At 48.5% G+C, this 202120-nt stretch overlaps 1 protein-coding gene and 1 pseudogene across 1 annotated transcript; one reads left to right on the top strand and one right to left on the bottom strand.

Moving 5' to 3' along the window:
- Positions 1-12797: 12797 nt before the first annotated feature.
- On the top strand, positions 12798-162387 carry CORO2B (coronin 2B). The gene is made up of 12 exons (XM_069595488.1): positions 12798-13492; positions 91996-92196; positions 135657-135773; positions 147221-147370; positions 148086-148250; positions 150165-150281; positions 150404-150508; positions 151049-151145; positions 154952-155064; positions 155417-155507; positions 155711-155850; positions 160419-162387. The coding sequence occupies exons 1-12, from the start codon at positions 13478-13480 to the stop codon at positions 160548-160550; spliced, it is 1443 nt and encodes a 480-aa protein (XP_069451589.1). The 5' UTR covers positions 12798-13477; the 3' UTR covers positions 160551-162387.
- A 25667-nt stretch (positions 162388-188054) lies between these two features.
- LOC138444076 (large ribosomal subunit protein uL16-like) lies at positions 188055-188665 on the bottom strand (annotated as a pseudogene).
- Between the last annotated feature and the right edge of the window lie 13455 nt (positions 188666-202120).

Raw genomic sequence — 202120 nt, forward strand, 5'->3', positions numbered from 1 at the left:
CACTTGCCACTTCCTCTCTGAGGTTGTCATGGGGATGGGAGTGAAAAAGAACAAGCCTTACTGTTTGTAAACCATTACTTGGTCTGTGACAAAGGATATTGGGCCCTCAAAGTCAGAACGACAGACTTGAACTCCCACTGCAGAGTTCTGCCACAACTGGGATGTAAACACATAAGGGAGCCAATCCCTTATGTCAACAAACCAACTTGCCGTCTGCAAACTGTTTCCACTGGCATTAGCTTCTTTATCCCAGCCTGTGACCTGGGTGGTTTTGCCCCACTTTTAAAAATAGATTTTTATTTTTTAGAGCAGTTTTAGGTCCAGAGCAAAATTGAGCAGAATTTACAGAGATTTCCCATATGCTCCTTGCCCCCACACAGACCCAGCCTCCCCGACTATCAACATTCCCCACCAGAGGGCACATCTGTTACAATCCATGAGCCTACCTGGATGATTCCTCATCACCAGAAGTCCAGACTTCACAGTTCACTGTTGGTGTTCTATGTTAGGAACTTCAACAAATGTATAATGACATATATCTAACATTACAGTATCATACAGAATATTTCCAACTGCCTTAAAAATCCTCTGTGCTCCTTCCATTCATTCCTCTCTGCCCTTAACTCCTGATAACTGCTGATCTTTTTACTGTTTCCATCAGTTCAGTTCAGTTCAGGTGCTCAGTCATATCCAACTGTCTCCATAGTTGTGCCTTTTCCAGAATGTCACATAGTTGGAATCATACAGTATGTTATTATCATGGCTTCTTTTACTTTGTAACACGCATCTAAATTTCCTCCATGTCTTTTCATGACTTGATAGCTAATTTCCTTAGTGTTGAATAATATTTCATTGTCTGGAGGTACCACAGTTTATTTATCCATTACCTGCTAAAGCATATCTTAGTTGCTTCCAAGTTTGGGCAATTATGAATACAGTTGTCTACTACCATAGACATCCAGTGTAGGTTTTCATGTGGATGTACATTGAATTCTTTGGGCAACTCCAAAGAGTGTAATTGTTGGTTTGTAGGGCGAGGGTAGGTTTAGTTTGGCAAGAAACTACCAAACTGTCTTCCAGAGTGGCTTACCATTCTGCATTCCCACCAGCAATGAATGAGAGTTCCTGTTGCTCTAGACAGTCACTGGCATTTGGTATTGTCAGTATTTTGGAGTTTCATTTCAGTTCAGTTCAGTTCGGTCACCCAGTTGTGTCCAACTCTTTGCAACCCCATGAATCACAGCACGCCAGGCCTCCCTGTTCATCACCATCTCCCGGAGTTCACTCAGACTCATGTCCATCGAGTCTGTGATGCCATCCAGCCATCTCATCCTTGGTCGTCCCCTTCTCCTTCTGCCCCCAATCTCTTCCAGCATCAGAGTCTTTTCCAATGAGTCAACTCTTCACATGAGGTGGCCAAAGTACTGGAGTTTCAGCTTTAGCATCATTCCTTCCAAAGAAATCCCAGGGTTGATCTCCTTCAGAATGGACTGGTTGGATCTCCTTGCAGTCCAAGGGACTCTCAAGAGTCTTCTCCAACACCACAGTTCAAAAGCATCAATTCTTCAGGGCTCAGCCTTCTTCACAGTCCAACTCTCACATCCATACATGACCACAGGAAAAACCATAACCTTGACTAGACAGACCTTAGTCAGCAAAGTAATGTCTCTGCTTTTGAATATACTATCTAGGTTGGTCATAACTTTTCTTCCAAGGAGTAAGCGTCTTTTAATTTCATGGCTGCAGTCACCATCTGCAGTGATTTTGGAGCCCCAAAAAATAAAGTCTGACACTGTTTCCACTGTTTCCCCATCTATTTCCCATGAATTGATGGGACCAGATGCCATGATCTTCATTTTCTGAATATTGAGCTTTAAGCCAACTTTTTCACTCTCCTCTTTCACTTTCATCAAGAGGCTTTTTGGCTCCTCTTCACTTTCTGCCATAAAGTGGCATTTGGTATTGTCAGTATTTTGGAGTTTAGTCCCCATTTTGCAAATAGGAGACTAAGGTGCGTAGAGGTCTAAGGCTTTGCTGAGGCAATGACAGATTGCCTCCTGCTTCACTGCCTTCCTACAACATAACTCTCACAGTGTGCAATCTGATATGTGTGCTTTGGCTAAGGAGTCATTTTCCAGTGGGATCTGTACTTTCCCCAGCAGGTTTGCAGAAAGGTCTCCCCTGTAGGGAGAAGCTACTCTTGTAGTCACCTGGGCAAGCAGTTTGGCAGAGGTAACAAATCTGCAGGGTCAGTTGTTTCTCTTAACCTCTGTGCTGGCTGGGTGGTGTAGACTTGGAAACAAATCTGAATCTTAGCTCTATCACTCATGAGCTATGTGAATGCATGTAAGTCATTTAGCCTCACCCCTTAGTTTCTCCCTGCAGTCTTGATTCCAGCTTGTGATTCATCCAGCTGCAAAATTAAAAGATACTTGTTCCTTGAAAGAAAAGCTATGACAAACCTAAACAGTGTGTTAAAAAACAGAGACATACTTGGCCAACAACGTTCCATCTACTCAGAGCTATGGGTTTTCCAGTAGCCACATATGGATGTGAGAGTTGGACCATAAAGAAGGTTGAGTGTCAAGGAACTGATGCTTTCAAACTGTGGTGCTGGAGAAGACTCTTGGAGAGTCCCTTGGATTGCAAGGAGATCAAACCAGTCAATCTTAAAGGAAATCAACCCTGTATAATCAGGACTGATGCTGGAGCTGAAGCTCCAATACTTTGGCCTAATGTGAAGAGCCCACTCATTGGAAAAGACTCTGATGCTGGGAAAGATTGAGGGCAGGAGGAGAAGGTGACAACAGAGGATGAGATGGTTGGATGGCATCACTGACTCAATTGGTATGAGTTTGAACAAACTCCAGGAGACAGTGAAGGACAGGTAAGCCTGATGTGCTGCCTTTCATGAGGTCACAAAGAGCTGGACGTGACTTAGCAATGAATCAAAAACAACCGAAGTTTCTCCACCTGAAAAACAGGTGCAGCTTCATGGGGTTGTTGGGAGGATCAAAGTGCCTGGATGCAGTACAACAATTATCTAGAACTTAGGTCACTTATTCTCATAAGAGATGATGGTCTGTAGTTTCCTTTTCTCGTGATCTCTTTGTCTGGGACTTAGTATCAGGGTAACTCTGGCCTCGTAGAATGTCTTAGGGGCTACTGTAGGTCTTGATCATGACCTTGTACAACCTCGGGGGAACTTCTGGGTGGTGATTCATAAGCTGGTGTCCTCACTTAGAGGCAAGACCAGGGGATAAAATGTTAGGAATTAGCAAAGTGCCCACAAAACGGGCTGGTCAGAGGGCCCGGGGAACCACAAGTAAGACAGCAGGTGAGCTTTCAAACTCTCCTGTTGTTCTCCCCTGAGGTTCAGTGAAGTACTGACAGCTTCACCTGTCGATCTTTGCTGAAGAGAATGCAAGTACCTGAACCAGTTTGGGGCTGACAGTGCCACCCAAACAAGGTGCCTGGGAGCCTGGACTGGCTCCTGCCTGGGGACCCCATCTCTCTCCTTCAAGTACTCTCTGACCTTTCCCCCAGGCATGGAGTTGGCACGATATCCACCCACCAGGAGCTTCAGGACTCACACACACCGGGGAGAGGTCCTAGGGCCCTTGAGGCCAAACTCCAGGTCTAAGAGGGTGATCTAGTGAGCAGGTTGTTCCCATAGCCTGGCTGGTGCCATATTGCTTTTGCAGGATTGAGATCCTGAGAGACTGGGCCACTGGAATTGGGCTGACACACTGACTCTGAGTGATCCTCATATCAGACTTAGGACAAGTTCAGGCTTCTGGACTACCATCAGTCCACTGCTGACCCTTGGGTTTGAGCCCCATGTGTGGGTCTGTGCAGTGATTCTTGCCCATCATGGTGCCACCTCCAACCTACAGCGCCAGGAGTGGCCGGAGTGGTAGCAAACATCTTTACCCTGGTGCCAACTTCCAGGAGCACCCAGGGCACCCCCCTCCACCCCACTGCAGCCTGTTATGGCCTTCGTCATTTACACTTGAACATTGTGAATGGTCAGTTTATGATCAGAAAACAAATGGCCCTTCTCATTCTCCTGCACACTGGGTAGGACTTGCATTTATGGTCATCATCAATAAAGCAGACCCTTTGAGACAGTCGTTAGAAGCCAGAGTTCATGGCAACACAGTGGGTGACGCAGTGTCAGGAGTAAGTCAGCAGCCAGCAGTAGGCGTAGCAGGAAACTGCAGAGACAAGAAGATTCCATGGTTTCGACACAATCAGGTTCCTGTAAGCCATGGTGTTGTCAACAACAGCAGCATTCTCACTTTTTTTCATGATGGAAGAAAGGAAATTATCCAGGAACATCCTATTTGGTGATAAAGACCATGAAGAGATGGTTCCTGGACCCGAGCAGGAAAAGATGGTTCTTGGACTGTATGAAGACTCTTCATGTGCACTGATTGGACAATCCGCAAAATATGTTAAGACCTTTTCTCTGCTCGTTCGTTGATAAGTCACAATACCTCATAAGGGTCAAGAATTTCGTATTGCATTTAAAAATCAAGTTGTTGATCTAGACAAGGGTGCTAAAGAGAAAAACTGCAGGCCCCAGATGGTGTCATTTTGTGCTAAAGCCCATGATACCAACCCTAGATTTAGTCTCTAACAGAATTGCAGCTTCAACCTTCACTAGAAATGTAATCATAATCAACCAGTCTGGAATTTTATGGTTACCACCAATGAGGTAATCTGTCACGGAGGTCCTTTCCATGCCCCAGAGGAAAAGAAGGCAAGCTGCAAGGTAAAAGCCCTTGTCAGTCCCTTCTCCACCAAAAGAAGACATCCAGACCTAAAAATAATCCTCTCTTTTCTTATATGAATAACTCTTTCGCCTCACCTGTCTTTCTATAAAAACCTTTCATTTTGTCCAACCCCTCAGAGCTCCCTTCCATCTGAAGGATGGGATGCTACTCAGCCGATAAATTGCCTAATAAAGCCAATTAGATCCTCAAGTTCACTCAGTTGAATTTTGTTTTTTAACAAAGGTCCCCCACACACACAAATTTGCTGGAGGCCCTGCACATGCTAAGAGTAGATGTGACTAAGAGAGATAAACCCTCTTCTTGCAAACTGAAGTTCTGATCACCTTGGAGTAGCCAGAGAAGACCCTGGAGGCCGTCTGGTCCAAAGCCTGCTCTTTACGAAGGGTGCAGGACTTGAGACGCAGCACTGGCGAATGCCTCAGGGTGTTCAACATGGACAAGCTGCTAAGTGCTGGAAGCATAGTGGAGGGAGAGAATAGAACATCCCTGTGGCTTCCTGCTGAGCACTGAAGTGTAGCCAGATCTGGCCATCCTGGAGAAGAATCGAAGACAGCGATCCTAGGGGCAGGCACAGGGGGGCAGGGATGAGCGAGACCTGGGGGTCCTGCCAGGGGCTAGTCTGGCTGTGGGGCTTCTGGGGAGGGGCTGCTGGGCTGTAACCGGATCTTCAAGACCTTGCTCCCAAGCTCTGAGGTCCCGTTCTCGTTCTCCAAACTGAGGAGCATGTCTCCCATGAGCTTGTCAGGACTCTCGCCATCTCCACTCCTGGGCCTATCTTCAGGTTTAGCCCCAGACAGGCAAGCAGGGCTTCACTAGGACAGTACATGCAGCCAAGAAGTTTGCACAGGATTTCAAGCCAAAGCAGGAAACGTCAAAGCTACAATTCCTTGCTGGACCTGCTTTAGGCACCTTCGGTCACCCTTCTGCTCCCTGCCAGACTTGTAATCTTGTCCTTAGAGGAAAGAGTTTGAAAGCCACTGACTGGTTAAGATATTAAATCCCTTGTTCAAATATAACTATGTTACCTGGGACATAGAATTTCTCTGACAGGGTGTTCACCATACTTTATGATGAAAATCAATGATTCTTCATATCCCCTGGAGGGCTTATTTCAACAGCCTGCTGGGCCCTGAATTGGTAAACTTGGTATAGGGCCCACAGATGTGCATTTATAACAAGCCCCCATGTGAAGCTGATGCTGGTTTGGGACGCACACTTTGAGAACCATTGCAGCGCGTGTTATTTCAAAGTTTAGATCCAAAAAGCTCTAAAGGCTAGAAATCTCGTTTCTAGGGCCCGAGCGGCTCTGTATAAGGGACTGCTTTCACCTTCTGTTGGTGGTAGTGGCATAGCAGGTTTTTTCCTCTTTTCTTTTTTTTTCCCCCAAAGATTTTTCTTGTGAAATAAATGTTTGTCAATGGACAGTTCTTAAGTAGATGGGATTTTATAATCCCATTACAAAAATTAGTGAAACAAAGTCAATTGCTTGACTTGGAGATGGGGGCTCTGGTAAGACTTGGCTGGTGGCAGAGGATGAGGTAAGGTTAGATAGCATCAGCAACTCAATGGTTATAAATTTGAACAAGCTCTGGGAGATAGTGGAGGACTGGGAAGCCAGGTGTGCTGCAGTCCATGGGTTGCAAAGGGTCATTCACAACATAGCAACTGGAGAAGGGAAAGGCTACCCACTCCAGCATGCTGGCCTGGAGAATTCCATGGACTGTACAGTCCATGGGATTGCAAAGAGTCGGGCATGACTGAGTAACTTTCACTTCACTTCACTTATCAACTGAAAAACAACAATAAGAACTCAGACTCCCGACTCCCTTCCCGATACTCTGTGTGTGTGCTCAGTCATGTCTATGAGATGCTGTGACAGATGCTCAGGGTTGTGGAAAGTGCAGCAAAGATTCGGTCTTGCCTGGGCCTTGAGCCCGCTCTGCTACATGTTAGCTGTGGGCCTAGGCTAGCCACGTCATCTCTCCCAGCCTCAATTTCCTTTCCTGATAAATGGGGAAGATAATAGTTGTTTGGTCCAACACATACATGTACTATATTTATATTAGTATTAATAGTTCTTGGCACATAGTAAGTATTGTATCAATGAACAGAATGATGATGTTAATGATGGTGATGATGCTAATTACTAGCAAGATGTTCCTCCCTATAATGCGTGTTGTTGTTCAGTCACTCAGTCATGTCTGACTCTTTGTGACCCTGTGGACTGCAGCATGTTAGGCTTCCCTGTCCTTCACCATCTTCCAGAATTTGCTCAAACTCATGCCCATGGAGTCGGTGGTACCATCCAACCATCTCACCCTCTTCTCACATTAAACATTAATTACAAATTTAAAAAAAATAGTTGTTTAGTCCACTCTGACTTGAGAATCATGAGGACTGAAAGGCTGAGTGATGGAGATACAGCTGATTTCTTACAGTCGTCACAGGACTTACGGAGTGGATACACTGCACCAAGTGCTTTCTCTCATTTACACTGCATAACAGTTCTGTGAGGCCACTGTTATTATTACCTTCATGATGAAGAAAAGAAGACAGGGTACCAGGAGATCAAACAGCTGTCCCGATGACACAGTGTAGGGGAGGGGGAGCTGGGGTTTGAAGCTGTATATTACAGCTGCAGAGCCGGCACTTAACCACTGCACTATGTGAGAATGGACTGTATTTCTGGAGCACACCTGTCCCTGGGATGCACGTGTCGAATCTGCTGGGAAGCCCTACCAGGGTGAGCCATCCGCCCTTTCTGCAGCCATCATGGCCCCAGGAAGAGATGGGAGGGCAGAGCTCTTGGGGAAGGCTGACTCAGCCTAGTTCCAAGGCTCCTCCCTCCATCATCTGTTTCCATACCCCACCCACCCGAGTGCAGTAAACAGAAAAAGCCATCCACTCCCACACGCATGGGTAGAAGCTCCCAGAGAGGCTCGAGGACGAAGAACCTGCTGCCCAGGTGGAGGTGTCCGCAGGGAAGGATGCAGCCCTCAGAGGGCCCAGACGTGCCTGCCTCCAGGTAGCTCACCAGTTATCACCCCTCAGATACAGGTGCGAGACGACACCCCGGGAGCAGCCCAGCCATTCACACGCCAGAGTCAGCGTGTGGATGTTGTTCAGAGGCCACGGAAAAAGGGGGTGAAGGACGAAGAAACAGAGCGAGAGGACAGAGCAGACACAGCCACAGGGACGGCGGGAGGGAAACACAGGGATGAGAAGGGCTGCAGACAAGGACACACGGGTGTGGCCAGAGCACAGAGCTGGCGGAGAGCCGGGAGGAAGAGAAGGAGCATGGCGGCAAGGGGAGGTGGGGCGGGGGGAGCCCCGCGCGCAGACGTGAAGAGCCACGGCGGTGCTGCCCGCAGGGCAGCAGGCAGAGCAGGACTTGGATGCAGTGAGGTAGGAGGAGGACACACACGGGGCATGGAAAAGTGGACGCACCAGTGGAGACAGGCAGTGGGGGAGAGAGGATGGGCAGACAATGAAAAAGAAAGGGGGGAATGAGGGGCCGAAAGAATTAAATGCAGGGAAGGGTATTGAACAAGGCACTGGCTGTGTGCTGGAATTACCAAGAGCTGTTAAACACACAAACAGGAAATAATGAAACAATGAAGACGTGCAGGAAAGAAGGAGGCTCAGAGGGTTATGGAAAGTAGCACAGAGACTGGGCACCCAACCCATCCCCGTCAGAGGCCAGGAAGGCTTCCTAGAAGAGGTAACATCTGAAGAAAGAATGAAGAAGAGTCTGGTAGTTGCTCAGGGGGAGGGAAAGATAAGAGTGTGATGAGACAGACAACATGCAGAGGCAGAGGTTGGGACAGGTCTTGGAGGACCCTGTTTGGACCTCATGCCGAAGGCAGCTGGGAACCCTGGTGGGTTTCAAGGAGACGGGTGTGTCAGTGTGTGTGCGCGCGCATTTGACCAGGGATGCCTGAGCTGCTGGGAGGAGAGTGGAGTGATCAGCACAAGGCAGGAGGCAGGAGAGGAAGGGAAGGAACTGAGCGACAGTGTGAGCTGCAGGGCTTGATGACTAGTCCCCGAGGGCAGGTGGTGTGTGGGCGTGTGTCCTGGCATGAACGAGGCAGCCAGGGAGGACTGGAAGAACTCCTCCCTCCTATAGGGCTTCACAGCTTTGATGATCTCCCTCCTCTTGGCCCCGTGCTACAGTGCAGCCCCCACCCATGGTCTGGGATGTGTGCTCACATCTGCAGGTCTTTCCAGGGAGACTGCAAGCTTCTCGCAGGCAAGGACCAAGCCCTCCTAATTCTGCACAGTGACATCCAACACAGGGTCTGGGGAAAAGCTAGGCAAACAAGAGGCGGATCAGAGCCTGACGTCGAAATGCTGCCCTAAGGCATGCTGGAACTTGAGCCAAGAGGTTATTAAGGCTGAAGCTACAGGTGCCCATGGCAGCCCAATTGAATTGGCAAGCAGTTATCCAGCATCTCCTATGTGTCAACTATGTTTTGTGATTAAGAGAAGAGAGAGACAGAACACATGGTCACAGCCCCATCAAGAGACAGGACAAATATGTTTAATTATGATAGTTATAGTACAGTGTGAATCAGGCAGCTGTGGAGATAGTGTCAGGAGAGCTACATAGAGGTGGTGCCATTTGAGCTGGGATTTGAAAGATGAATAGGAGTTTGGCATGCAGAGAAAGAGGTGTAAGGGTATTCAAGGCTGAGGACAGAGCATGGTTTACAGCATTGGGGCATGAAGGAGTCTAAAGGAGACCAGAGCTTCTACTGCAAATGCTTATTTATTCCACAATTTTTAACATGTCCGCTCAGACTCCCTCTGGTTTCACCTATGGAGAGCTCAGACTTAAACTAATAGCATCCCACCTTGAGTAACAGCTGGGTGGTGGTGGTGGTGTCTTTCTACTTTCTGGCCCAGGGCATTCTCCAAGCTGAAGGAATGCCATAAGAGGCTGCCCTCAGACAGTGGGGAGAAGGAGTCCATGGATGAATGCCCACTGAATGACTCCTGGCAGGCAATCCTGGCCACATCCCAGACGTCTCTGGGGAAGTGGGCCCCTTTGGCCCCAGCAGTGACCCTGAGAACAAACAATATAAAGCCATTTTTTTTTCTTTCTCCAATCTTAATTTTTTTTCTTAGCATATATATTTTATTGAAGTGTAGTTGACTTGCAATCTTTCAGGTGCACAGCAAGGTTATACATATGTAAAAGTGAAAGTCTCTCAGTCGTGTCCGACTCTGTGTGACCCCATGGACTGTACAGTCCATGGAATTCTCCAGGCCAGAATACTGGAGTGGGTAGCCTTTCCCTTCTGTAGGGGATCTTCCCAACCCAGGGATCGAACCCAGGTCTCTGGCATTGCAGGCAGATTCTTTACCAGCTGAGCTATCAGGGAAGTCCATATACATATATATTATTTTTCAGATTATTTTCCATTATACATTATTACAGGATATTGACCACAGTTCCCTGTGCTATAATTAAACCTTTGTTGCTTGTTGCATACCTATTTTTTTTAAATTAGAAATCTAGCATTCTATTTATACTAAGTCAAACAAATAGAATCAAAGGTTATACATTTTTTAGGCAAAAATTTTCTAAAACATATATTATACGTATTTATAGACACATATGCAAAAGCTTTTCTACTATATAAAGCCAATTTTTATGTTGACTTTTCCTTCTTCCCAATCTCACTAATTACCCCCACTCACTCTTCCACTCCTGCTTCCAGGGATCACCTTCCAATTAAACCACCTGCATCCAATTCCTTTTTCAGGCTCTGCTTTGAGGAGAATCGAAACTAAGATGGGCCATGTCGCAGGGGACCAGGAGATGGGAGGTACTGTGATATCGACAGTCAGACCACAGAAAAAGCACACATTTCTGTGTATCTCTTAGGCGCCAAGCCCTTGACTTGCAGGGGGGCCTGCCAAGTTCTTTGAGGGGGCCATTGCTCTTCCAGACCTCTGTTCTGACTGGGGAGAGTGACAGACAGAAGGGGCGAGCCAGCAGCATGTGAGGAATCAGAAACATTTTCCTTCTGCCTTGGGAGCCTGTCACGTGGGTTGTGGGCAGCAGATTGATGCTCCTAATTACATTTGGCTTAGGCTGATATTAAGTATCTGTCTCGTTCCCAGAGCCCACAACGCTGGCGGATGGTGAGGAAGGTGCCAAGAGGCATGCTGGGTAGCTGAGGCTGACAATCTGGGATTTTAAATATCCATGAGAGAGAAACATGGACAAGTCACAGTCATGGGGGGCAGGGTGGCTCCTGTTCTTCAGTTGCCCTTTAATGGTTTCCAAGGGCTATGGGGGCTTCAGAAAGGTTTTGAGGTCCATCTTCCTGTCTTGAGGCTGACCTGCCCAAGACAGCCCAGAAAGGGCGTGCGACCCCTTCTGATGCTGGACAGCTTGCTAAGGGGAAATGCTTTCATGGATCCAATTTAAATTTCTTCTGTTGCAGGTCAAACATTTACTCTGCTTGATTTTGTTCTTGGTGGTATTAAATATTCACTGAGCACCTACTGTGTGCCCAGGGTACACAGTAAGAGAAGGCTTGCCCTGGTTCTCTGAACACTTGGGGGCTCACAGTCTGTATTAGCCAGAAGCTCATGAAAACAAGACCAGACGCTGGGACTCAAATGCAACATGGGCACCCGTGGGGGCTGGAGTTGTCAGGGGTTTGGCAAGGAGATGGGACCGTGAGAGGCAGAGAGAGTCTAGATCAGTGCAGAAGAATGAGGAGGGCATTCTTGGGAGGGGAGTAATGTGGTAAAAGCATGAGGTCCAACGTGGGAACACATTGAGGAAGAGTCTGCACAAATCAGATGCCTGAGGCTTGTGACATCATGTGCTACCCAAGAGACTGAGTCAGGCATTTAAACTTCTCGTGGCTGAAAACAGGACTACTAACTGTCCAGCTCCCTCCCAAGGGTGAAGCTCAAATAAGGCAGCAGGTATGAGTAGCCCTGGAATTCACAGCTCCAAAGCACAATGCTGTGCTCAGTTGAAAATGACTTCTGTTTAAGTGTTGGCTTTGTCACTGTGTGATCTTGGGGAGGTCCCCGCCCCTCTCTGAGACTGTTCACTCATCAGCAAACCGAGAATGGTCATTCCTTACTCATACTATTGCGTTAGGGATCACAGGAGAAAATGTAAATAAAAGTAGCAGGATGATCCACAAAGAGCTCTACAGATGCCGATTATTATTGCTGCTCTAAACTGTGGGCTCGGTGAAGGCAGGCATCCGATCTCCTCTCTGTTCCTCCAGCGCCTTCTACAGAGCAGGTGCGCATTCCTTTGTGGAGAACGTCGTGTATTTGATTGAATTGTATAATCGCCAGGAGCAGAAAACGAACACTTCCGGGCGTAGGGGGAGGTTGTGATGCGTGGCAGATCCGCCCGCCTCCATCTCCGCTAATCCTCCCCTCCTCAGTTTCAGTAGTTTGGGATCTGCCGAAACCGGTTCTGCTCAGGTGATCAGGAGGACTTCTTTCAGAAGACTTGCAGGGACACCTTCAGGTGGTTGTACCTCAAGTCCCTGAAGCAGCTCCAGAGTATGGTGGGAGGGAACCAGGTCAGGATTAGTTCACCGCAGAGGACGCACCTGTGTTCCCCCAGAGCAGCGCTAAGCCCGAGGGTCGTACGGACACACCTGGGGCTAGGCTCGCCTGTCTCTAGAACGCAGCTTTTATAACCCGGGCTTCGGTACAGAGCTCAGAGCTCGCGGCGACGTGGAAAGAGCGGGCTCCCAGAGAAATGCCAGCCCGGCTGCACGCCAGTTGTCTCAGTCACTTCCGACCCTGACCCTCAGTTTCCTCCTCTGTAAAACTGGCTACGAGCCCCCGCTGCGGGAACGAGACTGAAACGGGTGCTGGGGCCGCCTCATCCTGCGCCCCTCGGTGCCGGGGTCTGCGCGAGGCAGGGGTGCAGGCTGAGTCCCGGCGGGCGGCTGCCACGCCCCTCTCAGCCAGCCGCTCGGCCCTCCCCGCCCGCCTGCCGACTCTGCGAACCTCCAGGGGGCGAGCCTGGCGGTCGTTTCGGCCCGCGCGGCGCCTCGGCCATCGAGCGTGTGACTTCGCCAGCGGCCCGGGGCCAACGGGGCACGCAGAGCCCGGGTCGCCGCCCATCCCCCGCCCTAGCTGGCAGGTGCCAGGACCCAGCCTCGCCCGGCCGCCAGGCGGCCGCGGGCCTGAAGGGGTTAAGGCCGCGGGCCTGGGCCCCGGCCCCGGGCTTGGCGAGCCGCTGTGCCCGGCGGCCGCGACCGATCCCGGAGGCGCGGGGCACGGCGGCTGGCGGGCGGGCGTGCGTTTCCTCCTCCTTCCGCCTCCTCCTTTGTAGCGAGTTCCCGGCCCCTCTTCCTCCCCCCGCCCCCCAGCCTGGGCCCTCTCCCTCGCTCCCTTTCTTCCTGCCTCGCCTTCCTGCGGCGAAGGAGGCTCATCTATTATAAATGCACATTCGGGGCTGACATCAGCGACGAGCGGCGGGCGAGCGCTGACGAGCGGTCCCTGCGCGCTGCCCGCCCGGAGCGCGGCCCCCAGGCTCGGCTGAGCCTCCCGCGGGGCGCGGGGAGCGCGCGGAGCCGCTCCGGAACCCCTTCCAGCCGCCGCCCGGAGCCCCCGGGCGGACCCCGGCCGCCGCCCCCGCACGCCGCGCCCGCGGCCCCGCACCGCCCCGGAGTTTCTGCATGACCGTCACAAAGGTAGGCGCCCCTGGCCCGCCGCGCCCGGGACCCGCCGGCGCTGGGAGCCCCCGGCCTGGGCTGCGGAGGGCGCGGGGATGTGGGCGTGGAGGGGGGGCGCTGGGTCGGGAAGGTGTGCCTCTCTCGCTGCCGCAGTCGCTCGAGCCCCTCGGCCCCCAGGACTGCGGAGGGAAGTGGGAGGATATCGCTTTGGCAGTAACTGTCGTTTGGGCAGGATCCCTCTCGCCGGCTCAACTCCAGGACTGCATTTTTAACCCTCGTTTAGGATGCTGCATTTTTAACCCCAGGAGAACAGTGTCGGGGAGCTCAGTGGTGTCCCCCCTCCTCCCCGTTGGAGCGCACCGCGGGGAGTGTCGCTGGCACGGACCGACGCTGGGCAGTGGGTGTGGGAATGGACTTGCCGCCCTGAGGAGGCCCGCAGAGGTGAAAGCCCACCCCACCTGCCGGCCTCTGCTGCCCATCCCAGGAACTCGGGCCTGACTTCAAAAGCAGTCTGTGGGCGCTCCCCAATCCCGGGAGTTGCTACCAGGGATGGGAAAGATTCTGGAGTGGCCAACTTGAAGATGTGGGGAAGAGCTGTGGCGGGGTAAGGAGGGGCGGCGCTCATTCTGGCAGCTCCAGTGTTGGGGGAGAGTTCTTGGACCTCATCTTAGGGGCCCAGGCTTACAGGAGACATTTTGGGAGCTTCCTTGCTGTGGGAAAGAAAGAGTTAAGTGGGAAGCAGACCTGGATAGTGGAAAGTGCCCAGGGTTTAGGAGACCTGCCATTCACTCCCCAGCTCTGTCCAGACCCCCTGGGTGACCTTGGCTGGGCCCTCTGCTTTGACCCTCAGTTTCCTCCTGGAGTGTGAGCATAGGAAAGATAATTTGAACGCTGGGTTTGGTGACCAGCAATTATTAAGAACCAGTAAGATCAAGGGTGTGAACCCACACTTTTCAGAGAGCTCAGTCAGGGTAAGGAGATCACAGCCTGGCCTTGGTGAGCCATGTACCCAAGGCCAGACTCCACCAGCTGCCCACCTGGCTCTCATAATTAGAGAGTTGGAGGTCAAAGTGGGAAGGGCAACTTGTTTGTGGCCAGAGCAGCACACCAGATGGTGGGTCAGCCTGGAAGCAATGGGAGAAGTGGTTCTAGCTCCATCTGATGCCCCCCAAGATCTGCTATAAGACAGCACGTTCAATCAGGGTCTTTGGGCTCAATTCCAGAATTGGAACTTGGAAACATCGTGGGAAGATGAACTTGGGGGCTGAAGGGGTGCCTTAGCTCTGGCTGCGGCTGGCAGGGCTGCTGCGACCCACAGAGGGCAGGATGCTTAGTGTTTTGAAATGATACAAATGCTATTTAGCTGGGAAGGATTACTGTCATTAACAGTGTTATTGTCAAAGAGGTAAGCAGGTTAGAGTAAAAGAGTTATGGATGGGCCTGGATGAGAGATAAAGGATGAGAGATTTGTAATAACAGCCCTGAGATTTGATTCAGTGTCTCCCCTGTACGTGAGCTTAGGCAGCCTTCCCAGGAGACCTGCAAGGAAGGTGTGTTCAGGCCCCCTTTAATGGAGGAAGAAACTGAGGCTCAGAGAGGTAGAGTAACTTGCCTGAGGTCACACAGTGAGTAAGTAGGTGAGCTGGGATTTGCCCTCAGGCCTGTTTCAGTCTCTAGGCTGTGATCTTTCCACTACCCTGCACCTTGGAGACTGGATGATTCCAGTGGTAGAGGGCCACTACTTGGAGACCTGGGCCCTGGGGTGGGGAGTGCGTGAAGAGTACCTGTCTTTTCAACCCATTGGCAGCCCTGGCCTCTTGGTATCCAGTGATTATTCACTAATGTGCCCCCTTCCCCCACCATCCCCCATCAAATCCCTCTGTGTCTTGCTCTTCTAACAAATGTGGCATCGGTTTAAGCTGGCTCAGAGGATTAAATAAAATCCCCACCTTAACCCTATCTACTCTTCCCTTGCCAGCCCTTCATAGACTGCAGGTTTTCCAGTAGGGAGGAGCAAGAGGCCTGCAGGGGAGGGGCCTGGGGGGCAGGTTGAGGGCGGGGCAGGCCTGAAAGCCTGTTGGTAAAGGCTCCTCTCTGAGTTTGAGAAGGAACCAGAGTGTTCTGGGAGTCTGAAGGCCTGGCCTCTAGTCCTAAATAAGTCACTAACAGGCTGTGTGACCTTGGACCAGTCACTTCCATCTCTAGGCCTCTGTTTTCTCATCTGTGAAATGCAGAATTGGTTCCACCTTCTGCGAGGATTTGGGACAACTTCAGCTCTGGCAAGAAGTCAGCTCTGATGGAGACCAGGAAGCTCTTTGTTCTCTGAAGTTGGTCTGGTTACAAGACAGATATGAAGAAGAACCCTAAAGAGAGTCTGGGAAGTGGGATCACACTTACAAGCTGTGGGTGGTAGGCAGGGGAGGGAATGGATTAGAGGGTGAGACCCCAGCTCCTGCTGCCTTTACGCAAAGAATCACCACTTTGGGCAAGCCCAGCTTCTTGGACGCTTGCTTGGAGCTCTTGGGTCAGATCCCTGGAGGGCAGATCCTCAAGGCCAGGGTTTGGTGTGCACTGTAGGAGATGATAGGAAAGCAGAGACAAGGAAGCATGACGGCTTGTTGCCATGTTTTCAGTAGCACTTCCTTGGGGGAGGGCCCTCTGTTTTCCGTTTGCCACCGTCCCTCTGGTACCTACCCCAGTCCCCCTTCTTTGTGGGGCAAAGCAGATGAGGTTGCATATAAAGCCTGAGGGTTTTCTGGAAAGGCTTCTGCTCTAACACACTAGAGACACAGAGCCATGCAGATTTTGGGTTGTGACCGTCTAGCCAGATGACATTTTTTTCCTGAGTATGATGTTTTAAACTATATTTTATGGTGTGTATTTTAGTAAGCTGTCTTAGTTTCTTTATGTACTAACAAGAAAGGAAGAAAAAAGAAGAGAAAGCAGAGGGAAGGACCAGATGCAGTTTCCCCGGCTGCAGATGTCCACAGGAGGTCAAGGCCCCGCCTCCTCCTGGTTGTGGTCCAGTATCCTTCCATAGGCAGGTCAGGGGTGACAGTGAAGGCAGCCCTCCTAGGAACAAGACAGTTTCATTCCAGATGACTTTATTTTTTGAGTCCTTGTGCCTGATTTTTAGCATTTTTCTGTTCCTGTTCCATTTCAGTCATATACCTGACTTAGCATAGAGCAGTCCTTCTCTGCTTCTAAATATCTGTTTCTAGACTGCCTTTGGCTGGAAAAATGGAACAAAATATATTAGAATTGTATGTAGAATTTGGTCAATGGGCTGTAAGAAAAGTCTTTGAGCTCTGTGTTGGCCTCTACAACCTCCTTCTCATTGCTCAGAGGTCCTTTGGAGTGCTTTCCCGGCATTTATCTGTGATGTGACCAGAGTTGGGGCTTCTGGGTAAGGAAGGTGGTGGCTTCTATTGGCTAGGTGGCCTTGTTCCCAGGTGCCTTGTTAAGTTAGGTGCCACTAAGCTTAGTGCTTTCCAAATTCCCTAGGCTGGCTCAGGGAGCCAGTGGCCCAAGGACAAAGTGCCCTGAGTGGCAGGAATGCCTACCGTCCCTCAGAGTGACTTAGGAGAAGGAATGTGGGCAAAGAGAGGACCCTGGATGCTGGTGCTGAGCGGTAGATTCCAAGTCCACGAGCAGGATTGTCAGCTGCACCCTGGCCGCCAGACCTGCAGGTTCGCCTCCCCTCTCCTGTCCCACCCTCACAGAGCTCACTGCGTGGAGCCCCTGGCTTCTGCTGGGAAAGACTGAAGGCCGAAGGAGAAAGGGGTGAAAGAGGATGAGGTGGTTGGATGGCATCACCAACTCAGCAGAAATGAGTGAGCAAACTCCAGGAAATAGTGAAGGACAGGGAAGCCTGGTGCGCTGCAGTCCATGGGAGCGTAAAGAGTCGGAAATGACTTAGCATCTGAACGACACAAACAACATGTCTCTAGGCCCCTGTAGAGAGCCTTATAGGAGAACAGAATATATCATCGCGTTCTCTCCCTTGACAAATGAAGGAACCTAGGCCCACGGAGCAGAACCGTGATTTCCTTAGAGTCACTCAGCAAGTGTGACATTAGAGGGCTGAAACTTGGGTTCTCCTGACTCCTGGTCAGTGCTCTTTCTGCCCAGCTGCCCAGTGAGGGGGACTTCAGGCCACCCTAGTGGGGGTGGGTGTTTTACCCCCACTACATTGCCCCAGCCTGGGCTGCTAGTATCTGGGTTTCCTTCTGCTGGACAGCTTGTCCCTTTTTTGGGTCCAGGTGAATGGAGCCTGGGGTCAGGATGGGGAAGAGGGAATTACAAGCCCTTCTGCTTCAACTCACTGACCCACATCCAGTCCATGTAGGATGCTGGAGCCCCAGTATCCCACTTCCCAGCACCTTTTTCCTATCTGACTCTTACTGCAAGAAGAGATGAGAGAACCTCAGTTAAAAGGCCAAGAGGTACCGGTGTAACTGAAAGTGGGATCTGGCTGCTCACTGCTCAATAGCCATTAAAGAGGCCGGGTTGGTGGAAAGGAAAGTTTGCTTTATTTTGGATGCTGGCAACTGGTGAGGTGGGGGTGGGCAGATAGGGTGAACACCTGTCCAAAGGCCGACTTCCCCCATCCCCAACACCCAGTGGGGTAGAGCTTTTATAGGCCGAAGGAGGGAGCTGCGCATAGAAACAGCACAGTCAGCTCTGATAGTCATCTTGAAATTAGTCATTGGTGGTCTGACCAGCGTCATCTTGATTGTTTTAAGTACAGTTAGTCTTCAGCTCCAGGGTCGGTTTGTTCCTATTTCCTTGAGGCCAGTTTTGGAATTGTGGCAGCTTATGTCCTGGCTGCAGGGTGGTCATCACGTAGTTAACTTCTCCAGCTGGTGGGAGTTTCAGTATCCATAAGACGATTCACAGGCTATGGCTCAGAATATTATCGATAGCTCCTGAGAAGGAACTACAGGTCCTTGGCTATGCTTAATATCGAAGCTATTATTATTTGCTCTCCTTTGGCTGTTTTCCTTTGTTTCTGCATATTCTTACTTCTCTGGTGAGACTTCTTCTTTGAAGTTTTTCCACAGACAAAAGGCAGGCCGAGGACATGAAGGGCAAGGACCATAGGGTCCTGCCCCATTTCACCAGCAGAGACCCAGCTCCCAGACTCTTGGGGTGGGATGGGGGGGGGGTGGGATTCTGCCTTCTGTACACCTCACACGCTCACTATACTGCCTCCTTCCTTGCAATTCTTTTTGCAGATCACTGGCATCCTCATGCAGAAGGAATCTAGGTAACATTTACTCATTTGTCCAGCCCTCTGAGCTCCTGCTGTGGGCCAAGCCCTGTTACGCACTGGGCTCAAGAGAATATATAGCTGCAGCCCCTGCTGTCCAGGGCCTTTGAAGAGATGGGTGTGTAAGGAGGTATCATAGAGACCTGGGTTAGGAGCATCAGGGTCCAGTGGACACAAGCTGGGTCTTGACTGCCCGTCCTTAATGCTTGCTTAGTAAATGCAGGCTCTTCCCTTCCTTGCCGTCTATCCCTCTCTCTCTACAAAAGCTCTGCTGAGTTACTCTCTTCCTGAGTGTGCCCAGAGGCCCTGTTTTCTCATGGCTGAGGGTGTTGCCACCTTGTCACCCATGGCATCACCCAGAGGCCTCAGGGCAGGGTGTGAGGCTCCCCAGGGCCCCCAGAATCACCCTACAGCCTGCCAAGGCTGTGGAGTCAGCACCGACATGGGCTTGGTTGGTTTGCGTGTGTGGACGCTGGCCGGACCAGCGGCCTGGCAGCGTCAGGCCCTGGCAGCCCAGCCATGGAGTGAGTTTTTCCACTTCTCTCCCAGGTTGGCCAGCCTGGAGCAGACATGGCCTCAGCCGCCGCTGGCTCCTGGCACTGGGGCGGCCCAGATTCTGATTTGGATGTGCTGGCCACAGGATTTGTCTGGTGTCCAGGAGATGAGGGAATGTGCAAATTCCCTCTGTGCCCAACCCCCTCTCCTTCCCTCTCCTCCTGCTCAGCTCGTTCAGTTCCCTTCCTTTCCCTGCCCGTGGACCCCACAGGCCCCGGCCTGAGCTGCCTGCAGCCTGGGAAGCTCAGAGCAGCTGGCACGGGGCAGGCCTGGCCAGGGATGGACAGATGCAAATCCGGTGGTTTCCACATGAAAAGACGCTGTTTAGAATGAGCCTCTCCTTTGTGGGCCTGGAGTGTGGGACCAGCTGCGAAGGAGACACAAGTAGGGTGGTGGTGGGGGGGGGGAATGGGGCGGAGCTGTCACCGCTCTTCCTCTCTCCTTCCTCCCTGCCCCCTGCAGAGGCCCCTGGAGGGACTTGGTAATTGGTTTCTGGCTGACACCCTCCTTCCAATTAATTAACACAGTGATGGGAGGTGCCCAGGTTTCCTCAGAGCAGTCCTGTTTGCAGAATACAAGCATGGGTTACTGCTGTGCATTGCTTTGCCCGTCCCATGGTGGGAGGCTTCTCCCTGTTTACAGATGAATAAACAGAGTCTGTGAGAAAAGAGACCACACCCTAAGTCACAGAGCTTATGTGGGTCAGAGCCGGGATGCACACCCGGATCTTCTGACTCTAAGCTAGAACCTGCTCGATCCAATCACATAATGGTCCGTAACATGTGAAGACACAATCACCATCATGACAAGAATAACAGGTATTAAGCAGGCTTTGGGCAGGCATGATTGCAGTTACTCTGTGCACCACGAGATTGAGTCCATTATTGGATGACCCCATTTTTCAGATGAGGAAATTGAGGTTCAATGAGGATAATTGAATTGTTCAAGATTGAAGGTTTAGTGGGTAGGGGAGCAGGGATCTGTACCTGGGCTGCCTCACTCCAGAGCACACATTCCTGTAACTTCCAGGCCTCTCCTACTGGGGCTCCATCATATTCTGCACCTTCTACCCCCAAAGCACAGGGCTCCTGTCTGTGTCTGTGGCCCTGCCATGGAGGTGTGCTTGCCTTGAGGGTGACACTCATGGGTGTGTCATGCTTAAACTTCCCTGTGGCCTTTGCTGGAGCTGGGAACCATGTGTTTGATTGGCGGAAGGCTGCTGGGTAAGAAGGACATCTGGGCATGGTGACTGGCATTGGATAGGGCTGCTTATTGGTAGGGCAGCCAGCCCAGTGGCAAAACAGAGACAGAGCCTTCTCCATTTCTATGAAGCTAGCTTTGCATAGGGAACACAGGTCTGTGATTCAGGCCTGCAGCCCTTACCAGAAGCAGCCTTCTCTTGAGATGGCTTTTGATACCCAGAGAGTGCCTAAGAGTGCCAGCTTTAGAGTCAGACAGATGGCACTGTTTTATTTACTTGCTGTGTGTTCTTGGGCGAGTTGCCTAACCTCTCTGAACATCTGCTTCCCCATCCATTAATTGGGATTGATAATAGTAGTACTTAAAAGGATTATTATAAAGATTAAAAGAGCTGATCTGTGTGAAGCATTTACCACATGCCTGGCAGTTGTTGTCAGCTATTAACGTCAGGCAGACAGAAAATTAAACAAATGCTGACAATGAGTGTCCTGGGGTGTTATGAAATGAGCAGGGAACTCTGGGAATAGTAACAGTGGGCCTGACCTAGTCAGGGGGCTCAGGAGGGGCTGTTAGCTGAATCACGTAGGCTGAGTAGGAGGTAGCAGGTGACATACATGGGGAGTGGAGGAGAGAGAACCAGCAGATGGCTAGAGTCAAAAACAGTTCTTCAGGGTTGCTTCCTGCATGCCAGGCATGGGTGAAGGCTCAGCCCAGCTCATTTAATCATCAGAGAGACTTCATGGTCTAGATCACTGTGATTATTTCTACTTTACAGATGAGGAAACAGACACAGGCTAAATAAGCTGCAAAAGGTCACCCATTGAGGCGGAATAGAGACTCTGGCTTCCTGACCTTGATACTCTTCTTCTTCCTCTCTGCGCCTTGAAGATGCCTTATCCCACTTCTTTTCCTTTCTTTCCACATGCCTTGCAGGGGACCAGGGAGCGAACTTACGCACCCTGCATGGGAAGCACAGAGCCCTAGTCACTGGACTGCTAGGGAAGTCCCTCCCTGGGCAACTTCTTAAACTGACCTGAGGGGTGTGGAAGTGCCACATGCAATTGCCCAGCCCTCTGCTGCCCTCCCAGGGCCTCCCAGGCCCCCTAAGGGAGGGCAGTGCCCCTCCTGGCTAGCAGGCAGCTCTGGGGAGGGGTCATTTATTTTTTTCAAAAGGAAACTTTGCTCTGGCAGAAAAATTTCCACCTTACATTTTTACTGGGCCTGATTATGACCACTTTTGTTCTTTAAATCGTTCTAATTATCTGGGTGTGCATTGGTCTTTAAAGTAAATCCACAGGAACAGAGCCAGAATTTTTAATGTTCAAAGTCTATTGAGTGTTTGCATTTTGGTTTTTGCCCTGCCCGAACTCAGAGAAGGTGACATTCACCATAGGCTTGAACTTGCCCCGAGTGAGACAGATGGTGACAAGGTGGGAGGCTCTGGCTGCCCAGAGGTGGGAATATGGGGAGGCTGCCTCTGGGTGGTGCTCACACTAATCCCTGGGAAGAAGCCCCCATGCTCAGGGTTTAACTCCCAAGCCATCTGAGGTCATTGGTCCAGGCCTCTGCCTCCATGAACTTCACACTTTCTAGGAATATGAGAATGACTCCTAATCTTAATAAATATGAATTTATTATTAGGCTGTTCCTAGCCTTTCACCAGTTGGTAAATCCCCGCTTTCAAGGAATTGACAGTGAAATAAACAACAGAAGTAGCTAACCCTTTTAGGGTGCTTAGTTTATGTCCCAAGCACATAAAAAGTCTTTCATATGTATTTATTCATTTAATCTTCCTGATTATCTCTGAGCTCTGTGCTATCATCATTTCCATTTCTATAGCAGCAGAAACAGGCCCACAGAGGGCAGGGAGGTAATTTACTAGGGTTCCAAAGCTGGAAAGGGTTGAGCCTGCCTCCTAGTCTTCTGTTTTGCCTCTCAATCAGGCTGGAATGACCCCAAAACATGGGGCCAGAGCAGGGGGCCTGAAGGCAGAAGGCCCAGCCCTTGCTCTTGCCTCCTTTCTTGACTGTGTGACCTTGGACCAGTCCCTCAGAATCTCCGAGCCTCTATTTTCTCATCTTTGAAAATGGAATTAGGACTCAACCTTACTAGGATGCTGTAATGTGTAAGTGAAGCTCTCATAGATGTCATGCATAGGGTTGTTTATTGTTGTGTCTGATACGATCTCTCTCCTGTCCCCCGCATTACCAGCATTTCATGGCCTTCAGAGTTTGGCAGTTCCTTCCAATAGATAACCCAATTCTCCCCTGCTGTCCTGGCTTCAGAATTGATTCAAGGACTTCCCTGCTGGTCCAGTGGCTAAGCCTCTGTGCTCCCAGTTCAAGGGGCTTAGGTTCAATTGCTGGTCAGGAAACTAGATCCCATATGCTGCAACCAAAGGTCCCGCATGCCACAATGAAGATCACACATGCCGCAACTAAGACCTAGCTCAGCCAAATAAATATAAATAAATAAATAAATTTCTAAAAGATTTGATTCCTACTCTGCTGGTGTGAAAGAGCCAAGTTTATTTCTTCCAGACAGCCTCTGTTTTCACTTCCATCAGGCTAGTTGGGTACAGATAAAAAGTTGTTTTTCTCTCTTCCTGTTCTGATTTTTTTGGCTGTTTTGATATGCCTGGGACAAATAATCTGGCTGTAAAAATTGGGTGTCCTGCTTTCATTTGAAAAGTAAGCCAAATAAAGCATCCGTACCTTGATCTGTATCATCCTGGCTCCCTGCAGGTCTGAGCTCACTGTGGAAGGCAGGGGAGTATGGGTCCCAGAACACAGTCCTGGCTTGGTCTCTGGGCAGAGAGACCCCATCCCATCCCCAGTGGCACGTGACCTTGACCTTGGCTCTAGGCTCATCCTTATTTCCTTGTGGCTCAGGTTGCTCTTCTGGGTTTAGGGAAAGGAGTATGTTCTAGTAGCATGAAGCATTTATACCAAACAGTTTAAGCACTTTAAGTGTGATTTCAGAACTAACAGCTTTATGATCTGGCAGAGTTTCTAAGACATGGAACAGCTAAAAACAAAAGTGTTGGTGGGTGGGGACAAAAGGATTTAATTCCTGGGTTTTTTTTTCCTTCAACTTAAGGAAGATAATACTGTTGCTGCCTGCCCTGCTGACTTTCAGGTGAAAGATCAGGTTGCAGGAATGCTTGGGGAAATTTGGGATTCTGAGAAATTTGGAATTCTGGGAAAGGGGATTTCTGTATATCTGAAGGACCATCTGATAAGTTTTTATTATCACAAATCTGTCCTCTAAAGCCCAGGGGTCTACCTTCCTGCCTTAGTCATTATTATATCAGAGGACAAACTAATAAAATTATTGTGCATGAGTCTCTTTCAGGACCTGAGTTGTCCTGTTAAACTGGGCTTTCCAGGGTCCACAAGTGCAAGTGTTAGCTGCTCAGTCGTGTCTGACTCTTAGCGACCCCATGAAATGGAGCCTGACAGGTCTGTGCATGGGGTTTCCCAGCCAAGAATACTGGAGCGGGTTGCCGTTTCCTTCTCCAGGGGATCTTCCTGGCCCAGGGATCGAACCCAGGCGTCCTGCATTGCAGGCAGATTCTTTACCTTCTGAGCCTCGAGGGTCTAAACCACGTTCATTTCTCTGTCCCAGGAGCTCCTGTAGCAGCCAGTCTCCACCGCACCAGATGCCAATAAAAGCTTAACATGCTATGTCGTTTGCTGATTGTTTTAGGAAGATGAACCTTGACTCAATTGTGAGCTTGCTGAAATCAGGGATTACACTTGATTCTTTTTAGTACCTTTCACAGTGCTCATCCAAGGGCTATCTATGCACATTAGAAAAGATGTGATATAGACTTTGGGGTACCTGGTGTAAAGGTACAAGATTGGGCAGAATTTGAAACAATCCTAGACAGTTCCCTGGTTATTGCTGCTGGACTAAATCTTTACTCCTATAGATCCACACACTGCTAGAGCTGGAAGGAAATCTAAAGGGATGAAATGGACTCCTCCATTACAGAGGAGAAAATTGAGGCCCCAGAAGGTTTACCCAAAGGGGCAGGCTCAGGTTGGATGAGCTTCAGTACAGTGGGTTTTTCTAGGCTTCAACTAGAAATCAGGCCAAGGACTGATTGAACAGTGGGCATGGGGGAAAATTCCAGAAAGGAGACTTTGCGAACTTAGTCTAGCTGGCAAGGGGCACCTGAATGGAAAAGCTTGGCTTCCCGAGTAACCAACCAGGAGTGGCTGGCCCCAGGGCCGACTCATGGCCGTGGCAGAAGGAGTGACTTCTGAGGCTCTTGCTGCTGGGCTGTGGGGCTGTAATTACCCAGATCTGGTGGCCCATGTGTCCTTTATGCCAGGCCGCCACCTTCGCCTGCACACTCTCCCCCTTGGAAGCCGGCCCTCCTGGCATGCAGGGCTGCAAGCAATCTTTCTCTCCTTTGTTTCTCTGAAACCATTAGAAGGGCCTCTGGGTTGGGAGTCTGGGTTGCTAAGAGCTTTCCTCTGGCCAGACCTTATCACTGGCTTGAGAAGTCTCCAGACAAAGTTTTCCCTGGAACTCTCACTTGGAGGGAGGGAGGGAAGGAGGAAGGGAGAGTGGGTGGAGGGAAGGAGAGTGGGGCTCAGGAGCCACAAACAAAGCCGCCCCTCTGCAGGCCCCAGAGGGCCAGAGTGCTGAGTCTGGCTGAGGGAGCAGCGAGCCCTGTGGGCCTTTGCTGTAGAGAAGCAGCGGGAGGGGCGCTGCTCTGCTGAGCTACCACTCCTGTGGCCAGCGCACATCCGTTCCCTCCCGTTCCTGCCCTTTCCCTCTCCCCCTATCCCCGCCTTACAGGAGGGGAAACTGAGCCTCAGAGAGGGTGGCCCTCGCGCTGGTGCACACAGCAGGGAAGCTGGGATCTGAACCTGGTACGTCTGATTACAGAGCCCCGTGGACACACAGAAACCGAGCACGCTGTATGGTTGCTTTTTAAAGAAGACCCTCCCAATCACCATGCCCAGAAGCCTCTATAGAACTCTGTGCCGCTGGGCCTTTGAGATGTTATTAAAATGGAACTTCCCCTGGGAAGGGTAATGCCTCAGCTTGCTGATAGCAAGACCCTAAGTACTAAGGCTCAGGAGAGGACTTCCCTGGTGGTCCAGTAGTTAAAGGAGTCCGCCTGCCAATGCAGGGGACACGGGTTTGATCCCTGGTCTGGGAAGATTCCTCATGCCATCGGGAAACTAAGTCTGTGTGCCGCCACTACTGAGCCTGTGCTCTAGAGCCCGGGCTCTGCAACAAGAGAAGCCACTGCAATGAGAAGCCCAGGCACCGCAGTGAAGAGTAGCCCCCACTCTCTGCAAAAGAGAAAGCCTGTGTGCAGCAACAAAGACCCAGCATGGCCAGAGGTAAATAAATAAATTTTAGAAAAAGACTCAGGAGTGGTTCCTGAAGGGGGAAGGCAAGGCGGGGGAGAGCCGATTACCATGAACCAGTTTTGCCCAGGGAACAGGAGTGGAGAGGATGACCAACCTTATTCTGTGCACCTCTCCACCCTGGCTTCCCTGCTCCCCTGACCACTGACCACACTCCCCACCCCTCACCGTTAATGCAGGTAAAATGAGGCATTGGATTCATTTAGAAAACATTTGCTGATCACCTGAGTACCAGGGCCAAAGTGCCAGGAACTGAGCACGCAGGAATAAACTCAGGCTGCCCCTCCTCGAGGGAGGTCAGTCTCATGGAGCAGATGGTGGCTCAGAAGGACACATGGCTGCAGAGATAAGGGGAAAGAGGCTGGTGTGGGGGGAGCAGAGATGTGTGCACACACCTCTGAAGCCATGGGGATGGTGCGGGGGTCAAGAAGGTTGCTGGAGGAAGAGGTCTCATCTCAGTCATCAAGGATGAGTTAAGCAGAGGCAGGTGAAAAGGAGAGGAAGGCATCCCAGATGTGGACACAGGCTTGGAGAGAGCTGCGGGTTTGGCTCATTCCAAGAGAGACAAGAGTTGGATGCTGCTTGGTAGGAAAGGGTAGGACGGCGGGTGATGAACAGACTGGGCGGCAGGAGAAGCCAGGGGAGCAGAGCTGCCCAGCCAAGGAAGGTGAGCTTCACCCTGATGGTGCTAGGAGCCCCCAGAGGGTTTTGAGCAGGGGAGTGACATGGTTCAACTTGCACTTCAGAAGGTCCCGCCCAACCCATGTTGTCCCGGAGGCATTTCAGTGATTGGAGATTCACAAAGTTCATGTGTCATGAGGTAGGAGTGAAAGTTACAGGCCCTCAGCCCAGAGTTCCAGCTGGCATCTCCCTGTACCTGGGTGAGTACTACATGTGCCCCTCTCTTTCCCAGGGAGATGCCCCTGGCTGGGACCACTGTAGGTTACTGGCCTTTCCCATCTGCCTAGGGCTGCCAGAGAGGTTGGATCTGAGCTTGAGAAGATGGAGTGAGGGTGGTGGAGCAGAGGGGCCCAAAGCCTCTTTCTAGGAATATGTGCGTTTGGCCTGATGAACAGACCTCTGAAATGCGATTTTGGAGCCCCCTGCTTAATTAAGCCCCAGCTCTGACACTGTATGACCTTGGGTCGATCCCCTCTGGTTGGGACTCAGTTTTCCCAAACTAGCTTAGGGGAGTGTCACCTGGTCCAAGTCCAGGTGCAAGAGTGAGCCTACAGGTGTGCTCATGCGCAGAACTAGGCCCTGTGGCTACTCAGCCTGCCTCCCCCAGCTTTCCCAGACCCTGCAGCCAGAGCCTCCTCCTGAGCTGTGTTCTCCAGCACACACATACATGCACACACACCTCACTCCAGACTGCCAGGGCTTGTGGCAAGTTTATGAAATTCAGAGGTTGAGGACCAGAGTTGGAGTCTCAGCTCTGCCACCAGCTTGCTCTGTGTCTCGGAGCAAGTCCCTCAGCCTATCTGAGCTTTTGTATCTGCCCCCTCCCATTTGGTATAAATATCAGCCCTCTGCACACAATGAAGGGAACTGTATGAGTCAGCCTCTTCCTTGTCTCTTTAATACACCCTCCCCTGTGCTGCTTCTGCCAGATAGCCCTTCTTCTTTTTTTTTTTTTTTTTTTTTTTGGCCACAGTACATTGCATATAGGATTTTAGTTCCCTGACCACGGATTGAACCTGTGCTGCTTGCATTGGAAGCACAGTCTTAACCACTGTACCACCAGGAAAGTCCAAGAGAGTCCTTCTTTGATGAAAATTCTATCTAGTTTTGAGTGCTACGCTGGTTGGGGATGAGGTGTAGAATTAACGGGGATAGGGCACAAGAGAACCTTCTGAAATGGTAGTTAGGTGAATGTGTAAAACATTTTCAAGCTGAACACTTCAGATTTTCGTACTGTAGGCATGTTGGATATATTTAAATATGTGAATGTTAAAATATTAATGCTTGGTTTTATTATATAAAATATTCTATTTATTAATAATAAAACATTAATAGTTAATACATTTACTTTCTAATGGAAAAAAGATCCATTCTCAGCTTTCTGGTTCAAGCTCCATCTCTCTCCATCCATTCATATATTCACTCAGTCTACAAATATTTGCTTGGGCCCCAGGCAGCCCAGGCTTGCAGAGGTGAAGGGCACGCAGATGCACGCACTGTCTTGGGAGCTCGGAGGTGCAGAACCATCAGCGGCTCCTTGTTGTCATTAGCGGCGATTCTCCATGCTGGCTGCAGATCACCTGGGGAGGTTTATATGCTTTTCCTCAGGGTCAGTATCAACAGGTGTGGGACCTGTGCAGTGCCTGATTTAATGTTCTGTTGCTCCTGTTGAAATTCTTTATAATTTTTCATCAAGAGGACCAGATTACATAGTTGGTCCTCCCTACTCCCCTACCCCTAGAACAACAGAATCGGATTCTCTGGGAGTTAGGGTCTGGGCATCAAGATTTCTTCAGAGCTGAGTGTCCTGCTAGAGGAGACCTATCCAGATTCAGCTCTCATCCTCAGACGCCTGGCTGAAACAGAAGCTAGAGCCTGGCTCTATAGACACTTGTAACTGAATTGAAATGATAAGCCCTCACACGTGAGCGTGTCACAGGAGCCGTCCCCGGGGAGGCAGTGTGGGCGGCGAGCCACGACGGAGCTCGGGGGAGCGGCGGGGTCACCGTAGGGCGGGATGATCCAGAAGGGCTTCACGGAGGAGTCGGCAGGGGCACCACCGTGAGAAGGGCGAGAGAAGAGGACGGGAGAGGAGAGAAGGCACAGGCAGCACAGCGGTTAGGCGGTTAGGCGAGGGAAAGACTCGAGGGGGAAAGGAGGAGCCGGGTTAACTGGAGCGCACAGTGAGACTCGGGTCGGGGGGCTGGGGTGGGGCGAGACTGGGAGCACAGGAAATGACGGTCTGAGAAGTCAGAATCCTGTCAGCGATGGGGAGCCGCTGAATGTTCCGGGTCCAAGAATAATGTCCTCCGTGAACATTTGAATCAATAAACAAAAGGACTTTGGGGAAGTCTTAAGGGGAGCCTGGCCTGCTAAGTGGCCGCCGTCTCCAGCTGGACTGTGATTCACCTGCTCCGAGAGGCTCTGCATCCCCATCCCCGTAGGTGGTGCCTGTCTGTGTGGAACCCCATGTCCCCTGTGGTGTGGTCTTGGGCAGCAGTGATTGACGTGTCCCCCAAAACAACAGATTCTGAGCAAAGGAACGGCAAACAGCGAGGGGAGGAATTTCTAGGAATGGCAGACAGTGAGGGGAGGGGCGTTTCTGGTAAAAACTGGGCTCTGCTCTCCAGCTCCCTTCAGGTTCCCTGACCCAGGTGAAGAGCCCCTGTAGGAAGGTGGCTGTCCCCACCATCTTGCCTTTCCCATGGCCTGGAGGACACTGTAATCCCTGGGGATGGTTTGACGGTCCTGCCTGGGATAGAGGAGCCCCCATTTCTGAGTGGCCAGTAGATCAAACACAGATCTGTTTGTTTCTTAAGTCTCCTGAAATATTTATGGAGAAAAATGAGAAAGGGTCTCTGTTTATTTAATGCATCCTCCAGGGAAGAAGTCACAGGGAATAGGCCGCTTCCCGATTCTGAGAACCAGTGAGCAGAGATGGAATTTCTTGGGGTTTGAAGCCAGACTGTGTACTTGCAGAAGAAGGTGGGGTAGGATTTCTGGAGGTGATGAAGCCCTCTCAATCTCCCGCCTCCAGCCCAAGAAAGCCCTTCAGCACTTGCTTTCCTGGTGATTCCAAATAACAGCTGAAATCTCAGCCTAGTTTTTATTCTGGGCTTTGCCTCAACATGCTGTGTGACCTTATGCAAGCTGCTTAACCTCTCTGGGGTTATCAATCCTATTTGGCCCTTGACAGTGTTTGGAGAGTCAGATGAGCTGTGGAGTGGGCTTGCTCTGAAGCAGTGAAGAGGTAGAAAGGGGTGTAGAGAGCATTGTGCTGTGTTAAAGTCCCAGCTATTCAGTGTTCCAGGCCAGAGAGCTGGCCAGGAGCAGGACTGAGGGCCATTGGTGGCCTCAGCTGTGGCCCATGGGGTCAGGCTAGCGGGAGGGCTCTAGGACCCAGGCCCATCCTTTGGCCCCCTCCCCCCTTCCTCCTTCAGCTCAGCCCTGCTGTCCCACATCCCTGAGAATGCTGGCAGGATTTCCTCCCAGGAAAGGGACGGGGGTGTCCGGTTTACATCCCCTGGGAGTTGCAGGCAGCAATTCCCCCTGACAGTGGGACCGGCCTTGTCTTCAGATGTGGAAGTCTGTGGCTCCGTGCCCGAGCCTCGTGGCTGGTCTCAGATTATCTGCTGTCCACACTCAGGGAACCTGGATCCCTGCCCTTAGTTTGGCCCCTGAGGCTGGGCTTCTGTTCTCAGCTCTGGGGCTGGCTTGTTGTTCTGTCTCCCATGGTGGACTTTGTAAAGAGATAGTAGTTAATAACAGTTCTTATCATTAGAACAATCTGAATCTTACTGCAAATGACCATCCACTAAGCACCTGATCATGCCAGGCACTGTGTGGGCTGGGGGTGCACAGAAGGGACCCATCTCCCCAGCCTTTAAGGAAGCTGACTTCTGCCTGGGAGGCAGACACAGACACTGAAGGAGCCCTTGGGGCAGTGCTGAAAGCCACGGAGCCTGGGAGACTGGACAAGGCTTCCGAGGGGAGGTGGTGTTCGAGTCTGACTTTGAAGGTTGAGTAAGATTTGGGAAAGGGTGCAGGAGGGGAGGCGCAGCACGAATACAAACAAGGCACGCTTACTCCTGAGATGTTCGAGAGCTTCCAGGTTGTCCAGGGAGGTTGGAGCATGGAGGGTCAGGAGCTGGGAAGGTGGGGAGGGGAGGCAAAGCTGGAGGCCATGGTGAGTTGTGCATGAGTTGCGCATGGGAAAGAGACGTGATTGAGTCCTTAGATTCCACAACAGTAAACATCCATTAAGCATGTACTGTGCCAGCCACCGTTCTAGATGGTAGGACACATCCACAAAGGTGAACAAAACAGAAAAAAGTCCCTGCCCTCAGGGGACTGGCCCTGGAGGGCGGGGACACAGGACAGAATGCAAATACAGAAATATTAGGGTGTCAGGTGGTAGTCAATGCTATGATGAAAAGTGCAGTGGGGTCAGGGGGCAAGGTGATGGGAGGGACTGCTTTAGACAGAGCAGCTCTGACAAGGGGACATGAGGGCCCAGGGTGGAAGGAGGGGAGGAGGAGCCACGTGGAATCTGGGAAGATCTTTCTGGCTGAGAGAACAGAGAGTTCCTAGGCTCTGAGGGGGCTTCCCTGGTGGCTCAGACGGTAAAGAATCAGCCTGCAATGTGGGAGACCTGGGTTCGATCCTTGGGTTGGGAAGATTCCCTGGAGGAGGGCATGCAACCCGCTCTTGTATTCTTGCCTGGAGAATCCCTGTGGACAGAGGAACCTGGCAGGCTACAGTCCTTGAGGTCTCAAAGAGTTGGACACGACTGAGCAACTAAGCACAGCACAGGCTCTGAGGAGGGGCTGCCCTCCACTCAAGGCATAGCTGTGAGGCTTTTGTCTAGGAAAGTGTGACGGGGGAGGTCAGAAAGGGCGAAGCTGGGCCTGGGCCCCCCCGAGTCCTGCTGCCTCCCTCCTGCTGGCATGGGCTTCCTGCTCACTGTTGCTTGCTGACTGACTAAATGAGAGTGATCACTCAGGGGAGGATGGACAGGACAGGGAAAGGCTGAAGTCTGGGCAATGGTGAGGGTCTGAACCGGGGCCGAGACAGTGGGAACGGGAAGAGGAATCTCCAGGCCTTGGCGGCTGGTTATGAGGAGAGGAAGACAGCCAGGGTGTTCCTGAAGCGCCCCCAGAGAAGTGCTGGTTCACAAGTCCATGGGCATCACCCTGGTGGGCTTCCCACACCCCTCCCCTGGGTCACCTGAGCCAGCTTAGCCTTGATCTGGGGCTTGTGAAGCGAAACCAGAGCTTCCCATTGCTCCTGACCTCTCAAGGGTGCTCTAAATTGGGCCGCATCCTCCTGAGGGGCCGGCAGGACTTGGCGGAAGTCCTCAGGGGACCACCCTCCCCTGCCAGCCCCACCTCCCCTCCAACCTCATTAGTATTTTGAGCAGAAGCGTTTATTTATTTTTTCCTGCGGGGAATTGGTGTCCAGCTCACTTCAAATTGAGTAAAACCAAAGAGTAGTTAAGAGGCCCTGCCTTCCCGGGTCAGGGAGGACTGACTGAGCAAAGTGGTACTGATGCTTTACCGGCTGCTGGGCGCGTCTCTTCTGGGTTGGCCCAGGTCCGAGTGGCAAGGGAGATGCTGTAGGACTGGAGTTCACCAGTAACAGAATATTAAGGAGAGATGTTTGTTTAGTGCCAACCATGATCCAGGGTCTGTGCTGTTTTAGGTGCATATTATATCATCCTTTCAACAGTCTGTGAGGTGCAGGGATGGGGGCAGAGGGGCAGGTGCTACTGTTATGTCCGTTTTGTGGATGAGGATACTGAAGCTCAGAGGGGTTAAGTAATATGCCCAAGATCACACACTTGTAAACTGAGACAGAGCCAAGATTCTGTCCCATCCTTCATGCAGCCCAGAGCCATCCCTCTAACTGCCTGGCTCTGTAGTCCCTCAGAAGCATTGCATTTTACCAATAGCTTCTCCCCGAATTGTTTCCGTCCCATTTAAAGAAAAGGACCAAACAAAAAGCCCTTTCGTTGCTATGGAACACAGAGGCCTCTTCAGAGTCACTGAGGTGACCCAGGACAGAGAGGGGCACGGGCCAACATTCCGTCCCGGCTCTGATGTGGTCCCTGCTCCTCCCCTGGGGGCCCAAGACCCTTGGAGGCCATTGTGATGGTCCAAGCAAGAGGCCTGAGCCGGCCAAGTGGAACAGTGAGGGCTGGAGGGGAGACAGGACTCGAGGTGAGGTTCTGGAGCTTGTTGAGTCCCTGGAGGCTCCTGAGAGGTGGAAGTCAGTGGGGGAGCAGGGGTGCCTGAGAAACCCAGGAGGAGGCCGCTCCGGTCAGCAGTTCTGTGTCCCAGGTCCAGCCCCCCTCAACGAGACCATCTCCCTTGTTCCCCTGTTCCCCAGCCTTGGCTCGGACAGCATTTTCGGATTTAGAAAATCGGATCTCTCAGAGGCTGAAGCTCAGTGCTTTGGGCTCTGTGGGCAGCCCTGGGAGAAGAGGGGTGGCAGCCAGCCGGAATTGGGGAACTGAGCTGGGTTCCTGGCCAGAGATTGGAAGCGGGGTTGGAGGAGAGAGACAGAGAACCAACAGGAAGCTTTGCCATCTCTGCTTCTTTATTATGCAGGGTCAGTGATTTTTGCTAATGGCAACCTCCTGGGAAAAATATTGATCCAAAGGTCGTAATCCAGGAGAGCTGTATTAGAGAAAGCTCCTACTTTCTCAGGAGAGTAGCCTTGCCTTCTAAATAGCCTGAACCTTCAAGAATCTCGGAGAGCTTGGTACCCTATAGAGAAAGTCCCTGGTAAGCATTCCTCCCTGGAGCCTGCCACACCTGGGTTGCCCCTCTCTGCAGCTGTCTTCTCTCCCCAAATCCTTCCTCCCTACTTCTGATCCTACAGCAAACTATAACTCTCCCCTCTCCCTTCCCCTATCTCTGCTGGGCACCAAGGGGCTGGTCTGTGTTTAGAACACTGAGGGGTTTGTGCAGGAGACTTGTCAGAAAAGAGTTTTGATTCTGACCAAAACTTCTGATGGCCTGGAAGGGTGATGCTGCTAGAGGAAAGCTGATAGGGATGAAAGCTGGGCTGCCTCGCTGGGAGCCTGTCCTGGGTTCAGGCCCAAAGAGGGGCTGGGGCTGCCCTGGATTAGGAGAGTGTGGAATGGGGTCCCATCAAGCTGGGTAGCAGTATTCTTTAGCTTCCCCCTGCCCTGACCCTGCCCTTCAGCCATGCTGGTCTGCTAGCTGCCCCAAACTCAACTTGTGCTTTTCTGCTCTGTCTCTACTCAAAAGATCTCTTGATCCCTGCTTTCAAGGCCCAGCCAAAATGTCACCTACTCCAGGAAGCCTTCTCTGATCTCTCCTCAAGGCCCAGCCAAAATGTCACCTACTCCAGGAAGCCTTCTCTGATCTCTCCTTACTCCAGACTCCATTCTTCTCATGTCACTGCTGTGTTGAAATGGTTCTGGCAACACACCCTGTCTCCCCTGCCAGAGGGTAAGCCCTGTGCCCTGAGTGAGGAGTAGCATGTGGTGCCCCAAACCCCATGATGTGTTTCTCGTGCCTGGCCCCGTGTATGTTCCAGTAGAGAATTTTGAATGACGTATCTTATGTTTTGCATGGATATGAGGGTCTCTTCTGTGCGTGCAGCACAGCTACAGCCATGTGAGATGTGTTTGTTGGCAAATTTATCAGAGGATGCAGAATAAAGCCTCCCAAACCTGTCCCCTGAAGGGCTGGGGACAGATATGGAAAGCTTATTTTTCCTTTCTCCCATCCCCCAGTGCTGCTCAGACAGAGGCTGTGCTGTCCTTGAAGGATTCTAAAGGAAGGGAAGTGCTCCCCAGTGCCTCCCAGACCTCCTGCCCAAGAGAGGCAATGGCCTGGTGACCTTGTGACAGGAGTGTGCTCTCCCGGGGCTCTGCTGTCCCCTGGGAGGCTGCCATATGCTTTCCGGACGTCCGGGTCTCATTATGCTCCAACTCAAAAATTCATCTTGTCTAATTGTGCTCGAGGCCTGAGTGAATCCAGGAACTATTAGCCTGGCTCTGTGGGCTGGGGATCACCATGGCAACAGAGGATGCGTCCTAATGAACTGCATCCTTGGAGACCGGCTCAAGGGTCCCCCTCCCTCCTCTCTGTGTGGATTGCTGCTGTCCCTGCTGCTTGGCAGGGGCCCCTCCAGAAAGGACCTGGACTGAGGAGAGGTGATGGAAGCAGCCTCTGCAGGAGCTGCCCAGCCCCCTGTGGTGTGGTCCCTAATTCCTCGCAGTGCTGCAGGGATAAAATATACTCACACATGATCCTCACACCTGGCCAGACTCAATACAGGCCAGGGGTTTCCCTTCCCCCACAAACACCTTTCATCTAAAATATACACACACACACACACACACACACACACAATTCCAGTGGTTTAAGTGCTGTTTGCTTTGCAAATCTTTCTAAAATGTGGAGGTTACACTTCCCCTTGGTGGCCTGACTCAAATGCCACCTCCTCCAGGAGGCCTTCCTGGAATGTCTGCGTCTCTCCCAGCCCTGTTTTGCCACTGTGCTTGGTTTGTGCCTCTGGGATGTTTTTCAGCACAGTCTGCCCAGAAGTGGGCTTAGCCAAGTACATACCCGCTTTGCTTTATGCCAGGTGACAAGCTTCTCTAACACAGTAAGCCCCCACCCACCTGGGAGGAAGGTCAGCTTGAAGGAGAAAGGGGTCTTTGCTAGCAGCCTTTGTCTGCCTTCAATCCCACCCCAGGGCTCAGATCGGGGAGCTTCTCTGTTGATGTGGCTCCCAGGACCTTCAGAGACCCACCTGCCTCTGTAACTGTGGGTAGTGGCCCCAGGCCAGGCACTTTGCCTTCCCCACCTGAGGAGGAAGGAAGGGGATCCCCTAAAACTGGGCCTGTGGGGGAAGGAGTGGGAAAGGAAAGAAGACTTGAGGAAATGAAAAGAGTAACAAGGGTCAGCCCTGGCCCGGCCCTCAGCCCCCAGGCCCCTGGCACTGCCATCTCTGGGCCTGGTCACCCACAGGAAAGTTGTTTTATGTGGGAGGAGGGTTGGGAGGCAGAGATGCAAACCCAGCAATTTCTCCACATCCACCCCACCTCCTTCTCAGCTGTCCTGCTGATTCTCAATCTTCAGAAATGACCTGGAGAGAGAGGAATGGGTAGGGAGGAGGCTGCCGGTCTGACTTTTAATTAAAAGGGACAGGACACCTCCCAGCCAGCCTGTAAGGCAGTGGCGCTCGTGATGTGTGTGGGTCTCCACTGAGGAGACTGGGGTGGTGTGCAGGTATGTGGGTGTGTGGACAGCTGGCTGACAGAAGAGATCTGAGCATCTATCCAGAAGGCTGAGTTTTCTCTTTGCTCCTCCATATCCACTCCCTCTAGTGCAGCAAACATTCTTGAGCATCTGCTGTGTGCCAGTCCCTGTGGCAGGCCCTGGACACGCAGGAATGGACGAGATACAGGCCCTGGCCTCCGTGACTGGGCGGGGAGGGTGGGCACCGAGGGGTTGAGGGGCCTGCCTCTCACTGGACCCTTTCATTCAGCCAGCACCCCTGAGCTCTGCCTGGGTGCTGCCTTTGAGAAGGTCCTGAAGATGAAGTGGTGAGTGTGGTAGAGGCCCAGGTCTGCGTGAAGCTTTAAGCCAAGGGTGATATGGGGGTGGGGCAGCTATTACAGGCTGCAGGTAGCACATGGGTTGGGAGGGTTAGGCACCCCGGGGAGGAGCAACTAATGCAGCCCAGGGACTTCGAGGGCACTGATGCAGAGGCCAGGAGGAGGATTTGGCCAAGCAGACAGTTAGGAAGAATGACCAAAGTTAACAGCGACATGGCCCAGGCAAAGGCCCGGAAGAGAGAGGCAAAGGCTTTGCGGAATAGAAAGAAATTGAGCATGGTGAGGCCTAAGTGTGTCATTGTGGGGCCAAAGCCAAGGAGGCCATCAGCATCCAATTTGCAAGGACCGTGGCCTTGATTTGAGGGCAGGGAGCAAATATGCACTGTGCAAGGGAATGATATCAGGTTTAGATGTTACAAAGGCCACTCTGGCAAGCATTTTTGTGTGTGTGATTAAAAAATTAAAATAGTTTCAGGTTTTTTTTTTTTTTTTTTTCATTTAAGGCCACTTGGTGCTGTGGAAGGGAATAAGGGAAGGGAAGGAAAGTGTTGGAGTAATTGAGGTATTTGGCCCAAATTAGGGTCTGACCCCAGGCACACACATGCGTTGTACTCAGATGGTTTCTCTTTTTAATTGATGTAGTGGTGTATAGTTGATTTACAGTGTTTCCAGTGTTCAGCAGAGTGATTCCATTATACATAAATATCTATTCTTTTTCAGATTCTTTTCCATTACGGTGGTGGTTTAGTTGCTAAGTCCTGTCCGGTTCTTGCAACCCCATGGACTATGACCCTCCAAGCTCCTCTGTCCTTGGGATTTCCCAGGTGAAATACTGGAGTTGACTGCCAATTCCTTCTCCAGGGGATCTTCCTAACCCAGGGATCAAACCCAGATCTCCTGCATTGCAGGCAGTCTCCTGCATAGCAGGCGGACTCTATACTGACTGAGCCACCAAGGAAGCCCATTTTCCATTATAGTAACTACAGATACAGAGTATAGTTCCCTGTGCTCTATACTGCATCTTTGTTCAAAGTTTATCCATTGTACCTAGATGTTTTATTCGCCTTGTTATAGGAATTTCAGGCCACTAAGAAGAAGAAGAGTGAAAAGGGCTCCCACTGCCCTTTGTAATATGTCTTTAATCCCTGCCTATCCCTCTCATGAGGCTTCTCAGGTGGCTCAGTGGTAAAGAATTCACCTTCCAATCCACCTTGCCCACCTATCCCTGGGTCGGCAAGATCCCCTGAAGAAGGAAATGGCAACCCACTCCAGTATTCTTGCCTGGGAAATCCCATGGACAGAGGAGCCTGGTGGGCTACAGTCCATGGGGTCACAAAGAGTTGGACATGACTTAGAGATTTAACAGCAACAACATCCCTCTCATGTACCAAGTTAAATAGGATCCAGCTGTCACCTCCGCGGTTCCCAGGGCTCTGGTAGCCCCAGTTGGTGGGGGTCCCACTGTTGTGTCTGCTGAGGTTTCCCCTCCTTTGCCCCTCCTGGGGGAATGATGGTGGCTGTGAGCTTCATGGTTCTCTGCTTCAGTGAAGGGAGATTTGGTGAGGTAAGCACAGCCCACCTTCTCCCTCTCTGAGAACATCAGGAAGCAGTTCCTTTCTGTTTTCTAATAGAAATGCTTCATGCAAGCAAACCTGTTTTGTGGGCAAAAGGGACTGCTTGTACAAGTCTTATGAGCACACGTTTATTTTCCTTGTTGGGATATGCATAATTTTATTTTCTGGGAGGTAACACACAGCCTTGCGATCCCTTGCCTAGAAACAGCTGGCTGTCCCATTGGATTAACACCATCTGTTTCCTCTGAGCAGGAAGGTGTTAAGGAACCCCGGCCCAGGCTGGGTTTGGGGCAGGAGGTGAGAGCTGTCAGAAGGCCTGGGGTTAGGGAGTACAATGGGAGAGAGAAGTGGGAAGGTCGGCCTTATTAGAACACAGAGTTGTCACTGTATCCTGTCCACCATTGACATCCCAGGGCTAACACAGGGCCTGGCTCCTAGTACGTGATTCCTAAACTAGTTGGTGGACGACAGAGTGAATGCATGAGTTGGATGAATGAATGGGGTGGTGGGCACAGATGAGTAAAGGTTGCCTGCAACCTCCAAATAATCGTAAGCTGGTCAGCAAAAGCTTGCTCATTGACAGTGCTAACATGCAGTGTGACGGCAGCAGAGCCTGCATGGAGGATGAGCTGCGGGGCAGTGCAGGGTCATCTGGAAGATGTCAGGAGTCTGTGTCTCTCAGGACAGTGAGGTATTGTGAACTGATTGTGCTGCTCCCCACAATGCATATGTTAAAGCCATAACCGAATTTGGAGATAGTGCCTTGAAGGAGGTTATTAGGGTTAAACCGGGTAATAAGTCTGGCGTGCTCCAGTTCATAGGGTCGCAAAGAGTCAGACACAACTTAGTGACTGAACAACAACAACAGGTAGTAAGGGTGGGATCCTAATCCTTAGGACTTATAGGAAGTGGAGGAGACACCGAGTGTGTGGCAAGCAGTGGGAAGGCGGCCGTCTGCAAGCCAGGAAGAGAGCTCTTGCCAGAAACCAGCCCCACTGGCACCTTGATCCTGGACTTCCAGCCTGCAGAACTAGGAGGTTGTTGAACCATCCAGTCTTCTCTTGTGGTAGCCTTAGCACACTGTCTGTAAAGGATGATAATAATAGTAGTTACTGTTGGAACTTCCCTAGGGGTTCAGTGGTTAAGACTTTGCCCTGCAATCAGGGGTTCGGGTTTGATCCCTGGTGGAGGAGCTAAGTAAGATCCCACATGCTTTGAGGCCTTAAAAACCAAGACATAAAACAGAAACAATATTGTAACAAATTCAATAAAGACTTTAAAAATGGTCCATACCAAAAAAAAAAAGTCGTTAACCGTTGTAACTCCTTAATGTACAAGTGACGTTGTGAGCATTACATTTATTTCACATGTGTAAAGCGCTTAACCCCAAGCCTGGCGCATAGTAACAAACACGAGCTGTCCCTCTTCCTCTTTGCGGTTTGTCATTGTTGTCACTCTGGGGGCTCCCTGCTCTCAACTCATGTTCCGGGGCTCCAGCCATTGCTCAGAATGTTCTAGGACCTCCTTGAGAGCAACTCTCAGTACCAGCTCTTAAGGTCGGGAAATCAGTTTGACACTTCATAGCCGGCTTCTCCCCCGACCCCAGAGCCATCTTCCCCACCTGGAAAGGACCAAGCTTGTGTTTGAATAACTCTGGCTGTGACTCAGGAGACGGACTCTGTCACTGGAGGGCAAAGACATACCCTCATTGAGGGTATCCCTAGCCTGCCCTAAGCAGGGTTTCACACCGGGAATTTAAAAAAAAACTAATTTTTTTTTTGTTGTTGTTTAAAAAGAGGTGATTAAACTTAACAGTGTGGCAAGAATATGTTAATATCTTTCCCAGCGGACTACTCCAGAAAGGCCAGGGCCCTCTCTTTTTAAAGCCATAATTTAAAACAACCACATCAGACATCCCTGGTGCTTCATTGGTTAAGAATTCACCTGTCAGTGCAGGGGACACGGGTTCAATTCCTGGTCCCGGAAGATCCCACGTGCTGCAGCTTCTGAGCCCTCGTGCCCTAAAACCCGTGCTCTGCAACAAGAGAAGCCACCGCAATGAGATGCCCACACACCACAGCTAGAGAGTAGCCCCCACTCACTGCAACCAGAGAAAACCTGCATAGCAACAAAGACCCAGTGCAGCCAAGTTTATAGATTAACTCATTAATTAAAAAAGAGCAGCCACCTCACTCACGTGGAAATTCAGCCCAAATACAATCCTACAATCAAAAGTCATATCTTCTGAGACCCGTTGGAAAGTGGAATTAGAGGTACTTTTATCTGATTATACATTTCTGTCTTTGCTTTTCTGTACTAGGTATTATGGGCTTCCCAGCTGGGGCTAGTGGTAAAGAACCCGCCGGTTAACGCAGGAGACATAAGAGACATGGGTTCGATCCCTGGGTTGGGAAGATCCTCTGGACGAGGGCATAGCAACCCACTCCAGGATTATTGCCTGGAGAATCCCATGGACAAGGAAGCCTGGTGGGCTACAATCCAAAGAGCTGCAGAGAGTCGAACACAACTGAATTGACTCAGCACCCATGCACTGTGTATTTATTACTTTGATAATTAGGAGAAAATTAAGCAACCTTTTAAGAAGTCTTTGAAGAAAAAGAACTCCAGACTCCCAGCTGCCAGGACTGTCCCGGGTCTTTGGTGGCATATTCCGATCTGTATATGCCATCATCAAAGACGCATAAAAGTACTGTCACCCTTTTGGAGAGCAATTTGGCAATGTGCTTCACAAGCCATAAAAATGTCCATATCCTGTGACCTAGTAATCCCGCTTCTGGGAATCTGTCCAAAGGAAATAATCCAGAGTCGGGGACAGGCTCTGTGCATCAAGATGCTCATCGCAGCATTATTTATAACCAAAATTTGGGAGCAAAGTAAAGGCTTTCCAATATGAGACTGGCTAAGTAAATTAAGCAGCATTTATTTGATGGAGCATTCTGCAGCCATTAAAAACCATAATACCCGATGCTCTGCATGTGGGAAGCTGTTTCTACTAAGTGAAGAGGGCTGGATACAAAGTTTTATGCACTCCAGGGCTATAACTGTGTGAAGGTTCTTTGGAAAATGCAGGCACTCTGAGATTGAAAAGGGAAGAGAGAATTGACAGGACCTCCAGGTGGGCTGAGGGAGAGAGGAGGGATTCACTGATGGCTCTTAGGCTTGTGGAATGAAAGCTCCATTGACTGGGAGTCACTGGTAGCCGAGCAGCCTGGGGTGGGGAGAAATCAGTAGTTGGTTCCCAATGTATTAGGTCGGAGGTGTCTTTGAGACTCTAAAGGGAAGGGTCTGAAGCTTAGGAAAGATGTCAGGTGGAAATTTCAGAGCCGTCAACGTAGATGATATTTATTTATTTTCAGCTGTGTTGGGTCTTTGTTGCTGCACAAGGGCTTTCTCTCGTGGCACTGAGCCTGGGCTATGCTCTCGGGGCGGTGCTCAGGCGTCTCGTGGCAGTGGCCTCGCTTGTTGCGGAGCGCAGGCTCCAGGGCGCCTGGGCTTCAGTAGTTGCAGCCGATGGGCTCAGTAGTTGCGGTGCACAGCCTTAGTTGCCCCATGGCGTGTGGGGTCTTCCTGGACCAGGGATTGAACCCGAGTCCCCTGAATTGGCAAACGAATTCTTAACCACTGGACCACCAGCGAAGTCCTACAGATGGTAATTAAATCCCTGAGTTTGGATGCCCTCAGGCGGGGAAGAGTAGAGGCAGCGGGTCACACCTGTGAGTACCGTTAGAGTCCCTTGCACGTCCCTGCAGGTCAGTGAGTCAGAATCTCTGAGGTGGTGGCCCATCAGCATTTATTCCACGCTCCCTGAGTCATTCCCATGGAGGGTGGGGGCTGGGTAAAAATAAAAGAGCAGTGACAGGTTTGAGCCCCAGGCTCTCCATGGCTGAGACTGAGGAGGGGAAAAGGCTTCAAGTGACTGAGGAGGTGTGGCCAAGGGAGGATCAAGGAGGAGGGAGTGGTCACCTGTCCCAGCTGCCCTCCAGAGAGCAAGAGTGAGGAGGGTTTGGGCTCTGCATTGGGCATTGTGGACAAGGCCCTTCCAGCTCCAGGATTCCTGTATCTAGAGCTGTGTAGACAGGCCCCACGGTGCCCAGCACAGGGCCTTGCAGGCTGTCAGCACGTTCTGTTGAACTGAACAAAGCAGTTGTTGGTCAGTGGCTTTCCTTAAAGTAAATGTTTTCCACACCCCAAATTCTGGCACATGGTCTGCAAGATTTTTGAGCTGCTTCTGAGTGGAAGAGGCCATGTAGAAACTGCAACTTTGGATACAGACACACTGAAACGGTGGAGATCCTTTGATATCTCATGGATATAGTGGGTCAGAGTATTTGAAAGTGAAACAGAGAAGAAAAATCCAGAGCATAACTGAACACAGGGTTCCGTTTTCTCCAGTATGTCTGGTCAGTCTCTGATGGCTCCAGATAGAGAACAGTTTTCTTGAGCATAGTGGGTAGGCATGGAAGATGCTTCCAGGAGCTATGGGCATGAGAAGGATTCTTTATAGGTGCTCAGTACATGCTCCACTCACTGTGGATTGATTCGGAGCTGCGGAAAGGGAGTCCCATGATGGAGGGTGCTACAAAAAGGAGCCTGTTGCAAGCATCCTGGAGCTCCCAAGTTCCTCCCTGGCTCTCCAGGGTAGAGACAGACATTGGGCTTTTAGAGTAGGTGGAGGGTTTAGCAAGGGGGCAGCATGGATTCTGTTGGTCAGCATCCAGACAGGGCACAGAGGGGACAGTGCATCTGTGTTCTACAGTGTCTAGGGTCTCAACTAGGAAACCACAAATGACTCGGGGTGACTTGAACACCTGGGCCTGGGGCTGGAATCATCTGGAGGTTTCTTCATTCTCAGATCTGGTGCCTGGACTGGGGTGACTTAAAGGCTGGGCCCAGCAGGAGCTGTGGATGAAAGCATTTACATAGGACATCTCCAGGTGGCTTGGCCTTCCTCGCATGGCAGCCTGAGTAGCCACATTTCTCCTATGATGACTCAGGACTCCGGGAGCAAGTGTTCCAGCAAGTAAGGCAGAAGGTCATGACCTCTTAGGATCTAGCCTCAGAAGTCATGTAGTGTCGCTTCCATACCAGATTCAAGGGGAGGGGACATGGGACCACCACGAAGTCCTTGTCACAAAACGCTTCTCTGGATTAGTCACTTCCAGCCCCTGTGTAAGGTGGGTGAGACTAGGTCTAGAGGAACAGTTGCCATCCCGTGTCCATGTCCCCATCTTCCCCGAGACCTCAGGGCATGTATCCTATTTTAGTCAAAATCCAACGCTCTCAGACATAGGACCCCAAAAGCCGGGGCTTTGGAAGGAGGACTCTCACGTGCCTGGCTGCCACCCTTCGGCTCAGCTGCAGCTACTGGAGTGCAGCCTCAAGAGAGGGTGTGTAGACTGTGAGCTGCCAGCCTTGGGAGGGGATTTACCATGCTTATCCTGGGGAAGTGTTTCCTTTCCCTTGGACTGGGCCAGCTGAAACTAGACCTGGTGGCCTCACCAGGGCCACAGCAGGCCTAGAGTTAGAAGTCAGAGGCTGAGCGGTGCCCACGGTAAAGTGATCAGTGTTTGGCCTCCGGTGGCTGGCTGCCCACGGCCAGACCAGAGGGCGGTGGTCACAGTGTCCAGGCCTCTGGGAAAAGGGCCAGCGAGGCAGGTGCTCCCTCCCCTCTCCTCAGGTTCCCTGGAAGAATGCGGCCTGCAGGACAACTGCCCTGGTCAAGCTCACCTGCTGACTGGCAGGGGCCCAGCGGTCTCCCCCTTGTGTGTGTGTGTGTGTGTGTGTGTGTGCATTTCTGTTTTTCAAGAATTTGGCTCCCTGTGCACTGCAGGGATTTGTTGCAGGATGATGTGAGAACCATGGGTCAGGGAATGCCCTCGCCTCTTCTTCCCAGCCCCTCCTCTCCAAAGGAGGGACCACCCCCTGGAACCAGGATTCTTGAATCCTGAATGGTTGGAGCCTCAGAGCTTTGTTCCCTGCCCCTCCCCAGCTGGACTCCTAAATGCCCTTTCTCAGGCTTCCCACCAGCAGAGTGATGAAGCTCCATGAGGGGACTTGGAATTCTTTATCACTGTCATCATCTTCATCATCTGCCTCCTGTGGTGACCACTGTTCCAGCTCTCCATCTGTCCATTCAGCAAGTATTCCAACAAGTATCCCCTGAAACCCAACATGTATTTACTAAAACTTCTACTCGATGTCAGACACACAGAGAGAGAGCTCAGACTCAGAGCCTGTGTTCCACGGGCAGCGAGTGGAAGCTGACCTTCGGTGGCAGCCAGTGCATTGGGCAGTCCTTAGGGCCCCCAGGTCACAGCACGGGGGCACCGGGGAAGCAGGGCGGGCTCAAGGAGAAGCACGTGTGGACTGGGCCTTGGGGATGGCTGGGATTTGGCCCAGCAGACAGGACATGGGAACTCATGATAACAAGTGCGACTTGAGTGTGGGGCCTTGTTGGGACCCGGAATGCAGCTGCCCTGCAGGGGCATATTTGCTGTGTCAAAGGAACCTGGTGGTCCAGTGGTTAAGAATCTGCTTTGCATCATCGAGAACTCAAGTTCAGTCCCTGATTGGGAACTAAGACCCCACATGCCATGGGGCAGCTAAGACTGTGCGCTCCCCCACTGCAAGTACTGAACCAAGTGGGCCACAGCTAGAGAGCCTGTGAGCTGCAACAGAAGATCCCTCATGATGCGACAACGATCCGGCATGCCACAGCTAAGGCCTGAGACAGCCAAATGAGTAAATATATATTTAGAGAGAGAGCGCGCCTGCCCTTGTCCTCGGGTGCTCCCTGTCCAGAGCCCTTGGGGCAGAGGAGAGAAAGAGGATCTGGCGGACTGGGTCACACCCAGCCATTAGGAGTGATCTTTCTTCTTTTTCCCAGCAGGGTCCATATTATTTTATTTTTGTTGTTTTTTTTGTTTGTTTGTTTTTCTTTTTGGGGGGGCCATGCCATTCGACTTATGGGATCTTAGTTCTCCAACCAGGGTTTGAACCCATACCCTTGGCAGTGAAAGTATGGAATCTTAACCACTGGACCACCAGGGAATTCCCACCAGGGTCCACATTTAAGAAGAGGTGAGGCTATGTGAGTACCAGTTCAGGGAGTCAGTTTGTTGTCCACACCAAGCATCTAGGCAGGAGGTGATGAGAGGCTGAACCAGAGGAGAGTCCGTGGAGGGGAGAAAGAAGGGGTGGGGGGGAGTCTCTGAGCCCTGGGGCTGGGCCTTGCCTCCCACAGGTGTCTGCTGAGTAGTCTTTGGTGGAAGGTTTCCTGAGTGGAGGAGGTCACTGGGGTCTCCTTTTCTCTTTGCTGCTGGCCTCCCAGCTCCTCCAGTGCCAGGCCTGTTCTCCTGGTCCTTTGCCCCTTTGCTGTGTTTTTCCTCCAGAGCCTCCTTGTGACTTAATCAAAGGCATAAAAGCTACTGATGGCAGATTGCTGTGCTGGCCACCCAGGGTGAGCTGGGGTCAGCCAGCAAGGACATGGGGCCAGAGACCCGATTTCCCCGCACGCCTGTGGATGGGCCTTTGGGGCCTTGTCACTGGCAATGATGGCAGACAGGCTGGAATGGGGCAGGGGAGGGTGAAGAGGTCCCTTTCAGCCTGGAATCCACATGAGTCATCCAGACTGGCCAGCGAGCCCATCCCCGTGGGGCCCTGGAATTGTGTAACCAGCTTCTCCCCTCCACCCTTAGTTTTCTTGTTGGAAACCTGCCCAGAGACTCAGACACGGAGAGAAAAAGGATGTGGTGATAATTACACTTGTTATTCAAAATGAGGTAGGTGAGAATTTATGGAACACCTCTCACAGGGCAGGCATTGAAGACCTGTCAAAAATGGGCCCTGTCCTCAGGGAGTTTGCAGTCTCAAAGCCCTGCGGAGGAGCCTAGGCTCTGCAGGGTGGATGGGGTCTCTGGTGCCTCTAGTGGTTTAAGAAGCAAGCGATGAGCCAGCCACTCCCTGCCCAGAAGTTCTGGGTTTTCCTCCTGACCATAACGGTGGCGTAGGTCCAGGCACACCCCCTCAACTGCCGATCCTTAACTTGACATCCAAAACCCGCTGCCCCCTGGCCCCGCCCATCTTCCCAGGCTAGTCTCCAGGCTCCCTTGTTCCAGCAGCAACAGACTCCTTGCCCTTTCCTGATGGCCCATGAGCTTGTCCCCTGGGTCCCCCTCTTGTGCTGTTTCCTCTCCCCGAAATGCCAATGCCGCTCCCTTCCTCGCCCCTGGTTCCGAGTCAAGCCTCAGGCAGACTCCATGCCAGCTTTTCCTCGACTCCCCTTCATCTCTCCGTTGGGTCAATCAGGCATTGTTCTGTCTCCCACTCAGTATTGTTGTGGTTGCCTAACTCAGACACTCACTGGATTGTGAGTTCTTTGAAGGCAAAAGTGGAGCTCTATTTCTTAGCAGGAAGATGAAGCAGAATGGCTTAACCTGGATTCGGCTCTCAATTTAACTATTTATCATTCTGTGACCTTGGGCAGATGACCTAACAAGTCTAAGGCTCAGTTTTACTGTCTGTAGAATGGGTGCCTGACAAGTATGAAATGTTCCATGAATGTGGCCTCTCATTCTGCTTTGCAGCATCTGTAGTCCTTAGGCTGTGCCTTGCACAGATAATATGTTCAGAAATTTTTGGATGATCAAAATGAGTGACTGGTGCTCAGAAATAAACTTTTGAGCATACACCGTTAACTAATTTTCTACAGAAGTGCCAAGAAAACACACTGGGGAAAGAATTGTCTCTTCAGTAAATGTTGGGAAAACCAGATATCCACATACAAAAGAGTGAAATGAGAACCTTTACAGCATACACAAAAGTCATCTCAAAGTGAAGTAAAGACTTAAATGTAAGACATGAAACGTAAACCTCCTAGAAGAAACCATGGGGGGAAATCTCCTTGACGTTGGCCTTGGCAATGAGTTTTTGGATATGACACCAAAAGCACAGGCACCAGAAACAAAAATAAACAAGTGGGACTATATCAAACTGAAAAGTTCTACACGGCGAAGGAAACTATCAGCAAAAAGAAAAGGCAAGCTGGGGACTGAGCAAACATGTTTTCAAACCATGTATCCAATAAGGAGCTAATATCCAAAGTCTAAAAGGAACTCATACAACTCACTAGCATAAAACAGAAACCAAATGAATAACAACAGGAAACAGTTGTTTTCTGAAACAAAGGGTAAACAAAGAGCAGAAACAGAAAACAAAGGGGAAAGGATCTGACCAGACATTTTTCCAAAGAAGACATACAAATGGCCAACAGGCGTATGAAAAGGTGCTCAATGTCGCTAATCATTGGGGAAATGCAAATCAAAACCACAATGAGATAGCTCCTCAGACCTGTTAGGATGGCTGTTATTTAAAAAAAAGTAACAAAAGGTTGGCGCAGAAGTGGAGAAAAGGAAACCCTGGTACACTGTTGGTGGGAATGTAACTTGGCACAGAAAACAGTTTGGAGGTTCCTCAAATATTTAAAAGTAGAGCTACCATATGATCCAGCTATTCCTCTTCTGGGTATATAGTCGGAATCCTCTTCAGATTCTCGAAGAGCTGTCTGTACCCCTATGTTCACTGAAGCATTATTTACAATAGGAAAGATACAGAAACAGCCTAAGTGTGAGTTTGATCCCTGGTTGGGGAACTAAGATCGTGCATGGCCAAAAAATAAATAAAATTTTTCAATTAAAAAAAATTTTTTTAATTTCTTGCCACTTTTCAACAACGTGGATTAATCTGGAGGATATTATGCTCAGTGAAGTAAGTCAGACACAGAAAGAAAAAAACAAACTATAATCTCACTTATACGTGGAATCTTAAAAATCTAAATAATTACATATAAGCAAAGCTCAAAATGGTGGTTACCAGGGGCAGGAAGGCAGGGAAAATGGAGAGAGGTTTGTCGAAGGATGCAGAGTTCTGGTTAACAGAATGAGTGAGCCTAGAGATCTAATGCACAGCATGGTGACCATAGTTAGTAATAATGCACTGAATACTGGATGTTTGCTACAAGTAAGTAGATGTCACCCTGCTTATTTAACTTATATGCAGAGTACATCATGAGAAACGCTGGACTGGAAGAAACACAAGCTGGAATCAAGATTGCCGGGAGAAATATCAATAACCTCAGATATGCAGATGATACCACCCTTATGGCAGAAAGTGAAGAGGAACTGAAAAGCCTTTTGATGAAAATGAAAGTGGAGAGTGAAAAAGTTGGCTTAAAGCTCAACATTCAGAAAAGGAAGATCATGGCATCTGGTCCCATCAATTCATGGGAAATAGATGGGGAAACAGTGGAAACAGTGTCAGACTTTATTTTTGGGGGGCTCCAAAATCACTGCAGATGGTGACTGCAGCCATGAAATTAAAAGACGCTTACTCCTTGGAAGAAAAGTTATGACCAACCTAGATAGCATATTCAAAAACAGAGACATTACTTTGCCGACTAAGGTCCGTCTAGTCAAGGCTACGGTTTTTCCTGTGGTCATGTATGGATGTGAGAGTTGGACTATGAAGAAGGCTGAGCGCTGAAGAATTGATGCTTTTGAACTGTGGTGTTGGAGAAGACTCTTGAGAGTCCCTTGGACTGCAAGGAGATCCAATCAGTCCATTCTGAAGGAGATCAGCCCTGGGATTTCTTTGGAAGGAATGATGCTGAAGCTGAAGCTCCAATACTTTGGCTACCTCATGCGAAGAGTTGACTCATTGGAAAAGACTCTGATGCTGGGAGGGATTGGGGGCAGGAGGAGAAGGGGATGACAGAGGATGAGATGGCTGGATGGCATCACGGACTCCATGGACATGAGTCTGAGTGAACTCCGGGAGTTGGTGATGGATGGGGAGGCCTGGCGTGCTGCGGTTCATGGGGTCGCACAGAGTCGGACACGACTGGGCGACTGAGCTGAGCAGGTGCTGTCACCGCACACTCACACACAATGATAACCATGTGAGGAGATGACTAAATTAACTTGCTTGAACACAGTGCTCATCTCGCTGTGTATGTGTATACCGAATCATCATGTTAAGTATAGCAAATCATCACACCTTAAGTATGTACTATTATTATTAGATAAAAAAGAAAATAAAAACATTTTTTAATCAATGACTTGCCTGAGTCACATCTATTTTGGAACCTTAAGCTGTCCAAATCAGAAGGGACCTTAAGGATCAGTTGATTCATGCGATCAGTTTTATTTTTCCTAAAATGAGTACTGAAGGGGACATGATGTACTAAGGGTCGCTTGAAAGACTCACAATTCAAACCTTAGTCTCTAGGTCCCAGTTCAACGTTCTGACTGATCCTGACATGTTGGCTGATCCCTTGGGGCTGCTGGTCATGAACACAACCAAGGGACATCCTGATGGGGATGTGGACCCTTTGTGAGAATTCAACATCTTCACACCATTCTGCTCACCTCCATTTCCTCCCTTTTTCCTACAATCAAAATTCCTAGATTTTGATTTCCTACAATCAAACTAGGGAGTTTGGCATGGCATCCAGAGATGGCAGTGAAAGTCGCTCAGTCGTGTCTGACTCTTTGAGGCCCCACGGACTGTAGCCTGCCAGGTTCCTCTGTCCATGGAATTCTCTAGGCGACAGTACTGTGGTTAGCCGTTCTCTTCTCCAAGGGATCTTCCCAACCCAGGGATCGAACCCGGGTATCCCACAATGCAGACAGATTCTTTACCAGCTGAGCCGCCAGGGAAGCCCAAGTATACCTATCCCTTCTTCAGGGGATTTCCCCAACCCAGGAATCGAACAAGGATCACCCTGCATTGCAGGGGGATTCTTTACCAGCTGAGCTACCAGGGAATCGCCCAGAGAAGGCAGAGGTCCAGCATTTTGCCTAGCTCTGCAGGGAGGCAGGCAGAAACTCTTGCTTGCCGTTCTCCTTGGAGAAGATTGTCTGCCAGGCTCCAGGTCTCCTTTTTCGTGCCCTTTCCTTTGGTGTCACGGGGCCTTCTGCGTTTTCCCTCATTCACCTCCTCCTGCTCTTCCATCCCTTCCTCCCATCCCCCCAAGCACCCTGTGCCTTTAAGTTCTGTTTGTAGACACCTGGCCTCAGACTAGATCCTATATCCATCTTCAGTACCTGAGGCTCTGTCTCCCCCAGGCTCCCATCTCTCCAGGAACTGATGTTTTCATTTCAGTTATTGAAATGACTTGCCACCTTGCAGAGTGTGATACTCTGCTCTCCAGGTGAAGAATTTCAGCCTTTGTGAGGTGGGTTTGGGAGGCCAGCAAGGCCTCAGGCCAGTCAAGAATGTTCGCATTAGAGAAATGGGATGAGAGTGAAAATGGACCTCAGACACCAGCCTGTCCCTTGGCTTCAACTCACAGGGCTGCCAAGTAACATGTTCCATGCCACACCCTGCAGGTGGCCAAGGAAATAACCCAAGAGGGAAAATGAAAGAGGCTCTTTAAAGCTTCTGTTAGAAAAAATTGTACTGAGCAACTGCTAAGCTAAGCCAGCTGTGGTTCTTCAGCGAGAGGGACGGTGCCCAGCCCTGAGACTGGCTGTGACGGTGTGCATGCTCACCGTGATATTGCCATTCCAGTGCCAATTCATTCTTATAATTATTTTCTTAAATGATAAAAAAAATCAGACAATAAAGATGATATGTGTTCATCCTGGACCATTCTTTGTATTCTTCTGCTTTCCCTTTCCTTTTTTCCTATGAGTGTATTTAAATATATCCTACCTTTTGACATTTATTATTAGAATATTATATCAAGAGCATTTCCCCATGGGGTTATCTATACTATATTTGATTGATTATAATATTGCACATTTTGTGATCTCTGGGATTGGGATATATTTTCAATAGGTAGCATATCATAGTCTATCACTACGTGTTTTTCCTTCTCAGAAGAACAGAAATTGATGATCAGCCCCACAATCAGTTGAATTAGAGTGACAGAATGTGGTATATGCTTCAAAAACATACTTTTTATGCTTGAAAATGATGCTCTGTCATTTGAACACAGACGTACTCAGTGTCATCAGCCTCTTATTGTTGAATAATTAGGTGGGTGCAACTCTCTGCTTTTCAGAAACTTCCGGATATGTGAAGTGTGTCCACATTGGTTGTTATTTGAGTAGACTCCCAGAAGTAGCTGAAATTAATGAAAGTCTTAGAGGCTCTTGGTGCAATTATGTGTGCATGTTGACAAGGACCAAAAGTGAACATAAAGGGGCTAATCTCTCTCTGAACGGTTGAGAACAGATTTGGAATTACAAGCCAATGAAGCACAATTCCATTGATTTTTGTTTTAATACACAACCAAAAGTTGCTTATGGGCATCTTCCTGTATCAACAAGGATTATTAAGCCATATTTGGTATTTGGAAATCCGAATTAGTACATCTGTAGAGTTTACATTTACAAGGATGGCTGGTGCCGTTGCAGTTTTTAGCAAAGTTCCTACTGTGTGCTAGAAATCCAGAAATTCTCAGTAAGCATACTTTACCCCTGGTGTCATCTTGAGTTGGTGCCACTGTCCAGTTGCTGATGTTTCTACTTTTTAATTGAAAATTGCTGTGAGTTTAACTCTGTCATTATTGATTTAGTTTGTTGAGGGTTGTTTAGTGAACCAGCCCTGGGTAGTACTTATTTGCATATCTGAAACCTATAATTTTTAATTAACCAGTTCATCTTAAAGTGTCATCTGGGACCTCCCTGATGGTGCAGTGGATAAGAATCCACCTGCCAGTGCAAGGGACACAGATTCAATCCCTGGTCTGGGAAGATTCCGCTTGGCTCAGAGCAGCTACGTCCATGTGCCACAACCACTGGGCCCACGCTCTAGAGCCTGTGAGCTGCAACTCCTGAAGCTGGCGTGCCTAGAACCTGTGCTCTGCAACGAGAGAAGCCACTGCAGGGAGAAGCCCGCGCAACACAATGAAGAGTAGCCCCCGCCTGCTTCTACTGGAGAAAGCCCAGGCCCAGTGATGAAGGCCCTACGCAACCAAAAGTAAAACAAATATATTTTTTAAAAAAGCGTCATCTGTGGCCCACCTATGCGGGAGTCTCTTAGGTGCCTATTCAAATGCAAATTCCTGGCCTCTCATCTAGACCTCCTGGATCGCAACTTCTGGAGTGGGCCTTAGAATAAGCATCTCTGTGCTAGTGAGACCCTCTGAACACATCTTTAATGTGTTTGCCTGGTGGTTCAAAAGGGAATCTTCCGGATCTTTATTGCTAAGGCAGATATATGTATAGTTCCCCAGTTCTGCTTACATAGAGCTAACTGCATGTGGATTTATCCTACTTAAATATCCTGCAAGAGGAAGGGTGCTGTTCCATCACATAAAATTGCGCAAGGCCTTTTTTAGGAAGTAGCGGGTGATTCATCATGCCTCCCTCTTATCCTCTCTTATCCCCGGTTGTTTCCCACTGATGCTTGGGCGTGGGTACGTGTGGGGCCTCTGGAGCAGCCAAGATCCAGGAGCCCAAGACCTCAAGGAGCACGCTATACCCTGAGAGTGGCAATGCCTGCTGGAGAAACCCACTTAAAACAGGAACATGGCGACCAAGACAAGGAGGGCTCCTAGACGGCTCTCCACTGGCCACGGGGAGAAACAGCCAAGGCTCAGAGCCAAGGATGCGGCTGCCCTGGAAAGTGGCTGGGAGGATTTCAGGACAGCCACCCCCACCCCCGGGGCCCTCTGAGGGCAGCCTTCTTCTCCATCCCTGCCCTGAGCGCTGGGGGAGGGGCCAGTCCCAGGGCCCCAGTGGGCCTTTATCCGCTGCCCTCAGCTCTGACTGGAGCACATTGTGTCCTGGCTGCGCCCCTCACAACCTCTTAGTGACGGGCCTGTTGTCCAAGATGGGCCCGCGGCTGGTCCAGGCCTGTGCCCATGTATTATGCATCAGCCGCTCAGACAAAGCTTCTGTGTGTGGGAGCTGGGTGGGGTGGGGGCTCGGCCCCCCACAGAGTCCTGTTTACCAGGCACTGGATGGCCGGAGGAGGGGATGGTGGGGGTGCTGGGTGCAGGAGGTGAGCTCTGCAGCGGGGCCTCTGAGAGCAGAGGGGTGAGCGTCGCGGGTGCCAGGCAGGCCTTCCTGACCGAGGTGGGAGGGGAACGATAGCCCACTGCGAGTTCAGCGCAGTCAGGGGAACGGTCCCCCTCCCTCCAGCTCCCAGGGCTCCCAGACCTGTTCAGAACTCACTGGTCATTAATAGAGGCTCTCTGGCTAACCCTGGCTCCAGCCAGCCAGTAATTCCCTGAGGCACCTATGATGTGGCCGGGCACCCAAGGAACAGGACTGACATGGACCTTCCTAACCTGAGTTGACAGAAAATCAGTCATTCCCCCTGGACAGGGAACCTCTTGGGAGTGCAGGGGTGTCTTGCTCTTCTGAAGCCCCTAACTTGAGGACCTGGCAGCCACACAGTAAATGCCTGTGGAAGAGAAAGGGTGTTTTTGAGGCATAATGGGTCCATTCCTGAGTCAGAGGCCATGGTCAGGCTCGGAGCAGCAGCAGAGGGAAGATGCATAGCCTTCCTTCCTAGGTGCTCCTGCCTGACGGAACCTGCCTGATGAAAGACAGGCTTCCCCCAGAGGAGGAGGGTGGGGAAGGCTGCCACTTATAGAGCCCGTCTGCGGACCAGACACGCAGCTGGTTGACACGTGGGCTCACCTCCTCCCTGCACCCAGCAGCCCGGGCAGCAAACCCTTTCCTCCCCTCTGTGCTGAAGAACCCGTCTCTCACTGCCCTGCACCCTGCCTGGAGCGCATCGTGTCCTGCTTCGGACTGGTCAAGCATCGTGCTCTGGTGTAGAACCTACGGGCCAGGGACTGACCCTGGAGCTTGCGCTTTGGTACCAAACAGTATGGTCATGGGCCCCACATGATTGCTGTTGGGGACATGACTAATCAGAATTCTTTCAAAAGAATATTCGTGCCTCTTGTCTACTCCCTGCCCCCCACCCAGTTTCTGATACACATTTTTTAGGGAGAGGAGGGTTTAGAATCTTGGGCAGGATGTATGTAGCCTGAAAAAGCTCTCAGTTGTCCTAGTTCCTTCTCAGACAGGCATTTAGCCTTTTTTCTGTGTTATTTATAGGTCTCAAAATTGTATTGTGAGTCCCACAGAAGAGAAGTCTTTGCTCAAGGTCACCAGCCCCCACCAGGGTCTCTTGCTGCCTGGCCCGCTGACCTTTCTGCCATGCCACACTCCCTTAAAAGCCGGTGGCTGCCCTGGATCTTGGATCAAATGCCTGCTGGAAGCCATGAGCAGTTATGAGAATCTTCCAGGCTGCAGCACGAGTGATTCTGACAGGCCTTGCGTGCAGGCGTTGGCACCTGGATGCTGACACGCACCAGGAGACCCACAGCACCATCGTTCATGAGAGCCCTGGGGCGTCTGGGCCCAGTGGCCCAAGGTCAGGGTCTTCCCTCCTGGTGCTCATGGTCTCAGGGGAAAGACATGCAAGGAGGGACTGCACAGCGTGCTGAAGTGCACTAGGTTCTGGAGCGCAGCTCACACAGGCAGACTAATTCCAATAGCGTGGGTCTGAGAGGGCTTTTGGAATTGGGTGTTTGAAAGGATGGTGTGGAGAAGCCAAGTGTGAGGAACAAATGCTGTGTGTGTGTGTGTGTGCGTGTGTGCACGCTTAGGTGTGTGCATGTATTCATTCCCAGCAAACCCTGAGATCGCAGGTGACGGGCTGGATAAAAATGATGGCTCTGTTGATGGACAAAGAGCTAACAAGGTAAAGAAACAGAATCCAACCCATGAAGGATTTTGAGTGTCTTGCGGGGAGCTTGGACTTTCTTCTCTTAGTGTAGGACACTGAAGGTGTTAGCGCAGAGGGAGATGTGACCAGAGGTGTTTTGCTCTTATTTGGAAGAAATCTCTGAGGATGGAATAACAAGTTCTGAGGAGGAGGGAGGAATGGGAGGAACTCAGGTTTACACTTGCAGGCCCTTAACTTATCTTGTTTCGTTTAATTCTCCCAAAACCGTGAAAGTGGGGCAGTAACTGTGCTTCCCAGATGAGGAGCTACAGCTCTGGGGAGTTAAGAAAATGGCCCAGGAATTGATGGGCCTGAGTTACAGCTTTCCAAAGACATTGGCTCCCCCGGCCCTCCTGAGGGGACAGGCTGTCCTGGCAAGGTGGCCGTAGGGGACTGGCAGCTGGGGTGGGCCGGGACCCAGAGGCAGGGTGGAGGGAGAGGAGCATGTCAGCCCCTGCAGACCATGGGGCTGGGCCTGACACCGCCTCTCAGCCTTGAAAGGGACCTTCTGTGTTTTTCTGAACCACGTTCTATTTAATACATCATCTGTCCTCTCTTCATCCTTGGTCTAGGAACCAAGGGACTTGTCTGATCCCAGCTCTGCCCCTAGTCTGTTGCGTGACCTTGAGCAAGTCGCTTGCCCTCACTGGGCCTCCACGTTCCCACCTGTGAAGTGGAGGGTAGTGTACATGTGTGTCTGTGACTGTGTGTGTGTGCCTGTGAGGGGGTGCATGCGTGCATGAGTAGAGGCACGTGCTTGTGTGTGTTCTTTCTCAGCAGACTCGATGTGAAGAGCAGGAGCAGGTCAAGTCTAGGACTTTCCTCCCTGTGTTCTCTCCCTGTGGGGTGGGCCCTGCTGCCATCGTCACTTGTTGTTACGGAAGAGAGAGTCCTGTGAGCGGGCCCTAGATAAGCATGGACTAAGCCACATTGTCCTTTTCCCAACACCCTCGATTTTATTTCATTTCATTCATTTATTTGCTTGTGTTAGAGCCTAGTTAAAAGCACGTGGGATCTTTCATTGTGGTGTGGAGACTCCAGTTGCGGCTCTTGGGCTCTGCAGTGGCACCGTAGCATGTGGAATCTTAGTTCCTTGACCAGGGTTCGAACCCACATCCCCTGCATTGCAACGTGGCTTCTCAACCCCAGGATCACCAGGAAAGTCCCCCAGCATCCTCATTTTGAATCCCCACTGGGTAACTGGAATCCTGCTGGCTTGACCCCGTGTCTGAATGGGGCTCTCAGAAGTTGTGGCTGAACTTGGGGTTTATGGTTGAAGCTCAGGCACCTGGAATGCCCTAGTGAACCTGTTGTTCTGGATCACTAGATTTTCAGTTCACCTCAGTCAGTGTTTACTGAGTGCCTACTATGTGCCAGGCTCTGTGCAAACTGCTGGTGACCCAGAGGTGCACCTGACTTGGTCCTTGCCCTCCAGGAACCCACAGATAGTGCCGTGGCTTTCAGACGTTTTTTTGGCTGTCACTCCTAGTAAGAAAATCACTTTGTTTTGTGATCAAATGCACACACACACTGGAGAAGGCAGTGGCACCCCACGCTAGTACTCTTGCCTGGAGAATCCCATGGATGGAGGAGCCTGGTAGGCTGCCGTCCATGGGATCGCTAAGAGTTGGACATGATTGAGCGACTTCAATTTCACTTTTCACTCTCATGCACTGGAGAAGGAAATGGCAACCACTCCAGTGTTCTTGCCTGGAGAATCCCAGGGATGGGGGAGCCTGGTGGGCTGCCATCTATGGGGTCGCACAGAGTCGAACACGACTGAGGCGACTTAGCAGCAGCACACACACAACACACACACACACACACATCATATATACAAAATCAAATCCAAAGTCATGCCACACATACTGATATTTTCTAGTTTTTTTTTTCTTTTTTTGCCAGTAGCAACCTACCACTTGGGTTTCATAACCTCCTAGTAGGAGGTGACCCTCCAGGGAGAGAAATGCACGTGGTGCACAGACTGTACTGCCTTTAAACGATGTGCTGTGGGGAGTCAGAACAAGGAATGGGTTCTTCTGATTGCGAGAGTCAGGGGAAGCCCCTGGCTCAAGTGGCACTTGAACTGCATCTGGGTGAAGGATAGGATTTCAGTCAACAGAGAAAGAGGATGGTCATCCAGACTGAAGCCACAGCCCAAGCTGTGGAGATACGAGAGGGCCCCATGGAAGAGCAAAGAAGAGCTAATGGAATGTGAGCAGCGCCTTTCCAGGGTCATCGTGTTCCCTTCTCAGAATGTCCCCATGAGACAGAGCTCTTTATGCCTTCATGGTACAGATGAGGAAATTGAGGTTTTGGGAAGCTATGTATCTTGCCCAGGGTCACATAGCTCCTAGGTGGTAGAGCTAAGATTTGAACTCAGGCAGTTTCACTGAGATCCAAATACGAGACTCCTAGAGATTTGACCCTAAAGATACTTTGGGGCTAGTTCATGGTGATGCATGGATGCAACCCTGAAATTTTCAGCTTTCATTCTGGAGGTAAGATGAAAACATTGCACGTTTTTGAGAAAGAGAAGTGATCTGGTCAAAGCTTTATTTGGGGAGGGGGGCTGTCACCATGGCATCAGCACAGGAGATGGGCTCAAGGAGAGGCAAGGGCACGTGTCAGGAGAAGGGAGCAGCATCTTTCTGCCCCCGTCAGCAGCCTCAGAGACCAGCACATCATATTTATCTCGGGGATGCAGTTGAGGGCGTTGCTCGTATATACCATGCTGGTGAGAATGAGTCGTGTTTCCCTTTTTACTCGGCCGCTAGGAAGCTCAGTGCTCTAATCAGTGGCCTTTTATGTATTCCTTTTGCCTTGCCTTAGTTCTGCTACCCTGACTTTCCTATAATCTGATTTTTGTCACCTGCTTAATTTTTCATCCCACTATAATATACATATTTAGGTATAACGCCTTAGGGTAGGAAACGGCAGTGGAGCAGGAATTGGCAACGACTAACTGACACGACTGAGTGATAACACTTTGATGATAATGCCTTCGAAAGTGCCTGTGTGAGTGCGTGCTCAGTCATGTCCAACTCTTTGCATAGCTCACCAGGCTCCTCTGTCCATGGGATTTTCCAGGCAAGAATACTGGAGTGGGTTGCATTTCCTCCTCCAGACGATCTTCCTGACCCAGACCCAGAGATCAAACCTACATCTCCTGCATTGGCAGTAGATTCTTTACTATTGTGCCCCCTGGTAAGCCCCCATAGTGCCTTAGAGCAGGCTTTAAATAAAATACGAGTAAAACGCACTGAGGCAACTGGAAAACAGTTTTTCACAAACAAGATTGGACTCTCCTAGAAAGTGGGAATTACCACTTCCTATAGCTTCACTTCATGGGCAATAGATGAGGAGACAGTGGAAACGGTGTCAGACTTTATTTTTTGGGGCTCCAAAACACTGCAGATGGTGACTGCAGCCATGAAACTAAAAGACGCTTACCCCTTGGAAGAAAAGTAATGACCAACCTAGACAGCATATTGAAAAGCAGAGACGTTACTTTGCCAACAAAGGTCCGTCTAGTCAAGGCTATGGTTTTTCCAATGGTCATGTATGGATGCGAGAGTTGGACTGTGAAGAAAGCTGAGCGCCGAAGAATAGATGCTTTTGAACTGTGGTGTTGGAGAAGACTCCTGAGAGTCCCTTGGACTGCAACGAGATCCAACCAGTTCATTCTAAAGGAGATCAGCCCTGGGATTTCTTTGGAAGGAATGATGCTAAAGCTGAAACTCCAGTACTCTGGCCACCTCATGCAAAGAGCTGACTCACTGGAAAAGACTTTGATGCTGGGAGGGATTGGGGGCAGACAGGAAGAGGGGACAACAGAGGACGAGATGGCTGGATGGCATCACCGACTAGATGGACGTGAGTTTGAGTGAACTCTGAGAGTTGATGATGGACAGGGAGGCCTGGCGTGCTGCGATTCATGGGGTCGCAAAGAGTCGGACACAACTGAGCGACTGAACTGAACTGAACTGATGGCTTCTGTCCCAGGACTGGGTGCCAGGTAGGTGCGTCACATAGATGTATACCTTGGACAATTGGAGCTGGAAGAAGCCTGAAGGATCCTTTCTTTGTGTTTTTTTTAAATTTTATTTTTGTAGACCATTTAAAAATTCTTATTGAATTTGTTACAATATTGCTTCTGTTTTCCATGTTTTGGTTTTTTTGACCGTAAGGCACGTGAGATCTTAGTTCCCCAACCAGGGATCAGTCCCATACCTCCTGCATTGGAAGGTGAAGTCTTAACCGCTGGACCACCAGGGAAGTCCCTCTGTTTCCTAAAGAATGGAGGTGGACCACCAGTGGTGTACAAGAGGGGGCCTTGTACACCAGGCCACCATTCAGTGGGGCCTGAATGAACATTGTTTGGTTTAATTGTCACGTGTTTATTTCATGTGTATTATAAACAAAGGCAGCTAACAGATCAACTCAGTTTGGTTGTGGATAAAATTGTCTAGGATGCAGCTGAATTAGATATTTAAATTTTAGAAAGTCAGTTTATAAAAAATTTAAAAATAAATATGTTTCAGGTGGCTTGTAGAGATAGTGAAGACATGTTGACAGGGGTACACAAATTATGAAGTTTGGAAAACAGTGATTCATTTGAACCTCGATCTGACAAGTAACGAAGTCGTGGCCCAGAAAGAACCTTGCCTGTGGGTCCTGTGGGATGTATGAAACCACAGGAGTGAAATGAGTCTTCCTCCTCCAACCTCATTTGGCCCTGCCTCTGGCTTTTGAATCATCTCTATATTTCCGAAGTCCCTTCTGTCTTTTACTCACCATCCCCTTTTTTCCTGGCTGTATGAGGCAGACATAGCAGGGGTCATTGTTTCTTCTGCTTTGCGGATGAGCAGACTGAGGCCCAGAACAGGATGGGCCTGACCAGGGTTTGAGCACTACCAGACTGGCCCCTGTGAGTGTCAGGCAGGGTCGGGCAGGGAGCCAGTTTCCGTGATGAAATCCCCCAACAAATGGTAGAAAGTCGGCCGGGTGAAATCAAGGCGGTCTGTGAGCCGGGCTGCACTTGGGAGCAGCGTGAACAGTACGTCTCGATTCTGCACGATCCACTTCCCAGAATCTGTCGCTTTCCAAAGGAGCCCCAGATGTTCTCCTCACCTGCTTGCTAACAGGGCTTGTTACTCGGCTCTGTGTGGATGGATGACATCAGCCATGAGCGTTCTCTACTCTATAATGATTGCCCACCCTGCCCGTGCCCTGTGTGGGGACCTTCCCGGCCGTGAGTAATGAGACTACAGCATTGATCGGGCATCTTTGCCATGCCAGGCCCTGAGCTCACAGAGCGGCTTGCACATTGAACCAGACACTGCCCCCACCCCAAGGGACTCACAGTCTGGCCAGGGAGGCAGACACATAAACCACAAGGCAGAGAACACTGCAGTCAGTGCTGGCATGGAAGACTGGGCCAAGTGTCATAGAGGGAGTGCAGAGGAGGGAGTGACCAGAGAGGCTTAGCCGAGCGGGAGAGTGGGGGTTGCCAGGAGGAGAGGAGAAGGCGTTCCTGATAAGAGGCCAGGCCTGAGCAGAGGCCCAGAGGTGCCGAGGGAGTGTCCGGCTTGGCTGGGTTATATGGTGAGGGAGGCAGGAGTAGAGACGAATTACAGAGGTGGGCTGGAACCATTCACAAGCTGTGTTGCTCGTGCCCCAGCGGGAGTCCACTGCTGACGGGGCTCCACACGTGAGCCTGGAGACCAGCACACACGCGCTTGAGGTGAGACTGTGCCTTTGGCCTCACGATCCGCCTTTCCCAGTGGGCAGGTTGACTCTGCCATCAAGGCTGGGATGTCAGCTGGGCTGGGAGCAGCCTGGTGAGACCCGGTTGAGTTCACTTTAGTTTGGTTGCTGATTTGTGTTAGGAAGGCAGGGTGGCTCAAGAGGACAGGCTTTTGAGCAAGACAGCTCCCACCAACCCATGTGACCTCCAGAATGGGGATACGGAGCCCTTCCTCTTAGGAGTGAGAACTGAATGAGACCACGTCTGAGGAGGACCTAGCCAAAGCCTGGTTTTGAGCGAGCATTCAGTACGTCAGCTGCTGCCGTCATCAGTGGTGATGGTGGCAACTGCTCAGTGAGTGGCTGGGTGTGTAAAGTGGGGTGTGTGTGGACGTGAGCACAGTTTGAAGCCGTCTGTCTGAGTGGAGTCTGTGATGCCAGGGGTGGTTTTACAGTCACTGAAGTGTGAATTGACAAGAGAAGGCAGTTGGTGGCTGGAGGATATGGATGGGATGTGTAAGTGTAAGTTAGAAAGGACTCGTGAGGTGTCACCCACGTGATGTGTGAGTCCTATATCTGACACCTGAGTCAAGTGACCTTCCAGTTTCTTTAATTGCCTCCAGTGATGGGGAACTCAGCACTTCCAAACAGGACCTGTTTTGTCATTGGACATCACTGACTACTCATTAGACATAAAAGCAGCTCACCCATGTAGAGTGCCTTCAGAGTCACAAGAAACATCCCCAGGCTTCACTCACTCATTCATTCATTCATTCATATTTGCTAAGCACCTAAAATTACCAGTGGTTCAGTCACTAAGTTGTATCTGACTCTTGCAAATATTATTAACACCAGGCATTGTTCTAAATCCTAGGGATGCATTGGAGGAGAAAGCAAACTCAGGCTCTGTCTTCATGGAATTTGCCGTTTTACCTTATCTCACAATATCCCTCTGAGGTTGGCAGGGCAGGGATTAGAATTAATCCCGTTTTGCAAACTGGAAAACTGAGGATGGTGGTGGTGGTGACAGCTGAAATTATAGAGGCCTAGAATGTGTGAGGTGCTTTGTATATTTTATTGAATCTAATCTTCACATCAACTCTGTAAGGTAAGCACCATGAATATCATCCCCACTTTACAGATGAGAAAGCTGAGGTTCAGAGAATTGAGGTTGCTTGCTTAGGGTCATACAGCAAGGATATGGCTCCGTCCTTTTCACCTTCACTCTGTGCCTCTGGAAGTGAGGTCCTGAGACTTGCCAGAGTGGCAGCGTTGGGGCAAGAACTGAGCAGCTGGACTGAGACCTTGGGCCCCTAGCAGCACTGTTGGGAGGCCACATGGGAATCCGGGCAGTATCTGCCGTGTACAGGCTGCCAGCAGTAACCTCCAGCCTCTCCTGCGTATAGCCTTGTTTATCCCGCCTCCTCAGTGCCACTCTGTCGCCTCCTACAGCCACAGAAGTGGGTGAGTCCCTCTTGGACAATGTCCAGGAGAGATTGTGGGCATCCTGTTGTGAGAAGCCAAGGGCGGCCCTCAGCTCCCTTTGCTCTGGAGATCCTGATGGCTTCTCCATCCAGGCACCCGGGCACCTAAGGATCCCAGGAGCAGCAGACACAGGCAGGCAACAGTGGGTATGATCACTGCATGCTGGGTCACAACTCCTGGGTAATCCTGGTTTGCACCACTTGCCTGGAATGAGATCGGAGGCTGACACCTTGAGCAGCCCACCCCCTCATTGCCATCGCCATGATCTTAGCTGCTGCTCTGAGCCTGGGCACCGGGAATGCAAACAGGGATATTGACAGCTGGATTGAGAGGAAACCCCTTCTGATTCCTCCCTCTTTGCCCAACCCTTCTGGGTTCATCCTCCATGGGAAGGACAGTTCTGAGCCTTAGGGACAGGATGAAGTGGACTCAAACCGCTAGGGTCACAGGTTCTTCTCCTGCCCAGTCTGGGCAAGCGGCTTAACCTCTCTCTGTTTTCTCCTCCAAAAAATGGGGATAAGTCAAGCGAGCCAGCTGCCCGACTTAGACAAGGTCATCCGTGTCAGGGTGCTCTGTAAGCTGGAAGCACCCTGCTGAGTCTAGCTTTTAGACCCAACAGTGATCACAATTACTAACAAACATATTAATGATGATGCTCAGAGCATCCGTGCCTTTGAAAGACACCATTCACTATTTTCTCCAACCTGGAACTCATATCGGGAACTACTATCTATAGGACCTAAAACCAATATATGATGTATCTCTAATATTATACATTGGACTCACCTGAGGGGCTTTCTAAACATCAGACCAGCAGGTTCCTGGCTCTGACTTCAGGGATTCTAATTCAGTGGCTCTTAGGTGGGGCTGAGAGTCTCTGTTTTTAGCTCCATTGCTAGTGGCTGAAGGTCTCACCCGTCCAGAGCAGGGACGTTACAGGACAAGTAGCAGCATTCCCAGGGACCCTTTCTCCTGGCTACAGTAAGGCTCCTGACAGCGAGTGTACAGAGCACATCACTGCAGAGGCAAAGGGACCCAGGTCTGCTCGGTCCACCAAACAGGGCTTAGGATCTCTCAACTGGAAGCTTTCTTTTATGCAACTTTCTGCATTGAGGCCAGGACAAAAACTTCTTTCAGTAATTTGTTTTTAAGGCCAGGCTTCTAATTCTAAGACCTAGGAATTCTATTTCTAGGTACTGACTCCAAACGTTTGTCCACACAAGGAATGGTTTAGGCACGTTCCCAGCAGCTTTATTTGCAACAGCCTCAAACGGGAAACAACCTACTGTCTGTAGCACCCAGTGGATGGACACTGCCCCCTCACTGGGGCTCTGCCGGGCAGTAGAAAGGAGCAACCTAATCCACTCAGCAACAGAGGTGAATCTCAAAAGAACTTGATGTTGCATGGAAAAAAAGCCAAATATCAAAGTCGATACTCTATTCCATCTATGTGAAATTCTAGAAAAGGCAAAGCTAGTCCATTAGTAGCAAAAGTCAGACCAGTGGTTGCCGTGGGCCAGAACAGCAGGTGGAGCGGGGCCTGACTGCAAAGGTACCTATCAGGGGACTCTTTGGGATGGTGGAATTGTTCAGTTTCTTATTTGTGGGGAGTACTCATCAAACTGTATGCTTAAAATGGATGCATTGTATTGTCTATGCATGATATCAAAATAAAGTTGATTCAAAAGGGAAAAAAAAAGAAAAGGCCAGGCTTGTTGAGGTATAATTTGCATGCAGTAAGAGTCGTCCTGTCTAGTGTACAGTCTGTGTGTTTCCGCAGCTGCGTGCAGCATGTAACCACTGTCATGATCATGAGGCACATTGCTGTCACCACCCCCCAAAGTTCCCTTCTGCCCCTTTGCAGTCAACTTCTCCCAGCACCAGGCCTTGCCACTCATCTGTTTCCTGTCTTTATAACTTTATCTTTTCCAGAATATCATATACCTGCATACCTTGGAGATACTGCTGTTCTGGGCCACTGTAATAAAACAAGTATCACAATCAAGCAAGTCACAAAAATTTGGAGGTGCTTACAAAAATTATGTCTATACTATAATGTAGCCTATATGCACTTAAAACTGTGTAATAGCGATGGCACCCCACTCCAGTACTCTTGCCTGGAAAATCCCATGGATGGAGGAGGCTGGTAGGCTGCAGTCCGTGGGGTTGCTAAGAGTCAGACACGACTGAGCGTCTTCACTTTCACTTTTCACTTTCACACATCGAAGGAAATGGCAACCCACTCCAGTGTTCTTGCATGGAGAATCCCAGGGATGGGGGAGCCTGGTGGGCTGCTGTCTATGGGGCCGCAGAGTCGGACACGACTGAAGTGACTTAGCAGCAGCAGCAGCATTATGTCTAAAAAAAAAAAAATAGGCATGCGTGCTAAGTCACTTTAGTCATGTCCGACTCTGTGTACATACCTTGGTTGAAAAATACAGAGACTTCTCTGATGGTCTAGTGATTAGAATTCACCTGCCATGCAGGGGACACAGGTTCGATCCCTGGTCCGGGAAGATCCCACTTGCCTCAGGGCAACTAAGCCCATGCACCGCAGCTGCTGAGGCCCTCGCTTGCACCTTAGAGCCTGTGCTCCACATCAAGGGAAGCCACCACCAGGAGAAGCCCTCACCCTGAAGTTGGAGAGTAGCCCCTGCTCACTGCAACTAGAGGAAGCCCATGCACAGCAACAAAGACCCAGCACAGCCAAAAATTAAAAATAATGTTTCTAAAAAAGAAATATATAAAACAAAAAATTTGCAATCGTAACATCAGAGATTACTGATCGCAGATCACCAAATATAATATCAATGAAAAATTTGAAAGACTGTGAGAATTACCAAGACAGGACCCAGAAATATGAAGTAAGCAAATGTGGTTGGAAAACTGGTCCCAGTAGACTTACTGGCTGCAGGGTGGCCACAGACCTTCAATCTGCAAAAACGGCAGCATCTGCGAAATGCACTAAAACGAGGTCTGCCTGTAAATGGAGTCACTCAGGAAGCCTGTGTCTGGCTTGTTCCACACCTTCATCCATGGCTTTGGGTGTGTCAGCAGCTTGCTCCTTTTTATTGCTAAGTAGTGGTCCATAGTATGGAGGTGCCACAGTGTATCCTCCTCTTTGTTGTTCAGTCACTAAGCTGTGTCTGACCCTTTGCAGCCCCGTGGACTGCAGCACACTAGGCTTCCCTGTCCTTCACTATCTCCTGGAGTTTGCTCCAACTCATGTCCATCGAGTCGGTGATGCCAGCTAACCATCTCCTCTTCTGTCATCCCCTTCTCCCCCTGCCTTCAGTATTTCCCAGCATCAGGGTCTTTTCCAGTGAGTCAGTTCTTCTCATCAGGTGGCCAAAGTATTGAACTTTAACTTCAGCATCCATCTTTCCAGTGAATATTCAGGGTTGATTTCCTTTAGGATGGACTGTTTTGATCTCCTTGCAGTCCAAGGTCCCAAGGATCCTCCTGGGGTAATTTAATTATCCCCAGCTGTTGTCCAGAAATCCTGTCTAGCAAGAAATGCTGTTTCTTTGATTCACATATACATCTTTCTGAACTGGCTGCTTCAAAAGTCAAAGTAGTTCATTCTTCTGCAATATTTTTGTAATTACCTCCAGCATGCCTCTTCTAGGGCTCAGAGGTCAAGTGTCTACAAGATACAGACAAGAAATATGATTAGGGAGGTGACTTGAGCAGGACAGGGACAACCCACTTACTTCCTGAAGAGGCAGCGATGTAAATATGGGCCTAGAGGGGACACATCTTCTGATTTCTGGTGTTTCAAAAAAATCAAGAAATCTGAATCTTTATGAGAAATATCCTGATTTTTTAAATCTTGGCAACCAATTCAGAACATTTGATTTATGGCATTGGCCCTCGAGCCCCACATCTGCGGGCCAGATTGAGTCTGTGGATCTTGTCTTGTGGCCCGTAGCTAGTGCTGTGCTAAGTACTAGGGATGCGGAGAGGAAGGACTCTTGCCCCGAGGTCCTGTACTAGTGGGAGAAACCAGAGTTGTAGACCCACAAGTGTAGACACTGCACCCTGGGGTAGGGGCTCCTTGAGCCATGTGAAAAGGTGTTTCGAGAAGACAATACTGTACCTAGTCCCTGAGACTAAGTGAAAGGCTCCCCAGATGAGGTGACCTTGGATGACTAAGAGTTTGCCACCAGGAGGGACAGGCCATTGGAAGAATCAGCATGGGTGGGGAGGTGTGGCATGGAAGAGGCTGGACCCTGCAAAGCGTGGCAGGTCAGCGGGTCTGGGCAGGTGCTTTGGGCACAGGGGTTGATTCACAATCCATTCTTTTCATGGACTTGACCCTTAGATGCTATATTTTCAAACCAGGAAGTTGGCACTGCCCCTGGATTGTTTTATTCTTAGAGCACACTCTATCAAAGGCTTCAGTGCCATTGTCCTGGAAGTCTGGCTGCACCCTTTGGAGAACAAGCTGTGGCCTCATTTCAGGCAGCTCAGCCCTTCCCCTGGGAGGTCCAGGGCTCTGGAGCCCTCTGCCCGATATGCTCGGCAGATCAAAGGAACACAAGGGCCCCCACAAGTGATACCATCAAAGCCAGTTCCTAGGAAGGATGAAGACCGAATGGCACAAACATGTAAGTGATGGAAAAATAGCACCAATCCCTAGGGGGTTTGAATTATGTCATTATGCCTTAAGGACAGAGAGAAAGCAAAAAAGCTCTTGAGACTACTCCAGATTCTTTCCATCCCAAAGCCTTCTGTGGCTGCATGCAGGGGAGCCTGGTGCCATGACGAGGTTGAGTTTTGCTCTTTCGCCTCCTCTGCGCCCTCTGGGGAGGAGTGATATGGACAGAAAGAAAACAGCAGCCTGGATGATAACAGATGCAGGACTGCCGGCTTTTGAGTGAGGGGACAAGATAGCAAGATCAAGCCGGGGTCCCCATGGCAATCACCACTATTAGAGCAGCGGCTCTTAGATGTCACTGAGAGGGGCTCTTAAAAATACAGATGCCCAGACCCCCTCATCAACCTTCTGTCTCCTTGGCTGGGATGGCCCAGGCATCAGTACTTATGAAAAGAGACCTTCCCAGGTGAATTTAAGGTGCTGCAAGAGCTGAGAACTACTGCTTCAGAAATAGTGGCCTGGAAGTATGACGAGAGGCTGGGGCCATGGCCCTAGCCCCTCAGCTGCCAGTCTTGCTGGGGAAGTTACAGATCAGCTAAGAGGACCGAATCACTGAGCCCCTTAGCAGTTACTGATGAGAGCCATGAGGGCTCTGAGCATCAGCCCTGGAACCAGACTTCTGGGTTCAACCTCCAGTCCCATCACTGCAGACTGTGGGACCTTCAGTTCAGTTCAGTCGCTCTTTGTGTCCAACTCTTTGAGACCCCATGGACTGCAGCACACCAGGCCTCTCTGTCCATCACCAACTCCCAGAGCTTACTCAAACTCATGTCCATTGAGTCAATGATGTTATCTAACCATCTCTTCCTCTGTCGTCCCCTTCTCCTGCATTCAATCTTTCCCAGCATCAGGGTCTTTTCAAATGAGTCAGTTCTTTACATCAGGTGGCCAAAGTATTGGAGTTTCAGCTTCAGTATCAGTCCTTCCAATGAATATTCAGGACTCATTTCCTTTAGGACCCACTGGTTGGATCTCCTTGCAGGCCAAGGGACTCTCAAGAGTCTTCTCCAACACCACAGTTCAAAGCATCAATTCTTCGGCGCTCAGCTTTCTTTATAGTCCAGCTCTCACATCCATACATGACTACTGGGAAAAACCATAGCTTTGACTAGATGGATCTTTGTTGGAAAAGTAATGTCTCTGCTTTTTAATAAGCTGTTTAGGTTGGTCATAACTTTTCTTCCAAGGGGCAAGCATCTTTTAATTTCATGCCTGCTTAGCAAGCTACTTACCTTCTCTCTGCCTCCATTCCTTCCTCTGCACAATGGGCACAATAATGTCAGCCTAAGAAAGATAATCAGGACTTAGTTAATACACGTAAATTGCTTCTAACAGTGCCTGAATGTTTTTTGTTCCATTACTTATTATTAATTTTTATTTTTGCTTGCTTATCTGTTTTGCGTTTATTTTGTGAATTCATTATTATTTTTGTTCTGTGTGGGTTTCATAAGGGAGTTTTGGAGATGACTAAGGCACTATTCTAATCCTCAGGAAATTTAGAGGCAAGATCTGAACATAGGAAAAGCAATACATCAGGGTGGGGCACCTTACTCTATGTGCCTGGAATCCCTGTGAAGGGACCCAAAGTGTGGAAGGGATCCTAGCAAGGAAGAACATGTTGGTGGGGAGGGCACTGGAGCTGTGTGGCAGAGGTGGGACTGGTGGCACCCCAGCACACAGAGAGAAGAGGACAGGAGTCCCCTTGGGCCATTTCGGGGTTGGGAAGAGAAAGTAACCACGTGCCCGGGACAAGGTGAGTCTGGCTGCAGCACAGTCCCTGGGAGGGGAGACCCAGAGTGATGGTTTGGTGAGAGGGGCTGGTCTGGTCTGGTCTTTGTCTTTGGGTGGGATGGGATGATGTGAGCAGGAAGTGTGCAGGAGGGAGGGGGGCCTGGACAGACCCCCCCAGCCTGAAGGGGTGACTCAGGGGTGACTGGGCACTGGCCAGAGCCAAGGCAGGGAAGGAAGGGTGACCTCGGGGACACTGCCCTCCTCCTGGTGAGGCCCAACCTTTTTTGTTGGTGGAAACCGAGGCCGTCATCACCCACGTCCCCCCACATTCACTGGGCCCTTGTTGCTCACCTCTCAGGCCAACTCAGAGTCTCCCCAGCCACACAGTCGCTCTGCAGTGATGAGCCCACAGAAGAGAGAGGCCCCAAGGGGGCGGAGGTGTGTCTCATTCATTCACCATTCAATTAACAAGCCCTCATTAAACCTCTGCTGTACGAAAGGCCCCGAGGGAGATACGGATATTACAGACCTGGTCCCTGCTCTCCAGAAGCCTCTAGTCAGAGACATTTGGCCTCTTTGTGCTGGGAATCTAAAACAAAGTAGGCATTATATGGGTGGGGTTGGGCTAGAAATATAGAGTATTATAGGAGCAGGGAATTCCCTGGTGGTCCAGTGATTAAAACCACACACTCCCAATGCAGGGGGCATGAATTCACTCCCTGGTCAGGGACCTAAGATCCCAAGTGCCACATGGTACAGTTGAAAAAAGAAAAAAAGGTATTATTGGAGCAGAGGGAAGGAAGACGTTGATTCAACTGGGAGATCTAGAAAGGCTTCCTGGAGGGAGGGGCATTTGCACTGGGCCTCAGAGATGGTCTTAGGTGTCTCAGTTATTATTTGCTGAGTTGGATCTTGCAGGGGCAGCTTGGTCTCCCTCCATCTGCTTCCACATTCTCCCAGACCCCCAGGCTCCCCCTACTTATCCCCACCTCCCAGTGTCCCCGTTGGACCAACTTGATTTGCTGTGTGTCTGAGCTATCACTAGCTCGATGAGGCTCTACGCTGAGGGAGTTTATTCACCCTCTCCTTTGTACCCCAAATCTCTCCCTGCCCCCAAACTGGAAACCCAGCAGGAACCCTCTACAAAGAGTGCCAGGAATCCCACCTACCACCAAAACACAGCAGCCTCAGTGCTGGAGGGAGGGAGAAAGATGAAAAGGCAGCTTGATTTTGGTGGGCACTTTGCATATATTAGTAATAATGATGATGAACATTCAAGAGTAATGCCTCATTAGCATAATGACCATATATTGAGTGGCTTCTCCGTGCCAAGCACTTCGCATGCATTATCTCATTTAGTTCTCACAATAGCCACCAAGGCCCCACAGCTTACTTGTTAAGCACATACCCAGTGGAGCTGGAAGGCCTTGGTTTGAATCCCCGTTCTACCGCTTCCCAAGGTGACTTTGGGCAACTGACTGTGCCTCCGTTTCCTCTCCTGCAAGAAGATATAGCACCTGCCTCATTGGAGTGCTGTGAGATTGACATAAGTCGATATTGTGAAATTATAACTGCAGTACCTAACACACAGTGAATCCTACATATTGTCAAAAACATGAAAACTTGCAACATATCGCTTTACCCATGTCACAGACAAAGAAGTAGGACTCGGAGTCAAAGGATTTTTCAGCCTAGCTGCGTGTATGGAATCGCATAGTATGTGTCAGATAATGTCGTCAGCAAGTTACCTGCATTTTCTCACTTAATCCTCATATCTAACCCATGAGGAAGCACCACTGTTATCTTCACTTGCCCTGCAAACAGAGCCCTGAGAAGTAAAGCAACTGGTCCATGACAGTAGCTGGTTCATGGTAGAGGAAGACTTCTAACCAGGGTGGGATGCTAACACAGGAGGAAGGGACCTCTGTGTCTCCGGGGACAGCTGTGTGATTCTCCTCCAGGTGGGACAGGGAGGAATGAATTGGAACTAGGTGGCAGAGGTGCTTTTACTTCAACTTGTGTTAGCAGAGAGGCGCTCAGGAGGTGAGCCCTCCAGGGAGTGCCGGGTTAGCCTTGGGATTGTGCTGGGGGTACTAGGCAGGTCTTGGTGTTCTGTCAGTGCTCCGTCAAAAGTTCTAGAGTTATCAGTTTCGAGAGTAGTATTTAGGTCAGAAACACAGGAGGGTAATTGGAAAAGCTCCATGCATGGCCACCATGGAGAGTTGTGTGAGCTGTGCCCTGCACAGGGGCACCTGGCGGAGAAGCAGTTGGGGCTGTGATCCAGCCTGAGTTCTACCCATGGAGCAATGGGCTCTGGCCTGGAGCTGCATCTGCCAAGAGGAAGGGGCCCCTTTGTCTGTTCTCATCAAAGCACCGTACAGACTGGGGTGGTCTGACTCCCATAATGGGGTCAATAAAGAGACTGTACCTGCAGAGGTGAGGCTGCAGAGGCCAGATGCTGCCAGTAGGTTGGTACTCAGGGAACCTCAGCTTTGAGTTCCATAGTGACCAGGGAGGCCTGAAGCAAAGAATCCAACCTTGGGCCAGGACTGAGATGCAGTGATGTATGAGAAAACGCTGAGCACCCGGCAACTTCACGGGCTCTGTGTTGTGCTCATGAAGTGGATGGGGGCCCGTAGAATGGTCAGCACCAGCAGCAGCCTCGGTGGGGACCAGATCCAGCGCTTTGGGATGGGGCTGAAGAAAAGGCTAATTGAGAACTCTGACCCTGTGACTGTGACCCCAACTCACTGGGGAGTCAAGGAGCTTGGGTGAGTGTATGTGTGAATACCATGAGAGAAAGGGGAAAGCACTTCAAAAACCAAGAACCCAGACTTCCCTGGTGGCACAGTGGATGGGAATCCCCCTGCCGATGCAGGAAACGTGGGTTCAATCCCTGATCTGGGAAGGTCCCACGTGCCATGGAACTGCTGGGCCCATGAATCACAACTGTTGAGCCTGTGCTTTCGAGCCTGGGAGCTGCAACTTCTGAGCCCCTGTGCCGTATAGATCTGCACAACAAGTGTAACTACCACAACGAGAATCCCACGCACCACAACTAGAGTGCAGCCCCATACTCGCCACAACTAGAGAGAAGCCGGTGCAGCAATGGAGACCCAGCGCAACCAAAAGTAAAATGCATAAGTAAATCAATTCCTTTAAAAAACCAAGGACAGTGGGATGCCCTGCCAGAGGCATCCCCGACGGCCGTGTCTTGTCACCGCGCTGCCGTTCTGTTGAAAGGGAAAGACAGGGTGCTGGCGGTTTTGCTCATTATCCCTCTGGGCACTGTGCCAGATGTTTTACATAGGTAGCCTCATTCTCGTCTCCACCCTCCTTCCTCATGGTTTCTGTAGTAATGACAGCATTCAGTGGAATAAAGAAAATGGGCTGGGGGGGGGGGGCGCGGGATAGTAGAGGAAATTTTCTTGCAAGCTTCAACAGTGTTGCTGGATGGGAAGGCGCTGTGTGGGTGGTTGTGTAGCAACGGGCAGTGTGAGTCTGATGACCACATCTTTCCCCGAGTGGTCGGCATTATCACCCCGAGTTGTGCAACTTTTCCTGCACGTGCACAAGAGGCAGAGGTATCAGCCCACCCCAAGAAACTCCGCTCAGAGAGGAGAGGAAACCTGGAACGGGAGTGGAGGGGCCGTGGTTTCCTTCGCGCTCTGGCAGAGATGGGTCTGCCAGGCATGGATGAGGCTTCTTCTTAATCTCTAGGTTCTTGGTCGTGGGGGCAGAACGTCTGAAACGTGGAGACCTCATGGAGGCAGGTCACAGGTAATGACCATATCCAGAGACATCTGCTACCCGCACCCTTTCTGCTACATCTCTATCAGTTGGGATGCTGTTCACTGTAAGTAACAAAAGCAGCCAATTGAGAATGACTCAAGCCCTAGCCATATTCACAGTTTATTGAACAAGAGGCCTGGAGAGAGGAGGTCTAGGGTTGGTTTTGTGGTTCAGCAGTAGTCATGTATGGATGTGAGAGTTGGACTGTGAAGAAGGCTGAGCGCCGAAGAATTGATGCTTTTGAACTGTGGAGCTGGAGAAGACTCTTGAGAGTCCCTTGGACTGCAAGGAGATCCAACCAGTCCATTCTAAAGGAGATCAGTCCTGGGTGTTCTTTGGAAGGAATGATGCTAAATCTGAAACTCCAGTACTTTGGCCACCTCATGCAAAGAGTTGACTCATTGGAAAAGACTCTGATGCTGGGAGGGATTGGGGGCAGGAGGAGAAGGGGACGACAGAGGATGAGATGGCTGGATGGCATCACTGACTCAATGGACACGAGTCTGAGTAAACTCTGGGAGTTGGTGATGGACAGGGAGGCCTGGCACGCTGCGATTCATGGGGTCGCAAAGAGTCTGACACGACTGAGCAACTGAATTGAACTGAGTGTCATTAAGTGAAGAAGGAAATGGCAACCCACTCCAGTATTCCTGCCTGGAGAATTCCATGGACAAAGGAGCCTGGCAGGCTGTAGTCCCTGGGGTCACAAAGAGTTGGACACAACTGAGCAACTATCACTCACTAACTCAGTGTCATTAAGAACCCAGGTTTTTTCTATCCTTCTTGTCTGCCTCTTTATCATGTTAGCTTTTGATCAGGGGCTCATCACCTCATGGGCCCACGAAGGCTGCCACAGCTCCAGGCATTACATTCCCAAATGCTAACAAAGCATGGAAGCAGTATATCAGCCAGTTTGGTAAGAAAGAGCTTTTATGTCTCTCATTCGATTAATGAGTTAAAAAAAAAACCTTTCCCAAGAGTCCCCCACTGAACTGGGTGATAGGGTATCTCCTAAGTGTGAGGGATGCTGGAACAGTGAGTATCCCTCCTGTAGTGAAGTGGGTGGAAAGGGATGGGGATGGCTGGCATGTACCCAGTCAGGAGCATCTGCCACAACACCCTTTTTCCAGGCACTTGTCCCAGTGCTCTCAGGGAATACCCAGATGGCAGAGTCATGGAACAGTTCTAAAGTTATGCTTGACTCCCTCCCTCCAACCCCGAAAATCCAGTCACTTACCCAACAATTGGCTATTGACCCTATGTGCAGGACACTCTGAGGGAGACCAAGAGGATGGAAGCAGCCCAGAGAAGTAGGCATTGTTTTCCTCCAGTTTTACAGATGAGAATGCAAATTCTGAAAAGCTAAGGAACTTGTCCAAAGTGTGGTACATACCTAGCAAGTGGTGGTGATTGTTGTTAAGTTGTTGAGTCATGTCCAACTCTTTGTAACCACATGGACTGCAGCACACTAGGCTTCTCTGTCCTTCACTGTCTCCCAGGGTTTGCTCAAAAACTCATGTCCAGTGAGTCAGTGATGTTATCTAACCATCTCATCCTCTGCCACCCCTTTCTCCTCTTGCCCTCAATCTTTCCCAGCATCAGAGTCTTTTCCAATAAGTCAGCTCTTTCCATCAGGTAGCCAAAGTTTTGGAGGTTCAGCCTAAGCATCAGTGCTTCCAGTGAATATTCAGGACTGATTTCCTTTAGGATTGACTGATTTGATCTCCTTGCAGTCCAAGGGACTCTCAAGAGTCTTCACCAGCACCACAGTTCTAAAGCATCAATTCTTTGGTACTCACCCTTCTTTATGGTCCAACTCTTACATCCATACATGACTACTGGAAAAACAATAGCTTTGACTATACAGGCCTTTGTTGGCAAAGTGATGTCTCTCCTTTTTTAATACACTGTCTAGGTTTGTCATAGCTTTTCTTCCAAGGATCAAGCATCTCTTGATTCCGTGGCTGCAGTCGCTGTCCATAGTGATTTTGGAGCCCAAGAAAATAAAGTCTGTCACTGTTTCCACTTTTTCCCTGTCTATTTGCCATGAAGTGATGGGACTGGGTGCCGTGATCTTAGCCTTTTGAATGCTGAGTTTTAAACCAGCTTTTTCACTCTCCTTTTTCACCTTCATCTTTAGTTCCTCTTCGCTTTCTGCCATTAGAGTGGCATGACCTGCATATCCGAGATTGCTGATATTTCTCCTGGCAATCTTGATTCCAACTTGTGAGTCATCCAGCCTGGCATTCTGCATGGTGTACTCTGCGTATAAGTTAAATAAGCAGGCTGACAATATACAGCCTTGATGTACTCCTTTCCCAATTTGCGCAAGATGTACAAGCTGGATTTAGAAAAGGCAGAGGAACCAGAGATCAAATTGCCAATAACCATTGGATCATAGAAAAAGCAAGGGAATTAAAAAAATATATATATCCATCTACTTCTGCTTCATTGACTATCTGAAAGCCTTTGACTGTGTGGATCACAGCAAACTGTTGGAAATTCTTAAAAAGGTGGTAATATCAGACCACCTTACCTGTCTCCTGAGAAACCTATATGCAGGACAAGAAGCAACAGTTAGTACCAGGCATGGAACAACCAACTGTTCCAAATTGGGAAAAGAGTATGTCAAGTCTGGGTATTGTCACCCTGCTTATTTAAGTAAGTGGTGGTACTTGGATTTAAACACAGGTCTGTCTGATTTTAGAGGCCTGCTCTTTCTAACCTGCAAAGCTGGCATGTGGGCCCAGCTTACAGCCTTCTTGCATCTTCTTTTTACATATAAAGAGAACAGACCAGACCATGAAGTGTACACTGAGTACCCACTGGGACCTGCAGCCAGGAAATGCTGCAAGTGCGCAGGAAGGGCGAGTTCCCAGGGACAGTGTGGTCAGAGACCCACTGGAGCCAATTCACTGGCCTGTGTGTGTGTGTGTGTGTGTGTGTGTGTGTATGTGTGTGTTATTTTTTAATTTAATTTTATATTTAATTGTAGTATAATTATTTTACAATATTGTAATGGTTTCTGCCATACATCAGCATGAATCAGCCATATCACTAGCCTCTTGACACCAGCAACCACAGCAGAGAAAGTCCTGACATGCCTGTTCAAGGAGAGTCCCTTCTCTTGAGCTGCGAGGGACAAGACACTTCCAGTTGCCAGTGTAGATACTTGTCGGTGTAGACTGGGGGCTAGAGTGGCTGAGGGCAGCTGCCCAAGAAAGGCCAGATGTTGTCCCTCTGCATTGCTTGAGTGGGATCTGTGTTGGTAGAAAGACTCTCTCTGTTGACCGTTACTAATGGAAGACAAGAGAATGACCAGCAGGCTGACTCCCCAGATCCCAGAGCAGCCACAAGACCAGGCATCAGAAGCCTGGGATGACGTTTCAGAGCTACACGTACACGGGATCCCCCTGGTTGTCTTGTCTGCTCAAGCCTGGCCTCTGTGGTGGTGGCGGGATCTCTCTCACTCCACCTCTGCTTCTGCAGCCACTTCTTCATTGTGAAGGGACTCGCAGGCACCCCTGCCCCCGCGTGCATAACTCCAGGGGGCACCATTCATGTGGTGCTCAGAATATATATTCCGTTTCAAATTCGTTTCCATTATATGTTATTACAAGATATTGAATATAGTTTCCTGTGCTGCATAGTCGCTGCTGCTAAGTCGCTTCAGTTGTGTCCGACTCTGTGCGACCCCACAGACAGCAGGCTCCCCCGTCTGTGGGATTCTCCAGGCAAGAATGCTGGAGTGGGTTGCCATTTCCTTCTCCAATGTGTGAAAGTGAAGTCACTCAGTCATGTCCGACTCCTAGCGACCCCATGGATTGCAGCCTACCAGGCTCCTCTGTCCATGGGATTTTCCGAGCAAGAGTACTGGGGTGGGGTGCCATTGCCTTCTCCCCTGTGCTATGCAGTAGGTCCTTGTTTATTTTGTGTATAATAGAGTGTAAGGAGATACAGATTCTTTACTTCTCTAAGGCTGATCTGATCTCATCCAGGAGCCCTGCCTTGAAGGGTCACAGTGATGGAATGCGTGGAGCTCCACGCAATAGAGCCAGTCTGATTTAGTGATTTAGACAGTCTTGTGATGTTAAGACTCGGCCTCTTTGAGCTAATTTGGCTTCTGCTTGAGTGACTCCCAAGGGTCGTTGTTCAGAGCTCCTCCCCTTCTGACTCTTTTGTGGAATGGCACCTGGGGATGTCGACAGCAGGGCTTACCTGACCTGGGGTGTCAGGGGGAGGGAGACCTCTGGCCGGTCCTCAGACATGTCCTGGCTGCTGTCTGCTGAGGTGTGGCTGGTGTCCCCTCGCAGGGCATTCCTTGGGCATCTGCATTGGAGTCTGCAGTGGACAGACTCGTAGTCCATTTTCCCTTGGCCCTGAGGGCAGCATCCATCCCCTGCTGGGCCTTTGGCCCACTGTCTGTCTTCCTCACAGCCTCTGCTTCAGTGAGCTTGCCCCTCGCCATGGCAACCTCCTGCTGGCCTGTGGCTCTTGGATCTTCCATGTCCTCCCTGTGGGGTGTGCAGGGCCAGACTGCTGGCTTCCCTTCACCACCCAAGAGCATATTTAACCACTGTTAACCGAGAATATTAATTTTGTCCCACCCACCCCAACCCCATATGCAGCACGACACAGTAGTGATTTCAAATATCCTTGATTGTGATAACCAACAGAAACATTTCAAAGTCAAGTTTGCAACTAAAAACTAGACCTTGGAAAAATTCTGCACTAGAAGAAACATCACAAGGCTCTCGAGCAGAATTCTTTTCTTTGCCTGAGAATTAATGCAGTATGCCACCCACCTGACATTCTTGCCGGTCTTTTTCTCCTCTATGCATAGAATAACGTCTCATTTATAAGTACCCACTTCAAAAATAAATCGGCATTTTCACCTCATTTAATGTTCCTTTTCAGCTTCACAAAGAAACCAGTAAATAAAACTGTCGAAGACAGTCATGACATAGGCTCACAGCAAGATAAAAAACTTGAAAATATGCAGAGATGCATCGACGCTATTTTACATAAAAAGATGTTTAAAAGTGCAAGGCAAAATCTGCAGGTTTTTTAGGGGAGTTTTTAGGCACATCCATTTCTTAAAGCAAGCTTCAGTATGAATTCCAGTTTTTTTCTTCATGACACTTGTTTTAGTTAGCCTTTCTTTAAAAAAAGAAAAAATGCTGAAAGAGGCTCCAGAGTGCATGCCTGGCCCTCCCTGTCTGACCATTTCCCTTGGCCGTCTTAATTCTGAGAGGTCACCTCTTATTTGGCCCAGGGCCATCCTGAGTAGTGGTCTCTCTCCTTCTAGAATACCAGTCAAGAAGTTGGAGAGAAACACCTCTACCCTCTGCCGTCAGCACCACTCTCAACCTACAAAACACACCCACCTCCTCACTGAGATTCAGGCCCAGCGTGTGGAAGATCAGGGCATGCAGCTGAATCTCCTGTCGTCTCTGTTTCCTTCTCATTCTGTCTTTCCTTCTGCAAGAAGTGGGCTTCCCCTTCTTCCGGTGTCTGACCAGGACCCTCTGCCGTCCAGTCATCCAGGAGACTCTTTTCACTGGCTATCAGGGGGAAATGGGAGTCAAGAACAGCCTTTCAAGTCTGGCTCTTAAGACTGTTGTGTAGCTGCAGATCCTGTAGTGGATGTCAGAAGCTGAGTTGTTCGGATTGCTGTTTGAACAATCCTAATCCTCTCTGGGTGAACGGATGCCCCGAGGAGGAAGAGAGGGCAGGTTGTGGTTAGAAAATACTAAAGAGTAAAGCACAGTGACATATTTAGAAAGAAAAAATGGTGCTCTTCACACTTCTCTCTGTCCTCCTCACCATGCCCTTCTCTCTGTAACCAGCCACTGCCTCATAGAGCTCACATTTAAACCCGCAGCCTGTCACCGCTGAGTGTGGGTCCCTCCTACTGGGCAGAGCTCTAGAGCTGAGCTGGAGGTCCCCTGGGACACGACACGGCCACCTAGAAGGAGGCTGTGTCCCTTGTGAGTTTGGGGAACGAGTGCTGTGCTGGAGGAACTAGCCAAATATCCAGGTGGAGTCTTCCTTCCTCGCCGGGTCCTAAATTAACTCCGAGATTCTTTTCATAAGGTGACAGGTAGAACATCATACCTGGTAAAGAATCCGCCTGCCAATGCAGGAGACATAAGAGACACGGGTTTGATCCCTGGGTCAGGAAGATCCCCTGGAGGAGGAAATGGCAACCCACTCCAGTATTCTTCCCTGGAGAATCCCCATGCACAGAGGAGCCTGGCAGGCTGCAGTTTATAGAGTTGCAGAGTTGGACACGGTTGAAGCAACTTAGCACGCTAGCACAGAACATCATAAGACAGTCGTTGGTCAGGGGTTTTTTTCAAACAAAAGCCATTTTATTTTCTCAGTAATGTTAAATTTGGACTTCCCTGTTGACTCAGCAGTAAAGAATCCACCTGCCAGTGCAGGAGACTTGGGTTCTATCCCTGGGTCAGGAAGATCCTCTGGAGAAGGAAATGGCAACCCACTCCAGTGTCTTTGCCTGAAAAATCCCATAGAGAAAGGAGCTTGTCAGGATATAGTCCATGGGGTCGCAAAGAATGGGACATAACTTAGTGATTAAACAGCAACAACAATGTGAAATTTAATCAAAAAGTTTCTGTTCTTGTCTCTAGACCCTCAGCTGGTGAGTCCCCTTGAATTGTTCCCAGCATCTTAACGGAAATGTTGACTCTTACACACACACACACACACACACACGCACATACACACTCACTCACACACACACATCCCTTGGAGGACAGTGCAGAGTCTTCTCAAGTAAGCTCTGTGCATGTGGCCTGCTGTGTGCTCACTGCCCTCTCTTACGCCCAAGATGACTGAGAGGAATGTAAAAGGTTCGCCCCTTTCCTTTCTCATTTGAGGCACTGAGAGATGGCCCGGCTTCCTCTGTTCACTGACAGAGATCCTGCAGCCCTCCCCTGGATGCAATTTAGATAAATGAGCTCTTGGGAAGGAGAAGGCCCAGGCCACATTACATGTTCCCCCAGGGACTGTTTATCAGCCCATCTTTCTCTGCATTTACAGGCAACAGGAAGCTATGGTCCTTGTCTATGAGGTAGATGGTCTGAGAGCCTCCTGCTTACAGGGACCAAGCAGAAGGGCCCCACTGCAGGGCTCTGGGGAGGCCCATGGGATTCCATCTGTGGACAGCTCCAATTGTTCCTTTCCCAAAGAGCACGCCAACACATCATTTTAGGAGGTTTTGTTGACAGGGAGCAGCATCAGCCCGTGCTGCTGCTGCTGCTAAGTCGCGTCAGTCGTGTCCGACTCTGTGTGACCCCATAGACAGCAGCCCACAAGGCTCTGCCATCCCTGGGATTCCCCAGGCAAGAACACTGGAGTGGGTTGCCATTTCCTTCTCCAATGCATGAAAGTGAAGTTGCTCAGTCGTGTCCGACTCTTAGCGACCCCACGGACTGCAGCCCACCATTCTCCTCTGTCCATGGGATTTTCCAGGCAAGAGTTCTGGAGTGGGGTGCCATTGCCTTCTCCATGCTAGATCTGCCCATAGACGTACAAGCCTTGCAGTTCCCCGGCCTGGAGTTAGCCGGGTGATCAGATCCTGTGGGGGAAGAACCTCTGCCTCGAGGACACACCCACCAGGTGCCAGGGGATGGGCCAGGTGCTCTCAACATGGGATCCCAACTCATCCCAAGAGTCAGACAGGACATTTCATAGGGGAGGAGCCTGAGGGTGGCAACTGGGCCTGGAGTCTCCTAAAAGCTCACCCTTTAGCCCCAACTATCAAATAACCTTAAAAAAAAAAAGTCTCACCTAACAAGGGACCAGAGGGCCTCTAAGGAGAGGATGTGAGAAGTAGAGGTTGGAAAGAGAGTGAATCAGCCGTCTTGGGTTGAATTCCACCAGTCCTTATTGAGCAGCTATCGCCTGCCTAGTCCTGTGCTGGATAATCCCGGGATGCAGAATAAAGCCCTGAAGGAATGCATGGTTCTTTGACTGACTTACTATAAGACAGGGTGATTGTCAAAGCCAGTGAGACCATCTACAACACTTCATGAAGTAAAAACTGATGTAATTTACATAGTCTTTACTATTTAAAAATAATAATTCACAAAACACTTTCACACGTTATTATTTTATTGGTGCCTCACACTGCTTTGGGAAAAAAAAAGGTATGAGTTATGTCCATTTTATAGATGCCCAAAGGGCACGGTGCCCCTTGTACTACAGCTTAGGGACCTAGGAAGCTTCATCATCACCAGGCAACTTGTTAGAAATGCGTATTCCCAGACCCCCAGACTTCCTGAATCAGGTGAGGCCCAGTGATCTGTGCTTTAACAAGCCTGCGGGGGTGATTCTGACGCATGCAGATCCTGCAGGCTCTGCTTCAGTCCTGGGTGGGGCCTGGGATTCTGCATTTCTAACCAGCTCCCACATGATGCCAGCGCTGTTGGCCCACAGACAGTACACTACAAAAACAGGAATCACCTGGAAGCTTCATTCAAACGTAGAGTCCCTGGCCCACTCGCCGAGGGTGTGGTCCTGCAGGCCTGCCGAGGAGCCCAGGAACCTGAATTTCCACAGACACCCCAGGTGATGCCACATTTTGAGAATCTGTGCTCTGGAGTTCAAGCTTGCAGACCTCCACCCCAGCCTCATTTTCAAAGGTTTTCCTCCTCCACTCCCTATCTCCACTGGCCCTGAACCACCCATCTGATCTCTTGCCAAATCATGGGTTAAGGGGTATGAGTGGGAGGCTCTCCCTGAGCCAGCGGGGCCCTCAGTTCCTCAAAATAGGTCAGGAGTCTGGCACAGACCAGGCGCAGTGGCTGCAAATAGAAACCATCTGTTGGGTCTGTGCTTTGAGCTCCACCACCCCCTCCCTTCCTAGGCAGAGGAATATAGAACTCAGAACCCCAGGAGAGGGTGGGTGCTTCCTTGGATGGGGCCTGCCCACCCCAGACACTCCCTTCAGGGCTGCCTGCAGGGGAGAGATGGCAGCGCCATATCCAATCCCCTTAACCACGCCCCCCATATCCGTTTACCCCCCACCTTCCCACAAGGAGGCTTACAGTGTGTAGACTGGTCATCAGGTGACCTTGCTGTGTGACCTTGGACAAGTCCCTTCCTTTTTCTGGGCCTCAGTCTGTGAAATGAGAAGCTAGATTTTAGTGGACCCAAGGGTCCTTTTCTGCACTGGCAGGCTATGGTTCTATGAAAGTTTTTTGTGTCAGGACCACATGTAAGACAAGTTGAGTTCATAGGGAGGCAGATACTTCCTTCTCCTTGCTTTCTCCCCAGGTTGGATCTTGCAAGTTAGAATCAGCCTGCAGATGCCCATAAGGAGATGGTCAAGCTGTCTGATCTGGGGGCTTTTAGAGGCTTTAAGGGGAAGTGACAGGGTCACTCTTCCTTCTTCCTGTCCTCTTGTTCCTGTACTCATTCACACATTTAGTAAACATTCATCAATACTATATTAAGCCTAGAGAAAGGTAAGCCCAGGAAAGAGAACGAAGGGTAAGACATAATTGCTGCTCTCAGTAACATCCAGTGTGGTTGGGGAGCAAACACGTAAAGTAAGAGACCAGTGGCAGATTTTATTTTCTTGGGCTCCAAAATCGCTATGGACAGTGACTGCAGCTGTGAAATTAAAAGATGCTTTCTTCTTGGAAGAAAAGCTATGACAAACCTAGACAATGTATTAAAAAGCAGAGACATCACTTTGCCGAAAAAGACCTATATAGTCAAAGCTATTGTTGTTCCAGTAGTCATGTCACTACTGGGAAGTAGGCAAGAAAGTCACTCAAGAAGGCTGACTACCAAAGAACTGATGCTTTAGAATTGTGGTGCTGGTGAAGACTCTCGAGAGTCCTGTGGACAGCAAGGAGATCAAACCGGTCAATACTAAAGGAAATCAATCCTGAATATTCATTGGGAGGACTGATGCTGAAGCTGAAGCTCCAATACTTTGGCCACCTGATGCGAAGAGCTGACTTATTGGAAAAGACCCTGATGCTGGGAAAGATAGAGAGCAAGAGGAGAAGCGAGTGACAGAGGGTGAGATGATTGGATGGCATCACTGACTCAATGGACATGAGTTTGAGCAAACTCTGGGAAATAGTGAAGGACAGGGAAGCGTGGTGTGCTGTAGTCCATGGGGTTGCAAAGAGTCAGACACGACTTAGAGACTGAACAACGAACTACAAGAGACCCTTGTGTCAGGTCTGAGTTCAGATCTCAGTTCCTCCACTTAAGTGACCTCGGACAAACTTAGTTGCATCTGTAAATAGAGATAATAATTGCATCTATGCTGCTGCTGAGTCGCTTCAGTCGTGCCCGACTCTGTGCGACCCTAGAGATGGCAGCCCACCAGGCTCCCCCATCCCTGGGATTCTCCAGGCAAGAACACTGGAGTGGTTGCCATTTCCTTCTCCAATGCATGAAAGTGAAAAGTGAAAGTGAAGTCGCTCAGTTGTGTCCAACTCTTAGCGACCCCACGGACTGCAGACTACCAGGCTCCTCTGTTCATGGGATTTTCCAGGCAAGAGTACTGGAGTGGGGTGCCATTGCCTTCTCCAATTGCATCTATACCTTGGGGTTATTATAAGGATTACAGGACGTAATGATTGTAAAATATTTGGGTCACAGTCCACCCTTAATAAATGTAAGCTATTGTTATTGGTCTGATGAGCTAGAAAAAGGGGAGCCCAGGACAGAATCTGGGGACTTCAGAATCTGGCAACTGCCCAGCTCAGGAGTCATCTCAGGGGAGATGGGAAGCTCTCCTGAAGAGCGTGGGGCAGAGGAGGTTGGCAGCCTTCTGTTCACGTGTCCACCAGTCCTGCTCAGCTGATCAGGAAAGGCTGCAGGGATTCGGGGCGGAAGCCTGCTCCCGGAATAGACTCCATATTTGGCTGGACTTGTGTTGGGTGATGGGCAGAGTGCAGCATCCGTGGATGTTTGATCTGAATCTTCCATCTGTAGTCTGTGGAGAAGGCGTCATCCCAACCGTATTCATTCCTGCTTGACTTTGATCTGCTCCCTGATGGTGTGAGGCAGGCAGGGTGGAGCATGACAGGGGAGGAAGCCTGTTTTCATGGTTGAGAAGATTGAGGGGTTTGCCCAAGAGGCTCTGAGAGTTGGCCTGGAACCTAAGAATTCCGAATTTGCTGGGAATGGAGAGAAAGTCAGTGCGGTGGCTCTAGATCCTGGCCTTCTGTGGTCGATGTGCACCCCAGCCGGAGCTCCCCGGTGTGGAGGTTCTGTTGGAGTCTCTTCTTCTGGGGTGTGACTTTTGTGAGCTAATTGATATTCTCCTAGCACCATGCAATAGAACAGTTTGCAGTGATGGGAAAGATCTATAATCTGTGCTGTTCAGTATGGCAGTGGGTCAGCCTCCGCTGTCCTGCACCCCGGCTGAGATTGCTTGTGCTGTGGGGTGCAGAGAATCCAGAAGCAGACCCTTGAGGGACTCCTGGATCCCTGGAGGCTCAAACTGAGCAGATTCAGAAAGAGAGCATTTAAGCAAGAACACTTGTGGTCCAGCTTCTTCATGCTAGAAATTCCTTGAGTGGTTTCAAGATCTTTTCAGAAGTCCTGGAAGCCAGTAAGAACCCAGTAAGACTATTAAATGCCAGAGCTGGCAGGGTGGGCCATCTCCTGCAGGGAAAGAAGCAGGGATCTACCAGAGGGTCCCTAGTAGGCTAGTGGCTGAGCCCGCTGGAACGTGGGTTTCTGGCCACTTCCCTCACACCAGAGGTTCTCGGATTGCGTTCCACGGTGCAGTCCCAGGACCATTGCTGGAAGGTGCTCCCAGTTCCCTGCTAGATTTGAATGCAAACAGTTCCAGCTTTGCCCGTTTTATATTTTGGAGTTCTGAGTCATATTTTATTTAGAGAAAGTGTTCTTCTGCTTAAAAAAGATCCTAGCTTTTCATTTCACAGAAGAGAAAACTGAGAGAAGAGTCCGCCAGTAATTCCCACCTGACCTGACAAGCTTCTCAAGGCCCTGGGCTGATCTGCTGCTCCCTCCAGTCTGAGAACCCTGTTCCTCCCATGTGTCCAGTCCTGGGCTCTGGAAAGCAAAGCTGGCTCAGAGATGGAGGAGGACTGGCTGACCAGCGATGGCTTGTGAACCCAGAATGTTGTGGGCGAATTCGGCAGAGATATTGATGATAGTGTCTGTCGTTGATTAGAGTGGCGCACCATCTGCAAAGCCTCTGTCCCTGGCGTCCCCAGGCATCCCATCCTGATAGGGATTTCAAGATGTAGGTGTGGCTGATATCGACATTTCATCGAAACGGACACCGAGCCTGGAGAAGGAAGGTGCCTTACCCTGGGTCACATGGGTGATGACCCAGACAAGACTGAAAATGTCAGCCTTTCTCTGACGGCACAGAGACAGGGAGTGGCCCTCCCACAGGTCCTGAGGGGCTGGCCCATGGGAACAAGTATCCAGTGGCCGCCAGGGCAGGTCCTGAGGCCTCCTGCGCTCCCTGGCTGACAACTCTCCCCGAGGATGTAGCCGTGAGCTCCCCACCCCACCCTAGCTAGAGATGGGAACAAAAACTACCCCATGTATTTTTTTGTGTGTTCCAGTTAAAGGACTGAGTTTTAGCCATCATCATCTAGAAAGTGCTCCAGCTGGCCAAAATGCATCATTTTGGGGATTGGAGGACAGGATACAGTTTGTCTCCATGTGGAGTGTTCATAACAATTATCTCAGAGGAGAAAAAAGCCTGCCTCTATTTCTTAAGAGGCTATAAGAGCCGTTCAGCTGCAAAATGAATACTTCCTCCTTCCGGACCCTCCCCTCTCAGAGGGAGACCAAGATGGCCCTCTGCCCAGGGAGAGGCCACCAGGGGCCAGGCCCGGCAACCATGCACATCTGGAGGCCAGAGCTTTTCCCTCCCTCCTCCTTCTGCTGCCAGAGCCCGGCCTCCCCAAGTGAACACTTAATTGAGGTCAGAGTCTCTCCCTTACAGGAGAAGGGAGAGGGTGGAACTAGCGTGTGATAAGCGTCACCCCACTCCATGCCAGATACCTTGCCAGGCACTTGGCATTTGGTCACGTCATTGTATTCAGCGATTTGGACGACATTATTTGCACTTTGCAGATAAAGAAACTGATGCTCAGAGAGGCTGAGTAACTAGTCTGAAGTCACACAGCTAGCAAATAACAGCCAAGATAGAAACCTGCATTGTATGAAAAATGCAGGGAGGAGTAATTAATAGCTTGGGTGGAGAGGCCAAAAAAGGAGAAGTGGGTGTTATGTCGGAAACAACAGTAAACTGTCAGAAGTTCCTTTTTTCCCTTAAGCACTCTATCCAATTATCTCATTTAATTCTTATTATAACTTACTGGGCAAATAACATAGTTTTTTCTCTCTTATGGCTACAGAAACAGAGATTTAGGTCAGTTTAGAAACTTGACCAGAAGGATTTTGCCATTAAGTGATGGAACCAGGACCTGAGGTCACTCACGTCTTTATAAGAGTCAGAAGTTCTGGACAAAGGGCCCGGATCTGTGGCTTTCACAGCGTATGACTTTGGGACAGCCTCTTAACCTCCCCGAGCCTCAGATTAGTCACATATGTACCAGATATTTTCAGTGGGATTGTAGTACCCGTCCAGCTCTGCCTGCTGGACAGAGGCACCTGGGGCAAACGAGGAGACGTGGAGGTGGTGTCTGGGGAGGGTCATGGAACTGGTCGCCTTGCTGATACTGTGCTGTCCGTGGCAAGGGACTCGTTAAGCCCCATCTTGAGTGCTGTACTGAGTTCAAGAGGCCTTGGCATCCCGGTGACAAGAAGCCCAGAGGAGATGAGGCTGTGTCACCAGAAAGACAAATACTACAAAGAAGGGCTTGGGTCCAGAGCCCTCATGGGCTGAGCATAAGGACCAGGCCCCTCATCCTGTGGCCAGGAGTTGGGGATATGAGCTGAAAATTCAAAATCTCAGTAAACTGAAGTCACAGCCCTGGAGTGAGGTTCATCCCACTGCATCCAAGAACTGGGCAAGTGTGCCTGCACTTGGCCCTTGCCCTCCCGCCGTACCAAGAGATTATTCAACCAGGGTCACCAGAAGACTCCTGCTAAGCAGAAGTCCAGGGCCAGGCCTGGGGTGGAGGGGCTCTGCAGGGCCCAGAAGGAATAGGATGATCACATAACCTACAGTCTAGTACTGGGAGAGAGAAAATATTCATACCTTAAAATAAGTGACTGTGCACTGATCAGCAATGTGAGGAGGCCTAGGGGGAGATGCCAAATGGCACGAGAACCATTGTCATTCTGTGTCACAGCAGCCCAGCTGGGGAGACATTGGAATCCCTGTGTCACGGAGAAGGAAGGTCACTGGCCAGGGTGGCCTCTGACCTGGGACTCTCTGACCCCAGCCCCCTTCTCTCATGCAACACAAGGTCTATTTGAGAGGTGCTGGAAGGCCATCTAGTCCCGTCTCCCTTCCACATTGCCCTTAACCAGAGGTCATCTACCTGAACCTTGAATCCTCCCAGAGATGGGAGGCCCATTACCTGTCATGATACCTTCTTTTTCCATTTCAGGCGCTCTCACCATTAAGAAAATCCTTCCTCTTAGGGAGCTCCAATGTATCTCAGTCTTGTGCTGATTGCTCCTGGGAGATTCAGAGAGAGTGTGTATGCCCTGCCCTCACTGGAACTAGCTTTGGGGAATCCACCAGGATCTGGGCTGAGCTTGAGGGCTAGGGGCAAAGCGCAAAGGGCTAGATTTTCAGGAGCCCTCTTGGCTGCCACGCTGATTTCCCTTTGAGGTCTGGGTGTCTCCTTCAGTGCCAGCCTCAGCATGGCCTCCTCTCTCTGCAGTGGCGGGAGGAGGCTTTGCTGTTGCCTGCCTGCACACCCCTGCATCTGACCTCAGAATGAAGTCAGCGCGGGCGGAGCGGTCAGACCTCTGGGGCCTCCAGATGCTCCGCTTTGGCCCGCAGCGTCTGCCAGTGCCTGAGCCAGCCTCCCAGGTCCTCCAGCTGTCTGTTCCCTACCCTCCAGAACAGCTTGGCACTAGCCAGCCGCCCTCACTGCCACCAGCTCAGCCAGGTGCGTGCCCCCGAGTTCCCTCTGTCCCTTCCTCTATATGCTCACCCTCACCCAAGCCAGAGATTAATAACAGGGGCATCTTTAAAGTGAATTGTATCAAAGCTTTACGTTTGACTCCTCAGCTTTAAAGGGAATCCAAGAATGGCTTTGAAGAGACCACAAAGCAGCAGGAGACAAATCACTAGGACTTTTTCTTCTTCTTCTTCTTCTGTGTTTTAAAGTCTTTACTGAATTTGTTGCAACGTTGCTTCTGATTTATGGTTTGGCGTTTTAGCCCCAAGGCATCTGGGATCTTCTTGCCCAGAGATGAAACCTGCATTCCCTGTGCCAGAAGGTGAAGTCCAAACCACTGGACCACCGGGGAAGTCCCTCACGAGGACTTTTTGTAAGACAACTGACTTGGTGTGTTTAAAAAGTCAGTGTCACTTTAAATTAAAAAAAAAAAAAAGTAATGGGAGTGTTCTAGATTTAAAGGAGGCAAAAGAGAGATCACAACCAAATGAAATACGTGGGAACAACACAGTTCCCAATCCTGGTTCAAAATATGGAATAGCTGTAAAAGGCATTTCTTTGGTTTTTAAGGCCATACAGCATGGCATGTGGGATCTTAGTTCCCTGACCAGGGGTCAAACTCTTGCCTCCTGCAATGTGAGCATGGAGTTTTAACCCCTGGACCACTGGGGAAGTCCCTGTAAAAGGTATTTTGAAGAATTTTGAATATTGGCTGGGTGGTAGATGGTACTGAGGAGCTGTTAATTTTCTTAGATATGGTAATGATGATATGCTTATGCAGGAAACTGTCCTCCTTTGTAGGAAATGCAGGCTGATGTTATAAGGGGACAGGAGTCATGATGCTGACAGCTTCATTTCAACTAATTCCACAAAACGGAAAAAAAAAAAAAAAGAAAGGAAGGAAGACATGCACACACAGAGAAAAAGGACTGTGACAAAATGCTGATGCGTATGAACCTAGGTGGTGGGTGATTATTGTACCATGCTCTCAACTATTTTTGTTTTCTGAAGTTTTTTATGATAGGAAGTTGGAAAAAACATAATCAGGTCTGCAGAGTCAGAGCAGGTCCCAGTGAATTGTGTGCGTCCGACTTGGGCTGGGTCTGTTTCCCACTCCGTACCACAAGGACGTCGTAATTCCCACCTCTCGGGGGACTGTGGACAGTGCCTTGGGCTCTCTCAGTGTCCCATGCTGGCAGATGCCCCCACCTCCATGAAGCCTACCCCAGTGCCCTCTGCTTCCCTGGCCTCTCACTACTTTTCAAGCATTGGTTTCATCTCCTCCAAAGGCTCCTAAGATATTTGAACTCAGGGTCTGTGATGCTTTCCAGACACCTCTCAGTCGACTGGGCCCACAGGAGCAGTGGTGCGATCTTATCTTGGATGGGATCTTGTATCTACATATCTCATTTTGATTCTTAAAGTAACCACAGAAAGTCAGAAACTATGGTTCTTGTTTTAGAACATCTCAAGGAGGCAGATTGTTTTTCCGAGGCTAGTAGGAATCCAGAAATGCAGACTCGCAGTCCAGCACTCTGCCAGGCATGCTTGCTGTGGCTTCATGCCGGGTGAAGGTTCAGGTCCAGTGATAAGGGCCCCCTGGCCTCCTTCCCCTAATCCTTCCAGAGGTCCTGCAGAGACCAATCTACCAACTGATGGGGGAGAAGCAGTGCCAGGCTTGCTGCAAGATGCTCTCTGCTTTTCCCTGGATGCAGGCTGGGGCTGATCCCAACAGAGATTCTCTCTGCTGGACTTTCAGAAGGGTAGTGAGATTCAAGTCAGGCCTTGAAGGTTGGGCAGGGCAGAGAAAAGGGCAAAGGCCTTCCGGACCAGATCTGCACCTATAAGAAACAGGAGATTGGAATGAGCAGGCTTCTTTCTCTTTGGGAGGACTATGGAATCTAGAATGTTCTACCTGAAGGAGACAGAGTGATTGCCAGTACTCAATATCAGACAAAATTTCTGCCAGGACCATGTACCACCCATACTATATTTTTTAAACTGAGTTAATTCATTATTCTCAAACATAGCTTTCTTAGCACTAATATCTATGAAATCGTGGATTTAAGTTACATGTTTTTTCTAATACAAATTAAAATAAACACATGAGGGACTTCCCCGGCAGTCCAGTGGTTAAGCCTTTGCCTTCCAGTGCAGAGGGTATGGGTTCGATCCCTGGTTGGGGAGCTAAGATGCCACCTGCCTAGCAGCCAAAAAAACAAAACATAAAACAAAAGCAATATTATAACAAATTCAATAAAAAAACTTTTTTATTTGAATCAGTTCTAATGAGGTGGATGAAACTGGAGCCGATTATACAGAGTGAAGCAAGCCAGAAAGAAAAACACCAATACAGTATACTAACACATATATATATGGAATTTAGAAAGATGGTAATGATAACCCTGTATGCGAGACAGCAAAAGAGACACAGATGTATAGCATGGACTTTTAGACTCTGAGGGAGAGGGAGAGGGTGGGATGATTTGGGAGAATGGCACTGAAACATGTATACTATCATGTAAGAAATGAATCGCCAGTCTATGTTTGATACAGGATACAGGATGCTTGGGGCTGGTGCACGGGGATGATCCAGAGAGATGATATAGGGTGGGAGGTGGGAGGGGGTTTCAGGATTGGGAACTCATGTACACCCGTGGGGGGTTCATGTCAATGTATGGCAAAACCAATACAGTATTGTAAAGTAAAATAAGGTAAAATAAAAATTAAAAAAAAAATAAATAAATGAAGTGGCCCACATTAAAAACATCTGCAAAAAATAAATAAATAAAAATAAACACCATGCTAGTAAAATTAGAAACTTCATCTCATGTAAAGGAACATGAGTGACCACCTGGGACTGCAATCAGGGCATCACTGATGTAATCCTGGTGAGGATCTGGTCAGAAGGGGCTTGCCTAAGATCACACAGCCAGAAGTGCTCTTGGCTCTCCCGAAGGACTTTGTCATGAACGGTCATGGGCAGAACTTAGCAGAGAGAGGAGAAGGCAGGTGGGAAGGGTACAGTGTAGGCAGAGGCTGGGAAGTGGGGTGGAGTGGAGGGGAGGGCAGTGGCCTGAGGGAGGAGAGGACAGAGAGCTGGCAGGAAGAGGCTTTGCCTGAAGAATCCCTGGGATTCTCCTCACTGGATCTGAACTTCTTCCTTCAATAAAAAGGCCTTTGTGTCTGAGCTCTTGGTTTTATTTAAATCAAATGCAAAGTTCTGTTTTCAGGCAAATTTCCAGGGTTGGTTTCCTGATTCTGTGGCGGTTATTTCCTTTTGCCTTCCATCCCCTTGGGAATTTCATCTGAAGAAATTTCTGTCCTGAGATGGGTTGGGAGACTCGGCATATCGGGAGACGGGACAGAAGAGCAGGGGGTGGATGATGGCAAATAAAGGCAGAGTCGGGTCAGAAGCATGTTCACAATTTTTTTTTTTTTTTACAGTTTTAAACATTTGTTTTTGGCTGTGCTGGGTCTTCGTAGCTGTGCAGGCTTTTCTCTAGCTGCAGCGAGCAGGGCCCCCTCTTCACTGCGGTGCACAGGCTTCTCTTTGCATCGGCTTCTCCTGTTGCTGGGCACGGGCTCTAGAGTGTGCAGACTTCAGGAGCTGTGGCTCCCTGGGCTGGTTGCTCTGCAGCATGTGGGATCTTCCTGGACTAGGGATCGAACCCATGTCTCCTGCATTGGCAGGTGGATTCTTTACCACTCAGCCACCAGAGAAGCCCGCATGTTCACATTTGTAAAACACTTACTGAGCTCCTACTGAATGCCAGACCCCAGCTAGGTGCTTTGAGCTTGGATGCCTGTCTGCCAGGATAGCACCGATTTGGGCTCCACCTGCCATGGCGCCCGTTCGTAGGGTTTCCCATAAGAGGCGCCATCCTACAGCAAAGCTGAACTGCACGGTCGGGCTGCCTGTCCTGTCCTTCACCTGCACGTCCGTCCGTGCACATCTGTGCTCTCTGCAGTGCCTAGCACGGGACATGTATGCAGTAGGGGCCAGCTGGTTGGTCAGTTGGATTCTGTCTTGTGGGTGGTGGGCAGGAGGGGTGAGGAGGGGTGCCATTCCATTCTCTAGAACATTGCGCTTCTGTCTCACTGGGGCAGGAAAGCTGGATTAAAATACCTATGTCTGGTCCCCATTCCCAATATATTGGATTCAGTAAGTCTGGATTGGGACCCAAGAATCAGCATTTCTAACAAATGATATGGGAGGCTTAGAAACCTCCCCCATCCCAGATTTTTAATACAAGTGACCTGTGGGTCACGCATGGAGAAACCTTGCTCCAAAGAGTAATCTGGCATAGCAGAGTCTCAGATTTCCAGTCAGGAGACTTGTGTCCCTGGCCCTACTCATTAGCTGTGTGGCTTTGGACAAGTCACTTAACCTCTCTGGGCCTGATGATGATGTATAGGGCTGAGATTTCTGGGGTGTACTTGTGGGTTAGGAGCCCTAGAGACAATCAGAGGAGGGTCATTTGCCTTGTTGCACATAGAGGGGCCGTCTTCCTCCCCTACCCCTCATCATCAGAAGTGTTCTGTGTCTCTGTGAACACCCAGCCTCCTCTGTCTGCACGTCCCGTACTAAATTAAGCACAGTTTCTGACACGCAAGAGGCAGCCCAGACATGTTTTGGATGGATGGTCGGCTCTATCACATGGCACATGCCTTGGAAGTGAAAGGCTCCTCCATCCTTTCTGAAAGGTGGTGTGGGCGGGTGTACTGAACGAAGAAATGGGTGAGCGCCCTCATGCCAGTCTTTGCTCTTGCGGGAATTTATTCAAAGAGTAAGTCCTCCTGCACAGGGCCAGGCGTCTGATTCTTGGAGGTCCCTTCCCTTCTGCCTCCTGAGGGCAGGCACTGGGCTTTCCTCACCTCCTAAATTCTCGAGAGCCGCTTCCCTCACGCCTGTGCCCAGCTCAGCTCCTCAGGGACAGTCTGGCCTGACCCGTGTCTCTCCCGGCCTCTTACAGATGTCCTGGCGTCCGCAGTACCGCAGCTCCAAGTTCCGGAACGTCTATGGGAAGGTGGCCAACCGGGAGCACTGCTTTGACGGCATCCCCATCACCAAGAATGTGCATGATAACCATTTCTGTGCCGTCAACGCCCGCTTCCTGGCCATCGTCACCGAGAGTGCGGGGGGCGGCTCCTTCCTCGTCATCCCCCTGGAACAGGTAGGCCCCCTACACCTCCTTAGGCCTGGCCGCTGCCCCAGGGCAGAGAGAAACCCCGCTTGGTCATTCTTGGGCCTGCTGCCCTATGTCTCCCTGCCCCCCACCTTTTACTTTTTCATCATGTGTCCAGTGGCTGCACCTTCCCCAAAGTTCTCCCCAAGAATCACCGGAACAGGTGCAGCTGGGGGAACTGAGGAACATCCAGGAGAGGACACGTTTCTCTAGGCGGACTGAGATCTGTTCCCAGAACCCGCAGCCTGGACAAGTCACTTGCTTTGGGGTTCCCGGGCTTCCCACTGACCCTGAGAGATTGGGTCATCTGATCTCCAGGCTAGATCTGGCTCTACGATTGTCTTTCCTGTGTGTCCTTTAGTTCTGGAGCTGGAGACACTAAAGATCCAGCATAGCCACATCGGGCAGGCCTCTGAAAAATGACACACCCATTAAAAACAACATTTCAAGCTCTTCACTGAGGGACTAGGAATAATTTACCTTCTCTCTCATCCCCCACCTCCTCTCTAAAAGCTTCTTCTCTTCTGTGGCTGCCTTCGTGAATCTGGCAAATTCAATCTGCAGAGCCTCAATCATGAAATTCTGAAGCTCTGCCATTCAGACAGAGTCCCCGGAGGCCCGTGGGAGGTCACATGCTTCGGGGAAAGCGCTCGCTGTCAGTCCCGCTTGTTTATGGCTGAGCTCTCCCTCCCCAGCCTGACTCATCTCCTCTCCCATCCTCCGCCAAGCCAGACACTTGGGGAATGGAGGAGGTACGTGCCCAAGAAATCCTTGGGACCAGAAAGCCTCTGTCAGCTGGTGGTGGAGGATGGGTTTTTCCAGTCTCACCTGCCCACAGTGGTGGGGGCTCAGATTTGGGAAAGCCTTAGGCCAGACCCTCCCTTCCACAGAAGAGGGAAGCCAGCGACGGTGACACAGAGCCTGGCGCACGGAGCCGGCTGAGGAGCTGTGTGGGCTTGGGGGCAGGACTTCTAGGTTCTGGCTGGTCTCTGTCACTTACCAGGAGTGTGACCTTGGGTGTGTCACTTAACCTCTCTGTACCTTATTTTCCTGTAGCGGTAAAGGGGACCCCTTAAATCCCCTTCCACTTCCATAGTGATGTTAGCATTGAGAGGGTGATGGGCAGAAAGCTCTTTGAGAACCAAACAGCCTGGTAAAGATGTTCTGGTTCTTTCTTGGAAGTGTTATCGGCTCTCCCTGTTGACTTTGCAGGTGCTCACAGCAGCTCTATCCCATTAGGAAGGATTCTGAAATGTAGCTTGTCTCTGCTCCTGAGCCAGATGGGCTCAGATATGTGTCCCTGCAGGGACCAGCTCACCTCCAGCTGCAGTAGGCAGGCTTGCAGGTCGCTAGAAACACATGGGCTGGTTCTTACAGGGGCTCAAGTCCATTGCTGACACCCTGCCATACTCCACTACATGGTTTGCAAAGGTCAACAGTCAATGCCTCACACCATAACAAAACAAAAATTAATTCCAGGTGGATTGAAAATCTAAACATTAAAAAAAGAAAGTGAAGAGCTGTAAGGGTATTAGAGGGAAATGGAGAGTATTTTTAAAATCATAAAACAGGGAAAGGCTTCCTAAGCTAGTTAAGAAGCCATAAAACCATAAAGGAAATGATTAGTAGATTAGAATACATTTATAACAATATTTTTAAAGGTAATTTTTGTAGTCTAGTGAGACATGTAAGCAAAATTAAAAGGCAGGCAACATAATTGAGTACAATATTTGCTATATATAACAGACAAAAGTTGCACATCCAGGAGATATATATATATATATATATATATATATATATATATATAAAGAATTAAGAAAAATCAATAAGAGGACCCAATAGAAAATGGACAAAGGCTATGAATAAGCAATTTATAGAAGATAGAATATATCTTTTAGCCTACTAAGTAGAAAAAGATTTAAAAGAGTCATAATCTTTGGTGTTGCCAAAGATGTGAGGGCAGGCATTCAAATATGCTCTGAGTATTTGATGGACTAACATGTTACTCTTGGTGAGGTGTAAACAGAGGTAACTTGGCAATATCTAGTAACATTTAAAGATGTGTCCATTGGCCCAGTGATTCCACTTCTAGGAATGTATTCTACAGAAATACTCTCAGGAATATATATATTTTAAAGTTTGTGGCATTTTTGTACTTTTTTTTTTGCAAGTATCATTTTTTTAAATTATTTTCTAGAGAAATGAAATTTCTCTCTCAAATTGCTTACAAGTTTCTAAACTCCTCTCCATTTTTGTAACGGTACCAAAGACTTTCATGTTGTCTGTAACTCTGCCCTAGAATATGGTCCGTTTCTGTAAACACTTCATGGACAGCAAGGGGGAAAAGAGCTCTTTATAGAGAGTAGGTTTCTGTCTTTGGAAACATATGTATCTGTACACATGCATGTATGTTTAGTGTACACATAGCCTTTCAACTTCATCTGTTCATATCCTGTGATACATTTTGCTTAATTTAATAATAGACTAACGGTGATGGCTCAGACTTCCAGCTGGTTTCTCTTGTTTTCTTTCATTTTGGAAGTTTCACTATATAGGTACTCGATCTGCTTTTTGAAGGCGGGTGGTGTTGGGGTTTTTTGTTTGTTTGGTGGTGGTGTTTTTTTGTTTCTTTAGTGGACTGTAGCCCGCCAGGCTACATCTGTCTATGGGAGCAAGAGTACTTGAGTGGGTTGCCATCTGCTTTCTGTTGGTGGTAGTGGGGTTTGGGGCCACACTGCACATGGCATGTAGTATGTGAGATCTTAGTTCTCCCACCAGGAATCGAACCCCTTCTCCCTACTGTAGAAACACAGAGTCTTAACCACTGGACTGCCAGAGAAGTCCCAGGGACCCAAGGATTTCTGTGGTACTTTTATAACAGCGAAAATTGGAAGCAACCTGCAGATCCATCAATAAAGAAATGGGTGAACAAATTCGGGGCCATCCACACAGCGGGGTGCTATACAGTCACCAAAGGTGCTGATGTAGAGTAGTTGTTCTCAAAAGTTTAGCCTCAGAATCACTTTATGCTCTTAAACATTATTGAGGACCCCAAAGAGCTTTTGCTTATATAGCTATGTACCTATTAACATTTAGCATATTCAGGGGACTTCCCTGATGAGAAAAAATCCACCTGCCAATGCAGGAGACTTGGGTTTGATCCCTGGTCCAGGAAGATCCCACATGTCTCAGAGCAATTAAGCCTGTGTGCCACGACTATTGAGCCTGTGCCCTAGAGCCCATCAGCTGCAGCTACTGGACCCATGGCCGCAGCGACGGAAGCCCGAATACCTAGAGCCCGTGCTCCATCACAAGAGAAGCCGCTGCAGTGAGAAGCCTGCAGCCACAGCGAGAGAGTAGCCCCTGCTCACCGTAGCTAGAGGAAGCCTGCAGCAGCGGAGACCCAGTACAGCCAAAATTAAAATTTAAAAAATATACTTAGCATATTCAAAATAAAAATGTAGGAATTTCAAAAATATGCATTTGTTATTTGCCTAATAATAAACCCATTTCACATCCTTACAGAAAACTGTATTTTACGAAAAATTATTAAATTTTTTTAAAAATTGAGAATTACATTGTTCTACATTTTTGCAAATCTCTTTAAATTAATCTGGCTTAATAAAAGATGGCTGAATTTTAATATCTGCTTCTACATTCAGCCTGCTGAGATATCAAACATCATACGACTCTGGAAAACTTCACTGTATACTTAACTGAGAGAACAAGAATGAAAAGGCAAATCATGTCTCCTATTATTATGAAAATAGTTTTAACCTAACAGACTCCCTGAAAAAGTCTTGGGAATCCCCAGGGGTCCCCAGACCACACTTCAAGAAACACCAATGCAGTGGAATATTTAATAAGAAAATTTTATCGCCTACTGTTAGCTGGGAAAAAAAAGGTAAAATCTAATTAATCCCATTAAATGATATCTATGTAGCCATTCACCTTTTTGGAAAAGACTGGGAAAATATATGCACTTCTCAAGAATCCACCTGAAATGCAGAGACCTGGGTTCGCTCTCCAGGTTGGGAAGATCTCCTGGAGAAGAGAATGGCTATCCACTCCAGTATTCTGGGCTGAAGAATTCCGTGGACAGAGGAGCCTGGCGGGCTACAGTCCATGGGGTTGCAAAGAGTTGGACACAACTGAGCTACTTTCATTTTTTTAAACTTCTCTGGTGGCTCAGACGGTAAAGAGCCTGCCTGCAATGCGGGAGATCTGGGTTCAATTCCTGGGTTGGGAAGATCCCAGGCAAGATCTTGCCCATACTCCAGGGAAGAATACTGGAGTAGTATCCCATGGACAGAGAAGCCTGGCAGGCTACAATCCATGAGGTTGCAAAGAGTCAGACACAACTGAGCAACTTCACTTTCTATATACACTTATGGGTTTAAATGTGGTTATTTGTGAATATTGGCATCATGAGTGCTCTTTTCATTTTTTTTCTTTTTCCTTAACTGTATCTACTGAATTTATCTTAGATGAGCACAATGTTTCGTACTTTAGGGGGAAAAAAAGAAATAAAAACAATTGGTTGATGTAAGAGGTTTCAGAAGACCAACAGCCCAGAGTAGGGACTCAGGTCAGCCCTCCCTTTATGTATTTTGTCCAGCGTTTTCCCCCAAAGTAACACGTGCTTCTGAGCTGGCTGTAGTGAATGCTAGCAGGAAGTACCCTGAGTGAGGGTGAGGGGCTGACGGGTGGGGGCAAGGCAGATCCTGGGGCTGAGCAGTTGGTTTAGTCCGAGGCAGGACCCTGATGTCTGAGACTATGGAACAGAGTCCTGAGCCCAGAGAGGAGCCTGCCTTTCCCCAGCTGCCTGGGTCAAAGCTGTCGGTCTCCTGCCCCTGTGGTCAGGGCGGAGCCCACCACTGTGGGCTGGCTGGTCTCAGGGGAGTGGGGAGGACAGGGCTAACAAACAGCAGTAGCAATAATGCCCAGTTCAGAAGCCCCTCCTGATCTGCCAGTAGGAGAGATGAACTGTTCCTCATTGGGCAGTTTTCTAGGAAGAAGATTCTATTATTTTAGCTCCAGGTTTTAATTTTCTTGGTTTAGATAGAAATCTCTCTGAAAACAGTTTCCTGTATTACTCAACAGAAACACAGGCAAGGTTCCGGCCGTTTCTTGGCGAGTTCTGGTGGTTGCTTGGACGTTACTCATGCGCTGTGAACTCACAGCGGCACACTCTTGTCCCTGCCCTGCGTGGCTCCAAACTATTTTCCTGAGCACGCAGAAAGCTGCTGTCTGCTTTTATAGTTCTTTTCTGAGTTTTTGGCCATCTTCTGTCACATGCCCTTCCCATTCCTTTCTTGCTTCTCTGAGAGGTTTGGGGCAGATGAGAATAACAAGATTGGCACCTGCCCTGAGGCCAAGCCTGAGGCCGACTCTTCCAGAAGCTTCTCTTCCTTCCTCAGTTTCCCCCCAAGCCAGCTTGCTGAGACCTCAATATTTGTGATGACAAGCTTTCCCCCAGGGGAGGAAGTATGCCGGCAACAATACCAAACAATGAAGGCTTGCCTTTGTTTAGCACTCCAGTCCAACAAACTCTGTCTTAATCAGCCCTCTTGGGGGTTAGGTGGTAGTTATTGTTCAGTGGCTCAGTCGTGTCCAACTCTTTTCGACCCCATGGACTGCAGCACGCCAGGCTTCCCTATCCTTCACTATCTCCTATTGCTCAAACTCATATCAGTAGAGTCAGTGATGGCTATCTAACCATCTCACCCTCTGTCTCCCCCATCTCCTCCTACCCTCAATCTTTCCCAGCATCAAGGTCTTTTCCAATGAGTCAGCTCTTCACATCAAGTGGTCAAAGTACTGAAGGTTCAACTTCAGCATCAGTGCTTGCAATGAATATTCAGGACTGATTTCCTTTAGGATTGACTGATTTGATCTCCTTGCAGTCCAAGGGGCTCTCAAGAGTCTTCTCCAACACCACAATTCGAAAGCATCGATTCTTCGGCGCTCAGCTTTCTTTATGGTCCAACTCTCACATCCATACATGATTACTGGAAAAACCATAACTTTGACTAGACAGACCTTTGTCGGCAAAGTAATACCTCTGCTTTTTAATACACCATCTAGGTTTGTCATAGCTTTTCTTCCAAGGAGAAAGCATCTTTTAATTTCATGGCTGCAGTCACCATCTGATTTTGGAGCCCCCAAAAATAAAGTCTGTCACTGTTTCCATTTTTTCCCCATCTATTTGCCATGAAGTGATGGGACTAGATGCCCTGATCTTAGTTCTTTGAATGTTGAATTTAGGGGGTTTGGTAGAACCATCCCCATTTTACAGTTGGGGAAACTGAGGCTGCAGAACCAGACCGGAAACCAGCCCACTTATTTCTGAATCTGAAACTCTTTCCACTGCCCATGATGCTGGTGGACGGGTAAGTTCTGGCCGAGCTGGCAGATCTGAAAGGGGTGGATTTGTCTTTCCCAGGCTTGTGTTCAGGCGGCTGTTGTGAAGGCTGGATTTTCCCCTGGTTAACATTCAGCCACCAGCTCTGTCCTCTCTGGAGTGGAATGTTAAGCTGCAGATGGGGGAGCAATCAGCACCCTGATTGCCTGGCACAGCTGGAGGGGCCTTATGAATATTCCAGAGAGCAGGCACGGTGCCCAGAGGCCTGATTAACCGCTTGGGCCTCCCCAGGTACGCCACCCCTGTCCTGCCACACTCCACCAGGGCTGCCCACCTGCCGCCTCCACATCTAGGCTGAAGCTGGAAGCCGGGCCTGGCATGGCTAAGCATTAGCCAGCTACCTGCTACCCATGTGGTACATGGCAGAAAGGAAGGAAACTTGGCCTGGACATCAGGGGTCTGGGTTCCCCTTACAACCACCAGTCCTCGGCTTTGGGGTGCTTTTGGGGGTCTCACATACCAGCTCTTTTCGAATCTCATCTCTAGCCCCATGATGAAAGTACAGTTGTTCATCCCACTTTCCAGATGACGAAACAGAGCCTTGGAGAAGTCAGGAGACTCCTTGGAGACTTGTACAGCACACGAGTGGCCGAATTAAAAACCAGGGCCCCCCTGGCCACATGCCGGCCCACCTCTGTAAGAGGACTCGGAGGACCATGTGTCTAGAGGTGCCTTGTATTATTATCACCATCATTTGAACATCTCCACACCTCCAAGTAGAGTTGGATATTAATTGAACATTATGAATTAATGAATTGTGAGTTAATGAATGAACATTATGAATTAATTCAACATGGAACATTATTTCAGCCAGTACTTTGTGAACTCCTGTGATATTCTGACACCTCATGTGTCCATCTTTTCTGGAAGCCATGAAAACAGGTATTTGCTAGAAGGTAGGGAAGCTTTGTCTCTGAAGGATGGAAGTAACAATCTCGGTCAGCAAGGAGAGGTGGGGGAAGGCATCCTGGAGCAGAGGACCACACAGGAGAGCACCACTCCTTCAGTCACGGGGTGGGCACTGGGCACCCAGCCCAGTGCCTGGCACTGAGACCCAAGTAGCATCAGGCCTTGTCTCTGATATGTCCAAGGGGCATCTCATTGGTGGACCAGTGGGTTGGAGGTCTCTGAGAGAGTCCTCCCCATGTCTTGTTCGAGGAACCAACTCCATGGTTCGGGGAGGGAGCTATTTTTATGTATGTATGTATTTATTTTTGGCTGTGCTGAGTTCTCATGGCTCCGCCCAGGCTTTCTCTAGTTGTGGCAAGTGGGAGCGACTCTAGCTGCAGTGTGCAGACTTCTCATTGCAGTGGCTTCTCTTGTTGTGGAGCATGGGCTCCAGGGCACGTGGCCTTCAGTAGTTGCGGCACATAGGTTCAGTGCTTGCAGCTCATGGGCTCTTGAGCTTGGGCTCAGTAACTGTGGTACACAAGCTTAGTTGCCCCATGGCATGTGGGATCTTGCTTCCCAGACCAATGATCGAACCCGGGTCTCCTGCATTGGCAGGCAGATTCTTAAACACTGGACCAGCAGGGAAGCCCCTGTTGAACAGGTTCATCCTAACTGTTCATCCTGCTGGCAGTTCAAAATGATGGACATTAATTGCATTCTCCAGAAACTGGAATCCCTGGTTCATTTATGTTCAGATTTAGCTGTGTATAATGCACAGAACTGAATTCTGGGGTTGGGATGCATTTGATTTCCAGATAGGGGTCACTCCTATCTCCTGTGTAAGCCTGTGGCCTCCGCTTTCCCTCTTCATGTCTGCTCAGTCTTGGCAATCTGGTGGTGGAACATTTCCCCCTGGATCTTGGGGTGGGGTGCTGCATTGTCCTCCCCCAGCCCAGTCAATGTGGCCTCCTTTTGCTTCTTCTCCTGGCTCTGCTACTCAAGGGTGGAGGTCTAACCAAGGCTGGACAGTTGCTCCGGGTCTCCCCAGTCCTGCAGGGATGGCTGGTGGAGGTGGACTGGGGCAGAAAAAGCCACACAAATCCACAAGGCATCTCAGTGAGAGGAGCAGAGCCCTGGATAAGAGAGCGGCATAGGACAGGGCTAAGAGATCAGACTCTAGAAGCAAACAGACCTCACTTGAGTCTCTGCCAGCCACTTAGTTGCTGAGTGACCTTAGGTGAGTCACTTTACCTTTCTGTGCCCTAGTTTTCCTTCCTGCAGAGTGATGGGGTTGGGCCACATGATCCCTAGAGTTCAATTTAGCTCTCACATTCCGTTCCCCTCTTTTATGCAAATATGTCCTCATTTGTGTGCTGGTAGGCACTGTGCAGAGCATAAGAACTGTTCCTTCTCATCTCTCAAGGACCAGTTCCAATGAGGCCAGCTCCGTGAAGCTTTCCCCCTCCCAGGACCCATCTGAGGCATTTTGTGTCCATTGCTTGGAGTACTGTCTATATGCTTCCTTCTTTTCTACGTGGTTAGTCCGTCCATCTGTCCATCCATGCATCCACTCATCCATCCGTCTAGCCACCTGTCTCTTCACTCATTCACCCATTCACCTATACACTCACCCACCCACCCGCCAACCCGCTTACTCACCCGTCCATCTTATAAATGATTACTGAGCACCTGTTGTTTCGGTCACAGTTCTAGAACTGGGGATGCCACTGTAAATAAGACCAATCTCCACCTGCATGGAGTTTGCAGTCCAGCTCCCCACCTTGATTAGGCTGAGAGCCCCTGAGGCAGGGAGGTGTCTGATGTGTATACAAGGCCTGCACACAGAAGGTGCTCAGCAAGTGGGCATGGGTGTGACCTGCGGCTCGGTCCCAGAAGCACCATGCCACGTCTCCCGGCTGGGGTTTTCTCTTTGCTGGTCTGGGAGCCCCTCACCTCCAAGTGCCAAGGACCATGTGGTGCCCTGTAGGGGCTGCCCTGGCTGAAGAGGGCTGCATCCTCCCCTTCAAGCTCTTAGAGCAGTATTGCCCAACCCAACTGCTCTGGAATCAAACCTGAATGTTGGCAGACAGGTTAGCTCCATGAGTCAAAGTATGTAACATGTGTGATGCCTGATATTAAAAGAAGGAGGGGAAAGTGCCCAGCTCAGTGCTGAGGACTGTAATCAAAGCAGACTTTTTGTGCTCACCCAGAGCCTCGGCTTGCATGATTTCTATAACACTCCCTCCCCATCACTCCCCATTGTCAGCCCTGGGCTTCTCAATCCTTCTCTCTCCCATAAAAAGGTCCCAAATCTTCATTTCCCGCTCCCCTCTGTGGAGAGGTCTCCCCTCTCCTGAGGAATTACGAGAACCTTTTCTGAATCCATTTTTCAGATCTTTCTCCAATTGTTCTTTGTTCTTCTGCTTGGTGCAATTTGCATCTCAAAGCCTGTGACAGCCTGCGCGTACAGTCAGTGACTTGGGGGAAAGGGGAAGAAAGGGAGAGAAGCCTCAACTTCGTTGCATTTGTCTGAGGCCTGAGATTGACAGCCTTGCTTGGTGTTTTTCCCTTTTTTGGAAGAACGACTGCTTATTTTTGAGAAAAGTGAAGGCAGGCTCTTCAGCAGAAGTGGGAATGTCGCTCTCGGATTTTATTTCTCTATAATGGACTGGGTGCTGTCTCTGGAAGGGATATGGACTAGGGATGCAGGGGCTGGTGGGTATCCTGGAGGGGTCAAAGAGTCCATCCCTCTGCTTTGGGGCCAGGGCCTCCGTTTGATTCATTCTTCTCTTTCCTAGCAGAGTCAGTGAAGCTGGAAGTAATAGGACCTGGTCCACTAGGTTCTGTGAACTTGGGCCATGGGCCCTCCCTCTGACCCCAGGCACCACCCTAGATTCCAAACTGTTGCAGGAAGGGGAACCCCTTCCAGGGCCCAAGAGTGGCTCTTGTCTAACACTCAGAAGTGAATTGTCTGAGGAGATTCACGTGCTGACAAGCAAGAGACTTTATCTGGAAGGGGCGTAGGGTAGGGGAACCCAGGAGAGCAAGAGGTTAAGTGAAACCAGGAGGATTCTCTGGCCCATGACTCCGAGTCTGGGGGTTTATGCTGATGGGATTAGTTTCCGGGCTGTCTCTGCCCAATCATTCTGACTCAGGGCTCTTCCTGGTGGCACATGCTTTGCTCAGCCAGGATGGATTCCAGCAAGGAGGACCCTGGGAGGTTGGTAGGACATGTGATATCCCTTTTTGACCCTTCCCGAATTCTTCCAGTTGGTGGTGGCTTGTTAGTTCCATGTTCTTACCAGGACCTCCTGTGGTAAAATAACTCACACAAATGGTTACTGTGGGGCCTGGCCAGGGTGGGTGGTCTCAGTCAGTGTTTCCCCTAGCAAAGCCAGTTTGCCAGTCACCTTGGGCTGCTCCCCGTTTCCCTCTGATGGAGACCCGCATACGTTTAGAAATCCGTCCCTTAGCCAGGAACCCTGGGTATGTAACCTCTTTGTGCCTCACTTTCCCTGTTTGTGAAATAATAATGGTATTTATTTCTCAGGTGCCACCATGACTAAATAAGGTTCTGTATCAGGACTTAGCACATCACCTGGCACGGAGTGTGTGCTCCAGAGCTAAAAGCTGTGGTGACGTTAGGGCTTTGCCCATCTCCTCCCCTTCCTCAGTCCACTCAGGCCCAGAAATAGCCCGTGGGCTTCTGCATCCACAGGCAGCAAGTGGGGAGGCTTGTCTTTGGCCTCCAGACAATCCCCTGAGCATTCCACACACTGCCTACAGGGGAGGCACCCAGAGCCCTCAGAGCGGGGGAGGGGCACACTCATGTACCAGGTGAGTCCCTGGAGGAAGGGCATGAGGGCAGGGGCCTCACCTGCTTTGGGACCCAAGATCCCCTGGAGTAGGACATGGCAACCCACTCCAGTATTCTTGCCTGGAAAACCCCGTGAACAGAGGAGCCTGGCGGGCTGTGGCCCACGGGGTCACAAAGAGTTGGACATGCCTGAGCTACTAGCACGAGCATGTACTTCTTGTACCTTAACTCAGCCTGCCTGAGTGTCTGGGGTCCTCCTCTCCACTGAGTTAAATGAGATGTAAGGCATGCAGAGGTTCACCGTAGCGCCCAGCATACAGCCACTGCTCAGAAAACCTGTGCTGTTCTGCTTCTATTATTGCAGCTACTAGAATAAGCTTCAGGTTGGTGAGGGTGGGCAAGGGCAAGGGAATCTGGGACACAGGCTCTCTAAAATCCAGTTGGCTTGGATTCGAGGCACAGGCCCATTGGGTAGGCATGAGTGTGAGATTCTATGCCCTGAGCCACACAGTCCTCATAGCCCATGCCCACCTCCCCAGGGCCCTGATTCGTCTCCATGGACACTGTACCCAGCACCTCATTCTACCCAGGAGAAATCTTGGCCCCAAGGAGAAGTGTCTTATCCAACTCTGCCCCGCGTGTCTGCTTGCCCTCTGTGCCCTTTCCCAGAAATCCTTGGACTTAGCGGCTCCTGAGTCCAAAGTCACACCTCCTAAGGTGCTGGGGATGATGATGACTTCCTTTACCAGGGAGTGAGTTTCAAGGAGACCAAACACTTGAGACCCAGAGGAGTGTGTTGCTAACCGTGGAATTTCACAGGCAGGGGGATCTGTCCACACAGGGCAGCCTTCCCCATGCCCTACTCTGTCAGGCCTGAGGCTGCACTTTCAGAAGCTCCCTCTTCTTGGGCCCACGGACTCCCACACTAGAGGAGCAAAAGTGGAATGGGGCTCGGAGGAGAATGGGGAGTAGAACTAAGATGGACTGGCTGGGAGCAGAGCATCTCCAGGGGGGCCCTGAGGCCTTGGCCGAGACCCTTCCTAGTCTGCCATCTTTTGGCAACTTCCAGAACCATGAGTGTTCGCCTCAGAAACCCCAGGTCTGCCTTTGTCCTTAGGCATGTTTCTCTTCAGGAAGGCCTTCCTCAAGTCCCTCTCCCACCTCCATCCCCATCCCAAGACTCTTAGAGGGTCAGGTCACGTCGACTGAGGGATAGGATGGGGTGGGATAGGTCATATCACTCAGCCTCTTAAGGCAAGAGACTGCTCTGTGGCACCAACTAGCATCATGCTAGCCTGTCCTCCCCACTCTCCATTCTATTCAGCAAAGACCTTGATTTTTAGTTGCTAAGCAACCTATGCTAGGTTTCCAAGTGGGTCATCCCTCAAGTGATCACAGGAGGGGGAAGGTAGGGGTGACGGTGCTTAGAACTCCGCATTTTATGGATGGATACACTGAGGCCCAGAGAAGTCAATGGACCTGGTCAAGGTTGCACAGCCAGTTAGTGCCCGCTGTGTCAGATGATCAGCTGGGGCAGCAGACCCTCAAGATCCCATTCCCATCACCCCATCCCCACCAAGTAAACACCCAGTTGGCAGCAGCCACACCAAAGGGACTTTTCTTGGAGGCTCACGTCTACCCAGACAGGGATGGCGGATGCCCAGTGATGAAGCACAAAGGCTCTGGCATTGGTTGATCTGGATTCAAGTCCCAGCTCCACCATTTACTAGCCACATGCTTTGGGCAAGTGACCTAACTGTTCTGTGCCTTTGTTTCCTCATCTGCAAAATGGGAGAAATGCTAGTGGCTCAGAGGATATAAAGTGTCTGCCTGCAATGCAGAAGACCCGAGTTCGATCCCTGGGTTGGGAAGATCCCCTGGAGAAGGAAATGGCAACCCACTCCAGTATTCCTGCCTGGAGAATCCCGTGGACAGCGGAGCCTGGCGGGCTACAGTCCACAGGGTCGCAGAGTCGGACAAAACTGAGCGACTTCACACGCACACACCCTAAGGCTATTCTGGGGATTCAGTGATGTGTTACATAAAGACTGGGAGGGTGCTTGGCACTGAGCAAGTCTTTCTCTGTGTGTGGGCTTCCCACATAGGGCACCAGCCAACCATGCCCACACCCCCAGGCATACTCCTTTATCTCAAGGGAATTCAGTCCCAATTTTATCAGTCTTACAAGGTTACAGATCTAGTACAAAAAGTTTCAAACTTTAATTTTCAACCCTGGAATATTTTGTTCAAATAAAACATTCTTAATTTCTGAGGATAGCAGGCCTAGACACTTTTGGCTCTTTGGAAATGCCTATGGACCCCTTCAGGGGCTTAAAGAATCTGCCTGCAATGCAAGAGACTCAGGTTCAATCCCTGGGTCAGGAAGATTCCCTGAAGAAGGGAATGGCTACCCACTCCAGTATTCTTGCCTAGAGAATTTCATGGACAGAGGAGCCTGGCGGGCTACAGCCCATGGGGTTGCAAAGGGTCGGACACGACTGAGCGACTAAGTGCACACACACACACGGACCCCTCCACAGAGCAGAGTTTTTAAGTACATAAAATAAAATATACAAGATTATAAAGAAAGCCAATTAAATTGAAATTTAGTTACCAAAATATATAGCAGAATTGTGATCTAATAGTCCATGTGCTTTTATATTAGTACACTAAATAACATGCTCAAGTGGACAGCCTAATCAGTACTATAGTTTCAGAGCAGTGATGAGCGTAAACAGTATTTGAGATAACTCTAATAGAGTAAGGTGATCTGAAAAGATCTGTGAAGTCTATTGATGAAAAAGTTACAGGTTCAGCTAATGCTTCTGGGTTTATTGCTTCATTTATAAATAAACGACATACTAAATTTCAGTTAGAAGCTAGTGAAAATGTAGACATGATTTTCCTCCTAGCCAAGCTCACTGACTTCCTAAAGGGTCTGTGGACCCAGGAGAAAGGCCCCTGACATAAAATCGCAGGCAGATGATACTTGTATTTAAATTGAGACACGCAGAACTGCTCTGGTGGAAGCTTGGGGGGGGGGGGAAGTAAAGCTGCCCGAGCACCCCTGTGAGGCACCCCCAAATCCTAAGCTTTGCTGGCAGTGGGGAAGCCTGACTTCTCTGCCTGTTCTTTGTGACCTTGGGCAAGTCCCATTGCCTTTCTGGGCCTCAGTTTCCCCATCTATAAAATGAGTTGTCAAACTCATTGTCCTCTGAGGTCTTTCTTGTCTGGCTCTCACACCCCGGGAGTCTGTGTCTCTCCTCCCCTAGAGACAAAGGCCTCAGAAGCCTGGTTCTGCAGGAGCCTTGGACCGGGAAGAGGAACAGCTGGGGCCAGGCTGGCCAGCTCCCAATTGTTCGGGAGAGGAGGAGGAGGAGATGCACAGTGCTCTCCAAAGTGACAGCTGACTGAGCCTGGCTGGGGGCCTCATCCTCGCCTGCCATCTGTGCCTCCTTCCTGCAGTCGGCAGGGGGGTGGGGGGGGGTGGGGGGGTGCAGATGGGGCCCAAGGCCAAACTGCAACCTGGTGAGGGGGAGGGGCTGCCTGAGAAAGAGCCAGGGAAGAGCCCGGTTGCTTCCTCTTGGGTGCTTAACTCTTTCCACCCTCCCTTTCCCTATCTCCTCTTCCACAGGTCTAGAGAAGGGAGGATATATAGGCCAGGGTCCAGTTTGGCTACGTCATGGCTGTGTGACCTTGGACAAGTTACTCAACCTCTCTGAGCTTCACTGTCCTCCTATGTCCAGCAAGAGACATAATTCATAAGACTGCTCATTAGATAGGAACAAGGTTTAGATAACACAGGGTAGATCAAGTACCCCAACACAGTACTGACAGTGGTAGATACTTCCCTATGGGCTCAGTGCTACCAGCCATCCCAGAGGGCTTGTTCCTGGGGGTTTACCCCTGAGACAGTGAAAACTGCTGCTGTTTGGAAGGTAACACTGAGGCCGTGCTGAGGCTGGGCAAAACAGTCTGTGAGTGCTCTCACCTCCCCAGGCGTGGGGGACCTGACTTTCCTCTGCACCTTTGCTCCAGCTCTTTCCCTCTCTGGGCTGCCCCTTCTCACCAATATCCACATATACAAAGCCTTACCTACTGAGACTAACATGTGTCTATAAGTATTTCTTTTCAGATAGGTAAAATCTTCATAAACTTCAGAAGCAAAGGACCTGCAGTGAAAAGTGTGCCTCTCATGCTTATCTCCCAGTTACTCAGTTCTTCTACCAGGAGGCAACCAGTGCTGCTTCTCAAATGTCTTTCCTGAAATGTGTATATATATTTACACACACACTTATCCCTTTTTATACAAATATAGCACAGTACTTACGTTGCTCTCTGTGTATCTTGCTTTTTTTTTCATGTAATTATGTATCTTGGAGATCCTTCCATGTCAAATACAGAAAGTTTCCTCATTTGTGTTCGCAGCTGTACAATATTCCCTTCTTTGGACGTACCACCGTTTGTTGAGCCACATATTTCCCGCTGAGGAGTGTCTAGATTGTTTCCAAACTTCACTTTCACAAACAATGCTGCAGAGAACTATGGGCATGTCTTGTCTCACATATATGTGTAGAATAAATTTCTAGAAGTTGAATTGGTGGTTCAAGAGGTATGTGCTTTCTCCCAGGAAGGACACACACATAAGAATTTCTTCCTGACATGGTAGTAGGCATAGATTATTAAATGGGACACAAAAAAATTACCCCTATAGGGGCTTCCCTGGTGGTCCAGCGGCTAGGACTCTGTACTCTCAATGCAGGGGGCTCCAGGTTTGATCCCTGGTGGGGGAACTAGATCCCACATGCTGAAACTAAAGATCCCAAGTGCTGCCACTGAGACCTGATTAAGCCAAATAAAAAATGGATATTAAAAAAATAATTATAAAACATTTGATAAATTAGACTTTATTAAAATTAAAAACTTTTGCTCATCAAAAGGTACCATGAAGAAAGTAAAAAGGCAAACCACAGGCATGGGGGCAATATTTGTGATGCATGTATCTGAGGAAAGACTGGTACCTCCAATACGTGACTGAATTTAAAAATGGTCAAAAAATGGGATGTGCAAGACTTGAATGGGCATTGCATGAAAGTGGGATGACCAATAAACTTCTAATGACCTAAACCTATGAAAGATGCTACTTTCTCAGAGTAGTTTTAATTAGCATTGTTTATCAAGACTGAGGCCGAAATTCTCTGTTTGTTTAACATTTATTTGCCCTTCATTTTTGTGTAGATTGTTTATCCTCATGATGTGCCCATTGTTATTCAGGAAGATGCAAATGAAAACCATAAGTTATTACTATACACCCACCAGAATGGCCAAAATTTAAAGGACTGACATTGTCAAGTGTTGGTGAGGAGCAACTAGAATTCTCCTACTTTGCTGGTGAGGCTGTAAAATGTTACAGCCACTTTGGAAAACTGTTCTGCCTTGTCTAATAAAGTTAAGCAAATCTCCATGCTATGACTAAGCAATCCCATTCATAGGTTTATACCCTCCCCCCAAAAAAGAATACATGTATCCAAAAAAAGACTTGTAGAAGCATGTCCGTAGCACCTTTATTCATAATAGCCCTAAACTAGAAACAACCCAAATACCCTTCAGCAAGATAAGCAAATCGTGGTCGATTCATAAAATAGAACAGTACACAGCAGTCATGAGGAATGACTCCTGTTACCCACAGCAGCAATGATGGATCTTTAAAATATGCTGAGAAGAAGCCAGACACAAAACTATACACAGTGTGTGACTTCATTTATGCACGGTTCAGAGATAGACAAGACCGGCCTGTGGCGTTGGAAGTCAGAACAGGGGCTGCATTTTGCGTTGGCATGAGGAAACTTTCTGGGTGATAGAAATCTTAATTGCAGAGGTAATTATGTGAGTGTGTACCTGTGTACCAATTTAAGAAGTTATACAGCTGAGATCTCTGTTTTTTATCAGATATAAATATGCCATAGTTAAAATTTTTTAATTAAGGAGAAAAAGGTACGTGCTTTTGAAATTTTGATAGACATTTACAAAATTGTCTTTTACTGAGGTTGTAACAATTTATAGTCTCACCAGCAAAGTATACATGTGTGTATTTTCCTACCCCCCTTGAAAATGGGATGTTACCATACTTTAAAAATTTTTGCCAAGATGGTAAGTGGGAAGCTTTATCAGAGTAACTTCATTTAACATTTGATCAAAAATGAGGTTGAAACATCTTGATATGTTTAAAATCTATTTACATTTCCTCTTTGTGTGAATTGTCTATCCGTATCCTTTACCCTTTTTTTCAATTGTTTCCTTTTTTATTGATTTTAAAAGTTCTTTATGTATTAGGGAAATTAGTCCCTTTTTTAGGATATAAGTTGCAAATATACCTTCCAAGTGGTGCTTTTTGCACTGGGGATTTCCTCTTTTAAATTTCAAGAAGTCCAATTCATCAGTCTTTTGTGTCTTCTGTATCTTGGGCTATGGTTAGAGTCTTTTCCTTCTCTGAGGTTATAAAGTAGTCTTCCTACCAGGCACTCCAATACTTAGACAATTTCATTTTTATATTTAAATTTTTGCTTGATTTAAAATTTATCTTAGTGTAAAGTAGGAAATATAGATCCAGCTGAATTTTTTTCCAGGTGGTTATCTAGTTGTCTTAATACTGCTTAATGAAAAATCCATCTTTCCTCTCCTGATTTGAAATGGAGTTTTTACTCCATTCTACATTTCTGAATATATTGGGGTTTTTCTTATGGGCTGTCCATTCTTTTCTACAGATCTGTCTCTCTGTTCATGTACCAATGTCATAATGCTGTGTTACTAAGGCTTTATAATATGTTTTAATATCAATAAAGCTAGTAATCATTCATCATGGTCTTTTCTCAAATGTTAGCTGACCCTCATTGCTTGTTTATTTTAGTTTTTTTCCCTGCTATGGTATGTAGGGCCCTGTTTCCATCATATCTGCTAACTGGTGATTGAATATTTGAAAGCCACTGGTTTCTCTATGTTAATTTTTTTATCCCCCCATGTTCCTAAATTCACTGTTAACAGTAGTTTTTCAGTGGTTCTCTTGGGTTTTCTGGGAGTACTATCGTGTCATTTGTGAGTAGTGATAATTTTACCTCTTTATAATTTTTATACCTCTAGTATCTTTTTCTTTTCTAATTTCATTGGCTAGTACCTTCAGGAAAGTGTTAAATAATGGCGGTGTCTTATCCTGAGATAATGGTGGTGATACGTCAGATGTTTATCCGGTAAATACTTTGGGTTGGGAAAGATAGCTTTTTTCTGCCAACATTTTATTATGAAACTTTTCAAACATACGTCAGAGTTTAAATAGTTTTGCAGTGAATACCACCTAGATTCTACTATTAACAACTTACTCTGCTTGCCAAAACTAGGTGCCCCAGTTTGAAGCAGAGAAGAGACTTCAGACAGAGAATCCCTTGGTGACATTCTGCGCAGCTGGCACAAGGCCTGGCACAAGGCCTGGCATATGCTAAGCCATCAGATGATCTCAGACATTCTGAGAGTGAAGGAGGGGGAGCTGAGGTTTTAGGACGTGAACTGGGTACGGTGATACTCTTGTGAAAGCAAAAGGTGACAGCCTCCCCCACCGCTAGTGTTCGATCTTCTATAGCACCCAGGGAGAGGCTGGTAGCATTTCTAAGAGACAGTCTCTTTCCTGACAGCTGGTGGGAATTTCCTTTCTTCCTTTCTTTCTCCCTCTCCTGCTCCTGCCCAGCTGAGCCCTCCAGGCTGAGCCCCAGACAAAGAAAGGGAAATGGCCTAAGAAGGTGCTTCCCTTCTCCCTGAATGAGCTCTTCCTGGATAGCTGGAGTGGGCATCAAAGTGAGGCGTGTGGGGCTGGCGGTTGGGGGTAGGGAGTGGGTAAGGAAGGGGCCAAAGGAGCTTGTGTCTCTATCAACTCCATAGTGGGCAGGAGGCTTCTGCATTGTCTTTTTAAATTTATACTATTGGGATCACCTCCTTGAGACATTATATATAAGTAACACACAGCTTTATGGTGAAAGACTTGCGTCCAAATCTTGGTGCCAGAAACTAGCTCTGTGACTTTGGGCAAGTTACGAGTCTCAGCTCCTCCTGGGGTTCACGAGAGGATCCACAGTCACAATGGAAGTGCCCGTCTGCATGACAAACAGGCACTGAGGTCCTTCTCTCCAGCCTCACCCCTTCTGAATCTCCTCTCACTCTCTTGGGGCCCTGAGTTCTCCCAAGGCTTCCCCCTCCCTTTCCGGATTAAGGCCACACCTGCCTGGCTCCACTGAATCTCCCACTCCTCCTCTGAGATTCACCACATCCTCCATCCCAGCCCTGAGCCCTCCTGGCCTTTCCCACCTCCGTGCCCTTCCCTGACTCTTCACATGGCTGATGCCTGCCTGTCCTGCCCACTCAGCTCCAGGGTACCACCTTGGAGAAACCTCCCGGAGCTGTGTGGCTTCTCCCTCTGATCTACCAGCTGGTTATGCTCACACCCATCCCTGCCACTCCCAGGGTGTCCGTCTGTTTCACACCTGTTCCTGCTACTACCTGCTGGGCTCCTTGAGCCTGGGGACAGTTCCCACTCATCCTTCTATTCCCAGCAGCCAGGGTTCCACCAGGATACTAGACTGAGATCTTTTCGGATGAGGAAATCTTTTGAGGCTCAGGGTGGTGCCGTGTCTTGGCCAAAGTTCCAAGCCTGCCTGACTACAGATCTTTGAAATTAAACTTCTGGACCAGAGATGTAATGGGTGAGCCCCCATGGGCAAGGCAAAAGTTTCCAGCAGATCCCAGTCAGGCCCCCCACATGGAGACTCAGCCTGCTTGAGTGTCTGGGAGCAGAATTAGGTGAACCAACTTTGCACCAGGCTTCTCTGCTCACCCACATGCTCCTTCTCAGCCTCAGGTTGCCTCATCTGTGGGATGGGAGAGTGCACTGAAGCCTGGGATAATGTGGCATTGCCTCACACTGCAAAAATGCAGAAAGAGACTGTTCTGTTCTTGTGTGGAGGCAGTCACTGGAAAGGAAAAGAGACTTCAGACCAGTTAGGTCTGTCTCTAAGAATAACATGTGCCCATGAAGTCACAGGCCTTGGGGCTTAGAATCCTGACTGAGCCACTTCCCAGCTGAGCTATAGACCCTAAAACCTTGGTTTTCTTATTTATAAACTGGAACTAACAAATCCTACCTGGTAGGGTTATTATGAGAACAGTAATCACTCACATGCCTATTGAGCACGTGGGGTGGGCCAGGGACTGTTCCTTGTCTTACTGCACGCTCACAGCAACCCTGTGAAACAGGGCCTGCTGCATTTTACAGATGAAGAAACTGAGGCACAAGAGAGTTATGTAACTTATTTAAAGTCCCTCAGCTGGATAATGATAGAACCAGAAGAAAGATGATGATGTAGATCAAGAGGTTAGCAGTACCTGGTACATAGCAAGTCTCAGTTAGCAAGACAGCCTGGGTTGTGTCTGCCTGCCTCCTAAATGCCCAGATTTGGCAATCTGCAGGCATGGCTTGGGATGGGAGGGAGTGCAGCAAGGGAAGCTACAGAAGGTCAGAGAACCGTCTGGATCGTGAATACAATGCAGATAGAGTGTACTGACAGGGTCCCTGTTCTCAGGCGCTATGTGGGCCAGTCACAAACAATATAAGGACACACACTGGGAACAATCCAGTCTTAGGATAGTTTCAGATAGGGCTACGTGCTGTGAAAATAACAACATCATAGCAATGCAATAGAGACTTGGGAGGTATGTATAGGATAAGATGGTCAAGAATGATCTCTTTGAGAACTTGTCTGGGAAGGAGCCAGTCATATAAAGACCACAGCAAAAGGGACTCCCCGTGGTTAAGACTCCACGCTTCCACTTCAGGGGTCATGGGATCCATCCCTGATCGGGGAACTAAGATCCCACGAGCTGCAGAATGCAACCGAAAAGTAAAATTAAATAAATAAATAAATTTTTTAAAGATCACAGGAAAAAGTGTCTCAGCTGAGGGAATAGTACATGCTAAGGCCCAACACAGAAAATAAGGCTGACGCAAGGGGAGCATCGTGGATGAGCAGGAGAGCAGTGGAGAGATAGGCAGGACTAGATTACCTAGAACTCTGGAGACCTCCTGACAGTTAGGATTTTCACCTAAGTGCGATGGGAAGCCACTGGAGGATTTCAAGCTCAAGGTTGCCTCTTACTCAAGCTGGCGAAGAAATTCACATAATAATAGATTCCTTAGGAAGCCTGGAGACAGGACTTGACCTTGAGAAGTGAAGCATCTTGTTTACTCCTGGACAGTAGCTTATTTGCATCTGAGTGTCTGAAATCTATACAGGTGCCTTTGCTAACCTACAGATGGGTGAAATCCATAATGGGAACCATGACGGGGCATCTCTCTGGCAAAGTGGGTATTGGTGTGAGGCCTGTGGTAGATTTTCCCGGCCCAGGGGGTGGAGCATGTACTCTAAAAGCAGTTGCAGTTCTTTGCATAAGCACAGGAGTGGCCCGGGGCCAGGAGAGCTAACAAGAGGAACCCGTTCCCGTGACTGGCCCTGACTTTTTGGTGTATCACTGAGAACAATGAGCAGAACCACCTCTGAGCTAGCTATGAGTCTGTGCCCCTGGGCCAGGAATAAATCTGAACTTACTGGAAAGATCATCTCAAGGCTGGTTCTTTGGGTTCTACAAAGAAATCCTGCTAATAAAAAGATTATTTATGGACCTCCCTGGTGGTGCAGTGGTTGAGAATCCACCTGCCAGTGCGGGGGACGCAGGTTCAGTCCCTGCTCCAGGAAGATTCCTCAGGCCTCGGGACAGCTGGGCCTGTGTGCCGCAACTGCTGGGCCCGCGAGACACAGCGAGAGAAAGCCAGTGCGCAACAGCCAAGGCCAAGCGCAGCCAAGTGAATAAATAATTTAAAACATCATTTATAGATAACCAGCCAGATATGGGACCGCGTAGGGACCAAGAGGCAAAGTAGAGGTATTTAGTACCATGCGTTGTAGCGCATGGATCAAAAGTGAGAAAGGATACTAAATGTGAAGAACTAATACAAAGAGCACTTACTAAGAAAAAGGGAAGCATCCCATGAGAAAAAATTTGTGTACCTCATACAATGAGGTAATTCACAAGGAGAGAAATGCAGATGTCCCATAAGCAAATGGAGACATAATCAATCCTACCAGACATCAAAGACTTGCAAATGAAAACAATGAGATCTCATTTTTTTAATCTAAAAATAAGCAAGTTAAAGATATTACAACATCCTGCGCTATTAGAGATATGAGGAAAACAGTCATCCTCTTGAGTTGCTGATAGGAATATAAATTAGGACAGCTTTTTTGAAGAACATTTAAAAATCCATAACAAAAGCATTTTTTAGTGCAGTCTTGTTAACCCAGCAATTACACGTACTGGAATTTTCCTTCTTAAAAAATATTACAAATGTGTACAAAGATTCTGCTGTGTTGACCATGGCCTTTTTAAAGTGATGGAAATTATAAACCTCTTATGGATCCAAAAGTAGGGGATTGTGTTATATTCTGTGATATAGCCTTACTATGAAATACCATACAGCCATTAAAAATGGTCATGTCAAGGAATATTTAATGGCACAGGGAAACAAAACTCTCCAGCTGGGTATAAAATGAAGCTAATATACACCAGGGTAGAATAGCAGTTATCTCTCCTCTCTCTTTCCCATCTTTCCTTTTTTAAAATTACTGCCTTTTTTTTAAGTGAGGAGGGGGCCTCTGAAATATCAGGGGTTTGGACCTCAAACTGGAGACCCAAGAAAGTTCATGCATCAGATTCACTCCTCCCTGGCAGTGGACAAACATGGAGGTGAAAGTCTCACCTACATGGCTTATTTGTTCTGTGCTTCATTTTCTCATATCAAAGTCTGATGCTAACGCCTATTATGTTTCCCTCACAACAAGTGGAAACTGTCCATATGAGTTTCTACTGCCGCATAACAAAAGACCCACAACCTTAGCTGGGTAGTTCTGGCTCGGGATCTCTCATGAGGTTAAGCAGTTGGCTGGGGCTGCAGTCCTCTGAAGGCTCAGTTGGGGAAACTCATTTCCAAGCTCACTCTCGCATGGCTGTTGGTAGGAGGTCTTCCTTCCTCACCACCTAGGCCTCTCCACAAGCTAAGTGTCCCCACTCATGGCAGCTGGCCTCCTCGGAAGGGTGATCCAAGGGAAGAAGAGAGCCCAAGGCAGAAGCCACAGCTTCTGTAGCCTCCACTGCAGCTTTCAGCATCGCACACTGACCCCAGTACAGTGTGGGAGGGTACAGTGTGTACAGCAGGATGTGGAGATTGCAGGGGGCCACCTGGAGGCTGCCTCCCACCACATCCCAAGATTAAAGTACTTCATAGGAACACAGAGTGTCCCAGGGGGCTGTGGGCGGCTGTGCATCAACTCACAAAGTTCTGATTATGCCTGACTTTTGGGGGAGCCCTGGAGAGCCTGATAGGAGGCCCACAGGGATAGTGAGCAGAAACAAAAGGCCCTTATTTCACTTGCTCATTGAGTGCACATTAGGGAATACTTATACCAAAAATAATAGTGATTATTCCTGAGGATAGTAGAACAACTTGGGAATCTGGAGTTGGGGTGTGTGTGTGTGTGTGTGTGTGTGTACTTCCGGGGTGTTTTCAAGTTGTCTTCTTTGAGTATGGATAACTTTTGAAATTAAAGCAAAAATGTCTAAGGACAGTGAGTTCGTCTGATTCTCAACAAATGGTGCAGTGACTGAGCTTTGGAAATGAGAAAAGGCTCTCTGAGAACCAAGAAGAATCCTCATCCAGGATGAGAGGCCCAAGGGGAGGCAGAAAGGGAAAGAAAACATCGAGGCGCTTCCAGGTTATGAGGTGGGGACCTGCCACCCGTGAGCCTGTCCCTCCCCTCCCCACCAAGTGGCCAGGGGATGCCAGGCAGGATGAGGAGACCCAGGGTATGAGCTCCAGGACTCATGAGCAGCCCCCTGCATGGCAGCTGGGTCAGCTGCCCTTAGTGAAGGTGTCAGGTGTGGCCGGGGCTGAAGAGGGGCTCAGGTGGAAGTGGGTGAGTGTGTAGTGGCCAGGACAACCCAGATCCTGGAAAGGGTCTAAGAACAGGCTGTAGCTTGATGGTGATAACACAGTGCCTGGAAGGCAGCATGAATACCAGAAATTTCCCCCAAGAGTGTGTGCAGAGCATCCCCTCTTCCGTCCTTCAGTGGTCACTGTGAAAGGAGTGTCATTTGAAATGTCAGAGTTGGGAGGAGCCTTAGATTTATCAGGATCCTTCCCTTTGTCTCATAGGTAAGAAATAAACACCCAGAGGAGGAAAGCGTCTTGCTAAAAGTTACACAGCACTGAAGGTGGCCAGCTCCGACTCTCAAGACCTGGCAGATAAAAAAACGGTTGACTTTTTCTGTGTGGCCCAGAAGCATAGCTAAGTGCTCATGGTGAGAGTTTCAAGAAGGCAGATTTTCATCTCAATATAAAGAAGAAGTTTCTAATGAATATAGCACAGTGGTAAGCTAGAGTTGCCTGGAAGCATTTAAGCGAAGGCAAGCGTGTGTCCCAGGAACCAGAGCCTTAGGAAGAGCTGGTGGGATAAATTTCCTCCTGTACCGTTACAACTTTGGATGCAGCTGAGAGCAGCGCAGCCGCCGCCCTCTGCTGGTGGAATGGCGGCAGCACAGCTCTCCCTGCTTGGCCACTATGCTATGCCTCTGGCTCCGGTAGGCTTTGCACATAACAAGCAACCCTTTGGGGTCTAAGGGCTCCCTGATGAGAGGACTTCAGGGAGGCAGTAGGGGGATAGCCCCTGTGCATATGTGCCAGAAAGGCGAGACGGGTCAGCAGAGTGCCCCACCAGTGTCTGATGTAGAGTGAATCCAGTAAACTGCACTCAGGTAACTGATGTGTGCCCTGTGTCTTCTTGGGGTGACCTTACTGCCCCTTTTTGGGAGTGGCGCCTCCAAAACTGGCAGGGCTGGGACTGGAGACTGAGTGTCTGGAAGCCTGGGCGTGGCCCTGGGCATAGCATCATCTACTATTTCCTGCATGGCCTTGAACAAATGCCTCTCCTCTCTGGGTCTATACTGCTGGTAGGTGGAGGGGCAGGGCCCCTGACTGCCAGAGACAGGCTCGTGGATAGGGGCTCCCCTGTAGGACACAGATAGTTCTGAGGTTAAGAGTTCACAGTGACCCTAGTCACCTCATCCTCTTTTTTTCTCCCCCTCTCCAACCTTTCCACCAGTGTCCTCGTGCTCTTTTCCCCTTAGTTCTGCCTGTAGGAAAGTTCCCAGAGCTCATTCAGAATGAGTAGACAATGACCAACAATATCTCCTACCACTCTGCTCTAATCAATAGTGTCTATATGTAAAGAGCTGTGAAGTGTAAGGAATGAATCCCTAATGGTGGAATTTCAGAGCTGAGAGAATCAGAGTTCTTTTTATAAAAAGGTAGCAAAATCCTGTGGTCAAGAAAGAAGGAGGAGGTCTTTCCCCCTCCCTTTGGTACTGGTCAGACCACAGGCTGGAAGTACCGTATTGTTCTCAGCTCCGTGAGCCATACTTTAATTGGGAACTAGAGCAGAAGTTGATCTGAAGAAGGCAGCCAGGATGCTGAGAATACCTCTGATCCAGCATGAACGGGAGTGTTCGTATCCCCCTTCAGTCTGCTCTGGAGTTCCCCTTCCAGGGTCTGCCTTTTGCTTTGCTGTCCGTCCTCGGTGAGGATTTCTCAGTAACTGAAGGGAAACGAGCTTGTGCCAATTCCCCATCCTCGATGAGTTCCCCCTCCCCCTGGGCCTACAGATCTGTCTCTTCCTCTAACTCACCTTCCCAGGGGAAGAAAGCATAAGCTTCTGAGGCTGGAACGGCATCTTCTAGATGCAGGCAGGGTGTCGTGATGTCTGGAAAGACCCAGGGACTTGGGGGGAGGGTGTATAATCCTAGTGGTGGTTTCAGCTCTGGCACTTCTTTGGTGAAAAAAACGTTTCACTTTTTTGAGCAAGTCAGTTAACCTTTCTGAGCCTTTGTTCTCTCATTTCCAAAATTAAGAAAATAATGCCTCCTGCAGGAGAGTGGTGAGATTCAAGTAAGATGTTAATAAACATGTTTGTAAACCGTAAAACCACGGTTATTAATAGTGTAATACACACATACAGATACATAGCACTTGTGAGATAGCTTTCCCTGTGTGACCTTAGGCAAGTCATCTGTAAAATGGAGACTATAGCAAGTTAATACATATTTAAGGTCTTTAGATATGTATTCCCTGGTAGTTCAAAGGTTAAAGCGTCTGCCTGCAATGCGGGAGACCCAGGTTCGATCCCTGGGTTGGGAAGATCCCCTGGAGAAGGAAATGGCACCCCACTCCAGTACTCTTGCCTGGAGAATCCCATGGACGGAGGAGCCTGGTGGGCTACAGTCCACGGGGTCGCAAAGAGTCGGGCACGACTGAGCGACTTCACTTGAAGGTCCTTAGAAAGCACAAATACATAGTAGGTGTTCTATAAATGTAAGCCATTATTATATTTCCTGGGAAGAATTCACTTACTCATCAGTTTTTGCTGAGCCCCTTCTATGTGCCAGGCACTGTTGGAAGCAGTGGGGACCCAGCAGAGAATAAAACAGACAGAATTCTGGCCTTTGTGGAACCTATGTTCTAGTAGGGGAGACAGAGAAGTAAATCGTAGCGTATGTAACTAATGCTAGGAAGAGAAATTAATTAAGGAAGATGACAGAGGTGTGGGAGGAAGGAGGGGATTATAACTTTAAATAGGGTCATCAGGGAATCTGATTGGCTCAACACTTGAATTAGATGTTCATCTTGATCCAATCAGCTGAATGTACATGTGTATTGGGAGGGTGGGGGAGGGGAAGGAGGGGAGGGACAGATCAGAGAATCTGTTTGGCTAAACTTGAAGTATCAATAGATGTTCGTTCTGATCCAGTCAGCTTTGTATGTGTGAGTGTGAGTGTGTGTTAGGAATTAACATAGCTTTGAGCCTCAACATCTGTGGGTAAAAGTCTTGGTAAGGGAATCATTGTGAGCTAGGTAGACACTCCAAGGGAGGACCCTGAATTCAAGTGGCACTGCTTCTCCTCCTCCTGGCCCACCTTGGCCTTTAACTAGCTGCAGGTCATTGTCTTCAGCTTTCAGGACTGCGGGGTCAGAGGGTGACGTTTCCCCTCCCCTGGGCCTGCCTCCTGCCTCCATGGCTGGAGGACAAGGTCTCCTCCAACATCACGTCAAGTACAGACCCCGGTCCTCTGACTCCACTGGCCACAGGGTCTTTGCAGCTAGACCTGAGGCTGGACTGGACCAGGGGCTTCCTTCCCCTCCCAAGCAGAGATCAGGTTCCATGAAAACCCTTGCCTCCCAGGGCCCAGTGAGGACCAAAGGCTTGGCCAGGGAGACTGAGCTCAGCCTTCGGAAACTGACAAGAGCCTCCACTTTGCACTCCGAGTGCCACTATCCCTTCCTGAGGCCGGTCATGCACTTGACACCCCCCAGGAGATGCTCAGCACCCATGCCGCTGCTTGTGGGTTAACCCCTCGCCACCCAGTCTGGGCAGACCGTCAAGCCAGGCATGGCTGAGGGCTCCGCAGTGCAGAGTGTGGGTTCTGAAGGATCAGGAAGCCCAAATTTCTACACTGATGGAAGCCCTCTCTGCCGTCCCCCACACAGAGCCCCCAGAACATGGCCATGGGGCCACTGGACAACCTGAGTGTGCCAGGGATTGGCAGGTGGGGCAGCCAGGGCCAGGCTCAGAGGAGCGGCCCACACCACCTCCCATGCGGAGCCTCCAGACACACAAGTGCCACTCACCTAGCCCCAGGCTTTCATGACTGCATCCCCCAGTGCTCAACCCAGCCCAGGCCTCCCGTCCCATTTATCTTTTGAGAATTAGAGTAGCCCCAAGTCAATGGAAAGATAATGGATCTGGCTAGAAGCCAGATGGCAGGCATAAACAGGGGGTGTGTTCCCCTCCCTGCCCCTCTGACAGCCCAACTCAGCTTGACAAGAGGAGCTGAAGAGCAAAGCCCTGCCCTGGCCCTCCAGGTGGGTGAGAGAGGGTGTGCACCTTCCTGGAAACGTCACCTGCTTCTCCCTGTAGCATTCATTCAATCAATATTTATCAGTAGAATCTACTGTGTGCCTGGCACTGTGCTAGGTGTTGTGGTTACAGCAGTGAGAAAAACACGTTGTCATGGAGCTGACATTCAGAGAAAGGATTCCATCTCTAGGTGGCCAGTGGCAAGCCCAGGGAGGGTCCTTGTCTCTGTCTGATGAGCATATGGGTGGAGGTTCAGCTTGTCACCATAGACAGAGCTGGAAGGACCCTGAGGTTTCAGTTCTGTTCACCAGTCACTTCTGAGCATGCGTGCTGGGTGGGACTGTGCTAGGCCTGGGCTATGAGGATGGGTTAGACACACACCCAGCCCTGGATGGTAGGGGGATGGAGCCATGAGATACAGCACAGGGCAGCGGAGGGAGTGTCCGGGGCGGGGTTGCTGTGCAGAGCACAGGGGTAGAAGGGGAGTGCAGACCCTCATTTTGGAGATGATAATGATAACTGATATCGATTGAGTGCTTACTTAGTGCCAGGCACTGTGCTGCGTGAGCATGCGTTTACTGTCACGAGGAAACTGAAGCCCAGGAGGAAGCAACTTGCTCAGTCACCATCGGTGAGAGCAGAGTCGAAACCGGACCCCAGAGCCTGAGAGCTTAAAGTGCTGCAGTAGGCTCCTTCTCCCACGAGCCCAGCCCCAACCCCTGAGGATCACCAGCCTGCACAGATTCAGCCAGGAGAAGGCTTGGAGAAGGGGAGCATCTAAGGACTGGGCTGCTCACTCACTATTTAAAGGGAGTTTTCCAGGCCACTGAGGTCCCAGGGCTACTGCCTTGGAGGCGGTGTGTTCCTTTCTTGGTCTCTTAGGTGTCCCTGATGGAGCAAGGCTGAGGGGCTGAGCCAGAGGCCCGCTGCTCTGCCCGTGCATTTCACAGCTTCCAGGGGCCAGCGGCAGCCCAGGGCTGAGCCTTGGCGGTGTCTGAGCACGGGAGATGGCAGGCATTGGGCCTCCCTCTGCACAGTCGGCAGGCTCTTGGTGGACGGTGGGTTCACTCAGCGGATAAGGCGGAGGAGTGGTCCAGCCTGGGGGAGGTGGATGCCTCTCCAGCCGCTGACAGAAGCAGCGCCGGTGCAACTGCCAGCATGAGGCTGGGGAGTCACTCCATCTCGAGTACAGACCTGACCTTGTGCTTGTAGCCAGAGGGCATAAGAAGCATGTCTCTCGTGTCTTAGGTTTCACTTTTGTCCCACACTCTGTTGAGAAACCTCCATGATTATCTCATCTAAGATGACGGTACTGATAATCTCCAACAACCATGAAACAGAGCAAACACAAGGCAGTACTAAGTGAAGGGGCAGGGCAGCATCATGGCTAAGCCCAGAGCACCGCAGAAGGCTCTACACCATGTGAATTGGAGTCCCTTGAGTTGTGCAGTGCACAACCCATGCAACTGTACAGGGGACCCGATGAGGCCCAAAGTTTATGGCATCATTAATTCATTCAATGAAAATTTACTGAGAGCCTACCATCAGTCAGGCACAATTCCAGACCCTGGATTTACAGCAGAGAACTAGACCAAGCACTGCCGCTCAGGTAGATTACATTCTAACTCGGAAGTCACACAGACTGAGGCTTGAGTCTTGGCCTTACACTGTGTTAACTAATTTCACTGAGCTTCAGCTTCCTCCTCTGTAAAATGGACACAATGGTATGTACTTTATACAGTTATCTTGGTAAATAATTGAAATAACATTTGGTTTCAGGCCTGACCTGTCGAAGGCCCTCAGTGATCACCAGTATTATCAAAAGTGGTGAGTTATGGGGAGAGCTGTGAAAGCTAAGGGGAAGGATGGCTAAGGCTTGCACAGGTCCAGAGGCCCAGCCTGGGAAGGACATGTGTTATGAGGAAGGTGGGGAGGGGGAGTGAGGCTGTCACGGGCCAGTGAGGAGCACCCTGTTTGGGGACCGTATTTTCCCAACTCAAGGGTTAGGACACATTTGACCTGGCAAAGATGTTCTGTGTTTCTTCTAGATGTGAGAAGCAGTCTGAGAAAAAAAAACATGTGGTCATCAAAATACTGGGATGTAGGAAGATTGCAGTATTTTATAAAGACCTGAGATACAATATTTAAAATTGAGAAGTATGACCCCCAGTAGTGTTGAAGAAACTGGTTGGTAAGTTGGTGGAGGGTGTGGAACAGGGTGTGTGAGTCCCTCAAGGCCCAGGCAGATGAGCTGGATCTAATCAAGGTAGGGACAAGGGCGCTGACTCAGTCTGGATCCCTAGCTGGCCATAAAAGTCACCTTTGATCTTCCTGAGCAAAAGAGGGTTCGGGGCTTTCATAGATCCAAGGGGCTGGGTGCTGGCAAATGGAACTGGAACACAAGTGAGCACCAAGTTAAATCAGAGCTTGGCCACCCTTGGCAGAAGGTCTGATTGGCCAAGCCCAGCTACATGTCCCTGCTTGCCAGCAGGGGACCCCAGGTCGGAGGAGCCCCGTTTCAGCTCTCACAATGGGAGCTGAGGCACCGTGTCTCATCAGTGCAGCCCACAGCAGGAGCGTCCCCCAGATCAGGAGGGAAGCTTGGATGCCAAACTGCCACATTCATACAAATGGTTACAACCATGGAAAGTTCTGGAGGAGCTGCACAGTGCAAATCATTATATTAATAGAATGCCGATGTCACAGTGGGGTTTGGGAAAAGGCTGGCACGAAGGAGAGCAGCTGGGAGAGTATGAGTGCCTGGAGGTGGGAGGCAGGGTGGGCCTGGAGAGGAAGGGGCGGATGTGAAGGTATTTGTGAGGATTAACTTACCCGAGGCCTCTGGGAATCTCCTGTGAATGCGGAGAGGTACCCAGGGGTCTCAGAGGCTTAGCAGACAGCTGTCAGAGCTCTAGGGAGTCACGTGGCCCCAGGCAGACATTCAGACTTCATCTCATCCATGTCCAGCTCAGATCTCCAAGGATGTCAGGACTCAGGAGGGACACAGGAAGCAATTAACAATATCTGCCGGAGCCCTGACTCCAGGCTGCTGCCCCGTCCACTGGAACAGAGCTGTAGCAATGCTCGCCAAACCCCGGGTGGATGGGCCCAAAATAATGGCCCCTGATGAATTTCCTCTCATTCTGCAGGAGAAATAGGTGTGTGGGGAGGTTGCAGGAAGAGCTTCAGGCAGAGGGATCCACCTCTCTGTCCTTTCTCCGTGGGCCAGACGGCAAATGGAAAGAGGGATTTTTGTCCTCTTGGCTCTGTGGCAGGGAGGAAGGACAGGGCTGGTGTGGACAGCCTCGAGATGGTGCAAGCACTCTCCTTTTCTCTTGCTTTTCTGACACCACCAGAGATTTGCTTTTCTGCCCATTGTAAAACTAAGGTTTCCCCCACAATTTGCATAGATGCTGTTTCGTATTTTTTGCCAATTCTTTTACATTTCCAGTAGGCACAGATTTTGGCTCACTCCCCTTCTTCCCCACAGTGGGACACTGGGACAGGAAGGCAGGACTGGGGTGTGAGGGACTCTCCTCTCTGTGGTCCCCAGCCCCATTATACTTACGGCCCACGGGATGAAGCCCACACCCCTTCATGAGGCCAGCGAGTTCCTGAACCGTCTGAACTGGCCCTTCTCTGGTCTTTCTCTCCACTTATCTGGCAGGGACTGGTCCTTCTGTGTCGTAAGCATCCCCCGCGCCGTCCTTGGCTGTGTGCTATCAATCTTTTGGGCCTTCCACACTTCCTCTGGGAAGCCTTTCTAGATTTCAGAGCCTCAACTACTTGCCCCCCTCCTGCACTCCCACAGCCCCGGCATTTCCCCCACCGAAGCACAGCCCACCCTGCACCTTGTCTAGCTCTTTGTCTGTCTCTCCAGGAGACTGTGAACAGCCAGGAGACTGTGAACACCCCCATGACCCCCCTCAAAAACCCCACTCTGTGTAGACTCTTCAGGCACAGTAAGTTTGGAGTTTTCTTATTTGCTTTATGTTTTAGCATGGGGTTTTATCTTAATAAAAAGGGGCAAGTAATCAGGAAACTACAGGGACTAGTGTGAACACTGAGGTCCCAGGCATCCCTCTCCTCAACACACACACACTCACACTCACACTCACTTACACACCCACTGTTACTCAGTTTTTTCCCATTTCAGCCTCAAGGAGTCTCTTATCTCTTCCCCTGGGGTCTGCCGCATGACACAGGCCAGGACCGAAGACAAAGGTGGCCTTATTACCTCTTCCTGCTGGAGCCTGGGAAAACCAGGTTCATCTCCAAGTGCTCAAATACATACCAGGAGAAGGAGAATTCCTTACAGTTCTTCCCCAAACAAACCCTCTACCCACCCTCCCCAGGGAACCCGCTCCCACCATTTTCCCCCAGAACATAAGCACGCATGCACACTAGGGATTTTAACTGGAAAAACCAGCAAACCCTTTCCAGCTTGAGAAACACAAAGATAAAAGACCGAGGGGAAATTTCAAAACAGGAAGTCATGAAGTTGGGAGGCTTCCTGAGGTCTCTCCATGAACTTTTGTCTGACAGGGTGACGGCCTTCAGAGCATCACAGCCTTTGTTACACACTCTGCCCTTTGACTGTGAATCTACCCCGAAGCTCAGCCCCAGACCTAGAATTTCTCAAGGTCAGAACAGCAGGATCCAGTATTATCTCCCAGCGTGGGAAAGGTTGAGAGATACGTCTGCTCCCTGGACGGTGTTTCCTGGGTGCTGAGGATGGGGAAGGGCATCCGGGCTGAGGGAACAGCGTGAGCAAAGACTCAGAGGTGGGACGCGGGCTGATAGTCATTCACCCAGCTCTAGTGCTTGTTATGAGCAGGGCACTAAATGAGGCTCTGAAGGCAGGGGGGCCAAGGTCACCAGCCTCGGGGTTCTCACAGCCGGGAGGCAGGGCTGAGCCAGGAACCAAAGGTTATCGGGTGGCGGGAGCGTTGGAGGTCGGGGGTGTGGAGAGTCACTCGTGTGGCATGAGCAGTAGGGTGGGCGATTGTATCAGGGCAGGGTCAGGCTGGGACCACAGCAGTTCTGATATCTCATAAGGAATTTGGCTTTGAAAGTCAAGATAGTAGGGAGAGTAGGGAGCCATTGAAAATTTCAGAGTGGGAGGCTTACTGCAGCAGAGCTGTACTCTGGAAAAACTAGACAACGGTATGTAAGCTGGATCAGAGAGAACTGCAGAGGGCAGACACTAGAGACAAGGGGCAAGTCGGTGGGCCCACTTCAGAAATCCGAGGACAGTCCTGTGAGCTCTAGCACGAACAAAGCCCTCCACCCAAAATAGAGCTCCCAGAGGACTGCCCAGGGGCCCAGACACCCAGGAGAGACCACCTCTGGGCTAAACGGCCTTCTCTAAAAATTTGCTGTGAACATGCACATCGATGGCCCACAGGGAGAAATGGACTGACCCATTAGCCTCCAGTGTTCTCCTTAGCAGGCTCTTATTTATTATACATATTATTTCAGATTAACGGGCTGAAGAGTGCAGGGCCCTGAAGTGTGGGACATGAGCCCAGGAAGTTCTGATTGGGATGGAGGGAAGGAAGGAGTGCAGTCGGAGGCCTGGGAAGAAGTGGTGTGGAGAGTAGTTTATATGGGGGGAAGGGGCATGTGTAAATGTGTGAGCGTGCGTGCCTGTGTGTGCTCGTGTGCTGGGGACAGCCACTGGCAGATTGAGCACACCTGGGGTGCTGGTACCCACACTTTGGACCAGCAGTCCCCAACATTTTGGGGACCAGGGACCAGTTTCATGAAAGATAATTTTTCCCCAGACCAGGGCAGAGGGGAATGGTTTGGGGGTGGTTCAAGCACATCACATTTATTGTGCACTTAATTTCTATTATTATAACATGAGCCCCACCTCAGATCATCAGGCCTTAGATACTGGACACTGGGGACCCCTCCTTTGGACGAAGGACACACAATGCTTAGGCCCTGCTGAGAAGGCCGTGGTGGTACCCAGAGCTCTGAGGCTGCACAGTCTTGTTCTGGTGTCACCGCCACGTGGAGATGACCAGGAGCAAGTTCCCTTGGGTCACCCCTTCCCTGGGCATTAATAATTAGATAATGCAGGTGCAAGTGCTTTGTGAAGTGTCAAGGCTGAAAGCTGGAGGCCGAGGCCTCCTTCACACCCAGGAGGCTTGGACACAGGGGCCTGACTCCGCCCAGAGCTTTAGAGAGAAGGACTACATTGCCTAGTTTATAATAACTCTCTCACTAATGTCCACGTCCATCCAGAGAAGGGGAGACAGTAGTAGGCAGCCTACTCAGATAGTCTGGGACACCTGGGGCAGCACATGGAGGAGGGAGTGTGATGACAGAGGCAGAAGGGTGGAGAGCCCAAAACATCTCTCATGCAGAAGCTTGGGGTTCCGCTGTGAGCTCACCCATCTCCTGGGTCAGGGTTATCTATTGCTCTGGGGCTTCTTTTAAATCGCACATCACCTGATGTGACCATTTTTCTTCCTATTTGCTTTATCTGGACCTGCACTAAACATGCAATGCTGTTTTTTGACTTCTCACCCCTGGCATCCACATCTAGCAACACCTACAGTCTCTGCTCCTGTGCCAGAAGGAGTGAGCTTTGCAGGTACTTCCCTGAGGGCCCAGCGGGATATGGAGTCTTTAGGGTAGTGGCTCCCACACTTCACTGCTCAAGGGAATCAGTTGGAAATCTTTAAAATACACTGATGCCTGGCTCCCCCTTCCCAGACACTGGGATTAAATTGATACGGGATCCCTACCTGGGCACTGGAATTTTTAAAACTTTCCATGTGATTCTAAAACAAAAGCAAAGTTTAAGAACCACTAGGGTGAGGGAGAGGAAAGAGAGCATTGGGAAAGGGAGGGTCTTCAGGAGCAAGCATGATGGTTTTCACAACTGAGTTGCCAGTCAGTCCCTTCTGATAACCTTATGAGAAATTCTGAAGGCCTACTTCTGATTTATGACTTTCCCCCCTAATTTACGGATGTGAGAGTTGGACCATGAAGAGGACTGAGTGCTAAAGAATTGATGCTTTTGAATTGTGGTCCCGGAGAAGACTCTTGAGCCTCTCTCAGGCCACAAGGATATCAAACCAGTCCATCCTAAAGGAAATCAACCCTGAACATTAATTGGAAAGACTGATACTGAAGCTCCAATACTTTGGTCACCTGATGCAATGAGCTGACTCATTAGAAAAGACCCTGATGCTGGGAAAGATTGAAGGCGAGAGGAGAAGGGGGTGACAGAGGATGAGATGATTGGATGACTGCACCGACTCAGTGCACGTGAGTTTGAGCAAGCTCTGGGAGATGGTGAAGGACAGGGAAGCCTGGTGTGCTACAGTCTATGGGGTCGCAAAGAGTTGGACAGGACTGAGCAACTGAACAACAATCACCACTTATCTATACGCTGTTTTTAAAAATTATTCATTTATCGTTGGCTGTGCTGGGTCTTTGTGGCTGTGTGCCAGCCTTCTCTAGCTGCGGCGAGCAGGAACTGCTCTTCATTGTGGTACATGGGTTTCTCATAGTGGTGGCTTCTCTTGTTGCAGAGCACGGGCTCTAGAGCGCAGCTTGAGAGCATGGGCTCAGTATTTGTGGCACATGGGCGTAGTTGACCCCTGGCATGTGGGATCTTCCTGGACCAGGGATCGAACCCATGTCTCCTGCATTGGCAGGCAGATCCTTAACCCCTGGACCACCAGGGAGGCCCTCACCTGCATTCTGAAATAGGAGGGCAGTGTAGCCGAGGTGCCTCAGAGCCAGACAGCACCCAGTGCAAATTGCAGCTTCTCGTTGCCCAGCTACATCACCGTCTGCAAATCATTCACCAGAGTGTGGTTTTCTCATCCATAAAATGGGTTGTTATAGGGGAGTTGTAGGATTTAATAAATTTTTTTTTTAAAGTTTATATTGGTTAACAATGTTGTGCTAGTTTCAGGGGTACAGCAAAGTGATTCAGTGATACGTATACATGCATCTATTTTTTTTTTCCAATTCTTTTCCCGTTTACGTTATTACAGAATATTGAGCAGAGTCCCCTGTGCTATACAGTAGGTCCTTGCTGGAGTTACTAAAACTTTGTAACAAGACTTACATAAAATAATGTATGCAAATTGCTAAGCACGAGACACTGTAAGCACTTGTCAAACGGTCTTTATCGCCATCCTCGTCTTTTTCATTGTTATCTCCAGTGAATTGATGCTCATCCGCGTCTTCTGTCCTGGTGTGCCAGAAGCTAGGCCCTCTGGTTGCAGGTATGCCTGGCTTCATACAGTAAAATGGGCAGCCAGGAAGAAGCAGAAAGGGATTTGCCCAGGGTCCAGGAATCTGGGAAGCCCGGAGAAGCCAAGGGGCACGTTCAAGGTCATTCGGTTGATGAGGTGGCCTGAGACCAGGTCTAGAAAGCCTGCCTCCTGCTCACTCTTTTCTTTCTGCCTCACTAAGCTGATTCTCCAGGTAAGAAAACATTTTGCTTCTGTGTACAAAATTCAGCTTTGCAACCATGGGAAATTCTAGGAAGCTGAAGCTGCAATGCAGGTTGTTTTGAAAATATCTCAGTCAGTTCACTGGGTTCAAATAAAGCCTGGACTGGGGCCCAGGGTACCCGCCGTTCCCCTGGCAATCTGCTGGGTGAGCCACACCGTCCAGCCTCTCCAAGGGAGAGCCTGGCCTGCCTGCACACATGCACACACACACACACACGCTGAAACATATTTTCAATTAGCTATATAATTTTATTCACTTTCAAGGATCTTATTTTCCCCTAAACTATCTGTGTGGCAACAAGTGAGTAAAGAAACCTGTATGAGCAAACCATATCTATGTTCCACCAAAGCTTCTGAAACATGTAAATCTGGTCAGTATGAGCCTGCATCTTATTTCTTTAAGACTTGCTAAACTGAAGCCAGAGAGGGATAGTTTTCAATCAAATCTATGGTGATCATCTCCCACCTGGGGTACCAGAAACAAAACACTATGGTGAGTGTGTGTGTGTTTTAAATGATATTTATATTTTATTAGAAATTATAAATGTTCATTGCATGAAAGTGAGAAAAACTAACATCCAACTAATGAGAGATTGTCGCTATTAACCTTTTGATGCATTTTCTTACAGACTGTGTTGTTTTTTTAATAGCTAGGGATCACTTTAGGTATAAACTTGATTCTGACTGTTTCACTTACCATTAGCCCTTGAGCAATTCCCATGTCATTAAATATTTTTTGAAAATATGATTTTAAGTGATTTCATAATAGTCCATTATATTGGCATCCTAAAATTCATTTCCGCAATGTACCATTGTTGAGCTTTTATTTTTGTTCCTTCTTACAAATAACCGGGCAGTGAATGTCTTAGTATGCATCCCTGTTCATTTCTCTGGGATGCATTCCCAAAGTGGAGTTATTGATCAAAGGCTAAGAAACTTTTAAAAGTCTCTGAGGGAGTTTCCTGGTGACCTAGTGATTAGGATGCAGTGTTGTCACTGCCACGGCCCAGATTCGATCCCTGGTCTGGAAACTGAGGTCCCACAAGCTGCGTGGCACGGCCAAAATATAAAAAATACACAATACAAATAAAAACGAAAGTCTTTGTCCTGTGCTATGCTTAGTCACTCAGTCGTGCCCGACTCTTTGCGACCCCATGGACTGTAGCTCACCGGGCTCCTCTGTTCACGGGGGTTCTCTAGGCAAGAATACTGGAGTAAGTTTCCATGCCCTCCTCCAGAGGATCTTCCCAAGCCAAGGGTCGAACCCAGGTAGCCTGCATTGCAGGCTGATTATCGTCTGAGCCACCGGGGAAGCCCAAGACCTTGTCAAATAGATCTGTGGGAAATTTGCCCTGCTTGGCACTCCCAGCCCCTCCCAGCTCTGTCTTTTGGCAGCTCAGGAATATTTGAGCTGCAGCCTGATCTCCAGCTGTGGGCTCCTCCTTGAGAAGACTCAGGGTGCACGACCCCTGCCATCTGACATCGAAGGTCTGTCCCGACTGGATTTGTCCTTCAAGGTGGCCAGGACAAGGCCTGCCCTAACAGCCTGAAGATCTCCCCAGTGATTAAAGACATCGTGTAATAGGCACCCCCTCCCCACCCTATGCAGCAAGATTTCTGTCCCAGCTCTGGTGAGGCTCAAGCTCCTTTTGAGGTTCAAATGGCAGGTTAGACCCCAGGACCCTGGGGAACCCTCCTGCTGGAACAATTCTGTGAGCTGACCATCTCAACAGTGATTCTGAAGTTATGAAACAGTGAGAAACTGTGACTTCACTCCTTAGAAGCTGTTTGTGCTGTGCTAAGTCACTTTAGTTGCGTCCCACTCTGTGCAACCCTATGGACTGTAGCCCACCAGGCTCCTCTGCCCGTGGGACATGCAGGCAAGAAGACTGGAGTAGGTTGCCATGTCCTCCTCCAGGGAATCTTCCTGACCCAGGGATCAAACCCCCGTCTCTTACATCTCCTGCGTTGGCAAGCGGGTTCTTTACCACTAGCGCCACCTGGGAGAAGCTCTTTACACAACTATTTTCTCAGATATAAGCTGGGGTTGCTATGAGGATTAAATGTGATGGTGTCTATAAATTAATATGTTTGATTATATTGCTATATTAATAATAGCTATTAGTGTTGCCATGGGCACAAGTATGAGACGGCAGTGTTGGGTTGCCATGAAGAACCAGATCTGCATTTGGTCTCTAGCCACACCTGCATCCAGAAAGTAGAACAGAAAACAGAGGCATTTGAAGGGTCTGGGGAGAGGATTGTTCACATTTATTACAAATTCAGGAAAACAATTTCAGAACAAGCTTCCTTTAGAACACCTGATACATGCATTTTATTTGTTCTTTGTTGGGTCTCTAAGAGTAATAACTGTACAGGGGGTCACGAAGTCTAATAGTACTGAGGCCTATAACACTGCAAGGGCTGTGCTGGGGTGGGCTTACACCAGCTCATGTATAAATTTTTGTTTAATTTTTGCATGTTGTTAAATTTTTAGGAGTTTTCCCTGCCACTTTTTAAGCACGATCATTACAATTTATGCAACTTTCAATTAAATGAATTATGTTAAAAACAGAAGTACTAAATATTAAAAATTTATTTCTTCCTAATTATTTTACTACTGTCTGGTGTGCTGCTGTCTCTTTTTTCCTAATAAATGCATCTTATTTATTTAATTTATTTATTTCCTGGCTGTGCTGGGTCTTTGTTGCTACACACGGATTTTCTCTAGCTGTGGCGAGCGGGGGCTCCTTTCTAGCTGCGGTGCGTGGGCTTCTCACTGCAGCGGCTTCCCTTGTTGCAGAGCACGGGCTCTGGATAGACAGGCTTCAGTAGAGGCAGTACACCAGCCTGGATGGACAGGCTTCAGTAGAGGCAGTACACCAGCTTTGGTAATTGCAGCACACAGGCTCAGTAGCTGTGGCTCCTGGGCTTGGTTGCCCCTTGGCCTCTGGCATCTTCCTGGACCAGGGATCAGACCTGTGTCTTCCTCATTGGCAGGTAGGTTCTTATCCCCTGTCCCCACCAGGGAAGCCTCCCAAGTCTCTTTTTACTCTGCTTCTGGTGATAGCACCGTGGTAGTTTGAAATGATGGGCACTTGCCACTGAAATTGGCAAATGTTCCAAACCAGGGCCTTTCTTTCCTGGAAAATCAGTTGTTAAACGCTTGCTAGCACACCAGGCCCTGTCCCCTCGATCTTTACCCTACTTTGCTACACCCCTCATTTCCTACTCCTTAGCTGCTTCCAATGTTTTGAGCTGTTTCTTTTTGTACTTCTCTTTGTATTTCTTAATGACATGCTTTCTCTTCAATGTCTTGATTTTTTAAAATCTTAGACATTGTCTATTGACTTCCTATTATGGAAGATGAGGATCTGGCTCTCGAGCAGCTCTGTCTCCTGTCTTAACTCTACACACACACATTTTTCCTACCTCTGCCAGCCCAGTATATTATAGCACAACTCATGTTTAAATAAACATTCAGGATTTACATTATTGAAAGTGAAAGTGAAGTCGCTCAGTCCTGTCCAATTCTTTGTGACCCCATGGGCAGTAGCCTGCTCCAGGCTCCTCCGTCCATGGGATTTCCTAGGCAAGAGTACTGGAGTAGGTTGCCATTTCCTTCTCCAGGGAATCTTCCCAACCCAGGGATCGAACTCAGGTCTCCCGCACTGTAGACAGACGCTTTACTATCTGAGCCACCAGGGAAGTCCATGTTTAAATAAACATTCAGGATTTGCATTAGTACCACAACGTAAATATTGTCCATAAGTCATTATCACTATGATTGTATAAGCTTTCTTATGCAGTTCTTCTCCTGGTGTTAATAATTATATTTTAAAATTTGCTTGATTTCTCTATATAACTGTGGTTTTCAAACTTTTCTTCTTAGTAATGAATCTTGTCTTTCAAACAAAATTTAGGGAATTCCCTGGCAGTTCAGTGGTTTAGGATTCAGTGGTTTCACTGCCGTGGGCCAGAGTTTGATCCCTACTATATAAAACAGAAAAATTCAGAGCTGCCAATTTGAAAAGAGGTCCCTCCCATTGAGGATGCTGTGTACAGCTGAGCAGGTTCTGCACTGCAGAACTCTGCGGGTCACCATTTACGAGAACAACAATGTGATTCAGCCATGAAAATCAGTGTTAACCATCCCTTTGGGGAAGGCATCCATTTTGAAAAGGGAAGTCCACCTGGAAGGACTCTGTCAGGATGGTGCATGGCTGCGAGCTCAGTTGTGTCTGACTCTTTGCAACCCCGTGGACCAATAACCCAGCATGCTCCTCTGTCCATGAGATTTCCCAGGCAAGAATACTGGAGTGGATTGCCATTTCCTTCTCCAGGGGCTCTTCCTGACCCAGGGGTCGAACCCGCATCTCCAGCATCTTTTGCATTGGCAGGTGGGTTCTTTACTATTGCACCACCTGGGAAGCCCACCCACCCCCCACCTCCCACCCCCCAGTGTAGAAACTTGACCTCTCCCCATTCTGATACACTCCAGTGATGTGGCTTCACCTGTCCCTCCAGGACATCACCTGCAGGCTGCTGACCAGAAGCTGCTGCTAGCTGCTGGCTACCTATTGACTGATTCAGTGCCCCTGAGATCTGCCTGGGTACCGAAAGCTAAATGCAGACAGCTTTACTCAGGGCAGCCTTCAGGATCAGATGTAAGGAGAGAAGGCTCTGGCAGAGAGCGCGTGAGCCGTGGAAACAGGTGATGCAGGGCCTGTCAGCCCGTGGACATCAGAGCTGGAGGAGGGGAGTTGGCCAGCAATAAGCAGTGGGGTTCAGCTCGGCTTTGAGGGTCACCCCTGTGTGGGAATCCTAGCTTTGCTTTCAGCTGGGTGACCTTGGGCAAGTTGCTTAACGTTTCTGGGCATTCATTTCCTCATGCCTAATTCCCAGGGCTTTGTGAGAGTTAAAGAACCTACTTTGTAACTCTAGTAAATCCTAGGGCCATGTGTGGATCAGTCTCTGCTCAGAGTCTCAATTAAAGAAACATAGTCCAACAGCCTAAAAGTAATTGAAAAAGGTGTTCCAGTTCATATCGTGTCCCTCATAAGATGCAAAAGGGGATCCCATTCTTAACTGAGAGCCATATTCCCCAAGTCCTTTTCCTTAAATCTCTTATTTCCCCCAGGATACAGTGTCAGTGAAGTTCTCCCAAGTACAATCTCCGAGGCCTTTTTCCTCTCTCTCTTTCTCTGCCTCATACCTCACCCTCCATAGCACTGCCATTGCTGTGTTATAAAAAAAATCAGACAACCTGGAGATAGACATTCAGACAAGAAGTGGGTGGGGAAGAGGTTACGGCAGGACACACACTCTAAAATAACTCTTGCCCCATCACACTGGTGAACTATAAGGCACGTGTAGCAGGGGCTTGCCTGAAACTGGTTGATTTCCTGCTTATTCAGTTGAGGAATATAACGAGGGTGAGGTTTGACCTGCCTCAGGTGCCTCTGATCACTGTTAGCTGATGGGCAGTGACTGGGAAAACCCTTCCAGTTTCCTCCACACACCAAAAATCTCATGTTAACCTGGGGATGGAGACACAGCCTCTGTCTCCAATTTCTCCTCTCTTCCACCTTTGCAGCCAGTAGGCATGGAACTGCCCCTCACCCCAGCTCCCCTTGCTCCATCTTTTGTGGACTACATCTCCACTGCAGGATGTCTTTCAAGTCATGTACTGAGCACCTACTGTTTGCCAGACTTGTAAGTTGCTGGAGATTCAGAGACAAGGCGGTCCTCAGTTGCTCATAAACAGACAGAAGCAGACTGCAATTCTTTGTGATGGTGCCTATAATAGAGGGAAGCACAAAATACAGTGAGCTCACCAAGGAGGAGTGCTTAATTCTTTGAAGGAAGACTTCCTGGAGGAGGTGTCATCTAACCTGTATGATAATAACTAGTATCGGGTATGGGGCATTCACTATGATGATAATCTCCACGCTAAGTACTTTGTTAAGCACATTCGCTCATTTAATCTTCGCAGCAATACTAATGAGGAACCTCTCTTATGACAGCTGCACTCTCAAGCTTTCCAGCTGATTTTATATCCACGTGTCTGAAAATAAAGTTGCTGAAGCAGTGAAAAAAAGAAAGAAAGGAAATGAGGAAACCGAGGCCTAGAGAAGTTCGTTGACTTTCCGAAGGCCTCTGAGCTCAAAAGCGGCAGAGCTGTGATTCAGACACAGGCCTGTGTGGTTCCAGAGACGGTGCTTTCAGCCACAGGGCACCGGGCACACACTGAACAAGCATGCGCCGCATCTGGGAACAGCACCGTTCACTTCCCAGGCAGATTAACGTGCGCGTGTGCCCCGAGATTCAGACCTCTCCACCAATTGCCAGAGCGGCAGGAAAGAGCCGCCTCTTGATCCAAACCTGTCCGGGTCAGCTCCCCCTAGAGATGGGGCGGAAGTACAGACATACGGCCCACGAACTGCCAGCGCTGCTGCCCACCAGGCTTTGGTGGTTCAGGTGGATGGGTACATCTTAACTTTAGATGTTTTCACTTGAGGAAGGGACAGCTTTCTCTAAGCTGCACTCAGATGTCGTGTGGACCAGCATGACCCCATCCACCCTGCTCTGGGACCCTCCCACCACCGTTCAGGGTTGGGAGGATGCAGCCGCAGGGCAGTCTGGCCCAGCCGGATGCAGGGATCCAGAAACATTAGTGGACCCTCTAGGACCTTCTGGCTCTTCTTTTGGGTCATCCCAGAGCCATCAAACTAATCCCCTCTCTCTTCTCTTTCCCTCTCTCTCCTTGGCAGACGGGCAGGATCGAACCCAACTATCCCAAGGTCTGCGGCCACCAGGGCAATGTGCTGGACATCAAGTGGAACCCCTTCATCGACAACATCATTGCCTCGTGCTCAGAGGACACGTCGGTGAGCAGGAGGGGTGTTCCCCGGAGAGGGTGGGTGCACGGGGATGCCTCCGTGCTTCCTCCTGGAGGCCTTCCTCCCTAAATTCCCTCCTTCTCCCTTCTTTGCCCCTCTTCTGCCCTCTTGGTCATCCCTTCGGCTAGCCCCGAGACAGGAAGTGAGGAAGAGGACAGGGAGCCAGTCCATGAGCTGTATGGCAGGTCTGCTGCCTTTACCGTGATTTCGTTCAGAGGTGTTGACTTTGTAGGTGAGAACAGAACAAAAAGATTAAATCTGTGCTTTGGCACTCATCTGTGACCACAAAAGGAAAAGGATCAGAAGAGGAATATGGGCAAGGAAGAAGGGGAAAGGGGGAGAAATGGATGCGCCATGAGCAAACGAGACCCTGTTCTTGCAGGCTGGGTAGTTTCGTCCTCTGTGAGCCATGGTTTTAGAGAGGGACACTAGGCTGAGGTTTGTCATGACTTGTCCAAGGACCCACAGGGGTGGCCCAGGATTTGAACACCATGCATCCTACCACTTAATGAGGAGAAAGAAGAAATAGGGGAAGGAAAGTAAGGAGGAGGGAACAGGGAGACAGAGGGAAGGAGAAGAGAGAACAGGTTGGAGGGATGAGATGGAAGACAGGAGGCAGATAATTTGGAAAGGGGAGATAAAGAATCCAGGGAGAGCAACATGTGAAGCTGCTTTCTGGTCGCCCTTTCCCCAGGCCCTGCTGACTCGCACACGTGGAGGCAGAGTCAGGTGTTGGCAGCAGTGTCTGGGTTTCTGGAGAAGGGCCCCAGGCCTTTATTCAATTGCCCTTCAGCAACGTCAACACACCAGCCTGGGAGCAAGACGGGGTTTCAGAGCCTCAGCTGAGCTGGCGAGGAGGGGCTGCTCCAGCCCCTGGTGTTCCCAGATGAGGGAAGATCAGACCACAAGCATCTCTCTAGTCCTCACTGGCATAGTCTGGGGGCAGGTCATAGACTCCCAGGATGTTGGAACTAGAAGGAACTTTGGTGCTCACGTCTCCTATCTTTCCAGACTAGCCTGAGAGCTCATGGCCTTTTGGTTCTGAATCCCAAGCATCCACCACAGAGCCTAGTACCTGGTAGATGCTTAGTAGGTTGGCTGGGATGGTTGGTTGGATGGATGGATGAATGGATGGACAAACAGATGGCTAGCTGAATGGATCTTTGGATGGATGACTACACTGATGCATAGATCTCTGAATGGATGGATAATGGATAGATGGATGGATGGAGGGAAGGAAGGATGACAGGATGAAGGTGAATTGAGTAGAAAGATAAATGAATACATGAGAATGAATATAGTCCATCTCATGAATTATCCAAAGAAAAAGATTCACAGCAAATAGTCCCCATTGGTTAATAAATTAGGGGGTAGGGAGGAGGTCAGCTGGCACAGTGTCTAGTAAAAGGGAGTGCTGCGGAGGGAGCTAATAGAGTAGAATGGGCTTGACCAACTCCTAAAAGTCAAAGCCCTGAGTCAACTCAAGAGGATTCCTGAGAGCAGCAGCATCAGGGGCAGGGCACAGCATAAGAAAGGAGGGCAAGAATTTGTGATGGGCACAGTCCATCAGGTTCGGTTACTTTCTGCAGCAAAATGGAGACGGTGACTGGGCAGGAAGGGAGGCTGTGAACGGAGGTCAGGAGCAGAGAGGGAAGGCTTGGGACGCCAGGGTGAGCAGCTGAACTTTGAAGTGAGACTTGTGCTTCTCAAGCCATCTGAACAGGAGCCCCTGCATCCGTGTGGCGTGGAGACACTGAATGCTCTGGGGTCAGGGAAGGAAGGGCCTGGATGGGTCACAGCGGCTTTGTGGAAGAAGTGGAACTCCAGCCAGCTGGGCTGGTGCTGGAATGTGGCTCAGCAGAGAGAAAGGGAGTGCCCAGGAGCGGGGTATGACTCGTGTACATGTTGAGGGTATAAAGAGAAAGAACATGGGGCTTGGGGCCACAGGGGGAGAGGAGTTGGCCCGGGGCTGCTCACCAGAGAGAAGGGGATTAAGTCTCCAGAACAGAGAGGAACTAAGCTCTCACTCTGGCTGCCAGTCCAGCCAGCTCATGTCTCTGACCCTCCCCAGCCTCAGGGCCAGAGGTCTTGGCATTGGAGTCAATACTCCCCCTGCCCCTGCCATGACTGGAAACAAGCCCCTCCTGGAGAAGGGCACACCAAGGGCCCAGGATCACACAGGGGCTTACGTCCCAGACGGACCTGGAACCCAGGTCTCCTGACTCCCAGCCAGAACCCTGAGCAACTACCCACAGCCCTGGCTTTAGGTGAGGAAACTGAGGCTCAGAGCCTGGAGGGGCTGACAGTTCAGATTCATCTACAGTCTCTCTGACTCAGCGAGCTCCCTATGCCAAGCCCGTGCAGGGCGCTGAGGGCACACAGAGCAGGGCATCCTTGCCCGGGTCCTAGGAGGGGAGCTGGAAAGGCAGAGGACCAGCTGCCCCCAGGGTAGGGTGAAGAGGCTGGTCAACGCTGCCAGCACCGCTCTGACTGACCTTCCCATCTCTGCCATTGCCCCCTCCAGCGTCAGGCACCCTTCAACCCACTCCAGATCACATAACTAGCTTACTGCGCCTCAGACACCACACCCAGAACCAAGGTTAGGAGGTCAGTCAGCATATGCACTGTATACCAGGCACTGTGCCGCGCGCCAGAGCTGGGGAGGGAACCAGCTCCCAAAGGGACCCAGAGAGACCCTGGCAGGCCCTGCGCACCCACTCCCCACCCTCTGCTTGTCTCACAACGTTCAGAGGACACTGAGGGGATCCAGCCAGCCTCAACCCTGCTCCCAGCTCTTTTCCCATATCTCCATCCCTTGAAAAATCTCCAGTGAAGTCCATCCCCCCGGTCTGCCCCCGTCCCCCCACCAGTCTCCTCTCCCTTAGGGCATGAGGAGGTCTTCAAGAGTCGAAGCCCCTCTTTTCAGGGATCCAAGAGCATACCAAGCCCTTTCCCAAGGGGCTCCCGTCCTGAGGGAAGGCTGGGGGCTGTAACTCTCCCTGGCATCTGGCAGAATCCAGTTCTTTCCGCCGCTGGGTGATGTCACCTATTGTTGAAGGGCTGTGCTTTTTATAGCTTCTGCCGCAGCTAGGGAGGGCGGCTGGCAGGCGGCAGGGAAGGGCGCTATGGGTTTCCAAGCCTCATGCTCCCAGCCCTTCTCCAGCAGCCACAGAGAGAGGTTTCTGACATCTCAAGGAGAGGAGAGAGCGATCCCAGGAGAGTGGGAGGAGGGGAAGGGAGACGGGCCCCTCTCATGGGCTCAGCGTCTTTCCTTTCCCTCTGTTCCACTGCTCTTCCATCCAGCAGCTGTCTTCACCCAACACCCCCCCAGGAGAGGTGATGCTCCCCACCCCGCCAGGAGCTGGGGGTGGGCTGGGGCAGGATGTCAGCCCTGCTGGAAGCAGCCGGAAGCCACCCACCCCCCTGCCCTCCTACACACACATATAAACTTGAGAACTGGTACCTCTTGGAGCTGGAAGGGAGCATCGCACTCCTTTTAGAGATGGAAACACATAGCCCCGAGAGGCCTCACCAGTGTGCCTGGCAGCTGCAGAGACTCCACCAGTGTGGAGGGGTGGCTCAATCATTAGGCAGCCAGGCTCCTAGATCAGTGATCTTACCAGCTTCTTTAACCTCTCTGGGCCCTGGTTCCCCTGCTGTAAAATGGTTTATCATGAGAGCAAAATGAATCCAGTGTTTCTTGGCTACTAAGAACTTCATAACCATTAATGTGGGCCAAGGCGTCGAGATATCCTGTCCCAGTGAGGGCAGGCTGGAGGGCTGGGACAGGAAAAGACCCTGACTCTTTTTTTTCCAAAATTATTTCCATTATGTATGTCACTTTGTGCTTCTTGAGGCCCCAGTAGGCCTTTCGTCATTGGTTTCCCAAAAGGACTAAGCTGAATGCTAAGCCTTAAAATCTAGGAAAGAAATCCCCACCAGGCCCCCCTCTTCCAATTCAGGACTAAAGGGGTGTTTTGCCATCTTCCCAGCTCACTACTGGCCAAAGCGAGATCTAGCATGCCTCCCCACGGGTGACTCATTGCTGAAGCTGCTGATGGTCGGAAGGCTTCTGGGCCTCTCAGCTTCTTCTGTTGGTTCATTCATTTAACAAGCGTGTCTTAGGTGTCTATGATGTGCCAGGCACTGTTCCTTGTCCTAGAAGTAGGGCAGTGGATTTAAAGACCCACCCTTGAATGGAGGAGTTGACCATCAGTGAGAGGCCTGGAAGGTTGTCTGTGCCCCAGATGGGGTAATTTTTAGATTCTTGGGGTCATGGAGTAGCACCTCTTTCTTGGAATAGATGAGCAGACGGACGGACCACACCCTCTCTAGCTTGCCAGGTTCCATCCAGGGAAGAAGGAAGGGATGAGCAGGGGTAGGGGTTCAGAGGAGAGAAACAGGGCATTTGGCCTGGTTCCAATCCAGCCTTTGAATCCCAGCTTCTCCCTTCCTAGCTGTGCAACCTCGGCAAGTTCCCTAACCTCTCTGTGGCTCATTTCCTTACCTATGTAAGGAGAGCCATTAATAATAACAATAATAATGATGATAAGTAACACATATCCCTTCCTGCGTCCAGCCTCATGTTTACCATTTCATTTCATCTGCTGGCAGCCCCTTCATAAGATTCTCAACAGTAGACGCTCAGTCATGCTCTCTTCTGGACCCTCGGTTGGCCTTTCTCTCCTCCTTCTCTTTGGAGTGATCTGTTTCCCACATTAGGAACCAGTTACGTGGTCAGAAGATATCAACGTTAAGGCGAACTTGGAGGCTCTACCTCTTGTTCAGGCCAGTAGCGATACACTCCGTTTCTAGCAGCAAACCGAATAGTTGGGAAGAAATAAGGAGGTGGGTGTTCCAAGACCTTCTGGGCAAGACCCTCATGATTTTTTCCTTCTCACTGCAGAAAAGACAAGAGAAGAGTTGCTCTGACTTCAGCTCTAGGCAGTGTACCGGTGGATTTGCTGGATGGAAATCCTGGGCTCGTGGCTATGTAATGTAGTACAGCTTAATTGGATACTATCGGAAGGCAGAAACTATACCTTATACTTGCCCGTTCCTCCCTACGCTATACCAAAAAGAATTGTTTTTTAAGTAAATACTAAGGAGTTGGAATCCATATCTTTTCCTAGCTACTTAGGACCACTATGAACTTCCGCTCCTCTGAGCTCCTATACCACAGACGTAGGCAGTAAGTACTGGTTGCTGTAGCTATGTAACAAGCAGTTCCCCTAACCAGGGCATTCTGTCACTTAGTAACAGTGTTCTCAGAGGGGCTGAGTAGGCCCTGGGCCTGTCACTAGCAGCCACAGTCCTCAGTGTATCAGAAAGCAGAGAGATCCAGCCAGACACCTTCATAATCACATAATAATTTTAAAGAGGAAATGTATTTGCATTGCGTAAAATGGAGACAGACTTCTTACCACATTCATTGACTACTCAGGGGGCCACAAAGCACATATGAAAAATAGAAATCACATCTAAAATGGGACCTTAGTTAATATTAAGCAAGCATTGTTATGGAGAAGGAAATGGCAACCCACTCCAGTATTCTTGTCTGGGAAATCCCATGGACAGAGAGATTGCAGGCTACAGTTCAGGGGGTCGCAAAGAGTTGGACACGACTTAGCCATTAAATAACAAAGCATTGTTAAGTATTACTAATCTGCTTGGCAGGGTATATAGTTTATTTCATCTTCATAACAATGATAACGGTAGGTGTAATTATTCTTACAGTTGAGAAGACTGACATTCAGAGAGGTTGAACATTGGCTGAAGTCTCGCAGCTAAGGTCAGAGCCTGGGTTGGAATGGAGCTTCTGGGCCACAAAGCTCTCGCATTCTCAGCCACATGCTCCCTCCCCTGTGCACCAGGACACTTGGTTTTGCAGCTTTATGAACTGTGCCTTTCACCCACCTTGCCTTAGCCGTGTCTGCCATCGACCCTGCAAGACTGTGAGCTACTGGCTGAGGACTGGCCCCCAGTGTCCAACACGTTGGCTTGATTGTAACTGAGTTTAACTAAACAGGGCTCTGACTCAGGGACTTATGAAAGGGACAGTCCCAGACACAGCTGGCTTAGCTGGAGAAAGCGCTTTTGCCACTTCTCCCCTCCCCTTCCTTCCAGAAATCCAATTTGGCAGACTCTACTGGGTTTCCTGTTGAAGTAACCGCTTCCAGAGCAACCTGTGAGCAGATCTACCTACCGCACCCAACCATTCTTTGTTCCCAGCAAATCCCTTGAATGTTTAGGGATTGGAATTCCTTTCCAGCTACTTGGGCCTTTTGTGAACTCCAGCTCCTCCTCTGAGCTCCCATTGCGTGTGCTGCCAGCTGTTAGCTGTTGTGGTGGATCAAACAGAAGTAGTCTCTTTTCCCCAGTGATAACATTCAGTGGTGTCAAAAGCAGAGAAGTCTGGAAGCTTAACGAATACTGTCTCAATATGCAGCAAGGCTTCCCTTGTGGCTCAGCTGGTAAAGAATCCGCCTGTAATGCCCAGACTGGGAAGATCCCCTGAAGAAGGGAAAGGCTACCCATTCCAGTATTCTGGCCTGGAGAATTCCATGGACTGTGTAGTCCATGGAGTCACAAAGAGTCGGACACGACTGAGCGACTTTCATTTTACTTTATGCAGCAGAAGAAATTGGACCCCAGGAAGCAAAGTGGCCAGAATCAAATGGGGTTTTAAGGCAAGACTCCCCTTTCCTTCCCTGTGGGGCATGTTCCATCTGAGACCCAATTCTAGCAGTTATTGGTGAAAACAATTCTTGGCTTCCCCCACTGCAGCCCTTGTTCCTCTGGACTTGGAGCCAGTCCAGCGGCTGTGCCTGGGCATATACACCACCTGCCCCCCACCCTCCCCTTGGCTTAGCCCCTTCATTACCAGGCAGAGCTGTCACACCAACAAATCAACCTGTGTGGGCAGCTGGAAAGCCTCACAAGGACCCTGAAGTCCAGATTCATTCAACCCTAACCTCTGAAAGGTATGTATCTCTCGATTTATCATCTGGATGAGGAGCCTGAGCCTCAGAGAGGTTAACTGGCTTATCTAAGGTCATCTAGTTGGGCCCTGGATTACAGCCTGAGTGGACCCACTCTTCACAGCTTCCCTGGTGTCTCTACTTTACCCTGCCTGTGATGTGACCCAGTGATGCCTCAGTTAGCTGGATCCTCAAGAATCAGGCTGTTCTGGAAAAAGCGTTTCTTCTGAGACTCAGCCCAAGCAGGGCTGCTCGGGTCCAGCCTCTGGCTTCCTCTATCACCCGCTGGCCTGCTCCACACCAGCCAGGCTGACCCACCCCTAATTTTCCACCGACTATGCCTGCACCCACTCACAGGAGTCGTTTTTCTGTCTCCTTGTCTTTCCCCACATTCCCAACCTGTCTTTTCAAATGCAGGTCAACATCTCTTCTAACCCTGCACCTCATGGATCTTCCCATCACCCTCCAGACTGGATTCAGGCTCCCCCATCCCTGTGCTCCTGTGGGCTGTCTGCCCTGTGACCCCACTGTGTGCCAATCAAGCGCAGGCATGGGATGACCTCAGCATCCATCCCATTGGTACCCAGGGCTTGGCTCATAAGAGGTGTATATGGAATGAGTGAGGCCCAACTTTCTGTTTCAACGATTTTCTTAAAGGCCAGATTTTCTCTCCTGTCTCAGTCAGTGTGTGTGCACTGAATGTCGTGGGTTCCTGTGTGTCTGTGCTTCTCTGCTGTCCTCAAGATACAGTATGAGGTGTCCGTAGACAAGATCTTTTGTCCCCATACACCTCCCCGTTGGCCTATCTTCCTGCCCCTTGAAGTTTCATCCCCTTGACTCTGAAAGCATCTCAAGCTTCCTGTCAAGTGCAAACAAGGGTAGTCTATCAACATGGAAAAAGATGCCCCGTATTGCTAAAAATCAAAGACCTGCAAATCCAACAGCAGGGAGATGGCATTCTTGAAAGTGAAAGTTGCTCAGTCCTGTCCGACTCTTTGTGGGGTCATGGACTATATAGTCCATGGGATTCTCCAGGCAAGAATACTGGAGTGGGTAGCCATTCCCTTTTCCAGGGGATCTTCCCAATCCACGGATTGAACCCAGGTCTCCCACATTGCAGGCAGATTCTTCACCAGCTGAGCTACCAGGAAGCCCTTCTTGATCCAAGGACAAAAACCTGTGGGCTTTTTAATGTCTTTTTTTCTCGATACTGCGTGGGGGTTGCTCTCTAGTTGCCGCGCACCGTGGGCTCCTCGCGGCCGTGGCTTCTCCTGCGGTGCCGCGTGGACTCTAGGGCGCACAGGCTCCATGGTCGTGGTGGGCAGATCTAGTTGCCCTGTGGCATGTGGAATCTTCCCAGACTAGGGATTGAACCCGTATCCCTTCCATTGGCAGGCAGATTCTTTACCACTGGACCACCAGGGAAGTCCCCAAAACCTGGTTTTGAAGGTACAGTTTTAGAGATATAGGTAAAGAAACACAGACTCTGCTGGTGAAACCGGAGACAGCTTTGAAGGACAATTTTACAGGGACTAAAACAGTGAAACACTGCTAGGCATGTGTCTTACAGGAATACTCCTGGCCGTGCCCAAACTTGCATGTCAGGCCTCATCATCACAGGATGAATTGCAACAGTGAGGAAAGTGGGCAGAGCCCAGGTGTGCATTCACAGAAGTTGATTAAATCCATCATGGCATGGCCACAAAGCAGCTGTCCTTCTGGCCACTTAAAAAGCTAAGGCAGGGCCACGTGTAGTGGTGCGGAAAGATGCCCACCAGCTCTTGTTACACGAGAGAAGCAAGTTGCTGAAGTGTATGGATCATAGCATCCCTTTGGATAAAAAAGAAAGAAAGGGGAGGGTATTGAATGTGTGGTGTGTGTGTGTGTGTGTAACACAAGCATTTTTTAGTCTCCACTCTTCAACAGTCACCTTCCCCTGGGACACTGCAGGACAAGAAGAATGTGTGTCTTTTTTTTTTTTTTTTTTGGCTCTGCCAGGCCTTAGTTGCAGCACCCGAACTCCTGGTTGCTGCATGTGGTATCTAGTTCCTTGACCAGGGATTGAACCCTGCATTGGGAGCACAGTCTGAGCCAGTGGACCACCAGGGAAGCCCCAAGAATGCGTGTCTTACTGACGACTACTGAGTCATCTACCTTGGTGCCCACTCCACCCTCTCTGCCACTTCTCTGTGAGACCTCATCTCGTAAGGCCTTTGCAGAGGGCAGTCAGGGAAAGACCAGGGAGCATACTGGGTCCCCTTTCTGTCACCTCCCTCCCCCCAGCTGCCACCAGCATGCTGGGCTGTGTGGAGTGTTGGGCTTTCCTAGAGAGCTGGGACAACCACAGGAGATTATAATGTTGAGGATGGAAAAACATTAAACTGTCCCCTAATTATAAACTTTTCTCAAATATGTTTTTTGAAGCCGAGAATGGTGCTCCCAAGAGTAACCATAAATCCCTGGCTAGACCTGGAGCCTCCCGTGGCCGGTATGCTCAGAGCTGGGTCTTCAGGGGAACACATGTTTGGGAAATACTCATTTCTATACTCTGAGGATAAAGTGCCAAGAAAGGAAACCGCATCAAGGGAATTCCCTTAGGGACACCCGCAGTTGCCAGCCTTGCTCCCCTGTCTTTGGGATTGCCTTTGACTTTCTTTAGTATACTTCCCTTATTTGTTCTGAGCCATCATGATTATCTTTGGCTAATATTTCATATTGCTATGACATATTAAATTATTTCCCTAATAGTGGTCACTTAGAGTGTTTCTGAATTTTCTGCATTGCAGTGAATATCCTCATGCATGGAGATTTTTGCTTATATTGAAATTTAAGAGTGAAATTACTAGGTCGAAGAATATAATCCAAATGTCTTTATAGTTCCTACTAAAGGCAGAACTGGAGAAGGCAATGGCACCCCACTCCAGTACTCCTGCCTGGAAAATCCCATGCGTGGAGGAGCCTGGTAGGCTGCAGTCCCTGGGGTCGCTAAGAGTCAGACATGACTGAAGCGACTTAGCAGCGGCAGCAAAGGGGGAACAATCTGCTAAAGATTGCCAAATTGTTTCCCAAACAGAGTTACTCTGATTTGTAATACTACCATCACCAGTTGAATCCATAAGCTCCAGTATAATCTTGCCAACACTGTTTCTTTCAGTTGGCTGTTTTATTAATAGAAGATTATAAATGGTATCTCAAAGCTGTTTCCCCTGTTCTTCTCCTTTCTAGGAAGTGTGGAGTTCAGATTTTCAAAATATTTGTTATAAAGGTGTCCTAAGCTGTAATCACATGTGCTTTTTCCTCTCCACTCAGTTAGATCATAATAAATAGTATTAATGATTACAATGATAATTATAACAAGAACTATAATCCCATAGGTCTTTAGAGCATTTTATACTTTACAAGTTTTTACAATCAATAGCTTATTTTATTCTGCCAGTAGGCAAGGCAAGGTAAAAACTGAACCCCCACCCCCCCATTTATAGTTGAAACTGTGCAAAGTATGTTTGGCTTGAGAAATAGCCAACATTAACATAATAATCAAGGGGTAATTCAAAGATCGAACTTCCCTGGTAACACAGTGATATAGAATCTACCTGCCAATGCAGGAGGCGCGGGTTCAGTCCCTGGAACAGGAAGATCTCCTGGAGAATGAGATGGTGACCCACTGTAGTATTCTTGCCTGGGAAATCTCATGGACGGAGGAGCCGGGCAGGCTATAGTCCGTGGGGTCCCAAAAGAGTCAGACATGATTTAGCAACTGAGCATGCACGTGTGCAATTCGAAGATGACAGAGAAATTGCTCACTTTCTCTCTCTGGGGTCACATGGTCACTCCTCTCTCTAAATTCCACCTTCCTCTTTCTTCCCACTTGTTTATCAGCATCTGCAAGACTACATCCAGGCTCGACATGCTTTCAGCTCAGCGTCCAGCACCTCACCCTTCTCTGCCCCTTAGTTCATCATCTTCAGGAGAGGCCCTGGGCTTCGCAGCCTCCCAGATGGGTTTCCCTCTGCTCAAGTGTCCATTCTGGGTGGGGAACAGAGTGAAGGACAGGCCATGTGGTACAAACAGAGGCGCTGAGGCTGGAGGCATTCATAGAAGGGCGTGGGAAGGGAAACAGAGATAGGCTTTCAACACAGCACTTGTTAAAAGTTGCTCAATGTGTGGTCCTCTGGGCCTGGCTAGACAGAAACAATAACAAACATGCCAGGGATAGTAGTTGCCAAGGTCTGCAGAGACTTCTTAGAGAAGATCCTCCCAAAGGCACAGAGAAGATGGTCTCTTCTCTCTAACCACCCTTTGCAACCTTCCCTCACGCCCCAGCCTCTGCCAGGCTCTGCTCACTGCCCTGGCCAGGAGGTGTCTTACTAGGCAGATCTGGCATCCAAGGAAGGGGCAGCAAGGGCTTCTCCTGGCCCTGTGCCCACCAGCCTTGGCCCTCCGTCCGCTCTGCAGGTGCGGATCTGGGAGATCCCCGAGGGCGGGCTGAAGCGGAACATGACGGAGGCTCTCCTGGAGCTGCACGGGCACAGCCGGCGTGTGGGACTGGTCGAGTGGCACCCCACCACCAACAACATCCTCTTCAGTGCTGGCTACGACTACAAGGTGGGCAGCCCGTGGGCACAGTGGCCAGAGCCAGCTCAGCAGGGAGGCAGAGGGAGAGAGAAGGGCATCTTTAGGGGGCTGTAGGGAGCACTGTTACTTCCCCAAGCCTGTTGGCCAATGTCTCATTCATTCAGTCACTCATTCATTCGCTCATTTGACATGCACACAGCTGAGCATTTTCTGTGTGCCCGTCATTTCTGCGGTCCATAGAATCTGGAGGCATCTTTACTGCCTTCTCCAGCCCTGATATACCAGAGAAGCATGCCCTCTCCATACCTGAAACTGACACAACACTGGAACTCAACTATTCTCTAATAAAAATTTTAAAAAAGGAAAAAAAAAATACCCACTCTAGGCCCACACTCTCTACCTGACCACCTCTTAACCAAGAAGTAGTCTCTACCCTCCTAGTAGGAAAAAGAAGAACCCAAAGCTGCTGGCGGGGAGAATGGAGCCCCAGACCCTACCCCCAGGTATGCCCTCAAAATAGATATGGAACCCAAAGAGGAACACTCATCCTTCTTGCTAGAAGTAGGAACTGAGCCCCGGCCGGGGCTGGGATCTGCCCAAGGACAGTAGTGGATTTGTGTGACGGGGACACAGCCGCCTTTGATGTAGAGCCCACCGACATGGCCCCCATCCCAGCAACGCGACCCTGCACAGGGCGTCTCTCCCAGCAGGGCTGAGCCTGCCTCCTGCATGTCTGCCCTCCCAGGTCCTCATCTGGAACCTGGACGTGGGTGAGCCGGTGAAGATGATAGACTGCCACTCGGACGTGATCCTCTGCATGTCCTTCAACACTGACGGCAGCCTGCTCACCACCACGTGCAAGGACAAGAAACTGCGCGTGATCGAGCCGCGCTCTGGCCGCGTCCTGCAGGTGAAGCCCCGCACCTTTCTTGAGGGGTAGGCAAGGTATTGGGAGCTGGGGCTCTGCTGTCAGCCAGCCCTGGAAGGAAGGACTGTGATGGTCTTCCATGTACCGCCCTGCACCTCTGGGGACCAGCCCTGCACCTATGGGGACCAGCCCATTTGTTCTGGGCCCTTCTCTGCTCATAGGAGCGCTGCCTTATTCTGGATGCAGAGGGACCTCGGTAGCCTCTCTCACCCCCACAGACTCCACCCCTCTCCCCAGATGGGATTCTTCTGCCTGCTCTGAAGGCCAAAGTGGTGACCCCTTTCCGCACATGAATCCCTGGGTGCTCATCATGGGCACAGGAGGAGGGGACTTTGGACTCACTGCCCAGCCACCTGCATGGGATGAGATGGTAGACGGTGCCAGCCTCAGGGGCAGTTCCAAGTCGAGAGGTGGATGGTGAACTAAGCTCCGGTTTTGGTCCTTGATTCTGGGTCTTGACTCCGAGGAAGGGATTAGGTGCCATTTGGGAGTAAGAAATTTACATTTCTTGAGTACCAACTTCCTGCTAGTAGTGGCACTAGATGGCTTGGAAAATTTGGATGGGATCTGAGGTTTACCTCCTAACACAAGCAAGACTGACGCGTTTATCTTGGAAAAACCCAATACTGCAGGACCAGAAAGTCGTGTACAACAACTGCTGTTTACAGACAATAATCACCATAGTTATTAGTGTCGTCAGTATTCACCCAGAGCTCACTGTGTGGCGTGCACTAACTGTGGGCTCCGCGTCGCCCTCCCCCCACCCCCATTTAATCCTTGTGATGGTCCTCTGTGGTGGCCACTGTTGCTCTTCCTCTCCGTTTCCCTCATGGGAATACTGCTTCTTGGAGAAGGACAGACCTGAATCTCAGAGTTACAGGGGGAGCTAGAATTCAAACCCAGCCAGGTGGACCCCAGAACCCATGCTGAGCAGAAAAGATACAAAACAGCAGAGACCTCCAACCTCCATCCCACACCCAGAGAGGGTGAGGGACTCCTCCATGGTTCCACTTTTTGGCAGAACTTGGAACTAAAATCCAGAGTGAGTGACGCCAGCCCAGCTCTCTGCACAGCCCACCAGCCTCTGGTTCCTACCTGACACTGACTCATCCTGGCAAAGGGCCGCTGTGTGTTAGGAGGAAAAGGAGGTGCCCAGAGGGAGGAGCAGAGGCAGAGGACGGCCCAGTTAGAAGGAGGTCCTGGTGAAGTGAGTCAGCCGGCAGTGACCCAGCGTGAGTCCCGGTCGTCCTGAGCCTCAAGCTCCGCATCCTCAGAGCGCCCTTGCAGTAGGCATTGTGGCGACAGCAGAGAGATGCCTCAGTGAGGGCACTTGGCACCCGGCCCAGCGCCAGCCCTGCCTGGGGCTTGGTCCGTGTCCCCGTCCGCTATGGGGTATGGTCTAGTTTCCTGGTCCCAGGGCTCCATGCTCCACAGCACCTGTATTCATTTCCTGCGGCGGCTATAACAAACTACTGTAAGCGGGGAGCCTTACAACAGAAATCGATCCTCTCGCACAGTTCTGGAGGCCAGACGTCCACGGGAAGGTGTCCCCAGCCTCCGGGGGCCTCCTTGGCTGGTGGCCCCACCAGCCCAGTCTCTGCCTCTGCAGTCACGCCGCCTTCTCCCTTCTGCATCTGTGGAATCTCCCTTCGCCTCTCTCTTCTAAATGAGGACACTAGTGATGGCATTTAGGACCCCTGAGGATGATCCAGGGTGAATCTCCCCATATCGAGGTCTTTCACTTAAAATCACATGTGAAAATCACCCTTTTCCAAACAAGGAAACATCCACAGGTTCAGGGAGTCGGGAAATGGATGTGTGTCTGGGGCCCTCCAGGCAGCCCAGCCCGTACCCTAGTGTCGGGGGCCTGGCTCACCAGCTCTCTGATTCCATCAGGAGGCGAACTGCAAAAACCACAGAGTGAACCGGGTGGTCTTCCTGGGGAACATGAAGCGCCTTCTCACCACGGGGGTCTCCAGGTGGAACACGAGACAGATCGCCCTCTGGGACCAGGTCAGCCGCAGGAGGCGGGGAGGAGGGTGATGTCAAAGGGTCGTAGCCCCGGGGCCTGGCTGGGGTTGGGGAAGGTGAGTTGCCGTCCTGCCTGGATACTGATCCTGGGCCCCTGCCTGCAGGAGGACCTGTCTATGCCCCTGATCGAGGAGGAAATTGATGGGCTCTCTGGCCTTCTGTTCCCCTTCTACGACGCTGACACCCACATGCTCTACCTGGCTGGAAAGGTAGTGGAATGTGGGGGAGGGACGGGGGCAGCCTGTGGGAGACCTCTGCCCCCATTGGGCCCTCAGTCCCTCCCTACCTCCCAAGAAGAGCCTAACCTCTGCCCTTCTCCTGACCCAAAACGGTCCCACCGTCTTCTATCAAAACCCACCCTTGCACTGGATGCTGCTTTTACTCAGGTGTCAGTGACTGAGGATCCCTTGGGGGTGGACTGGAGGCAGAGTTTACAGGGGAATGAGGCTCAGAGCCTGGAGTGCATCATCCCTAATGATGGGATTTGAGGCACCTGCCAGGAGATCTTGTTTGTCGAGAAGACTGTCCATATGCCCACCAGCATACACCCCCCCCCCAACACGCACCACCCACCACCCCCAGCGAGTCCCGCGTGGCATCCCCACTGGGGCCTAGAAGCCAGGCTTCCATGGCCTTTTGAGCATCTTGGGGGCTCATGGAGGCTCTCTTCAGTGGCCTCCTGGACCAGGATCTGCTGAACCCACCCCTGCCCCTCCTTCTTCCTCCCCTCCCTCTCCCCTGGCCCCCAGGGTGATGGGAACATCCGGTACTACGAGATCAGCACGGAGAAACCCTACCTGAGTTACCTCATGGAGTTCCGCTCCCCGGCCCCGCAGAAAGGTCTTGGTAAGGGGGCCCTGGGGCTGCCATGCCTGTGACACTATGAGAGGAGAGACTGGAACTGAGCTCTTGGGTCACCTCTCCCCCACAATGAAAAATCAGCCTCTGAAGCTCAACTCATGGACCAGTCAGAATAGAACCTCCAAGTGCTGCCCTGTGAAGGTCAGCCTACTCGTCTTCAACCAGCCTGTCACTGCCTATTTGACCGGTTCTATCCATCCACGGTGCTTGGCGTCCGCTGCCATCTCTGGCCATCAGCAGCCTGCAGGGTTGTGCTGCTGCAGGGTTGTGCACAGTCCCTGCATTCCTGTCTGCAGATGGGGAGGCTGAAGCCCACTGTGGTTCTGACATGGTGGAAGGAGGTTCAGTAACTACAGCTCAGAACCAGGTCCAAGTGCAGGCCCCTTCCTGAAGCTGCTGGGAAGCCAGGACCCCCCAGGCCCCCGAAGCAGCTCTGTCCCTGCCTGAGAAGACAAGAGGAATTCCAGGGGTCCCCTCCCCACCTCCCCAGGCTCTCCAGGTTCTCAGGCAAATCCCAGAGAGGACTCCAAAACTGACGAATGTAGTGTCTGGTTTTCACGCCCACTCTCTCCCGCCACTAAAGCCTTACTGTGAAGCCTTTGTGCCCAGGGACTCACACTGACAGGGCATCCGACTCAGCAGTCTGCCATGTGGGGTCCAGATCACCCAGTGGAAGAAATCTCTGGAGTGGCTCTATTCCCTTCTCTCCTTAGAGCTTGAGTCTGGCTTCATCCTTCTGAGGATCTGGTGTTATGGACAGGGCCTGAGGGCCAGCTTCAGAGACATCAGGGCTGCAGGGGCCTAGGGGCCACCGCCCCGCCCCAGTGACCAACAGCAAACTGGAAAGCTAGAGATAGGCCTGAGGTCCTGATGCCCATTCCACTGACTTCACCCTTCCCCAGGGCTCTGTCACCCCCACCTTCCTCACGGTCACCCCATCATCAACTGGTATAACAAGCAGCCTGGACTTTGGAGTCCAAACTAGGTTTATACTCTGATTTAGCTGTGTCCTTAAGCCCTCTGAGTCTTAGTTTCCTCATCTGTAAAATGGGATTAAACCTACTTTGAAGGGCTGTTGTAAAGCTTAGAGATCACGTATACAAAACATTTAGCACCTGGCTCCTTCTGCTCCTTCACACAGGCATTCAACAAACGTTTATTGGCTACAACTGTGTGCCCAGACCCTAGCTTAGTCCAGGGGTACAGTAATAAATAAAACAGAACACGGCCTCTCTCACTGCCCACTGAAGGGAAGACAGACAATAAACAAATATATAAGGAAAACATTGTATGGTAGTAAGTTCTAAGAAGAGAATCAAATGGGATCATAGAACAGAGAGTGAGAAGGACTGTTTTAGATGAGGTGACTGGGGGAAACCTCGCTGTGGAAGTGACATTTTAAACTGCGATCTGAAAGGCAGGAAGGGGGAAGAGTAGTGCCAGCAGAAAAAACAGTTAGTGCAAAGGCCCTGAGGCCAGAAAGAGCCTGGCATGTTCTAGGAGCAGAAGGGAGGTCAGTGTGGCTCGGCATAGACTGTGGAACAGGTGGCAGATGGGGAAAGTGTTAGGAGATTAAGCTGGAGAGGTGGGCTGGGGCCAGATCCCATGGGATGCATTAGACAGGGTGTATGAGAGTTCTCCAGAGAAACAACCAAATGTATTTATAAAAGAGGAATTGCAAGGATTTGGCTCATAATTACAGAGGCTGAGAAGTCTCACCATCTACCCTCTCCAAGCTGGAGCCCCAGGAAAGCCAGCGATATAATTCAGTTCAAGTGTGAAGGCCTGAGACCCCGGGGAACCAATAGTACAAAACCCAGTTCAAGGGCAGGAGATGAGATGTCTCAGCTCAAGCAGCGTGGCAGGAAAAAAGGGCAAATTCCTCCTTCCTCTGCCTTTTGCTCCATGCAGGCCCAGAATGGATTGGGAGATGCCCACCACCTACTCTCACTGGGGAGGGTCATCCACTTTACTGAGCCCACTGACATAACGTTAACCATCACACAGGGGGAGGAGTTGGGATTTCATTGGGAACTCTTTGTAGAATTTTATTCTTCTTGGGCTGGTGGGTAGGTAAGAGTGGGACAGTGTGACATGATCTGAAAGGTTAGTTTGAGATTGCTGTGGCTCCTGTAGGAAGAATGGATTTGGGAGGCTGGATCTTGAGAGGGCAGGAGGCAGGCAGAGAGACCAGTTAGGAGGCTGTTGTGGACTTCTAGGCAAAAGAGGATGGTAACTAGGGGGATGGCATGGAGATGAGGATGGATCCGGGGATGTTTAGAAAGTTGGGTCATCAGGACTTGGGGAGAAGGGAAAGAGGGGGTACTGAGGATAACTATTTCTGCTTGTCCTCCTCACCTGAATTCACTGTTGAGCACTGACCACGAGCCAGGCACTTTCTGCAGGCTCTGGGTGGCTACTTAACTCACCCTGGGCGGGTAACATAGCTCTAAGTGGCAGAGCCAGGACTCAAACCCAAGTCTCCTGGCTTCTCACGGTACCACGAAGCCACTTCCCTCCAGGTTCTGGAATTCTCTGTTCTGGTAGAGCATCTTTCCATTCCAGATGAGGAACGGTAGAACCTTCAGTCGTATTCACATCCTGGAGAAAGAAATTCATGTTGTCTGTGCTCATCACTGCTGGGCGGTTAACAAGCATCTTCACACTCAGTCTCATGAGGGGCCACCACTGGACTCCTCTAGGCTACCAGGGAAGCTAAGGCTTAGAGAGGCAGTCATTTGCCCAAGGACTCCCAGCCAGAAAGGGGGGGAGAATCAAGATTCAAACTCAGGATCCTGTCCCACCCCAAAGCTGGTGTGTCTGACCCCACACCGAACTGCTCCCCCAGCAGGTGTTCAGCTGATGCAGCTATTAGGGCTGTTGTGTCTGGTGCCCACACGGACACACATGAACACACGCAGACACGCATGCATGCACATGTGCCTGTCAATCCTAGAAAGCACATGACGAAGCAGCAATCTTGGGCTCCATTTAAACCTCTGAGTGCACAGGAGAGTGTTCTCCTTTCTTTCTTCCTTCCTTTATTTTATTTCTTTATTTTCGGCTGTGCTGAGTCTTCGTTGCTACTGGTGGGCTTTCTCTAGTTGCAGCAAGCCCGGGCTACTCTCTGGTTGTGGTGTGCAGACTTCTCATCACGGCGACTTCTCTTGCTACACAGCACTGGCTCATTAGTTGCAACTCATGGGCTCTAGAGTGCAGGCTTAGTAGTTGGGGCACATGAGCTTAGTTGCCCTGAGACATGTGGGATCTTTCCAGACCAGGGAGGGATCGAGCCCATGTTCCCTGCATTGGTAGGTAGACTTCTAACCACTGGACTACCAGGGAAGTCCTCACCTTCTTTCTTTCTCTATGAAGACTGGGAGCACAGAGGCTTCGGGAAGCCAGTTCATTTCAGCAGGTGATGGGCTCTGGGGTATATAGAGGGACAGCACTGTGTAACTGTGGGCAAAAGCCCCTTTCCCTCTGCCCCTCAAGAGTCTCACCTACAAAGAGACTGGATTAGATTCAAGTAGTTGTGCAGCCCCTTTCAGGTCTCAAAGGCCCCCAGTTCTACAGTACACACCTTGGTGAAACAGGTCTGGCCCATGGGCCTTATTAGACAAAGCCTGACTCGGGAAGCCCCCAGCCCCTTCCTGTCCACTGCGTGGGTCCTTGCCTCCAAACCTAGTGCCTTCCAACTGCACCTTTCCCCTGGCCAAGGTCATCAGGAAGGAGGGTTGCTTGGGGGGATTCCTGGGACCCCATGCAGCCGTGTGTGTGCCTGTCCGCAGGGGTCATGCCCAAGCATGGGCTGGACGTGTCTGCCTGCGAGGTGTTCCGATTCTACAAGCTGGTGACTCTCAAGGGCCTCATAGAGCCCATCTCCATGATCGTGCCCCGGAGGGTGAGTGGGGCCGGGCTGGCTGCAAAGGGCCCCTGGCATTGAAAGCTAACTTCCTCACTACTGGGGCTGTGAGCCTGGAGGAGCTCAGAAGAAGGAGGTGTTTTCCTGTGGATTGGGGTCTTCAGGCCTAATTTGGGGTGCAGAGGGTGAGGGCCACTCCAAGGTGAGGGCAGTCTGGTTTCCTAACAAAGGCAAGGTGGGATTTCCAAGTGGGAGACACTAAATACAAAGACTTGGAGCAGAGAGAGCAGGTATGTGGTTGGAGGTCAGCGAAGGGGAGACTCTGACTGGAGAGAAGGGGCCTTCTCAGCAGTCCCCCACCTGTCCACTCTTCTGCTCCACCCCACTGCAGTCGGATTCCTACCAGGAAGATATTTACCCCATGACGCCGGGCACGGAGCCAGCTCTGACCCCTGATGAGTGGCTGGGAGGCATCAACCGAGGTACCACTGGGGGTGGGCTTCCCAGAAGAGAATGGGAGACTGAAATCTTGGCCTTCAGTCTAGCCCACCCCCTTCCCCTTGCATATCCTCCTCGTTGAACTCGCCCTCACATCAGCCAACTGTCAGGCATGGTGTCCTGAGAGCCACCATCACTGGAGAGTCCACAGGATAGCTGGTGAGAATACATGCCTTGCCTTGCTTAGATCCTGTGTTGATGTCTTTGAAAGAAGGCTATAAGAAGTCCCCAAAAATGGTGTTCAAGGCTCCCATCAAAGAAAAGAAGAGCGTGGTGGTCAACGGAATAGATTTACTAGAAAATGTCCCACCCAGGACAGAGAATGAGGTAAGAAAAATAAGTTATTGCCTCCACACACACTGGCAGAGTGAGACCTTTGCATTTCAATTATGAGCTTCAGGCCCTTAGGCCAGCTCAGTTCTGAGGCATTTTTCTTTCTGTGACAAATACCGTAAGTAGCCTGCTGTGGGCTTCTGTTGCCTCTGACCCCAATAAATAGAGGCTGGGCTATGGTAGGATATTGATGCCCCTCCCCATCCCCACAAATCCCAGAACCTGGAGTTACATGTCCCCTTGTGAATCCATATCAGAATGTCGCTGTCATCTGCAGTTGTAAATTCCTGGCTCACGAGGGAAAGCCAGCCTCATGTGTTACAGCACGGCCTTCCTCCCTGGCATGGCAGCTGCCGCGAGGTCTGATGATTTCCTGTTTTTGTGGAAGAGGCTGAGTGTTTCTGAAAGTACTCTTTGTACCATTTGGAAAGGGAGCAGCTCTCTCAGGGCAACCAGAGCTGGGCCTTGTCCACACCCCCCAGAGGCCTTGCCTTTCACCACACCCTTGGTCCCTGGCACAAATACAGTTCAGCTCAGCCAGGATTCATGGAATGCCCACTGTGTGCCAGGCCCTGGGCTGGATGCAGCTGAAGTGGAGATGCTGCAGGGAGCCACCTGCATCTGGCTCTCTCATTTCCTGGCTGTGCCTGAACATGTTTCCTGACCTTCCTAAGTCCATTTCCTCACAGCAAAATGGGGATATGAAATGCTGTGAGAGTTAAAGAGATCGTCCTTAAGTATCTAGCACTTTTCCTGCTCACATGCAATGCACAGAGAGGCTAACTGCATTAGCTCTCGAGAAGGGGGTGGCAGAGGATGGGATGGTTGGGTGGCATCACCGACTCAATGGACATGAGTTTGAGCAAGCTCTAGGAGATGGTGAAGGACAGGGAAGCCTGGCATGCTGCAGTCCATGGGGTTGCAAAGAGCTGGACATGACTGAGTGACTGAACAATGAGAACCATGTAACAAATTACCCCAAGACTTAGGGACTTAAATCCCACAAATGTTTTATTATCTCACAGTGTCTGTGGGTGCCTGTGACTCAGGGCTCTCATGAAGGTGTGAACTGTCAGCCAGGGCTGCAGTCACATCTGAAGACTCGCCTGTGGAAGGATCTGCTTCTGGCTTTCCTCACTTGGTTGCTAGCAAGACCCATTTCCTCGTAGGTTATTAGACTAAGGGTCTCATTCCCTCAAGAGCTGACAGCGAGAGGCCTCCCTCAGGTCCTTGCCACATGGACCTCAAAACAGGGCAGCTCACAGCATGGCCTTGAGGAAAAGAGGGTGTCAAAGGTGGAAACCACAGTCTTTTTGTAAACTCAGCTTGCAAATGGCATCCCATCACATCTGGCATATTCTATTCATAAGAAGCAAGTTACTGGGTTCAGTCCATCCTTGAAAGGAGGGGGATAACATGGGGGCCATCTTATAATTATCACTGTTGTTCATAAAAGTATGATCATTCCTGACCACCAAGGCTTAGTCTTAAAGGTAAAATTGACAGGTGAATTTTTAATTGCTATAAAATATGTTTATGTGCCATTATAGAGGGATGCTCAGATTTCTAAAGCTGGATGAAACTATGATCAATGGGATTTGCTTCAAAATCATCACCCAGGAGAGTGGTACAGGGGAAGTAGGTGAAAATAAAGATGAAGCAAGAGTAGTTACATGTTATTTGCTGAAGTTGGAAGTTGGGTACCTGGAGGTTCATGGTGCTTTTCTTTCCACTTTTGTATATATTTGGCGTTTTCTTTAAAAGAAATTTTTTATGTACCCTGACAAGGTAGGCATAGTTGAATTGTTGCAAGCCTAGGGCCTCAATAAGAGCCTGAAGTTTGTTCTAGTACTGGGTGTGGAGAGGGCAGGGTTGAATAGCAGTTACAGGGAGTGAACTTGTCTATATGAATCAGAACAGGGGACCTGGAGAAATATTTTAAAGGGTCTCTAAGCAAACAACACAAATGCCACAATCTATACCCTACAGCTTGTGTCCTTTCCTCCCTGGGAGAAAAAAAAATTCGCTCAGAGGCTGGTAACTCTTGTTTTACCTTTTACCTACAATTTTAATACAAAAAACTAGAAACAACGAATGAGAAGTTGGTTCAACAGTGAAGAAACTGGTTCAACATGGGTAGCTTGACACACGGGAGGAGGCATGGTTGTACAGCTCTGTAATTTTACTAAAACTCACTGAATTGACACTTAAAATGAGTGAAATTTATGGCATATGAAGTATACCTCAATAAATATGTTTTTTAAACAAAAGCTGATCCAAAAAAATTATACAAGGAAACTTTGACAACCTGGAAGGCATTGGGTATATGTAGAATTATTTAGTGTGGGGCATACAGCATAATATCTCTCGAAACAGAGGTAACTAGAACTGGTTTGTTGGTTAATATAAATTTTTTCCAAGTCAGTTAAAGGAATGAATCATATAAATGATATATACATTCTTTAAACAATTTATTTTTGTTTAAAATATAAAACATATACATTCATTCCACATGTTTTGATGTAGAATCAAGACCTTCCTTTTCTCTCGGGACATCCTAGTTGGGATCTTCTATGTATCTGTCAAATAAATCGCATTTTAACTCCAATTTCCATTTTCAGTGTTTTTTTAGGTGGAATGAGAACTTAAAATCAATCTGAAAACAAAGCTCTTGTTTTTTCAAAGTTTTCCCCAGTGTTTTTTTTAAAGACAGGTTTATTGAGGTATAATTGACCTGCTGTACAATTCATCCTTTGTAGGGTACAGTTCCATGAGTTTTGACATATGCCTACAGCCGTGTAACCACTACCATACAATCAAGATACAGAATATTCCTCAGTCTTGTGTGTGTATATCATCCGTATCTATCAGTAGCAACTTTTTAGCACCCCCTCATCATCAAGATTCTCAAATGCATTCAACTTAGTTTTTATGGAAAGAGCCACTCTCTTTTTGTATTTCTATTTCATCAGTTCATGTAGTATTTAAATTATGCAATTACAAAGACAGCTGCAACTCACACTGGGCAGTTGGAGGACCAAGGCAACTGTCTGTTGGTAACATTCAACTCAAGTGTGTGGGGTTCTTCAGGAGCCTGCAGAGGCTGTGTTGTGTGGGCCAGTCTGTTTTATGGAAGCAGTGGAGAGGGTGTTTAATCCAGTGAGTCATCTCAGCAAAGGTGTTATCAGATTCCTATGCTTTACTCACGGCCACTCCAGCAATGCCCAGTACAAATTTTGGGGTGCTGTGCTAGTCCCCCATCAGCAGGAAAAATACCATTCTATATCCTGACCTTAAGGAAAAGAGAAGAATAGGGGGAAGCCTATATGAATAGAAAGAGAACTATATGAATCTTAGGAATTAGGTATTCTTAACTTCCTTGGTGGATCAGTGGTAAAGAATCCGCCTGCCATTGCGGGAGACATGGGTTTGATCCCCGGCCCAGGAAGATCCCACATGGCCTCGGAGCAACTAAGCCTGTGCTCCACAACTACTGAGCCAGCACTCTAGAGCCCTGGCGCTGCACCTATTGAACCCACCTGCCACAGCTGCTGAAGCGCAGGAGCCTAGAGCCTGTGCTCCACAACAAGAAGCCTGCGCGCCGCAACTAGGGAGTAGCCCCCGCTCTTCGAAGCTAGGGAAAGAAAGCCCAGGGAGCAACGAAGACCTGGACAAAAATAAACATTTTTTTTTTTAAAAAGAGAAGGATATTATGTATACAATAGATAACTAATTAGAAGATACTGTAAAGCACAAGAAACTCTACTCAGTGCTCTGTGGGGACCTAAATGCAAAGGAGATCCAAAAAAGAGGGGATGTATGTATACATATAGCTGATTCACTGCGGTGTACTGCAGAAAGCGACACAGCAGTGTGAAGTAACTCTGTGCATGTGCGCATACTCCAGCTCTTTGCAACCCTCTGGACTGTAGCCCACCAGGCTCCTCTGTCCATGGGATTCTCCAGGCAAGAACGCTGGAGTGGGCTGCCATGCCCTCCTCCAGGGGATCTTCCTGACCCAGGGATTGAACCAGCACCCCTTACATCTCCTGCATTGGCAAGTGGGTTCTTTACCACTAATGTCGCCTTGGAAACCCCCAAAGCAACTATACTCCAATTTGAAAACAAAAAAAGAGAGAGAGCCGATACAAAACATTTCAGAAAGCTTTCCATTCTGAATGGTAAGTAAATAAATTATTAAGCCCTAAATGGGTAAGCTTAGGATATCTGGCCTTTGTGGACTGGGCCCTTCCTTGGTGATCTTGGATCAGGGTCCTTTCTTTTCTGCCTCACAGGGTGGGGTGGGGTGGGGTGGGGTGGGGTGGCGTTGGGGTGGGCATGAGTAGGAGCGGGAGTGGGCATGAGTGAGCTCAGTCTAGAGATGGGAGAGTGGCCACCTGAGTCACCTCGACCCGGGAGTGGGGAAGGGGTGGGAGGCCTGAGTCAGAGGGACAGAGGCTGCCTGGGGGGAGGGGCGGGGTACGGGTACCTCTCCCCCCGCGAAGGTCACCTTCTCACTTGTTCTCTCCCACCCTTCTGGCCCCTTCTCTCGTCCACACCAGCTCCTTCGAATGTTCTTCCGGCAGCAGGATGAGATTCGGAGATTGAAAGAGGAGCTGGCCCAGAAAGACATCCGCATTCGGCAGCTTCAGCTGGAACTGAAAAACTTGCGCAATAGCCCCAAGAACTGTTAGCTCCTCGGCTGGGCTGCTTTCTAAGCCGATCTCTCCGTTGTTTCTACTCGTCCCTTAACTTCCCCTTCTCCGGTGACCCCAGAGAGAGCTCCAGGACTGGAGCTGGGGGAGAGCCTGAGGACCCCCCGCCTGCCACCTCAAGAACTGGAAGCTGACCTTTGACCTCTCGACCTCATGCTAATAGGAGTCCCCAGCCTCTCCCAGAGTCCAGGCTGGCATCCCTTTCCCTGACACCCCCGGAGCCTCGGCTTCCCCTCGGCTGGGCAAAGGCTGTGAACTCCCCCCGACGAGTGCCCTCTGGGGACCAAGGAGCGCAGAGGGAAGCCAGAACCCCAGTAGTCTTAGAGGTTGAACTTGTCTCCGGCAGAGGGGGCTGCCGGGACATCTCCGCGCTTCCTGCTGGGGCTCACGGTGGCCCTGATGGACGCGCAGTAAGGGCTGGATTGCAGGCATCCGAGGTCTCCCTCACCTCCCCTACCTCCCTCACCCTGGGCAGCCCCTGAAGCCCATTCGCCTGACCAGGGTTGCAAGCAGCCCAGCTCCTTCCTGTCTCTTGCCCCCTCTCTCTTATCTTCAGGGAATTAAGAGGATCCTTCACCAAGGCCATAATGACCCCCTGCCCTCCCTTGATGCTCTTAAAGCTCTGGCAACGCTCTTTTCCTGTTCACTTTGTGAGGCAGTCAGGGTAGGGAATAGTGTCCCCATTTTACAGATGATAGAACTGAGGGTTGCTTTGGGGAAGTGACATCGCTGAGTCACCCAGCAGGTGAACAGTGGACCCAGGACCAGTGGTGTGCAGACCGCAGGCCTGGGCGCTTCCCACTGCATCAAGATGCCAATCCTACAGGGGCATCAGCAGGGCCCAAGTCTCGGGGGAGCAGGAGGACTGCCCGGAGCCTCCCAACAGCAGTAGTGCTGATGGGCCACACCCCTCCCCCACACTCAGTATCCCTCCGACCTCCTGGCCTCCACCCTTCGCTCTCACCCCCCAGGTGACTCACTCCAAGATGAGGCCTTGTCCTCCTGGAGGTTGAGGCCGAGGAGGGTGGAGCTGGCCCTGGGAGGGCCGAGCAGTGGCCTGCTGGCCCCGAGGGCTGCTCTGCGCGCGTGTCCCTCCTCCCTGCTCTCAGCCACGGTCAGCCTTTCGCTTGTAGAAGGACCACAGCCCCTAACATTGGTGTAGCACTTTAAGGTTTACACAGCCCTTCGACATATAGGATCCCCTTTGAGCCGCATCTCAGCTCCCAGAGGCAGGGAGCATTCTCCCCACTTTGCAGATGAAAACACTGAGAAGCAGCTCAAGGCCACAGGACCCTGGGAGATGCCACATTTCACTTGGTCTTCTACCATTTTCTTTTTTTCCTCCTTTTCTCCCTTCATTTCTCATTACTCACAGAGTGTATGAACACTGTTCTCAGAAAAGTCACAGTTTGAGGGGGGAGATCTGGTCTGGGGATTAAGAAATGGGTGTCTACACCTCTCTCTCATTAGCTAGAATCTCTAGACGCATTGTGCTCTGCACCTGCTTGTCCCACAGCCACCCTGCAGAACATCCAACCACAAAGGTGGGGCTCCCTAAGCCCCTCCGAGTGACCTGGGCAGGGAAGGCCCCCCAAACCCTCAGGCTTTTTCTCCAAGAGCCTTCCACGCTCACAGCCAGCTAAAGCAGGGTCTCCTCACCCCCCCAGACCCCGCTGCTAGACTGCGTCAGCTCACATCTCCTCCTCCCCACACTTCTAAAGCTTTTTTTTCTTCCCCACTGACCTTTGTGGTCTTCTGTGATTATTTATGCTGCCTCCCAAGGATAGAATTGAAATAAAATGTTTTCAAGTTGTCAGACCTGGGCGCAGCCGGCTCGTTTCACCTGGGCGGTTCCTCCTCTTGGTCGCCGTGGTATCCTGATGGCCGACTCCCCAGCCGCAGCTCTGTTGCTCCTCTGCAACAACAACCCATGTCTGTGTCTACAGGTGTGACTTCACACCTCAGCACTGCTGACATCTGGGGCCAGATGATTCTTTGCTCTGAAGGCTGTCCTGATCAGCTATTTAGCAGCATCCCTGGCCTCCGCCAGCCAGATGCCACAGCAACCCAAACCCCGTCATGATAAACAAAAATGTCTCCAGATATCACCCAGTGTCCCCCCTGGGATGTCAGAATTGTCCCCAGTTGAGAACCTCTATTCCGCACCCACATCCAGCCCTGTGTTGGGGTCTAGAGGACACCTACATTGTACATTGGAATGCTGCTCCACAGTTTACAAAGAACTATTCCGTGTACTTGACTCCTTTGATCTTCACAGCTGCTCTAAGTGGTGTGTTCTAATTTTTCCCATTTTCAAAAGGAGTAGTCAGGTCCAGAATGTGACACGCTCAATCAAGGTCATTAGCTGGTGTAATGGGGAAGACACACAGGGACATGGACCTCCTAAGCCCAGAGTCAGAGGAGGCACAGGTTCCCAGTCCTCAGCCAGGCTCAGCGCTGGGCACGGTCTCTTCTGGAAGGAGGGCTAGGGCTCAGGGTCATGAGACAAGGGGCTGCCAGGCCGCTGGGCCACCCTCCCTCTCTCACTGAGCCAGGGTGGTCGTGGAGCAGAGCTGTCAGTCTACAAAGTCATGTGACAGTGTGGATACCACAGAAAACTCCAGAGAGAGAAAAGCAGAGAAAAGCAATGAAAATCTCAGAAAAGAGGGCTGGAGAGGAAATGATAAAGGGCAGTGGAAGAGCAAGGGGCATGACCTGGGATAGGTAGGGCGTGGTCCAGGCCCAGCTCCACCTCTGATGGGCTGTGTGACCTGAAGTGACTCACTTCTGTCTGGGCTTCACTTTCTCTATAAAGTGAGGGTGTAGGACAGTTGGAGGGTCCCTTAATGATCTGACGCTTGAGTTTCCACAAGTTTCTCCTAGCAATTAGGAGAATGGAACAAAGCCCCAAGATCACCAATTGTCTAGCACAAGTGATGCGAACAAGAAATAGTTTCCATAAGATGTTATGGAAAAATCCAAACAAACTTTTTGGCTAACCCAATATCATCAAGAGAAGGGAAGTAGTAGGGTGGCTTCCAACAGGGCTTGGGTGCAGAAATATACTCTAAGGAAACATGAATTTGAAAAAGACAGCCATAGAGTTTCTCATGTGGATCAATTCACAGTGCTGGGCTTGAAAGAAATGCTAAGGTCATTGAGAGTTTGGACTCCAAAGCTCCTTCTCCAGGGATGTGGAAGAAGGTGGGTAGAGCTGGGTCTTTCACCAAAGCTTCTCCCAGCCTGGGCAGGTGAACACACACGGTGATCTGTCTCACGTATGCCTCTGTCCCATGGGATCCCCAATTCCCAGTCCAACTAGGAAGCTCTTTAATTATCGCTTCTTATGGAAGGTTGTTCAAGGTCAGAGGTGAATGTGATTTCTCTCCAAGCAGCCCGTTTCCCAGGTGCATTTGTTGATGAACTCCTTGCTTGCTCACTGGCTGTCCACATATGTCCTTTAGTTCTTCACATACTAGAATATGCTCCATGCCTCCTCATTCATTACACTGATCCTGCAGCCAGTTACCGCCTTGCTAATCCTGCGGCCAGTTACAGCCTCACCTACCACATTGCTCTGATTAGTGTAACCATGTAGGAGAACAAGCCCATCTGGCTTTTCATACCTTTTCCCAATGCCATGTTCCTCACCAGGTGCTTGCTCCCTTCTTTGCTCCAGGTGAGAATATCTGAGGCTAAACTTCAGACCCTTTTCTTGTATGGAGAGGTCCCTCTGGGCAGGCCTAGAACTCTGGTCACACATCCCCCACATACCAACACCTACTTGGATTTTAAGCTCAGCCTAACTCACCTTGAGTGGCTGAATCTACTCAGTACTGGGCGCTGGGAACACAGAGATGGAAAAGAACCAGGCTTGCCCTTGAGGGGCTCCAACCAGTGGTCCATCAATAGGCATCATGTCACCCAGCGGGATGTGGAACCCCTGGAGGCTGGGGTGAGTTCCACCCTCTGCCGGGTTCCAGGTGAAATAGGCAGTTGTTTGCAGATTTACTGATTCCTGGATTCCCTTCAGTCAGCCTCCTGAGATCCCAAGATGGGCTTGGGCATTTTTAGACTCTCTCTTGGTGCTGGGCACACATCCCAGACTGCCAGTGGACCGTGCAGAACGTGGCTGCTTCTTTCCTGTGCGAAATGATTTCATATTGCAAACACCTGCACCACAAGGACCCTGCCCCTCAGCTTGGAAGGCTGTGCTGACCGGGCTGCTTAGAGCAGGAGCAGACGCTCACCTCCACCACAGGAAGCCTTACCAGACTCCCCTCCTCTATCCCCACCAACCCAGGTCCGCCAGCCTGAGGAGCAGGGGGATGCAGGCCCTTGGATCAGGGAGAGGAAGAGGGCGATGCTGGCAGGAGCTTCTTGCTCTCTGTGCCTCTGTGTTTCTATTTGGGAGCAACCTGCAGACTATCTTCCCTTAGAATTTTAATTAATTCAGTGACAAACTCAATTGGATCAGCCTTACTTAGAGAAGGTGAGAAGCTACATGGTCGGGTCTGCAGAATTCTATGAAGTTCCTGTCCCAGTCCTCATACCTGGCTGTCCCATTGCCTGGAATCCCCCCATTAGCACAGTCCCTTTGGGCGAAGCTTTGCCCTTGCCAAAGCTCTACCTATAACAGATTTCCTTCGGTGTTCAGCTGCTGTTGTGAAGAGGGTGGACAGATTGAAGGAAGGAAACAAGGGGGCAATGAAAAAGGGGCGGGCTCAAGTGGAAGGAGGGCGATGGGAACACTGAAGACTACGATTTTGGATTTCAAGGTCACAGTGATTAAGGCAAGATTCAAAGACCAGGAAGAGTTTGCTAGGAGCTTGAATCCAGCCAGCAGGTGGCAGATTATGGCCTTCTTATCAAGCCCATTTTTCCTGAGCTGAGTCCCTTCTGCCACCTCCCATCCCACACCAGAATGAATGACCCAGATATAGGCACAAGGGCCTCAGGCAAAGCAGACACACAGAATAGCTAGGATCTGAAACACCCCAAGTACAGAAGAAGGAAGGCTCGGTGGGGGACAGCAGGACCCTCGCTGCCTCAAGTCGCTGTCAACAGACTGCTGGAGGAGTTATCTGGAGATAGCCAGAGGGGGGCGCTCACCTCACCACCCTCTGAGGCTGCCTGTCCCGAGCAGCTGGAAAGAGGCTGAACCGGGGTTGCCTTCCCAGCTGAGCCCCTGACTCTGCGACCTTTAGCAGCTCCCTGCTTCCTGTCCTGCCCAAGGGACAATGGCAGGGAGGGGCCTGGAGAGTACAATTCAAAGAGGCCTGGAGCTGATGAGATGGCAGAAGGAAGAGCCAGGAACATGAAGGGGAGGGAAGAAACGCCAGAGAAGGAGGAGCAGGGGTCCAGGCTAGACCTCTGCAGCCCTGGTCACAGCCCAGCCCGGGCCTGGGGCTCACCAGCTTTAGCCCCACACGGTCTCCAGGAAGTTGCTGATGAGAGAAACCTGAGCTGCATCCCAGGCAAGAGATACAGCCCAGGGGCAGAGAAAGAGGTCAGCCAGACCATGGGAAGCCCTGAATCGGTGCCCTGGAAGGCTGGGCTCCACTCTGTTGAAGCAGGAGTGAACACTTCCCTCTGACTACTGCAAACAGAAAGGATTAGGGGGCGGCTCTGAAGCAGGGAGCCAGGCGAGGGTTGGTAGGCTAGTGGTGGGTAAGGGAGGAGATGGGGAAGGGGTGGGTGGGGCATGGGTTAGGGCAGACTTCAGGATGGTCATCTTAAGTGGGGATATAGGGGGAGGGGAGGAAGGGTGATGCGTGCAGAAACGTCCCAGGAATGGAATCAGCGGTGTGATGAGAAATGAGTCACCCCCTGCCAACAGATGGAGCACTCTACAGAGCTTGGTACCTTGCTTTATACTTCTCTTAAACTTCCAACAGCAGGCAGTGTTGGTTGCACCCAGCTTAGCAATTGTCCTTCAGACTAGTTCACAGACGAATGACTGTTCTTAGAGAGCTCTGTTGGGTTCTTCTTATCACTATAAAAGCTATCTTCCCCTTGGGGCTGCTTGATACTGTCCCGTGAAGTGACAGGGCCCCACGCACCCCAGGGTTTTCCACCCTACCTGTCCCACCTGCCCCTCAGGATGCCTGACATTCACCTATTTGTCCAATGGTGAAGTCATTTGTAACGACAATGAAAATAGCTTTTTTTGCCTCTCTTCACCTACTAGGAAGCAAGTAGAAGCCTACTAGTCTCTCTTCACCTACTAGGAAGCATTTTCATGCAAAAGCTATTTTACAAAATATTTGTTTTATAAAATATTTATCAAGCATCTTTTCTGCATCAAATATTATCCTAGATGTGAGGATGAAATAGATGAACAGGATATAGTTCTTGTTTGCAAAGAGATTCCACTCTAATTTACAGTTAAAATTCACATACAGGGCAGAAAAGAATGCTTGGGAGGACCGAGATGACTAACAGTGATTTTCTCAGGGTGATGAGATAACAGGTTAGCACTCTCCTTTTTGAAGAGCTACATTTTTCTACAATAGACAATTTTTGTCAGTGAGAGAGAAAGGTTATTTTTTTAGTTTGGAAGATATTTTAAATACGTGTAAAAGCGTAGGATTTGCCACTGTTTCCTGTTGAATGAAACCTCGGGCTTATTCTGCTCAGTTCACCAGGTACAGGAACTGGGACCTCTCCTCCCACATCGTCATGGCCCCTCTAGACCAGAGGAGGAGATTGCGCCTGTGGGTGGTTGGATGGCGTAAGCAACACAGATATGGCCAGGTGTCACTTCTCTTGGACTCTTGATGGGAGGAAGGCCTGATAGGAGAATCCCTGCCTCTGAGGTGCACGCTGCTCACGTGGATTCCTGCGTAAAGGTGACAACAGATTCTCCCCAGGCTTTGGCTCAGCCTTCCCTGGATCCTCTTGATGCTGACTTGGCCTTCCCTGATCCCTTTAGGTCTGGTGCCACCCACTGAGCTCCTCCTACCCTACCCCAGGTGTCCCCAGTCCCTAATCTTGCCTCTTCCCAATGCACTGTTTGTGGCATAAACCCTGTGACCTGCTTCTTCTGGCATTGAGCCCTTTCTCCTCTTCAAATCAAAACCCTAGGCTGTCAAAACTATTGTTTCAACCACGAATTTTGGAAATTACATTTGGAAAGTCAAAATCTGATTATTGATTGTTTATTTGTTACACATTCCTGCTCTCAGAATCTTAGTTTTCCCTGAGGCAGTGAATATCTCTGGCTGGGAGGAGATATCTCAGACACAATAAGATCAACAGCTGTTTACAAAACCCATCCTCTCACCCTCCCCCCACCTCACCAACATGCATACGTGCACACACACATACACAACAGGATCATTAAAATGGCCACAGATTAAGATAATATAGAACTGGGGAAATTTAATTAATGACATGGAACTGGAGAACAGTGTTCTTTTTCTTATACAAAGAATTCATTTCTTTCTAATACTGATTTTTATTTATTTGGCTGCTCTGAGTCTTAGTTACAGCATGTGGGATCTAGTTCCCCCACCAGGGATCAAACCCAGGCCCCTGCATTGGGTGCAAGGAAACTTAGCCACTGGACCACCAGGGAAGTCCCTGGAGAACAGTGTTCCTTTGCTAATTTTCAGTTAGCATTTGCTGGATAATGACATTACATTAGGCGCCAGTGATATAAAACCAGTTGAGATACACAAATTCCTGGCCCGCATCTCTCAAGACGCAGACATGTGAATGAGTAATTATAATTCAGTATAATACGTAATAGATCAGAGCACTATATAGGAACAATCAAAACACCAACCTCATGGTGACAGTAATCTGAGTTTTATTTTTTGTTTATTGAGATATAATTGACATATAACATTGTGTAAGTTTAAGGATTTGATGTGTTTGTGTACTGCAGTATGACCACCACCATGGTGTTAGCTTACATCTTTATTAAATCACTGTTCACGTGTGCTTAAATCACTCAGTTGTGTCTGACTCTTGGCAACCCCATTTACTGTAGTCCGTCAGACTAATCTGTCCATGGGATTTTCCAGGAAAGAATAGTAGAGTGGGTTGCCATGCCCTCCTCCAGGGGATCTTCCCAATCCAGAGATCGAACCCATGTCTCCTATGTCTCCTGCACTGCAGGCAGATTCTTTACCCCCTGAACCATTGGGGAAGCCCAATCAAGTCATTACCATTGCTATTCTTTTTTTTTTGCAGCTATGCAGCATGCTTTCATGCATTGGAGAAAGAAATGGCCACTTCAGTGTTCTTGCCTGGAGAATCCCAGGGACGGGGGAGCCTGGTGGGCTGCCATCTACGGGGTTGCACAGAGTCAGACACGACTGAAGTGACTTAGCAGCAGCAACAGCAGCAGGGTCTTAGTTCCTTTGCGTGCTTAGTCACTTCAGTCTTTTCCGACTCTCTGCCACCCTATGGACCATGGCCTGCCAGGCTCCTCTGTCCCTGGGATCCTCCAGGCAAGAATACTGGAGTGGGTTGCCATTTCTTTCTCCATTGGTTCCTTGACCGGGGATCAAACCTGCCATTTCTTTTTTGTAGTGAGCACATTTCCCATCTATTAGCAGGACTTCCCTGGTGGTCCAGTGGCTAAGACTTTGTGCTCCCAATGCAGGGGCCCAAGGTTCAATCCCATCCCACGTGCCACAGCTGAAGATCCTGCATGCTGCAACTAAGACCCAGTGCAGCCAAGTAAATATATTTTTTTAATCTTAAAAAAAATTTGTAGCAATTTTGAAGTACATGATACAGTATTATTAACTATAATCACTAGATGTACATTAGATCCCCATCTTACAAGTTGGTACCCTTTGACCAGCATTCCCAAAACCCCTGCCCCACCCCACCTCCACCCCCCAGCCCCCACATTCTGGTGACCACCATTCTAGTCTCTGTTTCTACAAATTTGGCTTTTTTTGATTCCACAAACAATATTTGTCTTTGTCTGGCTTATCTCACCTAGCATAGTGCGCTCAGGGTCCATTCGTGCTGTCACAGATGACAGGATTTCCTTCTTTCTAGTAATCTGAGTTCTTAAAGTGAAAGTAGTTTTCCACTAGAGAAGAGAGAGAGGGGCCTTCCAGGCAGGGAACAGTGTGTGCAAAGTCACAGAGAAAGGAAACAGTGGACTTGAGGGGGCCTTGAGTTGCTGGAGCTAAGGAAAAGGCTGGCAAGGGGATTGTCTGCAAAGGGCCTTCTCCTTGGGCTATTTATTTGGGAGGCAGTTTTAAGCAATGGAAAGCCTTAGAAGCGTCAGAATGATCAGATGAAATTTACATTTTCGAAAAATCCGTGAGGAGGATGGAAAAGAGAGACACGTTGGGCAAGAGGCTGTGAGGAGCTTCTGAGAGTACTCAGGTGAGCTGATCTGGAGAATCAGATCGAGAGTCAGGAGGTGGAGGGAGGCTGCAGAATATGATAAAATGTCACACTGAATTGCAGAGAGATCAAAGGAATGATTGGGCTTCGCGGGTGGTGTTAGTGGTAAACAACCTGCCTGCCAATGCAGGCAAGGAGGAGATGTGGGTTCAATCCCTGGGTCGGGAAGATCCCTTGGAGAAGGACACGGCAACCCAGTCCAGTATTCTTGCCTGGAGAATCCCATACAGAGGAGCCTGGTGGGCTACAGTCCACAGAGCTGCTCAGAATCAGACACGACTGAAGTGACTTAGCACTCATGCACAAAGGAAGGATTATTCTTAGTGGGTCTTGAAATCAATTTAATGTGTTACAACCAGCATTTTTTTTTTTTTAGTATCATAGAATAAGAAAGCACTAAGTAGAACAGGAAGGAAATACTAGTGTCCACCATATGAAATAAGATGGGCTTCCCTGGCGGCTCAAACAGTAAAGAGTCTGCCTACAACGCGGGAGACCCCGCTTCAATATCTGGAAGGGGAAGATCCCTGGAGAAGGAAATGGCAACCCACTCTAGTATTCTTGCCTGGGAAGCGCTGTGGACAGAGGAGCCTTGCAGGCTACAGTCTGTGGGGTCGCAAAGTAGGGCATGACTTAAGCAACTTAGCACAGCACAGCACATCTGTGCATGAAACTTTGTGCATTGCTAGTGTGTGTATTGCTTTCTGTGTTGGGGGAGGGGGGAGTGTACTGAAATGAAAAAAATATGTGTTTTTCACTGTTGCTGCTGCTGCTACTGCTGCTAAGTCGCTTCAGTCGTGTCCGACTCTGTGCCACCCCATGGACTGCAGCCTACCAGGCTCCTCTGTCCATGGGATTTTCCAGGCAAGAGTACTGGAGTGGGGTGCCATTGCCTTTCACTGTAGGGCGCAATCAACCAAGTTTGGAAGCCACTGATCTAGAACATACTAATTGGTGCAAAGCAGAGAGAGTAGTTGCCAGTGGGATTTCCAGGAAAGAAAGATTCCATCTGTATGAGGCTGTTCAGGATGGCTTCCCAGAGGATCCTGAGGAGTGGAAAGTGGGCTCGAAGAAGGATAAGGTTGGGGTGGGAGAGAAAAGGGCAAGGCACCCAAGGCAGGGAGAAGGAGGCGCATACCTAGCAATCTGGCTGGATTCCTCTGCAGCCTTAGTCTTTCCTAATGGCCTGAAGATGGTTATCTTGAGGAGGCTAACATTTCAGTCTTAGCACAGAAGAGCATCTGCTGACAGCTTATCTTTTCTTCCAGCATTTATGTAAAACCTATCTGTCAAATAACCCATGTCTCTTTTGACCTTCTTCGCAGGGACACCAAGTTCATTCTCAAAACAGCTTACCTGGCTAATAAACCAGGGACATTTTCAATTTTCATGAAAACTCTTAGGGGAAAGACAACTGAATGAGCTGGATCTGGGTTCAAGATTGAGCCTAGAAGCGCATGTATCCAGTCACTTGTCGTTTCTAAACGCTGTTTTTGCCCAACGTAAAATGAGCTACTCAGAGCTACCTACTCTTTCTCCCAAACTTCCGAGCATCAAATCAAATGACATAGCGGGTACAAACCTAAATTACCAGGGACACAGACAGGTTGCTTTCCCCATTTGCCAGAAGGCTCAACTAATGTCAGATCCTCTGAAGAATAAACAAGATCTGGCAACCTTGTCATTCTTGAAGCAGATAAGAGAAGTCATTATTTTATCAGCTGGCACCAGAGTTCCTTTTCAGGAAGGAAATGTCATTGTTTAGGAAAATACCTTGATAGGCCCCTTGGGGATAGACGGTGAGGCCCTAAGGACATGGGTGGGGAGGAAAAAACAAAGATAGCTAAATAGCTCTGCCTAAGAATTGAACAAAAATTCAGGAGGAATTCACTGGCAGACCAGTGGTTAGGATTCCACGCTTCCACTGCAGGGGCTTGGGTTCAATCCCTAGTTGGGGAACTAAGATCCCACATGCTGCATGGTGAGGCAAATAAATAAATAAATGAAGAATTTGGGAATGAGGAAGAACAAAGGAGAGAGGCAAAAGGAAAACCAAGTAATCTGATCAGAGACTAATGCCCTGGTCTGTAAAAAATTGGGGAAGATTTTTAAGAACAAAGAGATCTCTGGACTGCAGCCCTGCAATTCAGTCTTCTCTCCAATGTAATCTATTTCCCAAATCGCCAATAAATGTCTATTACCCAAAGCTGCCTTGTGGGAGCAGGGCCAGTGGGCAGCAGAGTAGGGACTGTGTTCAACTTTGGGGGCAATTCTAGGATAGAGATAAAGGTGTGTCCACAGACAGCAAAGAAAGAAATTTAGAGTCAGGTAACACTGAGAAACATAGGTCCAGGTGAAACTGCAACTCAGATTGGGACTTGAACCCATGGTCTTTTAACTGAGAGCACACCTGGCCTCAGGAATTAATGATGCTCAGGTTCTTGATGTCTCAGAGCAGAAAGAACTCAGTGAGAGACAAAGTGATATGTAAGAAGTGGATTTATTTAGAGAGAAATATAGTCCACAGACAGAGTGTGGGCCATCTGAGAAGGCAAGAGCAGCACCAGGGTATGGGGTTGTCAGTTTTTATCAGTTCAGTCGTTCAGTCGTGTCGGACTCTTTGCGACCCCATGGACTGCAGCACGCCAGGCTTCCCTGTCCATCACCAACTTCCCTGTCCATCACCAACTCTGAGCTTGCTCAGACTCATGTCCATCGAGTTGGTGATGCCATCCAATGATCTCATCCTCTGTTGTCCTCCTTTCCTCCTGCCTTCAATCTTTCCCTGCGTCAGGGTCTTTTCAGTTTTTATAGGGGTGGATAATTTCACAGGCTGATGAATGGGAAGATTATTCCAGCTATTTGGCGGAAAGGGTGGAGATTTCCAGGAATTGGGCCACTGCCCATTTCAAGATCTTTATGGTCAGACTTAGATCTATCTTGGTGCCTGTGGGTGTGTCATTTAACTTGCTGATGTGTTTCAGTGAACACATACTGAGGCTCAAGATCTAGTGGAAATCTACTCGTCTGCCATCTTGGACCTATTTTATTCTAAACAGTTTACGTTGTGTCCTTGGTCTATGCTATTCTTTTAAAGGTTGTGCCCTACCTCCTGTCTGACAGGGAAGTCATAGAAATCTTGAAGAAGACCTAGGTTTTCCCTATCTTGTGAGATCGGGTTCAAGCCAATCACTTGTACAATTGAGATGTTAGGATTGATCTCAGCGAGGCAGCAGTGAAAGGTGGCATGAAGCGAGATCTTAATTCCCTGCCCAGGAATTGATCCTGGGAAAACCAGGAATGAAAACCAGGAATCCTAGCCACAAAACCAGCAAGGGCTAGAGGCTAGAAGGTAATTTTCCCCTGGATCTTTGCACCCAGTGAAAAATGCATTTATCACTGAAGCAGAAACTGTAAATGCGGGTACAAAGTTTATTATTAGAGATATAGCATCAAACAACAAGTGGGAGAGCACATAGAGAAAATTTAGTTGAGACAGAAGAAAGGCAGAGACGCACAATTGGAGAGAAAGGGTGTGGGTGTTCCCTCTCAGGAGGAGGACCGCAGTTAAGAGGCTGTTAAGTCATTTATATAAGGCAGTTCTTCCAGGTCTTGGTCTTCCTTCAGGCCGATCGTCTGTTTTCCTTTTTCACACCTGACCTACCCTGCTAACCCTCCCCTGGGGGACAAAGACGGATCTTGAAGTGAAGGCTTCTGGGTAGAGCAAGACTCATTATGGCCTAACATTATCCCTTGACTTTTGACACAGAAGGAGCCTTTCTGCATGTGTGTAGTGTCTCCTTTGTCCCAAAATAGGGGGAGGGAGATCCCTTAATCCTTTTCAATTCCAATTCAAACAGGTTTTTGTCCCGCTTTGTCTTTGCCATGACTATTACGTTAAAGTGTTTACAAGAGATAAGTGCTGGCTATTTACCCTGTTTTTGTTGTTACTTGATTTTGGAGGGCAAACAGGAGGCTGATTGTAAATGTCTCAATGGAACCCACCTATCACTTGTCTCAGGAAATGGAAACAGGATATATATAAATATATGTATATATATATATAAATGTCTAACCTGAAGTCCCTCTATTTCCTACATCAGGATTACCCCAGTAGACACAAGAAACCATTGACTACCCAACTCAGTTATCACAATAAACATTTTTCCAGGCTTCTCTCTTGCTGAAGTCAATATTATGTGGCTATTATTGATTGAACTTCAGTCATAATTTACGAATCAAACATACAAGAGATAGTAAACCAGCTTTTCTCTTTTCTGACTGTATCCTGACCAATACATGCCGCTGTGGGCAGTGCTAATCTAATACAGATAGGTAACTCCTTTCTGATAATCATCTATTGCAGCTGCATGCTATTTAGAGCATCTTTATCATCATCTCATTGAAGGCTACTGCTGCTGCTGCTACATCGCTTCAGTCATGTCCAACTCTGTGCGACCCCATAGATGGCAGCCCACCAGGCTCCCCCGTCCCTGGGATTCTCCAGGCAAGAACACTGGAGTGGGTTGCCATTTCCTTCTCCAATGCATGAAAGTGAAAAGTGAAAGGGAAGTCGCTCAGCTGTGTCCGACTTTTAGCGACCCCATAGACTGCAGCCCACCAGGCTCCTCCATCCATGGGATTTTCCAGGCAAGAGTACTGGAGTGGGGTGCCACTGCCTTCTCCCATTGAAGGCTAGGTCTTCAAAATAACCTTATGAAGCAGGAAAAGACTGAGTTCTCAACCACATGTTAACAATAAGGAAACTGAGGCCCAAAGAATAAAAAATTACATTTTGATTAGGTATGAGAGATAATCTCAGATCTTAAGGAATGTTGGAATCATAGATATGAATGCATGAAAAGTCAAACAACATTAAAGAAGTAAAAATAAGTGAATAAAAATTAAAATGTAATAGGGACTGATGGTTCATTGGTTAAGACTCCACTGGGCTTCCCTGGTGGCTCAGACAGGAAAGAATCTGCTTGCAATTCTGAGACCAGGATTTAATCCCTGGGTCAGGAAGTTCCCCTGGAGAAGATGAATGGCAATCCACTCCAGTATTCTTGCCTGGAGAATTCCAAGGACAGAGAAGCTTGGCGAGTTACAGTCCATGGAGTCACAAAGAGTCACTCGACTGAGCAGCTAACACTTTCACTTCACTTTCTTCCACTGCAGGGGGCACGGATGCCATCCCTGGTCAGGGAACTAAGATCCCCATCCTGCTCAGCATGGATAATAAATAAATAATTGAAATGTAATAGTGAACATAAATAAATAAAATGTATACATAAAAAAGGGGGAATAAATGTAAAAATAAATGTTGTAAGGGAGAGCACAATTTCTGAAAGAATGATAGAAATCACAGTGCATTCGATGTCAAAGTCAGTCCAGCTCAACCTTCTCATGACCCCACCCACTTCTTTCCATCTTCTCGGCCTCCCCAAACCGTCATTGTCTCCACCAGGATTACCATAATATCTTCCTTACTAGTCTCTCTGACTCCAGCTTTGTCCCTATAATCAGTTCTCCAAATAACATCTTTAGGGAGCCTGGTGGGCTGCCGTCTACGGGGTCGCACAGAGTCGGACACGACTGAAGCAACTTAGCAGCAGCAGCAGCAACATGATAAATCTCAGCTTATCACTCCCCAGCTTCAATCCATAGTGGCACCCCACTGCCCTAAAAGTAGAATTCTTTAACTTCATCAACAAGATCTTTCTTGATCTGGTCCTCTTATCCCTTGGGCCTCAGCTGTTGCCATTTGCTGCCTAGAACTCTGCTTCTTATAGACTGCTATGTTATTAAATAAATATCTGGTCTCTGCTTTCTCCTGGCGCAGTGCTCCTGAAACCCTTGGGATTTCCGGGTTGATAGGAATGTCTTTTGTTATTCATGAGGAATCCCTTTCTATCCTGAGTTTATGCTAAAGAAGTGACTTAGGGCGGGGTGCCTAGAGAGCCTCCAGATGGGGCTGCTTAACAGAAGGACTGAGTGATTAAATGGTGAGAACTGCCCGCTGGGAGCTGGGGAGGAAACGCTGGAGGTTGAGATCTGTAAAAACCCTTGAACAGCAAGATCCCGAGAGCTTCAGAGTTGGTAAGCACATCCACGTGCCAGGAGGGTGGGTGCACCCCAATTTCATGGAGACAGAAGTTCTTCTGCTCAGGAGCCTTCCTTATCTCTCCCTGGGTACTTCTTATCTGGCTGTTGATTTGCATCCTTTATGATCAACTGGTAAGTGTAAGTAAAGTACCTTCTTGAGTTTGGTGAGCTGATCTAGCAAAGTATCAAACCCAAGGAGGGTGTCCTGGGAGCCCCTTATTTATAGCCAGTAGGTCAGAGGTTTGTACAGCTTACAACTTACAGCTGGCATCTGAAATAGAGGTTGTTTTGTGGGACTGAGCATAAGCTATAGGGTGTACATTAACTCTTGTGTAGTTTGTTTCACAATTAAATTGAATTGTTGAACACCCAGCTGGTGTTGCAGAATTCGTTGTTGTCCAAAACATCTCGGATACTCTTTGTTTTGCTTTTGTTACCGATCCCAAGTTCATTTGCCCGATACACACTCATGCCAAACCCACCAAAAAGTTGGAGTTGGGAGCAGAGGCAAATTTATCACAAGGCCAAGGAAAGAGAATGGGTGGCCTCTGCTCAATAACCCCAAACTCCTCAGTGGCTTTTGGGGAGAAGTTTTTGTAGGCAAACTTGGGGTGAGGGCTACAGGGTGTGTGAGTTTCCCCTATTGGCTGGTGATGGGGGAAGAGAGTGGTGTTCTGGGAGTCTTGGGCTCAGCCTGAAGTTACTACCATCCTCCACCTGGGTGGAGGGGTCTTAGTTTCTGTAGAAGAACTCAAAAATATTGTTATGTTATATCCCTGGAGGAACTGGGACCCAGTCCCATCGCTGCACCATTTTTCTTGACTACTTCTCCCTTCTTTCTGTATCCCCTGCCTTCCCTGTGGTGGTTTAGCGCTAAGTCGTGTCCAACTCTTTGTGACCCTATGGACCATAGCCAGGCTTCTCTGTCCATGGGATTTCCCAGGCAGAACACTGAAGTGGGTAGCCTTTCCCTTCTGCAGGGGATCTTCCCGACCCCAGGGATCAAACCCTGATTAATAACTATTTGAATCTGCTCTTTGGAACTGAGGGAAGGTCTAGTAGGATGAATGAAGCCTATTTCCTACAAACAAGAAACAGGAACCATGGAAAGGATATGTGCTTGGAAGGGCCCCCACAGGGCGCTGCTCAATTTCGCTGAGTTTTCCTGACTTCATGAAGTATTTTGCCATGTACTTTGGCCTCCTGGCCTTTGTATGCCATGCCCCTTCCACTTGCATCGCTCCTGCCCAGTTCTCCTGATCTAGCTAATTTCTTCCTATTCTTCAGGTCTTGACTTTGATAATCCCTCCCGGGAGGTTCTTCCTGTCTCTAGAATAGGTTAGAACCTACACCCTGCTACTCTCACAACATCCTTGATTTCCTCACCCTAATGCTCAGCACACTTCACAGCTGTTACTTATATAATTGTCTTCTCCAAAAGTGAAGACAGTTCTGGAAGCTCAATGATGAGTGGACTGAATGATCTGTCTTGCTCACCTTCATTTCCAGCACCCAACATCATGCCTAGTGTGTCGCAGGTACTTAAGTGTGTTGAGTTCAGAATGAATGAATGGATATTGTAGAAACTCAAAGGGGAAAAAAAGGTTGAGGTGGTCAGGAAAAAGGTAGGCTAGGACTAGAATGACAAATGAAGAAGCTTTCATAGTCACCCAATATGTTGCAGGAAGGGGAACCCCCTCCAGGGTACGAGAGTGGGCTCTTGTCTAACACTCAGAAATGAATTGTCCGAGGAGACACACGTGCTGACAAAGCAAGAGGCTTTACTGGGAAGTAAGGCCCAGGAAGGGAGAGAAGGAGGGTAAGGGAACCCAGGAGATCTGCTCTGCCACGTGGCTCGAAGTCTCAGGTTTTAAGGCAATTGGGATTAGCCTCTAGGTTGTCTTTGGCCAATCATTCTGACTCAGGGTCTTTCCTAGTGGTGCACACATTGCTCGGCTAACATGGATGCCAGTGAGAAGGATTCTGGGAGGTGGTAGGACACGTGGCATCTCCTTTTGACCTCTCCTGAGCTCTTCTGGTTGGTGGTGACTTATTACTGCTGTGTTCCTTACTAGGACCTGCCTTTGTAAAATAATTCATGCAAGTGGCTACTGTGGTGCCTGGCCATGGTGGGTAGTTTCAAGCAGTGTGTTTCCCCTAACAAATACACTGGTACTAAACCACGGCTCCTTACCTCCCCAGGGAGCACCTGCAGAATGGAAGACAGAGGCTGAACTATGAGAGAAGAGCAGGCTCTAGTGTTGCCTCTGTGCCCTCACTGCATGACTTTGAGCATGTCACTTAACCTCTCAGAATCTGAGTTTCCTCATTGGTAAAATGGGGCCCCTACAGGCTACTGGTGGGTTTCTGTGAGGCTCAGGGAGGTCCAGAATGTTTAAGTCCCCAGCACAAAGCGTTCTTGACCAAATGCATGTGAATTTGTTTTCACACAGCCTCCCCGTCCAAGATTTCCCAAGGCACTGGCTGAAAGCCAGCCTGGGAAAAGCCAGCATCTCTAAGGCCAGCTTCCTGCCCCTGAATAAACCCACTCTGCCCAGTCTGATCACCAACAGGAGCTTGGCCATCTGTTCTCTCCACCCCAGAAACAGCAGACGGTATCCATAGCCTTTCTCACAACAAGCTTTAGGAGTGCCACCAGCCAGAGCCACTGACTTAAAGGCATTTACCTCCCACCAGGAGGCAGTATCTCTTCCCCTATAATTTTTGAGTAAAGAATTTTTTAAATTCTTTGGAATTTGAACTCTTCTCTTTAACCTTCTTTGTTAGACAAAAGGCCTCCAAGTCCTCTGAGCAACAGAATTTATTAGGTGCCTGCAAGTTTAGGGTTGTTTATGGCCCCCACTCTGCAAGGAGATTCCAAACTAATTAGGGGTGTGGTAGGCCAAATCATGCCCCCCACCAAAAATAACCATGCACTTATCCCTGAAACCTATAAATATGTTTTGTTACACGGTAAGCAACTTCACAGATGTAATCAAGGTTTTGGATCTTATGATTATAGGGAGATGTCCTGTATTACTTGGGTGAGGCCAATCTAATCACATGAGTTCTTAAAGTTAGAGCACTTTATCTTGCTGGAATCAAAGGAGGAAGATGATGAAGTTGGAGATTCAAAGCATGAGAAGTAGGGGTGGTGGAGGGGGTGCATGGAAAGCATGAGAAGGAATAAGGCAGCATGTAGAACCGAAGACCATGGATGGATGTGAGAGATGGACTGTGAAGAAAGCTGAGCGCTAAAGAATTGACGCTTTTGAACTGTGGTGTTGGAGAAGACTCTTGAGAGTCCCTTGGACTGCAAGGAGATCCAACCAGTCCATTCTGAAGGAGATCAGCCCTATTTCTTTGGAGGGAATGATGCTGAAGCTGAAACTCCAGTACTTTGGCCACTTCATGCGGAAAGTTGACTCATTGGAAAAGACTCTGATGCTGGGAGGGATTGGGGGCAGGAGGAGAAGGGGACAACAGAGGATGAGATGGCTGGATGGCATCACTGACTCGATGGACGTGAGTCTGAGTGAACTCCAGGAGTTAGTGATGGACAGGGAGGCCTGGCGTGCTGCAATACATGGGGTCGCAAAGAGTCGGACATGAGTGAGCAACTGAACTGAACTGAACTGAGAAAAGAAGACCAGCCCCGAGCTGAGAGCAAGGAAACAGGGACCTCAGTCCTACAACCACAAGAAGCTGACTTCTATCAACAACCTGAAAGAGCCTGGAAGTGGATTCTCCCCCAGAGCCTTCAGACAAGAGCCTAGTCCTGACACTTTAATAAAAACCATATGCAGAGAACTCAACCAAGCTTTCTTGGACTTCTGACCTACAGAAATGTGAGATAATAAGTGTGCTGTTTTAAGCCAGTACATTTGTGGCGATTTGTTACCGTAGCAACAGAAAACTAATACAGGGAGACAGGGCCTGTGTCTTGGGGTCTTTCAATCTAGAGCTTAGCCTTAAGCTGCCACAGCTGTGGATTCCTGGGCATCTAACCATGTCTGGAAAGTTGGGGGTTGTGGGTAGGCCATAGACAGAATGATTGAAGTGAAGAGAATCAGTTTCCATAGAGGTCAGGTCAGAGAGCCTCTCTTAGAAGAGATACCCAACCCACAAACTTGGTACAAGGACCCAGTTCTGAGAACAGGGAACAAAAATTAGAGTCCCACTTGGAGGGTATTTAGATAGGAGGTCCTCCCTGTAGCAGTTCTGGCCAGTGACCTTTGGCTCACAGAAGGACAAATGGGGTATAGGCAGCCTACTGAGTTAAGCGCCTGGGGACTAACTGAGAAGTGCATATGAGACCCACCTGGATATTCGGGAGCAATATGAGAGCCTCTGGGATTTCTGTAGTTCTGTGATAGAGGCATCAGAGCAACATGGATTTATTCATGTTATTTATGATGCAGTTATACCCTCTTGCCCCCCAAACTGGTATGGCCTGGAGAAACAGAGTGCCCCAAGATGTTAACCTCCAAGGCAAAATAAGAGGCTTTGAAATGTCAGACAGATGGAGCAGGGTGGAAGAGGCAGGAGCATAGAGAGGGGATGGTTTGGTCAGACACAGTGGTGCTAACTTTCCTCCCATTGCTTTTATAGGTTACCTTATCTTTCTGAGGCTGAGTTTCCAAACCTAAAAAAAAAAAAAAAAAGATCTTTATCACAAAACATTATGAAGAAACAATAGGCAGGTTATTAATCATTACAGCACATGATGAAAAATACATCCCCTACTACTCCAGTTCAAAAACTCTCACGTTTCCCATTTTAGTTCTCCAATATTGAGATGTGTCTTATAATTATATTGGCCAGGCAGGAGTCCTGAGGTAGTTTTATTGCCTGCACTTGCAAAATTAGTGTCCGTGGTTGAAAAGAAAATTCCAAAGCCTATTGACTAGTGAAGTAGCCTTTTAAGAAAAGCTCTCTCTCCAACTTCTCAGAGCGCAGAGGATAACCTCATGCAGTTGAGCAGACAGCAGTGATGATTCAGAAGGGCTAGGCTCTAAATGTGGACAAGTTTTAGTGGTGCCGCAACCAATTTTTCTTTTTTTAATGTGTGTACAAGACAGATGAATGATAAAAACAAGTCTAAAAGAGCACTTTCAATAAGTACAAAATGAAAAATTCTAAGTGATAAAAAAACGCTGATAAAATATGGGAACTATTTTTATGCCCAACTAACTTATACAGAAATCAAGACTGAGAGAACACTTGGAGCAAATAGCAGACTAAGACATAAGGAAATGATCTCAGGCCTATGGCAGGTACCTATCTGATGTGATTAGTAACCACTGTATTTAACCACTGTATTTGTATCCCCCAAATCCTTCACAGGAGCCCAAGAGCTCCAACCTTTGACCCACCAGAGATATGCTTCAGTTTTGCCCACTGAGTACGTATGTGCATACACAAATCCAAAAAACAGGAGTTGGTTGAGAAATAAAGGAAGAAAAACCCAGATGTTGCAGAATATTACAAAAGATTGGAGTTATTTTAAAGAGGGTCTATTATGGCATCATTGATAAAGTATATATTGATCATGTCTATAATGTTATGAGTTTGGACACATATACAAGCTGTGATACCTTTACCACAACCACTAAGGTAATAGGCATCCCTCACCATTCAAAGTTTCTTTATGTCCCTTTGTTTGTGTTAAGAACACTTAACACCTTCTTAAATTTTGAACCAGGGACTAAAGTCAGGCAGTGACAAGGACAAAATTGAATAGGGAAGTTGTTGGTTCAGTAAAATGCTGGGCTCCAGGAAGTGATGCAATCCAGGAAGTTATATATTTCACATAAAGACACAACCAGGAAGTAGTGCTTTAGTTCCAGTCGAAAGTATGGGAGGCAGACGTTGTTGCTGTAGCTGCATAGGGAGTTTCTTGAGCAGATGGCTTGGGGTAGAATACTGAGATTTGCAAGAGAAGCGAGGACAGTGGAGAAAGAAGAGAGGTATGGACCGCCCCTGAGAAGAGGTGTCCCGTCAGCAAGCATCTTCTTGAAATGATACAGAATCAGAAAGCAGGCTTCTTCCAGGCTCCACATTTGCCCCCACCCCGCTGCTTTCATTATGAAGGAAGAACAGCAGAAAAGAATAGACACTTTGAGTGCTGCTGTGAAGCAGAAGAAAACCAAGACAATGTTTTAGTTAAATAAGGAAAAAAGGAAAGGAAACACAAACTCCAAAGCCTCAGTGGTAAATCTCCACCAGTGAGGATGAGCTGTGCTGGGAAAGATCTCAGATAAGAAGGTATATTCTGTGCCTTTTTGCTGCAAAGCCTGTAAATATGACTTCTAACTTTGGGGCTCCAGCCATGGCCAGAGACTGCGGATTCCTCTGACTTCAGGACACAAAGGAAGTTTAAAAATTCAGGAACCCCTTCCAGTCACCTCCGAGATACCAGGACAGAATAATAATGGGAAAGTGAGTGACAGGACAGTGAAACAGGGTTCCCAGGATACAGTGAACATCACATTTTTAGATCAAGAAAGAAGGCAAAATATTTTTTTCCTAGAGTTTTCTAGGAAAACTCTCAATAGGAGAATGAAAGAGGGAAAAAAAAAATTAACCAAAAAAAAGCTAAGAGGAAGGAGAGCTGACCACTTTAAGAAGTATGAAAAGGGTGATAGAAAGAAGAGAGGCATGAAAAATTAGGATCTCCTGATGGGAACTTATCCAGAGCCTGAAGTGAGTGGAAAAGCTTGGACCTCAGAGGGTCTGGTGGGCTGGAAGAGATGCTTCCTGCTGAGAACCTTGGCAGCCTAGCTCTTTAAAGAAGATGAAACTTTAGTCCTCTTCTTGGCTTTCCTAGTAGAGAGTTCCTTAAGAATTGCCTTTATATGACTTCAAATGACTTTCTCCAAAGATCAAGCCATTTTTTTCAGTGATTCTCCTTCTTCCTTGACAGCAAGTCTCTTCTTGAGCAGCTGTGAACTCATTGTCCACCTCCATCATTGAAGGACAGAGTGGATAGAGCAGGGTTCTTTCATGAGTTGTCTTGGGGTGAAATTGCCTCCCTCTTTAGACAGCTGTGCCTTGCTCTCCTTGTGGGATCTTAACACCCCAACCAGGGATCAAATGCATGCGTGGAATTGCAGAGCCCTAACCACTGGGTCCGGAGAAGGCAATAGCAACCCACTCCAGTACACTTGCCTGGAAAATCCCATGGGCGGAGGAGCCTGGTAGGCTGCAGTCCATGGGGTCGTGAAGAGTTGGACATGACTGAGTGACTTCACTTTCACTTTTTACTTTCATGCATTGGAGAAGGAAATGGCAACCCACTCCAGTGTTCTTGCCTGGAGACTCGCAGGGATGGGGGAGCTTGGTGGGCTGCCATCTATGAGGTCTCACAGAGTTAGACACGACTGAAGCGACTTAGCAGCAGCAACAGCAGCAACCACTGGGCCACCAGGGTATTCCCTCTCCTGAAATCATCAGTGACTTTGCTCTATGTGCCCAGACTGACTTCACCATCTCAGCCTAGACTGCACCTTTCAAAAAGGGAAATCCCTTTAGGATCATTCACAGACATCCCACCTCCCACCCCCAGTCCCTTGTACATCCTGCTGTAAGAGATCTTAAATTTTACTTTAATTGGTATCTGAGAGAAATTCAAGTGAGCTCAGGAAGATTCTAGGGAGTCAAAAGAACTTAAAAAATGGAGGAAACAATACAAAAAGTGCTAAAGGAAATTGAACGGTCTTTTAGTTATTTAAAGACTATTAGCATTTGATACTAATATTTGATATTAGTATTTGATAAGGGCTTCCCCGGTGAGCTCAGTGGTAAAGACTCTGCCTGGCAATGTAGGAGACACAAGAGATGCAGTTCAATCCTTGGGTCCAAGATCCCCTGGAGGAGGAAATGGCAACCCACTCCAGTATTCTTGCCTGGAAAAAATCCCATGGAGAGAGAAGTCTGGCAGACTATAGTCCATGGGGTTGCAGTCAGACACAACCGGGCACCTGAGCACAGCACACGACGGCACAGCATTTGATAAGTGACTTTAGTAGGTGATTGTGCTGAATCATTTCCCAAGTAATTGTCCTTGTTCAGTCACTAAGTCGTGATTTCCTGACCCAAGGATCGAGCCTGACTCTCTTACATTGCACAGGTCAGTGTTATATTGCCCTAAATTTGGGTTCTTTTTTCCTTTTAACTCACAGGGTCCATAGTGGCCTTTTATACCCAAACATTTCTTGGTGTTTCTGATGACATTGCTGCAGGGATGAAGAACAATTTTGTCTGGAGTTAAATGACCTTTTAGTAACAAGAGGATCAGTAAAAATATTCAAATAATTTGGAAGTATACAAAGTGAAATCTCTACCACTCGCTCATAATCAGGGGGATTTGGAGAAAATATCCGTAATTGTTGAATTATCCTTCTAGACCAACAGTCCCCAATGTTTTTGGCACCAGGGACCAGTTCTATGGAAGACAAAATGGGGTGATAGGGTGGTTTCAGGATGATTCAAGCACGTTACATTTATTGTGCCCTTTATTTCTGTTATTGCCTCAACTCCACCTCAGATCATCGAGCACCAGATCCTGATCTAGACCTTTTATTATCTACCTGTCAGATTGATACATGACTATTGGCATCTATTGGAGTGTACTCAGACTGTGTTAATTTTTTTAAGACAGTACCGTGTAGACATGAGTTAAGGTTGCTGTATAAAGGTTTACTTCATTCTTTATCATGGTTATACAGTTTCCTAAAGTATAAATTTATAATATATATATTATTAAAGTATAATTGATTTACAATGTTATATTAGTTTCAGGTGTACAGCAAAGGGAATCCAGTTATATATTCTTTTTCAGATTCTTTCCACTTGTAGGTTATTACAAAATATTGAGTATAGTTCTCTGTGTTATACAGTAAGTCTTTGTTGGTTACCTATTATATATGTAGTAATATATAAATGTTAATCCAAAATTCTTAATTTATTCCCCACCACCATAATAATATTAACTAATTCACTCTGGGACTTTCAGGGGTCTTTTTTTTTCTTTTAATTATTTCAAAGAGTCTACTTGTATAACGCTAAGAGCACAGACTTGGAGCAGGCTGCCTGAGTACTGTCCTCTCTCTGCAGCCTTCTCCTCCATCTCAAGTGTCCGTGTCTGTAGAATGGGAAGAATTAGCACCGTGAGATTTTGATGAGTTTATAGAGTAAGCATTTTGCACTGTTTCTCCACGTCACACATTCTTGTATTTATTACATATGTTTTTGCAACTTGTGCTAGAATTTCAGTGAGATAGTTTTCCAGAATGAGAATTTAAAAGATAGAGCCAAAATGTCTTTCAAAAAGTCTGACCCATTTAGGTGGCCACCAGCAGCACACAAAAATTTCCTTTCTCCCATTCCTGTGTGATGAGACTCTTGTCATCCTACTGTCCCATTCCATGAGGTTGATCATTTTCAAATGGCCTCAATCCATGATTCCTTAGCTGGAAGTAACCTGGCCATTTAAACTGGAGCTTAGAATACCTGCCAACATTGCAAATACGTGTACTCTTTGACCCAGCAATGCCAATTTGGGAATTTATCCTACAGATAGACTAGCAGGCTTGCAAAATGACATGTCTGCAAGGTTATTCATTGTGGTATTGTTTGTAACAGCAATAGACTGGAAACTAATAGGAGATCGGTTAAATAATTTATGGCTCAACCACACAATGGATTACTATATAGCCACTTAAAAAAAAAAAAAAAGAAGAGGCTCTCTTTGTACCGATACAGAGTGATATCCAAGATGTATTTTTAAGTGAAAATAAGAGTGTAATAGCTAACACTTGTATCCCATATTTCATCAGTTCTAAGACGTGCATTTTTTCACTTTGTGACTCACTTGAAATGAGGATGTGTTATAGTCAAAGATGTGTCATAATTTAATTGGAATGTTTTTTTCCTTTCCTAGTCCATAAAATAATGACATGTCTTAGAGTACATGGCATTTTGGATTCAATGAAATACAGCCGTGCTTACCCAGTGCGAGGCACTGTCCATTTCAATCTCACAACAACCCTGTGAGGGTAAGTACTATTATTTTTTGCATTTCACATGTAAGGAAGTTAAGATTTGACCTCAGGCAGTCTCACTCCAGAGCCCGTGCACTTAGACTTCTGATCCTGCAACTTCCCTGGTGCCAGCAGCACCCATCACATGTGGATGGCTCACTGTGCACCAGGCCCCGTCCCAAGTGCTTTGTACATATATTCATTCGTCTAATCCTCAGATAACCGTAGGAGACAGCTGCCACTGTCACCCTCATTATACAGTTGAGGAAACTGAGACACTGGGAGGTTATGAAACTTGCTTAAAGACACAGCTGATTTGTGGAAGAACTGGGGTTTGAGCATGGGCAGTCTGGCTTTAGAGATCATGTGTTTAATGATACCTTTTGTGTAAAAAGGGAGGGAAGTTATAATACATCCATATTTACAAAATGGCATCTTAGAACTAATTTAAAAAGTACAAGTGTATCGGTAGGGTAACCCATAGGAACTGAGTGATTGGAGAATGCAATGGGAATGAAAGTTTTTACTGCATGCCTTTTTTATTTTTAAATTTCATTTAATTGACGTGTAGTTGCTTTACAATATTGCGTTAGCTTCAGGTGTACAGAAAAGTAATTCATGTATACGTGTGTGTGTGTATATATGTATATATGTGTGTAAACATAGGGCTTCCCAGGTGGCGCTAGTGGTAAAGAACCCACCTGCCAATGCAGAAAACGTTTAAGAGACAAAGGTTCAATCCCTGGGTCAGGAAGCTCCCCTGGAGGAGGGTGCGGCAATTCCATATATATATATGCACATACATTCTTTTTCGGATTCTTTTCCATCATAGGCTCTTACAAAATATTGAATACAGTTGCTTGTGCTATGCAGAACCTTGTTGTCTATTATTGTGTATATAGTAGTATGTATCTTTTAATTCCAAACTCCCAATTTATCCCTTTCCCTTGTTAGCCTTTGGTAACTATAAATTTCTTTTCTATGTCTGTGAGTCTATTTCTGTATTATCAGTGAGTTTACTTGTATTCTTTTTTTAGATTACTCATATAAATGAAATTTTATATTTCTCTTTCTCTTCTGACTTCACTTAGGATGGTAATCTCCAGATTGATCCATGTTGCTGCAAATGGTATTTCATTTTTTATGGCTGAGTAATATCTCATTGTACCACAACTTCTTTATCCATTTATCTGTTGATGGACATTTAGGTTGCTTACATGTCTTGGCTATTGTAAATAGTGCTGCTGTGAACATTGGGGTGGTCTGTTTTTTTTTTTTTGTTTTGTTTTTTAAAAGATTTGATTGGAGTCTAGTTGATTTACAATATTGTGTTAGTTTTAGGTGTACAGCAAAGTGAATCAGTTATACATTATATCCATTCTTTCTAAGATTCTTTTCCCTTACAGGTCGTTACAGAATATTAAGTAGAGTTTTCTGTGTTATACAGCAGGTCCTTGTTAGTTATCTATTTTATATATGCGAATGTGCTTTCAAATTAGAGTTTCTGTCTTTTCCAGATATATGCCCAGAAGTGGGATTGCTGGATCATTTGGTAGCTCAATTTTTAGTTTTTAAAGAAAGCTTCACACTGTTTTCCATACAGACTGTACCAATTTACATTCGCACAAATAGTGTAGGAGGGTTTCCTTTTCCCCACACCCTCTCCAGCATTTACAGGGCTTCCCTGATAGCTCAGCTGGTAGAGAATCCACTGGTAGTGTGGGAGACCTGGGTTTGATCCCTGGGTTGGGGAGCTACCCTGGAGAAAGGAAAGGCTACTCACTCCAGTATTCTGGCCTGGAGAATTCTATGGACAGTCCATGGGGTTGCAAAGAGTCGGGCACAACTGAGTGACTTACACTTCACTCTCCAGCATTTGTTTGTGTTTTTTTTTTTCTTGGTAAGGAAGTAGGATTCACTGGTGGGTGTGAGTAAGGAGGGGACATTGCCAAGCCTCTCATGAATGCAGGGCCCACCATTTGTCCAGGGGCTTGTATTCGACCCCACCGCCCGCTGGGATGAGCTTTTCTACCACCACGGTTTCAGATTTATCCACATTAAACTTAGTAAATCCCCACTTCTTGGAGATGTGGGTTTCTGGTGGCCAAGGAACTTGAACTTGGCCCTGTGGAGGGCCTCAATCACATGCTCCTTGTTCTACAGGTTGTTGTGGATGGACATTACGACTTGGCTGGTGTGGGCCCTGGGGCTTCCCAAAGTCACAGCACATACCTGTCTGGAGCCTACGAGCTCTAGCACAGGACAGCATCTTGTTGATGCAGGTGAGGAAAGGGTGGAGCCACACTTGGATATGAAAATTATCTTTGACATAACTTTTTCCCATGTACTTGCTGGCGCAAATATGGGTAGCCTCCAGAGCATCAGAGGAGAGCTGCTCATACTCATCTGATACCATGTGGCCACAGAGTGGGAACTCATTCACTTTGCCTTCTTTCACCTCCGGTCAAAGACGCAAATCTTAGCATCAGGGATACCTCGGCAGAAGCGGGACTTGAGGTATGGCTTGTTCTTATAGTACCAGTAATACAGGGCAGGGTGGCGGCCCATGGCAACACCAGGATCTTCAGTGGCCTTCTGAAGGAAAAGAGTGTTTGTGAACATTTTGATGATGGCTATTCTGCCTAATATGAGGTGATACCTCACTGTACTTTTGATTTTCACTTCTCTAATAAGTAGCAATATTGAGCATCTTTTCACATGCTTGTTGGCCATCTGTATGTCTTCTTTGGAGACATGTCTATTTAGGTCTTCTGCCTATTTTTTGATCTGACTGTTTGGTTGTTTTTGGTTGTTTGACATTGAGCTTCATGAGTTGTTTGGTTACTTTGGAAATTAATCCCTGTCAGTTTCATCATTTGCAAATATTTTCTCCCATTGTTTTGGTTGTCTTTTATTGTACTGACAGTTTCTTTTGCTGTGCAAAAGCATTTAAGTTTAATTAGGTCCCATTGGTTTGCTTTTACTTTTCATTACTTCAGGAGATAGATTTGAAAAACTATTGCTGTGATTTATGTCAAAGAGTGTTCTGCTTATGTTTTCCTCTAGGAGTTTTATGGTATCCCATCTTATATTTATATATTTAATACATTTTGAGTTTATTTTTGTATAAAGTGTTAAAGCATATCCTAATTTCATTATCTTATGTGTAGCTACCCAGTCTCCCCGGCACAATTTATTGAAGAGACTGTCTTTTCTCCATTATATATTCTTGCCTCGCTTGTCATAGATTAACTGACCACAGGCACGTGGGTTTATTTCTGGGCTTTCTATCCTGTCCCACTGATCTATATGTCTGTTTTTGTGCCAGTTACCATACTGTTTTGATGAGTGTAGCTTTGTATCATAGTCTGAAGTGAGGGAGCATAATTACTGTAGCTCCATTCTTTCTCAGAATTGTTTTGGCTATTTGGGGTCTTTTGGAGTACAAGTCTTTTGCCTCCTTAGGTAGGTTTATTTCTAAATATTGTATTTTATTGCACACTTCTTTGTTTGATTTTTGACCCATGTGAGTGTATTACCTATTTAAACCATAACAAAACAACAGTTTAAACTTTGCTCCAAATTAATGTATCAGTGGTTTGAAAGAAATGATCCTAAGTAATCAGTTAATGAGATTTCTGTACCTATTTGCTCTTTTAATATTTATCTTTTAAGCCTCAGAAGGACTGCTTTTATTGTTATTAAAGTAGCAATGGATAACAGACAAAAATCTATGTTAATTCTGATTATATATACCATGATTTCAAAGCTTGAATCCCACCATAATACCTATATATGGCTCTGTCAGATCACACTTGTCTGAGGATAAGAAAGTGAAAGTCACTCAGTCATGTCCGACTGTTTGTGACCCCTTGGACTATAAAGTCCGTGGAATTCTCCAGGCCAGGATACTGGAGTGGATAGCCTTTCCCTTCTCCAGGGGATCTTCCCAACCCAGGGATCAAACCCAGGTCTCCCACATTTCAGGCAGATTCTTTACCAGCTGAGCCACAAAGGAAGCCCAAGAATACTGGAGTGGGTAGCCTGTCCCTTCTCCAGCAGATCTTGCCAACCTAGGAATCGAACTGGATCTCCTGCATGGCAGGAGGATTCTTTACCAACTGTAAGCTATCAGGGAAGCTCAATATGAGGATGGTGACATATAACCCTACATAATTCCACCTTTCTCTTTGACCAGTGTGGCCTCAGCCTGTCACCTCCAGTGAGCGAACGGTGGAATGGCATGAACATCCACTGTGTTATGGTTGATTTTTAAAAGTCTTTTAACCCATGCTAGTGTTCAAGTTAGCTAGGCCATTAACTTTCCTGACGTTTTCTTATAGCCTCCATGATTTGGAGGATTGGAATTTTTTTAGTATCTAAATTCACCAACAAATCCTATCTTAAAGGACTGGGGCTTAGTCTTTGGCTTGCATTTATATTACACAGTTGTGGCATCAGTTTTTAAGCAGATTTTTGAGAAATATTTTGACTTTTCAGAAAAGGTGATAAAATGGCTACTTTGTATTTGTATTTACTTTGGGAAGCTTGCCTGATATTACATACATAAAGGACAAGATATACATTTTGGTTATATTAAATGGTTTATTTGAGTTGGTAGATCAGCATCCCCCCCATATGTTTCATGGATAGAAAGCAACCCTTCTAGTGTTGATTCTTTCAGAGTGTTGTTCTAACACAAGTGGAAAATACTTGAGTTCTGTTTTTTTCTAGGTAAAAGCATAAATAATCAGCTAATACGAATCCAGTCATCCTAGATCAGGGTTGACTCATTGGAAAAGACTCTGATGCTGGGAGGGATTAGGGGCAGGAGGAGAAGGGGACGACAGAGGATGAGATGGCTGGATGGTATCACGGACTCGATGGACGTGAGTCTGAGTGAACTCTGGGAGTTGGTGATGGACAGGGAGGCCTGGCGTGCTGTGATTCATGGGGTCGCAAAGAGTCAGACACGACTGAGTGACTGAACTGAACTGAACCAGGTACTGATGCTGAGAGGGATTGGGGGCAGGAGGAGAAGGGGATGACAGAGGATGAGATGGCTGGATGGCATCACCGACTTGATGGACACGAGTTTGAGTAAACTCCAGGGAGGCCTGGTGTGCTGTGATTCATGGGGTTGCAGAGTTGGACACGACTGAGTGACTGAACAGAACCTGATACTCAAAGGACTCAGGGCTCACTGAACCATCAAAAGAGAACTCTGTTAGTGTCTTTTTTTTTTTTTAGATTCCTAGTAAGTTAAAAATGAATAAATATCTGAATGGGGCCACGAAAATCAAACCATATTTTAAATATCTACATTTTTAAAACTGGCAACTTTAATACAAAAAAAAGATACAACAAAATTTACTGTACTTGTGCTAATTAGAAGATAATTACAGAATTTGTAAAAATGTTAATTCACAGGACACAATCAACAGTGTGGGTCCATTAATGGGTCACAAGTTTAAAGTTCTTGGATGAACCTCTTTCAGTCTTGTTGGCATGCCTCTGTGGTCATACATAAGATTTCATTTGGAAAAATATTAAAATCCTCTATCTACGATCTTTTGTGAATGTGAGGCCTGGGGGAATCCAGCAAAATTCTAGAGGTTGGAGGAATTGTCCCCAGAAAATACAAATTAGGAGAAAACCTCTGATTACAGTTCTGTTCTTTGGCATAGGTTCTAGGAGGATCAGTATAAGCCATCTTTGAATTAGGCATATCAAAGTTACTAGAATACATTACTCTTTTATTAATTTGTTCACCCGTAAGAGAGCACACTGGGAGTAAAATAAGTGAGTTCAGCAATGCTGCTTGGTCTTTGCACTTTTGGATTCTTTTCTTTATGTATAGCTAAAAGTTTAGTCTATATTTTAAAAGTATTTAACTATAATCCTCATCATCTATTTCCCATTTTAAAGAGGCTCTTTAGGAAATATAACTCCCATGCAAATAGCAATCAAAAGAAAGCAAGAGTGGCTATATTAATATCAAAGCAAACTTCAGAGCAAATAATTTTACCAGGGACAAAGAGGGACATTACACGGTAATAACAGGACATATCTACCAAGAAAGCACAGCAGTCCTAAACATATATACACCAACAACAAAGCTGCAAAATATATGTAGTAACAAGTACCAGGCCTGAGAGGCGAAATAAACAAATCCACACTTAGGGCTGAAGACGTCAATATTCCTTTTTCAACAAGTGATAGAACTAGACAGAAAATCAGCAAGGATATAGAAGAAAACAACAACCAACAGGATCTCATTGACATTTTTAGAACATTCCACCCAATAACAGCGGAATTACACATTCTTTTCATATCCTGATAGAATATATCTTGGTATACGTACATCTTGGTATACGTTTAGCTTGGTATATGATGATAGACTGTATCCTGGGCCATAAAACAAGCCTCAATGAATTTAAGATTGATATCATAAAGACTTTTTTTTTTTAACATAATGGAATAAGAAAGGAAATAATGAGGATAAGAAGAGAAATCAATAGAATTGAAAACAAAAACAATAGAAAAAATCAATGAAACAAAGAGCTGATTCTTTGAAAAAATCAATAAAATTACAAAACTAGGAAGACAAAGAAAAAATGAGAGAAGCCTTGAATTATCAATGTCAGGAGTGGTGAAATTGAGGTTTCATGAAATTGAATGAAATTGAATTTTCATACAGATCCTGCAGAGATCAAAAGGAAAATAAGGAAGTACTAAGAACAACTCTATACACATTTGACAACTTAGATGAAAAAGACCAATTCCCCCCAAAACACAAACTGTCACAACTTAAGATGAAACAGATAACTTGAGTAGCTGATCCTATAACTACTAAGGAAACTGAATTCATAACTTAAAAACTCTTCTCAAATGAAAGCATCAGATCCAGATGGTTTCACTGGAAAAGCCTATGAAACATTTAAAGAATTGACACCAATTCTACACAATCTCTTCCAGAGAGTAGGAAAAGAATTTTCATAACATATTAAACTAGTATTTCCCTGATACCGAAACCAAATAAAAATAATGCAAAAAAAGAAAACTACAAATCAGTTCTTATCATAAATATACATGTAAAAATCCTTAACAAAATATTAGCAAATAGAATTCAGCACTATATAAAAAGAATCATATACTACAGCACAATGAATATCATTCCCAGGATGCAAGGTTAATTCAACATTTGAAAATCAGTTACTATAATCCACTTTAAAGTCTAAAGGAGAAAAATCACTCACTCAGTCGTATCAATTATTCCAGGAAAAGCATTTGACCGAATTCAACATCCATTCTTGATAAACACTCCTAGAAAAAAAGGAAGAGAAGGGAACTTTAACTCGATACAGAAAATCTACAGTTAACATTTTACTTACTGGAGAAAGACTGAATGCTTTCTCCCAGATTTCAGGAACACAGCAAGTATTTCCACTTTCATCACGCTTAGTCAACATAATGCAGAAGTTCTAGTGAGAGTATGAAGGTAGGAAAAGAAAATTAAAGGCATAATGATTTGAAGAAAGAAACAAAAATGGCACTGTTAGCAAATGGCATGATTGTCTGCCTAAAACCCCAGGGAATCTGCCCCAAAAAACCCACCTAAAATTAAGAAGTAAGTTCATCAATGTTATAGTATACAAGCTCCACACAGTAAAATCAATTATACCTCTATATGGGCTTCCCTGGCGGCTCGGAAGGTAAAGAATCGGCCTGCTATGCAGGAGATGTGGGTTTGATCCCTGGGTTGGGAAGATCCCCTGGAGAAGAGAATGGCTACCCACTGCAGTATTCTTGCCTGGAGAATTCCATGGAAAGAGGAGCCTGGGAGGCTACAGTCCATAGAGTGGCAAAGAGTCAGACAGAACTGAGCAACTAGCACTTTCATTTTTCATTCTAGCAACGACCATGTGAATACTGAAATTAAAATGCCATTTTAAATTGTTCAAAAAATGAGATACTTAAGTGCAAACCTAACAAAATATGAGAAGACTCGTATGCTGAAACTCAAAACCCTAGTGAAAGAAAAAAAAATTAAATAAATGGAGAGACAGATTGTGTGAATGGATTGGAAAGTTCAGCATGGTAAGGATGCCACTCATTTTTAAACTAATATCTAAGTTTAATGCAGTTTCTATCAAAACCCCACAAAGATTTTTTTTTGTAGACATAGGCGAGGTTTTTATATAATTTCTATGAAAAGGCCAAAAAGCTACAATAATTAAAACAATTTTAAATGAGAAAAAAGTGGAAGGGGGACTGCCCTGGCAGTCCAGTGGTTAGGACTCCACACTTCCAGTGCAGGGGGCATGAGTTCAATCCCTGGTCAGGGAACTAAGATCCCACATTACTCACAGCATGGCCAAAAAAAGGAAAAAATTGGAGGAATTAATCTACCTAATTTTCAGATTTATTAAATAGCTACATAAATCAAGCCTGTGTGCTATTGAAAGAGGCATAAACATTAAATCAACAGGATAGCATATCCAGAAATAGATAGATTGCCACATATACACCTAAATGATTTTTTACGAAGCAATTCAATGGAGGAAAGATAGACTTCTCAAAATATGGTGCTTGAGCAACTGGACATTCATAGGTTAAAAACAAACTCTCAACCTTAGCCTCATAGCTTATGTAAAAATTAATTCAAAATGGATCATGGACTTAAAAGTAAAATGTAAAACTATAAAACTTTTAGATAGAAACATTGAAGAAAATTTTCCAGACATAAGGCTAAACCCAGAGTTCTTAGTCTTGACACCAAAGGCATCATCTATAAAAGGATTAATTGATCTTCATCAAAATGAAAAAACTTGTGCTCTACCAAAGTCCGCATATATGACAAAAAGCTAGTAACTAGTATGCATAAAGAGCTCTCAAAATTCAACAGGAGAAAAGAAAAGGAAATAAGAAAGTATCCAGTGAGAAAACAGACAAAGTGCATGAAGTGACATTTCACCAAAGAGGACGGCAGATAGACATATAGAATATCATTAACCATAAGGGAAATGCAAATTAAATCCACCATAGTGAAGTGAGAGTTGCTCAGTTGTGTCCGACTCTTTGGGACCCCATGGACTATATAGTTCTTGGAATTCTCCAGGCCAGAATAGTGGAGTGGCTAGCCTATCCCTTCTCCAGGGGATCTTCCTGACCCAGGAATCAAATCACTGCATTGCAGGCAGATTCTTTACCAACTGAGCTATTAGGGAAGCCCACCATAAGCTACCCCTATACATACCCATTAGAATTTCTGGAAAAAAAAAATGACAACACCAACACTACCAAGGATAAAGAGAAACTCAGTTATTTATATAACTGGTGGAAATGTAAGATGGTATGGCCTCTCTGGAAAAGAGAGAGTTCCTTTGAAAACTAAACACACAGCTTCCATACAATCTAGTTATTGCACCCCTGGGCATTTATCCCAGAGAAATGAAGACTTATGTTTACATAGAAAGCTATATAAGAATTCTTATACAGCTTTATTCATAATAGCCAAAAACTAGAAATAACCCTCCATGTCCTAGAATGGGTGGAACAGTTAAACCCTGGTATCATGAAATACTACCCAGCAATGAAAAGGAGGGAGCAATTATACAACTGGGGTGAGTCTGCAGAGAACTGTGCTGAGTTAAATTAGACAGTCTCAAACATTTACATATTACATTATTCTACTTATACAAAATTCCTAAAAGACAAAATTATAGAAATGTAGAACACAATCATTGTGCCAGGGGTTAACGAGGGACTTGGGGCTGGAGAAAAGTGTGGCTATAAAAAAGCCAACATGAGGGATCTTTGTGGCGATGGAAATGTTCTGTATATTGAATGTGTCAATGATAATATCCTGGTTATGATATTTGACTATACTTTTGTAAGATCTTACCACTGGAACTGAGTGAAGGGTGTGCAGAATTTCTCTGCATTATTTCTTACAACTACATGTAAATATATAAGTGTGTGAATGCTCAGTTCACTTCAGTCACGTCTGACTCTTTGCGACCCTATGGACAGTAGCCCACCAGTCTCCTCTGTCCATGGGATTCTCCAGGTGAGAATACTGGAGTGGGCTGCCATGCTTTCCTCCAGGGGGTCTTCCTGACCCAGGGATTGAACCCATGTCTCTTATGTCTCCTGCATTGATAGGCAGATTCTTCACCACCAGTGCCAGCTGGGAAACCCAAATATACAAGTATCCCAAACTAAAACTTTCAGTTAAAAAAAGAGAAGTCATGAGCTAGGGAAAATATCTGTAGCAAACATGTGAGGCATGGAATAACAGTCATTTTACAAGAAGTTTTAATATAAATATTTTTAAAAGTTTTAGTAAATCAATAATTAAAATAGTAAAATTCCCCCAGAATGACAGAAAAATAGATGTGGATAGATAAATTAAAAAAAAAGGGATACAAATCACTATTTGAATTTAGGGCTTCCCTGGTGGCTCAGACTGTAAAGAATCTGCCTGCAATGCAGGAGACCCAGGTTCGATGCTTGGGTCGGGAAGATCCCCTGGAGAAGGGAATGGCAACTCACTCTAGTATTCTTGCCTGGAGAATCCCATGGACAGAGGAGCCTGGTCATGGGGTCCAAAGAGTCGGACATGACTGAGTGAGGAAAAGAAATGTTTCGTAGCATTCAAAGGAATATGGATTAAAACTATAATAAGGTACAATCTTCCTCCTATGAAATTGGCAAAAAAAAAAAAAACTAAATTAAAAAAATATATATCCAAAGGGGACTAAATTGCATGAAAAAAGTGTTCTTGTACACTTGATAGAGTATGTAAATTTGCTAGTTTTAACTGAAACTGTAAAAAATGTTTCTAACTTTTGACCTAGCAACCCAACTTCAAGGAATTCATCTGAAGAAAAATCAAAATGTGGTCAAAGATGTATACCTAGTACTGTTCACCCCAGCTTTGTTTGCAATAGAAAAACTTGGGAAACAAGCCAATGTTTAACCATGGGGAACGTTTTTACAGTTTAAATAGTACATACATACAATGGAATATACTATCTAAAAAATCATGGTTTTAAGAATAGTCACTAATAAGAAAATGTTCAAGATATTAGTAAACAAAAAAATATACTAATATGTCACTAAGTGATTCTCTGAGGGTCACAGGTTTACAGATTTTAAAAATTTGGTTTCTATTTTTCTATTTCAAAATTTCTGAAATGTTTGTTTTCAAAATTTGGTAACACAAGAATGATGTTACAAGTATTTAAATTGAATATAAAACACAGTGTAATATTTTAGGTGATTTTAAAAAGGCATTCATGGGGACTTCCCTGGTGGTCTAATGGTTAAGACTCCATGCTTCCAATGCAAGGGGTGTGAGTTCAGTCCTTGGTCAGGGAACTAAAATCTCACATGGCCGTGCTGCAAAGCCAAGAAATAAAAATAAATAATTTTTAAAAAATCATTCATAATCTTAATTATATAATATCTTTGTTTTTGCATGCTGTCTTCTACATTATTATTTCATCCTGAATTTTTTCGTACATACAACCTGAAAAAATTGTACAATAATCACTCACATATTTGCCATTTAACTTCTAGCATTAATATTCTGCTTATTCACTTGATCACGTATCTATCAACCCATCTTATTTTTTTAATGCATTTAAAATTAAGTTTCAGAAATCAGCGCCTTTTACCTCCAAATCCTCCAGCATGAGTATCCTTAGCCAAAGTTCAATATTTATTTATTGTTCTAATTTTTTTAGCTGAAATGTATACCCAGTGTGTGTTAAGTCGCCCAGTCATGTCTGACTCTTTATGACCCCATGGACCCCTGCCTCCTCTGTCCATGGAATTCTCCAGGCAAGAATACTGGGGTGGGTAGTGATTTCCTTCTCCATTACACCCAGTGTCCATTCTTCTAAAGATTGTCCATTTCTTCTAGGTTGTCCATTTTGTTGGCATATAGCTATTCACAGTAGACTTTTATGATTCTCTGTATTTCTGTGTTATCAATTGGAACTTCCTTTTAACTTCTTATTGATGAGTCTAGCTAAAGGCTGATCAATTTTTACTTTCTCAAAGAAGCAGCTTTTAGTTTCATTGATCTTTTCTATAGTTTTTTTTAAAGCATCTATTTTATTTGTTTCTGCTCTAATCTTTATGATTTCTTCCTTTCTGCCAACTTTAGGTTTTGTCTCTTCTTTCTCTAGTTGCTTTATGTGTAACGTTAGGCAGTTATTTGAGATTCTTATTTTTCCCTGAGGTAAGCTTGTATTGCTATAAAGTTTCCTCTTCAAACTGCTCTTGCCGAGTCCTATAGGTTTTGGATCATCATGTTTTCATTGTCGTTTGTCTTTAGATTATTTTTTTATTTCCTCTTTGATCTATTCAGTGATCCGTTAGTTGTTTAGCAGCATCTTGTTTAGCATCCACTTCTTTTTTTTCCAGTTTTTTTCTTGCAGTTGGTTTCTAGCCTCCTAGCACTATGGTTGGAAAAGATGCTTAATATGATCTCAAGTTTCTTACATTTACAAATGCTTGTTTTGTGATCCAGCATGTGATCTATCACAGAAAATGTTTCATGTGCACTTGAAAAGAATGTGCATCCTGCTGCTTTTGGATGGAATTCCCTATAAACATCAGTTAAGTTCATTTGGTAACCTATTGTGGTACTCCCATCCCAACAGTTATTCAATCCCAGCCATTCTCCAGCCTACCAACCATCTCCTGCTTTTTCACTCTGTCATGACTCACTTCCCTCTTTAGCCAACTTAGAATGCATGGTCCATTCTTACAACTTTCTAAACACCCCCTCTTCCTTGCCCCCACACTCTATGCATTATGCTCATCTGGCTAGTTAAATCCAGCTGCCGACACCTTTGATGCCTGCACTAAGCAGCCGAGCCATGCTGACAGGTCCCACTTTAAAGTTATGGTCATCTCTTGCAGGTAACAACAGGCTTTCCAGAGGTGGTGGTTTTCCCATCCTTCAGAACAACATTTCATACCTTCTTGTCTCTCCTCAAACCTCAACAGCCATTCTGCTCCTTTCTGCTCCCACTGTTGACCTTGCCTCACATTTCCCTCAAAAGCAGATGTCCCCTCCACCAAAGCTACCCACCTAACTTTACCTATCACCTTCTTCTCCTTTCTCTTCTGTCACAAAGGAAGAAGTGTCCTTTCCTGTACTGAAGACTAAGCCTCTATTACAGGACCCCAGGCCTCTGATTTTCTCCCAGATTCTGTCTTTTCTCCATCTTAAGTGCCTCCCTCTCCTCTGGACCAGTCCTATCAGCACACAGACATGCTCTGTTTCTCCTGATACTTCTGGGAGGATACCCACTCCAGAGAGGTGGCTCTACGCTGATCATACAGGCCTCCCAGCTCTAGCTCAGGATGGTATCATCAGCCATGTTATCTCTTCCTATTTTTCAAGCATTAGAAAGAGTTGTTGGGGGGGGGGGCGGTTGTTGTTGTTTGCTTGTTTTCGTCATTGGCCATGGGGCATGTGGAATCCTAGTTTCCTGACCAGGGATTGAACCCAAGCCCACTGCATTGGAAGCACAAAGTCTTAATTACTAGATCACCAGGGAAGTTCCAGAAGAGATTGCTATTTATCCTTCAAAACATCTAGTGTCACTCTCTCCAGAGGTAGCCATCCATCCTCCTTGTTCCTGAGGTTCTGATCACTTTTGTTTTAAGACATCTATTTCCACGGACCACAGAGAGGCTGATTTTTGTCACAAACTTAGAAGTCTGGAGAACCGCAGAGATGAGTGGGAGGAGCGCACTGGTTCTGAGAGCTAGATTCTTGAGAAATGTTGTGAAATTAGTCAAACCAAGATTTGGAGAAGATGAATCTCGCTGCCGTTCGGTGTAGGCTTCTCAGGATCTGAGGATTGAGGAAACACCTCCATCCTTCAGGCCAGGAAGCCATGGGTTCTGATACCAGCTCATACCTTCCTGGGCTGTGTGACCTTGAGCAAATGACATAGCATCTCTGAACCTCAGTGTCTTCATCTGGAAAGTGAAAAGAATGATAAGTACCTCAAAGCGGATTCTGCTGTGAGAATGAAATGAGAGGACCTGTGTCAAGCTCTGGGCACCTGGTGAGCGCTCAGTTCAGACTGGTTTTCTCTCTGCTTCGTTATTGGGCCAGCTGGACGACCCAGGCAATAGTGGGTGAGTAAAGACTGGGCTATCTATAGGTTGGGACCTTAAAATCATTTTGCTAGTTTCTCAACAAAGAGCTCCTACCTCGGCAGAAAGACTGCTGCTCCCACATTTAACCCTTTTGTTACCCCAGAGTTCTTACCATGAATGCCTTTCCTAAACTTCACATTCAACAAAGCCTAACCTGGAGCCTCAGGGCAGAGAGGGAAAGAACGTAACAAACTATCAACTAAGGCTGTCAGAAGATGCACGGCCCATGCCACTCTTCTTATAGGACATAAAGGTGACTTGTCCACAGTCACCCAAATTGTTAGTCTCAGAGCTAGGATGTGAGTCCAGTCTCCTCTGAATCCCAGCCAAAACTTGTAACACTTTCAGAAGTCCATCAGCAAGACTTAGGACATTCCCAGAGAGCTGATCCATTTCTTTTTACAACTAAGATCTACAAACTAAAATCTAGTCTGCCTATCTGGTGGTTGACACAAAGAGCAAATTTTATTATACACAAATTTTAAAAGGGAGGGAAAAACTTCCATGTAGGTCATCTCAGTTACCAAGTGGTTTAGGGCTTCCCTGCTAGCTCAGTTTGTAAAGAATCCTCCTGCAATGCAGGAGACCCCAGTTTGATTTCTGGGTTAGGAAGATCCACTGGAGAAGGGATAGGCTACCCACTTGAGCACTCTTGGGCTTCCCTAGTGGCTCAGTTGGTAAAGAATCTGCCTGCAATGAGGAAGACCTGGGTTCGATCCCTGGGTTGGGAAGATCTCCTGGAGAAGGGAAAGGCTACCCACTCCAGTACTCTGGCCTGGAGAATTCCATGGACTCAAAGAGTCGGACACGACTGAACGACTTTCACTGTTAGGTCTTTGTTTTGCTCTTGTTACTTGGGCTTCTTTTTCATAAATCACCACTTCTCTTTCTTGGCAGTGGTTTTCAGTTTCCACTTTGTGAAGTTCTTTCCATCATTTGAGTCTTTCATGACCTGTGACACATACAGGCAGTTGTTATCACCCCCTTTCCACAAGGAGTGTGAAAGTCAGGTAGCTCCAGGTTCAAACCCCAGCTCGGTCACTCGCCACCTGTGTCAGCTTGGGCAGGTTACCTAACCTCTCTTGAGCCTTGCTTGCTGCAACTTTAAATTAAAATGTCTGTAATAACCTTTCTTGGTAGGCTGTGGTGGGGACTGAGTTGAATGCACTTCCCAAATGTCCTTGATGGTGAGAGTCCTCAGGGCACTTGTTAAAACACAGATTCCTGGGCCCTGATCCAGAGCTCCTGGACCAGAATTCCCAGGGGTGACACCTGGCAGTCTGTCAAGCACCGAGGATCCTTTCTAGGGAAATTTGGGAAACACCAGGCTGATTGGCACGGAGCAGCTAATATTTATCAAGTACTTATATGTGTTCAGTTTTTGAAAAGGGGATAACGATGACCATCAGGATTATTCTGAGAAACGAGCAAAATAATGTACAAAGTCCAGCAAACAATAAGTTCTATGTATGCCGGTATGCTGGTATCTCCACTTCTCTGAATTCGTCAGGACTCTCTCAGGCCAAAATGGAGACATCTAGAGTCTCTCTCCAAGGGATGTCCTTCCATCCTCCCAGCCCATTACCCCTAGTAGTAGGTTTCTCAATTTTCAAAATCCCAAGGACCAAGCCTCATTTAACCAATTTGGTTTCCAGGCTCTCCTCGGACCAGTCACTATGGTCAAAGTTTGGAATATGCTGATCGACTAGGACAGGGTCACTTGCTCATCCCAGGAACCACAGAAGTGGGGGTCAGCCCCATCTGAACTTCAGGAATGGGAGTGGTCCATATCTGTGTGAGTCCTTTCATTGGTCCCTTGACCAATAGCAG

This window comes from Ovis canadensis, chromosome 7, assembly GCF_042477335.2.
Source record: "Ovis canadensis isolate MfBH-ARS-UI-01 breed Bighorn chromosome 7, ARS-UI_OviCan_v2, whole genome shotgun sequence".
Taxonomy (NCBI): Eukaryota; Metazoa; Chordata; class Mammalia; order Artiodactyla; family Bovidae; genus Ovis; species Ovis canadensis.

What these genes read in the sequence shown, in the direction of transcription:
- CORO2B (XM_069595488.1), top strand. An exon ending in TGCTCTACCTGGCTGGAAAG is followed by an intron (nt 150,509 to 151,048) that starts GTAGTGGAATGT and finishes CCTGGCCCCCAG; the next exon opens with GGTGATGGGAACATCCGGTA. An exon ending in CACCCAGGACAGAGAATGAG is followed by an intron (nt 155,851 to 160,418) that starts GTAAGAAAAATA and finishes CGTCCACACCAG; the next exon opens with CTCCTTCGAATGTTCTTCCG.